The 211289-nt window shown below is 44.3% G+C and overlaps 2 protein-coding genes across 7 annotated transcripts; one reads left to right on the top strand and one right to left on the bottom strand.

The window, feature by feature from the left end:
* Positions 1–17125: 17125 nt before the first annotated feature.
* IFT22 (intraflagellar transport 22) lies at positions 17126–20621 on the bottom strand. The gene is made up of 5 exons (XM_086762991.1): positions 20568–20621; positions 20199–20278; positions 19988–20077; positions 19146–19348; positions 17126–18222 (listed from the first exon to the last, which is right to left on the bottom strand). The coding sequence occupies exons 1-5, from the start codon at positions 20604–20606 to the stop codon at positions 18074–18076; spliced, it is 561 nt and encodes a 186-aa protein (XP_086619117.1). The 5' UTR covers positions 20607–20621; the 3' UTR covers positions 17126–18073.
* Positions 20622–36526: 15905 nt separating this feature from the next.
* Positions 36527–210870, top strand: COL26A1 (collagen type XXVI alpha 1 chain). 6 transcript variants are annotated; one of them, XM_086763032.1, is made up of 17 exons: positions 36527–36712; positions 61714–61836; positions 73082–73179; positions 156069–156110; positions 170583–170644; positions 182971–183124; positions 186330–186374; positions 189508–189624; positions 190798–190950; positions 196653–196745; positions 198232–198293; positions 200707–200769; positions 204430–204474; positions 205859–205903; positions 206936–207020; positions 209648–210788; positions 210819–210870. In XM_086763032.1, the coding sequence occupies exons 1-16, from the start codon at positions 36561–36563 to the stop codon at positions 209818–209820; spliced, it is 1512 nt and encodes a 503-aa protein (XP_086619158.1). In that variant the 5' UTR covers positions 36527–36560; the 3' UTR covers positions 209821–210788; positions 210819–210870. The 6 variants fall into 6 exon arrangements, with proteins under 6 accessions (XP_086619158.1, XP_086619159.1, XP_086619157.1 ...); XM_086763033.1 differs by having other exon boundaries at positions 73076–73179; positions 209672–210788; XM_086763031.1 differs by having other exon boundaries at positions 73076–73179.
* The last annotated feature ends 419 nt before the right edge of the window (positions 210871–211289 follow it).

The following is a 211289-nucleotide window of genomic DNA, read 5'->3' as shown; positions in this document are numbered from 1 at the left end:
ACTAGACAAGCGCAGTATTAAGAAATCAGTGAGACATGGGTCAGAGCTGCAGGTGGGCAGAGACTATTTCTGGAATAAGCTTCTCCAGAAATAATAATGCTGCTAGAATTCCATGCATTTTTATGAAACATATTTGGCCTAGAAGTCGAACATGGGCGTTTTCAGCATCAGCACCACAAGCAGCAGACACAAGTTAATGGAATATACATCTTCCTGGAGAGCGTATGCTGTGTTAGGACAAGCTGGAGGAGTAGCTGTCACCTTGCACTTTGCCTGAAATTTAATCTTGCAGGCTTACTGAAGAAGAAAAAATTCCAGCTTTTGTTTAAACAGCAACATCCAGTGACAAGCAGTAAGTGTGTACACTCGGTGGTTGTCTGGAAACCAGGAGTAAACTGAGGGGAACTGTGGTTCTTTGGTTGCAAAGAGCATAGTGAAGTGATTTACGTAAAATATGTAGGAGAGAAGAAATATTCTTGTTTTGCCTGAGGAAAAATAAAACAAGCAAGTAGCAAAAAAGCTAATTAAATCTATTTTCCTAATAGATCTGTCTTGTGGTTGACTGACTTCAGTGCTTATAAATGCTCAAGTTCCAATTGAAACTTTTCCTACTTTTTTTTAAGCATGTAGAAAGATTTTCTCTTTGGGTGGCCTTGCTTTTGCTTTTTCTTTTTTTCTTTTTTTTTTTTTTTTTCTTTAATTGGGGCACTTTAACCTCAACTGAAGCATCTATTTTCATTAGGCTTTGAAGAAAGTAATGATCACTGTCTTTATCTGTGAAACTAGTCTCAGATCCTAAGTCTGATTGAGTTACTCTGGCTATGTCCCAACTCCATGTCAGGACCAGACCCAATTACATATGTTGTACTACTACGTGCAGCAAAGTACACAGCTTTGGGGGAAGGCACTGCAAAATCCAGCAAGTCCCTTGTTGTGGACGATCAGAGGGCCGGGGCTGTGATCACACCGATGAAGAGTATGATCACGAAAGCTTTGCATTCATAGGAAGTGAGGCTAATAAAATACAAAGCTAATTGCTTTAGTTTTGAATGGTACAAGATACTGTTGTTTTATATGACAGCTGAGCTGATTCTCCAAAACGGAAAGTATTTAAAAAGATAAAGTTCTCGACTTGCAAGGCCAAGTCTACATTTGGTGTGAATTCAGTGGAAACAGGCTGATGTGTGGGAAATGAGAAGCTGGCCTGTAGCACGGAATCAAAATGGAGATGAAAAAGACCCTCTGAAGTGTGCTGTTTCCCATTTATGTTGCTTTACTGGCCTACTGTCCACAAAGAAGTTTGATTCCATTATCCCCTGTATGGTAGGAGTATGCAGTGAGTTACAGGCCCTGCTCCCCAGTGTAGTTTGTCTCATAAACCACCCGCTGTTTAATTCAATTCATCCAAGAAAGCTGAGTAACAAGGTAGATTTGGGAAGCGGCTTTGTGGGTTGCCAAGATTAGACTCCACAGCAGTTGTAGAGGAAGAAAATTGCAGAACTGAGGATCTCTGCCTGAGCAAGCAGAACTAATTTCCAGAGCAACAGCTTGTCTATCCCAGATGACTCTACCTCTAGGTGTTACAGGTGAAGATTTTGGTAACAGTCTCCTTCACTGGACAAACAATGAAGTGACATTGTCTTTAGATGAGTGCAACAAGAACAGTTTGAATGTGGAGAGTAAACATACGATCAGAAAACTTAACTCCAGGTGAAGCTGAGGGAAACAGAAGTTGCACACATCTCTAAGGAGGGACTCAGCTGCTCACGACAGCAAATCCTGGGTTCATTCAAAAGGCAAGTAACGGACTTGTCCTTCTAGCAAAAGAGAAGAGGAAATCCAGAATTTATTGCTTGCACTTTATATATTTCTAGGTTTGCCAGAATTTGTCTACCGTTTTTCTCACTTTTTTTTTATTTGTTTAAAATAAAAATGTCTTCAGAGTTTCCTCATGTTTAAACGTTTATTTTCCTTTTGTTGAGATTGATGGGACATTAGCATTAAGTATTCGTTCTGCAGATATGAGTGTTTGTAGGCTTTGGTCCTTTCATTTTAATGCAAAGCTTTTGGAGAAAATTTACATTCATCTAAGTATTACCATAAAGAGGTTGGTTGAAAATCCCAAACCAGTCATGCTTTTTGCTTCAAAAGTTATTCTGGAATGCAAGGAATTCAGTCTGGAACAATTACATTATTTGCAATGCTAACTTCTTAGCGAACCCTGGAATAGTTTATGTGGTTGAAAACCTTTTCAAGAGCAATTGAAAAATTATGTTATCCCATCTATTGTTTAAAGGATTCCATGTGGTACAGTTCTTTGAATATATGGGAAGCAAATGAAGCCAAAAATGAAAATTTGGCAGGCAAAAATCGAAGTGCTTGCATTGGCCCTAGATCTAGATATACGCACATTAATGATCTCATTTGAAAGATGTCTATATTAAGATTTGAAAGCTCTCTGGGTTCCCCAGGGGCGAGCTCATTGAATATTGTGATGTACCATGAAAGTAAACACTTTTTCTTACTGCAAAATAACCAAGGAATCAGAAACTGATTCCGTATGCATAACAAAGGATACATGAAGAGCATAGTCTTTTGAGTAAACTTGCTCAGCAATACTTCGTTAGAATTGTCATTGCAGGGAGGCACAAAACCAACACTGCCTTGTACTTGCGTACTCCATCATTGGAAGATCTGAAAATTTCCCATCACCCATTCAGGCTCACTGTACCTATATTAACAAAGTTATCTACATCTGTCCGCAGGCACACAGAGAAGGATGCAAAGGGGTTCAGCAAGTATTATGGCAAACCTTCCCGTAGTGGTTTAAGCTTCTAGTGCCCTAGAGCCTGCTCTGCCTTTGTGTTAGAGATAACTGTTGTAGTGAAGCGGAGAGAGCGGAGTGTAGGACTGTGCTTAGCCATGCGGTTTAGCCTTAGCCCAAATGTGCCTTCATCACTGATTTAAGTAGAGATGCTGGACTTCATACTGCAGTAGCTGAAGTGTGGACACACTCAGTCCCTCCTGCCAGCTCTGTATTGTAGCAGGATTTTATAATAGAGGAGAGCAGGCACCAGCAGGACCCATGTCAGTCATCACACATTCATCAGACCTCACCCAGCAAAGCCCAACATGATCCAGTAGCAGGGACAACAAGGGCAATAGGACCCCAGAGAGAACTCTCTTGTTTTTCTCTCTGTACATGAGGTTATACTTTTCTTTAAAAAACCTAAAATAACAATAGGGGGTTCTCCTTTTTGAGGCTGTTTTGCATGTAACTGTTGCATATAATAGTATGTCTTGAAACATCAGACCGTGTTAGCAGTAGCATCTCATGCATTCAGTCAGCTTCCTAATCTTGAGAAGATCAGTTCATTAACATCAATAAGATGAGCCAGGTCAAATCTGCAGGATTGGGACATTTATCCCATTTTCTTCCTCTGAGGCATAAGCAGATCAGATATCCCATAAATTCTCATGATTGCAATGCCCGGTTGCCAAGAGGAGGAGGGAGTGTTGCAAGTACCGTAAAATTCATTGTCCCATGTGTGTTGTATTAAATGGTGTAGCCAAAAGATCTCTGTGTTGAGACTTCAGCAGCAGTGCTCATTTTGGAGTGTTTTATTAATCCAACCACTGTTAACTCTGAGTATGTCCCTTTCAGAACTGTCTTTGGAGATATTTAGAACATGATACCCAAGAAAACTGAGCAGTCTTTGTGTAAATAATCGACTAGGCAGCTGAAGAGATGCAGTAGGATTTCAGAGGATCACCAAATCTTTGTAAGTCCTTCAGCTGAACAAGGCCACCCTTCTGAACAGTTTAATCCAGGTAGGATTGCTGGAAACTCTAAAAGCATACCTCAAGGCCTTCCTGCAAGTGGGATTCTTCAGTGATTCCTGAGCCTTTTTTAGGGCTTTGCCTATGCCCATATGTCCAGAGGTGAACCAACCCAAATACTTGTTAATACAAACTTAATCACACATCTTAGGTCAGTGGATAGACCCAGCTAGTCCAGCTGTTTTTCATCAACGCCATCCCATCCTTATAAATCCTTTAATTCCCTGTTTTCCCTGATTTGTCCTAGGTGGTACAGTGGTCTCTCTATTTGCCTTTTTATTTTACTAGAGTGCCTTTTCCAGAGCTATGTCCCTTAGATGCAGACACACATTTTGTACTTCTGTGGCACCTTTCACTGGAGAAATAGCCTTTTAGTAGAGCCAGAAGAGAAGGAATTATCTCAGATTTACAGGCTGGGAAGATCCAGAGAAAGAGCCTGAGTTGCCTGTGGATACACAAAAGTCAGCAATAGGGGGGATAAAAACTGCCTGTGTCTCTCCTATCTCCCTATACCTTTTTTTTTTTTGCCATAAAGTATATTTCTTTTGCTTATTTGTTGCACCTTTAAAAATACCAAAAAGTTTCTGACCTTCTTTGAAAAATAACTGAAGACAAACATCTGTGGTAAAATGAGTATTTCTTAGCAAATGAAAAGATCAAATTAACTATTTTTCTATAGAATCAGAGTTTGATTCTCTCAAAAATGTTTGCTGCTGAGATATGCTTTCCTGCCTTACACTTTCACCATTCATGCAGCATTAAGAAGCTCCCTTCTCCTCTGAGACCACAGGAGGTTTCACATTAGGTTGTTAACCTCCTTCAGATCATCTCCTCCATGCACAATCCGAGTTACTACATTTACATAATGTCATTCAGCCCGCTTTATGCCACTTACATCTCTCTTGTTGCTATGGGGAACACTGATAAGGAACCAATTAGCAAATAAAATATTTGAGGAGAAATGTAACAGCCGCTACTTGGTGGATTTGGGTATAATAGGCAGTGACATTTTATTTGGCATTTGTCCCTACCTAGCTGAGCTTCTTCCACTGCAGCTTCAGCTACATTCTATGTAGTCAAAACATGCTCTTCCCGCAGGATTTAGAGGCTCAGACATGTAACTCTATCTGACCCTGGGGAATTTTTACAGTTCCCATGAGAAGAGGCAGTTTGCTTGCTTTGAAAGTGCTTTTGCTGGCATGAAAGTGCAAAGAGCACCATCCAGTGTCTACTCACAGTAAATACAGAAAAAACTCCATGGCATTTACAGAAGGGCATCTCTGCACATCTGGTTGTCAGGCTACAGCTGGTGGGGCACATGATGATTGAAATAAAAAGAGGCTACAGTCAGTTATAGAGAGAACTTCTAAGGGAAGACTAGCAAAGTTGTGAACCTTTCAGGAGGACATCAGACGACCTGGAAGATCATGTCTTTTAAAGAAGAGCTGTATTCTGAGTTGGAATTATTGATGATTAAGGCATCAAAAGACACAAGCAGGAGGAAGTGGAAGTGGCAATAGATGGGGCTGGTCAAGAAAATTATGCAAATTAAATCCGTGAAGGGAAGGAGTGATGGCAAAGAGCTAAAACTGGGCCAGATCCTTACCATGTAATCCTTCCCCTTTGCAGAGTGGAATCAGCAAAAAGAGGCTAGGAAGTTGCACTGGCAGCTGAGGAAATAAGGGAGAGGTGACATCAGCTGCCGCTGGCCAGTCTCAACAGCCTTGTACGGCTTGAAAAATGTAGGCATTCCTTGATTTCAAGAAGGAAAATGATTTGGGAAAAGATTTTGCACAGGAATGTGCAATAAGTAGTAATTCTTTGTATTATGTATGGCTGCAGGCTTTTGGTGGGCTGGAGAGAAGGAACTAATAAGACAGCAAGGAGTCCCTGAGGCTAAAAATGGGCACAGGCAAAAATTATTATCTGCAAAGATGTGATATTGAAATAGATGTCCAAGAAAAACCACGCAACTTCCATGGACTAGTGGTTGTGCAACACTCTATTGAAACTCTAGGTAAACAAGGAAACCAGAATGTTTGGTATATTATGAACAGGATATTTGTTAATAAAAAACGCAGAGTGCTCCAGTTCAGCACAATGTTTGCAGTAATTTACCACTAATATATCAGACTTTGAGCTGGCATAATTTAGAAATGCTATAATCCAAGACAGCTCTTCTGTTGTGTTCAGGGTTCCCAGGAACAACTTAGCATGTGTTTGCTCTTACTCATTTTATATTAAACTTGCAGAGCAGAACTCACTTCTTTGATTAGTATTAAGCAGTGTTTTGTTTGTGCCCTGTGGCAGAAGTGCCCAGATGCAGCGGTCTGAGTACTGAAAACATGTGAAGCTTTTAATGTTCTATGGGGCTCTGTTAAAGTTGTCTGAATAGAACATCTGGTATCAAATCTTTGGATAAATCAGTTTCTGCAAGTATTTGGACCTGCTCTGGGTCTGTGCTTTGTTCCAGCTTTACATTCCCCCTCTTGCTTCCCTGTTTCGAGAGCCAGTAGAAGATGGTTTATTGCCTGGTGCAACCCATTAAAGTCCCTTTGTTGGGTCTTGGCAATTAGTTGAGCAGAAGGAGTATAAAAATCACTTTGGCATCTGTGGGGTTGAAATGGCAACACTGACTTAGATCTCCCTGAAAGGCTTTATATCTGTCCTCAACGTGAAGGAGAAAGGAGAAGGCGTCGTCACCCGGAGACTTCAATTAGGGAAGATACTGCCTGATGTGCCTGCAGAGTGTAGCCCTGTTGGAGGTTTTGTACAAAACCTCTCTGCCCCCTAGAGGGACCTGGTGTGGATAAATCCATGCAAGACCTCCCTGCCAGGGGAAGTGAATGGTATCCCACTGCTCAGCACTGACAGATCCCACGGCCAGTCCTGCTTTATGTGCAAGAAAAACTCCTGCAGGGTTGAAGAGTGAGAAGGGGAAATGGGAGCTGTTGTCATGTTGTATGACTGATGCCATACAACAGATGGGAGCACCCATACTTAAAGAGACCCACAGCCCCAGTCTTCCAAAACACATACCACTGCTGGGCTCAGTGAGGAAGGGCAGGCTTACGTGGTTTTCACTTCAATAACTGAGACAGTAGAGGCAAATCAAGGGCTGATGCATATGGACTACCTAATTTAGGGGTGTTTGAGATTAACTTTAGGAACTTTAACACTTTAGGAAGTGTTTCAGCTAAGAAAGGCTGAGCACACAGAGCTCCCATTACCCTTCCTGGGACTTAGGACACTTGGCTCCACTCCTGGGCAGATTTTCAGATTAGTGGTGTTGCAAATCTCCCAAATTTACCTGTGACTCCTGGAGCTACGACCAAAGCCATGACAGACCATCAAACAGGAATTCCTAAGTTGCATTCAGAATATTATGAAGCAACTGCTTCACATGTAGTAACCAAGAAAAATGTCTCACAATGTGACCTTTTATGCTATTGAGGAAATAAGATATTTTGAGTTATATTCTTTTAAGATGTCTTGCTATATTTAAAGGGCTAATCTTCTTCTCTTTTGTCTTGTTTTCAGGCTTGATACATCAAGCAAACTTCAGTGGAGTTATTCTTGCCTCACACCAATGGTAAGAGGAAGGAGAAGCGAGTTATTCATGTTTAATGTTATTTTGTGCCAGATGTTTTGCTGGTAGAAATCCATAGCTCCACAGGCACCAATTTCTTCAGGATCTGGAATGTCTTTCTCAATTTTGAACAGTCTGTGAAGGAAACTGCTTTATTTTGCAATATTGAATATCCATTCTGGGAAGTTATAAGCAAAAACAAAATAATGAGAGACAGGGTCTCTAATAAGCTTCCTGTCACATGAGGCTCTGGTTCTGTTGAAGCAGATGTGGTTGCTGACTTGTTTCCAAAATGTTTGTTGAGTGGTGATTAGATTTCATCATACTGATGTTATCTCTCTGTGATCTCATTCAATACAGGTAGTTCTGCAAACAGTGAAATCTCTTTTCCTGTGGATTTATATCTTTGTGTTTTGGCATGGATTCTTTGATGTTTAATGGGGACTGAGTTAATTTTAGCCTGTTTCTTCAAAAAGGGATGAATAATTTGTCATCTTTACTTGACCATCTACTTTCACAAAACTTGCAGGAATTAAATATCTCAAGTAAGTCAAATTTGAGTGGGAACTATGAACCAGTTCCAAAGTTATTTCATCACAACTCAGGTAGATGAACATGAACAGGAGTCTCATTTTCTTACAAAAGCAAAAGGTAAGAACCAATTTTAAAATATTTTGTCCTTCTATATTACCTGCTTGACTCTGTTCTGTTTTATTTGTCATCAATCATATAAGATATGCTTTATTTGTAAAGTTATATGAAATACAAGAATTTTTTTGCCACATTGAATGGATATGAAAATGTTATTAATTTATACTTGTTATGGGCCACAGAAGAGTTTGCATTCATTTTTTATTGTCCTTGCTGGAGCAAGAGGTGACATGCATTTTAATTTACATGTTTGCACAGGGAAGTGTAGAGAAAGGTTTTCCTTTAGAATTAGACCTTTCCAGTTCTGGTTCGAAAAGAAAGAAAGGAAACCTAGAATTTAAAATGACCTTTTGGGTTGCTGAGTCGAGTCTTCTGCTTCTGCAGTTAGCCAGGTTCCCAATGTTTTTCATAAATACATTGTGCTGCTCAAAAATGTGTTCTTTCTTCCTTGTAATCTCTCCTGTCCTCCCAGTTTCCTACTTTATTTGGGCATTTGCTCCAGAATTTCCTTCTTCTGATAGGAAGAAACCTTCTAATTTCCATGGCTAGTTTATGCATGTTTGTCCTTGTTCCAGGCATGGCCCTTAGGTTGCTTAGTTCTTTTCTACACCGTCTTACTAAACTGGGACTGCATGTGCTCTGCTGTGCCAAGTCCAGTAAAAGAGGTAGGAGTTAGTCTTCATAGCCAGCCTTTCACTTATTTCCCTCATACTTTAGCTCTTTACAGCAAATTCTTCATGCATTTTTCATGATATGTCACATTAAGCAAGGAGAAAGTTCCTGTGCATCATAGATAATTATTGACGAACTGGTCAAGTGAGAAGAGTGGTAGGAAGGTTGGCGGCAGTCTCAGTTCACTGACTATAGGAGGATAATCTGTTGCACAGCCTAAAGAGGTCACGTGAAAGTTAAGGATACTATGAAAAAAGTGAGGGAACCATAGCCATTTTAGCTTGTTTGTACTAACTAGGAGGCCTGAAATCTTTCCTTCTTCCTTCCATGTTGATCTTTCAAATGTTGATAACATCCAGTCAAGGCTTCATGTGGTTTGACAGGGGTTTCTTGGAGCCAGACCTGAGAAACTGTCGGCTTCCTTGAGTTTCATGTGAAGGGTCAGGGTTCTGCACCATCAGTAAAGCTAACTTTTCTTTCATGTCTTTCTCAGTGACAATAAAAGTCCATCTTGATTTTATTTGTTTTACTTGCATAACACCTCTGATTAACCTTATGATCATCTCTCCGATTAGTACCCTACTAGCTGCTTAAACTCTCTGCTTACTTTTTACATTGAAAATATAACTTTTGCTTCCTCTATATTAAGAAATGGTTAAACGGCTATTACAAAAGGTGAGCAGGATTCAAGAAAAAAAAACTTTTTAAAAAATCACAGTTTCATCTTCAAACCTTCCTGATACATTTTAAGTTACAAAGAGTAAAGAAAAATGACACCTATCCAATTTTCTGCTTATATCTTGAGAACAGTCGTGTAGGTAAGACAACTCTAGAAGTCTCTCATAGTGTCTTTTCAATCTTCTGCGAGGTAGTTTAGTTTGCTTGATGTGAATGAACAATTAATTTAAAAATGGAAAATGAAAAGCATGAAGGCAATAATTCAAGAGGCAGAAGTAGGTGAGACAAGAAGGTAAGAAGTACATCAGACAAAATTTGATGTGTTCAGCTGCACTTGTGCCAGTGTAAAAGGTGGCATCTGTTTATGGTTAAAGAGGAGCTGTCATGTGGAAACAGATCAAGAGCTAGAGATCAGGGCTCACTCCTCTGCTATTGTAAAGGAGACAGATTTCTTCATTATATTTGATGGTGGCAGATTAAGCCCTTGATTCTGAGTTGAATCTCTAAAAGGTCTCAAGAAAGATGGCAGTGAAAATTTTAAACCCAAATTCTGGGACTGTGATTGTTCTTGCAGTGGAGCTTTTCCTTGAGGAGACCTTGTCAGCTGGAAGCAGTGTCTGTATTATGAAGTGACCCACGGGTCGGTGCTAAGCAGCCATGCTTGGATGCTGGATGCAGAGGCCTCCTTCAGATTCCTTAGATGCAAGTGATTTCTGAACAATGCTCATCCTGGTCCCCAAGAAAACATATTGGCAGCCAAAGATAACTGGAGTGGAATCTGGCTAAACTCATCATCTTCCACACTGGTCCCCTTCCTCCTCCAAGCCTCACCCTGTCCCAGGGGACTGGAAGAGTTTGTGTGGCCAGCAGCCATCACCCAGGAATCCCCCTGCATCTGGCAGATTAAGATTGGGAGGGATCTTTCCTGTTTTCTGGCTCCTTTCAGGACTGACAAAAGGAAACCAGACACAGCCTGGAACTTGTGCCAAAGTCTTCCAAGTCTTTGTAAACTGGCAGGATGGTGGATATTGGCCAGTGGTGTCTGGGTGTAAAAGAAAAAGGAAATCAGATGGAGTCCCAGGAGTCTAACAGGAACTGCAGATGGTTGGGGATGAATGTCCCAGCTTTCTTTTTTTTTTTTTTTTTAATATTAAACAAATGATGTAACAAAGAGCAATCCAGAGCCAGATAGCATATACTGATATCACCAGAACATAAGCACACACACATTCCTGCTCACCACATAAGTGGTGTCAGTGATCTCTCTGCCATGTTATCCTGCCTTCATACTTGACTTTTATTATTAGCCTGGCTATAAGAATATACTGTCTACCTGTGTGTCAGCTTGTTTCTCTCACGTGTCCCTTCTTAAGCCACTGACCATTTTCAACTGCATCTGATAGAACGAGAGAAGTCTTAAAGTTACAAAATTCCTAAAAAAATCATTAGTATAGGTAGCCATAGGTAGTCTGTATAGAGCATAAGGAAGGAAGACCCTTCTAAGAAGATGGAAAATCTACACTTGGGTAAATTCTTCGGACACAAGTTTATTGGAAACTGGGCTTCAACAGCACTTAGCATAAAGTGTTTGTTTATCTAATACTACTAGGTTTTTCTAGGACTAGCAAATGAATTATTTAGTAATGGAAACTGCATGTGTATCTGTTTGGCTTCTGTGGGTTCATGTTATAGAAAACTGTAGGACTGTCTGTAAGGATCACAGCTGCACAACTTTGTGTCATAGACCCTGTGTCTTAACAGGACACAGAAATTCCCATTTAGCTGAGTAGAGAAGAGAGCATGGATGGCAAGTTTTAGCTTTTATTGCTAATGCTTTGTAAAATAACCGTTATGATCTGCAGACTCAGACCTGTGCAGGTCTGTGTGACCTAAGTTTTATTACATCACAACCATATTTGTACATTTCTCTTCAGTTCCTGGATATGAAAGAAATTAAAGGTCCGGAAGTTCACCTTTATGTTAATAGATCCAGGAATACCCAATATTTAACTTCCCTGGACAAAGGAACTGCATCAAGGGTTGGCTTGTCATGTTACATTGTCAAGGTGTCAGCACTGTGTGCTGCAAAGCTTCATGCAACCTTAGGGAAAAAAAAAAGAAAAGAAAAAAAAAAGCCAAGTGCATGCTCAATGGAAAACAGATGGAGTTTTCATTAGATATTACTTTTAATGATCTGCTTTAAAAGTAAGGATACACCATTCCGAGCAGAAGAAGGGCCTCCTAATAGCTTTGTTTAGGTCCCAGGCTCATTATCTTAGCTACAGATAGGATTGCAAGACTCTTGTGTCATTAGGAGTTCCAGTCAAACCTGCCTACCATTATTAGAATTCCAAACACAGCAAAACAATTTTGGGGCCTTAACAACATTTTTCCCTAAGACATATCTTTATTTAATGATTCAGAGTTATTATTATGGGCCTGGCAGTTGGTTGCTCAGATTCTGGAGTATTACCATTTAACCTAGGTCAGAATAAAAATCCTGGAATATTCATTGCAGAGCAGGTCTTTTGCTTCTTTCAGGGCCTGGTCTTCACAATCAACTTTGGTGACTCCTCCAAGTGGTCTTACTGGCTGTGAGAGGTGACCCCAGCAGTCTAGAAAGCTTGAAGGTTCTTCCTAAAAAGATGAACCCTGCAATCTGTGCCTGTAGGTACTAAATAAACTTTTGACAAGTAAAGAACAATGCAGTCCCAGGGGTTTAGAAATAGATGGTTGCTGCCAAACCACAATAAATGCTTTTGTCTGGAACTCATGGAACAGTAACATAGCAATGGAGGGTGTACCCTTGTCTATTATTCCCCCTGAGCAAATTCTCAGAGACGTGTTACCAGGATTCAGATATATTTAATGGAACTAGTAGAGAAATAGGCTTTCATTTCCTTACAAAGGGAGGAAGAGACAATGGAACTCAGCAAAACATATGGCTTTTTTTTTTGTTCCTGTCTGAGAGTTATGCAAGCAAAACCCAGTGGCCATCCTCAGACAGTGCTCTCTAAAGTGAGACTCATGTGAGAAAATTTGCTTTGCCTTTCTTCTGTTATGAGCTGACAAAATTGCTTTAGTCCTCTGCATATGTATAAATACAACCTATGTCTTCAACTGATCTCTAGCTGGAGAGTATGAACCAGAATCCAGGCTTCTCAAAATTCAAGGAAGTTTGGAGCTGAAGTTCTGGTTCAATGTCACCTCTGTAGAAAATACCTACATAAATAAAAAAGAATACCTGCATGAATAAAAAAAGAAATAAGCCTCTTGTTTTCATAAGAGAGGGACTGGAAGGATCAAGTCCAGTGACACCCTATCACAAAGTATTAATTACTCACCGTTCTGAAACCAAGTAGGTTTTTCCCACTCTGTTAGAAACCTTCTTCAGTTTCCAGACTGGACTGCTAATAACTAGTTTGTTCACATATATTATTGTGCCAAAGCTGTCTTTTAGTTTAGATTGTACACAAATAGAATGTAAGCCTGAATATTAGGGTTCTTCTGCTTTTTGTCTCTTTGAGGGAAAAAAAAAAAGAGCTTAAATGTAAAGTCACCTTGTATTCAAGGTCAAATTATTTCCTCCTACAATTCAAGGGGAGGTGGGGGAGAATAAGCAAAAGGAGGAGATCATAAGAAAATGCTTTATATTTAGGTTTGTGTAACTTAAGAGTGCTCCAGCCTTTTAGCAACACCATGCCGCCTCTAATGATTGCTCCTGTTACCTTATGTCCAGGTAAATGCAGCCAATTTTCTTTCCCTGCAATACATTTGCAGAAGTCAAGCATGTGCCCTCTCTCCCTCTTTTGCTAGGGTGAAAAAACAAACTTCTCATACAATTGTTTCTTTCTTCTTCAGCCACTCAGGTGTCCCGTTTCTGATTCACTGTCGCTTTCAGGGCATTGGTGACCAAACCTGTACACAATTTGCACAAAACCAGTTCCAGCAGACTAGTTATTACAAGAGGTAAGATGTTTCCAGATACTACTGTTTGTGAAGAGGACTGATTTTCTGTGGATGAATTCTCAGTAAATTCTAAGGAGGCACCTTGAAGAGGTATCTAGTTATGTAAACCTCAGTCACTCAAGGGGTAATCTTATGATGGATCAATGTGAAAATATACACCTGAACTGACAACAAGTCTGCTTCACACATGAATTAACCCCCTGAACTGCTTGGACTAGTAGGATATGGCATCTTTTATTGACAAGTGCAACAGCATCTGTGTGTGCATGAGAAGTGCTGACTAAAGCTCTGTGAGTTACTGTTATAGTGTTTCTAGCATATTAGGAAAGGCAACGTCCCAACAAGGTAAATTGATCTTTTGGGGAATCTTTGCTGCACCACTGAAGTATTCCACCAGTGAAGACTTCTGGGGAAGTGGTAAGAGGAAGTACTCACAAGTGACCTCCAGAGCAAGGTACTCCTGTTGAGAAGTTGAGTAGTTTAAGATCTGATTTTAAGACATCTAGAAGTTGCTTCCTAAAGTGTCTGCACATTAGCACCCTACATATTTTAATTTGAGTATGCAAAAACTCAGCATGGATGAGCACTCTTAAATGTGGTGGCTTACGTGACTTCTTCATAACCACTTGGCAGTTCAGTAATAGAAATAGGAACACAGGGCTTCTTATGTCTATTGTGTCCATTGGAACAATACTGCTGAGAGCAACTGAGACCAAAGGCCTGGCCTTCAAAATATATGACTTGAAAGGAAAGCTGCATTTTTTTGGTAAGGTCCAAATGTATTTTATTCAGCTTTGGTGCAACTCCCAAAGTTTGGTTGTAAACAAGTATGATTTTTACCCTGGAAGCCACACATCTGGATTGCAGTGCCTGTAACTGTTTTCATCATCACAAGTAGTTATTGGCTTCATAATGTTCTGTATGTGCAGAAAACAGCTTGCAAGAGGTAACCTGAGCAAACTCTAGTTTATAATTGAGGAGCTTGAGTGTCTTAAATCATCAGTCTGCAAGACAGCCATTAACTTTCTATATACAACCCTGAAGTCTTAAAATTCTGCATTTCTAGCCCTGCAGAGTTCTTCTGATTCTGACTGCTTCCTACCAAAATTCCATGCTGACTCTTTGTCCAGATACATCAACTATCCAAAGTAATAATGTGGAAGGAGTGTGAACTTGAGTAGAGCTCACCTATAGCGATAAACCTTTGTGTAGCTATACAGCAATAAAACTTTGAAAAGAATTTCTGTACATCATAGTGATGTAAGCTGTCAGGATTATCACCACTCAGTGCTAAGTGACAAAATAATGTTGCGCCTGAATAACTTCTGGTGAAGTAACAGGTTGTTTTCTCACTGCCCAGTTGGTGTATCCTGAAGTCTCTGGATTCTGCACCGTGGAGGCTGAATGTGTTTGAATTAATCAATATTTAAAATGTTCTGTCTCCCTGATTCCAGCCTTGGTTCCCCAAACCATGACAACGCAGGTGATCACAGAAAAGCCACTGGAACAAACCGCCACTGAATTCCAGTATAGATGAGGAACCACAGAAAGGGACAGGGCACTTGGGGACTTACAATTTGTGCACAGTTCATATAAAGCAGGGGTTTGGGGGTACATGGCTGCTGACAGAAGAAGGGGACACAAACTTTCACTCTAAGGGACTGAGGACAGCTAGAGAAGGCTACATTTGTTGAAGGAATTGGCAGACTTCACTGGTTCTATACCTTCCCTTCCACTTCTTGGAAAGGTCATCCAAAAAGCCTTTCCAAACTTCCAGGCATGGTAGTAAGGTCCTTAGTGTGAAAGAGTAAAATAGAGTGCTTTTGCTGCAAATTTGCTCTTATCTTCTGTTCCTAAATTGTTCCTACTCCTAGTTAAACCTGTGGCTTGCCAACTCACTTCTGTGTAACTTGTGGCTGATTACCTCATGTTCTGAGTTTCCTTTACACTCGTCCGGGCAATTCTTTGCTCTCACAAGCAGAAGTACGGACAGAGCCATAGAACAGTCACTTATTAACCACATTGCTTCAGGCAAACAAGTAGGACTGCGCACCCCCTATCTGAGTAACGCGCGATGTGGCATTGTTTGAAGCTCTGCAGACTTGCTGATAGCACAGGAAAGGCAGGCTGCAAAGCGCAGAGACAGAGACCTAACGTAGGTTCATCGAGCATCTGGCATTCTCATACCCCTCTTCTAACTGGGTGTCTCTGTTGACCTGTTTCAGAAATAACTAATAAATGATACTTCTGAATAAATACTTTCTCTGTATCTTTTCCAAGACTAATGATTAATTTTGGATGGGTCTGTGCATTTACTCTGTTCTTCAGCGGTCACAGAAATTAATCTCTTGGCTAGATTTTATGAATGATGTTCTGCATTTATTACAAATTATGACCTTTCTGGATGATATAAAGTAAATTGTAGGGATCTGTCTTTGGTTCTGTCTAATAGTATTTTTCTTCTCTAATGAACAATGTCTTGCAGTATATAGATACCTGTAATTTACATCCTTTTTTGAGTTTAAAGTAAGTTCATGATTAACATTTTATATGAAGCAAGGTGGTGAATAGGAGAGTTCATTGACTTTTCACCGGTTTACATTCCAAATAAAATATTTGGTAGGTTTCACACCAATCTTTACCAGTGCATATCACAATGTTGCTGTTGGGAAAAACTGGATTTATTAAGGCAGTATATTTTAAAAATTGGCTCCAGCACCACACAGCTGGCAACAAGGAAAAAATAATTTAAGGCAGCTTGTAAAAAACTTGTTCTCTAGTTAGACTGTGAATTTTCCACTAACTGCCTCCAATAGACCACCCTATGGCAATGATTGCAAACATATAAAACCTGATTGTTTCAAAAGTCATATAAATAAAATATAGATGCTGAAATGCCAGCCCCCCACTATTCTCCTCCAACCTTTTCTTTTTATCTCTTACTGCTCATTTTGCCTTTTTCTTTCCTAGTGTCCTTCCTCTCACTGATGAAAGAAATTTCAGTACCTCCCCACTTCCTCTCAGAACCAAGCGGAGCTTTTACCTTCAATGGCAGAATATTTGTGCAAGGACAGGCTACTTATTACTCTAAAAAGCATGACCTATGAAAACAGGAAAAAATAATAGACTAATTAACCTAGATAACTGAAAAACCCAAGAAGCTCTCAGTCCTGTTGTCTTGAACCAAAATACATCAAGTACTTCCTGTTTTATAACATACTTTCTGTAAAGGATGTTTACTAAAAGACAATGATGGCATGAGGAGAAGGCAATTTTAACAAATATACTTGTAAAACAACTGCAGCTCAAATATAGCTGTATAGCATGAATATGCAATGAAAGAGCATCTGTAAAATTTAGTGCTGTGGGTCATAGTTCTGACAAGCCATCAGTCTCACACTTGACAAGGTGTGGGAATCACCAGTACAAGGTGAAATGGGATGCTTCTCAAGGATTTCTGCAGTTCCTGCTCCCAGTCCCTCCTTTAAGTTATCTTTTGATAAAAAAAAAGGAAGTGTGTGTCATTATAGATACATACTTCTGTTTTTCATTTGTCATTTCTTTGGCTGTTTGGGTCGGTGACAAGTTTTTGTAAACGTCTCTTGTTGGAGCTAATTAGTGTGAAATGTACTATAAGTTTATCCCTGTTTTCCTTACTAAAAATTAAGCAAGTCGATAAGAGTTCCACAAAACCGTGATTAACTTTCCCTTTGAAAACAAAAAGGATGCATTTTAAAAACATTTTATTGCCTTAGTACTGCATGTTACAAAAAAATATCTTCCACAGCAAAACACACTAAGAACAGGGCTGAGTGCAAATGAAACAAGTCAGAAAGTACATTATCTATGAAACGACTTATTTCAATGCAGCAGGGAAGAGTAATAGAAGTTTTGAAACAGCTTTTCCTCTTCTGGAGAACGCAGAACTTTTTTTCTCTATGTGAGCTTCCGACACAGTTAAAATATTGCACTACACTGAGATTTCACTTCTGTTCCTCCCAGAGAGACATAAACATTGTCCCCAACAACAAATTTATTTTGTTGGAATAGAAGAAAATCTAGTCCTGAGAAAGACTGCAACCTACTCTGTCTTGCCAGGGCAATAGCTATGAAATGTGGTCTCTTCAGATGCTGAGCAGAAAAATAAGGAGAACTTGGAACAGAAAAATGTGGATTCCACACCACGACTACTTCTCAGATCTCTCTTCCAATCAGTTTATACCAACTTCCAAAAGCGTAACTTCTCCAGGAACACAGCTAGCATGAGCACTTTACTCAGATGCTTCAACAGAACTCCACAAATCTTGTATTCTGTCAGGCTTTCTTCTCTTAGCACCTCTACAAAAAGAGATTCTGAAGCGAAGAGATGACCAATACCTTTATCTTTTGGTCCACACTAACACATTAAACAGTACCTTCCTGTACCTTTCATGCCAAATGAAACCAAAATGCAGCTAGTTACCCAAATTCTTGGATGTGCAGCCATCTCTTTGGCACCACAGTTCATCTGATATCAGCACTTGTTTTTTTCTAGTTGAGTCATAAATTGTGCATTATTTTCTCTGAAGTGTTTATAGGCTGGCAAATTTTCGTTGTGAGAAGCTGTTCACAGGCTAGTATAGCTTACAAAGTGAAAAGAATAATTTTATTCCCTATTCAGTACTTCTTTTAATGTTATGAGATAATTGACATTTCTTCCCTCTCTCTGCTCTCATTTATTAAAGTGATAATGCTTCTGAAGTATTTCATAAATTCCATCCGAACATCTTCGGGATCTTCTTCTAAGTTGGAATGTATTAGTTTTAGCTTGTTCAGTGGGTAAGCTTTGAAGGTAAATAAAAAATAATTAGGTGTATTCCTTTTATAAAACAAATATTCACAATCAAGGTCATGGGACAGCTGATGCTGAAGTCAGTTGGAATTCAGTAGTATCCAGTGTTTAATACCCCAGAAAACATATAACACGAGAAGAGGAAATGCATTGTAGCTCGTTAGCATAACAAACAACTCACTGCTAGATTAAATTCTTCAAACATTATTATTAAGGCTTGAAGTATTGGTTTAGGTCTCATATGCAGTTAGGCAGAATCTAAGAATTCAGCACTGCATTCGAGTTTTACTATTGAAGTGATACAACATTCTTTGATTACCTCAAAATTACAGAACGATATTGTTATGATAATATGTATTAATATATTCATACTTATAATAAGTATGTATTTGTTTGAACACTGGAGCAGGTTGCCCAGAGGGAGCGTGTGTTCTCATTTGTACAAATGACCACAAATAATTTTGCACTATATAAAGCATCTATTATTAATTTTAAGAGCTAGATCATGAGACGTTTATTTCAAAGGGCTCCTGTTCTTTTGATTAATAAAATGCAGACTTAAATGTCCTCAAGCGTGTCAGTTAACAAAAGATAAAATTCAACGTAAGAAACAGTTAGTTATGACATATGGCTACAGACATCAGGAGTTCTAATTCATGGCTCAGCTACGTACTTACTGTGTAACCTTAGAGAAGTCAAACTTTTCTTGCCTTTCCTTCCCCTTTTGTGAAATAGGAATATTGCTTACCTTCTAGACAACCTTTGAAATTCATTATTTCTGGTTTTGCAAAACACTAGTACTCTTTGATTGGCCGGTTTAAATTAAAAATGCAAGCCATAAGGTACACACTATTTTAAAGATGAATAGATCAATAAAAAACTCCACATTAGAGATCATGTTTCCCATCTTCTTACCCAAGGACAGATTTTCTGTGTCCCCTGCACTGCCTGGCTTGTGATGTGCAACTAGGAGACACTGACTATCAAGCAGTGGCTGCTGCTGCACGAAACAGGAGTACCACATTTCAATTTCTTTCAGGTGACTGGGCAGCTCAGGATTGAAGATTATTACTACGCCATGAGAGTCCTTCATCAGAGCTGGCCAGCATGTTTCAAACCTTGAAAAACAAGTGCATAGAAAATGGTAAGTTTGATAGCCGGAAAACAGAAACATGCACTCAAGCGTCCTCAAGTTTTCATCTTCCCTCCTCAAGAATACATTTCAGTACTTTATTAAAACATTAGTAACCTTGCCAGTGATCGATCATATTGCAAATATTTTGACTTAGCTATTATGTTAGTTGGTCCCATGATTTGCTGACAACGTAGTATTTGGTCACATGCTTATTTAAACGTTTTCCCTAAAACCAGATCTGTCCAGTTCTCAATTGTATATTTTGGAAATTAAGAGCTCAATCATACATGTACATTGTTTGAAGTCCCCTCACATAATCACTTCAAGGAGATAAAGGCAGTTACAGTGTGGGCCTCTGTCTTCTGTACCCGTAACTTAATTCTAGGAGCTGTGGACTTGACTTTTATACTCAGTCCTTGTCCCAAAACAAAGTTCAGTGTCAGCTGGAATCATGGCAGAGAGTACCTACCATCAGATGCTTCATAGCAGAAAGCTGTAAAATACATGATAGGGTAAAGAAGCGGGAATATTCCTCATCTCAATGATGAGTATGAATATGTTGCGTAAACAGAACTATTATGAATTAAGTAATCTAGAGAAAGGAACAATGATGCTGGCTTACTTTTGATCACCACTGCAATCCCACAACTCAAATCGACATCCAGCTCCTTTGCTGTTACCATTTAAGTTTGGCTTCTCATACTCCAGGATCCTGTGAAAATGAGCGGATATACGATGCGGTATCATTGTACACACCACCACAACCCAAGAGCGGGACTTTCTGAGGGGCAGGCAGTTGTCAGGAGTTGGTTCCTTCAGGAGGTCTCACTCACCTTACACCCTGCGTCGGGCTGTAGCTGCCGATCCCTTCTATGCTCTCCGAAACAAAGTTTGCCAACACTGATTTTCCAGACTGGCAGAAAGCGAGAGCAAGACACCCACAGGAAGTTAAATGTGCCCAAGCCACAACGAAGAAAAGAGCACGGTGTTTCTCCAAGCGCCCTGCTCTCCCTCCAGCTAAGGCCCCTATGCATGCAGGCCTGCTCCCTCCTCCCTCCCAGGGACCACCCCAGCCTCCACAGCCGCATCCTCCACATGGCGATGCCTGAGGCCGTCGGGGAGGGTGGTCAAGGGGCCGGGCCGAAGGTAAATACGGCCTCGGAGACGGGCAGCGGCGGGCGAGGCTGCCGGGGTGCGCTCACCTCGCGGGGCCCCACCAGCAGCACCTTCACCTTCAGCATGGCGGCGGGGGGGGAGGCGGCTCCTCCCGCCCGCCCGCCCGCCAGTTGCCCGGCAACGCGGCCGCGCCGCGCGCGCGGGGAGGGGCGGGAACAGGAGAAGGCGCGCTGCGATTGGCCTTGCCGCTGTCACGTGGTAGGGGGGCGGGGCTGGCCACCGCCCGGCCGCCGTGAGATGGCGTCGGGTTGCGGGGCCTGCTTGGTCCCCGCGTTGTCCCCGGTCCTCCCAGCCCCGGCAGCTGCTGCCCCTTTTCTCCCCACACACAGCAGGGCCCGTGGCGCGGGAGAGGGACGCAGCGTCTCAGGTATCCCATCCCGGTGGCGGGTTTGCCCCGGGCCCCTCCTGGCGCAGCCTGCGGTGCGGTAGCGGCGGGCTCGGGCCCTGTGCGCGCCCAGGGTTCCCGCCCACTGTCCGCGGCGGGGTCTGCAGCGCCTGTAGGGCGTTAAACCCGAGCCAGTGTCCCCGCAGCTTCCGTGTCCCTCGGGCGGGACTGGCAGGGGATCCTCCCGCCCGCAGAGTTTTGGGGGAGAGGTGTCCCCTTGGCCTTTCTGTCCCCTGGAAAGCAAGAGTCAGGCTGACGGATCCTAAACACTGAAAAGTCACATAGGGCTCGTGCCCTGGCCTCCCTCGCTAGCCTGCGATGTGCTGTCCTTGCCCGAGGTTTCACTGCGATTTTAACTGCAGGTTCTCTTTGAATGGCTGACGAAGCAAGCTCTTGAAGTTTCTTATTAAGGCTTGTAGGGGAAGCAAGAGGCTTTTTTAAATTGCAGCTTCTAAGAAAAAAAAAAAAACATCTGGCAGGCAGATGTGCTGCTTCAGGGCTGTTCAGTGCCCAGGTACAATAGCAGCTTTAGACAAGCTTTCAAATTGGGCCCCTAGGCGCTACCACAGTGTAAATGTTTATTACCAGTACCACTAATAAACATGAACCAGAATTGTTCTGCTCTCACTGAGGGGGGGTAGAGGCTTTTCCTTCTCACTGTAGACTTGCTGTTTCACTCTTTCCATAGGGATAGTTTAGGATGGTTCAATGTGGCAGTGGCATCACACCATTCACACAGTGTTTTAAACTTCAGAAAACCCTTTGTTTTCAGGCTGGGGTGACCAAGACAATGAATAAACAGTAGTTGCACCTAACACTGGATTTGATTCTGCCATAGCAGACTGGATGTGTATTTTCTGTTTGTGAAGATCCATGTGTGATTCAGGACCAAATTCACAATGAACTGGGACAACTCACAGTTAATCCTTTCTGCTGCTATATTGTTTTCCACATTTCAGACCTAGTAACTTCCCCAGAAAAGACAGAAAGGGTGACCCAGAGAGAAGAAATTAGGACAACCTTTCTTAGTAGCTGGCACATGTTATCAGCTGCCATATCCACTAGCACATGAAGAGAAATGTGATATAAAGAGTCCTATTGTGGACAGCAGCACAGAAAAGGGGGGAAAAAAAGAATAAGAGGTAACTGAAACTGGGTAAAACTGGCTGTTTGTGCAGCTGCCCAGAAAGCAATTAGGATTAATTTTAGATGAAGTGTCAGATACAGTCTTTGTGTGTTTGTATTAGCCACTGAAGAGTAAGGAGAGCACAGCTGACTAAAGCTGCATTTTTTTTATTTATCCGCATGATTTAGGGTTTTAAGTCACTTTAGAAAGTGGGAATTAAGCTGCCAAGCCACTTAGCGTGATGTTTTCAAAGGCATCTAAGTCAAGTACATGTGATGTTATCAGCATCTGCCTTAGGCGTATGGGTAAAGTTTTGTTAGTTACTGATGTGTTGTTTGCTGAGAGTACAAGTGTACAAATCAGCAAGGCCATTTTGTTTTACTTATTAAAAATTCTTTGTTAGACTGCAGCAGAGAGAAAACTCCAGCAGTAACTGAATTACTTCCAGACTATACTGGTAATGGTCTATAAGTCTTGTATTTATTAGATGGCTGTTTTTCCACCATAATGTTTTGGTAGCAAGCAAAAATGATCATTTCCAGATGATTCTCCGTTGACAGATCCTCCTTCTTCCTTCAAAAGCCAAAAGCAATTGCCGGCTATCAATAATATTTCAGTAAAATTATTCTTCACTCTAGAAATGTCTATGAGAACTGGAACTATGAGACACATTGATTACTGTATCAAAGCATGTGATGCTTGTTGCCTGAATTGCAGATAAGAGGACTTTGCCTCCAAGTTAGAGGCCCACAGGTTTTACTGGAAGCAGCATGAAAATGTAGCGCCAGTCTCCTTTCAGATAATACTTTAGCACTTGCAAATAATTCAGTCTTTTGGAGAACTGTGTTTTAAGTTTGCATTATACTTCATTTAATGCAGCGTATAAAAATTTTCCTATGAAAACAACTCAAAAAATATTTAATAAGATTTTGTGGCTCAGCACTGGTACTTTGTTTAATGTACTGTAACTGTGTTTCCAAACTTTGGAAAACATCCCCTAGAGCAGTCAAATCGAGTTGTGTGTGAAAATAATGCCTTGGTTAGAAGTACAACCACATGGCCAGATTTACCATGAGCATGAATGCTCTGCCTGTTTGTTGTGCGTTGCATAACGTTTATTGTGGATGTGCAGAAACAGCTTTCTAGTGGGCGCGGGCAGAGACCTGCATCACATCTTCTGTTTGTTTATACTGGATCGTTCGGAGGCAAGACATAGAATACAGGGAGGAAACATCTATTTTTGTTCACTGAAGCCTGTTATTAAAAATTAAGAAAATCAATGTTTTTGTAAACTCAAAGCTTGTTGCTTAAGAAGCTCAGGGAAGGGCTATCTGTCTGAGGTTCAAAGCCTAGTTGATTAAGTAAGTGATGACGGTTTGGATGAAGTGTGGCTATCCTCTGGATAAAGTTTTGGTAGGGCTGTGAAAAAGGACCAAATGGAAACAGGACATGAAGATGCATTGCAAGAAGTGCGGTGGATAAAAAGCGCTGCTCTTTATCATGAGTCTGTTCCACTTAAAAGTGGCTACTGAGGAGAGGTAAGCACTCAGTTCAGTCCTCAGAAAACCTACTCTGGAATCAATAGGAAAAGCTCATGCAAAACCTGTTGCTTGGTTCATGCTAACAGATCATCAAGGACTACAGCTCTGATTTGTCTATGACTCAAAGTCCTTCCTAGAGGAGATGAGGATCTTTATTTCTATTTTATAGATCGAGAAACAAAAGCAGAGATGGGTTAAATGACTTGCCTGAGGAACCCAACTGGCTGACAGTAGATCTAGGATTAATGAAAATGCCTCTAAGTTTGAGTGCAGGCTGTGGTCAGGGAGGCAGACAACTCGGTGGACAATGTATTTTCTTGACCAGTGGACATGAACTCAGTGACACTTTAAGCGGCCCAATTCTCCCTGTGTACCTTCATCAAAGTCAGTGGAAGCTCCCAAGGGATAAATTTGACTTGCTCCATTTATGCAGTGATCTATAAACAAAACACGAGGAGCAGCAGTCTGCCTCTACACACCCCCCAAGCAAACACACCAAAGTGCTCTGACTTTTGAGTCCCAATACGTTAATCCAGACGTAGGAGTTAGTTCCTACGGTTTAAATCTTAAGGTACAACTGCAGATGATGTCTCTGATAGATGTCGTTTTGCTTATTCTGAAGTGGTTGCTCTGATCACATTCTGTGGAGCAACAGTAACACCTAGTGGCTAAACGTGCCAGGCCATTGCCTTCCCTTCCAGAGTTGGAGGGGACATGGTGTGATTGACAGTTTTGACTTGCAAGGCCAACGCTCAGGATCTTCAGGGATTTGCCATTTTCCTTTCAACCCCCCACTATGTTCTGTTTTCTATTAAAAGTGGTAGATGAAATATGAACCTCTTCCTCCCACCTCCCAACCCCCTTCTGTTCTCTGGCTCATGGAGGAGGTTGTTCCAGTCCATCTTGATCTGTAGGTGGGTGGGCTGTGAGTGGCCGAGCCTACTGCTTCCAGCTTGGAGCACTCAGATTTCGTAAGGAATTCAAGCTTTTTTTTAATTTTTCTCTCTTTTTTTTTTTTTTTTTTTGTCTGAAAAGGATCAAGCAGATCATCTGGTGGAGGTTGGTGACCTCAGTTCATTTGATAATGTAGTGTTAACTTGCCTGCGTTAAGGCAGACCAAACCGATCTGTTCCAAGAAGTACCGTTTCTTAAGATGTGGTATGCAGGATTGTTGGCCATGATCTACTGGGACCGCTAATTCATCAGAGAGGGACCCCCTAGAAAAATAGCATTTGAGAGGAAAGAACCCACAGATGTTTATTGTGTTAGCGGGAGAGCCCTTCAGAGGGTCTTCTTTGCCTCTGACAAGGGAAACTTCTAATTTTTCTGTGGAAAAAAACATTAAGCAAAAATATTTCTGCTAAAGCCCAGATAATTTGCATTTGTAAATAGAGCCACGGCTCTGTGGGAAATACAGTACTGAGACATCATGGTCTCGTCACATTCATGCTGTTTATTTTTAGGCTTCTGGTTTAGATATTCTGAATTACCTCTTGGAATCATCTATTTAAGAGAGTCTTCGCTGCCAGTTGACAGAGCCTGGACTCTTAATTTATGCTGTGGATGCATGCTCTTTTAGATATGACATAAACTTGTATCACCACCCACTCAGAGAAGTAGTATTGCCTCCATCTGTGTCCCCAGCTCTCTGTCTAGCTTCCTTCCAATTACCTGTATAGATGGAGCTAATTCATCTGAAAACTAGTCTGACCCTTCTGGGGGAAAAAAAAAAAAATCAACCAGATCAGCTCCCTGAACATGTTCATGGCATAACTGCACAAAAACTTGGTGGTAACAGAAGGAAGGTAATGAGGACCGGTGGGGGGTGGCCAAGTGGGACAAGGATGGGGCCATCTCTGTCAGCTACTGTGCAGATGTACACTGAATTAAAGCAGGCATATAATCATACCGTTAGTCAGACCTCTTAAATTTGGTGTTCTCAATACCTGTTTGTGAGAGCAGTCAAAGGGAATTACAGCCTGATGGTGAGAAATGAGAAATACGGGGCTGGGATGTGTTGGGCACCCTTTACTCTCACATGAGAGCATGGCAGCCTTGTTGGACTGGGCAAAAAATCTTTATGTTTGGTGAACATGGTTTCATAGGTGGCAGAGTAGAAGGTACTGGCTGGCTGAAATAAGACAATCAAAGGATAACTGTTATTTGTGATTCACAAGGGGTCGTGGAACCTTTACTATTAAACCCTTATGCTTTTTGTCTTGAATATAAAATTTCAAAGTCAGTTTTGTTTCTCACTGACAGCTGTGGTGTCTGCCGCCCCTGTTGGTCTGGGAAGAACCTGTGTTTATTAACATTGTCTGATCTATTTATTCACTCGAGGCCAGAATGCCTCAATGATTTCATAGAAAGCAAGCAAAAATTGTGTATGGTCTTTAGAGGGACTGCCATGTGATCCTATAGGAGAGGAGATCCTATGTTTTCTCTCATTTTCATCCAATTCGACTGATGTCTTACTCTGGAGTTACACGGGAGTTCCTTATCCCTGCAGTCCTTCCAGGCATTGTGTTTCTGCTAACATCCTGGCCCAAATCAGCTGTCTTTTCAGATTTCTCACATTCATTTTCATTTAAGGCTCAGTCACTTCTTGGCAGTATGCCATTGCAGACAATAGATTTATACCAGTAATTAGTATGTTTTGAGGAGTCTGGAACAAAATCTCAAATCCTTGCTCCTTTGTTTAAGTACCTGGATACCGTGATGAATGCTTAACTCTATGCCCTCAACTTGAAAATCTGTAGCCTTGGTAATTTTGCCTCAATTCCCTTTGAAACCTGGGGAAAGTACTACATTAGTTTGCAATGCCTGACTCACTTGCAAACTCCTCACATGAAAGGTCCTCCTTAATATCCTGTGGCTACAAATAAACTTATACGTGTGAGACTGGCACTTTGATTGAATGTGGCCTGCCAGTGTGGACTTGCTGCGATTGAAGATCCTTGCATTTCTGCAAGTAGGGGTAGCGTTAGAAGCAGCGTGTTGTAGTACATACTTTAAACACCATGAAGAACGTCTTGGAAATATAAACAGCCAAGTAGACTGAGTACAATAAAAGAGCTCATATTTAGTACAGATTGTTGATCATGTAGTATGAAGTGATTCATTATTTTATTGTTCTTCAATAATTTGAAAACTTAAATCTTCTACTTTTGGCTTGGCTGGCGATGTTGTCTTGAGCTGGGTTATAAAAATACTATGCTTCACCTAAGCACAGATTGTTATAGTTTTCATCTTAATTAGCAAGCTCCAGATTTAGATGGATTAATACAATCAGTCTTTCTTTCTTTTGCCGTAGAAGTTCAGAAGTATAAACTGTCACTTGTGAGAACATAAAGAATTGGACTGGAAGCATTCCAAACTCTTTACTGTAAGTGTTCAAAGATTTAATGGAGTCCTCAGTCATAAAATCTTTAATTTGAACTAGACCTTTATATTCTCCATTCTTAAATTCACTATTTCTACATCCAGGGGATTTCCTGTTATCCAAGTATGTACGGAGGCCCTTTATGTCCCTCTGTGTGTGTTTTTTAATTCAAATCAAATGTAAATGTCAGTGGTTGATTGCACTTAACCTCCTTAGGTTCATATTTCTTATTTAATTGCATTACATTTTAAGGTTTAAGGCTATATATTTACTGCTGTTAATAGCACACCATATTTTAATGAAGCTGTTATCTTCTGCAAATATATACAGAACAATGGAGATTGATTATACAGGATCTTTCAAAGAAACTGTACCTCAAAGCCATTTAAAATGAATAAACACAGTGGAAGGTTTCAGTTAATGTAATTCCTTACCTAACATAGCTTCGAAACTAAGGAAATGAATGGTTGGGTTATCAGGACTGTTTGCTCTCCTCTTCCCCAGCCAGAGACTGCACCTCAGTAGGTCACTAGTCATAACTGCATATGTTACAAGCTGTGCTTGTTCTCAGAGATGCTCCAGAATCGCAGCACTGCTTTTTCCAAATCCACTCACCTCCTCTGTAAGCTGGCCAGCCTCCCTCTCTACCCAACCTACAGCTCAGCTCTGTAAATCTATTGTCAGTCAGTCCAGGGAAGGCTCAGAACATGGAAAATAATTATCTAATTTTCTTGAAACATCTCAAAAAAAAAGGCAAGTATTACCCCGAGATCATGTACAGAAAATCTGGGACAAATCTACTGTGCTCTGCTAGAAAGCCAGCCAGCTGAACACCTGTTTTCAATGCAAAATAGTGCATCACCCTACAGTTGGGGCACTGCACTGGGTTTTTCACAACAATCTTAGAGCTAAGTACTCAAAATGTTAATTGAGCCAAAAAATTTTTGCTGTGAACCACTTCTTTCCAGGAACATAGCGAGGCAGATAGGCTTGTCCTACCATTCCATCACATGCCAAAAATCTCCTTAGTCTGGTCAAAAGCTTTTATTTCTTTTTTTGGGGGCAACAATCTGTTTAAACATTTCATAGCATCTTGCAGACTTTAACATTTCCTTTCTGCCAAAAAAAAAAAAAGAACAATTTATCTCTCTCTTTAGATTACATCTCATCTTGCTTCTTTTTTTTTCTCTTATTTAATGATTTTTACTATTTATATCACCTCATTTTTATTCAATTTCTATTATCCTTACAACAGCCATGATAGATAACAAAGCACTAAACCCTGTGTTATAAAAGGAGGCACTGACAGATTGCCCAATGCCACTGCTACGGCAGGGAGGTCGACCAGATTCTTTCTGAGTGCAGGCTGACATCCCATGGATCCTTTCCGCCCAAGACCCAGGGGCATGAGGAGTTGTGAGCCAGTGTAATCCCAGAGGATTATTTGGGGATTGGTTTTGCATCTGTAGAGAGATTGATCTCCCTTAGGCAGAACAGAAAACAGAGAGAGAGGAAGAGCACTTCTTGTGGTGAAAGACACAAGAAAGATCTGTGAAAGATCTGTGTTCTGTATGAGGAGCTGGATATTTGCAAAGTACAATTTAGTCGTTCCAGTTTAGGTCATTTAGAAATGGAAGTGGAGAGGGGAGGACAATCTGTTTGCAACCAGTTCAAGAAGGTGCTCAGACTAAGCTTGTTTGACAAAACCACCCGGAGGCCCTGGAAGAGGGGTGGATTTTGGATACCGAGCCCATTAGGTGTGGTATCCGTTGGTGACAATAGAGTGTACTGTGAACACCTAAGCTAGCTTTAGTGAACATGTGCATAGCCAAGAAATAGTTGGATCCAATTGCTTTGCAGTGACTTTAGCCTTTAATGCCAACAGTGATTCTTGCACACTGAGCACCTTAGCTGCCTTTTTATTGCTTCCATGGAGGAATCTGTAAGATTCAACAGAGGAGATTAGGTAGAGAGCCAGCTAAAGAGCAAAGCAATGCCACTGAACAGTGTTGAGGTTTACTAACTAAGGCTATGGCTCCCCTTAGAATGCATAGAGCAAAATGTTCATAAAGGTAAATTGATAAATCTGGGTAATATTCTCTTTAAATAATCCCCAGAGCTCTCAGCCTAACACACAGCTGTAGAAAAAAAGACCCCAACAACTGAACAGGATGTTGGGTTGCATTACGGTAAGAAGAGAGTATATATCAAAAAGGTGTTACTGTTATTACATAAAACACTGGTGAGTTCTTGTTCAGAGTGCGCTTTTCAGTACTGCTCACTCTACCTAAGAAGGATATGATTAAGGGGATAAAGCAGGGAAAATGAGAATAATACTGTGCCTTTCAGCTCTGACTTATAAAGCAAGACTGAAGAGCTTTGGTATTATCTTGTTTAAAAAGAGATCTTGCTGTGATTCAGTCAATGATTTTAAAATAATGAAGGGGATTAATCACATTGAAACAGACAAAGTCTATGAAAACAAGGAGACTTAATTTGAAAAATAGGATCTTGGGAAAAGAATGAGGACAGAGAAGGGAGAGGCTCATGTGAATGCTTCAAGAAATATGTAATGTCAGTTATCAGTGGGGTCCCCTGAATCTAGATATACAGGGCTTTAGAGCAGAATAAGGTGAAGATTGAACTGTCAGGAAAATGTGTGTGTGACAGTTGGGTTGTGGCTGACTATTTACCAGTAACACACAGAGACAGCGAAAGCCATGCCAGAGCAGGCTCTGGGAAACACCTGTGGCAAGGAGGAAACAGAAGGTCTGGCCGCCTGGGTGGGAAGGGCCGACACAGGCAAAGGTGGTGCAGGAAGGCACTGACTGGCAAGAAGTTTGCAGCATGAAGACAGATGGCTGGCAGGTAAGGAGGATGTGGAACAAGGTAGAGGAGAGAAAAAGGAGAAAGCATGTGGCTGCTATTAATGTACCTGAACACCTTAACTGCAGACACCTAAGGTGAAAATACTGGAGGTAATTCCAGATCTTAGCTGGGCAGAATCATGCTGCGGAGGTGGCGGTCCCTGTACAATGGCTACAGTGCAGCAATTTTCAGCTTGCAGCCCACAAACTTTTGAAGGACCACAGCCAACTTCTAGGGGGCCTGTGAAAGCCAGCTATGAAAAGCAGACTATTGTGGTTAGGCCTCATTGTCATAGCCCACAGGGAAAGTTCCTAGGAGATTTGAAAACAATCAATAAAAGCTGGAAAAAATATGGATGGAACATACGGATTTGCTGTGTGAAGGAAAGGGAACTCCAGTCTCCCCACTTGCATCCCTCCCAGTTCTTCTGTTTCTTGGCTCCACAGGGCGGGTGCAGCAGTCTGGGCACAACCTCTGGGGTGTGCAGGAGTTGGGAAGAGGGTGCTTGTTTCCATAAATCCTTTCTTATCTGTTTTGTGAGCCTTTACTTGTGTATTGTGTCAGGAAGGGGGGGAGCCCTCTCCCTTGTGGATTGCACAATACAGAAAGGGAACTCATACTACCATTCATGTTGGGTTGCTCAGGTCAGGCAACCTGAGTCCAGGGGAAATTGAGAGAAGTAGGAGGATTTCAGGGCCAGAGTCCAAAAGAAAGACATTCTTTGGTCATGAAAGTACTTGCTTCTCTGAGATTCAGAGAGAGAGTCCGTGACTCAGGACGGATTTTCAAATCAGCTAAGCGCTTGGATAGCACTGAATCTGGATATCCTATGGTCAGTGCCTCCACGGAAAATTGCAGCCTGATCTCTGGTAGCTCCTTCCACTGCATGTTATGAAGTACTTTGTTTTGTTGTAGCAGTTCAAGACTGTGGTTTGGAGAGTTTATAAGTTCAGTGTTTATGTCCTGTACAGCATCAAGCAAGCAGGCGGCCCTCAGTGACTGAATAATGTTTAATGAACAGTTAATGAATAGGAACATAGTTTGAGGATACAGACATGGAGACAGACCTCCCAATGTTTTCTTTAGTGAACTCAGTGATGGAAGAGGGAGCGTGCTTATTAAATCTGTAGATGAGGCAAAGCTGGAACCAAATGCAAGAACACTGGAAGGCAGGATTAAAATTTCAAGTGATGTTGATAAATTGGTGATATGATCTGAATAAAATAAGATGAAACTCATTAAGGACAACTGCAGGGCACTATGCTTTGGCAGGAATAATTTCAACTGGCTAATACAGGATGGGGGAAAGCCAGGCTAGCGGTTCTGCAGAAAAGGTGGAGAATCCCAAACTAAACATGGATTAACAATGAAGTACAGATGTCAAAAAGCCAAATCCTCAGCAGGGCAGGGGTATTGCACAGAAGTATATGCTGTGGGTACCATATTATGAAATAGATGTAGACCAGCTGGAAGGTCCAGAGGAGAATACCAAAAAGGATCAGAGCTACGTAACATGTGACCTACAGGGAAAGTGAAGAAGTTGGCATTGTTTTGCTTCTAGAAGGCAAGGAGAGGTGTTAAAGCATTTTCAAAAGTACTCTGAGGAATTAAAAGTCTGTTCAAGGAGAGGAGGAGTAGTTTTCTACATCCATAATGGAGAAGGTAAGACATTAAGAGCTTGAATTGCAACAAAACAGACTGAGATTGGATGTTAAGAAAACCTACCAGTACAGAGCGCAAAGCGTTGGAATATGTTTTCAGATGAGCATGAGGAGTTTCTGTCTTGAGGTCCTGCAGAACATGGCAGAAAAATTTGTGCCAACAATCATCTCTGTATAGCAGATCCTGCCTTCCAGCAGAGAGAAGGAAGAGGGGTGAGAGAACTTTGGCAGTCCTTCCTGGCTACATCTGAATGCCTTTCTACTCTGGCAGGTTTGAGTGCAATACACCTGGCGCTATTTGTGGCTTGGTTTTATCACATCTGTGTGAATCCCTGCTTTACTGCATTCTTGGTGAGTTTGATGGATGAAGGGTCTGTCCCCAAACTCTCTGTGCTTGTGCAGATCAGTGCTTCGGAGCATGTCCAGTTGGGAGAATTTTTGCCTGACCTCAGAGGTGACATAAATTATTCTTCCTGGGACACAATAATGCTCAGAGTATGTGTCATTCCACCGGACATAGTCGTTGTCTGGCTGATCTCTTGAGTCATCATGTTTTCCATCTGCTGAATTATGTTTCAATCTGAGCCATTTTACCCAGTGTATTACTTTATAATACCCACGCAAGTGCTTCACTCAGGCAAAGTTCTCATCTAAGGGCAATGAATTCTGCCAAAGTCATGACTTCAGGATCATTTCTTGTGCTTCATACGATATCACTGTCTATCATGGTTACTGTTTGCTAAACTGCTTGTGTAAGCTGATGTTTTTCAGTTCTACTCCATTTTGAGTTCAGCTGTGATTGATTTATTCCAGGTCAAATTCAAGAAATATTCACACACTAGCTACCTCCTAGCTTAAAAGAAAAAACACTGCGGTCCCCTAAAATGTTCAGTTTAGCTCAGGTTTGGTTTGACTCTCCAATAATAGACGTGCTACAATAACCTTAGTAATCTTGTAATTTTTAATAGATGTCTTGAATGCTTACTGTTACTAACCTTTTATCCTTCTCTTCTAATTTTCCAAATTTCCTTGGCTGCGTTGTTGTATCACAATGAAATAATCTAGGTGTCTAGAAGGGGTTTATCCAAATTATTCTTGGTTTTAGATGGTCTTATCAATGACCTCGTTCTAACTTCAAAGGGACACTTCATAATTCTAAAGCTCCACAAGGTTTTCTCAACTAGAACAAAGCTGCTTTTCCTTTGGTCTCTTCTTAGAATCCATATGAAAAGTGCGCTCACAAAATCTGAGGGATGGGCCTTTGAAAGTTCGTTTGCCGTGATTCTAACAACATTGTGACCCTCTTCTTCAGCTAACTACTGACTTTTGTAATACTGTAAGTGGTCCTGAACAGTTGAGATGCCATTGCAGTGCTGGGGCTGGACTCTACTGACAGGTATGACAATGCTTTTCTACCCCTTTGAGCCACCTTTCAAACTGAAAACATTGTAGAAAACAAATCAATATTTTGCTGTATCATTCCATTTTTTCCCTTTACAACTGAACAAAAATCAGACTAAACTTCAAATGTTCCTTTTATTGTCTGTATTTTCCCCCATTTCATTTATTGGCTGGCTTGCGTGTGGTGTATATGTTTAAAGAAATTATAAATGTTTTCACAGAATGGTTTCTGATGTCTTACGTTTCAGGTATGTCCAATGGACTAGGAATCTGAAAAACACTCCAGACCATGTGAAACCCCATGTGCCTACACATGTCCAATGGGTTAATCTTCTGAGATGACAGCGTAAGGCTGTCACTTGCAGAGAAGGTGAGCACTGTGTGGGACGAAGGCCCTCCAGGGACTGCTTTTTCATGATAGCAGAGTCAACAGGGTTGGTAAATTGCAAACCTGCCCTTGTCTCTGTACTATTTCCCCCTGTGCTTCCATGCATCATGGCTCTCTAGTATGCACCTGGCCTCTCCCATCTTGATCTGAATTGGTGAAATACATCCAAATAATTTATTTATCCCTGATTGCCTGGGCAAATATTTAATTAACATGTTTATGCACAGGCATTAAAAGTGTAGCTTTACATTTTGAAATATATTATGTCTGGTTTATAAGAATAAGACTGTTCAGATTTCAAGCATTCCCTTCTCAAAGCTAGTCCCTCTGATAAATTGCATGGATTATGTTTTTGTTGGCTGTCTTTGTTACCTCCATCACTGTGTTTCCAATTTATCAACATAGTTTTGAGAAATTGTTAGAATATGTTGCGCTCGTAAGCACCATGGGGAGAAAAAATATTCATTTATTACTGCTATTGCTTTTGATTATATTATGCATATCCAAAGGACTAAAATGAAATGTCATATTTAATTCTCCCTTACAGTAGACAATATCACCCTTTCTTCTCTCTTTCCAAAACCAGCTTGGAAGTTAATTCTTCATTTTCATTTTAAATCAGCTATACTGAGTAGAAGCAAGTGTACATTAGGGACAGGGCAGAAGCAATGGGAGCCTGGAGATCTGAGATCTATTTCTGGCTCTGCCTTTAGCTTTTTGCAGTCTTGAGCAAAGTCATTTGACCTTTGGTCTCCAATCTCTCAGTTCATGAAATAGGAAGAACATTAAGTTTCCTGCAGATGTCTCTAATCATTTGCCAGAATCATGTCTTGTCTAATCACCTGTGTTTAATATCTCTTAGGGTCTTGCAAAGTCAGTGAAGGCTGAAGCAGCAAATTTTGCGTGCAACCGAAAATAAAATGCTTTTGGACAGTTAAGACTTGAAGACTATGAAGAGCTTCTGAAGAGGCTAACCCAAGCCAGGAGAATGGGTCAGAAAACCACTTCGTTGCTGTTAAATACTGATAAAAGATCTATCCCAGCCTGTCAGGAGAGGGAACTTTGTGTGTTTGGGACAAATGGCTGAATCAGGCCCTCAGCACGCAGCCTGGAGCTGCAATAAACTGCCAGGGGTGGGGGTCCAGCTGCGCCCAGTTTGGCTGTGCACACACAGCTGAGGGTGATCACTCGAATTAAAGGGCAGGGGAGCCTGGGAGAATTGCTCAGTATGTTGCAGTTCCTGATTGCTTTCCTGGGAGAAAGATGAACGTGGGGTAGTTTGTAGCTCTGTTGAGAGGGGAGATCAGAGAGTAAGCATCATTTTTTGTTACCTTGTCAGTATGAGCAGAGGTTTCCTGAGGACTGACTCTGAGCAAAGTGGCTGAGCATCCTTGGGTGAGTTGCTGGGAGCTGTGTGTTTTCTTGGGAGGTGGGAAGGCTCCCCTTGCTGAGGATGAGGGGAGACTGAAGGGAAGGGTGCTCAGGCTGATCTGAGCTAGGCCTGGGGCCTCTATTATCTCCCAGCTCCAGGTATTGAGGGCTTTTTGTAAATAAATAGTGGCTGTTTCTGAGTGGGCTTGGTGGCTCGGTGCTGCTGGGTCAGACCTTTTGAGCTCCCTTTGAGCCTAGAGAGTGCTGATCCATTGCCTGCTCCAGCTCTGGGTCTTGGGCAGCTGCAGGGCAACCTCGGAGAGCCTGTGCTGAGCTGCGGTGCAGACTGTGCTCCTGCTTCCTTATGGGATTTCCTCTGGTGATTAATGACAATGGCTGTTTAAAAACCTGGTGCCTCGTTTGCAGTCTAAACTTGTCTGGTTACAGGCTCCAGCCAGGGGCTATTTATCTCTATGTGCAGGCTCTGGAGCTGGGCACCCTGGGGGAAGGGGTAGGTGCTCACCCGTGGGTGGGGGATGAACCTAGCCATTTTCCCAGTATCTTGTAAGAATCGTTTTCCAGCTGAGGAATCTTGCAGGGATCATCTTGCCCCTGAGGGGAAGAGGTCTCTGCCTTTGCAGAGCCCCACAGGAAACCCCAGGCTCCAAGGATACCCCAGCAAGATCTGTTTTGGGTGGTAAATCAGGGCTATCTTTGGATGGCTGCATAAACAGCGAAGGTGCAGAGCAGGTACTGTGAGTTTGCAGAATCTAAGGGTAAAAAAAAGCCTGGAGGCACAGTTGCATCGTCTTAGATATTCAATCCCTCCCTAGGGTGTTTGGTTCAGACAGATTGCTTTGCCGGTCGGTAAGCCACAACAGCCCAGGTCTCCCTGGAGCTGAGAGGGAGACACTGAAAAGCCAGTAAATGGGGTCTGTCACCAAATGGGGAATGTAGGAGGGTTTTAAACACAAAATCAGCTGTTGTACAGTGAGGGAGCCTCGCTGCTGGCTTCCTTCTTGGGGTACTGCCTTTGTGAGACACCCATATCCTTCCACGACTGCAAAATCGTTCCTCCAGCCTGTGACTGACTGTGCAATCCTCCAGGCTCGGGGTGGTGGCAAAGGGAGCGTGCTTATGTGTGATGCCAAAATGAGCAAGGATGCGCTTACTGAAGTAGAGATTACTTTTGCACTGGTTACCTTGTGAATGAAGCGTCTTTAAAAGTATTTATTTCCTACTTTATCTGTGTAAATTCTGCAGCAGGCAGCAGTTTTTGGGTGTTTGGGGCGCACGGCTGGCGTGCGGCGGGTTCCTCCCTGACGTGGCTCTGGGTTAACCAGGGAGACGCAGGGCCTGGTGGTCTGTGCCAGCGATGTTTTGGGTTTGGGATCAGGGCTCGGGCTCCCCGGGTGTGCTCCGTGCCCGGAGCTGAGCTGGGGTTTCCCGCAGTGAGGCTGCGGGCTTTGCCCGGGTTTGGTGCCCGTGCGGGGCCCCGGGATGCCCGGCCGCCTTCCCCGACGGGGGAGCCCCATCGCAGCGGGGTCTGCCGCCAGGCCTGGCAAGGGTTAACGCCGAAACCCCACGCCCCCTTTGACGGAGTCGGGCCAACCTCGCCAAATTTGAAAAGGCATCCGGGGCTGAGTGTGCGCCCTGGGCGCAAAGAGCCGCGCCGGCCCCGGACCCCCTGCGCGGGCAGCAGCCGCCGCCGGCCGGGCTCGGCTTGCCCGGGGACGGGGCTTCCCTTCGGGAACCGGAGCGGCGGTCCCTGTGTCCCGAGCACCCCTGCCCCGTGGTCCCCGGTCCCGGGGGCACCTCCGAGCCGTGGGATCGCGCCGTGACCCCGGCCGGGGGAGGCACGGGGGGCGGGCAGCGGAGGAAAACCCCCTTGCGAAAATGCATCTCGCTCTTTTCTTGTCCTGGTGCTGCTGGCTGCACGGATGTGCGCTAGGGACTGGCTTCCTCTACCAATTCCCAGCATCAACCCTGCAGCACAACTACCCAGAGCAGAGCTCGGGCTCGCCGGGCAGCGGCTTCGCCAGTCGCCGGTGAGTAAAGACCGGATCCGCCTCCCTCGGCGGGTGAGGAGGCTGGCGCCCCCCCTCCGCTGCCTGCCGGGGCGGGGAGCGACCCCCACGAGAGGCTGCGAGGGGTTTGCCGGGCTGCTGCCCCCGTCCCAAATGGGGAGGGGGAGGCTCCCTACCTGCCGGCAGCAGTGGCCATCTCTGGGGCAGGGAACGACCAGGAGCTGAGCTTTGGCAAACGAAACCCGCGAGCCCTCCCCTCCTTGCCCTCTCCGTGCGCAGCCGGAGCCCCCAGACCTGACCCGGGGCGCTGGCGATGCCGGCTGAGGGAACTGCGAGGAAAAGCCTGTTCAGCTCAACAAAGGAAAGCCCTTAATTACAGATGTCTCTTCAAGAGCTGCAGCTTTCAAATAGCTGTTTAAACCCAAACCTCCCACTTCTATCCCCTCCCGCCCCAAACCGATTTCTTATAAACTTAATGTAAATCAGTTTTGATTTACTGTATCTTGCTGCTTCAGTAGAGCAAACAATTTAGACTTCTCCCGCTCCCCTCTGTTTTCTCTGGGCATTTCTCTAGAGGTGAAACAGCTGTTCGGATGAATGAGCCGCACTGTATAAAGCAGGAGAGTGGCTTAACCTGATTCCAGTTATTCTTGAATTTCACTTTTTTTTTTTTTTCCCCCCCTGTGACTCCCTTAAATGGGGACTTGGAAATTTAATATTCAGGGCTCGTCCATCCTGTCTCTACCTCTTTTCCTCCTCCCCTTGCTAATACCTAGTATGCATGAGTTACGCTGCTGTGCAGGAAGGCTTAGGTTAGCGCTGCTTATTTGGGCTAGGAACTGGGATAAGCAGATTTACATCGGCATGTCACAGAAGAGCGGGCGCTAGCCTTGTGCCTTGCACGGCTCTCGCATATGGTGCATATTTCATCTCCAAGTGGGGGTGGTTTTGTTTGCTGGGCTGTCAAACGGGCCTCAGTCTGTAGGGGGTGTGATGTTAAACTACAGTAACTGTCAAAGGGTTTGAAACAGCAGAAAATTATAGGAGAGTAATGGGATAAACTTATCCCAGCTGGATCTGTTCCAAGGTACCCCCTTCCCAAAGCATGAGCTGCAATGAGAACCACATGTCATTTGTCTTACATATCTATTAGCCTGCAGATCTTTGTTCTGAGCTACCACGCTTACATGAGTGCAGGCTGTATCTCTGCTCACCGAAGACCTTCCCCAATTCACACTCGCACGATTTTCCCATGCTTCAGTTGTTTGGATAGCTGATGCTTTGTCAGGGGAACGCGTCCCTCTCCAAGTCTATGAAGTGTTGTATGAAACAACAATCTAAAGCTGATTTAAACAATGATGTTGGGAAAGCTGGTAGATTTTAATTTTTTGTTGTTGTTGTTCAATGGAATTTTGCCATGTGAGAGTCTTCTATTCTAGTTTAAAGCAGAGGGGGAAATAAAAAATTGAAGGGGGGGGAAAATAACTGGTGAATGTTTTTTGAAATAAAAATTCAAGTGCTTAGTCAAATATCACACGTTGAAGCAATCTTTTTTGTGTTTTAATTTCCCCTTGAGTGGTGCAGTTTTGTTGTTGGCAAATGTCTAACAGCTTCACTTTCTGATGGGAAAATCTGTGTGGGAAAACTTTACCCAGCCACAGTGTTGGACCTTTGGGGGGAGCCTCCTGCAGCGTGCAGCTCCAGGTTGGGATAGCTGTGCTTTTCTGGATTTAATGTGGTGCTGGATAAGAATGACGCTTTTTGCTCTGAAGTCTGACATTGCTCTATGTGGATGTGAAGCCTTTTTTCAGGGGACTGAATCGGACTGGTATAAACTGTTGTTTACATTGTTCGGTGTCCCTTTTGCCATCTAAACAGATGATCTTAGTAGCACCTGAATTACGTGAAGCAATAGCAGCTCCATCACAGCAGAGCTTGGTGGCCTCTGCTCTGAAGAGGCCACAGAGGATACAGGATGGTGAGTAGGTGATGACTGTTAATGGCACTACGTGGCCATTCTCACTCTCTTCTGCAACCTTACCAGTGAGTGCCTTGTCCAGTGACTTCTGGCAGTTTTCTTGGGTACCATCAGTCAAGTATACACAGGCCAGAGCCTTGAAAGTTACTGCTGCAGCTCCAGGTTTTGGTACGTTCTGATGTGATACTCTACAGCTGACATGTTTCCTTGATACAAGACACACTGTTCCTGCAGTTGTTCTGTTCTGTCCTTGATCAGAAAGTGAAGACGTGATTGAGCTGTTTGAACATCTGCTAACAATTTATTCTTTTAAATTAACTTGTCATAAAAGTTGTATTTCTCCAAGAGGGGGGAGTAACCAGCAAAAGAGTTGCTATAATCTTTTGTCTTCCACTTACAAAACCATTCCAAACTCAATAGCTGATACAGTCCTTGGTATCCAGGTTGCAGGCGGTCTCAAAGGTGGGCTTCTGAGGCTCTGAGGACTGCTGAATGTTTAGTTGACAGATCTTGATTATTAGACCAAAGACACTTGCAGTCTATCTTGGCACATGCTTGAATTGCTTTGAACTTCTGTAGGGGATGTGCAAGTCATAATGACTGAAATCCAGGCAACAGAGTTTGGCATTATATGTATTGTAACAGGCTTGCTATTTTGTTTGAAATTCACATTCAACGCATGGATTTCTAACTTGCTACTCTGTTAAGGCAATGAGAATGGGCAGTGGGTCCTACCTAAAGCTAAGAATGGAGGGGCTGTCTGCCAGACAGAAACTGTTGTCCTCCAGACTTGGACATGAGAAGCTTTGCTAGCTGAGTTAAGGGAAACTTTATACTGGAAGTAGCTTGGTTCTCAAAACTCGTGCAACCTGTGATAATTGTGTTTGGAATTGGTGTTCTCCCAGCTTAATTTCTCATCTTATTTTCCTGTAGTTCCAAATTATTCATGCATCAAGTCCTCGTGAACTGAAGTGTGGGACTTAGAAACTTCTGAGACTAGATGCAGTACTTAGACTGGAAACCTCACTGGATGTGAGTGGGAACATTTTTGGATGTGAGCTCAAAAATACCCCATGAACATGAACTGGAAAGCAATGTAGGGTAACTCTTTCTTACTGCTAGCTTTACTGTAGCATCACAAAAGTCAACTGGGGTGGAAGCAAAGGCCAGCTGCGAGAGAGAGAGACCTTCAGAACATTTACACCTCAGCCTAAAAATTTCTTCCTGTGCGTGAACATTAGAACCACAATGTTACAAATAACAAGACTGTCCATTCTTATCCAGACTATCCTGGCAATTACAAATCAGTACTTATTTTGGTTGCGCGGTAATTCCTAGTGCTTACTACAGAAGTGATGTTTCTTGATGGATATGGAGAGGAAAGCACTGTCAGCCAATTGAAATCTGTAAGTGCAACTTTTGATTGCTAGAGGCAAGGGTTTAAACATGGAAGGGCCAGGTGGCTTCATCCGTTTCTTGTTGCCATATATGTGCCTTGGAGCACAGCGCAGGAGGGCAAGACCTGGATTCCAGTTGTGCCTCTATCAATGGTTTATCCATGTCAGAAGGGAAATCACTTTGCCCTGGATTCAGTGGAACAGTTAAACATGTTCTGTGTGCTGCTTTGATGTGGGAAAGATATTTAAACTGACATCAACTTTCCTGTACTATCACTTGTCTCTTTCCCCCTGAAAAAAAAGCTGAAGTGTTGATGCTTTCAGATATTTAGGTGATGCTTGAAATATATTGTCAATTATTCCTTGAGGCTAGCGGTCTCCTAGTAGGTCACTGGAATGGCTGGTGAATAAGATGTCTGGGTGGACCTGTTATAGGTAGATCTGTTCTTTTCGAAATAGCTGCTTGTGTTGTGCCTGGTCCTACAGCTACACATCTGCTAGAATGGAATTGCCCTTCCCAGCCCCATTTTAAGGACTGCATACAACTCTGCTGTAATGTAACAACCGTCAGCCTCTAAGGTGAGGTTTTAGTACTTTTAAGTAAATGTGGGTCTATTTATGTGGTAGAAGCTTGTTCTTGAAATTAAAAGCTGATGTATAAATCAGTACCCTGATTTATGCAGTCTGTCAGAGCGCTTTCAGAATATTTATCTGGAGTTTTCCTGATGGTTGTCTGTTAATTCTCTTTAACAGAGAAAGATGGTTTGAACCTGATTTCAGCCCCAAATTCTAAACCTCCTGTGGCTCTTAAGTGGGTGTGGAATATAAAACTATACATATTGGAGAAATGTGCTTCTCTTTCCTTTTACTGACATGATCTTTCTTTGAGTCATTCCCTCCATCACCTAATAGTCTGCTCATGGCCTGAGGTCTCTAGTTTTCTATGCTTTGCTGTGGACTGGGTGAGAATGTCAAGCAAACAAGCTGGGATTTGTGTCACGCTGAGTCCTCTGTGCTAATTCCCCTTTGAAGTGCCCTACCCAGGTAACCAAGAGGTCAGAAGGTCTTAAGCTCATCACCAAACCCAGCCCTTGAACTGTCCTGTGTTTGTTTCCTGGACTCTACAGCCATATGATCTTCATCTGACTTGGGGGGTTCAGTGCTGTGACTTCGCAGTGCAATTAAAACAGTGAAGCCACTGATAGCGTAAGGACCTAGCAACACTGGAATGGCTTTGAAATGCCAGACGCGACTGTAGCTGCTGCAGTAAATTGTATTCATGTAGGAAATCTCCTACTGTCTTGCCTTTCCAGCTGCTTGTGTGAATCATTTCCTCTCATCTAGGTTTCATTTACCAGCTCTAGGAAGGAAAAGGGAGCAGAGAGGCAAAGCCATGGGTGGCAGTGAACTTATGCTCCCCTCGGATAAATTAACAAATGTGTCTCTTCCAATAACCTTTATTTGTTCATTTTCTCACAGCTGAGCTTGTTAGTGCACTAAACTCCTAGTTGAAACATGTCAGGTTAGAAACCTCACAGCTTTGCTTGAGGAGAGTGGTTCTGTGACACTTGGATCATAGAATATTTACTCTTATCTTTGTTTTATTGGGCTGTGTCTCGATAAAGGGGAAAAAATGAAGAATGACTTTAAGGTAACGATGAAAGACTGACAGCACAGAGCGCTTTAGGTCTGCTGAATTAAAATAATGGACCAGCTACTCATGCTCCTTCCTGCATTAGACCTCTAGCATGTCTGGAAACATTATTGTTTTGTAAAGCATGGATTACCTCTCTTGTAGGGCAATACTAAAATTCATCCGACCTAATTTCTGCAATATGCTCAAAGGTCTCAACTCAGTTTTAATTAGGGAGATGTAGACAGTGCTTAAATTAACTTTCACTGAGGCATAATGTTTATTTTGAGGCTTTGAGCATAAAGCTAGCCTGTGCCAGCTTAAATATCACAAAGACTGTAAGAATCAGAGCTGCAAAAGTTTAAAAAAAGCATAATGTTATGAATTTGGTTACTGTCCTGCTATTTTTCAACTTTTTATATGGTTGAATAATACTAAAGCTCCTGCCCAGTGTATTTATGCACAATGTGGCACTGGTCTGAATTAGTCCTTAATACTGCTACAGAAAGGAACAAGGGTGGGAACTGTGACATTGTTTCTTGCTGGTTTTGTCCCTTATCTCCTTTTTAGGAAGAAACAATTACTTGTTGACTTGCAATTTATCACACGGAATAATACAATTTAGGTGTTTTGGCTGGTTTTGACAAGTTTAACTTTTTCCTTCTCTTGGAAATGAACAGATGTGTAAGTAAAGAGTGTGCTTGGGTGAAAGTGTTGCCTGTAATGGTTAGGCCTGGCTATTTGAAAATAGTTGCATCTTTTTGAGAGCACCAACAAATAGGAAGCTATTTCAGGTTTGAGACTCTTTTTCAGCATCCAAAGCAGAGAAATCGTAGCTCTGGCAAAGGAAAGAAAATATTTCCTATCTGTTTAGAAATTACTTTAATCTGGAGACCCACAGAATGGGTGCTCCAGAGTCAGAAGCTGGAGGCAGCTCCATAATGTTTCATGTTTGGGACTGATCAGTTTCCTCTTCCATATCTGTGTGGCTCATCTGTAAATCTGCCACTTAAAATTCTAGTCATTGATTTTAAAATCTCTTTGAAGCTGAGAAGAGAGAGTATCTGTGAGCTTCTTTTATGTAGGTACTCTTTACTCCTCTGTGGTCTGGTGCGTCTCCCCTGTTTGTCCTGTGAGCGCTAAGGCTGTTGTTATCCAGCCACCTTGCTTCATGCTGAGCAAACAAACCATCTGTCAAAACTTTAAAGCTAACGTGAGGTACTGCTACATAGAAATGCATCCAGTCATGTCCAATCTTGACATCAGGTTATGTAGTCAGATGTCTTTTTAATTGGTTCCAACTTTTTCTGCCCCTAGGAACTGGGTGGAAGTGATATTCTTTCAGTATTTGCACTTGATACAGGCATGCGTTTGCTCAGAGCATCTCAGAAATGCCAGTGCAATGAAATCATGAGGCAGGGGAATATCCCCCTGGACTTGGTCGTGTAACCAAGTTGTTTGAGTCTGTAGAGTTAAGAACAGGTCCAGTCCTGTTTCTTCTGGGTCCACCCTTTTTTTTTTTTTTTTAAAATGTCTATTTGCATTCTAGAGGGGAGTTGTTTTTGACTTTGCAGATGGACGAGACTTATTGCTTTCCACGTCTCAATGGAATAAAAAGTATGGATGGTGGGAAGAGTGCCTCGCCGAGGCATTTTATGAAAGATGTGAGGACAATTTTGGGGATGGACCCTGCAGAAGTGAGGAAGGGAACACAGCAAATGTGATTGGAGGACTTGGGTACTAAAGTTTCTGGTCTTCTGTTCTGTGTGAGAAACTGGAATAGGATGCTCCTTACCCTGTGCATGTTGGATGTTAGAGCTGTTTAGGACTAAGAAAAAACAGCAGCATAGGTGCTAAATGAGCTAAATATTCCATTTTCCCTGTTGTGATGACCTTGTGAGACAGAGCTGCTCAGTTAAGGCACTGCACAAAAACTTCCCTTCTGTCCTTGGCTTGTTTTGTGCCTGGGGTCAATCAACATCAGTTTTTCCCCACAGGACTTTGCTTATTTAGCCATTCAAAAGTGTGGTGCTGGGAGCTCTCAGCTGGGTTTGAAATGCTTCTTCTCATTGTGAAGAGGCTTGGGGCAGATGGGCTGCTGCGGCTGGTGGGATGACATAACGTCTCCGTGCCGAGTCTCCCATTGGCCTGGTGCTGCGGTGCTTGGTGGGGTGTGGTAGCCCTGAACGGAAGGGCAGACATTTCTTTTTTGCTGTGTGCTGCCTAGCCCTTATTAAACTCAGATGTTTCTAACCCCTTCCTCCAGGCTCTCATTATTGCTGTAAACACAGCAGAGCACAGGGAGCTTTTTCAAATCCTTTTTTGAGGCAGCAGTGGGTGACAGCTCTCCCAACAGCTTTCCAGTGTGCCTGTGTGTGAAGAGGGATTGATGTGAATTTAACAGCCCAATTCAAGGGAGATTCTGCTTGTATTTACCCTAAAGAAAAATACCTTTTTTTTGTTTTCTCCATCTGATGCCACTTCTCTTCCTCCTGTCTTGGGTTGCTTGGCCTCCTGACTTTCTTCTTGCCTGATTAGTTCTTCTGCTTTTCCAGAAACTGGTCTGGTTTTTGCCACCCTGCTTAATGTGGCCTGTCTGACCACATGTCTCATTGCTGTATCTTGAGTTGTTTGCATTTTCAGGTGGCGGTGAAAGTGATACCACCTAAAACAAGGTTTCCATTGCTGTGCTAGGATGACTAAAAAAAGGCTCTCTCTTAGAAGAAAACATCTAGATCTAGCTGTTGGCAGCTCTGTATCTCAGCTATACCTGTTCCAGATTTACAGTGTGCTCTGACAGAAAGTTATTTTTCAGCTTTTTGTGAAGGAAAGGAGAGACTGCCATGGTAACAGGATCTTAGATGCTTCCTACCTATAAACTGCATTTCACACAGTGCAAACTGCCATACCTCCCGCAGGGGAACTTATTTCTCTAAATATAAGCCATTAACTTTGACGTGTTACAGACCTTCTTGGACACAATTCTCCAAGGACTATATCCTTTGCAAATCTACTTATAAGTCTCAAATATCTGTCCCTTTAATATCACCTTTCTTTGAGCTGAGAAATTCTTGGCCCAGTGAGGTACCAGAGCTGCTTTGTGCATGGCATCTGACTTGGTAAAAGCTGTATTCCTGGAGGAGCTCTGTACGACCATCTATATGACTTGTTCTTGTGACATTTTTGTGTCTGACTCGTAGTCTTGTGTGCCTTGTATAAACTGAGCTAAAGATCCCAGTTCTGAACTCTCAGGAGCTAAGTCAGATGTTAGGAAGATCGCTGCCATTTTGATGCTGTATTTACTCACTGGATGTTAGATTTCCTTCTGGAAATCTAGGCTATCCTAAGACATTTGAAGATGAGCTGGCCTGTTGCAAGGTTCTCAAAATCTAATCCCTTGAGTCTCTGGCTTGGTTTAAATTGCACTTCAAGAGTTTCTGGTGTGTGGCAGGTACAGAGAGCTCTTCTCATTTGGTACTCTACATCCCCAAGAAAACACTGATTTAATTAGTGGTTGTTGCAGCTTTGAGGTGAACTTTTTATGTTGCTTCTAATGAACTTGAAGCTAAAATGTCAGTAGTCCTGAGAACTGAGCTGTCAGCTTGTGTCTGTCATTGGCACTAGCGGTACAGGACAGAGAAAATCGGATATGCTTAAGCTTCAGTATTTCAACATGGCAAACCCCACTAACCTAAACAGTGAGGGGGGAGCCGCATTCTTTGCTATGCTTAATCTCTGTGTTTTGTTAAACAAGCATTCCTGCCAGAACTTTATTGGACAGAACAATAGTGACCAGCTGGGCAAGTGACCCTGGCTTTTCTGGTCGGCAGAGGAATTCGGCATCTGAGGAGTTCAGATTCTCATGTGCAGCTTAAAGTGATCTGGATTTAGTTGCTTTTAATTATCAGCTGGCTGATTCATAAGGCTTTGTTTTCTACCCTATTTCCCAAGAAAAAGACCATTCCCTGAAATGCTCAGTGTAGAGCAGCACAAAGTCTGGGAATGGAGACTTGCAAGTTTTCTCTCTTTTCTTTCCCCTAAATAAAATGGGAATAGTAATACTTCCCTTCATGTAAGGGAAGGCTTTGGGGAATATTTCATGAGGGTGTGGTTAGATTTTAGAGGGAAAGCTGTGAAATCCAAAGTATTGTATATGAGTACATGCAGAAGTTTTATTATAAATCTATAAATGATAATACTTGGCATTTTTATAAACTTCCACTCTTGCAGAATAGAGCTCATTGTGCTCCCTGTTCAATGCACCTCTCTGAGCCTGGATGACTGAAATCAGTCTTTGGGAGTTAGTCTTTGCCTGATCTTTGCAGAGGAGGATTTAGTTTGGAGGGCAGGCTGACAGGGAGGAGAGGGAGGCGCTCAGCATGGCGGGCTGGACTGAACAGCAGCAGAGGGTTGCGTGATGGCACAGGCTGTGGTGCTTTCCCTTCCCCAGCTGCAGTGAAAGGTTTGTGGCAGGCTGAATGTGTAACGTACCCATAGAAGGAGCGCTGACCCCAAAAATGCCTTCAACAACTGCTACCAAACAGTCCCAGCCTTTGAGCAAGGGCAGGTCTGGGCTGTGATGCTGCACGCTTTCTCCACTCCCATGTAGCATCTGATGTGTAGCTGAGGACAGAAAGGCAAATTGGCTCTGTAGGATGTTACAGCGCTTGGCTTAATGCTGCTGTAAATCAGCGTAACCTGCAGCAAAATGGATCGTCTCCCTGCAGTGTATTTCGGGATACAGCGCTGAGCCAAGTGGTTTAAACTATCGCACAGTAAAATGCTGTCTCTTGGGCCACTGTTACTGGAAGTCACTAATGTATATCACAAATGATACAAAAACTTTGGATTGCAAAGTTGTAGGAATTCTTAGGCTGTAGGCCTGTGGATACGCTTTGAATGGGTGTGCATTGTAAGCAGAAATAATATCCCATTTTGCCAAGCACCAGAAAAATACTTGAGTCCTGATAGTGTAATTAAGTTTGCTAAAACCCTTTCAAGACCTCTGCAACCAAACCCATTGGAAATTTATTGCAAGGACTGCAGCAACATATTCATTTTCTTGGGTAATGTCCTTTGAAACAAGCTCTCTAATTATGTCTGTCAGGCCTTGCCAAGTGGTTATTGGCTTCTGAACTAGAAGGTCTTCAAAGCAGCTTCTACAAATGACTATAGAATTTTGCTGAAAGTAAACTTTGAGTTCCCAGGAACGTTTTTGGAAAAGTTGCTGCATAACCTTTAGGAAGGTAAGGGTGAAGCTCTGTCTGTGCTGAGTGGGAAGAGAGAGGAGAGGGAGGAATTCGGAAGTGATAGGAATCGTCACAACTTGTCTCTTGAGCTGAATGCAGCTAGAAACCAGCCTGGCTTGTATTGGACACTTCAGCTGGTGTCTTGGTTGAGCCCGGGAGTCGCCTTGTGCTACCTGCATCTGGGTTATCGATTTGTATCTGAGCATCTCTGGCCCGTGGAGGCAAGGCTTACTTTGCAGGGCACCTCCAGGAGCTCTGATGTGTATGGTTCTGTTTTAGTTTTTTGTTTCTTTAAAAAAAAACACAAACCCTCAAACCCCAAGAAACTGAAGAAAAACCCCACAAAACCCAACACCAAACCCCACGCGAGCATTTGACTGGAACTACATGCTCCCCACATGGCTTTGGGCTCTATTGCCAGGAGCAGTTGAATAAGTGAATCGGCTGTTCCCATGGACATATCAACAGCCAGGGGGACCAGGTCAGAGTTGTTGTTCTGCCACTCCCTGCTCTGTGCTCTGAGGTTCAATCAACCTTTTTGATTTGTGTATGCGAGAGTGGTTTCAACTGAAACTCGTGCCAGGTCTTTTTCTGCTGCAAGAAGTCCATGATATGAGTCTGTCACAGCCATTGAATTTGACATTTAGCACTGATGTGTTCAGTAGCTCACCAGGGTATGCCATCCCTGTATGCTTTCATAGAAATGGGCCAAGGGAGCACTCTTGTGATGGCAGCCACTGTCTTTGCTTGCGGGGTGGCTGTATTTGGCATCATCTTTTGCTAAGACACTGCATGTGATTTCTGAAAGCTGCACTGAAAGGTATAAAGGAAAACTCCCATCTGTGTGTATGGGGGAGAAAAATCACAAGCATGGTTTAGCTGTGATGTGTGAGGGCTGTTTACACACATACTTCGCAGAATAATAAACTGCAGACTGCTGCTGAGCAGCCATGTGTCACTCACAGGTTTTCTGATTTGTGTGCAGAACTGCGTGAACAGTATGCTGTTCTTCCCAAACTACAAAAAAGGTAGCAGAAATACAGAATAACTGTCACCCATCAATAGAATTCAGGTCATAGCTGCTTGTTTTAATGAAACTTGTATCTTCTGTGCTCTTCTTTGTATCGCTCTTCATCCTCTAAATGTTCTGGTTTTGGAGAAATCTGGATAAATAGAGGAGAAAAAAAGGCCGACTGTCCTTAATGGCTTCGCGTTGAATTTGCCACAAGCTTTGGCAAATAGTACGTGTCTAAAATGGGATGTGGGTTTATCTAGTGTCAGTTGCTGCTTCTTTGCATGTGTAGACTGAGACTCTTCTCGCCAATAACTGTAGACATTCCTGTTCCCAGCAGAGCTACAAGGGCTGCCTGTGAAGCCTTTGCTGTCGGAGGTGGGATCATTTCTTTGCACTCTTACCAAATTTGTGGTTAAAATGCTGTCGCAGTTTTCCACTTTGCCTTGGTGGAGACAGCTAGGTTGCCCTGCCATTTTGCATTGGCAGGTAATTTTAAACTTCAACAGCCACCAGAAAACCCCTACAAACCCCCGTCTACTGGAGTTTGCCATGCTTGTAATTCTTTACAGAACAGGGCAGGAGTTTTTCTGACCAAATGTCTGTATCTCTCCTTCAGACCTCCTGCTGTCCCCTCTCTCTTGCTCAGTGCTGCTTTCTCCCCATCCGGTTTCCCACGTGTGTACTCGGGAATGTTTCAAGGCAGTGTTATCATTCCGAAGGAATCTACTGTGCGTGCACAGGCTATGGAGGGGTTTTTTCGGCTGTTATTACTTGGCCAAATCAAACCCGTTTTCCACCTGGATACCGAAATGTAGATCTACTCCCTCAAGACCATCTCCCTTCCAAATAGAGGCTTCCAAAGCACCAAGGCACTAAAGTGGTTTTTTAGATTGCTCAAGAATTTTTTAATAATAGGAAAGGTGTTAGTGTTTCTGTTCACAAGAGAAAGGCTTTCCTTTTTTTTAAGATATTTTTTTTCTCTAATGAACAAACTGGATTGCAGCAAGGTTTAAAAGGAGAATACAAATAATTGTTCTTGGCTAGAAATGAGGTATGGAGGCTGCTTCCAAAACCAGTGAAAGCTTCAGAAGATGTGTTAAAAGCAGAACCACCTTTTAAATTGAAAATAGGTAGAGTACTTTGTTTCTAGATATCTTTGCATTTTGATACCTGTCTATAGAAAGACTGTACAATGGGTTCTGTGTGACTGAAATGTATACCGTCTGCTTAAGGTGAGCTTAAAACTTGCTAAGGCAACACAGTGTTCCCTAGCAGGGGTTTGGGACTACTGTGTGCAGAAGAGCTGATGTACAGCAAATGCTGTGTAGCTTCTTTTTATGGCATTGGACCGATGCAGTCAGCAGAGGCTGGAGAACGGTGAGGAGATTGCTGGTACAGCAGATGATTGTCTGCCTGTAGCTACTGCATCCAAGCTGTGTTACACTCACATGGAGCTTTGGACGACCCTTCCGCTTTGTGCAGAGGAAGCACTTTGAAAGGGTTCGTGCCTGGCAACTGGGAAGTGGTTTAGGGCAATTTGTTACTGCATTTAGATGGGCCCTGGGAATGACTGGCTTGAGAGGGAGGCAAGGAAGGGAAAGATGTGATCACCTAACCACTTGTGGGTGTGGATGTGTGTTTGTAAAGGGTATTGCTAGTCTTCTCTACTAAAGATGATTTTTGAGATTATTTTGAGAGTTTAGGCTGTGCAAGTAGGAATTTATTAACCTTAAAGCTATTGAAGCATCCTCCCACCTTAGCTCACTGTCTCCGACCTCTCTCCAAACATGCACTGGAATCAAAACTGACCATTGTAAAGGGCAAACCCAGCCCTCTGATCACACAACAGATCTCAGTTTTGATGTTCCTACATCCCTACACACGAAACTCCCATGGGTGTGACTGGAACAATAGGATTATTTTCCAAATTATTTTTTATTGTAGTAACGCCCAGGACAGCCTTGTGCCAGACATGGCAGACACAGAATAAAAAGTTTTCAATTTTAAATAGCAAATTAACACACAGGCTTTGGGTTTTGTTTTTCAGACTGATTAACGCTTTGAATACCCAGGCAGAGGGGTTTTCCAAGGTTTTGTTTTTGTTGAACTGGGGCCTTGCATGGCTCATCTTGGGGATCTCGGAGCTGGGCAAGCGAAAGACAGGCTGCTTTATCTACTCCGTGCAACACACACTGGTATTCAGAATGACCTGGTACATCAGCAGAGCAGTCACTGGAGAAAAGTGCTTTGGTCCTGGAGTACTGGCATGTTGGTAGGGTAGAGCTGTGCCCCTAAAAAGTCTTCCTGGAGCATCAGTAGTAATCCAAATGCTGGCTGATGGGCACCTGAACTTCAGTTGTCTCAGGGAATGCAAGTGGCTGACCTGAAAAATAAAAAAGAGAAAAGAGGAATTGATCTCAAAGCAATATAACTAGATGGATTTGTCTAGACTGGCTGCTTATTTCCAATTGCCTCTTCTAGGACTGGAAACACTAAAGCTGTAGGGTTTTCCTGCATTTGAGGAAAGGCTCTTTAGCAGTTTCAATGAGGATGTTGTCACATCTGGCTCTTTGCATGGCAGTCACCTGATATAGAAGTGATGTGAAATAAAGCTGAGCCTGCACGCTTACTGCGACTTCACTCTAGAAGGAGGTCTCCTTGGCTCATGAAGTCTAGTTCCCAGCAATGATGGGCAACCATGTGGTAGGTAACTACTCTAGAAAGGTCTGCTGCATAGTCCCTGTATGCCAGAGCCCACAAACTCCCTTTACAAGTTGCTGAACAAACTGGAGACCTGGGCTGAATGAAATCATTGTAACATGCCACAGGAAAGGAGAAGCAGGGAGGGCGCGTGGAAGCCAAGTGTTGCTTGTTCTGAGTTCTGTTTATCCAACACAGCTGTCTGTATAGGTATTTCCAGTTGCATCCTAACACTTGTGAATCTGAAGCCAATGCTCTGATCTGCTTTTTAATGTCTTTTTGAGCCACAGGACATTGCTCTGGGTGTCGAAATAGCTCAGGAAAACAAATTTGTATTCCCTTCTAGAGAAAAAGCAATGTTTTGTCTGTGAGATCTTATATATATCTATATATAGATATATTTAATATATATATATATTTATTTATTTATTTATTTTTAGCTATCGAAAGGGTCCCTGTCTCCAATGAGAGTAACATATCTCTACTGTTCAGCTCAAGGAAAACCTGAAACACGCGTGGTACGCGGGCAGATTAACATCAGGCAATTAATAGGAAGCAGTGACTTGTTTGTGCCATTCTATTTTTTTTTCTTTGATATGCTCAGTGCTCTCCTTTTGCCATTGCCTTTTGTTCTTGTTGTAATTTGTGGGTTTTGGTGCCAGTATAATGCTAATGAAAAACACTGCTTCATTTGGGCAAAGTCCCTGTGTTCCTGTCATGCATGTGGCTTTCATTGCTGCTGGTAGTGCTGTGAGTTTGGCAACAGAGGGCTGGATGTGAGGCACAAAGATGCACTGTTGTCTGTACAGAGCTCTAGAAACAAAAAAAAATAAATTCAGGAGCAGAGCCTGTTCGGTCTTTGTCGGCTGGCTGCTGATGCATGCAGATCCAGGCCCTGTAGGGCAAAGTACGTGATTTGAAGGAGATGCTGAAAGCCAGCAGGATTTGTCCATTTTGGAGGACTCAAATTGTGCAAAGTGTTGTTTTGTTATGCTGCAATGTAGCAAGGGGAATTGGACAACTATGGGTACTGACTTTACGGATGGTGGAGGAGACTGTAGCCACAACAGGAGTGCTGGTACGGCCCTGTTATAGGGCTGCTGACTCCTTATGCTGGATTTCTTAATGCTTTTCTCTCTGCAAAGGTTTTAAGGACAAGAAAGTCTGTGTCAGTGTCCTGTGTTTCTGCTTACAACTCCCTCTCCTGCTTATTCAAAGTCACAGTTTAGAGGTACTGACTTTGTTAAAATGTAGTTTTGTACCTCAGTGAAGATCAGGGCCACTGTCCTCAAGTGATTCTAGATCAGATCTCCAGAGGAGGACGCGTAGAAGAGTGCCAGATGTCATCTTTGAACGGTGGTGTATATTTCAGACAAATAGTTGATGTTCTAAATCCCAGCCCTATACTTTTAATCAAGGTCTCAAGGATATTTTTTTTCTTTGACCCCACCCCTCCCTTCAAGGCCAGGCTTTCTAGGAATGAGCAAACCAGTACTAAAGGATGTATTGGCAGTATGAAGGTAGGAGACTTATACAACCAGGTTATCCAGCTGTGCAGGAATGTTTAGACTCAGGTTATTCTTTTTAAAGACTCTAATTCAGGGAGCTTTTATGTTGCAAAAATTACATACTTGGTTGTAATTGTGCATGATTTCCACGCTGCATGGATATCGAATGCCAAATTCCATCAGGTCAGTCTAATTTAACAAAGATTCCATGGATATTTTTGTACGTTTCCTCTTTCCTCCCTCTGTGAACACTGGAAACCACTGTCCTCTCATTGATTGCAATAAGCTTGGGGATGGGAGCAGCAAAACAGTTCAGTGCATAGAAGAATGCCTGTAAAAGCAAAGCACTTCAAAGGAGTGAACCTCTCTTTTATTTCTAAGCACTCGGTCATGGCCTAACTTCTTTCATTTCCATGAAGAAGGTAATTATGGTTCAGGTCAACCATATTTGTTTGATTCAGTTGAAACATGCCACCAGCAAACTGAGAAGAGCTGAGTAGTGGGTATAAATTAGAGGGACTTTATGCTGGAGAAAATACTCCTCCTCTTCCCCCTTCTGCATGTATAAACAGGTGCATGTATGAACACAATTAATTTATTTCTGATGCTGCCTGCCTGCTCAACACTTTTAAAGTCCTTATCTGCCTCTGTTACATTCAGTGTTTATATTGGTGCTGATGTACAGGGTGGATCTACTGTAGAAATGAATCAAGCGTGTGTAATAGTTGAGTGCTATCGTCTTTGGAGCTCCTCCTTCATTAGTTACAGCAGTTGGAAGGTGCCCTGTGAATGGGGTGGGGGATTGGAAGAGAAGAGGAATGGTCTCATGGCTGAGGAAGCTGAATGTTGCTCTAGGGAGCTGGATTCCCTCTTTGTCTCTGAGAAAGAGCTGCACCTGTGGCTCCATACCATTTGGATGTTTTGCCTCAAGGCTTTTAATAATGCCAGTAGGGAGAGGTTTTTCCCTTAACCCCTGTAACTTCAATGGCTGCAGAAGGCTAAGGCAAAACTTTGTGCAGTTTCCTATGAACTGAAGCGAGTTCAGCCCTCGAGGTAATGCTGTTTGGAAGGTCAACCATGCACACAACAAAGCAAGCAAAGCGTAGTTAAACACGCTTGGCTGTAGAGCTTGCTTAAGATTAAAGCTGTTGTGCAGACTGAACTGTGTTTTCCTCCAAAGGTAAAGATTCCTCCTGGACTCAACTCCCTCCAGCAGTCTCCGATAATCCACTTTATGTGGGAAAACTTAAGACTGTTATTGGCAACTGAGTATTTGAAGTGCACTAAGCGCAGTATGTATTGCCCCCCGGGGAAGGGTTATGCTATTGGGAGGTACCTAGATAAATTGTCCCATCTTCCTCTGCTAGCCAGAACTTATTTTTATGGCCATTTTTTTTCAAACTCTTATAGGGTGGGGGGGGTGGGGTGTGCAGAAAGACTGGAGTTCCTTCCAATCTTTGTCTAATGAACATAGAGTGGGAGCCCTGGAACTTGTCTTGTTCCTGTTAGTGCCTCTGGCTCTCTCCTGCTTCAAATGGCTGCTGCTATCTGGCTTCAGAAACACCAGCAGTCTTCCAGTTTTACTCGTTTCCCAAAGTGAATGGGCTGTTACACAGATTTTTCTCCCTTTTTCACAGGAGTCAGGGTAACCTCTATTAGTGACTATGAAGTACTCAGTGGGATTAAGGCACGCGTAAAGCATCAATATTGACAAGAAGATTACTGTGGCTTGTCATGTTTTCTGACTTGCAAACCTCTTAAAACTTTGTAATGGAAGAACAGACTCTGCTTTGAACTGAACCTTGTCATCATAAGCTGGTGTACAGCCCCTCCCTTGTCCCTGCCAGGTGGTCTTTCATGGATTCCTTGGCAATGGTCCATCAATCTACAGACCTGAATCAGTCCATCAACTCTGAATGTTCTAATATTGTGGAGACTGCTGCTCACAAATGCATTTTGTAGCTGGCTTTTTGGATAAACTGAATGACAGCCTTGCATCCTAAAACCCAGTTACCTGAGGAGAACGCAAATATGGTCAAGAGTAGGAGAAACTTAAGCCCAGGTTAATTCTTATCTGAGCTTTCCAGTAACATGGGACGGAGCATTTCCTTTTTAGCCAAGTCATAGAATCATAGAATGGTTAGGGTTGGAAGGGACCTTCAAAGGTCATCTAGTCCAACACCCCTGCAAGGAGCAGGGACATCCCCAACTAGATCAGGTTGCTCAGAGCCTCATCCAGCCTGGCCTTGAACGCTTCCAGAGATGGGGCCTCCACCACCTTTCTGGGCAACCTGTTCCAGTGCTCTATAACCCGCATCGTAAAAAATTTTTTCCTAATTTCCAGTCTAAATCTACCCCCCTCTATTTTAAAACCATTACCCCTTGTTCTATTGCAACAGGTCCTACTAAACAGTCTCTCCCCATCTTTCTTGTAGGCCCCCTTGAGGTACTGGAAGACTGCTATCAGGGCTCCCCGGAGCCTCCTCTTCTCCAGGCTGAACAGCCCCAACTCTCTCAGCCTGTCCTCATAAGAGAGGTGCTCCAGCCCTCTTATCATCTTCGTGGCCCTCCTCTGGACCTTCTCCAACTGGTCCATGTCCTTCTCCAGAACTGGACACAGTACTCCAGGTGGGGTCTCATCAGGTCAGAGTAGAGGGGGAGAATCACCTCCCTCGACCTGCTGGCCACGCTCCTCTTGATGCAGCCCAGGATGCGGTTGGCCTTCTGGGCCGCAAGGGCGCATTGCCGGCTCATGTTGAGCTTCTCATCCACCAGCACTCCCAAGTCCTTCTCCTCAGGGCTGCTCTCAATCCATTCCCTGCCCAGCCTGTATTTGTGCCTGGGATTGCCATGACCCAGGTGCAGGACCTTGCACTTTGCCTGGTTGAACTTCATGAGGTTGGCACGGGCCCACCTCGCCTGTCATGGTCCCTCTGGATGGCTTCTCTCCCTTCCAGCGTGTCAACGGCACCACACAACTTGGTGTCATCAGCGAACATGCTGAGGGTGCACTCTATCCCACTGTCCATGTTGCCGACAGAGATGTTGAACAGGGCCAGGCCCAGCACGGACCCGTGAGGGATGCCACTCGTGACTGGTCTCCACATGGACATTGAGCCGTTGACCACCACTCTCTGAGTGCGGCCATCCAGCCAACTCCTTATCCACCGAGTGGTCCATCCATCAAACCCATGTCTCCCTAGTTTAGAGAGAAGGATGTCGTGCGGGACAGTGTCAAAAGCTTTGCACAAGTCCAGGTAGATGATGTCAGTTGCTTGTCCCTTGTCCACCGATGCTGTCACCCCGTCATAGAAGGCCACCAAATTGGTCAGGCACGATCTGCAGTCACAGCAGTAAAGAGTAATCTGGTCACAGCCGATGGAATTAGCTGGTAAACTTGATCCTGATGAGAGTCAAAGCACCCTCGGGGAGGTGTGTATGTGTGGATAAGAAGGGAATAATGTAGTTATGTAGGACTGGATGGCTCAGGAAGAGATAGCCAAGAGAGCCTGGCAGTCTTTGAATCTGGGTTTCTTGGCATGCAGAGGGCAACTTCTGCGTCTAGCCTCAGTGGAGTGTGTAAGTAACCCCTCCTAACGATGGACCCTGCACACAATGTATGATTGCTGTTCTGGCAAAGCAAGTGGGACGCTGTACTATTTACACAGAGAAAAGGGAACAGTTTGCTTTTGTTGAGTTGGAAAGACAACTTTTTCCCAGTGAAAGTCGGTGACTTTCTGATTTTACTGAAATTCTTCTCTAGGATTGCAGGGAAATTGATAGCTCCAGTGAAAAATGTTATGAGGAAACTTGGGGAAATCTATCTAGCTATCAAAACACTCCTACTGTTTTCTGTGCCCTAAATGTTGATCTCTGCTAAGTATAACACACAGTGTGTTATCCTTATGGAAACAAAAAGATAATTCAGTGCAGTTGTTTACACAGCACAAAGCTTTAGGGCAAATCACAAGCATCAGAAATGCCAACCTTATTGAGAGACTTCTGTGAGTTTTATTGTGAGTGGGGAGGGTCGGTTCATGCCCAAATGCGTGGAACAGGTGGTGATGAAACAATCCTGCTTGTGAAGTCTTTGTTTGTTTGTTTTGTTCCCCCTCAAAAGACTTTACTTGCTTCTGTCTTGGCCAGTGAAGTCTTGATGATTTGAGCTTTTCTGTTAGACTCTATGGCATATGCTTTCATCAGAAGAACTAAAACCACACTAAATCTCCATTTAACTTAGCTCTACAGCAGCATAAATGGCTTTGCTCAGAGTTTAACTTGTTGGATTGTGCCTGCTGAAAGCCTACTGTTTTACACTGGTAGGAGCATGGTGTGCTCCTATGGCCGCGGGTGTCAGGAGTTGCAGCCATGTCCTTCACGCCAGCAAGTGTATCGGCCAGAAGGTCCTGTGTCAGGTAGGTGTTGCCTGCTGTAGGCCTGTCCTTAAGAGCATGGCAGCAAGTCAGTTTTGTGTGTGGAGCTGAACTGTCATGCCACTGAAAAAAAAGTGATTAGGCAAGAATGTAGCTGCTTTCATTTTCAAATTGCATGCTCCTGATTAAACAGGCTACTTGCTGAGTCCTGATCAGTTCAGCCCACTGGTTTCTGACATGTAGTTTGTGATCACTTGGCCAGTGAAGTGAAGCCTACTGTAACAGCCAGTTGGCTTTTCTCTTGTAAACCCCCTCGAAGGTCCTCCAGGGACCCCCAGGAGTCTGCAAAACTTGGATAAAAGCCAGCAGTTTGGACTAGGAAAGAAGCAAATGTTGCTTTTGGGGATGGCTCTCTGAGTTTGTGGTGGTGTGAGCCTCTCTAAGCAGTTACAGGGAGTGAATGGGTGGAGAACATCCCTTACACACCCCATGAGTGGTGGGCTTGGGAAACAATACAGTGCACATCTGAATGGTGAGAAGGAGAGATGAGGAAGCTTGCTGTGTCTGTCATTGTCTTCCTGTCTGTGAAATTATTGCTCTAAGATAATTCAGTTATGCTAGCCAGGAATTCAGCTTTGATATGTGAGTATATGGCTCTTCTGGAACTGACAGTATTGTACCTCGAGTACTTGTTACCTTACACTTCTCCACCCTCTGCAGTCCCTTTTCCCTCTTGCTGTAGGATTACATGCTGTACAGACATCCGGAATCTCCAGGGGATGAACTGTGCATCTGAATAAGGCTTCTGATGAGGTGTGCAACAGGTTCAGAAAGCTGGCAAGGTGCAGAATAGGGCTTCCTTCCTGCAAGCAAGGAAACTATTAGCAATAACAAACTATTGGATTTGTTGCTCTAATTAGCCTGAAATGTCCACAGTAACATCCTGAACCTACACAGTAAATATGATTGGATATCTGGTGGCATCAACACTTGGATTCCCTCTGGAACCACATGTTGTCAGCTGTGATCAAGACATGAGATCTTGGTTTGTAGCCCTGGCCTGAAACTGTCTAAATCAATAGCTTGCTGGCCATGGTCTGCAGATCCTCAGTTGTCCATGAAAACCTTTCAAGAATTAAATAGGATGGGAGAGGAAGGCGTCTCTCTGGAAACAACTGGGGAAAATGGACCAAGTGAGACTTGCTTCTCTAAGCAAAGCAGTGGAAGACCATTTGCACAAGCTGCCGCGGGGCATCGTGCTAAATATGCTGGTGATGAGCATGCATGAGATCCGACAGACTCAGCCCTAAAGGAGCTGCTATTTGGATCATTTTGTTTGGTTGGAATATTATTTTTGAATAAGCAGCAATATATTCTCTGCCATCCTGGATGCAAGCCAGTAAAAGTCCTAAACCTTTCTTGCTAGCATCTGTATATAATATAAAGGGTCATTTATAATCTCTGTAAGCCATGATGGGGCCTTTCGTCACTTTGCCTGAAGCCTGCTTGCGTTCTGGAGGCTGTTCTTGCTGACTTTTGGCTTGCAAAGAGAAATCTTGGGGTGGTTTTGTCTCTCTGTAGTCACTGCGCTATTATATCTGCAGTGAGTCTAAAGCTATATGTCCCAATGCATTTTATGATCAGCTGCATTCCTGTCTGTGTCTCACCTGCTTCTATATCGCAGTAAAAAACACTTGAAAGTTGCATTTGTAGGGAAGTTATGCTATTTATAGGAAGTTAAGTGTGATGTTTTGCAAATAGGAATGTACCTTTTGCTCCTGGGTGGGTACCTTTTTAACCAAACTCTTCCTTCTGTTGGTAAATAGAGAAGCTGGAGAAATCTGCGTTCATGTTGGATTATCTGAGTATCTGTGGAGTCAGTCTCTTTTCTCCCTCATGATCCATGCTGTGGTGGTTCTGCTTTAGAGAAGACCCTGAGAGTGCTGAGGTGACAAGTGTTGTGGTACCTTCACTGTTACTGCACTCTCGGTGCTTCTGCTGAGGAAGGTGGAAGATTGTCCCTAGATCTGAGCAAAGTATCTGTTAGTTTTGCCATGGGCTGTCAGTCCTGTTCAGCCTGGCAATGCCAGGCGATGGCTTCAGGCGATGAAAGCAATGCATGGAGAGCCTTAAGGCTTTCTTCCTTTCATAATGGGTCCCTGAGCAGAACATCTGAAGAAATGAACCTGGGAAAGTGTTGGGTTTTTCCTCCTACCAATATGCAGGCTTCTGTCTGTGCACTCTAGTGTGGGAGCAGCCTCACCTCAACCGCTGCAGAAGGCTGTCACCAGATGATAACAAGGTCTGTCCAGCGTGTCTCGCTTCCAAGAAAGGCTTTTCCAAGGCAGAAATGACAACTTGGCTGCCAAATTCTTTGAACTTGTGAGGGGATAAGTGTACCTGAACAGCTTATTCCAAGGACCTGGTAGAGCAAAGGTGGAAGACACTTACTTGGACAACAGCAGTTTTAAACTCATTTGGAAAGAAAATCTGTGTATGTACCCACTGGATGAAAGCCCTGTCAAAATCAACTTTGTAGGTAGCTTAAATAATCAATCTTTTTTTTTTTTTGCAGTTTTTGACATAGGCAGCCTGCACCATGCCACCTGTTTAGCTCCAGATCCATAAATGTAAAGCTAGACTCCCAAGATCATTGAAAATAATCCTTGAAGGAGCACGATGACATGAAATCTGTGTCTGTGCAAGGGCAAGCTAAAGAGAATAACAGTTAAAATTGCAATTTGGAGCTGCCATTATACATTAACCAGAACAGAGGCTGCCAGATTCCCTCTGGCAGTTGTAGCGTCTGCCTCCAACACCTGCCTCTCTCCTCTGCATTGTGCTGGGGTGTGCAGTGGTGTTTGTTCACCTTCCCACCTCATTTCCCTTCAGGAATATGGAACGCTCTAGTTTCAGCATCAGATAGGGAGAGTTTTGCTCAGAGTGCAGTTGAATTTTATCGGACACAGAAGTGCTTTGTTTGTACTCAAAGGGGGATGTGTTGTCTGAAGCCCACAAAATCAGAGTGAGCTAACTGGTGTAGGATAATCCAGCTCCACACCATGGAAACAGTACTTCTTCCCAGATGACTCTGATGGGAGAAGACCAGAAGGACACACATGCAAGCTGCGTAACAGTTAAAGCATAGCATATGTAAATAAATATCCGATTTATTTGGATTTCACTGACAAGCCAGGAAAACTGTTTTCACATGAAAGAAGACACTCGAGTCCTCAATAATTATGTTCTGTTTTAAAATGTTGAGTAACTTTATTCTGAATTTGTTAGTATTAATGTCCATTCATGCTCTGTTATGTGTTGACAGTGTGCATACTACAGCTTCATTCCTCTCCTGTGGTGGGACCAATTCCTTTCCTCGTTGCATGTTAATCAGTTTTGTTTTTCATAATCTTAGGACATGCGCTTCTCTCAGGTATCCTGTCATGTTCTGTACGTGTGCAGTTGGTTTTGCCTGACGTGAAATACTTCTGTCCTGAGGCTAGTGCAGAAATTGTTGTATTGTCCTTCCAAAGGCTGTAAGCACTGTGCTGAAGACTTGCTAAAGGTAAATCATACAGAGCTGTGGTTTCCCCAGCCCCTCTCGTACTTGCCCTTTCTCCTGGCTGCTTTTCCTTCCATGCTCAACTGGCTGTTCCCATGGCATGAGGAGATGTTATCCAGCAATACCCGTCTGAACGAACCCCGTGACTAAGCCTTGGAGAGATGAAACGGATGGAGCCGTTAAGCCTGTTAAAGAATCTGCTGACGTCGTGTGATCTGGAGCTTCATTAATCTTTTCCCTCTCTGTTTCATTCTTAGGTTCTATGATGTAGATGTTAATAGAAACATTTGGGTACTAGGGTGTCTGATCCCTATATATACACCACAGATCCTCAATAAATCTAAGAGAAGTGGTTCTCTAAGACCTCCCTGCCTGCCTGGGGGTCACCTGAGATGGGATTGTAGTGTCCATGCTTCCTCCACATGAGGAATTGCAAGTGGGTTTACAGTGAGCAGGAGCAGCGTTTTCACTGGAAAAATTGAACTGCCATGGGGAAAGGTGGGTTGGGGGAGGAGGAGGGGATGTGCAGGTGCCTGTTGACATTCTGCAAGTAGTTTGATTTTTGCTATGCAAGGCTGGGGAGCCACTGCAATACTTGGAGAAGGGATCAACTGTACCGGGGGCTCTGGATGGATGTGGAGCAGGACTCTTCTGCGTGTGCAGGGAATGCTTACACAAGCAACTTACGTGTGTTGGAGCACAAGCTGGTATCTCCACCTCCCATTAGTGACCCTGGTTCTGATCCCCAGTCAGTGTGAAAGTGGCTCTCAAACCTGTTAACTACTCTGAGGTACAAAAGAAGAAATGTGAACCAGTATTTGGCAAATATGAATGATGCTTGCAAGGGGAAAACAAAAGTATCCTTCTCTTCCCTCCTTGAGCATGACCCTGGAACCTAAAATTGTATTTTTCAGAGAAGATAGAAAGGATCTATGGGTCCTGATTCCCAGTGCTTGACACCGCAGTTCCTGCCTTCTCATATTCCTTATGATGAGGAGGTCTCTCTCACTCTTGTCTTCTTACGAGACAGCAGAAGACCCTAGTCTGTCCCTCCCTCCCCTGCATTTTCTCTTGCTGATTTTTAGACTGTAACCTCACCAGGACAGTGATATGACTTGTTCAGCACGCAGCTTGTTTGAGCCCTGCTGACAATGAGCTCCTCCACACCAAAAAGCAGAATTTTCCTACTCAATGTTGTTCAGAATGGTAGGAAGCTGGGGAATTATACCATAATGAGCAGGATGAAATTAAGACCAGTACAATGGGAACTATCAGAGGATTTGGAACACTTTTTTCTATTTTTTTTTTTTTCCTAAATTCCTATTGTTTATGATAACTAACAGAACTAAATGATGTACTATAAAAGTCCGGCCCCTGAGGACCAAGCAAGAGGTGTTACTGGATCTGTTGTGGTTCAGGTTGGCAAAAGCAGGGAATCTTTCTACAGCTATTGGGTGGAGTGAGAAATGAAATTATGCTAGCTATGGCTGGCAGAAGAAAAAAAAACAACCCACCCCTAGACACTTGGTCTGTTTTTACTGCAGTCTGATATATATTGGTTCAACTTTCTATCTTATTGGGGCTGACAGTGTCCTCTTTCTCTGCAGGCATTGGTGTCACTACACGGTTACACGGACAGTTTCCTGCCAAGTGCAGAATGGGTCAGAAACGGTGATCCAGCGAGTTTATCAGAGCTGCCGGTGGCCAGGACCTTGTGCCAACTTAGTGAGGTAAAAATCTTCATGTCTCATGTTGCCCAAGTTTTCCTGCACTTCTCATTAAATTGCTTAGCTTTTAAGTACTGCATAGAGGGTTGAGATCAATGGGTGAGATGCTGATATCCTTCTTCATGATGGTGGAACTAAAGCATGCCACTGGCATTAGCTGCAGAGTACTTACACGTGAAGGTAAGTGCAGTATTAGGGACAAGCTACATGAAACACTTTTAGCTTGGGTTGTAATGCTAGTTTGTACTTCTCAGCACAGGAGTCTGCTGCTAGTCAGGCATGAAGCTAAATAAACAAAGTCCAACAGAGTGCAGTGTGACTGAACAGGGCTAGCAAGGATGCTCGGCCGGTGGCACGATGTGGCTTGTTGGTAGAGTCCTCGTACTTGGATCTTTAATGCTGATATTGATCACATGCACCAGAAAACTTTGATCAAATTCTTTGCAGCTGGTGATGGACAAAGGTAATGTGCTCTGTACCTCAGAGTGGAATTTCCTTACAGCACCTCTTACTCTGCATTTCAGTATCCATTAGAGACATGCATGAAAGCACAGTGTCCCCTCTCCCCAGATGAGAAGCAAAGCTTAGAGACAGTGACTTCTCAAAAACTTGCCCTGAGCCTGCTGTTAGCCTGCTTTGCCTTTCAATCATTTACAGTCTCAGGACCCACCTTAATCTAAGGAAAAAAAAAGTGTGAAATAGCTATCCCCAGCTACCACTTTTCAGTGTGCGAAGTATCTTTGTGTTGTTGAGCCTTTGCACTCTCTAGAAGACATTTTCAGAGCAGAATAGTGTCACACACCCATCTGGGAATTGGCGTAAAATGCTATTGTGCTCTAAATTTACACCTAGCTTCCAGAACAATTTCCCATGTAGACAAGCCCATAATTTAGCTCCCAAAGCTGAGTAATTTTATTGCTATTGTTACCATTCACCCACAGGGCACTGATTAAGGTCCTCCTCTAGTTGATAACCCAACCAGAATATGGTTGAAACGCCCACTTGAAAACCCAGAGATTCACCTTCCCAATCTGTTCTTGTGACTCTTTGTCTGGAATTCACATTTTCCATGTGGCAGTTACCACAGTTTGTTCTCCAGTTTCTACTTGGCCACTGGTCAGTCTAAGTTTTTTTGCTTGTAATATATCTGCTTTGGTGTCTCTTTGGTCTTGTTTTATGCAAAACTGTGGTTGAAGCACTTAATATTTTACACTGTTGTGGCTAAACTCCTGTTGAAGCTTTTTAATTTCCCAGACTTTTCATGCACATAACCGTCATAAGAAACTTGTGAGCTTTCACCTTGTTTCCTAAACTCGCCAAGAATCTTGCTTATTTTTCCTTGTTAACGTAACTGTAGTTTCATAAGTACCAAACAATTGATTGTGTTACTGGTAAAAATTATTTTTGTGGGCTCCTGCTGTTACTCATATACATTGATTCTTACATTGTTAACCCAGAGCCTTTAGGAGCAGTGCGTGCTGTTGTGACATTGTTATTCATGGAATGCTTTCAGTTTCCAATGTAGTTTAGTTTATTTGCCTGACGAGTCCAATTGTTTGGAGACAATGCAGAATAGCAGCAGACATCTCAATTTTTCTTTCTATGTGAAAATATCATGGAAAGAAGCTGAGGTTATTGATATTTAAGATCTCAGCTGGTGAAAGCTCAGTTGACAGGAGCTGCGTTTCTGAAAGACTAAAACCTACCAGAAGAGGTGGGAGGACACTAGTGCTCTGTTCCCTTTGCAAGTGGGAGGAAACACAAGCGAAGTGAATGGCATCCTTCCAAGGAAATGACTGTACTCTCCTCTAATCATGCATCCTATGACATTCTTGCATGACAGAGAGAGATTCTGAACCTCTCTCTCCCAGGGACCTCCAGAAAGCTGCTGACAAATGCTGGAGCCCACCCAGTTATCAACAGAGGTAAAGCAGGAGTGGCACATGATGATTTCTGATCATTTCCTGTACTGCCACTGTGTGAAAGGGAGAGCCCCAAGAACAGGTAGCAATGAAGCTGAATCCACTGAGGTCTTGAGAGTTGAGTGGGTTGTTAGATAAGTTATCCCCACCCCAGACATCTCTTGTAAGTGGTTGCTTATTTTCAGCAGTGCATTTGACTTGTAATAAGGGAATGAAAAACAGCCACTGAAAATGATGGGTCTTGTGACGTGCCACTACTGTGGGCAACACTTGGTAACCCTGAGTCATGGTGAGGTCTTATTTTATAGAATGGTTTGGACTGGAAGGAAGCTTTAAAAGACCAATCCAATCCCCCTGCCCTGGGCAAGGACATCTTTCATTAGATGGGGATGCTCAAAGCCCTCCTCTAACCTGACTTTGAACACTTCCCATCGTGAGACATCCGCAACTTCTCTGGGCAACCTGTTCCAGTGCAAGGCCTTGGATTTGGAGCAGACAACCAGCTTCATTGCACAGCAAATCGTCCCAGGCTTGCATGACTGAAGGCCACTGAAATGCCTCATGGATATATCAGCCCTTCTTCTAGCTCCTGGGATTCAGGCTTCTTGGGAGACTTGAATTTAGCTCTCTTTCCTGGCCCTACATGGAAGCCTACCAGCGTTCCATTGCCAGCACCTAGGGATGTGTGAATAACTGGCTTGCTTTTGTCTGAGTCAAGCTGAGGTTTTAATATTTTCTAATGTCATTTTTTCCCCCCTCTTTCACCAAAATGAGTATTGTCTAATTAGGAAACACTAATCTCTCTTCTAACTGAGGTGAATCCCATCTCCTGTTTTCAGATGAAAGCTCTGAAGGATAGTAATGAGAGAGAGTCCCCAAAGTCACAGGGCAGCTGAGTCCCTCGTCTATTGGAAATCTCACTTGCTAGTGCAGTTCCTTGCAAGTTATACTTGTTTTCTGTATTTTTCTGATAAGAAACTGACTTTGAAGGGGCTTTTAAGCTTATACCAGCCACCATGCTGCACAGCTTGCTTTGGCAGGTCTCTGAAAATTCCAACGGAACATAAACAGAGCAGAAAACTCAACTCACGTGCCCTACTTCCCCTGCCCCTTCCCCTAACTAACTAGTGCTTGGAGAGTGATTCTGTACCTCCTTTTTCAAAACAAAAACACCGCATCTCAAACTCCAAAAGCTATTTTAGCATGTTTGAAAGCTTTGGGTGATACTGCTGTTTGCTGGGAGCTGTTCTGGTTTTCTCAGGAATTTGTATTTTCTTGTGATGAGCACAATGTCTGTGGTGCAGGGTGAAGACAGCCACTCTGTGGTTAGGGTAAATGTTACCTCTTTTGTCTTTCAAACTAACTTCTCCCAAAAATATAATGATGGATGTGGCATGGCAGAACTTGAGCCTGTAGAATTGCTGCTTTGCCACCATGGCTGTCACTAACAGCAAAGGACACCTCCACCCAGTTTTATCTACTCCTGCTATTGCAGGATTGAAGTCCAGAAATGCTGCGAGCCGTGATACCTTGCGAAGTCAAGGGATTCATCTCTCAGGGAGACATCGTAAGTGAGGCTGTCTTCAGTGGGTATTAGTCACATCAAATCTGATGGTGTCCTGTCCCAACACTTTGTAAAACACAGGAGAGGGCTTATGCTAGCTTCGTGGAAGGGGAAGTAAAGACCCTCTTGTTACTAAATGCCTTCTCTAGGTCACCAGTCCTTGAGCATATTCCTGTAAATATGAAGGAGCTTCTCTGTTTTGTCTATGGTGCTCAATGTTTGCCTGCTTGACTCTGTCTGCTCTATATGACAGGTCCAGGAAATATGCTTCACAGGGGCAATGCTTCATTCCCAACAAAAAATGTTATTTGTTTCCTCTTTACCTTCTCTGTATCAGCACCTCTGTCTTTCCAGGTTTTCTGGAAGTCTAGCTTCTGGCGATGTCAGGTTTAGGCCAGGTCCTGTCTCCAGTGAGATTTCTGGTCCTGAGCCTGAAGTCTGGCGGGGGCACAGCCAGATTCACATGGTGTTACACTTGACTGTAAGCAATGTAAAATATCAGGAAGCCATTGGCATTATTTTGGCTTTATAGTATTTCCCCTAGCTGTGACTTGAAACAAACTGTTTTCATCTCCTTGTTTACAGGGAGTCAACCATATTTGGGAGAGCTTTCATTCTGCCAGCACTCATTATCAGGCTGCTCACTAGCAAAAGGGACGCTAGCCAAAAAAAAAAGGCATCTCTCAGCCTCGTGGTGACAGCTGAGGGGCTCTCTGTTAGAGAGACTGCCTACAAGCAGAAATCAGGGTGGCCAGACAAGGATTTAATCAGTTTCCTGTCTCCCATTCATTCATTTTATGTTTCTTTCCCTTATTGCACAAACTGCAGCTCAGGGTCAGGCCTTTGACAGAGGAGCATCTGTGAGATCCCAGCCTAGCAGCTTCAGTTGTGTGATGTCCTTGCTGTCTGTTCACTTGCTTTTGGGAAGCTGTATTTCTTTTTCAGGAGTGTCATCATCTTGGCTGGGGTGGGACGAGCTGCTCTGCTCTTGCCCTGCACCCCAGACACTTTATTTAGCTTGGGTGCTGAGTTGCTTTGGAGCAGTCTTGGCTGGGGACTTTATCTCAGCAGATCTATTCTTGAACTCTCTCCGTTTGTGTAGTAAAGGCTTCAGCTTCTGCGTGCCATGGGATGTGCCTTTGCTTTGTCATGCTACGAAGTGAACGGGCAACTTTCCAGCAGCCTGGCTGAAGCTCCTAGTCTACGTAGAAAAATCGCGTGCCACTTATCTGTCTGAAGGAAGGAAGAGAGAAAGTCTCCAGCTTGGTGTTTCCATGGCAACCCAATCTCTGGGTCTTTGCTGCCTGGATGGTTGCACTCAGCTCCCAGTAAACCCAGGCATCTGAATTGGAAACCTTCTCATGAGCAATCAGTTTGCTACAGCAGATGCAGGCTAATGCACAGTCCTGTCATGCTTGGGACACTGTGCTCCTCAAGGCTCACAGAGGGGTGGTCTCATAGGCCAGGCAAGGATTTGAGACCTGCATTCAGTAGCTGGAGGTTTTGTGGCTTCTTGTGCCTTTAGTCAAGTGATGCCACCTCTCCTATAAGGTGAGAACAGTACTACTTGTATCTTACTGTGTTTTAGAGTAGGATAACTTCTTGCTATACACTAATTGGCCAATATCAGCCTAATTTCGATTAGAGTATTGTTTATGGCTGTTACGGTCAGTAAAACAGTATCTAAGGAAATGATGTGATGAACAGCCTGGCAGATCATGCACTGTTACAGCCTTCAGAAGACAAACACTTTCTGCTTCAAACTGTTGTTGCTGTGAAAATCCGTATCTCATCTCTGGAAGCATGCTGCTTCAGATTGTGGCAGGATATTCTGACTGCTCTCCTATTTGTTTCATCCTAGAAAAAGGAATATTCCCAGCAACGCTGGGTCACGTAGCTGTTCACTCCAGCTTTTAGCATCCTGTCTCTGCAGCGCTTTCTGGCTTCAGAGAATCTGGAAATTCCCCTGGCAGCCTGTAGCTGGCTGGTACAGGGATGGGCTTAGCCAGTCTCTGTGCTTCAGCAAGAGCCAGTGAAACCCCAAACATGAAGTTACTCATCTGACAGCTTCAAGCATCACTCAAAGGCAGGAGAGACGGAGGGGGACAGCATTCTTGCAACACAGAAAATCTGGGCTGTAATGCCCTTTCCAGCTACAAGTCATTGCGTGGTTGTTTTTTGTGTGTGTGTGTTTTGTTTTTTTTTTTCCTTTTAGTTTTCTAGCTGGTTTGGCTTATCACAAATGTGATATGCTTCTGAGCACACTTGTAATGTAAGCAGGCTATGCATCTTGCATGGATCATTCTTGTTGTTTGGTGTCTTTGAATGCTGGGTTTTCTTTTTTGTTGTTTTCATTTAAATTGAACGCACTTCTGCTCCCGGAGGGATTTTACAAGCTGGTTTGCAGAACAACAAAGAAGGAATTCTGGAGGCTCATCCATTTTGGTCTTCTCTGCTTTTGAAGACTATTGCTACGGGGTCAGTAGGAGAAGTTGAGGATCACCCAAGAAATTGGCCTGTAGCTGATGTTTCTCCTCTGTTTTAGAAGTAGTAATGCCACAGGGAAATCCCTTCTTTTTTTTCTGGTCAATTTAATAATAAATCCCAGAGCTTATTTCAGTGCATTAGGATTGCTATTTGAAGTCCTGTTACACACAAGCTCTTTTATGTGTTTAATTCCCTTATTTCTCTCCAAGATGTAGTCATACGCTTGGAAAAAGATACCTGCTCTCCCATGCACACATGGGATAGAAATGCGTGATGAGCAGCGCTCCTGCGGACTGGATAGAGCCTCTGGGTGTGTAAGGGATTAGAGCCGTAGCACAAAGATGCGTTCTCAGGTTTGGGAACAGTGCGGATGGCTGTGCTTTCAGAAGGGGACCTGTGTGCTGCTGGCTGGGCACAGGTAGAGCGCCATCTGCTTTGGAGACTGCACACAGGCACAGATGTCCTCAGGCTGCTACCTGAAGGCCTTTTGACCTTGCCCAGACGTGCTCTTCTTCCTTACTGGTAGGGAAGGACCGTGCTGCTCCGCAGTAACACTGAGATCTAATGGTTAACAAAGACAGGAGCTGAGGATTACTCTGGTGGCCTCGAAACATCTGTTTGTGTCCTTTGTCTTTTTTTTCCTTGAGACAGAGACTGAAAAGTATTACTCTGTACACCTTGGGATGGGAGGTATATGTTTGTTTTCTGGATTTTAGACTCTTCATGAGTTGTGCAAACCAGACATCCTCAAAGAGAGTCCTCTTCCTCCCCTTTGGCAAAGGCAGGAGACAGGTACAATGGCCTCCTAGCCTCCTGCACCTGCAGGTTTTGTGTTTTGTCCAGTGTCTGCAGGAGCATATTTGTAACTCCTGGTTTTGTTCTTCCCTGGGGAACTACTGCTTTTGTGCTAGGGAAGCTGGAGGAGCTGGGGCTGCAGGAAAAAAAAAGCATGGGTCTGATGTGCAGAGTGATGGTCTCTGCCATGTTTGTGAGTGTGAAGGTGATGGCAAGGGTACTCCTTGTCCGTGAGTCAGCTGTGGCACTGGTTTGATGCGAAGTTACCTTGTCTGTATTCCACAGAGAAGCCACTTGGTGTTACCAGTGTCTGGTAGGCTTTGAGAGGATAGTTATGATGGTCTGTCTGGAGTGGGGATGGTGGTGTTGAGAACCAAATATGTTCTTGATAGCTTCTCTGAGAAGCGGACTCCCTGGGTGCACCCATAGGATATTCTTTCCTATGTTAATACTTGCCCAGCTCTTTCCAAGGCAGCCAAGTACGTCAAGATTCAGTTACTTAACCTGGCCCATTTGAAATCTGATTTCACAACACTGATTTTCTATGGGGAATTTGATATTTTTGACATGTTTGTAAATAAGGCCATGGATAGCAAAAACTAGAGGAAGTACCACAAGCTTGGTTTTGATAGTCTTTTAATGCAGAGGTAGCGCTTGTTATAATGAGGATGGATTGTCTCTGAAAGACAATGCACCAGGTATATGTACAGGGTTGGACCCACTGGGTTGATATGTGACTTGCTGTGAAAGTAGTCAACAAAACAAAGCTTGGATTCCTTGGTTTCCAGTTTCTTTGCTAGTCAAAAAGGCAAGTTCATTCCTCTGGTTATCCTGAAACTCACCAGTAAGTGATGTTGAAACTTGCGACCTGGAATTTGAATAAAAATGAAGAGAAGGATCTGAAGGTCGCAGAGGTCTCCTGGGCACAAACTGCAATGGCTGAAGGAATTGCACTAACAAAACCATCTCTTGTGAAGTGGAAATGAGTTTCACGCCTGCCCTCTCATGTGGTCTTTGTGTACAAACAGCTTTGTTTGTAAGTGTCAAAGGGCAGGAGAAATCCGTAAAGGGGGAAGGTATTTCCTGTGTGTGACAGGCTGTTCTGCTTGGGTCGTGGCAGAGATCACGCCTTTCTCTTTGACCTGATTTCTGAGGCTCTAATCCAAGAATGTGACATTCTTTCCCTTTCTTGTGTCATGTCTGACTGTTGTGTTCAGTGACACTTCCTTGAGAGCAAGGGGAACGTATCCTGGTGCGCTGAGGCGTGAGACTTGTTGGCTGCCATCCCTCTGTGTCCTGACCTCTTCAGTATTTCTAGCTTCATACCCCAAAATCAGTTAATCAGTCATCTTGTGCTCCCTTCCCAAAGTAGCACTTCCTGGGCAGTTATGTAGAGAGACGCAAGCAAGAAACTGTTTCCCAAATGATGGTGGTTGAGCTCTTGTCTGACGCTGATCAGGCAGGCTCCGAGGACAGATGGGTGTTTGATCTGATCCAGTAACAGCAGTGTTGCTAATTGAGTTTTCTGGGTTCTTCCCTCGGTGTTGCCCCGCTCCCCGGGACCTCGCTGTGAGCCTCAGCAAACATGTTGATAAATGATGCCTGTCTCTTGCAGAAGTGGCAGGTCCTGGTAGTTTGCTTCTCTGTGAAGTGCTTGGACGCCTTCTGCTGAAGGGGACTGTGTGTGCTGTATCCTCTGGCTGTCTGGGAAGCAGAGGTGCGGGTTGTGGCTTATCCTAACCTCTTCTCTTACTGTGGTTTTGCAGATTTCTATGCCAGTGTTTGTGGCTTGGGTGACATCCAAAGGAAAGGCTTCCCTATTCTACTATCAATCCTTAGTTCTGCCTGTTGTGTTTTCCACACGTTTTCATTCCGAGGTGTCTTATCTTTAACAGGTATCTTCTTTTCCTCTCATTTTTCCGTGTTGTTTCCTCTCCTTCAATTGCAACACTTCAGGCATCAGACAGTGGTCATGCTTTGCTAAAGGAGTTTTCTTTGCTCTCCTCCTGGAATAGCAGCCAGAAATCTGCATGGTGTGATGGTATATTTAACAACAGACCTTGGTGCCATGTCACATGGTTGAGGAAAAATGATGCTATGAAGAACAGAGCAACTTTAGAGCAAATTGGAGCTAGCAAGCTGGGACCACTTTGCATGCCTGACTGCACGATGCTGAACAGAACTGCAAATATCAGGATGCTTCCAGGAAATTCAGGGTGGGTGGTAGGCTGTGACAGCTGAGCTCCATGTTTGTCATGCACCGAGAAGTCCGTGCTCATTTGAGGATTAAACTACAGCTACTTCCCCAACACAGAACTGCTGCCAAGATTCCAGTCTGGCTCAAGCCACTCTCCACACTTCATAATGAAGTTTGAGAGAGCTTTAACATCTTGGTGTTGGCAGAAACATGGTTTTAAAATCACTGTGTGGTTGGAGACTAGCTGGCTCCAGACACTGGTAACAGGGCTGGAGACTTTAATCTCAAGGTCAAATCCAGCTGTGGTGTTAGTGACAAAGTCATGAACTTCTGACTGATGGTTTGGGGCTTACGTGTGGAAAGATGTCTTGAGTCCAGCGCCAGGACTGGGAGTCAAGAGACTTGGGTTCGGTTCCTGAGCTTTGCCAGAGCTGTTCTGAGAGACCCTCAGCAAGACAAAGTCTTCGTGCCTTGGGTCTCTCTATGAAAAAGCATTGAAGGTCTACCTACATCAACATGGTGCCAAGTCCTCAAACTCACTCATCACTGCAAACTCCTGAATACCGTTGGATGCAGAAGGACAGAACTAGGTAGGACGAGCTGGCTCTGTCCAGCCCATGTTAGACAAGTGCCTGGATCACAGTTTTTGGTATTAGCAGTAACTGGCGTGCTTTTTGGCAACTCGAAAGGCGAGGACGTAATTTTCTTGGGAGACAGTGTTGCTCTCCCATCGCTGGGCAATGCTGTTCCAAGTGCAGGCAACCCCCGTGCTCAGGAGGAAGCTTGTGCAGCCCTCCTCTCCGGTGGCTGTAGAGGTAGGTTTCTGTTTGGCAGCTGGCATAAATAATCAGCAACAGCTGACTGAAAAATTAATTTCCCAAAGACTGCGTTAAACATGACTGGGCTGCTGCCTTCTTTCCAAGACATACATGGGCAGCCTCTCCTGGCAAGGCTTTGTCACTGCTCTTCAGAGTAACTGCACTAGTGTCACAGCGGTGCTCTCCTGGCTTGTACACCTGTGCCTGCTACCCCTCGGAGGGGTTTTGAATGAGATTCATGCAATTTCTAGCTCGGTTTTGGCCTTCTGCCCAGCCCAGGCCAGGGCAGTGCTGCAGGTGGAGCAGGCTGGGGCAGCTTGCTGTCTCCTGTCAGCGCTGCGGGAGGATGCCCTTCCCCAAGGAGACCCGGGTGCTCGAAGCTTGTGTCTGCCTGGCCCTGAGGGAGAGCCATAAAGCTGCAGCGTGCAATGTTATAATCCCAAAGCTTCGGCCTCTCCCTGTGCGTGCCAAATTCCTTTGGCTGTTAAATAGGGGTAGGAATTTCGAGAGGAGCTTGTAGAGTGTGACTTCTGTGTTTTGCTTTTAACTTCATGAATAGCAGCAGCGACTTGTCTGGCTGTGTACTGGGAAAACTCTGATTTGCCAGCTTTAGGCTGCTGTTTTCTAAAAAAAAAAAAAAAGAAAAAAAAAAGAAAAAAAGGAAAAAAGCTGGCATGCGTGCAGCTATCCGTTTTGTATTGACTTCAGAATGACTGGTGCCTTGCACGGGTCTGCTTGTGTCTGCAGGCAGCCCTCTAGTTTCCAGTGGGGCATGGCAGTACTTGTGCTTGAACTGGGACCCTGTACACAGAGCTGACAAATGTGGCCTCCAGAACCTCGGCTGCGGTGAGGAAGAGCGTAGCCCTGTTTCAGGTGGGGGAAACTGAGGCACAGGTCAGCTAGTGGGGGAAAAAGGCTCCATACAGATCACTGATGTAATCTTGTGTTGTGATGATCTTTGTCACGCTGATGTGTTGATACACCCCAGATCTGAGTGGTAGGGTGGGAGAAGGGAAGACACCTGAGATCTATGCAATTTTAGTGAGAGTAACGTTTTGGAAACTCTATTAGTACTGAGTGGGGAAGGCTAATGCCAGCCTTTGTTCAGTGTCAAAGAAATCCCCATGAAGATAGAGCGAGGGAAATGAGAGTCATCATCTCCACTACTTGCAATGACTTGGTAGCGATGAGAGGTCCACAAAGCGTACTGGTGTTATTTGAGGGAGTGATGTGGGAAAGAACCAGAAGAGTACGAGGGCTTAAGGGGAAAAATAAGAGTTATTGAATCAGATTCACACTATGGTAAAGCCTTGCTCTGTTATTTTTGTCTCCTTTTTCTGCATCTGGGGGTGGCTGGGTGATCTGGGGATATATCCAGGCAGGAGGATGTGCTATGGATTAGTAGCAACACTGCCCTTGAGGAGGTAAGTGCGTTCTGCTGACTCCTTGTTTGTGTTAGTTACAGGACTCTCATCAGGCCCACATACAAAATGTCCTACCGAACTGTGACCACGCTGGAGTGGAGGTGCTGTCCTGGCTTCACGGGGAGCAACTGTGAGGAGGGTGAGTGATCCAGCAACGCATCTGTTCTTACAGAGCAGCAAGGGGATGCGTGGATGGACTGCCTGGGTTGAGTTGGGATGTGTTCCTTAATTTGCTCTGTGTCTCACACACAGAAACAAATCACCTGTTCTCTTTACCCCCCATCATTATCCGAATGCTTGCGCACAAGCTCTGAAAGGTGGTCTTGGAATACAGACCATACTGAATGCCTGCAAAGAAGCCTTTGCCCTTTCTCGTCATGATGGACAAAAGGCGCATGTTTTGCATTTTCCTTCCTGATGTTTTCTGCTTCAACTGATGCTTCTGAGGCTTTGAAACAAGTCTTGCTTCTCCATCAGGTTTCAGGTTTAGGCACTAAGGCATCTGCTGAATCTGTGTTGTAAGTGTTCGTGGCTTAGGATCAGGAGAGAAACCAAGCCTGGAGTTTTCTGTTCACTTGCATTAGGTGAATACAGTTTTTGTGCTGCGATATCTTGTGCTAATCACACAGTTAAGCAAGTCTAACTGGGAAGTTGTCTCTTTGCAGTCACAAAGAATGATGGTTGCAGACAGCGGCTTGTTTCAGGCTGCTGAGGAAACAATAGCTTCCCAGAAACTTTAAAAAGTGGCAAAGCTACCCTAAATTGTGATCTGCAGGGGAGAGCTTTGCATTTTAGCACGCTGCTAAAAGAAGTGAGCCTGGGAAAGAGAAGCTGCTGTGTGCAGCTTGAATTTTTACCTGTCACTGTAGGAGAGAGGGATACTAGGGATTGTGGCAGAACTCTTATTTCCAAAAGTAGCTGCAGCTCAGCCTGGCCAGGGATCTGACCAGGGATCCGAGAAGCCTGTGTGTGCAGACTGTTCGTGCCTATAGGTTTGGACAGGTGTGAGTAATTACAGCTTAGTGGTGCTGCTGGTGTAAAGGAGAGAATCCAGCTCCCTCCTGCAGTGCCAGATCTGTCTCAGCAGAGTTCAGTGGAAATAAAAAGCCAACATAAGCTTGTTTGAGAGTCAGCGGCGATCTCACAGGAGCAGGTCTGTGGAACGAGGTGACAATTTTATGCAGTCAGTTTTCAAGGTGGAACTGTACTTTTGGGCTTGGAATATGGTCTGTGGGGTGTGAGCAGAAAGCCAGTAGCAAGCCCTCACTTTCATGTGTGAGATTCTTTTTACCTTTTTATCCCTCCCTTAAAACATCTGGCGCTACTGATAGTCCCATATTCTTGAAAGAAGGAGGAAAATTTTTTAAAAAAGACCTCCTTCTAGTACAGCAGGGTTGTGCCACTTGATTTCTAGCAGCAGTCTTAACACTAGTGGTGTGTACAGCACCTCAAGCTGTCCAGAGGCATCAGTTTTAAAATGGAAGTATGTACTTGCTCCTTACGTTAACTCTTAATGTTAGTGTCTCTTGGAATTGTAAGTAGAAGAGACTGAGAAGAGTTTTTAGGGCTTTTTGGCAACTTGATATAAAGCCTTTTGTACTGTTTCCTTTCTGTACTCTCTTACTACAAATTTGGTTCCTCTGAGAGGGTAGGATGCGTACATCTGTGTGGGCCCTTCCTGGAAACAGCAGACAAAAGAAAACAGAAAACTAAACTGAAACAAAACAAAAACAGTGCAGTTACGAAGCCACAGCGAATTAGCAGGGTAGAACCTCAAAATGCTTTCATCTTTTTTTTTGGTATTAGTTAGATTTCTCCTCAATATTTCATTTCACTTGTATGTGCAGCTGGTGCTTTTGAAGTTGATGTGAGGTAGGTATGATTGAAGGCAGACTGGACCCGTACTATTTTTAACTTGCCTTCTCGCTGTGCTGCAAATATTCTTATTTTCTGACAGCCACTATTGTTCTGCATGTGTCAGTAGAATGGTAACTACAGTGGCTCTGAGCTTCCACTTCAAGCTGTCTCCTGTTTCCAGAGACTGAAGTAAAAAGTTTTCTTTCCCAATGGGCCCTGGAGTAGTGAGGTGCATTTTCATGAGCAGGACAGACTAAGCCGAGAGATAACAGATTGATCAAGCACAAAGAGCTGGTTTGGGGGTTGTGTGTGCACGGCCATGGCTGCAGGGTCACTCCTTCAGATTGATGGTGTTTTTTTGCATCTTGAGTCTTGAGATCCTATCTATTGATTCCTCCTTTAATCCCCAGTGAGCAGAGTTGATACTTGCTCCTTTTTTGCGCTGTTCTGGAACAATGTCTTTGGGGGGAGCCACCGTAGCCTATCTGGAGGATGGATTATTTTTACTAGCTGTCCTTTTATGAGGCCTTCTTTGCCCTTTTAAAATTTATTTCTTTTACCATTTTATGAGGGAAGATAGGATGGTGGGAGGGTGAACCAAGGAAACAAAGTCAAAGAACTTGAAATCGTTCAAAGGCTGCAGCGTGACAATTTCCGACGTGCATACTTTCTTGTTATCTCCCAAGTGGCGAGTCAGCTTTTCTTTTGCAAAGGAAGCAGTCCAGCACGGATGTCTAGCCCCAAAGTCTGACAGACTCCTGATGAGACTGGCTTGCTGTAACACACCTTCAGTGAGAAACCTCCCCTTCCACAGCAAGATAACTGCACTCAGAGCAAGCTGTTAAATGCAATTTGATTATTACAGAATGTCTTGACCCTTTGCTAATAAGTTTAGCTTGAGAAAGTAACCAGTTAACTGTCACCAGCTGGCAGGCACCTACATTAATGCTGAAGGCTGCACATTGTTTAGGTTTAAATTATCTTGGAAATTTAACTCTTGTGTTGCAGCTGATAAAAAGCAGCATTGTCTGGAGGAAGCCCAGCTCTAAAGCGGGTGGAGATTTTGCTGCTCAGTGGGCTGATAATTTACTGAGGTGAGGATCTCTGCTTCCAATCTGTTTCGTTTTTTTAAGCAGACACTGCTTGGGGCTCTCCCCCTTCCTTTCATTGCTTTCCTCTCTCCCAAAGATGTGTCAACATTTGAAAAGTCTCTAATTCCTTTATTGTTTTTGTAGAACTGTGACTGGCTAGTAGAATAGATTGCTAAAAATCACCAGTTGTACGAGGGCTTCCTGAAGGGAATGGATGGAGAAACAAACTTGATGCAAACAAGTCTGGTGAATTTAACTGTCAGTAGATGCTAATTTTTATTTTCCAGTTTCAGGGGGTTTTTTTGTTGTTGTTGTTTAAACTGGAGCCCAAGCCTAGGACAGGAAATGAATCCACTGAGCCACCCAGTCTGCTGACTGCTGATATAAAGAACATATGGACGAGGGCAGTGCAGAGGTGAAGTGGTTTAGCTATTGCAGTCATGCATCAAGCTGACTGATTTGAATCCAAGATGATGCTGACATTTCAACTTGGCCTTTTTTCTATATGGCTGAAAGTTCAAAGGCAAGTGTAATCTCTTGGGAGAGGAAAAGTGTCCCTAGCAAGTTCAGGGGCTCAGCACTGCCCTAGAGCTCTCCAGCTAGGCGAGGTCTTATTTCACTTTATGAATCTAACGTAGATTTCTTTCTTGTTTGTTTGTATTGCCTGAATTTGGGACAGTAGCCAGTATCCTATTTACCCCCAGAAGCAGATTAATGGTAGACTGCTTAGCTGTTTGGGCAAGAAGCACCTCTAAGATTAACTTCAGCACCTTTACAGTGATGCCATTGTGATTCCAACCTTAATTTCTTTTTTTCCCTTCCATAAGAATACAAGTAGAATAGGAAATTTGAGACAGCCTTGTTCAAGTAATGGTTTAATTTGAGAACTTTTTTTTTTCTTCCTCCCTCCTCATTTCAGTTCTTAGAATATTTTTATGTACTTTCAATAACTATCATTTGCATTTTATCATCCTGATACTTTTCAAACCTCTTAGATTCCTATATGTTTACAATTTTCAAAGCAGGATGAGAAAATAACGACTTTGCTCTCTGTATGATAGAGTGCAAAAACTCTCTCCTTTTTTACTGCTGGCTCACAAAGTTTCTTGCTCTGGGGAGGAGAGATGCAGAACAACACTGCCAGGAAAATCTTAAACTAGCAAATGCAATTACAATACAAAATTTGATGAGCCCATAAGGATGAACATCAAGACTAGAGACACAAAAGTTTGAAAGCCCATTAAAATGCTCTAGAAGGAAGGATGTTTGAGGTGGTGTTGATGAGACCTCACATCTCCAGGTTAACCTAGAACTGTCAATCTATGTGAAAATAATATGTGAAGAATATGGAGGCACATTTCCCGTAACAGCCCAGTAGCTCTCTTCAGGAGTTGAGCTTATGTGAGTTTTTTCCTTTTGTCAAGTACTTCAGTTCCTTCTTGTTTCTCACTCTTCCTTGTAGATACTGTTTGGAAGCAAGAGACTTAAGTCTGCGTATCATGTACAGCACGTAACAGAGCTTTTTGCTGCCATGGAGCATTTTTCATTTTGCCCTTAAAAACTGAGAAAATGTAAGAGAAGGTGATGGGAAGGCATTGCACTATCTGTTCCCATTGCTGCTAAATCCTAGTACAGTGATGTTTTCCCACTTCAGCAGAGTCAACTCCTGTCATAAGGCAAAAGCTTCCATTTGAGCAGTGAAATTCAGTGGCTCTGAGCAACCTGATCTAGTTGGGGATGTCCCTGCTCCTTGCAGGGGGGTTGGACTGGATGGCCTTGGAAGGTCCCTTCCAACTCTAACCATTCTATGATTCTGTGATTCTCCCAGAGCTGGTTATCTCGGTGCTCTCTGGTTAGCAGGGCAGTTCTGTGCTGTGAATGTGTGGCAGATTGAGGTGCCTGCCTTTCAGGTTTGGATCTAGCACAGATCCTTGCACGTATGTAGTTCTCTAGTAGAGACTGGCCTAGTAATTCCTGTAGTGAAATATAATTTTGCTCTCACTTTGAGACCTTTGTTTCAAAGTCCAACATTTGGTTCTACATAGCAAACTTGCTTCTAAAAATATCTTCTAATTCCAAAATGTAATGGTTATTAGATATAAGTGAATTATGTGAATACAGGTTATAGACTATTAAGTGTAACCTGAATTTCCTAATAATTATCTAGCTGGAAAGGCATTAAGCAGTAAAATGTGGTAACCAACTCTGCAAGCCTACCTTCAAACTATTTCATGAATAAACATCAAAACATGTTGATCACCCTGACAGAACTGCTGATGCATGAAAGCGGCTTTCTGAGCAATGGTGTTTGCATACCTATACTATACAGGTGTTAGCATCTACCCTGCTGTTTTCTTCCATAGCACATGCCTCCTGCTTCTCCATGTGTTATACCTCCTCCTGCTTGTGTTTCTGGTGGCCTCTTCAATATAAAGCAGAAGGTCCACCAGAAGTTTCCCAAACGACTCTACGATGTGTCACCCAATTCCTGTCTACTCCCATCACTGTGCTGACCATTCAGCAGCCTCTGGCTTCAGGCATAATGTGTGTCACCCTTGATCAAATTTTCTGAGGAGTTCCTGCAGTGTGTGGTCACTGTTGGAAGAATTTGCAGCCTGCTGAGAGTGTTTTCTGGCATCAGTGCTGTGTGACTACTTGGACAATTTCTAAATGTTCATCTTCTCTTTTGATAAAGAAACAAAAAAAAAAAACCAACAAAAAAAACCCCACAAAACCCAACCAACCTGTCAGACTTCCAAAGATTTTGATGCTGCATTCCAGCATCTGAGTAGTTTCATTTTTTTGGACACTTCTAATCTGAACAGGGAGAATTTTATTCAGCACCTATTGTCAAAATATTTGGAGTGCTAAATGTCTGCAGATGTTATCTCAACATAATGAGGAAAGCTGTATGCCGCACTGCTACATTGTCCCAGTATTTCTAGCTTCTATTAAATTACTGTGGTATGTTCAGAATCTTTTTTTATTTTTTTTTTTAATTTATTTTGATGAGCTATTTGTTTGCTTTCCCAAATATATTGGATGCTTTCTTTCTCTTAGCTATATATTTCTTACAAGTGACAGACCCACCTCATTATGGTTAATGGCTGTCCTTATTAATCAGGTCTATTTCTAATCAGAGGTGAACACAACCTTCCCCTGGGTAGGGCTAGCGCAGGACCGGGCTGCAAGGCTCTGTGTGTATCTACTCTACACTGCCTGGATCTTTTCTCACCATGCAGGCAGGATTCTGCCAATTACTGTCAAAAAGCCAAAGGCATGTGGGGCTTCTTTAACAACTTCTATCTGTCTGTAGGTGCTGGTATAACTAATCGATAGGTATGCTTTCTGGGGAGTGGTGGGGAGCAGCAGGAAAAGGTTAGAGTTGAGAAGTCAGTCCTGGGTAGTTGACTTAGGCTTCTGAGCTCCTGCTGCTGTGGGAAAGGAGGTTCTGCCGTTACACAGAGTGGATGCCAGTGGCAAGGTATGGCTCTTCCATGTGTCTGCCAGTGGCGCTGCTTCCTAAAGAAGATCTTCATCTTCCGTGCAACTGTCTTTAGTAGGAAGGAAGTAGAGTAGCAACCATGATCCTGGAATTAGTGAAAAGACCAAAAATGATGCATTACTAGAATAGGTGGTCTGGGAAATTGAATAGGGTCTTCATTTCTGCCTGCCAGAGATGGCATGTGTTGATTCTGCCTTGAAGCTGGGATTCTCTTGAGTTTCTTTGCTTCAGTGACAGAGCAGGTAAGCACTGATGAGCTAGGCTACATTAGAGGCAACTGTTGTCAAAAATAGTCACTTGGTGACTGGAGCTGCCATTGGCAATGCTGGTTTCATGGAATCCTGCTTAGAGTACTTATGATCCTGTAAAGAACTTAGAGCAGTGATCTTGAAACACTTGGCAAAGCAGATAAACTAGGAAAAGGTCCACAGAAAGAAATAGCTTTTATTAGGGAGTTATGGTGTGTTGATTGCATGAGTAGATGAGCAAAATGCTTAGGACGTTGCTGGAAAGGAGGTCAGCTAAGGGGACGTAGTGCTGTCAACTCTGTTGTGAAGAGAGCTTGAGGCACAGTGGAAAAGGTCAACATTTGATTTCAGTAGTTGGTTACTGAATGGCAAATGCTACCAATTCTCATTTATCTGTGGTGCTACTGTTGTTTTTTTTTTTTTTTTTTTTCAGCAGGTTGGGACTTGCTGTTGGGATCCATTTGATCAGCCAGGAGAACAGAAGCATGGAAATCTTGGGCATTTCATATCTCTTTCCCTTGACCAAATCAAGTTTCAATGATGGTGAATGTGAGAGCCTTTAGGAAGTATTTTCTTAGATTTGTATAAGCACTATTGGACACATCTCTGGTGGTTGATTAGTTAGACACTGAAGCTTTTGCACCTGGGTGATGTCTTGAATTATTTGGGAATAGAACTTGAGAGGCATGGGTTCTGAGGAGCCCATACAGCTTTTCAGCAGTGTTGTCATCCTTTCATAATCCTTACCATCTCCTTCAACCTCTCGCTTTTAGCTTGCTACTTTCTTATGTAGATGTTCCCTTCAGAGCTCCTGTCTTGCCCCCAGATTATCCCTTATTTCCTATTCATTCTCACACTGATGAACCTTTTATTTGCTTGAGGTCATCAGAAGGAAGTTGTTTTTTCCCATATATAACACTTGCATTATTACAGCCTCTGGGATAATAAATCTACACTGTGAACTTCAATTCAATTAAGCGGATTTAGGAGGGGATTTCAAAAGACAGTTAGCCTTCCCCCCCTTCCTCCTTTTCCCTTTCCATTTTTTTCCCCTCCAAATCCTCAAGGGCTGTATTCTCAATGTGTTTGGAGTTCAGATTTGGTTTTGGTTGGTTTTGTTGTGTTTTTTTTTTAAAATATATTTGGTCTTATCAAACTTCAAACTGTGTTGAAATCTTGCAACAGAAGGATTGCCTCAGGTTTGGAGATGTTTTTGACAGAAGCAATTCTGCTTTTACTGCAGGGAGTTTGAATAACAATTGCTAGTCCATGCTAAACTCTAATCCTCAGCTCAGAGGGCAGCGAATGGACAAGATGGACATGAAACTCTTTTATTTTAAATATTTATTTTGGTAAGCCATGGACTGCAGGATGATATCTCCCTGAAAACATATACATAGAGATTGTCCTGATGTAAGTTGTGCAAAATGTACTCCTGCTCTTTTGGAGAAGTCAGAAGAGTATGATGACGAGATAGCTAAGGTGGGAGTTCATAACTTGGAGAGAGATCCCACATGGCATATTTGCTACTTTCACAGGTGGCTGGGCTGCCTGAGAAGACTGGATCCTTTGATTTCCAGTATCCAAATCTGGAGGCACCTTCTGGTGGCTGCTAGCTTTTGCCACCTGCCTTCCTAGCCTTTGGGGGATGACTTCATGTTGCTGGTCAATTAAAAATAGAGGAGGGATAACCTGAGGAAGCAATTTTGAGTAAACAGACCAGATTGTTGCTGCTATTGGGAGTCATCTGAAAATAGCCGGAAGGTCTGAGGACTCAGCTAAGCCATTGATTCTGTCCAGGATAAGGACTTTGGACGGAATGCAGAGTGAGCTGGAAGGCTCACCCAGCTGCTGCCAGTGTAGCATCCTCCTCTGTTAAAAGGAGAATGTGACACCTTATGCTGTCCTGTTCATTAGTACCAAAATAATGAAAAACATTCTCCTGAAAAACTCCACCCTACTTCTCTTTTCTACAGAAATTCCTGTCAGAGGTGGTGGAGGAAGGGTGGGGTTGTGTTTATAACAAAAGTTAACAATTTTTGGGGTGTACGCCACACTGCCAGTCGCATATGGAAGTGCTGCGTGAGAAGAATAGTTCCTAATTGGTGTTCACTGTTCCTTTTGATGCCTTTCAAGTGAATTATAGATAACAATGGAAGAAGAATTAAAACCACCCATTGAAGCTGTATATAAGCTTCCTTGCTGCTGCAATAACTTTGATTTTTATTTTTTTAATCAGGAATAGGAAATGAAGCTTAAGGCTTTAATATGAAATGCCTACAGTCGGAAGAGGTGGCAATGAGGAGTATCTTCTTTCCTTCACTGAATTTGCAAGGCTATTGCCTGTTTAACAAGCTGGTTTGTGTTTAATTCTTGAGCATAACACTTAAGGAATTACAGTGCTCTTCCCATCGCTTTTTTTAAGGGCTTAGTTATGAAATGTGTGGACATAATTTTGCTCTCAAACAGTGTTGAATGGGATGGTTCCTTGAGGAAGAAGCTATTGAATTTCTTCCAGGAGAATACTTGAGCGGCCAAGTAATGCCTGGTATGCAGAGTGCCATCTCTTTTCTTTTGAGTGCAGTAATTAATTTACTTTTAATTATCCTGGATATCCGGCGCTAGCAGCAGTGGAGACTTCTGCAGATATGAATATTGTGAGGACAAAGGAGAGATGAGGGCAACATTCCTGGTTTTCATCCCTAGATGAAACCCTCACCTCTAGGTGTGACTCTGGGTTCGGGGTCCCACTGCCATCTCTCCTGTCGTGTCACATACTGGAGGAGAGACGAGAACATACTTTGCACCACATGAGTTCTAAGATTCCTGTGCAGAGCAGTTCTGATAACAAGGTGTCATTTTGCATGAGCGATGGAGGAATATCTTGTACTGCTGAGGTCTGAAGCCATGAGAGTAAAGGAAATGCCTTAAGATGGCAGACTTCATTGCCAGCTTGCCACAGATGGCAGATGGATAGGCCAATGCATTCTTTGCAAATATTTTTCTAATAATTTTAAACAGCGCTGTTAACAGTGCAAGCTGTTTGCATGTGTAAGTGGTAAGAAGGGTGTAAGGTGTTGCGAGACAAAGGGGAAAGGCTGAAGAAGGCCACAGAGTACACAGGGAGCGTGCTGTTGGTAGCAAGCTGAACCGTAGCCAAGCTTTCGAGCGAACTAGATGGAGATCTTTGTTTCTACCTTAAGGACGCTTGCCTATTTTTTAATGTAAGTTTTTTTGTTAAATGAGTTAATGCAATTGGTACAATAACAGTTGTGTTTTCTGTGGTAACTAATTCCAGTTGCGGGCTGCTCAAAAATATCAACATAATGGAGAGTTCATGCAAGTGCAGTACCTAAGCTTCTGTGTGCATGAGGCTCAGCCTGCTTTCTGTACGCAGGAGACTTACAGGGGACCTAAATCCCCAGTACAACTGTTATAACTATTCTGGGGTGCTTCACCATGTGTAAATGGGATTGCAAGGAATTGGGATGCAAGTGGAATTGGGATTGCAAGCCCAGGAACAGAGTTGGATTTGCCAGAGAAGTCTGAAACCAGTTTCATGTTTTGTAGAAGACTTCAAGGTGAAAGCAAGAGGCAGGCTTCAAATTCCCATGTTGATGAACCCTAGACTTTATTCTTACTCAAGTCCTTCTTATTAAAAGGGGAACCAAAATTGTTCCTCCAAATAATAATTTCTAGTGGAGTTGAATTTCAGTTTAACATAGAGGCGTGCTAGGCAAAAGCATGTCATTCCAACATCGTATCCTCTCTGTAAGCTAGTTAGCAGGATAAAGGGAGCAAAGTTAGCACAGTTCCACCTGGGAAGCTCCAGGAATGTTCATTAGAGCAACTCTGAAATACACAGTTCACTTGAAAGAAACCCTATGCTGTCATTAGTAGGGGTTCAGACTGTGTCAGTTTGGGTGAGGGTGTCAAATGGAGTCACACCAGGGACTGTTCTCTGTCTAGTATGGCTTGCTATTTCCATTTAATGTTGATGTAAGGAATGGAGAGAGCCCTCTAATCAGATGTGTGTGTTAGGGGCTGAGCTGTACTGGGAATACATGGTAGGTTAGGATTAAAACACAGTCAAATCTTGATTAAAATCTTGATTAAATTGTAGAGTTGGGCAGAAATCATGAAGTGAGTTTTGGTCAAGGACAGTCACAGAGGCAGGAATAATCAAATGAACAAATTTTGAATGGAAGGAGACTCTGAAGGTAGCAAGATCCAAGGGGAAGGAATGGAGTTTGTGGAAGATGGTAGAATGAAGCTCTGCTCTAAACTCAGGAGAAGTGCCATCCTGGAGTCCAGGACTACAATACTCTGACCAGGTGTAGTGTTTACTACTAACGCATCTACGAGGCTGCCTGACACAAAACATTTTAAATCTTATGTGTGCTTATGGACAGGAGTGCCTGCGGGTGTATGTGTCTGTTTCTCAGAGAGGTCCAGATTCAGCACTGACCATAACTTCAGCCTTGTTATCGCATAATTAATGTGAAAGCTAGTCCTAATTGGCGTTGTGCATCTGAGCCCCACAGTCTTAAAAGACTGTAAGGGGAGTGTTGCATCTGTGAAGGAAAGTATTCAGCTGGGAAAGGAATATGCCTGTTGTAGTTGATGGGATTTGAATGTCATACAGTTCAATAATTAAATTGGTTAATTTTGATTATCAGCTAGAGTAGTTAGGTGCATGTTATATATGCAACTGAAAGCTGCATCAGCTTTTCTAAAAATAACATAATTAGCAGTCATGAAGGGCTAACTCTTGTTTTTCAAAAAACTGGATAAGAAGTAGGTATAGACCCATTCTAATCCTACACGCATGTGATTACAAAGAGCAGGACATGTTTGATCAGCATAGCGTTGCAAGATATCCCGACTGTTCCTGCAGCATAAAGAATGCTTGTTGGGTGAGTCTTTAGTAGCTTTACAGTTCCTGAATAAATGAAGGCTGAGAAGAACTTGCTGGTGAACTTTCTGAAGGAAATAGCAATGATTCTGTGTGCTATGAGCTAGATTCCAAACAACATTTATTTGAGCTTCATCAAAATACGTCAGTGTGAAACATAACCATTTAAACAGGATGTACTAGGTCACTCAACCACCAAAGCAGGAAAGACATTAAGGGATGGCACCGTGAAAACCCTCTATCATGAAGTTCATTGAAGACTGATAAACTTTATTCTGGACTCATAACATACGCTTCTTGCTCGGGCTCCTGATTTGACTCTTCCTTGAATAATGCTTCCAAGTCCACAAGTAACATGCAAGTTTGCATTTCATTTTGAGCCCAGCAGGCATGCGGCAATGAGGTTACAAGGCCTTTCCAAGTAAGCCCGGAGGGACTTGTTGGCTAGAGTTTGGATTTCTGGCAAGCAGCTCGCTCCAGCTCTTTTCTGTAATAAACTCAGGGTTCAGTCCCCGGCCTCTTACAGATACTGAGCGCTGTTGCGTGTCTCTGGATAATCAGTCACTGGAAAGGCACAGATGTTTCGCGATGCATAGCAATGGGTACAGCCTATAAGAAAGGCAACACTGAGGTTATGCTATAGATGCAACCACATCTTACATGTGTTCTTTCTTGAGAGGAAAATTCTTGTAACATTTGTGGTTTTCTGGTTGCTAATACCGTCAAATGAATAACGCAAAAACTAATAATGCTTGTGACTTTGATTTGCTGTTCATTAAGCCTTGCAATGCTGTGGATGGCTGATGCCCCTACAGCAGGCAGATCCAGTAGCAGAGCATTACACTAATGAACGGAGTGGGGCACAGGATTGCCCAAGGCAGGGGCTTGAATTAATTTGGGCAGAAATTCCGACAAAGTCAGAAAGATTATAGATATATGGGACTAGGAGATGTCCTAGTCCTTACCTGGTTGTGGAGATACTAAGAAATGGTTGAAGAAATTCCTGCATTTTTTAAATTTTCCTGTAAATGAAATACACTCCTTGTTAGACATAAAAGGGAAGAAAACAGACCCAGTGAGGATTCATGATTTGTTGTTAATTTGTTTATAAATTATGACTCTTGTAGCAGTAATGCTAAGGAAGTCTTTGGTGTATATCCACTGTGGAAAGTGCAGGAGCCTGTGTTGATTGCTAGGTGGTCCTTCATTTTAAAAACTGAGGACCATTCATGGCAGATAGGCTTTAATTAGACTATTTCCTGCTGCTGGTGGCTGTCAAATGTGGCTCCTCAGATCAAGTGCTAGAGGTTTCTGAAGGCGTTAGATCTCTTTCTCATGGAAAGAGAGTGTTTTCTACAGCACAAGCTGTGGAAACTGCTGTGGAACTATTGAGATGCTGCTAGAAATTGTGAAGTATCTTAGTTAACCAGTTCTTCTCCAGTGGCCAGTTTGGGTGATAGGTACAAACCCACTGCTGTTGTCAGCCAGTGTTTTTCAGCTTTAGTGGTGGAGGCCTGTGCTGAAGTAACAAAGGTTCTGGTTTTCTCTTTACTGGTGGTGAGAGTTGTTAAATCCATATGGCTCGCAGTACTTGTGCAGTGATGGCTCCAAAAGCTGCAGTTAGCTGTATTGCTTCAGGGCTTTGCACTGTAAAATATTACAGCCCATTAAATGAGGGGAACCAGCTACTCCTCAACCTGGCTTATTTGATCTTTTCAAACTTACCCTCAAGTGATGAAGCGAACAGTGGCTTTCCAAGTGTTCTCCAGTTGTATTATCTGCTGAACGCGTCTCCCAGTGTGATCTGCTGAAGATGCCTTGAACGCTGTCCTTGCGCTGCGTACTTGCTAGTCCTTGCGGAAAGATAAATAAACAGTGACTTCTATTGCGCCTAGGCTGTCTGGGCGGGATGCAGAGGATGGGTATTGGTTTATGTTTAACCTAACATAAACTTAAAGATTCTTGCTTTTGTCTTAATATCAGCACTCACAGCAAGACAGCAGCTTTTTATTAGCTGCGTAGGAAAATAAACCATTCTCCTTGCTACACGAGTAGTTCAAGCTTGTTTTTAGTGTGATGTGTCTGTACAAAGGTATCACGCTTGCCCTGTGCTTGTCTTAAGGAAGCAGAACGACTGCGGTTGGGATGATAACAGTAAAACTGTAAGCTATTTACAGAACAGCATAACGAGATCCTTCATATGCTTAATGGGGACACAAGTGAGCATTTCAATGACTCTATTCATGTCCAGTGGCAGACTTTTCTAGAAAATGAGTGTCTCCCAGACCTGGCCAATTGTGAATAGTATAGTCTCTGGAATATAAACCTTCGCCCTGGTATGTGATTTTGCTACAAGTTCAGCTGTGTTAAGCTTTGGTCTTTGATTTAAGCAGAGAATTAAGAGACCAAGTAGAAGTTTCACTCTTCAAACACGTTAAAAGCTGGCAGGAGAAAGAGAAGACTGTTCCTGAAGGTATATCAAAAGCAAATTAATAATCAGTCCTTTGTCCTTGGAGTTATGATGATCCCAGAGTGAGTGAGTATCCCTTTTCCAATCCACGTGGTTTTGTACCTCGTTTATATCTCAAATCAGCAGAAACTCTTATCTTCACCTGGGTTTTTATGGCAGCTTGTAGAACTGTAAATGCGAATACGCTCTGACAGCAAACCCTAAATCAACCTTTGGTCACTGCGAGCTGGAATGATTTGAAAACCTGTGTGACCTTTTCACCAAACCTGGGCTGATGTTCAACATCTTTAACAAGAACTGAAGCCAGAACAGCCCTGATGACTTCAGATTTTCATTATAAGCCAGCTGTAGACCCTAACGTACACTCAGGTTAGAGTATAATGGGTCAGCTGCACCATTTGGGCAGGAATATGCTTGCTCCCTCAGGATCCCGTGAGCAATGGCATTCTCACCGCTGCTCTTTACTTCTCTGGCACGGAAAAGCAGCGGCTGCTTTCTCTTGCTTTTCACCACTGCTCACAAACATCAGCTATATCAGGGCAGTCTCTGCCAATATTTCTCATGGCTTTCCTTTGCTTTCTGGCTCTCGCCATGGCGCTGAACGGTGTAACGCTGGGTGGCTCCATGTGAATAATCGGTGTAGCGCTGCACAAACCCCGCAGTACCAGGGCGTGCTGGCTTTGTCAGTCCAGGTTTGAGTCCCTGGTGTGCACCTGATTTGAAAGGAAAATTGATGTGCAACTGGAGAGTTGCATGTTAAATCCCTTGTTCTGGCATGGATCCTTGCGTGACTTGAAGTCACATGGATGTGGATTGATCCAGACAGGAATGTGACAGCTCTGCATCTGCATTAACCAGCTGAATACAAGCTAGCTTCAGTTTGGGTGCGATCACCAACCTCTTATCTAGCCCTGTTAGTACAGTAGTGTGAGTCCTCTCCCGTTTGCTATTAGCTGAAATGGTTCCCTGCTTCTGAGTGTGTGTTTGAAGAGTGAAGAAATAACCATCAAGTGTTTTTTCTGACTAATACAGATGACAGAGGAGAGTTAAACCACTTATGTTTGTTTATGTAGGAAAAGTAGTATAAGAAAAATCTATGGGACCTCTATGGAAGGGGAAGGTGATTTTATTTTAAAACACATAACTATGTTGATTGTACCTACTCACATTCTCATAACTGTGAGCGCTTGTGTGGTCTGGATTAGATCACTTGTGTGACACAGAGAAAAAGGGATAGTGGCTGTGAAGTCCTGTATCTTTTGAGTCTTTCCTGACTGGAGATGACAGCTGGGTTTTGGACAGTCTTTTGTCTTTTAGATGTCAACAACAGTTATGATGTATTCTTTTTTTACTTAAAATTTTGCTTGCTTTATCCTCTATAACTCTTATCCAGGGCTGCTGCCTACTGTCTTTGCCCTTATTTTGGCTATCTCCAGGGCTATAGTTTGTCCTCCTGCTGAGATAACACGCATGGGGTGTGCTGTGTGGTGTAACCTTCATGTGTATTTCATTCTTACCAATGTTACTGTTTCCATTAAAAAAACCCAAACAGTAGGCAGTTGGACTAGATGATTGTTGTAGGTCCCTTCCAACTGTGATTTTTCTAAAAACTAATAATTTCCCTGTGTGACATACCTGGGCCTTTTGAGATGCATGTATGGACTATGAGTTTCACACGATGCACCTGTAGATCCGGGTTTCTCTTTAGGATCTTTGGATTGCCTTGGATGTGATAGGATGGAGTTTCCCTGTGCTTGCTGCCATAAAAACACTTTTGAGGCATCCTCCTGTGTGCTCTGATCCTAGCTCCTGCTCCTCCTTGGCTAGCTCTGGCATCTAGCATACCTGTGCTTACAATGCCAGTGGGGAAAAAAAAAAAAAAAAAAAAAAAAACCAAAAAAAAACAACCCACCACCAACAAAAAAAACAAACCCAAAACATCATTTAACCTTCAGGTTGCACAGTTAGGGGTTTTTTTTTTTTCCTCATTCCAATGTCTAAATTCCACTTCATTGACATAATAGGATGCTTCAGGCCACACTCTCCAGGGCAGCGATTGCAGCTCATGTGATTAAAGTCACTTGGCCAGCAGCCCTTATCACCACAGGGGTTTGTTCCTCTAGTGAGAGTGGCTGGTGCATGTTAACGACGCTGTGGTTCTAGCTTTCGTAGCTTCAGGATTTATGTCTCAATAGTGAGAATACGCTGGTATTTGCCGTTATCCCACCTGAGACCCACAGGCTTATTGTATTGTATTTGGATAACTGGTTTATCGTATGGGCGTACAGCGGGGCCTGGGGTGTTTGCAGCCGTCAATCTCCATAGGCGTACAGTAGATGTTTTTATTGCTCTTGCTTATCTGGCTGTCCTTCGCTGTTTTAATATGAACCATACCAAATAAAGCTGCCTGAGAATTGAAGATTATCCATGGTATTCGTCACTTTTTAGGAAGGGGAGTTGGTTTAATGTTGGCTTTTAGCATTTGCTAGGCCTTGTCTCCTTGACAGAAAACAACAGACTAAAACGATTACCAAGAACAGCTGCTTAGAGGGGGCTTTGGGTATTTTTTCCGCTTTTGCTGACTTGAACCACAGCAATTATAAGTTCTGGTTATTGTAAACTTACCACAGAACACAAGGCATACCTTAAAATGATGTCATGTCTAGACACACAATTCAGGTATAAATTATGGAGAGAAAGTAGCTTGTTCAGTGGTTAAACTGTAAAAATTTAACAAGATATTTGTGTCTCTAGCCTTCACTCTTGCGTACGTATTTCTTTACCTCTTACCAGGAGAATTCTGTGACTGCCTCTTAATTTTTTTGTGTTGGGAGATGGAATTTCCTCCCTGTACTCCATTTCATTTCCTATTTCTGCTTCGCTGGGTCTCAAGGGAAGCAGTGTAGCCATCTACTGAGAGCCCAGAACTAGAGAGGAAGACTCTTGGGTCCAGTCATGACTCAGGCAAGGTCACAAAGAGGGTGATATATGGCAACCTTTTAAAAAAAACTGGCTTGCCACTTTGGGTAGCTTTGTTTTATGGGGTGGTAGGGGAAAGAGAACTCTCCTGCGGTGCCCAGATCCTGGATTTTCAGAAGTATTTGGTATTTACAGTCTTGGCAGTGTCCCGGTACTACCTAGTGGGGTTGTGTGGGCCTTAAGTTTAAGGGTAAGTTGGACCCTGTTTACAGCAGGCTTGTCTATTTGGTTCTGCCAGTTGAATTTCTCTCTAGAGTCCCTTTTGTCACTCTGCATGTGAATGGTGGAGTGTAGCAATCTTGTACCTGGGGACTAAAGCCTTGCGAGCTCAGAGGATGGCTACAGCAGGTGCTGCACAGAACAGCACACGCAGAAGTTGCTCGTGTCCCGTCCACCATCAGTTATTTGGCCATAACTCCCCTGCTTCACAGGGAGTGCTCCCCTGCTAACAAGGACCTAGCTAGTCTACTGGTTTATATTGAAATACAGTTTCCCACACTTGGCCTGGGCTTAATTTCATTATGAGATCGGAATTGTTGGCTTACCACCTGGTGTAATCTATACCCTTCAGGTACCTGCTATGAAACGCAGACTCTGGAGATGGAAGAGGCCTGTTGGGCTAACAGGCCGGTGCAGGACTATTCTCTATGGTATATTCTGTTGTGCTTTTCCTGGCCTAATTACACAGTCCTCAAGTGAAGGAATTTGGCAAGAATATTCTTCCGTTTTAACTGGTATTTGGTCTCAAGTTCTTTTAGTAAGCTCTTTCAGTCATCTCCATTATAGCATGCTGCTGTCTAGAATTCCTTTTCTCTGTCCAGGTAAATGGCTATTGCAGATTTTGCTCCTACGTGTGATGCCTCTTCTCACCTGAAGAGCACCTTGCTCTCCTCGGATACCTGCTCTGCCATCTGTGTGTCCCCTTGAGGGCAAGGCTTCTGCTTCAGGCCAATAACTGTGTCTAGATCTAACTTTCATCATACCTTGGGCCTCTTGCGATCTTTTTTTAACCCATAATCGCATTAGTTTGTTTCCTGGAAGCTGTCTACACTGTGGGTCTCTGGAGACAACTTCTAATGCTTGCTAAGCAGAGATGGCCATTGATGGTACAGGAGTTGTTCTGTACGTGTTGGTGTAGAGACAGTTTTGAGACACACTGAAGAACTTCTTCCTCCTGTATCAGTGCATGCAGCAATGCTCTTCTTTCCAAAGGGACACGTACGTCTGTGGTCTCGTTAACTTGAGGTGTCCACACTGGCAGTTAGTGTGCTGGGAAGGGAAGGCTTCTCTTTGGTATCCATGAACTTAGATGGACAAGCCCTAAGCCTTGACTCACTCCCACATACCTGGCTTTTTGATAATGCAGCAATCAAGTAAACTTCCCAGTATTCCATATAGATACCGGATCTGTTCTGGAACCATGACTTTCATGTCCTGACCTGATGTAAGTGATCAGAAGGTTCCAATTTGCCCAGGCCCTTTTGCTGTCCTGCTTTTCAGGATCATAGCAAGACTTGGTTTCATTTGGATGCATTTGCATAAATTCTTTTTCCTGACCTCTTTGTCCCTGTCAGCAGGGAATGACCTTTTTACTGCATTAACTGAGATGGCCTGAGGGCCCTTTTTCAGCTTTTCATTCAGGGATTGGTTTTGTACATAGATGTCTGTGTCTTTCTCATGGCTATTAAACATAGGAGGAGAGTGTTATTGCAGCTCTAAAGGCTCTGTCAGCCAAAGTTTGTCCTCACTCCTGCTTCTAGGATATCCACCTGCAGTGTCCCAGTCTTCCCCTGTTCATGGATTTTTAGAGGTACTTTTTTCTTTTGTGAGACTCTTGACCAGTTCAAGTACAAACAGATGGAAAGCAGCAGAGATCCAGCTCTGTAGCAGCACCCTGGCCAGGGTCTTAACTCATCTGAAGTGTTTGGTGCTCGGGGACAGGGGCTGCAGCCAGGAATTATGTAGCCTGGGGCAGGATGCTGTAGATTCCTCCATGTGTTGTCCCTCGCTATCCCTCATCTCTTCTTCTCACACCACCTCCTCTTTCATCCCATCTTTCCAAGCCTGCAGTCGAGTTTCTTGTTTGCTCAGGTGGAGCTTGCTTCTTTTCCTGGAATATGGAGAAGTTTCCTCTCCTGGGCTGGTCCAAGGGCGGGAAGCTGCAGACTCAGCTGGCACTTTTCCCCTCCCTGGGCTGACGGGGACACGGAGCGGAGGCTGCTGGTACATGGGAGCTGGAAGAGAGTTATGGAGAAACAGTTGGTGCTTCAGGCAAGAGTTGTCTTGGCACTCTGTTCTGTTCTATGGTTTTTAGGAAAAAGTGCTGTGCAGTGGAGGAGCAGTTCCTTTGGATAATGGATTCTCATCCTGCTGCTGAGTGTGTGTGGTAAAAGCCGCCATCTGTTGTTCCTGGAGTTTCTACTTCAAATGCTCATAAGAAAAAAGCAACTCTTTAGCTCTAAGTAGCATAGCACGAGGCCCATTAGTGACAATTCTGCCTCGTGGGGCTGGTTTTGAGCCCATGGGTCAATCCATTGCTTCAGGAATAAAACTGCCAGCAGAGGCTTGTCCTTGTCCTGACTATGTGCCAACAAAGAGGATTCTCCAGTGAGACACCGTGTGTGTTTCTCACGTAGAATTATAATCGTGTAACTTTGTCAGGGTTGATGTGAGCCTCCTTCAAACAAGCGTCATATGGAAGTTTGCAAATCCCATTGTCCCAGGGAAAATTAACTTGCTCCAAAGTGCTGAAGTGATGCAGGAAGCAAAACTTCAGGCTGTTCTGGAATACTGAACTGTGTGGAAGCTGGAGAGTTTTCCCACTTCTAAAAGTAACTTAGCTTTTTCAGCACCTTAAGGGCATTGACATACATTCAGGGAAGGGAAGCAGAAGAAATGCAAGAAATGAAAATGTGAACCAGAGCTGCTTAGGCAGACACCATGGCCTGGATTCCCTTTTGCTTCAGATTTTATAGTATTTTTATGGGAAAGGGAAGGGCTATGATCTCTGGGGAGAACACACCTATTCTGCAGCTTTCTGCTCAGAGATGGCCTTTAGCAAGGGTGCGTGTTTAGATTCTCTTAAAATAAGTTCTGCTTCACATTGAGTTCTTAATCACATCTCCCTAAGCAACTTCACTAGAGTTCTGCAGTGAGACCTTTGTGTAATTTTAGTAGAAATTCTCTATGAAGATAAAAAAAAGTTTGGGTAGATATGGGACTAGCTGCTTCTCACTCTTACGTTGCAGTTGGATGGAGTGCAGTGTAAAACCTGCCATGATGCTGGTCTTGAATAGATGGTTGTGTTGCCTAACACATAATAACAAGTTATTTCGATAATAAGTTTGTAAATGTACATAGCAGAAAGCTATGTGGCGTCTGTGGATATGCTTCTTTTTGTTGCTCACAGATTTTCAGGTTCCATGTTTGTGAGACGGCTGACAACCCACTCTGGCATTTTGTGTCACGTAATTGTGTGACTCTGGGGCAATCCTACTGGTTCCAAGTAATGCTCTTGGCCATACCAATAAGCCAGGCTATGAACATTGGGAAGATAGACCATATCACTTTTTTTTTTTTTTAACCTCTGCTAGTTCCTGCAGTGAAGCTTTGAGTGACTGGTGACAGACCTGCACTAAAGTTGGAAGCAAATGCAAATTATTTCAGAGCAGATCTTTTTCACAGAACAAACCTCTGCTGGCTGGGGAGGAAGGATCAGATATATTCACCTAGGTTTTCTCATCTAGCCAGCTTTACATTCCTTTCTCTTTCTCTCACGCTTCTGTTTCTTTTCTCTTTCTTTTATTTTGTTTTTCTTTTTTCTTTTTTTTTTTTTTTCCTCCCAAGACCTGTTCTTTAACAGTGGTTAAGGCACAGCCTGGGTCAGGAACAGGCAAAGCATACAGTTCTGGGGTGGTGGGCTGATGCGGGCTCCTTCCCCGTCTCGGCTGCTGTTCTATGCCCAGTCTTTAGTGGTTCACAGCAGCTCCCACCAGTGTCATCATCCACAACTGCTTCTGGGTGCCAGCAAGATATCCTTGTCCACAGGGTCAGGTATTCTGAGCTCCTCTGATTGTCCTCTACGCTTGCTTGCTCCCTTCTGTAGTGATAGGGAATCATCACATCACATCCTGAGCTTGCCTAGAAATGGGACTTAATTGTTTCCTCTCATCCACGGGCATGTGACACCACAAACCTCAGATGTTGTGGACAGACTTTTGTTCTGTATGTGCTACAGGAGAGCAGCAATGCTTGGGGAAGGCTCTCTGCAGCTGGTACGCAACTGAACTTCATCTATACTGCCAAGGTGGTTGGCAAAGGATTGTCTCCACCTCATCTGTCACCTTCCTTCAGGTTTCCAGAACTGCAAAGGCTGCTCTCCTGTGCTTGCCTGTTCAGGTTGAGGGAAGGTTAGTGAACTGGCATAGCTATCAAACTGGGACTGCACAGGGGTCTGGAGGCTCTGCCTCTTCTCTGACTGCTCCTTGTGGGAAGGAACTAGAGGGCAAATCCAGCCGTATTTTCTCTCCTGTCCCTCAACCACCTGAGGAAGGCATCTTCTGTGCATGCTTTCTGCAGCTGCCTTCCCTGCAGGGCTTTATGTAAATACAAGAGGCCTGTGAGAAGGAAAGTGATACTTTGGAAATTGCTACGCTCTGAGATTTAACCCTTCAGCTCCTGGAGTACAAAGGCACTGACTGCTTCAACACTACGCATAGTAGTCCTTACTTCCCAAGTGTCGCACAACTGAGCTGTGGGCTGGTGCAAGGCAGCCCCTTTCCTTCCCTAGATCCTTAGTATCCCAGCTGTGCAGATGAGAAATCAGCAGGGAACAACCCAGCAAGAAAAAGAGGTGAAAGCAAGAGCCTGAACACTGAAACTGGGAGTGGCTCACCCCCCTCCTCACCTTTCCTAAAGCTCAGCAGCACTCATGGAACTGGACTGGGGGCTGCATTTATCAAATTCCTGTCTGCAACAGCAATGCAGTTGTTTTAGATTAGTGTACAAATAGACATTAGTGTAATACATCTGTTGTTAATCCATGTCTTGGTAGAAAAGGGATGCCAACACATCATTTATTAGCCACGTCGATCCTATAATGTCCTTTCTTTTGTCTTTTGAGTATGTAATAGGTTCCAGGATGTCTTTTATTTCATTGTATACCACATTTCCTCTTGTCTAACATAGCAGGACATAATGCGTTCCAGGATGTAATTTATGCCATTTTGGAACTGGACACCACACAATGTATCCTGAACTTTTCTGAAAATCTTCAGTGTGTTAGTAGTGCTCTGCTCACAGGTTAGTCTTTGCAGAGTTGGTGGGTAGAAAGAGCAGGAAAACTAGTAGGAAGAAAAGCAATTTATTCTTAGTCCAAGGGAAGAAAAGCAATTTATTCTTAATCCAAGGTGAGCTAAAGGATCATCAGGAACTCTGGATGCTGGTATGGCAGGCTGTAACTCTTACACCCTTGTTTTGTTTAGAAAGTGTGATGGGGAAGTGGTAGCCCACCTTAAGAACCTTGACTGCTTGTATAAGAAGACCCTGATAGTCTCGGAGGAAGTCCAGTCTGAAAAGGAACCAGTGGAGGAGTAGCTGTGATGGATAACTCTTTCCTTTTTTGTGGAAATTGAGAGCTCCTGCTGGAGTCTGTTTATCTGATGGTATCAAAACTCTGTGCCAGCCCTAGGTGAAAAAATGAAAACCTCCTAACTGGCTTTTTCCTGGTTTAGTGATGTTAATGAGGTTTGAGAAGCAGATGATGTTCACAGGTGATAAGGAAAGCAGGCCTGCTGAAAGTCAGGGAGGTTGGTGGTGATTTGCTTGTGGTATGACCGTGTTGGGGGAGGAATTGCTTGTGACTGCTTGCCTGATAGCTTCCACAGGAGTCTGTTCCTTTTGCTTTCTTTGTCGTAGTCATGAGTTAAAATCCCACCTAGAATGATGGAAGCCCCACTGTGTTAGCCAAATGTCAACTTTGGCCTGTGCTGGTTATTCACTGTGTGGTGGAGCGGGACAGGGGAGCAGTAGACTGGTCCAGGGGACAGCACAGGATTTCAAATCAGCCTCTGCAGGGGGGAAGAAACACCATGAGCAGGGCCTTTTGAGCTTTAGCTTAGACCAACAGTTGTTCTAAACCAGTAGAAAGGATTGAAGACAACCTTTTGGCAAAATAACTTGTTTTCCTCCTCACTTTTTTTTGTTCTTTTCTTTCTTTCATTGCAGGATCTCACAGGAGGTAATTTACCTTGCACTGTCCCCGCTTCCCTGTTTTGTACCCCATTCTGTCTGGTACGTGTCTGGCTTTGGATGCATCAGTCTTGAGGACTGTAGGGGAATAAGGACAATGTTAGCTGCAGCCCTGAGTTCTTACATTATCAGAAGTTTTTCTTTATGTGCTGGGTTTAAGTACAAGGAGTTTGTGAATAGGTTGCTAGGGGTAACCACAATGTAAGACCAGAGGGAATAACATTAATAAAATAAATTGCTGACTCAGAACAGCCTGATAGCTCAGACAGATGAGTTCTCAGGCTTGACATCATGTTTTTCTCCTTTACTTCCTCTCTGCCTCGCATCAGCTGCCTCTCACGTGCAGGCACTCTCATTCATGGGGCCGTGGTTTAGTTAAACCCAATACAGTGTCATGCCGTTAGCACACAAGTCTCCTGCGTCACGATCTCTTGTTTCCAGGTCTCCACAGAGAACTCAATGTTAAAACTTTTTAAAAGGCAAACTGTTGCAGAAATGACAAGCTCTTATCCCTCTCCAAACAGCTCAGCACTGCTCTTCTGTAAGAGGAGATACAGCAGAGTATGAAACAGCGAACAGCACAGACACTAGTCAAGCAATTTTTTTCTTAAGGCACAGGAATACTGGAGGATAGGAAGGAAGGGAGAATGCAGAGTTACTTGTGTTGTGAATAACAGCCTGGGGTCTGTATTGTGCTATAAACACGGAACAGTCTCCTCAATCCAAAGACGTTACTGTCTTCTTTAATTAAAAGACCACAAAATTAAGAGATTGGGCTTTGCATATTGAACGGTCTCAGGATCCTGAGACCTGTATCATAGAACACAAACACAGCCAAAGTTTGTGTGGTTCAAAAGATATTCAGAACTTTTTACCACTATTGAGACCAGCTCTGGTTGCATCAGAGCAGATCACCCTACCCTGCACAGCCCAGCAGGTAGATTGTGCTTGAGAAGAACTTTTAACAGAAAAATGTATTCTTATATCTGTCTGATGTATGGAGGTTTCTGCTGTCCCTTTGAAGCATCTGATCCCAGCCCTTTTCAAAAACTTGTTCTCCCTGGTGGTACTTCGCTGGTATCTGAGGCAGGTGATTGCTGTTGAGAGCCTAGATGGCCACGCTTTGTCCTTCTACCATAAAACTTAAGGGATTCCACATTCTTCCCGAAGATCTCTTAGGAGAAGTGGTACACAGAGGCAGTAGGAAAAATGTGCTTTACGGGCTGTACAGGATGGGACACCGAGGGATACCGTGCCTCAGGTGACTTGCCTGTGGTTAACAAACAGGTGATCGGTAGAAGATACTGGTGCTTGTCAGCTCTGTGCTTCAATCCAGTTTGTATTATCTTTCCCCAGAATAGAAATGGCAAATATCTCAGTGATGAAAGCTGCTTTATTCACATAAAATTATCCTCCTGTCCTTTTTCTGCTAGACCAAGCCAACTGCTGATAGGTCAGTGAAATACACCTGGCCTGGACTTGCGTGGCCCTCAGCATGTTGGGGCATGTGTTGCCCCAAACATTTGGCCTCTGAGCTAATTGGCTTTCCTGGGGTCCAGGTAAAACTGGCTTGTGGTTCACATCCAGTCCTCAGTCCTCAGGTGGCTGTCCTTGCTCTAAAATTATCTTTAGAGAAACACGCTGGACCTCAGTGGCTTCTAACAGCCAAGTGAGCCACTTCCTAGACTGTGTGCTCCTGCTGGTCCCTGCAGCCAGAAGGTTGCAATTATTTCCTTGCCCTTTCAGAGAATTCATTATGTTGCTCCATATGCCTTCTTATGGTAAAGGACGCTGTAGTTCTAACAAGCTCGGCTGGAATAATCATTCCTTCTTGTTAACTACTTCGCCTGGTTTGAAGCTGTGCAGTGAGACCAAGGAGTTATCTTTGCCTTTTGCTGTGGAGCTGCAGTGCTGGCTGTTGGTCACTCAACTCTGTCCCTCCGTGTCACTGCTGAGACAGGTGTACATGCACGTGTGAAGAGAAGAAAATGTTTTTTATTTCGGCTGTGCAGCCAGTGCTCCCAGTTCAACCAGTGCTAGGAATGTGCTGTTCCCGTGGTGACCTCTGGCTCGATCAGTGCCGATGTGGCTGGTGAGGTGGCTTCCAAGAAAATTACAGGACGGGGGAACGGGTTAAGAGGAGTGAGTATAATTGAGCATAGCAAGCACAGTTGTTTGGGCAAACGCAGCACGCAGTGAGGGAGCAGGATGTGTCTGGGGGAAGTGTAGGCAAGGCAGTCAAGGCTGGAGGCTCTTAAAACACCTCAAAGGTTGGTCTTCCTCTTGTACTTTCTCAGATGAAGCTGGTCCTCTTTCAGGTACTATGTTACTTGCACATCCCATAGTCCACTGTGTTAAATTTGGTTCCTTCCTACCCCTAAAGCCCCTGGAACTACTCTGAATTTACACCAGTGGAGCTGAGGTCAGGCTTAAAGTCTATACGAAACTTTGTGAGCTGCGCAAACAGGAATTGGCTTTGCAGCGGCCGGGCACGACTGCAGATTGATCTGTGTGCTTCTGCCATTCCGTGTATCTGTCAGAGAGGAGGTTTAGCGAGGGGTTAGAAGAGAAGAAGTCATGGTGTGATGCAGTGTTTTGGCACCGCTGAGTTATTTTGCTTAATAGTTTGGAGATGATTTAATCTCTGAGATAATTAAATTGAAGGTGTCAGTTCGAAAGATAACAATGTCTGTATGAGTTCTGTTAGGTTTGGCATAAGCTCCAGCTTGTTTTGTAGGGACTGAGGGATTTTCTCATGTGGAACATGGGGAGGAAAGGCAGGGCTGGCTTGATGGTATTTATTTCCACCCTTTCTTGCTATAAAATAACTGACATAATGCAGAGCAAGAAAGCAGCCCCTGTGAACTCGAGAGGGTGAGAGCAAAACGCTTCCCTGCACTTCTCACTGTCAGGAGCTACGTTAGCCCTTTAGATCAAGTCCCGTTGTTGTGTGACCTGCCAGGGCAGAGAAACTGGTCTGTGAAACAGGCTCTGCAGGGACTGTTCTTATGGGTCTGTGGTCCCGGTGTCCTCTGCCACTCTGCGGGAGATGCTGGGCTCCTAGAAGGCTGCTCTGCTCTCCTCTCCTCTCCCACTTGTTTCAACTGGAAAGTCTTCGTACCTGTAGCTGATATTGTTTGTGACTTGCTCTGTGTCTTTCCTCTAAGAAGAGAAACACCTGCATCTGTCTGACACCTCTCTGCTAACCCCAGAAGAGAAAGCTCCCTGCCCAGTGTTGGGCAAAACTCGGTTTGTGTTCCCTGCTGGGATGTGCTAATCCTTGTGCTGTGGGTACGCATCTCCAGAGCTATGCGTGATGTGGTGAACTCACCCAGCCAAAGTTTAACATTTAGTCTTCTGGTATGTGGCCCACAGGTGACTGGAACGCGTGTTCCAGAAATGAGGTACCAGGCTGCTCTGTAGACCCTGTTGCATGGCTAGGGGGAGCCAGCCTGCAGTCTTCTCAGCCAAAATCTCCGCAAGATGGCAGGGAGTCATCGGTTACATGCATCGGTGCTCTGCTCCAGTTACGGGGGTTGCGGTGGGGGGGAGCTGGGCTGGCAGGGAGCGGATCCCTGCTGGCAAGGTGCCTGCCGTAGTCGGGCTCTCTCCCGACTGTCCTTAAAGATGCTTCTCAGCCCGTACCCGCTCAGCAGCGGGCTCCTGCAGTGATAGCTCAGGAGCAGATTTCCTTCTCTTTCAACACTGTATCCTTAGTCATATTTTAGCTGGATACTGCATTTAGCTCTCTTGGCCTCGAGGCTCTGCTGCCACCAGTCTAATACTGGCTGTGTGACCCTCGCAGAAGAAAAGCTGTATGTTATATGTATGTGTCTGTGTTGTTTTTTCAGTTTAGCTCTGATGTGAAAAGAAAAATCACGTCTGGGCACTTGAGTGGTGTGGCTTATGATATACACCAATTTATGTAGGAGTTGGCAGGGAATTTTTTTCCTTACTAGCAGGAGGAGCAAGGGGACTTGGGACCCCCTTCTGGCGAATTACTTAGAAAAACAGCCAACATTGAAAATTACAGGTTTGGAATTGAACTATAAATTCCAGTGAAGTAAAAGATCATGAATAATATGTCTTTAGGCTGAAATATAATTTGTTTGTATGTTTTAAGCAGTAGAAAGGAAACAGGATATAATTCCTATTAGTAACATATATATTTTCCCCAAGCAAGGAACCAGCTCTCCAATGGAAAGTGTTTGCTCTGTAAATGGATTTAACTGTTCAGTTGTTTGGGCTCTTTTTCCAATGGTACACGGAGCTTTAATCTCTCTTGGTTCAGCTGATTTGATATAGGATCATGGAACAGTCTGAGTTGGAAGGGACCTTCAAAGGCCACCCAGTCCAACCCCCCTGCAAGGAGCAGGGACATCTCCAACCAGATCAGGTTGCCCTGGCCTTGAATGTTTCCAGGCATGGGGCATCCACCACCTCTCTGGGCAATCTGTTCCAGTGTTCTACCAGCCTCAGTGTAAAAAACTTTTTCCTAATATCTAGTCTGAAAATATTTTCCTCTATTTTGAAACCATTATGCCTAGTCCTGTCACAACAGGCCCTACTGAAGAGTCTCTCCCCATCTTTCCTGTAGCCCCCTTGAGGCACTGAAAGGCCGCTCTGAGGTCTCCCTGGAGCCTCCTCTTCTCCAGGCTGAACAACCCCAACTCTGTCAGCCTGTGCGCATAGGAGAGGTGCTCCAGTCTGATCATCTTCGTGGCCTCCTCTGGACTCACTCCAACTGGTCCATGACCTTCTGATGTTGGGGGCTCCAGAACTGGACTCAGTGCTGTAGGTGGGGTCTCACCAGAGCAGAGTAGAGGGGCAGAATCCCCTCCCTCAACCTGCTGGCCACGCTGCTTTGGATGGAACCCAGGATGTGGTTGACCTTCTGGGCTGGAAGGGGGCATTGGCGGCTCATGTTGGGCTGCCCTTCCACCAGTACCTCCAAGTCCTTCTCCTCAGGGCTACTGTCATATGTTGCTTTCAGGTTGGGATTTCATGTCCTCTGCAGTGTAGCTCATCTCTTCAGTATGTGTCATCAGTTGAAACAGACCTAACAGAAGATCCAGAAATCAAGTGCTAGTTTATTTGCTCTGATTTGTGTCTTGAGAATTATCAAATCAACTTAAAAAATAGCTTCTCCTGTTTTTGCTAACAACTCAAATGTGATCAAACTGTTCTTTGATTTGGAGAAGTCCGATGAAATGCCAGGAGTTATTTTTACACAGGGCTTTTGCGTTTCTCATTGCGTTGGAGCCGGGGTAATCATAGAGCAGGTTGGGTTTTTTATCTGAGCTGACATGATTTTGCTCATGCAAAGAAGTCTGAGTGAACTGGATCAAAGTGGTTTGAGACAGAAATTGCCACAGATCCCTTCCACAGAAAGGTTTCAGGCACTTGTGGTGCCCTTGGGTGTTTGCCCTTTCAGTGAGCAGAGGTGGAGGCCAGCTGAGGAATTTGGAGTTCATCTGATTTGCTTTTATCATCATCTGTCTCCTCACTGAGATGGTGATGATATTGTGGCTGCACCTGCTCATCTCACAGCAGGTAACCGTGGAAGGTGAAGGATTACAGGAAACCATTTTATTTAGAATTACTCCGGGTTAACTGTGTGTGGGGGCTCCTGTCTTGGGTTTGAAGTCACTTTGTGCCTGGTTTTGGAGGCTCTATCTATGCAACTGAATTTCAGAGACGTTGTGCTGGCTCCAAACCGGTGCATCTCTTACAAAGGGGAACTGGGGCTCGCTTACAAAGAGCTTTTGTGGGAAAAGGTCCAGAAAGGGCCTGAGATGCCTGCAGATCTTAATGACCTTGCTAAGAAGTTGATTGCTTACTCTGAATTTAGCCTCAGGGAGATCTAGAGCTTAGTTCGAATGAAAAAGATGAGAGTGAGCAGCATGCAGAGAAAAGCATCTTTCCAAGCACTGTTTTGGGTTTTTTTTCCTTTTTTTTTTTTTTTTTTTAAGAGATGTGACCAAGAGCTGAAGTGAAGCCTTGCATAGCTCTTGCATAAGGATACGGTAGAAAGCAATTTGTTCTCCCTAACATAGATAAGCAGACCCATTTTTAGATGCCCTGGGATACCTGAGGGAGCTGTTGAGGGCTGACGGATATGATCCTATGGCTCGTTGATGGTCTAGGGGCCTCGTGTCTTTCTGGAGTGAGTGGAGGCCAGGTAGGGTACTCAACAGTACATTAAGTGGCATGAGATGCACTGGTGGGATAAAAGAGCCACCAGTCGAGGTGGCTGGATAGCAGACTTGGGAGAGCATTTTGTGGTGAAAATGCTGAAATCAAAGTGAATTTGTGAGCAGTGTAGGTGTTAATATAAGCTGAGTTGGGGTGATGCCTTTGAGATATCTAGTGTCCCACTTGGCAGACCCCTTGTGCTGCATCCTAGTGATGGAGGGCAAGGGTCACTTTTGGGAAGTGTGACCTCCAGCACCATGTCTGCCCTCTGCTCTGTGCCTCGGATGTACTGAGATTGGACAATGTGTTGAGGACATGGTGCTGCAAGTCACCGAGGGCTAGCGGTCAGCTGGGGATGGTGGTGTGATACCAGATCGTCAGGGTGAGGGGTGTGATGGAGCTACCATGCACCTCCACCGATCCTCTAGAAACACCTGCTGATGGATGGAAGCACAAATGAGAGCGATTTAGCAGGGTTATTTTGGGAGTAGGACAGGGAGAGGGTTGAAAGGAGATTTCAAACCATGCTAACAATTTTTGGAGTGGGGAAGAAAGCTCATTTCTTTTGTTTTAGTACTTTTTTTGGTGAAAATAGTTTATCTGATTTAAAATCTCAATAAAGATGGTTCTTAATTTTAACTCAGATTCCATATTTAATCCCTTCATGCATGTATGAGAGGTGAGGATTTTTACACATCTTTCGGCCACGGATAGTCTTTTCTCTAGCTTGAAATCTCTTGAGTTAATGTGACTTCAGACCCCAGCACTGAAAAACCCCAATATTGATGTATTTGAAATTCTACCTGTTGAATCTTGTATGAAGCCTTGTCGAGATAATCTGCATTAAAGATGTTAATTTGAGGAGAATTCTTTAAAGTGCACTAGATCATCATATAAACATTCTTGTTCAGAATTGAATTGACCCTAATTTGTTATTGTTTGAAAATAACTAAAACTGAACAATGGCCACTTACAGTGGAAAAACGTCTGCGTAGGGTTCAATGGGCTTTACCTAATTCCCCTTTTAAGGTCAGACTGTATAGACAGCTTTTCTGGGTTTCTCTGGGTATGCGAGCCAGAGACTATTTCCTTTTAAATATAGCATTAATTTATTTCTTCTGAGTAGGATCAAGTTGTGTCAATACAGAGCATGGTGGAACCTGGCGCTGCACGGAGCACAAGGTGCAGTACCAGGCCAGCAGACATACGTACAGTCAACACGTAAACGGGGGGCGTCCTGCTGCGTTCTCCCTGCTCTGCGTCAGAAACAACGCAGCCGAAGGCAGTGGGAGAGCATCACCATAAAGCTGGCGTAAATGGAAACGTGGTAGAGCCCCGTAGGACCCCGTTAAACCCTGGGCTGAGACAGAAAGGGTTAAAGCGCTCCTGTCCAGCCCAGTAAGCACAGGAGCTGCCATTTGGTGCTGACAGACAGGGAGCCACTTGCTGCCTGCAGCTTCTATCAATTTCCACCCCGTTGTCAGCAGGTTGTAAATAAAAAAGCTGCTGCGCTGCTCTTTGCGCTGGCTCTGGGACCGTGCCTGCCTCTGAGCGAGCGTACAGGTCTGATTGATAACGAGGAGGCCTGATTGCGCTTCCAGCTCCGTCGGTGGGGGAAGGAAGGCGTCCGACTCTTGCCCAGCAGCAGCCGAAATGGATTTGAGAGGCGGGAGAAGGCAGAGGGTAGGAAGCGTTTCGGCTGGGTTGCTAGTTCACCCTAAGGAAATCAACTGCTGTCTGAGCTGAAGCGGGTTTGATTTTTTTAGCAGCTCTGAGAAAGAAATAGGATTAAAAATAAATGGAGGAATTAATCTTTTCAAACAGGAGAATGGAAGAAGAGGGAAGGGGTCCAGCTAGACATTAAAACTTGAACTCAAGCTTGAAGTTCCTGCTTGCTCTTAGAGTTCCTCAGAAGAGGAACAAAGAGCGAGCTGACATATTTTTGAGTATACCGTGGCCCAGGACTGCTAGCAAGCTATGAAATGGAGGCCCTCGAGTTCTGCTCTGTGGCTCTGCAGCCAACTCCTGTGCACGATGTGGACCGAATTACTCAGGCCAGCTCTTCAAAAGCAGTCAATTTTTGGGATGTCTAGTTTGGGAGCTGCCAAATCCAAGCAGCCTTCCACTGGCTTCTATTGGTGGTTTGGGGTAGGGAGAGCCTTAAACAACCACCCACCCACCACCTCCTGCCGCTGCTCAGACATCCCCAGTGACAACACCCAAAGTCTGCAGCTCCCAACTTTTTCACACTAGAAAATGTTGACTTTCATCTTTGTCTGTTTCTTCATCTGTAAATTAGCAATGCTACAACCTACTGCTTATCCCCGATAATCACTGTAAGGATAAATGAAGTTTGCAAAGTTTCCTCAAAGGAAACTTAGTTGTGAAGCAGATTTTGTAAATCTGGAGCCAAGATTTTCATGATAGCCCTTTCTCTACGGGAGGTGAAGATGCCATGTTACTGTTTTGAACTTCTTTAGAGCGTTTCTTGTCAGGCTCCGTGAGTCTTGTCCTCTCTGAAAATGGGTGTTCCCATTCTCCAGTTTATTTTTCACATCTGTGCAGTCATCTGGAACAGCCCTATTCCCTGGGGAGGCTGTATAGGGAGTATTGAATTTGAGTGGTGTGGTGTTCATCCCAAGGAAGCGGTAATTTGAGGTTACTCCAATGCAATAACCCCGGGAGGACGTTGGCAAAGCTGCAGCAGGGTCTGTGGGTTTGAATGGCAACGGTGAACCCCAGGTCACTGACACAAGGCAGAAAGCTTTAGATTTTGTTGAACGAGCATTTTTATTTGCATTTACTGCTGTGATAAATGTTACGGGCTGGTCTTGTCTCCTCCTGCCTAGAGGACAGAGTATTGGGTTCTGTAACTTTAGCTGTTCGGCGTCTGGTTTGTTACACCGCGCTCGCGAAGGGAACTCTGTAGTAAACTTTCCAGGTCTGTCTGCAGTTGATCTGCTTCAGTCCTACTGGCATTTTTGATGGGAATTTTATGACTTCTTTCTTGTAAGTTTGGTACACATTTTGTTTTCTTTGGAGCCGGTGTTGGCTCCTCATGCCTTTCTTTTGGAAGCTCCAGTGATCAATGCCTTTGGTTGTGGGAACTCTTGCAGAGAAGAGTTCTGTCATCATTTATGGGGGTACAGGAAAAACAGATGAAGCAGTGTAATGTATGCCAAATATTATCCTCAGAACTGCTCTTATCTGATATCTACAGCTGTACTTGCTTAATGTTAATATTATTTTGCTTAGCTTGACCTTTCTTTAGAGAAAATTTTTTAAAAGTGGAGCCCTCTGCAATCACGCATCTTTGTTCAGCAGTTACCTGTGTTGATATCTGTATGTATGCTTCACTTTTACTGCAGCAGGACTGGATCTTTAATACCCCTTGTTCTTGTTTTCCAAAGTCACCTTCTGGTACAAGCCGTCAGACAGCAAGGAGCTGTTATGGTTTCAGAAGTTAGCTGGATGCTCTTTGGTCAGCTCTGTAAGATACAGCACCTTTATTTTTAATCTGGCGCTGCTCTGCCACCTAGACTGGCAGCCCAGGCAGACCCTTGACAAAGGTAGTGGTAACTCCTGGGTAGCGTGAGCCAGAGGGACAGATTCTCTGTGTGCGTAACTGTCACACCTTTCATGACATTCATGCTGCCTTAAGCTAGGCGACCATCTGCTCCTGAGCCCGTTAGGTCATTCGAGCAATTAATCCAAGGCTCATTCATCAACCATTGCATATTTATGTGCTTTTTTTTTTTTTTAAATCTCTTTCATATTAGTGCCTGGACCTCATGAAGGGAGTACAATATAAATGCCAGGGCAGGTAAATGAAATAAGCAGCAGTAAAACTTTTTATATCCCCCAGTAACTTCGGTAATCAAACAAGGTTATTTTCGAGACAATCTATGTGCACTTAGCCTTTTTAGGGAATCTGTTATTCTGTCTGGTAATGCAGACTAACACTTCATCTTTAATTTCTGCTGCAGCATGGTGATGACCCAAGGCAAGACATCCATCGCTCCTGCAGAAGAGTTGTAATCCAAGCCCTGGCCATTCATGACAGTGGTGATAATATCGATGCTATTAAAGAGCTTACTGCATGAAGCCAACGGTTGCAACATGTTTTTAATAGGTGTAAAAGTGCCTTGTTATATTACCTGCCTGCACAAATAAGTTTAAATTGGAGTAGGAGTAGAGTCTCTTAAACACACCAGCTGAAGATTCAAAACTTTTTTTTTTCTTTTTCAAAGTGAAAAGCTTAAATAACTTCCCCAGAAAGCCAGTTTGTAACATAAGCCGTCCCAGGGAACGATCCAATGTGCAGTCTAATCATTTTATGTGACTATTTAATCTACTGTTTAACAAACAAAAATACTTGCAGTACCATAGCAACTACTGCACAGTTTGGTGCCCTTGGGACAGAGATCAGCTTCTTGATCCAAAGCAAACCTGCCTGCTCTGAGCTTTAAGATAAACTTTAAGGCAACCTTGTGGGATCATAAGGAAGACTTAACAAATTCAGACAACAGATGGGCTGTTTTTTGGTGCAGATGTTCCATTTGCTGGTCCACATACACGCCTTGCTTTAGGATAAATAGACCTTCGTAATTCTGCAGGTCTTCAAGGACATGAATGGTGCCAGTCTCTTTCCAGAAGGCAGGTGTATTATAGATAGAAATCACTTGATTTGCAGATAAAACCTGTGTGTATTGAGTTTCAGAGGAATGCCCAGCTATTGATTCCATATTTAAGGTGTTAAAGTATGTTGTCAGCAGGGAACTCTCTAGTAGGCTTACCTTTCCATACTGTAAACAGATCTCCTTGTAGAGAATGGTTTCATTCAGTGTTGAAACAGGTAGTGACTTCTACTCTGATTATGGCTGAAAAGCTTTAAGAAACTCTGCAGAAATTTTCTTTTTGATAAAAGGTTCCATCCTAGGTCTGAGTACCAATGCTCCTAACTCCTTCCTATCTTCTGGATGTTTATTCTACATCCTGACCTCTGCCACAGAGAGTTTTCTGCCTCAGCCTTTCATACACTTTGCTCTGATGCTGTCAGATCTACACCACATGGAAGAAACTGTCCTGGACCACAGCACAGCTCAAAAATGCAATTTAATCCTGGCCACATTTCACTCCATTGCTTTTGTGCTGCTTGGTGAATGTGCCCTGGATCTATGGATGTCATGACGGATAGCATCTGGCCTTTTTTCTGGAGCGTACAGATTTATCTTTAGATTAGAAATACTTCTGAGCCGTCTGTAACTTGTCTTGCATCCAGAGCCACTCAGGATTTACCCAACAGAACTGTTTTCTCTAAGAAAATGCTGACTCCATGGGATCTCCTTTTTGTGGGAGACCTCTCAAAACTGTTGACAGGAACCAGACAGGCGGGAGCGATGTTGGTGACCAGCTGCCTGAGCTCTTGGTGGGCTCCATGGCTGCCTGGCTAACGGGTGGTAAGCGATCAAAGCAGGGGTGAGCTGGGCGGTTGGAAAGGGTCCCCGTCGGCTGAACGCCTGATCCGTCAGCTGCCGGCAGAGCTGTGGGGCAGGCAAGACTGGGCGGGCTGGAGGGCATCTCTCTGAATCCATCCATGTCACTGGAAACGCTGCAGTGTTGGTGTTTTCCTTTCTCCTGTGGCACAACCAACCAAATATTGGCAATTTGGAATTGTCCTTGAAGCCCAAATGGTTCTCTAGTTGTGTTAGTGAGGTGGGTCTGTCTAAGATGAATGAGCTAACGGCTGCCACTGCTTGCATTTCCTGCATGGGGCTGCTCTTGTGATGGGATGCTTGTTCTCTGTTTGGCCGCCTGAATCCTTTCATGACATTACAGCATGGCTTGCAGGCAGAAAAAAAGGCAGACATTTTGGGATTTGTTAATACTCTCATGAATGTCAGTTGCTGTAAAAGGTTTTGGGTAGTGACACTGTAATCTTCTATATGGTAAATATTTTTCTTTTCCCTTTTCCCCCCTCTTTTCTGCTTTTCTTTTCTCCTCGTATTACTCTGAACTTCTGTTTCTGCTGCGTCCTATGCCGAGTTCACAGCACCAAAGAAAGCTGTAGTAAGCCTACCTAAGAGAAGTGCATTTCTCACATATGTACGTGTAAAGTTTGAGAACCCTTTCTGGTTCAAAAACATAAGTAAAATGTTAAGTTACCACAATCCTAAAACAATATACCGTACTTCATCTAAAAAGAATCTGTTCCACATTGCAGGATCTCTGGGCACTCTATGTAAAATGACACCCTACTAAGAAATAGAACTTATTAATGAAAGTTTTGACAGAGAAAATTTCATTTTGAAAATAATGTTTCCCAAAGCTTTTATAATAATTAGGTTTGAAACAAGGCTGTGCAGACACAATAATTTCCAGGCTGGGTGATCAGATATAACTCTTCTATCTCTCTTTTAATTCCGCACCCTGCCCCCTGAAAGCCCCTTCAAAACCCACCCTCACAACTGGACCTGCCGAAGATTTTTATACGGGAAAGTCCCAATAGAGTATAACAGAGTCAAGCTTCCTTGAAGCTTCCTTTGACTTCTCAAATTACCCATGTATGTAAAACAATTTAAAAACAACATTGTACTCTCGTTTACAGCCCCAGTAAACTGAGATCAAGGCCTTTCTCTGTGCAGCTCTGCCTGATCTGTGCCTTTATACTGCACATAGCTCATTAAAACCCAAATTACATCAATGCCCTACCTTGTCATTTTAGTTGCCATAATTAAAAAAAAAAGTCTTTAATTGTATACTTTTAGACTGCATTTGTATCTTGTACGTAGAGTTTTCTTCGTTGGATTAATTACTTTGAGCTGTGAGTGGATGTTTGCTCTCTTGACCCTTAAGACATGATGGCAAAAGTGACTTTTAGCGATAGGCTGCGGCATTTCAGTGGACCGGCCTGTTCGGTCTACAGCGGGTCCCCATCCATCTCCTTTCCTGCTCCAGCAAAGCTGCAGGTGAAGCTTGCTAGGCAGCTCTTAAAGCCAGTGAGAGTCAAGCAAATGAAATCTTAAAACAGTGGAGATCTGGGTAAGATCCTCTGGCCTCTGACTTGAGAATGTGCTTTGACTTTTAGTGCGACAGAAGAGCGGTTGTATCCAGGTGTGTACCAGTTCACCTAGCCCAGTTTAACATCACTGGAAGAGTTCAGAGACCTGTTTTTTTCTCTTATGCATTGATCAGAGACTACAGTTCTTCCCTTGCTTACACTGTTTTGGGAGATATGGCTGTTAATGCCACTTGGAGTCTAGAAGAAATAATCTTAGAAATCTAATAATTGGTACAAGTAACTTTGCCAGTTTTGTTGTTTGGGCAGATCAGCTTGTGGATTAAAAGTATTGTTCTAGCAGGTGGAAGGAGCTCTTGTCCCTTCCCAGATTTAGATATTATCTGCATGCAGATATTTAATTTGAGATGGCTTTGATAGTCTTTTAATTTAACTAGTGTAAATCCTATATAGACATGCTTATTTTGGATTATATTAAGAGTACAGGTGGATATCTGTTATTCTTACTGCAGCTTAATGAGTTACAGGTCATCAGTTTAGCAGACTAGTTGACATCTTTATAGAATCTTAAGGTTGAAAGAGATCTCCAAGATCAAGTCCAACCCTCAGCCTAACACCACCATGTCTACTGAACCGTGTCCTGAAGTGCCGCGTCTACATGTTCTTTGAACGCCTCCAGGGATGGTGACTTCACTTCCACTCCACACCGTTTTGTTCCCTCTCTGCTTGTTGTGAACACCAAGTACAATCTTGGAGATAATACCAACGTTAATTTAGCTGGATGCTGTCCTGCTGGAAAGGGGGGTTTGTGCCTGTGGGATCTGGCAGTGGCATCCTGAAGAAAGATGAGTGGTGTGCCATTGCAGCCCCGTGAAGGGAAAGCTCTGCATGGGTGTACGGTGGTTAAGTGTTTTCCAGGTGAGTTAGTTGTAGATAACGCTGAAGGCTATCTCGCTTTTAACATGGTTCGCTGGCAGAGTGCTTCCTCTTCAGGCCCTTGACATTAGGATTTATCCCAGACCTTGATATGGAGTAGCATTATCTTAATTATTCTTGGCCCAGTCCAGGATGGCTACAGCATTTCAGGCTTTGGGTGGGAGGAGTGAGAGCCTCCGGGGAGAACAGGGGTGTCTTTCTGTGTCTGGCTGGTTGATTTAATTGCCTGGAGTTCAGCTGCCTGAGCAACTGAGTTTTATTGCATGATTTGTGTTTTAAGGTTTGTCGTGAGGCCTAGATCCTTGAATTAGCATGTTTTCTTTTCTTTTTTTTTCCTTTTTCTTTTTCAATTTTGAATAAATCAAACTAAATTGTAGAGAAGATTTCTGATATTTTATTGCTCTCAAAGCTTCTCCAAATACTAAGGCTGCTAACATCCCGAACAGCTAGGTGAAGAACATGAATTTCAATCTATCTTTTCAGTAAAACAGATAAATTAAGAGACTTTCTTAATGGTTTGCCAAAGATGCCTGTCACAGAGTTGGGAATAGAAATTGAGACCTTTGCTGTAGTCATCAGACCACCCTTCCGACCGTGTGCTTATGTTTCACTGCTCGGCCTCTTTGCAAACGCTAGCAATTAGTGATCTGTGCTGTTCATGCTATCAGAGACATCGCCATTTAATTTATTATCCTGCAAAAGATCTGAGCTCTTACATAGTTATACCCTGGCTGCGTTCCTTTGTGAATTATTTACGGTAGTATTTTTGGTCTCCAGTCATCCAGTTTTGGCTAAAACTGTTCTTCCTCCAGTTTCCTGCCGTTTATCCTTCATGTTCGAAGGCAGACTTTTAGATTGTCCGATTACCACGTTTCAGACGTTGTCGTTAACCTCTACCTTGGAAGGAGCAGCTTTATCAAGCAGACATTACTGAAGCTGTAGGTTTACATATAGGTAGCAGATGAGAAGTTTTGCCTTTTTTAAGAGTTGGTGTCAAAAGCTGCATTTAAAAAAAATATTATCTGCTTTTAATAATCCAAGATTATTTTGTAACATAGGGAGGAGACTTGTTTTTTAAACAATTGCATTTTCGCTATTGATTTTTGTTTGCTGTCACTTGAGTTTCTCAGTTGGATAATGACAAATATTCCTATTTTAGCCAAATCTTACAGTAAGCACTGCTTTTCCCTTCCATCAAGGAAAGCTTTGTGTGGGAAAGCTGCAAGGGATCAGATATTTTCGTCATCTATGTTGTTTCCTTTTCAATTCTCATGCTCCAGAAAAAAAGGAATTAGACTCTGAAGAGTCTAATAATAGCAATATAGCTATATTATAATATATAGCAACAGGAAGCAGAGGGGGCAAGTAAGAAAAGATCTGCATATATATCTGTGTCTTTCCTTCGCTTTTGCCCAATATCATACAAACTAAACCTATTTAATTTTCCTTCCACCATTTCACAAGCCGTGTGTGGGTTCACGTATTGCCTCTGGTTTGTCTCTGGCATAGCAGCATTACAGATGATGGAGTGTCATGTCTTCGTTCAGTTTAACAGAGAGTGGGGACCTTCTTCCTGCAGGTTAGTTCTCGTGTCTCTTTCTGCTTTCTCCATTGCTAAGGAAGAAGCTGACTGTTTGACAACAAGATGTATTTCGTAAGAGTTTGCCTGCTCCTGCTGTTTGTTCTGCACCTGGATTCAAGAGATGTGATTTGTGACATTGTGTAATCCCATGTCCCACTGGGACAACTTGAACAGCGTGGTGGAGCTCCAGGTGGGAAGAACACAGAGCAGGGAGGATCTTTGAAAAACTGGAGAATCTTTTCCTGCAAATACCCTGCAAAACCAGAGAAATGTGAAGATGACCCCATGGCATCAGTCCTGTGGGTCTGGCTCCTAAGATTTTCATCAGCAGTGCCTCTATAATAATAGTGAAGGATGTGTTTTGAGGAAATGTTTGACAACCTTAAAATGCCCAGTGTTGTGTAGAGTTTCTCTTTGTAGTATAGCTTTACCTTGATCTAGCCTTTGGGAACAGCTCTTCTCCCCCTCCCCATCTGCAAAACCGGAGGGCTTGGTTACGTTAGAATAACAGTGGAGGTGATGGAGGAGCCCAAATCAATAAAGATCTCTTTTGTGAAGTGGCTATGACTCCTTGATTACTTCCATTCTATTTTGTCTTTGGACTGTTTATTTTTGCTTTCTTGAGTTGGATGTGTTATGGATATTAGCATCAATTTTCATCTTAGAGCCTCAAATATTTTGGTACCAAATAGTGCTAAACTTTGATTCGCATCAAAATAAGTTTTGCTTGGCTAATGACCAAGGAAATATGTCTCAGTTGCCTTTGGTAATATCTGCAGGTTACTCTGCACTTTGCTTTGTCTTTCTCAGTTTTTATTGCCCATCTGCAAACTTGTTCATGGTTGAGTTTGTACCAATGATACCCCCAAAAAAGGAAGAGGCTTTTTAAAACTTAACGTGCAATAATCCAACTCACCAGATGTGTGGAGAGAAGTTCAATGCTTAAAGTGAGACACTTGAAACTTTCAAGGTCAGAGGAATAAAAACTCTTGGTGAAACTGTGCATTCTTCACTGCTTTAGCAGAAACAGCTCTGTGGACCTCTAGTGGTGTAAGGATCAGACTTTTAACCACTGCTTTTACGTAGGATATAGCCTTAACAAATTTCAGAACTTATAAATTTGTAAACCTGGTCACTGTATATAGAGCTGCTTTACTGAAGAATTGCTGGATTCTGCTTTGGCATTTAAATTTTAAAAGCTGAGCAACATTTGAAAAGCCAAATAAAAAAATGCTACCCAGCAAATCAGGGAAAAATAGTCCACCCAGTTAAAATAAAATGCAGACATAAAGGAACAATCTAAGGTCAGATTTCACCCCAAATTTAGGGCCTGTGTTCTCAAAAAAACATCACGCAACATTTCTCTCAGACTTGGATTTAATGGAACATTTTTCTCTCTGAAAAATGTTCTACCAAGAGAAATGTTTTTCCTCAACCAAGACGTGTGTGTGTAACACAAAGCACAGTATCCTTTACATCCCAAGCGCTCCCACGATTTGCCGGTACGTGAAGAACCGGTTCAGTGAAAGAGGCTGGGAGCTGTCAGCTAGAACAAGCCACCTCTTAGCGGGAAGCAAGATCTGAGACCATACAGTGTAAAAAGTGGAAAAAGGAACGCTTTCTCAAATTTGCCTTTTTAATAATGTGACTGGAGCTAAATTATTGCTTGAAGTGTTACTTTTTTGTTGTCAAAATGGTATTACCTCTGTTAGGAGACAGTCTGAGTCCGGCTGAGTTGTGTGCAGGACAGGGAGGAGTGCGGAGGCTGCGCGCCGTGCAAAGTGCACCTGGCCACCTGGTCGCTGCTGTAACATAGACGTGATGTTGTGAGGACACCAGGGAGAAGGGGAGCCAGTCCTAGTTTTATGGTACGCGGTCCCAAGCAGTTCATAAAACAACATTGGTTGTTTTTTTTTTTTTTTTTTTTAAATTGCAAGTTAGTCTTCACAACAGAGCATTGCATGACCGCTTAGTTGTATGTATTCTTTCCTGCATAGAGTTGTCTCCTTTTCTAAAACCAGATTTTATTGCAGCAGTAAGTACAGAATACCCAGAGCATCAGAATTTAGATACCTGAAAGGACAAATTTTTTTAATATGTAACTGGGTTGCGACGATCCATACAACAAACTAGAAGGGGGAAAAATTGTGTTATCCTGTGCTTACCCAGCTGCAGCAGATACAGAAATGCAGCAGGAACACACACTGGCCGCACCATTCCTAATGTGCCGTCACGGCAAAGGAGAGGACTGGGAAATTGGCCTGAGCCCATCGTTTCATTTGGGAATGTGTTCATAGCAGTTATTGTAATTTTTCATAGACCTGATCTTGGATTTTCCAGCAGTTCTTTAAAATGAAGCTGCTGTTGGAAATAAAGGTGCAATTTGTTCAATGTCAAGTCATGCTTCAGAGGACTTGGAAGCAGCACTTGTACTCAGGTTGCCAGTGTTATTTCTTACAGGTACCAGTTGCTTCACAGAAAATCTTATTGGAATGGAATGGGATAGAAAGGGCAAAGGCACTGAACACAGCGTCAGGATCTCTTGCAACTTTTTTAACACTGTCAAAGTGTCTGTGGGCTTTTTCTTTCTAATTTCCAGCTTTCTGAAGAATTGGATAGATTATGGTTTTACATCACTTGAAACTGATGGGAGGTGTTTGAAACAAAGCTGGGGCACCAGCCTCCCTGGTGTCCACGGCCATGGCTGTGTTTGTAGTTCTGACCATTCGGTGGTTTTTGGACTCAGCTGTTGGGACGAGGGGAACCAAGCAAAGCAAGCTGTCCGAGAATCATTTCAGCGCTTCGCTCTGGATCACTGCTTGCACGAAGAGCCCAGACTCCAGGTTTCTCTAATGTTTGTATGTCACTCTGGCTAGGGCTGTTGCTGGCTTTCGCAAAGGCAGCTGTGATGATTTTCTCCTCTTGAGTTTTGCCTTGCAATTAGAAAAGTTTACCCTCACCTTTAGAGGCAGTGGCTTGATTCTTTTCGTCCTGAAGTGCTTGAGTTTCCTGTGTAGCCATGACCACTGCTTTTGGATATGGAGTTTGGCTCTTGGCCCATTTCTAGCTCACTAATTCAGTGTTTGTGATGTGAGGAGGCCACAACTGGTAGGCGAGAGATTGGTGTTGGCACAAAGAAGATGAAGGAGAAGGCAGCTGAATGATAGGATGCCACTCTGCAATGTCTGAAATGGAAGACAGAGATCTGGTGTGCAAGCTGCAGTCTTTTCCAACAGGAAAATGGGCCTTTGTCTTATGGGACAACGTTACGGCACAAAGCCATCCTATATGCGTTGTGCAGGGCGCTTAACAAATGAGCTCATTCCTACTGAAACTCTAGCACTCTGAGTATATTACTACTATGGATTAATGTAATTTATTTTTGTCACTGACTGATTCATAGGGTGTTCTCTTGCAATTTGCAATTTCACCTCATGAATCATCTAAGCAGGAATTATAAAATTAAATGCTTCTTTCCTCTTCTGACACTACCCTTGGAGCCAGGCTATCTGGGGGAGGTATGAGGGAAGGATGCGTGACTGTACACAAAGAGTCAAGTCAGCAGTTTCTCCTCTGTTCATTTCAGATCAGAGCTTGGGGGACACTAGGATGTCAAGGAACCCACTTGTTCTGCTTAGTACACTGATGTTGCAGAGAGGGTTGACTTTCACTCCACAGCTTTGAGTTGGCTGGAGTGGATACAGCACTACACCCATTTTATGTGGCTGTCTCTGTTTTGAATTTGATCTGTTGCTACTCATTGGGGTACAGTGCTTTCCTGTCAAACTGAAGACAGCCTCCAGCCAAATTTCTCAGGCAGGCACCAACTTTGTACTGTCCATTTTGGGTGTCAGGCTTTAGCAGATAACTCTAAGCACAACTGCGCCCTTTTGCGGACAGTGGAAACAGACTGGGCACCTCAACCTGCCCAAACCACCCAGCCTGCGGACAGACGAGTGTTATCTCTTCCTGCCTGTGTCTGTCTTCAGAACACCCTGTTGATTCCTATTATGCTGTCGTGTTAAGATCAGGTAACTGCTCCTCTGTGAGCTTTCTCTTCCTTTCACCTCTGGAGCCAGTATTTCGGGAATTGTTGGCTCTCATTCTTCCATCCCTCCCCTCCATCCTGCATCCTCTTGTGGTCCAGTGGCTGATTCTGTCTGTATCCCAAAGTGCTTCAGCCAGTTGATATTTTTTCCTTTCTTACCACCCTGAAATTTTGGTGTGGTGTTTTGGGGCTGGATATGTGCTGAGTATCCCCAGCTACTACTGGACAGATAAACACCTGGGATCCTCCCAACCCCAAAGAGTACTACTTCTGTCTTGTTTTGAAAGGTGGATATTTTATTGAATTAACCGAGACATAAAGGATGGATACCTTCTAGCAGGTGGGCACATAAACACTGTTAACTCGTAAGAGAGCCGGAACACTTCTACAACATGATGTCAAAAATACAGTGTCTGAGAGAACTTCATTCACCAGCCAGAACCAGTGAATCTGATTCACCTTTAGTGTAGCTTTTGCAAAGAGGCTTAGGAGGGTGAAAACATCAGCTGTTGTTTAATTATAGTATTCCTCAACTTGCCGGGCTTTTCTCTTTATTTAAAATGACTATACTGTAGCTTTAAAATTTCAGAATATTATAAACACATTGCAAGCATATGCTCCTCATGTAGAAAACCACAAAACAATAAACCTAATGTTGAAAACCACATTAAAACAAGGAAAAATCACTTTGCTAATGTTTTGTTTCATACAATTTTTTAAGACTTGGAATGGAGTTGAGTCCGTTTTCTTGGCTGCTAATCAAAGAGCTGGCATGCTTCACATAGGAAAAATGTAAACTTTGGAGGGCCAAGGTTTTTTCCTTTCAATGCCCCTTTCAGACAGTGGGTTTTATGGGTTAACAAATGTTGGCCAATACTCCTCTGACAGGGACAATCAGAACTTGGGTATCTGAGAGTAGCTGACTTCCCTTTGGGGGACCTGGAATCACTTAGATCTCGTTAGCCCAGTGATTAGGGTTGCTGAGTTTTCATTGTGTCACCATTTTTGTAACCTGTTAAGGAAATAAACAATATTTACAAAGGGAAATAAATGAATGTGGATTCCGTAGTTAATTGCATTCATGTCTTCCTCCATCAAGATGCTTTATTTGGATTTGCTGGAGGGCTACAATTCTTGTCAAAGGCTGATTGATCTGGACTCTTTTGTGCCTTCATCTGGATCTGATTCCCTCTTGGAAAGTCGACTAACAACATATATGATATAAAAGGGCCTTTCACTTGGAGCCCTTTACAACTGTAATTGCAAATTATCAGCTTGAATTAAGATAGAGGAAAAGTATTAGTAAAAAGTTACTTGGCTGAATAAGCTCTATACATCGTAATTTTATCTAAGAATCTTCTGACTGCCTTCACATTACATCCTCTGGTTATTCAGAAGCATGCCTGTTCATCTCACACTCAATTATATGATCTTTGTCCGTGTGATCATCTCTGGTTTTTGCATTTATAAAAAACTTTTGAAGCTTTTTTAAACTTTGAGAGGTCAGGGTGGAATGCTGGTCGCACGTGCTGTGCGCTGATCCCTCTTCACTGACTGGGTTATCTCGAAAGGCTACTGGTGAGTTGGCTGCACAGCGGATACAAGACAAGGATATCACAAATGCCATACTGGAACAAACCAGTGGTCCCTCTGGCATTTCTCAGAACCTGACGGAGAATCGCCTGGCTACCCAGAAATGTGAGAATATGAAGTGGAGATTTGGTGTTGTACACAGTCACTGATCAAGAAGCCACTTGCTTCTTGCCTGGGAATAGAATAAGAAAACACCAGCAAGTCAGAAAGAGTCATGCTGCTGAAGGCATTACTGCTGAAGGGCACGCTGATGCCATGGGGATGTGTGCAGTGTGAGAGTACAGGCTTAGTTCTTCAGTTTCTTACGTTAAGAGTTTTCATGGGGGCCAGGCACCTGATTCTAGCTGCACCACTGGATTTCTGTGTAAAGGATCCTTCCTGGAAGGTGTCAAGTCATTTACTTCATGTGGGATGTGATCCAGAGACACTGAGGACCTTGAACTGAGCAGTCAGTAGATGTCAGTAGAAACTGACCCATTTCTCACCCTGTGGGACTGGGCTTTTCCTGTGAATTCACCAGAGCTAGTAGTGCATTTGGCAGCACCAAGTGTTTAACATACTTTGTGAACTACTTGGTCATTCTTCTCCTGGTCAATATTCTTCCGTGTTTTGTGCTCCTAAGCAAACCATATAAGCATAGATTCCTCAGTTTCCTTGGCTTTATTTCCTGGGCACCAAACTTCTGTCCAGCTCTGCAGCTGAGCTCTGACCCTTTTGTTGACTGCCTTTCCTTGATAGAGTCTGCCGCAGCAACACCTGCGGTACACGCTGTTTGGGGCTATAGCTTTCGTTCCTGGGTATTGCCTGCCTTAGCTCAGACCTCCCATGTGCTCCTATGATGAGCATTGAACGTAGATACCTTTAATAAGCATAATCTTTATAAACACATAATATTTCTCTGCAGCCAGGTTGATCTGGTGGAGTTCTCCCTTCTTATTGATTCCTAAACCTGCCTGGGTTTTGGTTTTAGTTTTTCTAGTTGTTCCTTAAGTATTTCCCACTTTTCTGTGGTTAACTTCCAAGACGTGCTATGGAGTCCTCCTCGATATTCTCCAGAGCACTTTGAATCTAGCTGCTCTAAAGGGAAAAAAACTCCTTTCTCAAGTGTATGCAATCTCCTCACGAGCTCCTCAGATCGACTTCTAAACATCTGATGTATGTAATTATGCCTACCATGATTCTGAAGATTAGGAATGCCATGTTATTTCCTCATGTTGATTGCTCAGCAAGTCACACTAGGGAGTTCCTCTTCTCCTGACACGTGTTCTCCTCTGCCTTGCTGTGCTGTTAGTGTCATCTCAACCAGCGTCTTCAGTCACTGGGATTTTGGAATGATCAGACTTCTGGCTTCCGCCTTGGTGGTGGTTTGGGGTTTTTGGTTGTTTTCTTTGTTTGTTTTTAATTTTAAAGATGTGTAGCAACATCTCCAATCCATAGCCCAAATTTAATATCCTGAATCTCTGCCCAAAAAAAGTCAGATGAAAAGTCTTTAAGCAGTTTCCTACGTGAGTTCTGTTCTCTCATCTGTGTCTCCAGCAATATTCTTCCTCCAGCAATATTCTTCATTCTTCCTCCTTCAGCGAATCTCTGCGGTGGTAAAGTGGGACTGAGGAGGAGATGGTGCACTGTTGCCACCTTTTTAGAGGATGGAGCCAGACACCTGGCACGCTGGTGCTTCTCATCTGCTGTCTCACACTGCAAGCATTCATTTTTCATTTTAAAAAATTCTAGAAGACGTTTAGTTGCTTTGATTGAAAACGCTGTCAAGCAGTGAATGAAGTGTAACCAATGCATAAGAATCTCTTCGGGGAACTGTGAGCAGGTGCTTGGGTGGGAGGACAGGCTGAACTGTGTCGCTGAGCAGAGTCAGGGAGCCTGCTGAACCGCAAACGAACCATTGGGGACTGGGAGGGTTTCCAGTGCAAGTGTTGCTATGTGCTTGTCCTCATCTTAAATGCTTCCACAGGCAGCGACTATTGGCTGCTATTGAAACTGGGATCCTAGGAAAGCTGCGACGTGGGTCTGAGAGTATTCTAATAGCGATATTTTATAGATTAAGTTCCTCGTGTGGAAGAGAGGTGATTGTTATTTACTGTGACTGGCGTCTCGTTCAGCAGGTGGCAGTTTAAGCTATTGCTCATCCCTCCCATCCACTCGCAGTCAGTCTAAGCAGCCTTCGCACAATTCCTGGGGTTTACTTGAACCCCTCCTGCTTTCTTCATGAAATAAACCAAGCAACTGCTGGCACTCAGTTATCCCTTTCTGAATACATCATTGTAACAACTTTTCAGGCAGGACTGTGGATGGTACTTTGACAATGATTGCCTCCTTTTCCACATTTCAGCGCTCTCTCTTTACTATGAACCAGTTTCTTTACTTAACGCATTATAACAAGATTGTCATATTCTTATGCGGGAGGATAATTGGTGTAACCTTGGGTAACTCAAGGTCCTAAATTTTGCGCCTTACCTGTGTTGCTCATATACTTTTGTTCAAAATAGTGCTGACTTAAGTGCTGTGTGATAAAAGACAGCAATTGCGTGCTGGAGGAGCTGTTGAGTGGCAACTGCCTGATGAAAATGTCATGATTCCTGAGTACTCGTTGTGATTTGAGGTGGACCCAGACCAAGTTTACCAAGCAAACTCAAGTACCTTGAATTATGAGGATGTTCAAAGCTTAATCCAGAAGATGTAGTTACATCTGTCTCAGTGTATCTTGGGCACCAGATATATAGTGTGGTGGGTTTTTTCCATGCAGTAAATTTTCCCTACTATCTCTGTTTTGGATTGGATCTGTGGTCTTTTTGTTGGAGCACCTTTCTGTCCAAACTGTCCTTGACCTGTGTCCAGACGTAGATCCCACAACCCAGATGTCTGAAACAAATACAGCCTATGTGCAGACTGGGCAGGAAGACTGCATTCTGCCAGTTCCCCCTTCTGCTTGCCCAAGGACAAGGAAATCCCTTGTGCAAGTCTGGACGGTGTATTGCTCCTTTTTCCTATTCCACATTGACTCAGCAGGTTTCAGAGGAAGCCTGGATTTTCATCTGGCGTGGAAGGAAAAACAGTTACCTTCCATCGCAGTCCTTAGTGGAAAGGATCTAAATTACCATCGCAGCTGTGTGTAATGTCCACAGAAGAACAGGATACATCCTGCTACTGTGCCAGCTCCCCTGCCGGCTGCCCTCCGTTCCTGTGAAGATGAATAGGAAGGAGTGAGTGAGTGACAGCCTGTTGCACGCCATCGCAGATGTGGGAAGCAGCTGTAAGTGCAATATCCCATGTAACTGCATTGCGTGGAAGAACAGCCGTCACTTATTCCCTTTTGTATAGTCTGCTCGAGTCACTGTTTGATGTGCAGTACCTCTTTCATCTGAGACTTGGCAGTCTCTGGTTTCCTGCTTAATTTAGCTCTTTTTCAAAGATAGAGACAAAGATTTTTATTTTTTTTTTCCTTTAAAGGAGCGTGAAGGAGAAGTCATTTGCAATCCATAATTTGGTTCTCGATTGAGAGCAGCAAAACTTTCCAGGAAAGGATTGAGTCCCCCCAACTTTGGCATTAAAATCAGTGGATTTAGTTGTTTCTGGTTTGTTGCCTGACTGTTCAGAGATTGCTGAGTGTATGCAGCTCTTACAAATTCACTGGGACACAGAGACACTGAGAACTCCCGAAAATCATACCTTCCTTGTCTAACTTAGGCTCATAGTACTGGATAGCTGGAGGAACCGAACTTTAAGTGGCAGATCTAGGTCATCTTCAAAGTGACTTGCACCTCTCGCTGCATTTCCTTTTGATTAATATCAGACAATGATTTAATCACTGCTTTTAGTAACAAGCACATTTCATTCCTGGCTGGAAGTTATAAATCAAATCTTTGTGAAAGGATGTAAATAACCTACAGAATTAATTTGTCAGCCAAGGGTTCCAGTTTGTCACAACTCTTAATCTACCGTGAGAATGTGTTTTTACAATTAGGAAGAAATGCTTACTCCAAATGGTGTATTACGTTAAATACAAGAAATATGCTGTCGGATTGGAACTCAACCTGGGGTCATGGTGGAAGTAACTAAATAAACCAAGGAGAAGAGGAGAAGGAGAAACTGAAAAAGGAATTTTCTGTGTAAATCAGTTCAATGAAAGTGTTACCCAAAATATGCTGCGTGTGTAAGTGAATATAAAACAAATACAAGATAAACCAAATAAAAGCAAAACAAAACTGTAATCAAGGTGGTAAGGAATAATATTGAAGTAAATTGCCAAATATATTGAGAAATTCAAGGGAGGGGGGAAAAACAAACCGCTGATGAAAAGCACTATAAGGGGTGCTTACAACTTCTGACATAGTGAGTCTGGCAGTACTTCCTATAATTTCAATTTTTAAAAAATTGTTTTCATTATATGTTCTTTGTGTTTTGCCCAAGTACCTGAAAGAAAGAAAATTAAAAGCCTGAAAGGAAATAGATTAAATTTAATTAAAGAAGAGATTGACAGAAAGCAAGCATTGAAGTTAGAGAGAAATAGTGCCTAATAAATAATTTGGAGAAAAATGGCCAAAACCAGATACTAGTATAAACATCTCTTAAAAAAATGAGAGGTTACAGCAGCTCAGGTCTGAGGTGGAAGGGCTCAGAGTCCAGAGGAGTCTCCCCAGGGCTCACTGGAGATGGGAGCCGTGCCGCTGCTGGGCGAGCCGGCACGGGGACGTGCGGAGCCACATGGACAAAACCAAAGCGATCAAAAGAAAGAACTGAAAGAAGTGAAGGAATTCATTGCTTTCTCAGTGACCTAATTCAGTTAAGTGCTTGATAAGTGGAAAGAGTGGAAAACTAACTGATGAACCGTGCAGATAAAGTAATTGCACATTTTTAAGGAACTGGTTAAACGGATGTATGAATCCCAGTGTGAAGAAAGCAGACAAAATTTTTGCAAGATCCCAGCTCAAACTGCAGAGTATAATTTATGTTCCCAGTGTGGTAAAAATGCGAGCAATTATGTGGAATGAGCTAAAACCTTTGGGGAAAAGCTGGGATCCCCAAAATGTTGTGGTCCACAGCGCAGTAGGCTCCTCAGCAGCGGGGCAATTGCCGTATAATTGTAGCTTTGAGTGATTAAACCTCTGAGTGGTTTGTAATCATTGACCTAAACGTGCTTTCAGTAAACCTGTGTATCTGCCTGGTTTGCAGACTTCTCGGGGTCCTTCGGCCCGGTCTGTTGGTTTGCGACAGCGGGTGCAGATGCGTGCGCATTCCTGGGGTGTGCTGAGAACCGCTGCTGGGACCACGGCGCGTAGGCGGTGGGCACTTACGTACGTGTGTTTTTCAATCTTTCAACATTAGTATGTGTGTTTTAAACATTTTTTTTGGATGAAAGTGAGCAAAATTAAATGTAGCATTCAATTTGAGACGAGCCGTTGATTTATATAAAACACACACAGATTGCCTGAAGTGGTTGTGGAGCCTGCAGTGTTGGAAATATTTAAGAACCACTTAGGCAAACATGTCAGGAATGATAAGAGCGGAGCTGATCCTGCTTTGGGACAAGAGGCTGGGCAGATGGCCTCCTGAGGTCCTTGCCCCACCGCTGGAGGTCAGAGAGGGTATTTCAGAATGAAATAAAAAACAAAAATCAGACCTCTGCAGATGAGCTCTGGCCAAGAAACACGCCCATTATTAGCAAGTACAAAAGAGGAATTTGAGCCACTTGCACTTCATGAGCCTTAAAAGAAAAAAAAAAAAACAATCCTGAAATAGCATCCAGTTGTTTAAGTGACTCAGATTTTTGCTTTGACAGTGTGCTTGGTAAGCTACATTGTTTTGAATGATTTGCTGCTCAGTTCTTTGACGTTTATTGCTTTTTGGATGAAAAGGAGAAAACTCCCCTAGGTCTGTTTAGAATTTGTTCATCTGTAATTTCCACGTATGTTTCCTTATTTAGTGGTTAGAGTTGGAAGTGTGTGTTGGCATTCCCTCCCTTCAAATTTATTGAGTTACACTCAGAAGAGCCTCTATTCCTCTCTGTTGGGCAATGTGTACAAAAAGGCTTATTCAGCAGTTGCTAAAGAGGTGATAGGTATGTGTAGTTTCTTTTCCTTTTGTTCTGTCTTGTCCCCAGCCTTGCTTACAGTTGCATTTTGGAGTCACCTCGCTGCACACTGGGAAGGGAGAACTTGCTCTGAGGAGTCGCCCCAGAAGGACCGTGCCTGGTGCTAAGGTGCACAGCGTGTTCACGGCGTTCGAGCCATGTGTGGCACAAACGCTGTGGAAGTGGCTGGTGGAGCAGTGGGACTGGCAGTGGGGCGTGCTGGGGTGGGAGCTGCTGGCGAGCCCAAGCTCCCAGCTGTGGGGAACGGAGCCAGCAGGGGCTGGGGAAGAAGTTGATGTCATTGGGTTGACCTGGGACCCACCCACACACATGCCCAGCCCCACCACGGACGTGTGGGAGATGACAGTCATCTCCCACTTGTGCACCGCTCCTGGAGCACCTCCTCCCCTTTGCTCTCAGAGGTATTGTGGCCAGTGACTTGTGCTTTCAGCCATGGGAAAGATTTGGGATGAGGCTTTGTAGGTTCAGGAAGGTCAATGCCTTACAGTGATCCCAGTCCTGTTGCTGTTTTTGCTCAGTATTTTGTGGTCTAGACAATGCATTTGTCTGAATATTGAGGGCTGGTGTGTGTGTGTGTGTCTCGTGGCATCTGCACGGCAGGTAGGACAAGCAGCACACCCAGGCTGATTCCTGGGGGACAGTGAGTGACGCTTTCTTTGCAACAAGGCTTTACTGAAGGTATTTTCCATCCATTTTGACTTCTAGCTCTGGCTATTGATGGACTGCATCACTGTCATGCTGCAAAAGCAAAGCTACATGTGACTTCTCAGATACAGAGTTTGTCTTTTGGGTTTTTAATTAGTTGGGTGGGTTTTTTTTCCCCTGTAGCTAAAGATTTTTATAAAGGAAGAGTTCAGAAGTCAGATCAATGTTACCACAGGAGAGATGTTGTGTTGTTGCTGATGATATCTTAGTTTAGCTGTTAACGTTCACTCTAAGTGCTTTGCGCCATTGAAAAGAAGCGAGAGCAACGGAAACTGTGCAGATCCCTATAACAGGGGTTGCTCTTGCCGAGAGAGAAACTTAAGCAAATAATTCAACAGTAAGGTACAGTCACTTCAGATGGAGTGTGGGCGTATGTGCCCACCTTCCAGCTGGCTTGCTCGTTGAGGAAACATCAAGGACCACGTAAGCAATAAGTTCCAGATAGAGCCCATGGGCTCCAAAAACGTAAGCGGAGGTATGAAAGTGCCAACATTCAAGTAATTCTTTCCCAAATGCTGCCAGAAATGATTTAATAATGTTCTACTCCTAGCAGTTCTTCCTTGTTGCTGTTCATTTCTGGAGAAAGTCCTAGTGGCATTTTCCAGACTATATACGTACATCGATTGAGATCAGGCTTGAATTTCATCTCTTGCCTCACGTGTTATTCCGGTGCATTGCGAATGCTCCTTCCCCACCCGCTGCAGGCTGCTGAAAATTTCCGTTCTGACCACTGTGGCATTAGCAACTTGGGTGTTAGTAACTCATGTAAGCTCTCGTAATTTCCTCTGACCGCTGTCTCGGAGCAAAAAGCTTCTGCAGGAGGCTGTGGCTCTTTTTCCATGCAATTTGTCAGTGTGATTTTTCCACGAGGTGAGGCCGCTGCATGGGTCAGCTGGGAGGATCCAGTATTGTTGGAGGTCATGTGAGATTTTAAGCTACTTTATGCCTATGTGCTTGTATTACTTGTTAATAGGTAGATCACTCCCGACTCTCTGCGGCGATTATTTGAACAAACCCACTGCATAGCTTAACGTTTTTGGTTAAGATGCTAGATGGTGACTCAGAAGAGCTGGTGTTTAGTCTCAGGCTTTGCTGCGTGCCTCCTAAATGACCTTCTGTGACGTTCTCTGGTCTGTGACATTCTTGGGTCTGTGACAATGAAGATGGGAGAGATCCTCCATCTCAAACGGTTGTGAAATTTCTCTGCTGTTTAAAAATGTAGTTTGTGCTTTGGTGTCTGAATTTATACAGCCATTGTGCATGGCAAGGGGAGAGCCAGCTGTTCAATGAGTGGCAGGCACTTATAAATTCACTGAAAAATAAGTAAGAAGATATACTTGATGTATGGGAGTGCAGCTTCTCTGCAGTAGTTTGAAGACCCTGTAATTCAGTAATCCTCAAGATCCAGCCTAGATCATGGTAGGCTACCTGCGAACTTCTGAAAGAGAAGCTGGAAGAGTTTAGTCCATTGGCCCCAATGTGTGTGTGGACGATCTCATTGCATGCACGCAGGCTTAGGTTCCTCCCTTTTCTTTTAGTGTAGCTGATAAAATGAGACTACTAGTGTTTATAGCTTACAGGAATTCAAACCCTAAAAACCTACTACAAACAGGAAAAAAAAAACACTTTGAGTTTCATATGGGAAATGCACAAGATACTGTAGGAGCAGAGATCTAGGAAGGATCGTTGTTTTCAGGGGAGCGTTGCCCTTGTGAAAGGATCAAGGAGCTGAAAACCCTCAGCTGTCGCAAGTGTGCTGAACCCCAGAAATTAGACACTCGTTCTGAGTGGGCACTACCATTGCACATGCTGATGGCAGCAATTGCCAACTTTGTGCTTACCTTTCTGACACTGACATTGGGGTCCTCCAGCCAAAGACTGAAAACCGCCAGCGGATGAACCACTTGTGGACAAACCCTGACCTGGTGGAAGTGTGCGGACTGTCTGCCTGGCCTTTCTGCCTCTGTGCAGGAGGGACCCACTGCCCTTCTCTTCAGGAGTGTCAGCCGGATTCGCGAGCGCCGAGGCTTGTCTAGAAAGGCTCCCTTTCCAATCAGAGCAGGAGGAAAGGTTTCCCCAAGGCTCTGCTCAGAACAGGAGCTGATGAAGATCCAGAAGGTGATTTCACTCCTCTGTCCATTGATCACAGGCAACCTAGGGAGACCAGACCAAACACAGACATGTAGGCTGTGTCCCAAGGTTATGCGATACAAATACTCTTGCTTAGAAAGAGGTGGATTTTTTTTTTTCTTTAAACTCCTCTTGATTATGTGGTCAGTGTGTTTAATTCCTTTCTCTGCTGCATTATGAGGTGGGATAAAATCTGTCTCCCTTGCTTTCAAGGGTATTTCCTGTGTCTCCCTTCGTCCCAAATGCCCTATTTCTTCCTGCCTCATGGTTTGGATATGTTAGAGTAGAACTGGGGCGGTGTGTGAAACCACTAATACGCAGCGGCGTTTAGGAGGATCAGGGATCCGTGGTCCAGAATGCGAATGTGTGCTTTAAAAATGTTCCACTGAGTAGGAAAGGAGAGAGGATTAAAGCTTCACTTCCTTTTTATTTTTATGAGCCTAAGTTATTTGTCAGTTGGAAACATGATAAATTAGACAAACATTATTCTTTCCCTCCTCCAGGTTGGATGTTCTGCTTTGCATTTTACAGTGCAATGAATAACTAAGCTTCATTATCACCAGGCTGTCAGCACTGAGAAGCTATTGCAAAGCCGTGCCTCGTTAATTGAATTGAGTGTGCTGTGCACTGAATTCATTGTTCTGTGCATTTGTTATTCCCTGCGTGAATGGCAAAGAAGGATGACTTTGGTTGGAGCGTTGCTGTTGCCTGGTCCAGTTCCCTTTTCAAAGCTTTGCCAGCACTGGGTATCTGCGTTATACAGTCTTGATAGTGGTATCGTGAAATAAGTGCACCAGGGACCGTTTCATCATCTCAATTACGTGATTGAAAGCTGTGGGGAGATGCAAAACCACTGAGGTTAAGAATGCCATGATGTATAAATAGCCTTGGATAAGTGTGAGCATCAAATTGAATGCAGATGGGTTTGTGGACTTCTCAAGTGGCTTGCTTAAGAATGTCTACACCATACACCAACTCATGCATCCCTCATGGTGAAACTTCAGTGTTTGTCAGCAGCTCTGAATTATAACAAAAATACCTGATTTGTACACAGTATTTTGCATGACTCGCTGAAGTGCTTTACTGCAAAGGATGGTGTTGTTATTCCTATCTTACATCTAGAAAAACCGTAGCACAGAAAGCCCTGATCGTAAAGCAGGTCAGATGGGAGCTGAGGAGAAAACCTGCTTTTGAGGCAGCTCTGTTCCCATGCCTGGGCAGGGATGAAGGTGCTCAGCTTTCCCAGAAGCATTGTGGAATGGAGCTTTCCTTATGGAGCTTCTCCCTATGGTAGCCAGTAGTAGCAAGTAAACCTTTGGACAGAGGCAGTGAGATCTGCTGAGGGACTTTCGTCCTCTTGGGAACTGGTGCAGGGTCCTTCCCTGTTGTCTCCCCCTCTGAAGCTGGGTGTGGAAGCTCTCCCTGGCTTTGCTGCGTGCTTGGACACCACCTGGAGCTGCTGCTTCACGCTCTCTGCACTGGCTATGACTGCGTTCACTGAGTTATGGCTCTGCAAGTGAATGCTGGAGGGTCTAAAGGCACGGCAATGCCTGGGCCTCTGCCTGGCACAAGAAGCATCCCCAGCCTTGTGACAAGGTAACGTTCCCATCAGCTGCACCAGGACAAGAGGGCTGGAGTGGAGACTTTTTGGTGTAAGTCTGGATCACTGACTTGTGCCGTGCCGAGGTTTCATTTCTCACCTCAAAATTAAATCTGAGATTTAATCTTTATTTTTGCAGTGACTTAGTCTTCCCAGTGCTTTTGGCAGAATGGTTAGCTTTGATGTTGGTCTTAGCCAGACGCTCTCAGGAGATGAAATGCTACCCATCCCAAACTTCCCCTTGCGGTTCCATTTAGCAGAGGAATTTTTGAGTAGGGTCTTTGAGTTGCCACTTTCAAGTGGTGAGTGTAACCCTAAATTTATAAAGCCTCTAAGTCACCATCAGTCACGTGTTCTTTTAGTAAGTGACTGTCTTTTCCCAGACTGGAGAAATAAAACGGGAGAGGGATACAATCAGCTTTTGCAACCTCTATAAATGAGCTGCGACCATCTCCAACTGAGATTTGGGATGAGGGTCACAGCTGTAGAGGGATAGGTTTGGACTAAACTTTACTGGGAGACGCTGCTTCGAGACTAAAGCCTGCAAAGACGTACTCCTTTTGCACTTTTGTTTTCAAAAACATTGGAGCAACACAGCAAGGAGGGACGGTCTTTTCACAAGGCTCCAATCCATCTGACCAGCAGCAAGATTGCCTTTGCTGGGGTTTTAATTTGGCTTGTGAAGAAAGGGGTGTGCTCCAGCAGCTGGAGTTGAGTATAGAAGCATATGAAATTTAGAGTTGCAACTCTGAAGGTTTCGGGTAATAGCTTTGATGTTTCTATAAAATGTGTTATTTTTAAGCATCAATGGCAAGAAATGATCTGAGCAAAATGAACTTGTTGGTATATAGGCAGTATAGACTGCATAGATAGGAAACATTATATGAAAGGAGAGGGAAAAAAAATGAAGTGAAAAAGGAAATGCTAGGAAATGAGTGTAGCAGCACTCATGTGAGTGCTTTCCTCAGTAATTTAGGGAAGGTTATACCTGTTCTAACTCAGCATTAAAATAAAAATCATGGAATAAGTTCTAAGTTGTAAAATTCTCCTGTGGTTAGTAGCAAAGTTTATTCCAACAAGCTAATGGTTTTTTTAAAGATATCTTTGCTCTCCTCAAGTCAAACTCGTGACTAGTTTAAGGTTTTATGACTGTCTGAGGTACCAATTTTCATTTTCAGTATGTTTCCATTCTGTGTAATTTTTATGGCTACACTAGAATTACTGATGTTTGTGCGTACTTAACCAAGTTATTTAAATATCCTGGTGACTCTCGGCCCAGAATGCACACACGCTCTCCTGGGAAGTGCCTCTGCTTGCACAGGGTTGACTCGTGGTGGATATTGCAGAGCAGGTCTGAAGTACGAGCTGAGAACAGAGGCCCTATGCTGAGTGACTATGATAAATGACAAAAGTTGTGTTATTTCTTAGCCTACGTACCAGAAACCTGAAGTCAAGATACTCTTTTAATTGACTTTGTGCATTGTTTTCAGTGTTTTATTTTCTTATTTCTTCTGGTGTTTTTTTTTACTTTGTGTCCTCACTTGGTGTTATAGCCCTAGGCCGCTGCCAAGCTACCTTGGTGAGAGGCGGTGTGAGAAGATAAAAGCTTGGGACGCTTTTTTGTTCATCTTTATCTTGCTGTGCTCTGTTGGGATGCAGAAGAGTTTCCTCTAAACCCAGGCCACCTATGCTGAGAGGAATAATGGAGCATCCAGCTCAGGCATGGACAATGTCATAGCAAGAGGCCTAGTGACCGACAGCAGAGGCCTAATGACCAAAAGCGAGGCTTTGGCATTTCGAAGTGGGCCTGCAGATGTGGGAAGTGGGTGTCCTCTCCCAGAGGGGAGCTGTGCTGCCAGCCCCGCTCCGCAGCCCAGCTCTCAAACCGAGAACTGGGACGGGGCTGTAGGGACAGCGTCTTCTGCAGAGGCCTCCTGTGATAATTTCCGAGCTCCAGGTTTGGTAAAAAAAAACCCTCTAAAAAGGATTCTGGTCTGCTATAATTTCTGTGGTGATGAGAAAGCCTGCATGTCACATCTTCGAAGTGTGGCGGCCTGTGTCCCCTCACCTGTGATCAGTCGAGGGATTCCACCCCGCGGGTTGCCTTTGGAGAAAGGCCTCTTGAAATGGCTTTTCTTTTTATTTCAACGTCTACTTTTAGAAAATGGTAAAAAGAAATGCTTGAATGTGTTGTGTCTTTTAAAGTTTCATTTAAGGTGAACGACTACTAGCTCTTTTGTGTAGTTGGTGAAGTTGAGATCTCTTGTATGACTTAAGTAGATATTAACTAATATCTGAGTGTTTATTTCTAATAGATAATAACAGTGAATGTGGCATGAGAATCCCTGTTCCTTTATTTAATCATCATATTTAAAACCTCCAAACTCCAAATTAGTCTATCTAGCAATGCTAATTAAAAAGCAGGATACGTTTTCATGTGTCATTTTCATGAAAAAGCTTTTCCTGTGCAAATTTCAGAATCTGGACTTTTCCAAACAAAGATAATTATTAATATCTCAAGCAAAGAAATGAGTTGATGTCTAACTAATGACTTTTCAATGCCCTGGGAGCATAGTTTGTATTTTTAATCTTTTTTTTTTTATGTCAGCAGCCACTAATGGGGCTGGCAGTGCCTGATGCCTGCCGTGTGCTGTGGGTGGGCCCAGGAAGGCTTCAGAGATCAGCTAGGGCCTTCAAAACGGCTCTAAGGGTTCTGACTGCTGGGCACTAAGGAAAAAAATGTGCTTTATGAACCAAGCCCATCTACAGTGCTTGTTTCCCAGGCTGCCTCGTTTATTCAACAATTTGAGACAGTGTTGGATTGAATTTCATCTTCCAAGCCCTGTCTGCTGAAGCTGCTCGCCAGCACTGTCATTTATCAAGGGCGCTACATGCTGTCCTTGTTTTGATTGCTGCTTGTCTGGAAACCACTGGCTGAGGTTGAGAGCAGAAAGAAAGAAAAGAACAGAAAAAAAAAAAAAAAAAAGGCATTTCTTCTTGGAGGCAAGGAGTCCCTGGCTAATCTGCTGAGCCCTTCAGTCCCCAGAAGCTGACCCCTAACCTGGAGTCCTGTCAAAACCAAGTTCTTTCCTAATGAAATACTGAGGGAGGAGTAAATTTACAGCTTGCTCAGGGAGAACAAGAAGCCTTTCTGTGATTGTCTATGCTGGACCTGCTCTCTTTGTTTCTGTTTTTTTTTTTTTTCTCTTTTGGATGCATCTCCAAACAATCATTTAAGATAAACAACGTGAGCAGGAAAGCCTAGCCAAGTGGCTGAAATTACTGAACCTTTGAAGACTAAACACACGCAGGATCAATCTCCTGTGTAGCTGTAGCCTTTCCTACTGAAACTGGATCGTTTCTTGTTGCTGCAGTAAAATTTTCTGGAAATCCCACAAGGCCTCCCTGAAAGACTGGTAATCCCTTACCTGCAGCAAACTGTAATGTGTTTTCCCTCAACCAAGCTTTCAAGCCTTCCTTGTTGGGCTGCGTTTCTTTTTCTTACCAGTTTAGGAAAGAGTGTGGATTAGCCTAATAACTCATGGGGTCATCCAGAAGCTGTTAAAGCTACTGATGTCTTTGAAAGCCTTGTTCTCGGCAGCTGCCGCAGTTTGTGCACGGCTCAGCTGGTAGTTGTCTCTGCTGTTACCACCAGGAACTTCAGTAATTGCACAAGGAATCTCCCCATAGTGACCTTCATCTGGACTTGTCCAGATAATTTTCAAATTCATAGTCTCTTCTTAGCCAGGTCACATATATGTTTGCCAGCCTCTGTGCACCTGGTTTTGGAAGTGTTGCTGCTGTGGCCACGAGCAACCTGCTGCAAATCCCTCTGCTTGTGGTCATGGGGTGTTCAGGTGGAGGGTGCCACCGGTATGCGAAATAACTGTGATTGCAACTTCAGTCAGCAAAGTCCTTGGCTGCCTCTAACCAGGAGCGCTGTAATACCACTGTTTCTATCTCAGTTTCCTCTTCTGAGGCAATCTGAGGTGCAGCAAAGCTCCACAATAGTAAAGAGACAGTAAATAGTAAAAGCATATTTATCTATTAGGTGAACCTACATCTAATTGTCCATCCTGACTCTGCAATTGGTGATGCATCCCTGCTGTATTAGGAATTGTTGTGTCGCCTGTGTGTTTGTGTGTGCTTTTGGCCATCCACAAATCCTGTTTTATTCAGCTGAACTGCAGTTTTCTTACTCTCAGCACTAGTCAGCATCACTGTGCCTCAGCTTGACTTTCTGCAGCAGCTAGAAGATTTCAGCTGGCTGTGTCTCGTATATACTGGTCAATGGGTGTTGGCCTGACCCTTCTCCCTGCAGTTGCTCTCCCTGTGCTCAGGGGATACCGTCCTTACTCACTGAGCGCAGCTTTCTTCCTCCAGTAACTTGTAAACACAGTAACACAGTAAACACAGTAACTTGTGTTTGTGGTGTTTTCATGTTTCCTTCCTGAGCAAGTTCATCCCTCAGCCTTACAGCAAGTTCTTTTTGCTGGATGCTAAATCTTGGGTGTCTCCCCTCAGTCTGAATCGCTGCAGAACGTATGTATAAATTTTGAGATTGGGTCACTTTGTTCATAGGCAAAGAGAGGTCTGTTCCAGGCATCATCTGCTGTCTCGAAAGCACTGTTGAAACAGATCAAAGGCAGCATTGCAATGTTAAGGCTTGGCCACAGTCCCAATCCCTTACGGTCCTCAAGCCCATCCTCCTGGAGCAGCTGCTTGTGGAGCTTCCACCAGGTGCCTACAACGAGGAGTTGACACGATGCCACTTGGCACTCAGCCCCTAGCATTATGGGCTAGAGAAAGCAGCAGGGGCTTACTCCTGCTAGAGCAGACACTTTCCAGGTACTCTTTCCTTGATCCCTCTGTCTGTCTTCTTTATCCCAAAGAGCAGGAAAATCATGATAGAATTAAAATGGGATTTACTTGCTGCAAAATCCTTAGCAGCTGTCTCCTCAAAGGCTGCATGTTTTAGGAACCTTCCTGTGAAGGTCCAAGAGGTCGGTGGTGAGGTGCAATGGTTGCTTTTTGATGAGATGAGGGCTCATCTTATCCCTCTCTCCTTTCTCTTTATGTTGGCAACTTCCATGCTCTGATTTCTGTAAGAGAATCCTAGGTGGGTTAAACAAGAACCATGTCAAGCATTTCTGTTTTTCAGAAGTTTGTGATAAAGAACTGAAATTCCTTATCAATTATCCTTATCTCGGAAGTTAAGGATAGCAGATGAAGTATGGAGATGCAGGGATCATATTGGTCACATTGAATCAGGTCAAATATTTGTCTAGCCTGTGGAAAAGTGTGAGTGAAAAGGGAAGTGTGTAGTAATACTTCTGACTATTCTGCCAGCCTGCATCCAGCGAGCGATGTCTCAGGCGTATCCTCAGCTGTGAGCTAATTTCTTTCCATTTTGTAGCCCTCAGTGGATCTTTCTGTGACTTGGTCCAACCCTTTTTGAATCTATGGAAAACTTAGTCAAGTGCAACATCCGTGGCAAGCTGTTACACAGCTTAACTGCACGCTGTACGAAAGAGCAGTTTTCTGCCATAGATTCTATGATCTTGGTCAAGGCGTTTTGTTTCCCTGTACATAAAATGGGGATTGCGTGTTCCTGTTTCACAGGGAATTGAGAGGGTAGTATTTATAGGTTGTTCAGATACTAGGGCTGTGAGATTCATAGAAACAAAGATAATAAATTAAGAGATAATAAACTAAGCTCTTTGTTCTTAATGTGATTCCTTTCTGACTTACAACAGACCAAGCTGTAAAACCATGCTGCCTTTTTTTTTAAATTCTTTGTAACAGAGTTTCTTTTTGTCATAAAGAACTTAAAAAAAAAAAAGCACAGGCAGATATCTGTTGTCTTTACCATGCCTGATATCTGTGCTGGACTGTCTCTTGACATGGATTCTCTAGTGTTTGGCTCTGGGGTACAGGATGCTATTGTACCTTTTGTGGGATATAATTAATAAAAACTACAATGGAATACTAAATGTCAGCTTTGTGAGCAGGGTGCCTGACAGCTGCTAACGAACCCAGCAGATGATGCTTCAGTTGAGGTCATCTTCAAGTAATGTGAGCTTTTAGCTCTGAGTCAAAGAGTGCCGAGACTCTTTAATGAAAGGCACAGGCCACCTGAGAGTTCCCAGGTTCAGCAAGAATACGCGGTCCTCATCATGTTCAAACACGAGACTCCTCCGTAACAGAGTTTAAGAAAAAGTCTGGTGTTTCACTAATTAAAGAGTCTGAACGTCTCTCCTTCCTGTGGCCGGCTCAGCCTGTAATGCTTATCTCCAGAAAGAGGAAAAGAAAGAGGAGGAGGGAAATAAATGCTTTCTTGGTGTCAGGTCTGCTCTGGTTGATGGAACGTTCTTCAGGGTGGTAACAGTTGGTGAAATGGTTTCAAAATGATTGAATGCGTTCCTGTGTTTCAGTGGGTTTTTAATTAGTTCAAAAACCCCCAAACCTACAAGTACTCATACTATGAAATGTGAAGCTGTTGCCCTGTGTGCTCTGTTCATGCGGAGCAGAAACACTGAAAGGGCTGATTTATCCATGCCTTCTGTTTGCTCTAAAAATGAGAAGGCATTCCTGCACCTTTTTGTTTGTAACTTTATAGCACTCCGTATCTGTGGCAGAAATTAGATCATCTAATTGATTTATAGTCAGTAGTGACTGTAACTCCCTTGCATTCCTTGTGAGCAATTTATAGAGGTCTGAGAGTTCACCCCCTAAGCTGTGGCGCAGGCTTCAGCCTGGCCAGAGACTCAGTGGCCACAACGTGGGATTAAACCCGCTGGACTTGCTATCCTCTAATGTTTCAGATTGCAGGAAGGTGTTAGCTCTTTAGTGGAAATAGGTGGCTGATGAGAGCAGTTTCCAAACAGAAGTAAATGCCTGCAGACTGTGAAATCTGAAATGGAGAGCTCTGATATTGCAGGTGATGGACCAGTTCTGGCCAGGGCTGGGAGCTGCATGGATGGGAGGCATCAGTCTACAAGAGATAGTAATGCTTCTTTTAGCTCTGCATTTATTTAGCTCAATCTACTGCAATAACAGGAGGCGGAGGTTTCACTCTGGCTCTTAAGTTCCTATTTGAAATTAACATTTGGGAACGTGGATATAGAGGTGATACGAATTGTTTGTTTGTTGCTATTAGTGCATGTAATTGTTATTTGAAGCCCTTTTTATTGCTTCAGTTTTGATCACTTGAAGAACTAACAATTCATCTAGAACTAGGGGTAGTCTCCGCTTCTTCCCAGATCTGCTGTTGGAAAATACTGGAAGAAGCAAATTACACCCCCAACTCCCAAACAAATTCAAGCTCATCTCTTTGAGCTTGAAAAAAGAAAAAGAAACAGGGAGAAAGAACACGTATGCACTGGTGTACCAGTGATTATCGGTTTTGGATCCATCCACACAGATGGGGTTTCGTTGCTTTGTGTTTGTCCCTTGTTACCAGTTATATCTTGTGAATTTCCAAGTGAAGCCCAGTTATCATCCGCACACGAAACCCCATAACCCTGAGTTATTAATTCCCTCTTCCCACTGACCTGGCTCTCCATAAATCTTAGGCCTGGAATCTTTCTTCCTTTCTTCTCCCCCTGCTCCCACCTCTTTCCCTCTTTTTCTCTTTTAAATTAAACACATTCCAGAGAGAGGCCAGGAGCTGTCAGGAAGCTCTGTATTGATGTGGCTTCCTTTGGGATGTGCAGGCCGATGAGATGCCTGCCCGTGCTTCTCCAGCCTGGAGCAATGAGTAAGGGGAGACATCATCTAGCGCTCCCCATTCTGCTCCAGAACCACGTTTGCATTCCTAGTTCACTGGTGGAAAGGCAGTAAGTAGATGAGGGTCCGAGTAGACAACAGTCAAGGATAGGACTGCTGGAGATCTAAGGGATACGTTTTTCAGTAGGCTTCAGAGTAAGCGACGCAACGCTGCTGGGGTCCCTGCTTGCTGTTGCTGCAGTGGTATCTCTCTAGACAGACGCTAAAATGAATTATTTTCTGGTTCTGACATGAAATATCTGGAGCTGTGTATAGCTGGGGCTTTATCTGTGCCTAGGACAGCAGAGCCCTTCTTTTTGCTGTCTGTGTGCCCATCGTCCCAGCCCTGTGTGGGGCTCACGTTGGTCACGATAGCGTGGTACTGGTGTCTGAAGTTTAACTGGCATTCTGTAGAATGTAAGGATCTTTCCTTCAGAACCAGTGCTTGTCCAGGCGTTCTTCATCCTGTGAAGATGGTCTAATTTGTAATTCTTGCGGATTTTGGAAGTCATTCTCTTTATTCGGGCAACTTCTGCAACTTAAAAATCTGCATTTTTGCCTCAGATTATGCTATGGATTCTTTCTTGCTGTATTGTTTTGTTCAATACAAACATAAGCATTTGCTCATTAATTATTCTATTTGTACAAGTTTTCCATTTTGTATTAGAGTTTTTTCTTTCTTTTCACTGTTCCTACAACACAGAGCAGAACCTGAATTGAGGTGGAGCCCTATGGAGCCTCATTAAATACGTCCTTTCACGTTGACGGGGAAACTTTGATAGCTGCTGTGTGATTCCATGATCAGTTTGCCCATGTCCCCTATAGTAGACTCATGCAGACTCTGAATCCTTAATTGCCTTAAAAAATGTCACAAAAAATCTAGGACTAAAGCCATACCAAAATCAAGATATGTGCAAACTCCTATTTTGACCCTGTCCTCAAGGGGCCTGGTATTTCATCATGGAAGGAAATTAGATTAGTTTGACATGATTTGTTCTCGACAGATATATGTTGGCTGTTAAGTGATGTGATTGTTATCTTCCAGGTGCTTATAGTCTGGTTATGTCCTGCTGCGCTTTTCTGGGCATTGACAGAAAAATGGCTGGCTTCTGTTTTCCCTTTTTAAAGATAAGCATCACACTTCCCCTCTGCCCAGACTCCTGGTCTCACATGTCCTCCAAAAATTCTTGAACATGTTCGCCAGTGGCTCACCAGAAGACTCTTGAAATATTCTCAAGATACTGTGGCTCAGGTAATCAGAAACTTAGAAATCACCTTGATAAGTGAAGAATTAACAAGATTTTGTCCTTTGGATTATATGTTCGTCATCAAACCTCTCTGAAAATAGGGAAACTTTTTCGTTTTTTATCTTGGAGCACGACCTTGATCATCCCCAGAAGCTCAGCCTCCCAGCTGAGTGAGTATGTACAATTGTTTGGTTTGTTTCCCCGGAAGAAAGTATAAAAGAACCTAAGAAACTGGAAAAAGGGTCTTAAGGGCTCTGAATGAATTCAGCCCAAGTGTGGCAAGAGAAAGCCCTAGGTTTATGTGTAGTGGAGGCCCAGCTAAGAAATAACGTAGTGAATCAGCGGATATCCTACCTATTAGTTTTGCATTTTGTGTTTGCTGGATTTTTTTTTTTTTACTGTAGCACTTTAACACAAAAACTGGTGTAAAACATTTTGACTTTCTCAAAGAATTCCAAATACTTTTAACAGATGACTTGCTCTTTTGTGCCAATGAGTGTGTGCTTTAGCCTCTGTGCAATTTCCCTTTGAAAGAGTGCCCAGTCCTGCATGATAACAGCTGAACGCACAAAGTAATTTGATCAAAATTTTCAGACATCTTGAGGGATCTAAGGTTTGTCCCACTAAGAAAAACCACTTTTCACCTTTCCCTCACTTCTGCCTCTTCAAAATCCATAAGGAAGAAGGGGGAAAAAAAAGCCGACCCAAAACCAACTCTTAATTTATGTTTAGAAGCTGACTTTTCTCTTTGAATCTCTTTCTGGCTTAGCCAAGCTCAGAGCGCAGGCTGACAGCTGTGAGTTTGTACCATCGATTTCCATGTAAGTGTTCCTCAGATAATTACCTGAGGGACCACGTTTCAAACCGCAACGCATGGCCCGCAGCCAAGGCGATAGAGATCTGGCATTGTGTGGGAAGAAGGGTCAGCGCAAATCAAACGTGAGCCCCGTTCCCACATGAAAAGGAAATAAAACCTCCACGTGCAGGCATATGGAGAAGCTTCTCGTTAGTCCCTCAACTAAACATAACCAAGCAGGAAAAATAACGCTGGCAAGAAAATGCAGCTATGTTTATTAGCCTTTTGGTGCCCAGCAGGTCTCAAGCTCTCTGTATTGCATTTTTCATTAATGTTACACTGGAAATCCTAGCTGCTTGTTCATTTTAAGAGCTGAAAATCTTTTATGTGCTGGAGGCATGAATAAAAAGTTGGTAGCAATGAACATAAAAAGCAAAGGTTAACGTATATCATGTATGGCTGTGAGCTCCTTGGGTGGAAATCTGAAAGCTGGAGTTACACTACCCTCCCCACACAGTCAATGCAGAAAAATAGGCTCCTGCAGGCTGTGTGAACTAGCGTGGAGGTCTGTCAGAGCAACGTGAGTCATCCACTCTTTGCATTTGAGCGTGAAGAGAGGCCCAGGTGACTAGCTTGGACTTAAATGTTTAACTTTCAAGTGCCTGAAGTAGGGCAAGTAAATCCTTCACTTGCAATGTAGGCAGGCCCTGATGCCTTGCAAGCATCAGTGCTGCAGAGGAAATATGTCTGTCTGGGAGGAACAGAGTGTGAGTATGTGCCATCATGTCCTGCCAAGCTGGTAAAATCAAAACCGTCAGGAATGGCTCTAAAGGCCTTGGGTTGCTGAGCGAGTTTTCCTTGTCAACGACATAAACACCATTGTGTGGTTTATTTTCTACTAACAGGAGCGAAGGGATAAACTCAGTTTTCATGGTCAAGTTTTTTTCAGTAGCTTGATCAACAAGTGACTCCTGTGCTCTCAGCTGTAATCTTCCTCAGTGTGACTCTGTCAAGAAACTGTTGAATTTTGATGAGTATGGAACGGCTCTTCGCTATAATGGGGACCTGCAGGTGTGGTCATAGAAGTATGCTTGTGTTCAATGGGCTGTGGGAGGAAAAAAGCTCAAGCAGCCTGACATTACCTGACCTAGCTCTCAGGTTTACTCATCGTACCCCATAACTTCTTCCATCTGGGAAAGTCACAGACCCCAGACTTGGTGAGATGTCCTGTGAGTCAGCCGTGAATCCACTCGGGGAGCGGAAGGCAGGAATTCTTCCCATATAAAAATTCTTAGCAGTGTAATCTAAATGGCTATATTTAGGCATTTAAACCACAACGCTCTGTGCCCCCAGCGTAACAGAGCAAAAGGAGTGTGAGGAAGTAGCAAAGTATTTGTCCCACATAAAGACTAAATATCTGTTATCAGCCATCTCTTTGGCCTGCTTCCTCTGTTGTTTCTTTCCCTCCGGAGCTTTGGCAATTGGATTGATTTGCTGCCTGACTCATTGTCTAAGGTGGAGATACTGAATACTGGAGAATTGCTGACAGAATTAATAAAATTAGCATTAGGGAGGATGTTTGAACATTTGCCTTTGACATTTTTAAGGGAGAGAGCTGACATTTAGTCTAAATTAAGAAGTTACTGAATTGCCTCCCCCCCCGCCAAGTATTGATAGTTTTCAAATGAAAACGTAGTCCAGAATTAAGAATTTTAGATTGCACGTTTTGGTCTTTCTTTTTGCTGAAACTTCTGGTTAGTTAAGAAAGCAGAAGATATTTAACAGAGTTCTTAGGAGAAATATTTTCACAAAACTGTAAGATAACTGCAATACAAGTGTCTGTGGCAGTATTGTTTTATGATAGTGAGGATTTTATTTTTTTTTTTCCTATCTTAGGTGACATAGAGGCCAAACTGAAATAATGATCTTAATGTCAAAATGTAAGGACAGGCAAAAATATAGTTTTTATTTTTCAAGAATGGTTTGCATCATTGCTTTTAAATGCGGTTGCCTGGTCTTTATGTTACGTGATTAACTTCTGCTCCCCTGGGAAATGACTGAATTCAGGAGACATTTGTTTCATGTCATAGCTGCTCTTTGTCTGTACGTCCTGCTCTCCATTTCCACGCGGTGTGGTTTATCCCCAGGTAAAAGTAGCAGGCTTAACTGTGGTTTTCTTCTGCTCTGCAGGTAGATACGTTTCCAATAATCGTATTATAAGCATTTTTCAGTACCCCTTAAAGGTTTTGTCCAGGTGTTTGTTGCTTTGAGATCTTTGCATAACATAACAAGTGTAGCTGCCTAATGTTGCTGCAAGCCTGCTGTAACGTTCCCTTTCCGTAACCCTTGGAGGAGCTGCTGCCGGTCAGTGTCCGCATGAAACGTGAAAGCCTTTGAAAGACATTTCAGGCGTTAACACTTCTTTGGAAGCTGCATCCTTTCAAAGGACAGGCCAAAGGATTGCAGTTTAAGCAAGTCCAGCTCTGCTGTGGAGCAAGTGCGTTGCAGAAGTCATCTCCCCGCTAGCTGCTTCCCTTGGCCAGTGGGAATGTAAGCTTTTAGGGCTGGAACTGGCATTACTTTGTGCACGTATCATTTTGAGACCATACATGCAGGCTATGTGCTGTTACTCTTCCGTGGATTTTTATGTAGGGGAATCGCTGATTGTGCTCAGACAGGAAGCCCGTGCCAGTCATAGCTGTACGTGTGTGCAGTTGAACTCCTGCTGCCTTTAACAAAAGGTGAGTTCCAGAACCTAAAGAACTCTTCCTGCTCGCCTGCAGACAGTATTGCTTGTTCTGTCTGACAAAAGGTTGCTATTCTCTTATTCATTTTTGCCCTTTCTCTGTCTGCAAAAACTAAAATGACTTTAGTGCAGAATTTTTGGAAGGTTTTCTCCCACTCCCACATTTCCTGAAAAGCTTGCATACAGAGTGAGACACTCATAAGCTTTTCCGAGATAAGAATTTAATTTATTTATGCTTCATTGTTCCAGGCACGGCTACAGATTGGTTTGGAAATCTGCTGTTCCAACTTTAACAGGTCACTGCATGGAAAGGAGCAGCTGGATTTTCCTCCAGAGCAGCCGTCAGCTGTTGGAAATCTCTTGATACTTCCCTGGTTTCTCCAGATGTAGCATTAACTTCTCCTTCCTGTAACAGAAATTATGCTACATGCTGTGGACTGTTTAGCTAGCGAGAGCGGTAAAGCATAGGAAAGGAATATGGCATTGAGAGCAGTTTCTGGTGGGACTGGCAGAGACCACACCATCGCTCTGACTTTTTTCCACCTTTATAAGGACAAAGCGTAAGAGAAGACCACTTCCAACTCCAGCATGTTTGTGACGTAATTTCTGTGGCTCAGGCAAGTAGGCAATGAGTTCAAAGTCAAGAAATGTAGACTCTTTTGTATGCTATTAGGTTGCTTTTCCTTCTCACCTCTTCCCCTCTTGAAAAGAGCCTCCTCTGTTACATAGTCCAGTGTTCCAGTCAGCTGAGGTATGAAGGCAGCAGCCCTGTCTGACTACATGGCAGCATAATTCTGCTGGCTTCCGTGAAGTTAGTCCTGATTTACGCGGTTAGAATGACCCATATGTTAAAGCTGTATGATGACACATGTAGGATATCTGATATAGCCAGGTAACTTTGCCATGAAAACAGTATTTCAGTGTTGCTTCACTTTCTTTAGAATACAATATTGAAAACGCCATATTGCATTAAGCAGTACTTAATTAATGTAAGCCATGAGAGAGAGGAATTCAAGCAACTTGCTCCTTTGATCTGGATCTTTTACTGAGAACTCAGAGTGGCGTAACTGGTGACTTTTTTGGGGAAGTTGAGCGATTGGTTGCCTCTCTTCTAGACTTGATGGTGCTTACTGTGATTTGTCCTTCAGCACCAGCTAAAAAAATTTGAAAGTAGATTTTCTGCTTGATGCTTCACATTCTTTTTGTCAGAGCTCTTGTCAGAGTGCTTCTTGCTATGAGTTTAACACAGCGATTTGTTGGTCTTGAATGTTGCAAAAGGCTGTGGGCAAAGCTGTGATACAGAAACTGCAAAATGCAGGGGTGTCCCAAGGTGAAGAGTGCTGTAGGCTACTATCAGCTTCTAGTTTTTAAACTTAGCAGGGGTTTGATTGATGGTCATTTTGCATATAGTCACAATCAATGTAATTTTTTCATATAGCTAAAGCTCGTTATGGGAAGAGAATAAAGTGAGAATGGGAAAGAAAAGGGGAAAAACTCATACAGTTACCACTGCTGGTTAGCAGAAATTGCAATTTATGACCTGTGAAAAACATGGGGAAATAACTGAAAGTCTGGAGGGAAGAGTTACTAGCCATGACATCATTAACTCAGTTAATATAAAACTTTATACGCTCACAATGGGAGACTTGTCTGTTGAGCAAGAGGGTGGATCCTGCGTTGGTGTAAATTGGTGTGGTTCCACCTTGGATGTGTCAAAATATTTGCTGGCCTTTTGTGTGGTTTTGTCCAGGCCAGGAGATCCTGAGTTCTGCGAGGTAAGCGTGACCTGTTCCTCTTAGCCCTTCGGGTTAAGATACGAGACAGAGGATGTGAAATTTGTTGCTGGCCATGTAGGTTGCAAGTAGCTTGAAGAAACTCAAGATGAAGTTTTTGATGCACTGTTGACTGTTTTCAGGCATTTTGTCCCTTTCCTACGTTCTGAACTCTGAACTGTTCATTAAAAGGGAAGAAAGAAAAAGTAGTTTCCTCTCATTAAGGCACTTAATCCTATTTCTCAGACCCACAGGTGCAGCCCCCTGAATGGCCTGTTGAATTAGAGACTCTTAGCTCTCCCTGGAGGACTTTAGGGGATCATCGTTCACACATCTATCTTCTGTAATGATAAACGGGATTATTAGAGAAAATCCCCCTTGTGCATTGGTGAATCTAGAATCCTGTGGTTTGCCTGTGCGTTTGGACTCCAGTTCACAAAGTAAAACAGCTGGACAAGTATAGGCAAGGGGGGCGAAGTGGTACGTTATATTTTGCTAGCAAAGCGGTCATAGCTTGGGCAGCGTTTTGTGCTTTGTCTGAATATGAGGTCGTCTTGGTTTATGTAGGGGAAGATCACCCCAAAAAAGTGTTCCACATATGATTGATTTAAAGTTTGTGTCAATGTTCTCATATGATATGTGACTTCGGTGCAACCTTCCTTCTGAAATTTTTTGTAGTGTGCTCAGAACTGGCCAATGGGCAACATAATCCCTTGTTAATTGAAAAATGATGAGGGAAATTGGTAGCCCTCTATAGAATGAAATATTCCATGGACGTCTGGTGTTAAATGCATGTGTCCAAGGGGTGTGAAATAAGAAGGCAGTTGTCTGTGTCCCTAGGGAACTGTAACCCTGTCAGTGATATTTTTTTGTTCGAGGAACATAGCAGGGAAGAGTGTCCTCACTTTTGAAAAGTACGGACAGCATTAATATTGAGGTAGAGGATTCTCCTACGTACTCTGAGTGAGCAGGAGCCGAGGACACTGCCTTACGCAAATGATGTAAATGGAGCAACCTGTCCCATCAGAGCATAAACAGGAGGTGCCTGGGCAGGTATCTTTCAGCCACTGACTGAAACATCAGCCGAGCTTCAGAGATATAAAAAAATGTAATTTGCCCTCCTGTAAGCAGAATGAGAATTCCATATGCATTCCCATCCCATGATTTTGAGTTAATCTTCCACTGGCTTGTGATTTCTGAGGAGCTATAGATTGAAGCCAGGCACGCTAGCTAGCTATGTCTAATTTCTGAGGGGGTTTTTTTTTAATATTTTTTTTTCCTTTCAAATTCCTTCAGTACCAAAGGACAAATTGATTCTCGGGCACTAATTTAAAATAGTGCTACTAATACTAATGACCTAACGTGTGTGCTGTTTGCCAAAAGTTGAGAATCAGCAATGGTGAAAGATGAAACTGCCCCAAGTTTCTTGGCACAAGTGATGTAGGCAAATATTTCAAAGGTCATTTCAATTTTGAAATTTGCTTCCTTGGAGATTGTGCTGTGGTAATGTTTGCCTTCTAGATGTTATCAGAGAAGCACTGGAATTTCATAGTAACTGAAATTAAAGAATTTGAGGATGTAATGTCTGGCTGTTAGATATCCCCTGTCCTGCGGTTCTCGTTAGCCTTGCTCATCTTACAGGTGTTTGCTCAGTCCAGTCAACGTCTGACATTGCAAGCTCCAAATGATTTGGTTGTCCCCATTTACTGACGACACGCTTGACTCATGTCCTGTTTGTCATCAGTTGGCCCTTCAATAAGCTTTTGTATTTTTAATTTTTTTTTAAAAAAGCAACCATAAATGCAACTTTGCTTGTGTAGTAACTGACTGCAAGTTAAGTGGTGCTTTGTTATTGAACGGTAATGCTTCAGTAGCACCGAGAGACCACCCAGACCAAGGCCCTTTGTAAGGGTTGAACAAACTCAGAGATACAGCAGGACCTGCCAGACGGCAGCTTCTGCAGCCCAAAACATTCCCTTTTTTTGCATGGGAATAATGGAGACCTTGAAGTGCTGTGTCGATCAATTTGGCAAAATGTGTCTTATGTAAGGAACCATTGCTAACAGCTGAAAACTTTTCTCTTCCAGACTTAATTTTCTCTAGAGCAGGGCTACCCAACGGGTTTTTTCTGAGATTAGCTGAGTATCTGCCTTGAGGTCTGCTTCTTTTTACCGTGCTTCTTTGGGTAAGCCTCCTGCTGAACGTGCCCCTGGCACTGTGTGCCACCTTCACTCACGGCGTGGGGGCTGCTGTCCCAAAGGACTGGAAGAGCGGGCTGCAACGTGGAACGAGGGATGTGTGATGTGATCAGAGCTGGTGTTGCTGTTCCGGACGTTGATTGCCCTGCTCTGGTGGGGACTGGAGAGGACTTGCTTGTTTGAACGCAGCGCTGGGTTTTGGAGAGCTTTCTTAACAGGAGGTTGTATGCTGCCTGCTTCTTCCCCAGGTTCTGTGCAATGTTTCTTCTTCATGCCAAAACCAGCTTGTAAATCCTTCGCATCTGCTATAGCTCAAGGGTAGCAATGTAGGAAAACAAATATAGTCTTTTAAGTTTTCTGTGCACTTTTTCATGCTATCTTAATTTTAATGTTGCATAATACAGTTACAGAGCATAAAGCTCTTGTTGCTTTTGGTTTCTAGATGAGGTCGGCAATTCCAACTTTTTCAACTATTCCTAGTTTTGAATTCTGACCTGTAGTTTACTGGGTGAGCAGGAAGGCTGTAACCCAAGAATTAGTGGGAAAAATGTATTTGTGCTTTTTCACGTGCAGCTATCATGAAGCTCACTGCCGTGTTCAGGAGCAGCATCACGAGAGCAGATCTTGGTGTCTGCTGTCTTCTTGGGATATCTTGTACCTCAGTAAGGAGGAGGTGAAATCTCTTTTCTTTGGAAAAAGAGGGCTTGTGTGAGAGCTTTCACTTGGAGAACGGCCTTTTGTAAGAGGCCAGGAAAGGAGACGGCTGCAAGTTGACCTGTTCTCCTAGAAGTCATCAAATGTCTACTCTGATCTCCAAATCAGGAATGGAGTGCCTCTTTCTCTGAGCAGATGAAAATACCCCAGGGTACGGTCAGATTTCTAAGAAATTTCAGCACCTCCTTACCATGTTTCTTTCCTTATCTCCCTCCAGCAATCTGGGGTCACAGGGAACACCTTTTTTTTCACGGAGTTGAGCTGCAGATTGAAAAACCCACTGCAGTAGAGTTTGAGCAGGTTTCTGGTTTGACTTTTCAATTTATATTGCTGAAGACGAATTTTATTAGTAAAATCTTGGGCAACTTAGCAGTTGATTTTTAGGCTCTGACTGGGTGCCTGGAGCTGCATTTCTTTGAACTGTCTTTTAGAGGAACTGCAGCTGTATAAATGGATGAAGACTGTGGAAAGAAACTATAAATATGGCTTTATTAAGGTGGGTTTTTAAATCAAAGTGACTTTTTGAAATACTTTAATGAACCTTAAAAACTATTTTCCAGTTCTTTCCAACAGCTATGTTACTTCTAAGCAGTGTGGGGAAGAGGGGATGTTATCGAGGGAACTGTGGCCTTTGCTATATGGCAGTGGATGGGGCAGTGACTTTTCCATGAGCCTCTCTAACCCTGACTGGTCAGACAGCTTAAAATCACCAGGAACCAGCATGCCTCTTCTGCTGGTTTCGGAGTGCAGAACAAAGATAGGTTTTACAGGGCTAGACGGATACTGCTGGGGTGGTGCTGTACGTGTTGGGGGTTGAGGAATGAGGAATTTGTGGGCACTTGGAGACATTTCCTGTTGCCTTGCAGCATTTTTTTCAGTGGGCAGTGGTGGATTGTGCTTTACCAGGAATGTGACAAACTCACTCAATATATGTTTTCTTGCTAGACGTTAGTTGAAAAAAACGATTTAGCACATAAAAAATGTGCTAGCATAGCTTGATGGTGGTTTAGTGCCTTATATTCCCCTCATGTTCTTGTCACAGATGGTTTAGACTTTTCTTGCTTAAGTACGTGTGGCGGGTATCTGCAGTCCACAAGCCAACTGGTACTTTGAGTTGGCTGTCCTGGGAGTTAAATGTGGGTTCAGGAAGCACCACTGAACTCTTGTTTCCTTAGCAGCTGGGACCTAATGAAACTGTAGAAGAAGCTAGGGCTTTGCATCAGAAAGGACACATCCATTCCAGCTTAAACACAGCTCCATCTCTCCACATCTTGATGACTCCAAAGTTGGCTTTAGTGAAAACCAAAGAGACTTAGGCAGAGGGATGTGGGTTGCCTTTGGAAAGTCAGGGCTAAACCACTGGCAGTTTTGTCTTGCTTATTCTCTGCCATAAGGGCATGTCTTTGAGGAGAACACTGGACAAGGTTCTTCAATGAAGCTCAAGGCCATAGCAGGAAGGAAATTGTTCAGAAAGCTTCTCAGTAGGTAGACCAAAGAGAGTAAAAATAGCTGTGATGGAAGCAGCTTTCCTCTCGGCACAGGTACAAGGGTATGTGCACATGTATAAGCATCTGTGTAGATGAATGTGTAAAAGAAAAGGCACTGCAGTACATCATCCAGAGGTGGTCTGAGCTTAGATTTCCATTCAGCAGAGCCTAACATGAAGAGGCTTTGCAGCAACCGCAGTGTTCTGTTTCAGGAGGCAGAAGTGTTCCAGATACACCGTACCATCATGGTAAAAATGCTTTTGTTTTTGGCACAAAGGTAACTACCTCTTCTATTCAAGTGTCACATTTTACCCACTTGCAGTTTCCTGCTTGTATGTTTTGGCTTTCACCCAGGACCTCGGGCTATGTGTGCTCATCTGGTTTTGATAAAACATTGAATTTAGACAATACATCTTCTCGGACATTTCTTCCTGTTAGATTCAAGTGTGATGCAAAGCAACCAGTACTTGATCAGTAGCAGACACTGTTTTTATCAAGCGTTGTTGGATGTTCATTAGCCATTAAAGGACTGTAGAGAAAACTTGCCACAGCACAGAGCAGTACAGGTAGGTGGTTCCTCTTCTGAGCCCTTTTAGCCACTTTAGCAAAGCACTGTCCTGTAAAGTGTGGTGTCCTGTCAAAGTCTGTATTCACATACTGGGCTATAACATCTATGTTACTTGGCTGGTGTTTATCTTGCTTCTTTGTACAGTCTTGTTAGTCTGCTAAGAGAGATAAAATGCCTGTGAGATATTGAACAGTGGCAGATGAATGGGAGTAGCAACCTCATTATAAACCTCATCCCGACATTTGGGCAGCATTTAATGAACACGAGAATTTGCACTGCAGTAATATATTGGGTAAAAAGCTGAGTAAAAAGAGCGTTTCTCATGGTCTGCCCAAGGAGCACGTATGACCTCTGTTACTACAGTGAGTCTGTCAGCGTCCATGATACACTTAATATCCCTGATACGTGCAAGGAAAGGGCGTACCACGTCCACGTTTAGTAAACAATGTTCTGAAATATGAAGAAAGATATTCATCTCACTGAAGTTCATCTGTCTGCCTGTCTACCTGTGCGTCTAGCACTCCTTTACACCAGTCATCCAGGCTCCCCTTTGGAGGGAGGGGCAGGTGGAGAAGGAAGAAGGAGAAACAGGGATATCTCCAGAGAGTTGAGCATCCCTGCCCAATTTGCATGCCTGGCTTGGACTGTGGTGTATTCCCACTGTCACCATGCGATGCAGCGCTGTGTTAGCAATGCTGAGTGAGCTTGGGATGGCTGTTACGTCTGTGTGTTCGCACCATCCCACGCAGAGAGATTGCCTGAAACCTGCGTGCCTGTGTCGTTCTGCCTGCCAGAACAGCACTGTGTGTAGCCTGGTCAGCCAACGTGGGCGCAACGAACTGCTGGTGGGGTTACCTGCTTGTTACCTCAGGATAACAGCCGGCCCACACCCCTTCCTAACATGCTGTATTTTCAGTGCTGTCGTACTGGGAGGCAGACGGTGTCCAACTCATAGCACTATAAAGCAGGAGCGGTTTGTATGTGGGAGCATGCCAGTCAAATGGGTGATGGGTGAAACTCCATGGAAATTGTCCCATTAAGTTGTTTCTTGTGCTATGGGAAAGCCTGTATCACAGAGGAAGATAAAAGATGCTCAGACTTAGGGCCCGTTGTTGTCAGAGGTTTTAGCCTGACCTCAGGATCTGATGGACATGTTTAGCCAGCATGAGAGAGGCTGGGATGCACCGCATGGACTTCTTTGTTCCCAGCTTTTTTATGTCTTTGTCTCATCTCCCTTCCTTCATCTGGTGGACTGAGATGAAAGTTTCCTGCATCCCTCTGTAAGCTTCCCGATAGATCCAATTAAAATGCCTCATTCCTTTAGCATATGTGAGGGTTGAGCCGTTGAACCTATTCAGCTGGAGGGTTACAATCCTGGAGCTTTTTTTCTGTCCTAATTCTGGGATTACAGGGATTCAAAACTGAGGTTGAACACTTAAACTTTTATGGGAAAGGCTGGTCGAACTTAGCATGCTATTTGGTTTTCAGCAAATTTTTGTTCAAAGTGGAATTGAATCTTGCAATCTTAAATACTGCACTCCACTAAATAAATGTGGTAGAATCCCATTTAATTTGTATGAGTTGCACTCCCTGAAATCCTCTAGGCTATTTGAACAGATGACAAGCCAAAAAACAGAGCTTTTTTCCTGATTTTCCAGCTGTGCAAATCCAGCCTTGGATATGCAATAGACTAAGTCTTGTTAGACATTTTCTCTCTCCCATATCTTGACCAATTTGCTAGAATTATCAAAGATCTGGTTCTCGGTGTATTGTAACTAACAAGTGTCTTTTCCATCCTATCTTAATCCTCAAAGGCAAGAGAGAACTCTCAAAGTAAGAGTTGACTCCAGTTTTCTCAGTGGCACTGAAACACGTGATAGACTCCCGTTAGATCTGTCTCCGGGTCCTGGGATCAGGAGGCAGTTGACGATGTTCATTAATGCTACCTTGGATGAGGGGGGAATCCTGCTTATGCTCCCTCTATTGATTATAATGAGATTTTGTTTTTGCTGGTACCACATGTGTACAGAACAAGAAGAAATACACGACAGAGGTTCCATTTTTTTTTAAAGCATCACTTGTCTAAGCCATATCTGATTTAAAAAATGAAGTTGCTTTTACAGAAACCATACAAAACCATTGTCAAGACTTATATGAAATACTGTTGTGTCCTAATAATAACTTCTAGCTGAAAAATCTTGGCATCCTGCAGTTTAGGAAAAGGTTTTAAAATTCACCTTCAGTTTTTGGGCAACAGGCAAAACATGTGGCTCTGTTTAGGAGCTATTTTTGTTAAGGCTTGACAATACAGGATGATAAAATACAGCTGCATTGTTTAAACTTTCAATTTAATTTCTGGTTTGTGTCCAAGTTGTTTCATCAATATGGCGCCATTCATTTCAAAACAAAGCTCTTGGAAGGGTCTCCATTACCCCACCATTGATCAAGAGGGTGTTAAAATGTAAAGCCTAATTATGTTCCTGGCCCGTTTGGAATTCCAAAATTAGATTTTTATAACTGTCAAATTTGCAATCAGGGTAACTTTCCGTGACAATTAGTCAGAATTATTAGAGCTTTTGTTGCCAGGGAGTTATAACTAATGGTGGTGGTTCACTTTTCAAGGCTCTGTCAGTGTCAAAGGCAACATATGTCTTGAAAAACAGCCGCTTGACTACAACATTGTCTATACTTAACTGCACTCAAACGGCTCCTACTGTTACAGTCATTTTCATCCATCCTCCAGGGCTGAGTTGTTGCCACAACCTCTACTGCAGGCTCTGCAGATGCAATTAACTACTGTTAATTCTGCTGTATTGCAGAATAGGACTTGTGAAACTGTGACATGAGAAAGTTAATCCTTGAACGTTCTGCTGAAGCACAGCTTGGTAAGGGCCAGTACTCAAGAGGCTATTAAAGTTGCTGACGTTGGTCACTTATCATAGAATTATGGAATGGTTTGGGTTGGAAGGGACCTTAAAGATTATCTGGTTCCAACCACCTTGCCATGGGCAGGGACACCTTCCACTACACCAGGTTGCTCAGAGCCCCATCCAGCCTGGCCATGAACACGTCCAGGGATGGGGCATCCACATCTTCTCTGCACAATCTACCCGATGTCTCCTCACCCTCACCGTCAAGAATTTCTTCCCTATGTCTAATCTAAATCTACTCTCTTCCAGTTTAAAACTATTACCCCTTGTTCTATCACTACCTGCCCTTGTCAAAAGTCCCTCCTCAGTTTTCTTGTAGGCCCCCTTTAGGTACTAGAAGGCTGCTCTCAGGTCTCCCCAGAGCCTCCTCTTCTCCAGGCTGAACAGCCCCAGCTCTCTCAGCCTGGCCTCACAGGAGAGGTGCTCCAGCTCTCTGATCATCTTCGTGGCCTCCTCTGGACTCACTCCAACTGGTCCACGTCCTTCTGATGTTGGGGGCTCCAGAGCTGGACGCAGTACTGCAGGCAGGGTCTCATGACAGTGGAGTAGAGAGGGACAATCCCTTCCTTTGACCTGCTGGGCACGCTGCTCTTGATGCAGCCCAGGATGTGGTTGGCTTTCTGGGGCTGCAAGTGTGCATTGTCAGCTTGTGTTGAGCTTCTCGTCCACCAGCACCCCCAAGTCCTTCTCCTCAGGGCTGCCCTCAATCCATTCTCTGCCCAGCCTGGATTTGTGCTTGAGGTTGCCAGTTATTGCTTTGAATCTTTAAAATGAGCCAAATATAAATATCTATACAACCTATCTGGATGAATGCTATCTCTTCTCAGTCTGACTGATACCTCACAGTTTAAGCACCTACCTGTGCTGAGCTTGAGGCGTTTGCCCAGTCAGGACTTCCTTGGTATAGCCCTAAAAAAGTAAAAAAAAAAAAATTAAGGGAGAAGAAGGGGAGGAGAAGAAGAAAACAGTTACAACAGCAAATGAAAACAAATCCAGTGACACGTTAAAGCTGAGATGTCTACCCTAGGCTATCTTTTTCACTGTAGACCAAAGTGAAAGTACAAACACAGAACAGCTTTCCTTGCCCAGTGTGCAACATCTATGATAGAGGCATCTGCTCAAGATACAGATGACCTTCTATTGGCCTATTGATGTCAACAGATTTTTGTCATCAACTTGGAGCTTTATCTCAAGTACTGACTGGAAGAGTGCTGTCTGATACTGGCAGACAGCGGCTGTGTCTTCGTCTCTGCATTTCGTTAGATGAGGCACTGTCCAGTGGCATTTAAAATTGCCTCCCTTCGCCGTGCCCGCTGTTCCTCCCACCCCTGCCTGCCCATTCTGTTTCCCTGACTCGAGCATCTCTGCAGCCACGTGGTTTAAGGAATTGATCTCCCTGAAAAATAATAAATGAGATTTTTTTTTCAGATTGGGTTATTTTTCACCTCTCTTTCCTATCTGGTATTTTGTCCATCTGCGAGGTGCAGACACACTCATTTTTAAAACAGAGGTGGCAACAACTTAAACCAGTTCAGCTGAAGTAGTAGTGCTACCTGGTGCCCAACTATCAGCTCTGTTTTTAGCCAGGAAGCCAGAGCCTGCGCTTTTCTTTTTCACACGTACCGAGGATGTCTCTGCGTCCACGGACATGTATTTACCTGAATTGTCGCTTGCTCATTTTTGACAAGAAGGTCTGGAATACAGCTTTATTGATACAGGGCCCAAGTTGTTCAAACCCCTGGTCTTGCAGAAAGTTTGCTCTCGAAGAAAGAGGGAATGTAATCAAGTCTGTTTAATTAAATCAACCTAAACTAATTGTCAGCTAATAAAATAGCGTTGGTCAGCTCATAAAACAGAAATTAAGATTAAAAGAGTAGTTGCCACGAACAGGTGGTAACTCTGTTTCCAAGTTAGACCACATTACTGTCTGGCACAGGATCTTGGAGAATACCTCATATTCTAGTTTTTTTAAAAAAATGTTTATGAAACTTATAAAATATAGGGCTCATTTTATAACCAATTTTCTATCTCACCTGCCAAGAGCGGCGAGGGTTGAGCCAGCACGAGGCGGATGCAGAGCTTTAGGCAACGGTCCAGGAATGGATTCCCTGCGCAGGGCTGTGGAATACATTTCTACCTTTGATTGGCCTTTCTTTTGTAATTCTTGTGACTTAGTTTTCTCTTTCTTGTTGCTGTTACAGAAAAGACCTTGTAAACATTTTTTTCGATGTCATTGGTCTTGACCTAGCGCTGTTGCGCGAAGGGAGAAACCTCCTGAGCTGCGCTGTGGGTGCCGTCGAACTCTAGCTGGATCTTGAGTTACTGACAGGATTCCTCTGGATTTGGCCCTTGGTATTTCTGTCGACTCTGCAGTTCTTGCAGAAGGCATAAAACATTTATCTAATTTTAACTGGAAAGGACTAAACTGGAATTTTTATCTGCTCCTCAAAGGAGAAGCAGTACTTGGTGGTTTGTAGTTGCTGTTAATGGTGGAATAACGAAAGAAAATTTATTGCGTAGTGGTTATGATATTATTCTGTTAATAGTGTAAAACTCTGTGGTTCTGAGAATTTTGTTATGGCTAGTTTGAGTGCTCTGTAGCGATGCAAGGCTTTCGGCACCACAGTGGCTTTTGAACTGCCTGTGACATATCTCGTAGCCATTTTCTGTGACCACCCATTCCCGGAAATCTCATGCAGGAGGCACTTGGTTGCTTGTATGTTAAATCCTCAAACCTGCTAAGGCACTGAGGGACTGGATTAATTTTCTCCTCCTCCTTTCAGTGAGTACAATCACGAAACAGAGTGCTGCATTGATAGAGCTCTTTGGGGTTCTGGCTGCAATGACAGTCTCAGGTTAAAGGGGATGCTCCAGGAGAACTCCTCACCTGAGAGTTTCAGCCGCGACTGCACAAGACAAACACTCTGTGGCCTTGTAGCCTCCAGCATCTTGATGAAGGCTTGACCTGGCCTTAATTTTCTTTTATGTGTTGCTTTGGGACCTTAGGGTTTTAAAAAGTGTGAAGCTCAGCTTTTGCTTCTCTCCACTCCTCTTGCATCTGATGTGCCCTTCCCTGATATGGAGGGCAGCTGCTGTGGTCCAGGGTAACTCATTTCTGGGCTCTTTGGGACTTGCCTGTGATGCTGTGGGCTGGCAGCTGACCTGGGGAACTGAGCTTTGCTCTACCTGCTCTCTGAAGGTGAAGGACAGGAGTTCCCCTAGCTGGCTGGCCTGGGGAGGTGGGGAAGGTGCTAGAGCTGCATCCCAGTCCTCACTTGCAATCACATGCCTGCTGCAGCAAAGACAAGGAGTGGTTTTGACTTGTCTTCTCTGAAGCAGAGCGCTGCTGTGGCTTAAGACAGGTTTGTTACCCATAGCAAGAGGTACCAGAAACCCGTCAGATCTGCATCAGGAGCTGGCGTATCTGGAGAGAGGCTTCTGTGGGAGGCTGGGACTCCCCTGTCTGGCTCCTGCTGCGTTTGTCTGGGAGGTTGCAACTGCTGCTCACAGAAGCAAAACTGGCCCTGGCCATGCAACAGGAAAGTCTCACTCAATAAGCGCCGTGTTTTCTGTCTTTGCACTTAAGGCAACGCTCTGATTCAGCCAGGTTGCTGCCCTGGCTTGGGCTGTGTCCCAGAGCCCCTCTTGCCTGCTCTCCTCTGCAGCCAGAGAAGAGGTGGAAGTACATGCTGGCCTAGCTTGGAGCCAGCTGGCCCTGGTAACGCTTGCAGGAAAGGCTGCGGCATGGCCACCACCTTCTCCCTACAGGATTTCCCAGTGGCAGGCATTGCCTTGCAGCTCCCAGTGCTTGAGCTGATGGGACTAGAAGCAATATGAGTGGTGCAGCTCATGCTGTGGTTGCTCATCTGAGCATGGTGGGACTTTATGGGGACATTCCCTTGGATCCCTGATCTCATTTACCACATTCCTGCTGGATGAGCATCACTTCAAACCTAAATCTTGGGTTAAACTAGCTGAAAAGATTCCTCATGTTGGCAGTCCTGTGAGGGGCGTGGGGGCAAGTCCCTCTGAGACAGAATTTCTTTAAGAAAAAGGAAATAAGATAGGGTTGGTGTCCGTTAGGGCAGTTTTCTGTTCATCCACATGTCCCATGCTTGCCCAACGTTACGGAAACAGCTGCTGGGAGTCGCACAAGCAGCCAAGTCTCCATTTCCTTCCCTCAAAGGACAGGTTTGGGAGGAACGCAACGCTGTGACTGTGGGACCAGACTTGGCTTGTGTGCTTTAAAGTTTGAAGTGACACAGAAGAGCTAGAGGAATATTAAAGCATCAGCCCTCCAAAGGAATCTGTGTGGGGTTTAGTGAGTGTTTGAGGGTCTTAAGTGACTCCAGGCCTTCTCCAGATCTGCACTGGTGTAAATGCACCAACATTTCCCATTCCCCCCAGTGCAGATGAGTGGGAGGATGATAAGCAAGCCTGCTGCTCAGCTTTCCAGGCATACGCACAGAACTATCTAGGAGCCCAAGCTAACGAAAACCATATTCAAAGCAATTATCTGATCTTGTTTGTTTGTTTTTAACGAGACGTTTCTAGACACTGGTACAACAAATACTTGTAAAATCTTGTAACAGTTGTTTGTAGTTAGTATCTTCAAGATGACTTTATGTGTGCTGATCATGACTAATATACACCACTGTAGTGGTCGTCCTCCTCCCGTGCTGTGGGACGTTTTTGGTACAAAGACAATTATTTCCTCAGCTTGTTTAGCATTTTTCCTGGTTTACCCTTCTATGCAAGAAAACGCAGATACTGATTTGCTCATATATTGTGCTTTCCAGATGAAAGTGCTTTGTGGTTCACAGACTTAAATAATTAGGTCTTCACAGATCCCGGAGTGGTTTACAAAGGCAGTTGGAGTTGTCATGTCTGCTTTTATACTTGGAGATAGAAAAATCTCTAAAGGGAAGGTAATCGGCCTGGCTCCCAAGCTGGCCCTGGCAGAGCTGGGGACAGAACCTCCCCACTGAAGTGTACTCTGGTTTAGGAGATGCTGCTGTGCCCGTGCTGCTAAAGGCCTTCCCCCCGACTTGATTCCTCCTCTTGTTGTCACAAACTTGTTTTTCAGCATATGCACAAGCCGCTGGGAAGGTGCTGGGTTCTTCTTCCTGAGGCTCAGCCAGAACAATGGCTGCTGCTCACTCTCCTTGGACCCAGGACTATTTTGCAATTGAGGCAATGACTGCAGTTATTAAAAAAAATAACCCCAAATCAACCCCCAGCCCCTTTTAGGTTCAACCAGAATGGATCGCTGCAGCCTGTTTCATTCAGTAACTTTTTCTGTGGTTGTGTTTCTTGGAAGCATCGCCTCCCATAGAGGCGCGGGGCTCCTTTCAGCGCTTTGGGAGCACGCGTATGCGCGTCTGTGCATGCATGTCTTGCTGCGGGTGGGAAGGGGGGAACTGCTGGCAGGAGCGCAAACAGGGAGAGCGGAGGTGCTTTCATTCCTGACCAAGTTTTGCTCCGCAAGCTGAGTAAACTTTTTCTCTGCTGAAGCAATGCTGTGCAGGGTGAGGGTTTGACACGTTCCCAGTGATAATTGCCTTGTCTCCCCCCCGCAGGTTCATCTGGCCACCAGCACGGTTACTTTTCCAACCATGACCGTAAGTGGGCAACACCAACATCATGAAAAAGCAGAGCCTAAGAGCAAAGTGGGGTGGGGGCTGTGGCAGCCAGGGATGCCCTTTGCTTGTGGGGGGAAGTGTACGGGAGGGGGTCTGTGAGTCTCTGCCTGCTCTTTGCCTCAGTTTCCTCCAAGTATTTGGAGGGCAAGGAAAGGGGGAGCTGGAAATGCTCTGCTCCTTTCAGGTTCAGGGAATTGCCCAGGCAGCACTCCATGAGCACCGGGGAGGGTTCACCCATGCTTGCTATTTCCTTGGGTCACTCTGAGAGGGGACACCAGGCTCCACAGACCCTGGGTCTGTCCCAGGGTGCCTATTGTGCTCTCCTCCTTGCACCTAAAACTCACCCTCCTTTTTTCCTTGGGGGTGGTATGTTGAGAAGAGCCAGAAAGGGGGTTGGCTTGATGAGATGAGTGTTGCAGGGCACTCAGGGAAGGTGGCTGGGACCTGTTTGCAGTTGTGGGCTCTCCTGTGAGGAGAGAGGTTCATCAGCATTGGCATCCAGTAGCCTGGTGTCTCCTCATGGCAGAGTATTTCTGTGATGCTCATGTTGGTGTCTCTGAACAGCCTCCCCTGAGAAAACCAAGATGGTTTTAAAGGTTGAAAGTGAACAAGAACTTATTTGTTGCTTGTCAGTGTGTGAACTGTATGCCTCTGTATGCTTCTGGTAAAAATGACTTGAAAGTGCTCTGGTGCATGTGCAAAAGCCCAACCAAGGTTTTAATTTGATCGTATATCTCCAGTGATGGCTAATCAATAAGAAGCAGGAATTTATGTAGGAGTCATCATACCTGATGGCCGTGTGCAGGTTTTGTGGAAGATGAAAACTCCACATACGCTGAGCAGATGAGTTACACCAGTTTTGTGACAGCAGCGATATGGAAGGGCATGAGGGGCTCACACTGATCTGCCTCTGCTCTCCTTGCTGAGCACACACTCAGCAGAAAAATGAGCATCTCATAGTCCAAAAGCTCCTGTGAAGCCTTAAATTAGGACAAGCCTCTATCTATCTGCCCCTGCTTCTATTGGAGGCGTGCTTCATGCTCTAGCAGCAGTTCATCTCTCTGTGTGTGCTCTGGTTCCTCTTTAATCACGGCTGTTTGGTGTAGAATTGGCTCTTTGTCCCAGGCACAGCTGGAGTGGGCAGTGGCCAAGCGGGGCAGAGATGGCAGCCTGGGAAGGATCTGCCTCAGATCTGCAGCGCTGCATCCCTTGGATGTGACCCTTGGAACTGAAGATGCCCAGCATCTATTCCCAGGACACTGCGGAGTTCAGAGTGCATAATGACTTCAGGTCCTTCCTTGAAATTCTTGTTGTATCAGGAGAAAATAAATATCTGAATAGATAAGTCAGTCTCAGCCCCTCTAGGTGTGAAGGGGGTCCTTCAGTTCTTGTTTCCATCCTCGTTCTTTTTCACATTCCTTCCATGGTGGGGGATGCTGTTGCTTACTCCTCTCTGTTACCTGGGCATGTCCTGGCACACGGATCACTTCTTATCACAGACCCTCATCTTGGAACTGCTGTGCAGAGGAACTGAATGATATGTTCAAGGACATATGGGGGAAGTATTGTGTCAGCAGGCATCATATCTAAAGCTTCTGCAATCCTTATTATTGGTCCTGCCCCAGGCCAGTCTTGTTTCTGGATTGTCTTTTTAAAGTGGTCATTTGTTTCCTTGGGTCTCGGCTTTGTGCTTCCATTTCTCCCTTGGTGGCTGTCCTTTTTCAACATCTGCCCTGTTCTGTGTCTGTAGAGGGCAGGAGTAGTCCTGCCCCCTGCACATCATGGCCATCTGAGGAGATAAGATTTTAAATTATGTTAAAATGTGGCTTACGCCTTTCTTCTGTGCACCTTTAAAGTTTCATCCAGGCAAAATTTAGCTGATGTTATTACTCTTATGTTAACCTGGACAGTGAAGGTTAGAGGATATTGGCTGGGTTTTTATAGGAGGTTTTTTTTGACTGTGCAAGGAATCCTCCTTCTCAGCAATGTGGCTTAGGATTCCTCTAGTTGTCTTGTGTTTGAAGATGTTTCTGTCTCAGTAGACCGAGGGCAGGAGCCACTGTAAAATCAGCTCTTTCTAACTGCAACGTTCATTAACTTTGATATAAGCAGGACCAAGAGGCAGTAATGGAGAGCTGAAACTTAGGTCCATTTCAAATTGCAATAGACACCTGGCTGCAGATGCTTTTCTACCTTTTCAAGCTAAAAATGTTGAAAATTTTCTCATACGAGTGCCTAGATTGCTTGAGTTTTGTCATGGCTTTTTCTACCCCTTGGTGGTCTGCATCCCAAGATCTTGGGAGTGTCGCTCCCAGCATCTAGCCCACTGTCTTGGGCAAGGTGGGAGGTAGTACAGCGGTATGCTTACATCCTGGAAGTGATTCAATAGTGTGAGTTGCTGCTGTATTTCTAGAAGGTACAGAAAGGACTGTCTGTTTTCTGTAACACCGTGACGTTCCTTGTAGGCTCATAAGTATAGAGAGATCTGCAGATGCCTCTGGCCGCACTTGGGCACTGTCAGCCCTACCAAGGTGGGTGTCTCTGCCTGGTGTTTCCCATTGGCTGTTTCTAAGCATTCAGCCCATCAGAAACTTTAGTTTCAGGGACTAAAGTGGAATTTAAACTATCTGAATATAGTCCTTTGTGTCAAATGAAATGATTTGTTAAAGCAAGGCCAGATTTGCGGGGAGAATCAATCTTTTTTATTAGATCAACTGATGTGGAAAGAGCACACAAACTTTCAGGCGCGTTAACCCTTCTCCTGGCCTGTGTTTGCGTTACAGGAGCAGAGCAACCTGTCTACCAGGGAAAACCGTGCTTTAGGATACGCGTTCACTCCGACTGTCCTCGGCAGTCTTGGTCTGAATGCGGACATGGGTGGCATTTTTGGGCACGCTTGTACACTCTTTCTGGGGGAAAGACCTGTCTCCCCTCTGGGTTTGGACACTAGATGTTACTGCACAACAAATAATGGGCTCTGCTCTGCAGCTGACTCATTGTGCGAGTCTGGGGCTAATTACTGAATCCCTCCGTGCCTCGATTTCCATCTGTAAAATGTCCCAGATGCCCACCATTCATAAATGGCTTTCAGATTTCCAGATGAGGTGCTGTGTAAGTGTAGAACAGTGTTAGTTTGTGCACATTGTGCGAGTGTATAATACAAAACACGTGCGACAGAAGAGCCTCACAGATGTGTCTCTTTCAACTGCAAAAGGCAAGGCCTGGGCTGATGATTTAGCACAGCACTAATTGGGCTAAAATAGGAGATTTCTTTTGTACTGATGCAATTGTCACCATTAAAGCCCTCATTTACCAACAGCTTTTGGAGATAGCCCAGTTATTTCCTATTGAGGAAAACCATAGCGTCTTGGGTCTCGAAGCACAGCGATTTATAGCACACGTCGACGTTTTTATAGCATCCCCCACACTGGCTGTCCTCACACTTCTGGAAGGGGACTGTTCCATTGTTTATTTTGAATGTGCGTCTTGCTTGGCCTGTAGCTGCACTTAGCGCTTTTTTTGCTGCCTGCAACCTTTTGGGCATATCCTAATCTGAAAGCGGAGGTGTTTGACCGAGTCATTGCCATTACTGGGTGTTGCGTCTGCAGGAATCCCCGTTTATTGATAAGAAGGCTCTTCCTGTGGCTGCGAGCAAACGACTGCCTGGCAGCTGGTCAGCGTTAAGTCAGTTCTCAAAGTTTAAAGGATTTGTGGGCTGTGATGGTTTGGGTTTGGGCAGTTAACTTTGATGAAATGCTTGAGAGTGTCTTCCAGACACATTTCATGGAGAAAGATGAACTTAGATTTTATTTAAGTGCCCTCAAGTCTCCTGATTGTGCTATTGGGGCTAAACTCTCAGTGGATATGGAACCTAGGAGCTCCTTCAACTGCAGAATTATGGTGGTTCTTCCAGTCGCAGTCTGGCCCTGTGCTTGTTTGAATGTGCCAGCATCATCCCTATTGCCAGCGGCACCAGTGACTGTGCATTAAGCCTCTGAAGCTCTCTAGCTGTGTCATTTTAAAGCCCTGGTGTGAGCTTATTTGCTGGTGTATTGTTGCGTGGTGCTCAGAAGTCATTGATGCTGAGCTGTTGTGAGCAGAGGGTGCAGGATTGTGCAGGATGAAGGTGTGTCTGGAGATATCCCGTTCCTTCTCGGTGTATTGCAGGCAAATTGCGCCATTCTGCATTTGTCCATTTTTGAACTCGCTGGCTGTTCTCCCCGTTCCTCGTCAGTGCTCAGAGGGAGGGTCAAAATTCATTGTCAAATCCTCCACAGCTGTAAGAGTAACATAATATTGAAGCTGAGTGCATGGGGTGACAGGCGTGGGAGAGAAGATTGGCTGACGCCCAGCCTTACCCAATGCTTGCCATGTTCCGGGAGAAATCTCCCTGGATGCTAGGCCCTCATTCATGGGTCTAAATTTGCCATTTAAGGCATTTTTTGGGAGAGTTTCAAGGTGGAAGCAGCTAGAATCTCAAAATGAAGCTTCTGCAACGACCACCAGCATGATGTCTCTTAGGGGATGCTTACGCTACGGTGCTCATTGTTGTGTAGGTATCATAAATCATAGAAAGCAAAAATAAGCAAATTGTGAACCAGGGCTCGGTCTCATCAGAAAGTAAATGAATCCTCAGATTTGGGAAGCATTTGGTGAGTTTTTGGGTTAAAATAACAGGATGCATGAATTCTGGAAAAGATTTTGATTATGGATATCCTGTGATTTTTATTCTAAAAAGAGAGAAGTAGCCTGGTGTAGCTATTTTGAAGAGTTAAAAATCTGAAACTGAAAATGAAATGTGCCTGGTAACCCCAAGTGGATATTTCCTTTACTAATTTTTCTTCACCCAGAAGTTAACAAGGAAACAACCAAAACAAAACAAAAAGTCCTTTGCACAGCCTTGCGCTAGCCACTAATCTGATGCAAGTGTTACCTTGTTCTTCACATTATGGGCACCAGATGACAAGAGCGATTTGCCGAGTCTCCTTGCTCCCCAGGAGCCCCGGTGTCTCCGAGAACAAAATCACAGCTGCAGAGAAACGTGGAAGGAATTCTTCTTTCTGCTGCTTGGATCTATGTGGACCGTTGCAGGGCTCAGGGGGATTAAGACAAAGGCCAGCAAAGGGTAATTAGCAGAATTAGGCGGAGTAAAGGGTCCTTGAGAGGCTGACTCTTGTACCCTTGAACCATTTCGCTCCAGCTCGGAAGCTCTGAGTGAGGGTCATCAGCCTTGTGTGGGGCAATGAGGTGTTGAACGAGGGCTGTGGGTGCCCCGGGGAGGAGCGCAGGTGTGGGAGAGCAGAGAAGCTGCCGTGAGTTGAACCTCAAACTGAAATGTTGACATGGGAAATCAAAGCTTTGCAAAAGTACCCCTGACAATAGTAATAATTATGATGATAATAATAATAATAGTAATAATAATAATAATCAGAGTGCATTTGCTGTACAAAGCATGGGCAGACATAGTGTTGGGATGTACAGGGAGGCAAATTCTCTTAAATTCACATAATCCTTTTGATTGTTTTTCTTAAATGATTGTTTTTCTTATTGGCCTTTCAGCTAATTTTTGTCTTGGCTAAAGGATGCCAGTTCTAAATGTTTTGGATGAGGAACCACTGCGACTTGCCTGAGCATCCTGAATGTAACATGTTTATGGCTTACAGGGACTTTGTGCAGAGAGAAGGCATCTAACCCCGGAGGTGTCCTGCAGTGTTGCAGGCTGAAGTGTAATAAAACTCAAAGCAGGGTAGAATTTAATGTCAGAAATCCAAACTGGAAACAAGATGCATATTTTTTATACAATGGTTAACTTTGGATGCAGTTCACTAAAGAAACCTAGGTTATCTGGCTCTGGAGTGTCTTTCTGAAAGACATACTCCAGTTAAGCACACGTCGTTTGGCTCCAGACTGAGAGAGATTCCCTGGCCTGTGATACACAGGTGCAGAACCAATATAGTCAGAGTCCCTCCAGACTTTACGGGGAGCCTTGATTCAAATGTTTCCTTTTGTCCTGTCTGCTTCCTTATTTCAGGTTACATTACGCCGTATTTTGAGTGCGTTTTCCCCCTGATTGCTTCTCCCAGCAGGGAAAACCAGTCCGTTCTGTAACAGATATGAGACCATCTCAATTTGAGATGAACCTTCAAGCGTAGTGGGGTTCCCGTGCATGCTTGGGCTGGGGTCAGGTCCTGGTAAGTACCGCTCTGTGTCCTAGATCAAGGAGTGACAGAGAAATGAGTCTGGTTCAGTGATGGTGGGGGTCAGGTGCTGGATTTTGGCGTAGTGAGGACTGGACCAGCTACAGGAGGAGAATGTTTTTCCCCAGGAAGCAGGCCAACCCCTATGGTCTCTGTGCCCTTGGCAGGAAGGTGTGTGGGCTCCCTCCTTTGAGTCTGGGGGCTGTTAATCCAGCTTGCTTATAGCCCTGTCTTGCTGTGGGAGGTTTGTATATACATATTGTTCATGCTACCTATGTGTCTTTATTTTCTGGCTCTTTATGTGCTTTGGTGTGCTGTACGGCTCTGGGGTGATAGGGTGGTGAAGCGGGGCAGTAACGGGCTGACGGGAGGGTGGTCCTGTGCAATATCAGAAGCACCGAGCACCCACAGTTGCCACTGCATCGCTTGGGAGAACCATGTTCAACAGCTCCGTAGACAGCAAGGCCGTAACAAACTCACACTGGATAGGTAAAATCTTTATTGTCGGGGTCATTTCAGTCTTCAGGCCACTACGCTGGGCTACATTAGTGAAATGTCCTTGGTGTTTCTAAAGATAACAGATAATACATTTCTAGCAAAGCATGTTACATCAAAATCCAGTCACTCCCTGCTAAACCTTGCTCTGACAGATGAAGATGGATTGAACACGGGGTCTCACCGCTCGTGGTTGCCTGTGAATAAATGGTCGTGATCTAATTCCATCTGCGAACAGAGCACAGGCTTAACCAGCAAAATAGATCTCTGGCACCGCGAAAGAGCACAAATCCCCAGGCTGAGAGCAATTAGGTATGAAATTAGTTGGTGTGGGAGTGTGCATGTGTGAAATTTTAAGTAAAACAATGTGAGTGATGTGAGCTGTTTAAGAATAGACCTGGGTAAATAATGGAGGTTTTGGGGTCCACCAAAAAATTGGAAGGAGAAATGATTTGGGAGAAAGTGAAATGGAAATTTTTAGGTTTTTGACACAACGTAATGACTAAAATATGGGTTTGGGTCAACCCAAATTATTTCATTTGACCCTAAGTGAACTATTTAGTTTAACTTAAGACTATTTAATTAGTTCATTTCATTTTTAATTTAGGTGAGTTGTGAAATAAATTCTATTTCAAAACTTAAGACTAAAACATGTCATTAAGAAACTATGGAAATATTTAAAAAAAAAAATATAGAGAAAATATTGAAAAAAATTTAAAATTGCACCCACTTTTTCACTTGAAACTGTGGACCAAATTTTATGTGGGTTCTTGAATAGTAATTGTTGCTCCAAAAGTCAGTTTTGTGTTAAACTTTCTTTTCACTCAGTTTTGCTCAGGTGTTTTTTACAGACACTTCAAAATCACAGAATATCATGATAATGAAAAAATATTTTTGCTTATTCAGGGAAAAAAAAATTCTTTTCCTGTTTAAGAAGGTGGAATAAAGTAGACATGAAAATGAAATATGAATATTTTACAGGCAGAAAAAGATCCGATAGCAGTTCTCACAAGAAAGGAGATATGAGGTGCTTTTTAAAGACAGCCAGTAAGTTAAGGGTAAGGGTTGTTATAACAAAGATACAAGAGAGAGATTACAAATGGAGAAATTCTGGCAGTGATCGGGGTCTCCTGGCAGAGATGGCACGTTATCTGTAATGATGGTAAAAAGGCACAAGTTTTCCCTAGGTGTTCTATTTCATATTGATAGGCGGCCTCATAACTCACAATTTACAGGTGAAAATAAATCTTTCCGTCCTGTAAAATCCTGATGTGAAAACTGTGAGAGAGAACAAACCGTCTCTGGTCAATGAGACCGTCTTGTAATTTCTCCGAGCCTCCAGTTCCTCACCTGTGAGATGGTTTAATTGTGGTCACGGTCACGCTGAGCGGAAACATTGTGGGGCTTTGTCAGTGCTGATTTTGAACTTGGGATTAGAGGAACTGTGTGTTGAAAGTGAGTAGCCTATGGTTTTTGGTAGTAATTGGACCCCAAAAGGGGATAAAGAGAAAGAAGCTGTCTCTCTCTCTTCCCTCCTTCCATCCACGTTGGCTCATGGGTGAGAGCCGCCTCGCTCAGCTGCCTCCATACGGCCCGAACAGACAGGACGCCGGAGCGTGGTGGTGCGCTGGGTGCGCATCCAGCCTATGCGTGCTCGGGTTAGAGCGGGCAATGTTTGCAGTTCAGCAAAACCACAGATTTCCCCTGCAGCTGAACGCGCTGACATGTTGGGGAGAGGAGGGATGGAATGAGCTCTTCTTTTTTTCAGTTGGACGCCTTCTCGCACGCCGCTGCTGTGAGAGACTCCGGCCGTCTGGGACTCTTCCCTCGCCACTGTCTTTGCCAAAAGGCGAAAATTTGCAATGCACACAACAAGTAAATGTCATGGTAGTAAACTGAGAGACTCTTGCAGCTGAGTCTTAATGATCCTACACTAAACAAAACTCAGAGAGCTTCCTCTTACAGAGAAACAGTTCCTGCTCCAGCTTACTGGGTCCTGAGCTGTGGCCAGGGTGTGATATCCCAGTAGGAGCCCTTCCCTCCCGCAGCTCTCCAGACCCTGGATTCCTGTTTGCTTTTCAGAGCAGAGGCTACTGGGCGACACGGGCGTTCCTCCTCTCCACGGTTGCTGTCAGCCCTTTGCCTTTCACATGCTCAAACCCCGTTACGGACCTACAGACATGACTGATTCTAAACAAGAGCAATTAATAAAGCCCATCCAAGCCAACATCTGACTCTCATTAGAGGAAACGTGTTGAAAAAACAGATCCCAGGTTGGCTGTGATTTATGGCTTGGGCCTGCGATCCTTCACAAGCACTGGCGAAAGCTTTTGCAAAGGGCCAGAACATAAACTACTTAGGGAAACTCAGTATCCATGTAAAAAGGCTGGAAGGGTCAAATCAAACAAATCAAAGAAAGGTGGAGATGCAAGCCCAGGCTGGCTGTCCCCTGCTGAGGGCCACCAAGGTAGGCACAGGAGATCTGTGTTCCGATTTCTACTGTGAAATTTGACTTTAAATTTTTTTCTGTGACAGAGTCTGAATGCATCACCTTTTTTTTTTTTTTTCTTTCTCCCCTGGCTAAACTGTGTGTATGTGTGTGGCAACAAGCGGATGGAGAGGTCGGTGGTCTGGTGGTTTGTCTCAGGAGTGTCCAAGTTTAGCATCTCAGGTGCTCACCAAGTTGACAGTAGAAGTTAGCTGTGCTTCCTACTTACCTCAGGAGTTTCGAGCTTCGTCCTTTTCTCATTGCAAAGAAACGTGGTTTCCTGGACTAATTTAGTTCATTTCACCCGTGCTTTTACAGATTTGTTCAGAGACTACTCTGAACGCGTCCTGGGGAAAGGTGTCTACTGAGAAAAGCTGGTCTCTTGCTTTATTTGAAAGAGACAATTTGATTCAAACTGGGCCTCCTCAAGTTGTGCGTTACTGATTTGTGAGACGGCACACCCCGAACCGTAACAGCGTGGTGCGTGGGGCCTCCCTGAGCAGTTCTGATTGCACAGTTGCCGGTGTGGAGTGAAAGCTGTTGTGTGGGGTTTTGTGGAGCTGCTGTTGCGTTTCCAGTGCTCTGAACGTGGGCTGATGGTGTGGCCTTGCTGCAGCTCTGGTTTGCTCCCCGTACCCTGGGGATAACCAAATCTGTCACCTTTGTGCATGTCCATTTCTGAAAAGTGCAATGAAAGCGGTGGACTTTATTAGATGGAGAGAGAAGAGCTGCCAGCAGGTTTTATCACAGAAATTAAATATACTCATATATTTTCTTGTGTTTATGTAACATTTGGTCCTTTTTCATCCTCTGACTTCAGGTCCTTTACAGAAGAAGCATTATGCTAAAAAGGGGTGAAAGTGAGACTCGGAGGAGGAAAGGGCATTGTTTAGGGTCCCGAGCAGGTTGAAGCGTGAGCTGCAAATGCAATTCTTATGTCCCAAAGCCTGACCGTGTGCTACGCACCACTGCATTGCAAGGTTGAAGTTTCTTGTAATGGCAAAACATGGTCTTGAAAAAACTGGCTGCAAAGATTTTATTTGTTTAAACAAAGGCTTTGTGATTCCAGAATTCTCTCTCCTTTCATATGCTATAAACCACCTCCTCCGCCTCCCATCTGAAATATGAATTTTGGAGTAATCCATCAAGAAAAAGAGAGACAGAGCCTTGATCCCTTGACTTCAGTTGAGCTGTGCAATTTATATCTACTGAGCATCTGGCTGTAGGGAAACCAAAAGCCCTTTTAATATTCTGCAGAGACTCTGGGTATACAAACGAGCGTGGGCTGTCAGAGCTGAGAAATGGGGCAGAGATGCCAAGAGGTTTCTTTGCCGTTTTGCACAAAACTCTGACCTGTGGCCCCGCAGTGAAAGTTGACCTGGCTTTTTTTTACTCCTCTGAGCTGACAGTGCGATAATTGTGATGAAATCATTAGAGCCCCATTGGTATAAAACTGTTATCACACCTTTCTTGTTAATCTCGATTCGAGCGAGGAGTTTGAAGACTTGTGGGGCTTTCAGCCTTGAGCAGCTGAAGTGTGCAATTATTTAATCATGAAATTATGCAAACGCTGCTCAAGCCCTGCAAAGTAGCAATGCCAAGTCAGCACAGCACCCAAAGTCGATCATTCGCCGCTGTAAGTTGCTTTTTGTAGGAGCGTATCTGGAGTGGAAACCACACGCTTACAGCCCGGTGCCCGTTTGCAAAGCCGTTGAAGGAAGATCAGTCAAATGTCACCTTTGGATCTGGGTGAAGTGGGTCACTGCTGGCGCAGGGTACATGACTTGTTGTTTTCCAGCATGCTGAGCCTACCACGTCTCTGATACATCAGACTTTTCTTTCCCTCTAGTTGCATACCTACACAGCTGGAGAGGGGGAATGGGCGGTCGGGAAGGGAGGAAGTGTGCTAGGACAGTAACGGTGAGACATTATGGAGACAGACTGGGTGTCATGCAATATGCTGGTACAGTCTCATGTTTGTTATCTTAATTATTTATCCTCCCTGCTGGAATATTTCTAAAACAAATCCTACCATGTGTTTTGAGGTTGGGCTTTGTAGAGTGAAATCACAACTCCTTTCTCAGAGTTTAGCTGGAAGAATACAAATCTGCCAACTAGGAATATGAGGGAAATAAACTGTGGTCCTGTGTAGCAACAAGTGATGGATTTCTGCAGATGGAAAGCGTCTGCTCTGGAGTTCCAGGTCGGAGGGTATGTGTATTTGCCCCAGTGTTATATTTGTTGCACGTAAAATAGTGATGCGAGATTCTCAAGTCCATTTTAATAAAGCAGACTGCTTTCACTCTGATCAGAAAATTCAACTTCACAGTCCCAGGCCTGGGAACCACCAGCCATCAGGATTAGACACTAAATATTTCAGTAGTCAGGGAAGATGCTTCTTAGCTTGATTTGTCACCATCATCCTCGATCTTTCTGCAAAGACAGATAACCTTCAAGCAGCCTGGTCCCTGGTGCATTGGGAGTGAGCTTTGAATGTAGTTTATGTCATTGCAGTACGGAGCACTCATCTCACTATGTGTTTGAAGGCATCATCCATCTGTTGGTGAGCTAGATAAATGTCATAAGGATGTGTTGGTGGGACAACTTGCCTTAGTAAGAAGATCTTTTGCATTAGGACATGTACTTTTTGAATTATTTAAATGTCTTTTGGGTCCAGGCTAAGGACCTTGGGTGTAGATCTGGGTTTCTAGGCATTTCACGAAGGAAAGGATCAGGGTTCAAATCCAACGTGGGCTTAAATAATTCTCTTGCTGACCTGGATTTTGTGTTCTCCATATGTTTCAGCAGGCATCACTGACATGAAGATTATCTTAGTACAAACTTCACCGTGCAGTGGCACTGCTGCTTCCTCCCTCTTTCTGTCATTTTGGTCATTTAAATCTAACCCTTTGTGCTGCAAACACCCCTGAGAGGGCTCTTTGAAACGCTCTTCAAGAGCAGGGAAGGCTGCTGGACTGGTGCTGTCTGTACGTTGTCTGGTAGAGATGATCAGAGCGTCCTTCCCCCCCGGGAGCTGGTTCATTCACAGCTGTGCAGAGGGGTACTACAAGCCCTTTTTTATGAGCAGAGCTCTCCGAAGAGATCTTGACCGATCAATCCATATCAAATTATGCCCAGAGATGGTTTTCAGACGGTTCAAATCAGTCTCTCTGAAACCTATGTGAGTTACGTGCAAGCCAGCAGAAGGGAGAATGGGACTCCGTATTTTATTTGCTCTGTAACACATTTGCTCTGTGGTACGCCTTTTGGCTCTTGGGAGCACTGGATTTATTCAATCTTATCTTTCTGTGGGGATGAGCAAGATCAAAAGCATGAAGCCAGTTACACGCAGAACGTAATTCCCTGTTTTACACACCGCAGGCAAATCCAGACCAAACAAGCCTCACCCATTTCCTTCCCTGTGGGACAACGCACTTGTGACACTTGGATATTCATGGGCCAGCTCAAGCCAAAAAATATTGCCCAAGATCTATTGCAGAGAATAAAAATAAACAAATGTTATTTCCTGTTTGGTAAAAGAAAGTCCCACGTTAGTACTGACCTGTGAGGAAATCCCTCAATCTAAGTGTTCCTGAACCAACAGATGCTTTGCTTGCAAAATGTTGAATGTCGTGACGTGGAAGCTCTGTCTGGCTCCTTTGGGAAGCTACACAGCTCCTCACAGAGCGTCAGTAAGATAATTTCTTTGGAGGGTTTAAGCCATGGGTGATTGGTTAGCACTCATGCAATCTTCTTAGACTGTAAATCACTAAGGTGGAACAGCCAAGCTCCATGGCCCTCCAAGCCATGCGCTGAAACCTTTGCATGTCTGAGAGCCATCAGTACGTACTGCGTGCTTCATCAAACTGGAAAATGTTTGCGGATCAAGACTGGAATGATTCCTTGGAGGTCCCTGTACAAAAGGGGACAAAGCTTGTTAGGGGGGATAGCTGAGTCCCAGGTGTCCTCGTGATGCTTAGTCCGGCCAAAACCCACGTTCACCCGTTCTTCCTCATAGGTAGGCACTGGATTTACTCAGCATCCCCTGCACAAGTACAACCTCAGCCTGAGTAGCACCGAATGATATGTTAAGGGGCTCAAGAATTACAGGTCAACCTCCCCTGCCCTACAAATAGATGAAATGTGGCTCTGGCCCGTAAGGAGCCTAGAAATGCCCACAGAGATGTATTTCCCCTCTGTGAGACATGAGATGGCAGTGATTCATCACCTGAGTATAGATGCTTTCTTCTCAGAAATACTTCATGCTACAAGTAATTTTCCCTTTTTAAAAACTATTGTGCTTCAGAAGTCATGATGGGTGACTAGTCCAGTCTGGAAAAGTTCTCCAACAGCTGGGAAGGGACAGTTCAACACTGCTGCAAAGCACAGTGAAAGTGCCACCTTGATTACGTCTCTGCTCGGGTCTTTATCTTCCTTCACTCACTTTAAAATCGCTGAAATGGAAACAGAGGCAAAGCAGCAGGCCTTCTGTTTAGATAAGTGATGTTCTTTGTATCAAGCAATCATTTCAAACTGCACTTAGAGCCTGTTACGTTCACATTTCCTCTTGCTGAGGCATCCCGTCAAGACCCTTTGGTTGTTGGTGCCTATCTGTTGCTCCTACGCAGCAAAGCAAGATGGAAACCACTTCATGCTGCAGCTCCAGTCTGCTTCAGCCCTGGGCTCTGCTGTGCATTTTCTTGCTGTCACTGAGATGGATGATTTGTTGTGGGAGCGGCAACAGGACCTGGGAGCCCAGGGATGGAGCAGGACTCCACAGAGATGGGCATTTTGTATATTCATTGTTTTTTCTTAGCATTTGACCAGGACCTAGTACAGGAGAGGGTACGGTACAGGGTGAAGTGGAAGTAGCGGTTGTGCAGCCTGATGCCCTGTGAGGTGGCAGCACGTGCCACACCAGCTTGCACCAGTGGCTGAACGAGTGTCTTCGCTGGTGACAACAGGTCATGCTGGTTGGCACCATGAAAAGTCTTACAACTAATTTTTTTCTTCACCTGCCTTCTACCTGTTGGGAACTTGGTTTCATACTCTGCCCCATTAAACATCCCCAAACGAGGTCCATGTAATGTGACTGTGGCTGTTCACCTGTGCAATGGATTTGAATACTTATTTTCCCCCAGTAACTGATCTTGAATCATTTTTGTGTGTGCCTTGGATCAGAAAAGGATTAGAGTCTGCAGACTGAAAGCCATGGATTAAAATGCAAAGTATGTAGAAATTTTACATAATTTTATTTTTTTTTCTTTCCAGAATGCATGAACTGCACAAGACTAGCAGATATGACCGAGAGGCTGAACACGCTTGAGGCCAAGGTAAGGACCTGCCTTTATTCTTCCATTTGGCAAAAATTTCCAAGAGTTGCTGCTGAAATGATGCTGAGTGGGCAGCCCTGGGGAGACAAGGTGTCTGCCCGAGGAACACGCTGTGGTGGTCCTGCTCCAGGGAACATGGGCAGCACTGCTCTGCACATGGGCATCGCTCACATGGAGCCCGGCTCCTTCTGCTTCCTGCACATCCTCCTGGCTGCACTCCACCACGCCACTACGACTCTGTCTTCTTTCTCCCCTGCTGTCACAAACATACAGCTGCTAATAAATAATAAATAGCTCGCTGCTCTCGACTGGAATACGTTGGCTCAGGTTTTGCTTCAGAAACAGAGGGCAGATGGAGCTGTATGAAAAATCTCCTGCCTTCAGCTGGTGATAACATGGGGATGGAAAGCAGTGACTCCCCTGGCTCAGGAAAGCAGGAGACTCTGATTCTGGTCTCTCTCACTAAAAATGCCTTGTAGAGACCTTCCCAATGTAGAGTGCAAACCAGGAGTAACGCTATGTAGATTTTGCTAAGAATAGTTGTTCATTAGCTTGCTCTTCAAGTGCTGTCCAGTTCTGGTTTTTTATCGTTTTTCTGAAAAATGGGATACTTTCATATGTACTTTAGTGGAGACAAATGTTAAGGGGAGACCTTCACGTAGTGATTTTTTTTTCCTGCAAATTGTTTTAATTTCTCCCTGCTGGGATTCAGATAAATTGTTCCAGTCTAGCAACAAAGCAGCTGAGTCAGTTGTTCCCCTTTGATCTGTGGTCCCTCCTGTGACAGCCCAGTCCTGGCTGTTAGATACGGGTCCCTTCAAGGCATCTGCTGATGTTGTTATTCATCAACTGATGGTTATCAATGACATAAAAGAATCTGGGGAGAAACCTTTGTGGAGGAGGGTGGTGGATCTGTGGTGGTTTTGAGGCCAGTGCATTATATTGTGGTAATTTGGGAATTGTCTGTGCTGAAATGGAGTGAGCAACATTGTCTGGAACTTCCTCAAAGCCTTCGCAGTTATATTTCACTGCAGGAAAATGAAGGGGTGGGGGGAATGAAATTATAGGCAGCAGAATTGTTCGAGTGAAAACAACTGTTGTAGTGTGAAGGACAAAGATGAGCTGGAGTGCTTTTGAGCAGCAGGACCTGGCAGGTGGGTGTTCTTTGGCAGCGAGGAGCTGGAGGTATTTGGAGAGGACAGAGGGACTGGTGGCTGACCTCTGCGTGTGCAGTCCCGAATCCAAGGAGGACATGAGACCTCCTGAGAGAGATGTAAATCAGCCCTCCCATGCTCAGCCTGTAGCCAACTGTACCTTCCTTCGCTTTCCAGGACTTTCTATATTTGGCTCGGTGGAAAACGATAACCAAAGACTGTCCTGACACCAGAGCACCCGTGCTCTGCTGGCTTCTGCTGCTTAGCACTTGCATCTGGTAACGAGGTGTCAGGGGCTAATGGCACCTTTAGCCAGGGCCCTGGCAGGACTTCATGGAGGAGGAAGGAGGTCCTACCTACCCAAATTCCCTCGAGAATTCTTAGCCAAGAGTAAAACTGTATTGGGGTCAGTGGCTTTGTCTTACAGATATGAAGTTGGTTTAAATTGGGTGGCATGCCCATCACCCAGAAGCAACCTGCTCTCTGGTATTGGTGCCAATTGCCAGATGCCCACGACATTTGGGAAGTGTCGCTTGCTTGCCTTCTGCTTGGGAGCTCCAGTGGAGGCAGGAGCACGTTGTCTCGTGCTCTAACCTAGGACACTTGTGCAGCAACTGGCATTTGTCTCCTGACTGGCAAACCTGGTGTGCTGTCCTTAGGAAATGCTTCCGATGTTGGCAGCCATCTGCCTGCAACCTGCTCTGCGTTCAGGAGGGAGCACTGAGTCGTCATCAACACGGTGTTGATGGTTGAAGATTTCGTAGTCTTGCAGACCTTCCAACATGAGGAACAGTGAGGGAAATGCCTGCAAAGCGCAGCGCCAAGTTGTAGCTGGCCAGACCCTGGAGATGAGACTTCAAGGACACTGGTACTGCCTCAGTCCCAGCCATAGCCAAGGCCATACCACCTCTTCTGTGCCTTCTTAAGAGCGGGGCTTTTGGTGACTTGATTCTTGTCACCTCTCGATCTTGGGCGTAGTGCGTCATGTCTCTGTTTTAGCGAGGCAATTTGTGTTGTTCTGTGATGGGTTTCCTTCTGACTTTACTACGCTCCCACAGAGACCCAAGTTGGGAGCAAAGCTCATCAAAGGGTTTACATTTGCAGAGGGAAATAAGTTATTTTTTTTCTATTGTGAAGTACTAAAGACCGTATCTCTGCGAGTGTGCCTTCTGCAGCACAGCCCAGCAGTGTCATTATCAATCTTTTGGCTTCCACTTTGTTTGAAAAGCGGTGGGTGCTGTGCAAAAATTGATTGTAGCAATTAAATGGAGAGTGAAGAACATTCCACAAATGCTGGTGCTGTTCACAAGAGAAATATGCTGATTCAGCCCCTTTCCAAGGTTAATTTAAGTTCAGTTTGATCTATGTAGCAATGTAATGACCTCAGTTGTTGTTATTCAATAATAGCTAGCACCGTTAAAAAGGTGCTTGGATTTGTTTAGTATTGTCTGTATTCCTGCTTCTCCAAAAGAAAGATTCCTATTTTGTGTGATGTGAAGTTGTCTCTCAGCTCTCCAATCTGTCATTTTCTAATGTCTCATTTCACCACAACAACAGCCTGAAGCTGTTTGGAGGAAGACAGGAACGATGGGATGAGCGCACACGTCCCTTACCAGCGTTGGGAGACTGATCCCCAACCTGATTTTTGCTGTCTTGTTCTGCAAAGGCAAATGAAGAAGTTCATGCTTCCTATGAGTAGAGAAGGATTTCCCTGCCACAGTCCTGCTCCTTCTGGAGACAGCTGAAGTGGAGGAGCTTTGCTGCTTTTGCTGTTTTGAATTTCAGCCCAGCATGACCATGGCGAGTGGCAGTGGGTGAGATCAGCCACCCCAGTGTAGCCAGCCAGCTTCCAGCAGGTGAGGCCGTTGGCAGCTGCCCTAAGGGCTCTGAGGCACGTGGAGCCTGCGTAGACTTGTTCTAAATACTGCAAGACCCAAAGGTGAGAGCAAATGTGTGGAAAGCTACCTCTGAAGGCGGTGTGGACCCGGGTGCTGGGTAAGAGGTTTTGCTTTAATAGGGTAGGTTAGGGACAAGTGAAAAGCAATCTTTTCCTCCACCTCTGCAACGGGGACAAGGAGCCAAGAGCATTTCTTGGTCATGTGTGAGGATGCGTAAAACACATGTTTGTCCTCCAGTGGCTGTGAAGGGCAAGTTAAAGAAACTTTAACTCAGTCGTGGAAGAAGAGGTTGCAAGACTATGGTTTCTTTCCCCACTCCTCTTCTACAGACTTTTATAGCTGTCCCTCTAAAAATGGGGATATAACCAGAAATGTTCTCATCTTTCTTATTACAAAGATGAGTTGGGTCATCCAACTTGTAAGATCAGTGTCCAAATGAGGTAATAAAAGTAACCCTCTGATTTTTGTAATATGAGAGTTGGATCAGAAAGCGAGAAGCAAGAATAAACAGAGAGCAAATGGAATTAAAAATGACTCATTAGGGACCAGTGCTTATATAGCCCTTGGGGAGGAGAGACTGAGACATGGCTGAACTGTGTGGCAGAACAAACTCTTCACATGTCTCATGCTTTCCTTAGTGCTGTTCTAGGTTGTAGATGTGGCTGTAGATGTTTCTGCAGGAAAGGACGTGAAGGGAAATGGAATCAGGTTCCATCGTTGTCTCCCCTGTGTTGAGTTACCCTGTCGTCTCCCCAGGATGGAGTTGGCCTCTTCCACTTGCTTGACACCAGACCCATTTGGGTGCCAGAGATTTGAAAGCTCGATTGATGGTGTTGAGCTTGAAATCTATAGGCCACGGAACGTTGTCGTGGAGGATGGTGTTGAGCCTGGGGTCAAGGTCAAGAAAGTGTGCAGGGCAGGAGGAAAACTACCCCACCTCAAGCCAAACCTTACCTCTCTCCCATGACATCTTGCTTGATACCACTACAGCACCCCCTGACTCTCTGGGGAGCCGCAGCGGTGGAAGGGCAGAATGAACCCTGCTTCTGTTTCAAACGAAGGATTTCTCCTTCTGCCAACACAACTTCTTCGAGGGAAGAGTGTACAGCCCTTTCTTTCCCAATTTCCTGAGCCTGCTGCTGCCCTCCTGTGTCGCAAGATGAAGCCCAGACAAACTCCACCCAAGCTGCAGAGAGCTGCAGCGTCAGGAGAAAGCAGCGCTGCTGCTCACGGCAGGCACTGCTGGCAGGAAAGCAGGCGGCTGCATAAAAACTTCTGCTTGTTTTCTTCACAAGAACCCCCAGTTTCTTTTCATAAACTCCACCACGGAGCTACGGGCAGGGCAATATTAATCCCAGCTTTTGCTTGGAGCTTGAGCGCAGCATTGGGTCGGAGTTGATACAAGCCAGCCTTATCTCCTGACACTGCTTTCAAGAAGTTCGTGGCATTTCCCTGACAGCTCTAATGAAGGGAGATAGCATTACATATCTCGTGTCTGATTTATCAATCACACAATGAATCAACGACATGCATATTTTTTGCATGAAAACAGTCCCTGTAATGTGATTCCCCGCGCGGAAGATTCTGAAAGGTTTTAAAGAAAATCTTTGTGCTGTGCACAAAGTTAGATTGATACGTTGTTGTTTGTACAGAATCGCCCCGTTCATTTGGAACAGATTGCCCCCAACACCTTCACCACCCTGTGTCTCTTGATTTTGAAGCACCGTTACTTGAAGGTTTAATGGAATCTTTGTATGAAATGTTTCTGTATCTCCCCCTTCCTCCAAGCAGCTGTCTGGGATGTTTTAAGGGGTTTGCTTTTCCTTTCTCTGATAAAACAATTTCCTGCTCTAGTGGAGAAGTATTTGGAAAATAGACCATGTTTCATGGTGGTGTGACATGGCAGAGAGATTGAGTGGGAAACACCAGTTGCTTGACTGTGAGGCTGCTGCTGGTCCTGTAGAGTGGACATTAGCAGTTGCTTGATAATTAGAATTATAGAATCACAGAATCATTAGGGTGGGAAGGGACCTGCAAAGCCCACCCAGTCCAACCCCCCTGCAAGGAGCAGGGACCTCTCCAACCAGATCAGGTTGCTCAGAGCCCCGTCCAACCTGGCCTGGAATGTTTCCAGGGCTGGGGCATCCACCACCTCTCTGGGCAGCCTGGGCCAGTGTTCCACCACCCTCAGTATAAAAAATTTTTTCCTTATGTCCAGTCTGAATCTGGTTCCTTCTATTTTAAAACCATTACCCCTTGTCCTGTCACAACAGGGCCTGATAAAGAGTTTCTCCCTGTCTTTCTTATAAGCCCCCTTTAGGTACTGGAAGGATAATAATTCAAGGACTTTAATGGATTTTCCATGTTGTGTATGTGATTGCCACTAGCAGTTACTTATTTTTTTTCTGTCCTGAACAGGAAAGTGGTTTACCTGATCTCTAAGGTTCCCTAATGTGACCCTGTGCAGAATCTGCTGCTCCTGTAACCATTGAATTTAAGGCGTATTTGGGCTATCTCACAGGGAGCTGTATAATAACCAGCTGGTTTCTAGCAGCAATAACAAATCAATCCCTGTAAAACTTTTATTTTAATGCCGAGTTTCTGTAGGTCAGTTAATGTAACAATGTCCCTAAGAATCAAATGCAACTTCCCAACTGATTTTTACAAGGAGGAACCATGAACCAAAACGGTGTCTATGTTCGTATCCGAACTTTGCATCTATCTCATTGGCTTTCTTCTAATCAACAATAATTGTGCTTATGATGAGGGCACTTGAGACCCTTTGGGCACTGGTCTTTCTCTCATTTGGGCATGCTTCCATCTTTCAGAATGACAGTTAAAATCTGTTCATTCTCAAGTGGAGTAATTGTTGGATCTTATTTCTTATCACTATTGGATTGAAGGAGCAATCTGTCCCCTAAGACTGGTTCCTGTGTAAGGAACGTAAGTCGTTTGCCAGAACCACAAAAAGGCTTTAAAGACCACCTCCTCCACCACCACCTCCCGCAGATTCTTTTAATTACAAGTTCGGGATTTTTAGTCAAATAGATTTAATATTTTCATAAAATAATTTGAAAAATTCTTTTTTTTCCCTGTAACATGCAACTTAGTTTGCCAAGCAAATCCTATGTCTTCATTAGGAAATGCTTTTGTGGTGCGTTTACTACCTGGGAACATTATTTAAAAGCTTTGTTTTTTAAGAGAAACATTTTTGTGGACAAAAAGTAGATTTCAGCAAGGGAGGTGTGTGAGGAGTACGATCATAAGATAAAAATGACTTGGGATCCTTTTTTTCAGCTTGCACCAAGACAAGCCAGGAAGGGACTAAGCCACTTATTTTTTTGATTTTTTCTGCTCTCTTCTTGCCGCTTTTCGTTTAGAGTCCAGCAGAGGAGGAGAGCACCCCAGGCATCTCAGCCTGTTTGAGCTGCTGATGTGAATGTCTCAGCCACAACTGAGGGCTTCTCACTTGGTGAGAAGCAGCGGGCTGATCTCAAAGCCATTGCTGAGAACAGATGTTACTTGGTCAAGACTGAGTTCATCCCAAGCTGGCCTGGCTCCATGTCCGTAGCACTGTTACGTCCCCAGCAGGTGACAAGCAATAAATTGAACGGAGAAGAATGATGTGATTCTGGGGGTGGAAGGTCATAGCTCCGATGTATTTTTATCAGGTGTTTTAAAGCAATGCTGGGGAGTCTGATTTCACTCTGAGCCCCGTTGTGTACTTCACTCTGTAATGAGCTCTTTGCACGGCATTGAAGGATTGCTGGATCTTTTCCACATCCAGCTTCTCCTGGCTCTAACGCTTCGGGGTGCCAGCGATGGCAGGCTGCGTGGGCTCGCAGCAGCAGAGGTAAATCTCCAGTGTGTAGCAATATCGGAGAAACTCCCCAGGTGCCTCAGAGCGCAGTGACCCAGTAGGACCACTGCCAAGTCCTTCCCTCGCTGCTGCTCTCAAGAAAAGCCTTGATGGTCTGGTGATCTCTGAACATTGCCTGTGTTTCATCTAAGCTAGTAGGGTAGCCTGTGCTTTTGTGTCTTCTTTGCTCTGATTCTCCCCCAGAAGATACCTGTTGATGAATCAGTCACTTTTTGCATCCTCTTTTTTGGAAATCCTCTACAAAAACCCCAATACCTTTGCAGAAAGAGCATGAACTGCGCTACCTGTTGATTGGCAGAAGCCGTTGGCCCACATTTATGTCTTCCATGCAATAGCTGATGACATAAACCTTGCCTTTGGGTCTACATTGGGTCACTGCAATGACATCAACTATTACTCCCTACATAATTTATCAGTATAACGAAGACTCCTCCATCCATTAATTATCTTGTCCCCTTTCACCAAAGCCTCTAAGATGTAATAAGGATGAAGTCACCTGGATTCTGGACACCCAGTTCATCAGATTTTAGTAAGTGGACACTTACTTGAATGTCTTTTGGCTTTTGAAACCAGGCAATTGTGTCTGCGTTGGAATGTTGTGTTCACAGGTTTCATATTGCTACAAGAGAGATACCATTCGCCATCAGATTTTGTAAAACTCCCCGTTTAGCTCTGTGTCATGATGAATGATTAAAAAACTCTTCTATTTTGCCAAATAATTTGCTATAAAGAAAGATATGTCCAACAAGTTATGCAATTACCATTTTAATCAGCTTGTGTCTTTACAAGATCAAGGGAATCTTATTTTACACTGAAATTTTTAGTTGATGAGCTGGGTTCATGCAGTTTCTTTCCCTCCTCTTTAGAGAGGGATGGAGGGGAGTTAATTCCGCCAGTGCTTCAAGAGACCAGCTATCCCCTGTTTGTTAATTAATAATATCCATCTGGATTATGTCAAATGATTCCCTTTGCATTTCCATGGATTTTTATCCAAAGAAAAAGCATTCTGAGCCCTGTTGTATCAATTTTGAAATCTTTGGAAACCCTACTGTTCTTTCCTTGTTTCTAGCACCTACTAGTTACAGGACATCAGGAATGCGAGCGGAGGACGGATGATGGGAGGAGGCTGTGTTTGTGAAATCTTCTTTTGATGTGCGGGAACAACCAAAGTAGGGTTCTTGAAAGCCACTACGCGCCAAAAAAAGTCCTCTGACACCGAACATCTCAAGAAGATGAAAACCTTCCTCCCATTTCCATTGTCCCTGGCCTGAGCTGTTGATCTGACGCACGAAATGTGGTATGTGTCTGAAGTTTAGAAAGTTTATGCTGGCAAATAGAAAAGGAGGAGGTGGGTTGAGTAAGCTGGGACTGAGCCGCAGGCACATAACGCTAACGTCCCTGCTGAGGGCCCTACGTGTGAGCGGGCCCCACAGTTGAAGAGCCAGGCTGTGAGTGGAAGAGCCAGCGCCAGATCCTGTACAGAGGTGAGCCCGGCGGCTCTGCGGGACTCAAAGGGCCCAGGGGTGAATTTTGCAGGCAATAACCTCTGCTGCTGGCGTTGGCCTGCGAGCTCCTTGGCCAGCGCAGTGCGTCATCCCTCCTGCTTTCCCTTCGCGTTCACACGCCATCTCCTACATCGAGCCCATCTCCTGCTGCGGTGCTGGCAGGAGACACGAGCCCATTTCAGCTTTTTCCAGCTTTCTGACCCAGTTCAGCTGCATCTGAGAGGTGGGGTCTGGAAACCAGAGACAAGCCCTCATGCCGATGGGACCTCTGTTGCCAGAGGCTCCAGTTCAGCGTGTCCATTTAGGCTCAGATTTGATTTTTTGCTTCCATGCATGCAAAAAGACAAAAGCCCAAGTGTTTTGTTGCATTAAGGCCATCCTCCACCTTGTCCAGTGCAACGCAAACTGGAGTGGAAAGGCCACCAGCAGCAACCTCAAGCACTGCCCTTCAGCCAGTTCTCTGTACTTGCTCTAGCTGGTTGGGTGGCTAACATTACCCATGGCATCAAGACGTATTTCATTTACATGGTGACATTAGGGTGTTTTCTGCCTCTGTTCTCCGTTTATTCCGAAGAACTTTCGCCTTGGGAGTGGTGATAGTCACAGAAGTGGGCACTGCTTGCCATGAGGATTTCCAGTCAAAGCCACGTGTTCTTCAGTTGGTGTTATTCCCCTCTCTACCTCAACCTTATTGACTAGAAAATACCAAGACTTTAATACTGAGACTTTAATACATTGCACATTTTGCTAATTTGCTTTCTGGCCGTGAGCCTCTGTGGTATCATTTTCCAGCGGTTTACTCAGTGGGCTAGAAACTTTCTTTTTTTGTTTAATGAAAGTGGGAATTCTCCCTGAGTCCCTTGACTATGGCAATGGCAGCCTTAAGAAAAACAGAACGTGACAGCAATTAGATGAATGGCTCCAGAGCTATTGCAATAATGCATACGGAGCCCGTTTGGGCTATGTGCTGTGCTAGCTTGTGAGAGGACACTCCTTGTTGAAAGAACTGTATGGTTTGAGATCTTGAATGTGACTAAATCCCTCGTGCTTCTCCTTCTTTAGTTTGGCTCTGTGGATCTCACGGATGGGAGAGCTCTCTTCTTTCGACTTTATTTCTTTTGGGCACTTCTTCAGTTCTAATCATAAAAACTAGAATTTCTCAGCAATTTCAAGTCTGGAGACTTCCTGACCTCTGTTATTTTGTGCCCAGGGAAAATAAACGTGTTACTATGGTTTGAGCCTTGATGACTCCTAAGTACATATAGGCAATTTATGAGAGAGCATACTGGATTATTCTGTGCGTGCCTTTAAATCTTTTACAGCGTTTATCAGCAGAGCGCTCATTTAAAACATGTTGTTTTAATGAAAAGGATACCGTTGCCACTGTTTTGTGTTGATTATGTGGTAACACATTTTTATTATCACCCATAAAAATGATTTGGAGCTGTTCCACTCCAGATGCAACCTTCAGCAGCGCTCTGCTAGCGCCGCTCGCACCGCCCGGGAGGGCCCCGCACCCCTGCGGTTTGCTGGTCTCTGACCATTGCTGCTATTGATTTCATATCGCCTCTTCCCACAGTGCTGCTGGGCTCCAGAAAATACAAGGCAGCGCTGGTTGGTCCCTTCCTCGCAGCGGGAGCATCCTGACCCTGCCCTGGCCGTAGCCCCTCTGATTTGCCACCCCCAGGATTAGTTTTGCCTCCGTTGCAGAGTTCATCTTGGCAAAACCCAGGTGTTTTGCTGGGGAAGTAAGAGGATAATACAATAAAATAAAGTGATCCAGAACAGGTCTTCAGTGCACACTTGAGTGCCACGTCAATGGGAATTAAGCAGATTATGGTAAGGCACGTGCTTAAGTGTTTGTTGAACTGATAGCATATTTCCTTGAAAGTCTGACAAATGAATCACTGAGGAGAAGCACAGAGGTGCAGGAGAGCGACTGAACCAATTCCTTCCTCGCCTGGCACCAGAGAAGCCTGTTGAATCAAAGCGCTTTTTGCTTGCTTTTTGCTTGCTTATTATTCAGAAAGCAAGATTCTGGATCCATTAATAAAAATCCTTGTAATAAAGGAAGAATTTTGCTTGTATGCAACAGCTGAGGTTCAGTTCCCCTGCACTTAAGCTAGCTCCCAGTTTAATTAGTTTCTGATTCACCCCTGTCAGGCCAGTGCATTCTGCAGGAAGTTCATCATTTCTGGCACTGCTGCAGAACTGGCTCTCACCATGCCGTGTAAGAAATAAGTGATAAACCTTGTAATAATTGCAAGTTAAAAACAAACAAGTGGAGCCAAGTCACTCTCATTTATAATTGCAGCGTGACTTCATTATGTAAAGACAACGCAGCATGTAAAAGCTGAAACTTCTAGGGATTTAGTGGAAAGTTTGAGCCATATTCTCTTTTATTTCCCTTATCCCTAAATCGGTATTTGCTTAGGTGGCTTCCAAACGGGAAGAGACAGTGCTGTAACAAACCACAGCCTTGCACTCCTCAGTTTTCCCATGTAGCTTTGTGCTTAGAAAGCAGACTTTGCTGGAGAGGCTGGATGCTCGGATCAAAACTTCTAGGAACCTCAGCCCTGCTCCTGCCTGATGGGCATCCTGTGTCCGTCCTGCACAGGCAGCTCTGTCAGGGATGGGTCCAGCTGCCGGGTGAGCGGCAGGGTTGCTGCTGCGTCCCAGGCTCGGCTAACACAGGGACTGCTGCGCCGGGAACGTGGGTGCTGCCCTTGGCCCCTGTTTAGCTCCTGTCTAGCGACTGGGGTGAAATCCATCGGCAGCAGAGCACGTGGGCTTGGCGCTCCAGGTCAGTGCTCCCGATGGATTAGGCTGTTTCAAGAGAAATCTGTAGACTGTTTTGTTATGCCACCCTTGCTTCCTGGCTGGGAAGGTAAGGGGATGAAGCATTTAGATTAAAATAGAAAATCTGTTTTTAAAAATAATCCTAATTTTAATCCTAATCCTAACTTTAATTAAAATATATTGATTATAAAGTGCAATGAATGTTTCCCTGGGCTTCACTTTAATGGAGTTTGTCAGTGGGCAGGGCCCACCTGGGTCCTCTATCCCTCTGCTTCTTGTGGGCGTTTAGGTTTTTTGCAGCCATGTTAAAGACTAACTTCCAGTTTTATACAGGCCACCAGTGACCGAGGGAGTGCAGCTTGAGGAACAGCAGCCTAAGTCACGCAGGGAAATAGGGTCACCTGGCCATCTTAGGTTCTAAATGGCCCAAATAGCTCAGGGACGCACATTGGGACGTGGGTTCATTTGAAGGCAGTGTGCTTACAAGGTATAGAAACAGTTGTGAGTTTTAATAATGTCCTATTCCTTCTAAGTATACCTATTTGAGGAAATTGCCTGCCTTTTTTTTTTTTTATTTGCTCATCAAATTAAAGCACTTCAGCTCTTTAAAACCTTCGTAGTCTCCATCATCTTTAATTTGATTTACAACTGGTGCTTGTCCCGAGGCACCTCAGTTTGCTCCCCAGGGTACGGCCCTTCACCTTGGACCCGATCTCAGTAATTTCTGACCGTGTGACTCTGGATCTGAACACGTCACCTATCCATGAACTGCTGTGTCCCTGACCAGCAGCTCTGGTCCCTGGTTTCATGTTTCTCACTGGGGAGACGATGCCTGTGAGGCCGAGTCTCTGTGGAAGCAGTGAAGCCCTCGCCAAGGAGGGTGCGTGCGGGACCCGCTTGCAACTTAACACAGCAGCTTCCTACGCTTGTTACTGCCACTTCCCAGAAAACCAGTAGAGCTTTGACACCAAAACGCTGTGGTCACAGCTCCTGCGGGCAAGGAGAGGAGTTCCAAGACCTCTTCAGGACTGAGAGCCTGTATGAAACCATCCCGCTGACCTTGTTTGCCTTCCCCATGTCCCCTGTCTAGATCCTGCTGCTCGAGGCTGCGGAGCGAAGCCCACCGTTGGAAAACAACCTGCCGATCGCTGGGACGACAGCCACCTGGTACGACGATCTGCTACCAGATGCCTTTCCTCTGATGAATCCTGGGACTGTCCTGAGGAAAACAGGGGGATCTGCTGGTAAGCCTTACCTGCTCATCCCCAAATCGCCCACCCTACAGACATGGGTCCTGTAGGGTCACTAAAAAGGAGGCCGTGTTGCCACTGGGATGGTACTGCTGTAGTGTTGGAAACTGCAGGGGAGAGGAGCTGGAGGGAAACGCTGGCAGCTCCTTCTCTCTGCTCCGCAGAGGAGAAGAGGGTTAAGATTTTCAGATGGGCGATTCCTCTCTTTTTTATGGGCACACTTGCTGCTGTGTGTTTGATCCAGCACGGAGCCGCTGCTAGGAACAGCCGCACTGGTGCTGCGTGATGAGCACGGGGCAGCCGGCCTTGCTGCTACGAGTGGCTCTGCATCTGCGCTTTGCTTTGCACCCTCAGCAGGGGCACCATAGCTTTGGTTTTTGCAAATGCTTGCTGCAGGATAGGATTGTGTTTAGCGGGAAAACCACCCTGCAGAGAGGCATTTTGAGAGCTTTCAGCCTCTCCTTTAGGGTCAGAATCAGCATTATTTAGCTCTAGAGACAGGATTCCTCCAAACCAGGGGCTGTTCAGTCTAAAGGTGTCATTTTGCCTCTTGTCACTCCCTCTCTGCCGAGCTGTGAACGCAGAGGGTGGTCGCACACTGACACCTGTGCGGACTCACAGAAGAAGGAATTCAATCTGCTCTGATCCCACCCCAAAGCAACCTTTTAGCTGCAGCAAGCTGGATGCAATTTCCTCAGGGCCCCTTCCTGCTGCCCGTGCGAGGATGAGGGTCACCTCACAAAGAGAGGGACTTCAGCTTTTCTCTCTGTCTCTGCCCCTCCTTAAGTTAAGCCAGCGCAGAACAGGCACGTTCCTGGAAGCAAGCAGCCAAGTTTGAAAGCTAACATGAAGCTCCATTTTGCCAGCCTTAATGGCCCATTGCTAGCCTTGATTTCTGCTGGCACAAGCGTCTACTGAGGGTTGAATTCTGGTCTTGGGAAAGTTATGCCTGCCTGTGTGGTTCAGTGTACGTGTTTTAAGTCCAAAGACTATGGGTTTTGAGGCCTGGATAGATTGAAACATTCCGGAGGAACTCCGGAGAGCCATTGGGATCACAGGGGAACAATTCATACTCACCTACTGAGTGCCGAATGCAGGGTTTCCCCGTCTGGGAGCGATGCGGGGAGGCAGAGGACTAGGGTGCAGGGGTAATTCTTGGTTTTATTAGGAGGAAAAACTTTCCCATGAATAGCAACATCAGTTGCAGTCTGCATTATATTTTTTAAATTTACCATAAACACAATGGGCTGTTTTATGATCCCTCTTGTGGCATGAAAAAAAAATACACTTATAAGAAAATCTCCCTCTGAGCCTACTTGGCTAGACAGATCCCCGCGCATTGAATTTCCTTGACCTTGGCATTCTTGTTTCAAGATCCCTGCTCTCTGCTTCCAAAGCCCTGTCTGTTAGTTGCTTTGCTTGCTCCCAGAGCAGTTTTTTAGTTCTTTATCCTCTATAGGGCCTACTTTGCTTTTTTCTTCTTTTTTTCTTTTCTTTTTTTTTTTTTTTTTCTCCTCGGTATGAGCAATTTACTATGGCAGCCCTTCATGACTGCAGCAGACTTGGAGCGACCAACATAGACCAGATGTCTTCCATGTTTATAATTTGACAGGATGCCACAACATGGAGGGAGGTTCACTAACAATATGTTCTGCAAAGTATTTTCAGAACCACAGTGACAGCTGCCAGGAACTGAATTAAAGCCGTTTCCCCCAGTGTCCATTATATGCTCGTTCTGTCTTCTCCATGTCATTTATTTTTGCTGTCTCAGTATCTCTGCACCTGCACTTCATTGTACTAAAGTCAATCCAGCAAAAGCACCGATGACTTTGTCCCTTCCACTCCAAGTCCTCTGCTCTCGGAGGCTCCGTACACACGATCGTCTCCTCTCGCTGAGCAAGGAGCAGCGAATGCCACTCACCCAGGCAGCGACAGAAAACAGAACAGGTCTCCTGTAGCATCAGGCTGACTCCGTGGTCCAGTATCGTCACCCTCCACCCCTGTAGTAAATCCAGGAGGTAGCTAGTGATCACTTCCAAAAAATAGGTGATGTTGTCTGAGCTGTACATGAGTTTGTCTTGTCAGCCAGGCTCCCAGGCTGTGCTCAGAGGCGGCCGCGTGCGTTACAGCCCTGCCTGCGTGCCACCCAGTGCAGTCCTTGCTCACTGTTACCCTTTATTTTTCTAGCCTTGATTTATTTAACCTAGCGCGGATTAACAGCTGTAGCATAATAACTGGGAACCAGGCATGCACTGGCCTGTTTCAGATCGGGACAGTGTCTTTCAGTAGTTGGAAGTAATCGGTTAAGTTGCTTATTGAGATGTGATTGCCTGCTCAGGCCCCTACCCGAGCTCTGTGGGCTTTCAGATGCTTGCTTTGCTAAGGAGCTGCGGGGATGTTTCATGGACCTGGGTCCACATCTACCTTCCGGTTTGTATCTACGATTCAAAGCCAGCCAAAAAAAAAGCAGTGCAGATTTTGGTGAAATGTAGGGAATTTCACGTGGTGGGTTTAGAATGTTGAGGCACTGCCCATTTTGTATGATTTCAACACCGTTCTGTGCCTTGCTGCTCGAAGCTGGCCCCACATTCACTTCCAGAGACTGCAGACCTCAGGAGATCTTTCAACAAGTGTGATGACAGAGTACGTGGAAGTCAAACCTGAGTGTCCTCTGTGGTTTGGGGTTGTGGAAAGCTGAGCTTCTGTCCCTCCCATCCCCTTCCCCAGAGTTTTTTGTGAAATATTGCCTACCTTGCTCCGCTTCTAGTTTTCCAGCCAAAGGAAATCCAAACACTAGCTTGCATGCCACCAACTTTCTCAGCTGGATGGACTAAGGGCAGAACACAAAGATGGTTGCTGCGGACTAGACACTTTGAATGGTGGGAGTGTTTCTGGATGACCTGACAGCTCTGGGTTGGCTGACGCCTCTCCAGGCTGAGGTCCAGGAAAAGTTGCTACTGTTTATTAGGGCAGTTATTTCTCCTGTGAGTGACAGGGCTGAGAACAGACAATCATTTAAAAGCAATCAGAGCTGTTGAGACAGCTGCACCGCTGGCCTTTCTGATCAGCTTGTTAATCAACAGGATACATTTTACTGAGTATTAAGAAAATATATATACTCTGGCTGAGCCAGTTGGCAGCAAGAGACCTAATTTTTCATATCTTTCCTTTTTTTTTTTACCCTGTCCCTCTTAACTAGAGCCTAAAGGACCCAGAGGTGCAGAGGAGCAGCTGATACCACAGGGTAAGTCAATGGTTTCTGCTGGTTAGTCTTTCAAAGCACAAAATATTGCTATGCCCAGTCCTGTACGTAATTATGTCCCAAAAACCAGAAGGGTCCAGCAGTCCTCAGCCTCACAAATACAGAAAGGCCAGGTTTCTTCTTTGGCTTTTATCTGCGCATGGGCTGCTCTGCTTAGGGAAGCGAAACACCAGCTTTATAGTCATTGAGACATTCAGTTCCCCCAGCACACAAAGGATGGAAAGCATTGCCTAATGGAGTTCTCTGGGGGACACGTGGGTAGAGCAAGCAGGACATTGCTGGGTGATTGGAGGAAAAAAACCCATCATTATCTTACTGGTATGGCCTGCCAGGGGCACTGAGAGCTGCTGGTGGTGTTCTGGGCACCATGAAAACAGATAACACCCTGCTCCTGTACAGAGAAAACCCTGGGGAAGGAGAGGGAACAGATGGCGTGTTGCAGGTTAATGACAGGGCCAGGAAGAAAATCTGGGTCTCTGCACATCTGATTTGGTCTCCAGCAGTAGAATACTCACCCTCTGCCCTTTTTTTAAAATTATTTTTAAAAATATATTTTTCCCCATGGCTTTTCCTTTCCTATTTTTGGAGGATAAATACTCGCCATGGGCTTCAGCTCTCTGAAAGCAATGCCACTGCAGCAGGGCTGATTTATGCCATCCGAAGATTTGGCCTATTCATTTCCCTTCCCCTTTTCCCCTGAATCCTTCCCTCTTTCTTCTCCCTTTTGCACTTGTCTCTTTTATGCTGGTAACACCATTTGTCACCAGTATGAGCATTCGCCTGACACATTACTCAGCGCCGCTTCTCCTAGTCTTTCCTTCAGTGCTCTCCACCTTCAGGGAAGTAAGTGCCAGTTTCTTTAAAGCTCCACCGCGGCGGCGTGATTGAGGATGCTAGCAGCAACTGATTGCTCTTGGTCTGCAGAAGCTCACAGGATTCAGTTATAAAGGTTGAACTGAAGGATGAAGGCTGTTTTATACAAGCGAGAAAATGTTTTGAGCCACGCTCAGTGTTGTGCTTGCAAAAGAGTGTTTCTGCTGTTCTTCCCTCTATGCTGGAAACAATTTGCCGCAGTAAAGTTTCAGGTGTGTTAGGGGTTTTTGGCAGAGGGGAGAAGCTGTTTGCAATGCTGTGAACAAATGCTTGTGCTCTCTTAAATGAGCTCCTGGTCACCTGCTTGAGCTTGCCAAGTACAGCATCCACTGTCAGGTGAGATTTTAGCCTGGATCCGTTAAAGGAGCCCCTCTATTCACAGAGAAATCTGCAGTTTGTGTCCTGTGGGTAAGCAAATTGATCCAAATTAAAACCTTGCCTTAATTCCTTGTTCAATACTCAAATTAAGTCAGACTTTTATTGATGACTGAAAAAAACCAGATGTACAGGCACACGCTCCCACACAAAGCCTCTGAAAAATCTCATTTCTTCAGTCTGCCCAGTTCCACCATGAGTTACAGATGGAGAGATCTCATTTTTGTAAGAAAAAAAGAATTTGGACCTCTCTCCAGAATGACAAAAAAAGAGAAGAGAGGAAGGAGAATCTTTCAAGGGGGTCTAATATTGGGGGATTATTGCTTTGTTCTGAGAAATGCAGAGTTTGCATTAATGTTTGGGAGGGCACGCGGTTTTGTGCCCTAGTTGCCCTATCCCATGCCTAGAGTGGGGACCAGATCCAAACGTGGAAGCTGCACATCCTGTGAGCCATGGTTTTTATTATGTCGCCTTGTTCCTTTTGGTACTGGCCATGAAGGTGCTAGCTGGCCAGCTTGTTTCCTTTTTTCCTTCTCTCCCTCTGTTCCCATCCATTCCTCTCTGCCCCAGGTTCTCCTGGCACCGCTCGGGGGGCCCAGTACCTCTTCTGGTACCAGGGAAGGGGAAGGACACTGCTTCACACTTTATCAAAACTTAACTTGTGCTCTGCTGGGTGTTGGTCATATGTAATATACAGACTAACACTTGAAATCTGAGTGCACTTTGAACTCAGACAAATCTTCCTCTGGCTTTGCAGCTGCCACCGCTTTCAAATACTCAAAGCCATTTGGTAGCCCGGACACCAGGAACCTCTTAGTCTCCTGGCTCTGGCAGTTTATGCCTTTATTGTAACCATTAACCACTTAATCAGAGTAGACAGACTAACTCACCCACCTCCCCAAGGTATTAAAGGCTTTACTGATGTCTGCGCAGTATTTAAGTCCATCTTTCCAAAGCAGCTACTGCTTCTGTGAGCCAAAGATGCACAGTGCTTTTCTGGGAAACACTGTAGAGTTGCCAAGTGTTGTTGTTATTTTGATAGTCTAAAGGAAACAACATTAAGATTTTATTTAGTCATCAGAAATAGTCACTTTCAGATGACAAACGCACCTTTTGTAGGCTTGCTAGGGCTCAGGGTGGACTTTCCAAGAAGCATCCCGCTGGGCTGTAATTATTGCGTTACTGGTATTTCCAGATGGGTTTGCTCAGCACCCTCCTTATTGATATAAATAACATCTAGTTACTGCAAAAGTGTGGGCGCGTTATTTTCAGTTTGGAAGGAAAAACGCCTGTGCACAGCATGGTACGCTTGTTAGATGGATGACAACAGGAGAAAACAGGGAAGCGTCTTTGATGCAGAATCTCTGGGTGGTAGGTGTACATCATCCAGAGCAAGTGGGAGACAGGGTTTGATTTGTTTTTGCAAATGGATTTTGTGTATTTTGATACGCTGGGACTACCGTGGAGCTGACACGCGTGTCTGGATGAAGCTACCGAGGGAGTGCTCGAGGGGCCAGCCATAGCCTGCCCACAGCCACTCAGACCCTGGGACGGGGACAGCGTGGGCTCAGTTTAGCTCTAACCAGCACGTCCCAGCTGGAGGTGCATGTCCTGCTGACTTTGTGGGAGTGGGCCTTGTGTGTGGGGACACGCTCGTTTCTTTAAAGATTGGAGGAAGAAGAAGAGAAGCACAATCCAGTCTGGCTTGTCTGCCCTATTTTTTGGCCAGCTCTTGCTGCCATTACCTCCCCATCTGTGCTATCTGCGCATCTTTGAGTCTCTCTCCTCTGGTTTCTAGGTTGCTAAAGACCCTCTAACCTCAGCAGTGTCCTAACCTCCAACTAATTTCCTTTCTAAATGTTTTCAGGGATGCCAGGACAGGTTGGTCCTCCAGGCCCGGTTGGACCAACTGGTCTTCCAGGACCACCAGGGCCAAAAGGAGAGAAGGGGCAACCCGGTGAGAGGGGACCGGCAGGGCCACCAGGTAAGTCCTGGAGGAGGGCAGTGCTACCGTGACAGGAGAGATTTCACTTTGTGCAAATTATCTGTGACAACAGATGATAAAAGGCCTGGACGCACAAGATGTTGAGCGTCTTCAGTTGGTATTGAATCCATTCCAGCGAGTCCCCTGGGTGCTCACCTCAGCCAGCAGCTCTCAGAGTGGGCAACCAGCTGCACAAGCAATGACAGTCCCTGGGTTTTCCTGTGGAGCTGGGGAGAGCTTGTCCCAGAAAGCTGCAGAGCAGGATCGTGTTTCTCCATCCTGCTCAGGAGCTGTAAAAAACAGTCTCTGATCCATCAGCCTTTGGATAAGAGTGTTCCCTGTTTAACCCTCTCACTTTGTGCCTGTTTTACCTCTCTTTTTTCTCCACCATTTGTGTCAAGCTGTCAGATGCCAGGATGTCAAACTAATGATGCTTTTGTATGTTAAGGGAAAGGTTACGAGGTTGTTCTTTGAGTACACTCCATTCCTGAGCAAGGAGACTTTCTTCATCCCCAAAATGTTCCTAAACCTTTTGATGAAGGCGACACTGCACAATAGGTGCCAGACCTCGAGCTCTGGGCTTTGTATGTGTCTAAAAGGCTGTGCCTTGTAAATCTGAGCTCAGGAAAGATCTGAAACTTGGAGCATGCCTTAAATGTGAAAGCGGCTCCAAACACTTTTTGGCATTTTCTGGCAACCCATCAATGGCGAAGGTCTCGCCAAGGATGTCTGTCTTTTGGTTTCTCAGTTTGCAGCGAGAGCCTTCCAGCCCCACAGGAAGCAGAATCAATCTGCTGATGGCCTGACTGGGTTTCTGCTGCTCTTTCCGTGCTTTCCTGGCAGTACGGTGACGTACAGGTGTGCGTGGAGGGGACGAGAAAGAGCAGTGCTTGATTTCATGCCCTGCTGCCTTTAGTTTCTTGCTCAGCCTCAGAGAGCAGGGAGATTTTACTTTTTGAGGAATTAAGCTTCGCAGCACCTTTGAGCCTATGTGTTTTACAAAGATGCTAAAGGCAAATAATGGAATATCAGGATGCTGTTCTTATTCCCCTCCCCTGCCTTAATTCCCACAATTACAGTTCAGGACAGAAATCCTTTGTCTTCTCACTGCCTTTTTGCATAGTAGCATCCACCTTCAAATGCATTAACAGATCCTCTCCTGCCTCTTCACAGGGCTGTTGGGACCTCAAGGACCAAGAGGACTTCCAGGAGAAACCGGGATTCCAGGTCCCCCAGGTCCTCCAGGGCCACCAGCCAGCCCAAGCCTCCCTCTTACCTTCCAACAAGGGGTTCTCTACTCACTCCAGCCCACAGCTGAAAAAGAAAGTAAGTTTCCTCCTCGTTTCCCATTTTTTTCCTGATACCTAAGCAGAGCGGGCTGGCATGGAGCAGCTCAGCTCTTCCTCCCACCTCCCTGCCAGGCTCTGCCAGGGCCCTGCCTTCCCTGGTAGCAGCTAGGCGATCTGCTCATGTGCGTCTTCTGGAAGTTCCTGTTCAGGATTAAACATGGGAGACTGGGAAGCTAGAGGGGTTCACCTCTCCAAAACAAGGAACTAAGTCACTGCTCTTCTAAAATAATCAGTGAGAACAGGTTTGGGGAATTTATAGTTGTTCCCTGTACCTTGTTTTCCGGGCTCATCATAGCTCTGAGGAGGCAACTCCGTGTCCTTTAAGCTTCCATCATGAGTAGCTGCTGAGAAGGGGCCTCTAGTGAAACACCAGGGTTCGGGTAGATCGCATGAGACAAGCGGGTACAGAAATACAGCGGTCTGGCTGCTGAGGTGCTGGTGCAATGAAACTGCACTGTCGAGACACCTCTTGGTGCCGCTGTTGCGGTGTTCCAGAGCTCAGGGATACTCAGAAATAAGTACCAAAGGTTTGCAACTCTGAAATTATCTAACATAGCAGGGACATCTGTTAAATGCATCTCTCTTCCTGCCCCCACAAATGCGTCTTCCACCTGTGTTCCTGGTCCAACAACATTATCTCACATCCACACAAAACACAGAATTCTGAACTCGAAAGCCCAGAACAAGACCCGTGATTTGAGCCTGTGATGGTTTTAAAATGTATTTATTTGATTTGTGTTGTGCATGCTAAGAAAAGGCTTTCTAGGAAAGGCACATCATGCACTTTTATCTGAGGACTCTCAGATTTGGGCTTGATCTGATTTCTTCTGGTCCAGTCTTGTGTAGCTGGTATCTGATAATGATAAAGCAGAGCTCAGCTGTATCTCCACTGTGCTTGTGAACTCCCGGAGCCCCAGCTCTGCCGGGTCTCCCATCTCCTCTCCCCCAGACTTCAGCTGTGCCTCTTCCCCAGCTCACATCCAGCCTCAAAGCCCAGCTGTATCAGTTACAGCCAAGGATTAGTAAGTCTCCTTGTGTCTGACAGTTTTCTAGAGCTTTCATTTTCCTTCCATCCGCTCTGTTCTCCAGACTCCTTTTCCTGAAAGGGAACAGATGTATTTTTAATTGGGAGGAATTTTAACAGCTTGATTTCATATTCAGTTACTTCAAGTGTACGGGCAGGATGAATTAATCATGGTTCAATACTGAGATTGTCACAAAATGTAGGCTGAGCTGCTGCATTCACAAGCTTCGTAACAAGGAAGTTTTGCATTGCAGTCACCTCGCTGCCTTACAGGATCACGCCAAATGGTGCCGCTCTGCCTTCAGCCTTTTATTCCTCAAGGAGGGTTTGGATATTGCTGCTGCCCCCCCGCTCCAACCACCCTTTGAATTAAATGCTTTCTTGGAAATTAGTGGCTAAATTAACAAGTGTATAAAGGCATTGATTACATGGCCTTCCCAGCTGATGTGTGAGGAAGGTGTATTGTCCAAAAATGGGAAGCAGGTAAATGAGTGGAAAAATATCTGTCCTAACTCTGCCACGGCCAGGCAGCAACAGGCTCCCGCGTGGACTTGAGGACCATGAGTAAACGGTGACTGTTACCTCCTTGGGGCAGCCCTGCACTTCTCCCCCTTATCTGTGGTGGATTTCTTGGTTTGCAGAAGGAGTAGCCCAAAACTTTATGACAATTTTTCTCATTTAAAAAATTTTTCTTAATACAAGTCTCACTGCAAGTATGAGTTATCTATGTGCTCGTGATAAAGTTATGACAACAGGAAGACCATTTTCTTGCAGAACTTACTGTTTTGCCTACGTGTTGGCTGATTTTGCCTACCACAGGTTGGAAAGCTGATCCTCTACAACCAATAAAACTTAGTCTTGTAAATCTTGGGTAGATTTTTAGTTTATTTATTTTGAGTGGAGCACATCTGAAAACTATAAACACAAGATTCCAGCTGCTGACAGCAGAGGGAAGCATATTCCTGGTAATGGGCACGTGCACCCACAGAGATGTGAGCAAGCTGTACCAGATTATTGGTAGTAGTGCAGCGTTTGGTTCTGCCTGAACACGGTTAATGCATGTGCCTTTATTAATCACAAAAAGTTCCTGTTGTCAATGTTTATCAGCAAGCCGAAGCCAAAAAAATGGGGAGACAAACATTTTTTCACAGTTTCACTGTGCTGTGGTAAAGAAATTGGTCCCAGTTTTCTCCCTCCAGATCAGGTAACAGAAAGAAATTAAGACAGGATTACTTTGTTTTCATCCTGTCTCAACAAATCAAGCCCATAATGGGGGAATTTATCCCTTAGTCAGAAACATTAGATGTCGGCCAGAAGCTAAGCTGCAATACCCCACTGCTGAGGCTGCTGCTGCAAGGATCGCTTGCTTGCTCTGCCACTTAAAAAGGGGTGGATCAGATACGTGGTCTGGAGTCAGCTCAGTCCTCTTTTTGTGCTAAAGCTAAGGCAATTGTTAGGGAAAAGCAAGAGAAAAGAATGCCACTTTCACTCCGTGGAGGGCTGTTTTCTTATATCTCAAAGGTTTCACTTAGCAAAAGACACACGAGCGAACACTAACCTATTTTGCAGGGAGAGCAAGGGGAGACTGAGGCACAGCAGGCTTGCCTGCACGCCCAGCCTGGTGAGAAAGAGAGTAGAACAGAGATTAGCAAAGTGATGTGCCTGTACCCGCTGCCACGCGTAGCCCTTCCTGTGGAGGAAGCGAAGGGGAAGCAGAGGAGGAAGGGGACAGCATTCGATTTAGAAAATCGTTCCAATTGCTTTCAAAGCTGTTTATGCTTGTGCCTCTGAGGTGCCCTGCCACTCTGGCTGGGCAAGTTTCCCTGCCATTCAGGCCATTTCTGTGCTGTTTCAGGTTTTCCCTTTGCAAGATGTTTGTGCCCTCTTCCAGAGAACCCAGGTGCTCATCTCTGCCCAGATCAGACTGTTCATGCTGTTCCTCCTGGCTTGGCTAGGAGCTGGGAAGCTCCTGGAGCAAATTGCATATCAAGGTCTTCTCACATGAGGCAGACAGTCATCTACCTTCTGCTTTGGGATATCCAGAAGCACTGCAACAAAAATCCAGCCCTTGAGCCCAGCAGAGCCTGGATCACTGCAGGAGATGACTGAGAAGGGAAGATTCCTGCTACCATTTGTTGCTGGAGCTGTTTTGTGGCTGCTCGAACAGCCTCCAGCTGCAGAGAGCCCAAGAATGTCCCTCTGTTTATAAGGAGAAGAGAGTTTATAAGGAGATATGAGTTCTTTCTGCTGCTTTATAGGAATATGGAGAGAGTCCCTTAAAAAATGTGAAGGATTGTGTTTTAACACACTTGAATTCCATTTCATTCACAGTATCTTTCATTCAGAGCTCATCCTGAAAGGAAATCTTGATCCTAGTGAGTTTTGCCTGGCCAGGCAGCTGAGGAAGGAGACACTCTGGATTTCCTGCACGGCCATACTCCTCTGCAGAGGCCAGATCAGGAGCTACTGAGCTCAAGGGCTGTTGAGCAGAGCTTCTCTTCTGTGTCACAATTATGGAATCACCTTTCATAAATAACTTTGAGTCAAATGTCAGGATGGGTGGATTTGTGGGAGTAACTCTGTCATCGTAATAATACACCATTTAGCTGGAAGATTTTGTAACCCAAATCTTTCTCCCTGGCATACCTCCAGCAGTAATTAAACCCTGGTTGTCTGCAGCCCATCCTCTCCCCCTCTCAGTAGATGTGCATTTGATTTTGTTGACTGCTTGTTCTTTAAAAACAAAAGGCTCTGCAATTGTTAATGCCTTCACTACTGTTCGATGCTCATTTCCTAATTTCATCTTACTCCCAAGCTGTGATGGATTTTGACATGGTCAAATAAAACTCAAATTAATTGGATTACACACTTCACTTGGGTACCTTTCCTTCTGAACACAAACACAGTCTCAGTTGTTTCGTTTCAGGGCTCTGAAGACGAGAAGATGTACGGGGGGTTAGAAACAATAGTCAAAGAAATACCTGTTTGCATTCAGGCTGTAGACACAAAATTTGGTTCTCAGAGCGATCTAAGTTAGATCTTGCACTGTTCTGCTGCCAGGAAGCCATTGCAGAGATATGCTGTCATCCTGGCAGTTAAAGAAATTATACAGTTTTCCCTAGGAACTGCTTTCAAACAACCAGCTCAAAAGTCCTCTCTATCACTGCCAGTGCTCCAGAAGCTGAAAAGGCTTCATGAAGTGTCTGCTAACATTTCTGGAGATTTCGCCTTTTTTCCTCAGGGCTGGACTCTGCAGAGTAAGCAAACGCCCTTCTGATTGTCCTGGTGTCACCTGATATTTGTGTCAATATAGGGGTGAGACATTTGCCATCTTTTACTGCAAAGGGCTTCCCTGAATTTTACTGTCATGAGTTAAAGGGACGGGTGAAAGGAAACATTACTAAGTTTGAGGTCATGGGCAGGGAGGCGATGGACATTATTCCTGCATGGTGGCCTTCAGCTATGGAAAACGTGGACTTAGTGTTTACCATCCCAGTGACCAGGAGCCAACGTTACAGCCAGGTTAAACGCAACAGGAAATATTCTGTTGGTCCTGCAGCACTAACCAGGACAGGGGATTGCAAGTCTCAGTAGCACCAGGACATGGGGATTTCCTTCCTTGCTTTGTGATCTTGTCTTGGTCGATCATAGAATTTTTGCCCCTGGGTTTCCACAGCTGTCAGACAGCATTGTCGGATGCTCAGATGAAAGGTGCTGCTATGCAGGTACCCCCAGCGTTTACTGGCATGCTACAGTACCTGTCCATAGCGAGTACAGGGTTGTTGAATATGGGTTTGCAATTGCAATGAATAATAAAAGTTGCTTTTTTATATATAGTTGTGTTTTTCTATTCAGTTACCAACTGACGTGGGAAGCCCATTGGTTCAAGGATGGGGGAACATGGGGACAGCTGCAGGCTGCTGATTTTTATTTGTAACAGGAGAGGACTGAGAAAGATGTACAAAAGCACAAAATTCCTCCAATTCCTGCTGCTGCTTTTCCCCTCCCTGCTTCACTCCCATTTCCATCTGTTTCCCAGCACTCAGGGGCCTGCCCAAGCTGGCCAGCTGAGCACCTGAAATGGCAACTGAATTTCCTGAGCATGCGGAGGGGGCAGAGCACACCCCCTCCCCGGGCTTTCCTCCACCCTCAGACCTCAGGATAACTCCAGCCACCACCTTGATGGCAGGATGAGCTTGGTGGGTTGGTGACTGCCAGATTGGCTCGGCAGTTCACTGATGCCAGACAGGAGGGAGCTCTGGATCCGTGTTTGATTTCTCAGGTAGCCAGAAGCCAGATGTGTCTTCGAGATGGCAAATTTTGGGTCAGTTATTGCTGTACAGTGCAGAGCTACTCTTAATCTGCTTTGGCATTCAAAGGTAGGGTTATGTAGGTGTGCCAGGAACATCAGGGTTTTTTTGACAGGAAGGACAACTTTTCTGGGGTTATCAGAGGTGGAATGAGCAGCTCTGCAGATCTCAGGGATGCAGCCTGCGCCCTTAGAGAGCAAAGGGCAATTGCTCCAAGAGCCCAAATTCTGCATCCTCAAGCACTGCCTGCCCTTGGCCAGCCTAAGGATTTTGGAGAGAAGTCCTGCCTGCTGGGACTGGGCAGTTCTTGCTGCAGGGACACTAACTGCTCTGCTCTTATCACAGATGGAGAACCCCAGCTGGCCTCCACCGTCATAGACACCATCATGGCTGGCCTGCCAGGACCACGGGGAGCCCCAGGCCCCGTTGGGCCACCAGGTAAGAAACTCAGTTGAGCTGTAAAGCTGTAATAATGGGGAAGATGAGCAGAAGAAATTCCTGATGGAGAGTGGAATGGTCTGTGAGATGCCTACAGGGAAGGCGAGTGGCCCTCACTAGAAGGGCAGCAGAGCCACAGGTCTGGGAGTGGGAAAGAGTGGCAAGAAGTAACCAGGTTTCTTATCTGTTGATAGTGGCAGATTGTTTTAACATCGTCAGGATGCATCTTGAGAAGGGAATAATTAAACACTGTCTTTAAGAATGGGTTGTCCAGTGAATTCCTTTATGAGAGCAGAGTTGTTCTCACCACTGCTGCAATCCTGTCCTGTTGTAGAGCTCCACAGAGCAGGATCTGACCAGCTGCTCTCTGACTTGTGTGCAGACTTTGGAGCTGGTTACAGCTATTCCAGATTTTCACCAGTATAACCAAAATCAGAATCTGGGATGAAAATTCAGTGGCAAGTCGTGTTTTTCTTTGTGCTGATGGGTGGCTTAAATGCTAGTATTCCTGCAAACATCAGCACTTCCCTGTATGATGCATATTTAGGCGTGAATGCCCATTAGTTGCAGAAAAGATTTTTACTTTCATTATGAGGGCCTTTCATTTATCCTTCAACTCCTTTATTCTTTGACTTAAGCATTTGTAGAGTGCATTAATGATTGAGGCTGATTCAGCGGTACCTGGTGTAAAATGTCCACATTGTTTCATCTCAAGGGTTGTGACAACTACAGCAGAGAGGAGTATTGCTAAGTTCAGACTAAGCAAATATCCTGTCTCCCATCTGCAGGTATAATTGAACAGCTACCGTTGAGATATAATTATTTTTCCAACAGGAATGTATCAACATGTTAAGTGACGGTGTAAAACAAGTTGACCTGTTTAGACAGTGTCTAACTCGTCCTGGAAGCAGGCTCTGCTGTGGTACAGACTTTAAAAGAATTTATTGCCACTGGAGAGAGCAAAGAACAAGACAGCTTTGCTTTTCCAGTCAGCCTCTCATGCTGGCTATGTCCAATCCTTGTCTCCTTTATGTTCATCATCAACTTTCTGACAACCCTAGGGAGACAGACCGTAGCAGGCTTGTGGACTTTCCTTGACACCTACGAGACCCTGTCTCAGAAGCAGCAACTGTCGTATCTTGCTCTGAGGCAGCTCTTTCATGGATCTAGTCTAAGTTTTCTCAAAAGGTCTCATTTTAAACAATGGAAATGCAGCACGTTACGGACATCCTACCTATTCTCACCTTTTTTTCCTCCCAGAGCTCTAACATCTTCCCTAGGGTGTAGAGATACATGACATCAGGATGCGGATAGCCAATACCCCAGTGTGTGCTGAAGCGCTTACGCTGTAGTCCTGTGATCAGTGACTGGCTCTTACCTATTGAGACACTGCGCAGAACAATGAAAGGAAGTGCATATGTTTGGTATTTAGGGTCCTTTCCTTCTAAATCTCCTTAAAATTGTCTCAAATGATGATTCCCACCAGGGCCACCGGGCGCATCAGGACCCAAAGGGCCACCAGGACCTGTCGGAGTCCCTGGATCACAAGTAAGGTGCTTCAGTGCTCTGGGGCTGGGGGGCAGAGTGGGGGGGTTAGGTGTGAAACATCTCATTGCGCAAAGAGAGCGAGCACTTTATAAATCTTAGATCCCATGTTGTGTTCCCCGTGAACTTTTGTGATGTTAATACCTTTTTTTCATTCTGTATGGTGTTGAGAGGTTGAAATGGCTGTGCTCTCCAGATTTTCCCGTAATCATAACACCACATCTTGCTGTTGCTGTGTCAAAACATTTCACTGTGGCCTGAGTTGATGCAGTGGATCCGACATGGGCTTTACTAACACGGTGGTAGAAAAATGCTGTGTTTCCTGTGGAACACATAAAAAGAACAAAAATGCATCAATGAGAATTCACCAATTCTCCAGAGTGAATTTGTTAAGCCTGCTTTTGCAGAAATAGCACTTTCTATTCAAGAAAAATACCACAAATTCCCATCAATTTGATGAATTATTGATACAAAAATTGTGGAGGGGGAGACAATAATGGAGTGTGATAAAGTCACTCAAAAGAATTTAGACTAGAAGAAGGGCAAGGTACTCCCATGGATGGAAAAAGCTGGTTAAATTGAAAGAAGTGAAGTCATGAGGAGCAGTGAACTGGCAAACTACTCAGAATTGTGGTTGCCTGATACAAAGGGATGCCAGTTTTGGGAAGAGTATTACTTAATGTGGAGGTAAACCAGTAACATCAAATATTTCAAAGAAATCTAACACGAATAAAGAGAAAAAAGTCACTGAAGAGCAAACAGAGAAAGGTTAAGTAATTTAGCAGAGGGATGTAACTCAGATCCTGGTAAGAAGAGGTTTAGAATTGCCAGAAATAGAGAAAGGAGATTTTTACTATATATTTATTAATCACTTTGAAGAAGCAACGGACAATAGGTTAGTGGAAGTTTGCCAATATAGCAGAATCATTTCAATTAGTGAATGCTCTGGAGAACAGTGAGAAACTCCAGATAGATATGAACACAGTGGGAAGTTTGGCTGCAAAATGACAGATGCAGTTTAATGTGATTAAATAGAAGGTAATTCATAAATAGGTTCTGTAGTAGAGTCTGGCGTGCAGCACACATTATAAATCTTTTATTTTTTACAACAGATTTGTAGAATTCAATGTTCTTGAGCATCCTTGTGTAATCACACACTGAAAGTCACCACTGAGAGCTGTCAAGAGCAACGGATGCTTATGGACACTTAAGCTTTGTTCGTGCTGCATGTTGGACGTAGGGCCAAGTCTGGTTTGTGCCCCACCCCATTTGACAGCCCTAGTTAACCTCCTAAACCAGCCCTGAACCTCTCAATCTTTTGTGGGCCCAAGGGAGACATAGCTGAGCTGTAGGCCAGGTCACTGTTTGGCTTGATGGTGAGCTGGTGGGGCTGACTGCCGGCGAGGAGCAAGATGTTCATGGTGAGCACTGCTGCGTCCCAGCTGAAACTGGGAACTTGCTCCTCCGTTAGGCCCTTGAAACACTTATGTCCAGTCTTGTTGGGCCACTTAAGCAGACACTGAGGCTCCTCGCAGCTATGCCTAGAAAGCCCATTTCTCTGGACGCTGAGAGGTGGGGGTTTCTGGGGGCTGTTGTTAAGCAGGTCAGCTTAAATCGCCAGCACTCTGGAGCAGAGCACCAGTCTCGTTTGCTGCAGTCCCCAAGACGATGTGCAAGTCACCTGAGGTGGAAAAGCAGCATCTTGCGTATGGTTGTGGGGAGCTGGGAAGCTGAGGTGCTGAATATAAACAAACAATATTGTTCTCTCCCTGTTTGGTTTATAGCTCTGGTTTCGCTGGGTGGATAAGTTAAGAATTTGGATCGATTTCTGCAAAGCAGTTCAATTAGTAGAAATCTGGAGACTATGCCCTTCTTATCCGTTGCTGACTGTTTTATAGATTTATTCAACCCAGGGAGCAAAATTATTAGAAGAGATTGGGCTTAATTTGAAAATTGTTTATTAGGGTGAGTGAATAGCTTCAAAATAATTTCCACTGCACAATCCAATTAATTTTCAGGTATGTATGCTTACTCATGCCGCCCACTGAGGCAATTATGAAGAGGGGGAAAGTAGAGGGGATTTTTAAGCTAACCATACTAGCTGTGTATTAATTTCTTCTTGGTAACTGAGAACAAGATCTATCCTGTCATGCAGACCCCTTAAAAATGCTACATCGATAGCCTGCAGTGCATTAAAAGACCCAAATAGAGGGACCGGCAGAAACTACAGGGCTCAGGGCATTTGCTAACACAGCTTCCATCATTGTTGCTTGAGGGTAAAAGAGAATCCAGGCCAATTGCCTAATGGATGTATGAGGTTTTCAGGAGCTGAGGATCACTGGGAAATGTATTCACTACACCTACACAAAGGATGCACAGTAGAAATTAATTCCTTCTTGTTCTGCATCTCTTCTAGGGCTTACCGGGCTCTCCAGGACAACCTGGGCCAAAAGGCTCCAAAGGAGACCGAGGAGAGAGAGTAAGGTTTTACACACACAGAGGGATTCCCAACAACATCTGGGGTGATGCCTCAGAAATTAAATACAGCACAGGTCTTTCAAATTCTGTGGGACTACAGCCATGAGCAATTTTAAATGTAGAGTTTCTAGGTCTTCTGCAAGAAGATGAGGGTTTCCTGTACAGACAAAGGACGGAATTGCTTGCAAAGTCTGGTGTTCCCTAAAGAGATTCAGGTAGCGAATACATGGTATATAACGGCTCATGGAGACCAACTTTCTTCTGCCAACCAAAGTTCTTTAGCGGGGAGTATTTTGAGTGGTCTAACTGAAATCTTCCCTCTGTGGCAATAAGGCAGTAAAAGCTCCTCAGACTTTTCCTGAACCAAAGCCATTCTCCAGGTCAAATGATATTCTTAATTTATTTGGAATATTAAAATCCTCTTCTTAATATGTTTATGTGCTGTATCTCAGTCCTTGATGGGTTATCCAGTGCTAATAACTAAGCATAGAAAGAAGGGCTGTTTGAATGTTATTTCCAAACTTGTGAAGTTTAGGAAATACCAGAGAAAAATCGAACAAGGATATAAATGTGACAGATTCCCAGTCCAGCATTCAAGCTCCAGGAAGGGCTTCAAAATGGCATTCGGGCTTTCAGCTGGTTCTGTTCAGCTCACTCTCCAAAAGACCATGGTCTTTGAAGTCTCCTCTGAGAGACACTAGGAGCACAAAATCATTTGAGGATGTAGTATGTGGTGGAGGATTATTCAGCAATTAGATCTGCAAAATGTAGAAGTGGGCACAGGTAGACTGCGGACAATCACTAAGACCCTAGTGTGGAGCCCAGTCAAAGACAGACAAGGAGAAACATACTGGTTGGTACTTCTAAAATGATGGACATCTGCAGTGGTGGCTGCATTGTCACCGCCTTGTGCCACAGCTGCAGGAAACAAGTCCCCTTTTCTTTCAGTGCCACTTTTACCATCACATAGATGGAGGCGAATGTGGAGGTCACCACCTGTAAAAGGGTGGCTGTAGGTGACGTGTTTCACCCATATGACAGCATCTCCTCTTCTTCATTTCTGCTCACTCTTCCAATCCAAAAGACAGAGGCATGTCTGAAAGAGCTAGGACAGACAAATGCAAATTGGTTAATTCCAATTATGACTTCCCAAACCCATGAGAATAACCAGCCACAGCGTTAAGCTGTGTTCCTCTGTGCAGACTGTGTGCAAGGCGAGCAAGTCCAGGTGCCCTCTTCCATTCCATCCCGAGGCACCGAATGCCAAGGAGCAGGGAATGTCTGAGGGGGGAGCACAAGCTTTTAGAACGCTCCATTTTATTTTAGTGTCTTTGCATACTGTTCTGGGTGCTTGGTCCCTATTCTTACATAAGAAATCACCTGCAGCTCCCTGAAAGACAGAGACCATTTTAAGTGACTTACTTAGAGTTTTTTTAATAACAATTTCCTTGTGCGGATCAGCCACTTTGGGCATATTTTGGCTTTACATAGGTTACTGACTACAGCTCATCACCATTAATTGTTAATTTTCAGTGAGGAGAAAAATAAAAAAAAGGCATGGTAGATGGCAAAGTGTCAAGTTTCCATCCAGGAAACAGATAAGAGCTCTTCCTCAATGATTCATGTAACTTTTTCCTTTGGTTTGTGGTTGCCTCCATTGCTAAGACTAGACTTAGCAATGCTAAGACTAGACTTTTTGGAAACAAAAGCTTTGCACTGCGTTCATTCAGTACAGACAAATCCTTTAGACTTTGATTTTGTTCCATCCTTGTTAGCTCTTCAGAACTGCAACTCTCCTTCTAGGCTTGGGAAAAAAAAGAGATTTTCAAATATTTTGCTAAATAGAAAAAATAAATTCTATTTCCTGCCCCTCCTTAGCGTGGAAAGTGGAGCCGATTGCTTTTTCTGGCAGAATTTCTGTAGGATGTTCTGTATGCTTTTTCTCTTTTGTGAGTGCGGATTTAATGCTCGTTTTGACAACTACACGCTGCAATTTTGGGTTTGGTGGATACAAATTAGAGCTGGCTTCACTCAGAGCGGAGGAGCTGTGCAGCTGCAAAGAAAAGCAGAGGAGGGTTTACAATATCTACTGAGATTTGAGAAAATGTTGTTATGCATTCTTCCTGCTTAATCTCGGAGAGAACAGATGTAGAGGAGACCTGAAGCAGCCTGAGTGCATCCCCAGGATGGCACATCTACGTGTGCCGCTCACCGTCAGCCCCTCTTCATCTGATTCCTAAACAGTGCCGGTGAGGGAGGCACCGCATCATCTCCAGGCGGTCTTCAGAGGTACAGCTAGTGAGGGCCTGGGATAAAAGATGTTTCTAACATCCAGCCTAAATATCCTTTGATCCCCTTTAAGCTGATAACATCCTTTCCTGTTCCCTGTGGACACAGAGAACAGTCTGCTTATGGATTTTGAGTGCGTTTCGATGTCTCCTCTGCGTGATTTGCCGCTTGCCTCTGCTTTTTCACAGGCCTTGCTCCCTCCAGTGCAGAATCCAAGTAAGTTATTTCCCTTTGAAGATGCTCAGCGCACCTGACAAATTGGGCCTTCCTCCCAGCGCTCTTCGTGTCGATACAGGCCTTTGGAGCTGGCTAGCTGCTCACCGAGCACCGCACAGCTTCCCGTAGTAATGTTTTGTAGATGCCCAAGGCCCCTTGGTTTCATACAAAGCAGCAGTTTGATGGACACAAAAACAAAGCAGCTCTCCCTTTCTGGCAAATACTACAAAAAGCTGCCGCCAGCTAGGTGGTTTTTTTGAGGGAAAAAAGGATAGATTTGTGTATGTCTAGGGGAGAAGAGCCAGGTTAAATGTGTGGCTGTTTCATCAATGGATTTCTAAAGATGCTTTTAAATTTTGCCTCCTCTTCCCAAGCTCCTGCTTTCTCATTAAATAATCATCTATAACTGTTCTCCTGGTCAGGGATTCTGCCCTGCCCCAGTGTGCTCCAGGGTGGGAAACCAGCGCTGCAGAAGAAAGCAGGGGGAAAAAAGACGCTCAGTTCAATAGCATTTCTTTCCGCCCCAAACCAAACCGTAGCATTTCAAAATGTTTCTGTTTAAAAAAAAAAAAACCCAACAAAAAAACCCCCCACTGAAAACACTCTGAAAATTAGCACAGCAGGAAAAAGAAACAAACCGACACCAAAATATTGTACGTGTGTTCTGATCAGCAGCTGTTGGGGTTAACACGGGGGTGTGTGTGGAGCAGGAGGCAGATTAAATCAGCGCTCTGTGGGAGCCCTGGGCTCTGTGTTCTGTCTGGGGCAGCACCAGCCCATCAGTTTTAGCAGAGAGAAGAATGCGGTATCTTTGCAAGAAACAAATCTCCAGCCAAATTCCTTCCTGGTATAATGTAACTGACTGCTGTAAAGTTCAAAAAACTGCTAATCGTCTTACCGAGAGGGTACTGAGCTGAGCCGCTCTGTATCAAACCAAACTTCTCCAAAGTGTGATGGGATTTGGAGCTGATACTTGACAGAAAACCATGACCCCCTTTTGCTGTCTCTAAGTGATAATGTCAAGGGAGAGGAATTTTTTTTTTATATTATCCCTAAGGTTTTTCATTAAGCCATCTTAATTCCACTAGTAAAAATTACACTATGTTCTTGTCAAACAGCAGATATCTCCTAATGACACTTACTTTATTTCCAACAGGGCCAAGCAGGTCTGACTGGAGAGAGGGGCGTTAAGGGATTTCCTGTAAGTGATGTACTTGCGGGTGTGTGCAAGACTCGGGTGGCTTTGGTGCCTGCCCGGCACCGTCAGTACCACCTTGCTGGACTTCAGCTGGTTCCACCAGCTCTCTCAGATGCAATGCTCAGGTCAATTGTCCCCAGCTTAGACGTTTGTTCAATAGGCGACCCCACCTTAACATGTTCTTCTGCAAATGAGAGAGTCTTCCTGCATGTCAGGCATGGTGCTGAAATGCCACGGTCAGGAAGGCATCACACCAACAGAGGAGATGTCCCTTGCTTGCAGATCCCCTTTGGCCAAACTTTGGCAGGCAGAAGCCCCCTCCCTGCCCTATGAGGTTCCTGGCGCTGCCACAGCCCAAAGGTGGGCACTGTTAAACAACTCAAAGTGCATCAGCTGCTCTGAGCTCCCTCCCGCACCTTGGTCTGCCAAGCTGGGTTGGAAAGAATTTAGTGATATTAAGAGGTGTCTCCAAATTATTTCTTGGCAATACCTGAACAGAGGCACACAGGAGATGTCTGCACTGGCACGTATGGCTAGGGTGCAAGCAAACCCATGGAGATGAAGGTTGGCTGAAAATGAGCTAGTGGAGCAGGTTGGGTTTTGGCTGGCAGCATCCAGAGAGGTCCTAGGTCCTCTGTGAGGTTTCTTTTCTCTCTTCCTTAAATTCCACCTCATTTTGTACGATTCGCACCACCTTTCTTCAGTCCTTCCTCCTACACCCACCCCTGCTCTGTAAGTATCTCAGGGATGTCCAACAAGTTTGAAGAGCCCAGGCATTTCCACTCTATTTTATGCACCAGTTTGTTGGCCTTGTTTTATATTTAGCTTGTGATTTAATCTCTCCATGTCATCTGTTCTTTGGGAAATGCATGAACTTCCTGGTTGAGGGGGACATCAGACCAATATTCACAGCATACAGGGTGCTTTGTTCAAGAAAAGCTTAATAAGCACTTTCAGAGGCAGAAAGTGGTATAACTAATTAATGAAAGCAGAATGGAGTATTTTATGTTCTAAATCAAAGAAAGATGAACACGTGCATGTTTCTGTATTTTTATCTCAGTGTTTTAGCCTAAAGCATTGCTCGGTGAGAGCTTCATGAGGTGTACATAGTCCTGTTGTGGGCCCAGGCCATGGCATCAGCCCTTCCTGCAGCTTGGCCACTCCTGGCCGAGGTCATCGGTGTCAGAAATGGTGATGGCCTCCCGGGAAGCTGCTGGGAGCCAGGACAGAGCTCACAAGAGCTTTGGCATGAAGAGCCACAGAGTCAGTCTGTTTTCTGCTGGTGAAATGCTTCTGCCTTTAACTTGTTCCTTTGGAGGGATGCAAGTGATCCTGGACAGGGTCCTCAGTCACATCAAAACAAATTTCTGTTTCTTGTTTGTTTTAGGGTGAACCAGGCAAGAAGGGTGAGGAAGGTGACAAAGGTGCTGATGTAAGCGTGTATTTCTACTGGTTTTTTTTTACTTTTCTTTTTGACTCTTTACTGTCCTTCAACCATATTCCCTTTGGCAGGCTGTTTTTTGGGGGGCAAGGGTCGTGTCCACAGTTAAAAATGCAGAGCTAGTGATGATGTGAACCCTGGGTTTAGCCTTAATACCTGCTAGAAATCCTGGTCTTTGAGGTTTCCTCGGCCGTGTTGTCAGCTGCCCTCACCATGCTCTCTGAACACCTCCTCAGTCCCCAGTGGTTGTTCCACCACACAGAGCTGCTACAAGGTAGGGAGTGAGTCCCCCACTGTGCCTCGCACATGCTGAGGGACAGACTACCAGAAGAGCTCAAACTGCATGTGCAGAGGGTTGGAGTTCTCCTATCTCTGCTCTCCCACCCTAAAATACTCCCCAACATCTCTCTGTCCCTTCGAGCCCATATCCAAGGCAATGGGGACAACAAAGTACAGCCTGAGTGTACGTGAAGTATGCGGACAGGCTTCAGGCAGCGTGTGGCCCAGTGAGGAGCTCGGAGAGAAGCAGTGTGGAGTCCATCAGGATGGGCTTGCATTCCACCGTTGTTACAGTTATAAGGGAGAAGCATGCTGGTGATGTATCCGAGTTCCCTGGTGTAACAATGAAGAGAAAGCCCAGGCACCTCACCGGTGTTCAGAGTAAAGGTCAGACAAGAGCAAAGCCCGTGCTGCAGGTAGTTCGGGATAGTTGTTAACACAAGCGGCACAGTATAAAGATTTGATGGGGATATACACCCTGGGTTTGGCCCACAGGAGGAGCAATCCTGAAAGGCATGGCTTTGGGTCAGAGGCTGTGCAAACCTGGGGTATAACTGAAAAGTTTTTCTTTAAACAGAGATTTCTCCTGCATTGCTACTTAACCCTTGCAGCTTATCTCCTGTTTCACATCTTTTCTTATTTACACATTCACACTGCATTGTTTGGGATTATGGAGGCAACATTATGAACAAGAAACCTCTTCTGCAACATATTCCAATGTCAGTTTTCTTTCCCTTCTTGCAGGGGGAAGGTGTTCAACAACTTCGAGAAGCTCTGAAGATTTTAGCTGAGAGGGTGTTAATTCTTGAGCACATGATAGGAATTCATGGTAAGCGCTGCTAAGGTTTTCTTTTCTAGACAGCTGGGAGCTCTGTTCAGGCAGCTGCTTGATGGTTATACATCCTCCCAGTCTCCTAAAATCTCTGTCTAGTATCTCTTTAAGCTGGGTTCTCAAAACTAGGTGCCCAACATGACTTAAAGGATGCTTAGAACTGATGAGGACCTAGAGCTTCCACCAACTGCCCTAGTTACTCTGGCTTCACAGTAGCAGGTGAAATGACCCCCCCCAATATTTTTTGTTACAATTCAGAAAGCTCAAGCCATATGGCACAGCTCATCTACCAGCTTCCCAGGGAGCTGCTTGTTCAAGTCTGTAGGCCAAATCATTTAATCCTGTTAACAGTGTCTTCCAAGCGACTTCAACACCGCAGAGGCCCTTGCCTTGTGTAGCGCTGTATTTTACAGAGAACTCCTCTGTTATATGGCTCAACTGGCTTGGGTGTCTGCACTGCTCTTCGTTGTTCAGTGGACGTGAGTCTTTTGGAGGCCCAGAGTACTGTGTCCAAAAGCAACAGGCAGCAACAGCTTAAGCTTTTTGGGAAATCATGAATCATGAACCCATGATTTAACCACAGTCACCCTGACCTTACCTCTGCGTTAATCCTAATTTGCTTCATATTTTCGTTGGATTTTATAGACTTAGGGCAGGAAAACATGTTTTTACGCTGCTTTCCTTTGAGATGAAGGAGGTGCCAGGGAGATGCCCACTAGGTTACCTGGGCAGCAATCCATGTTTGTTCTCCGGACAAGAGGGGAAGGGAAACCCCATCCGTTATCATGGTGCAGTGTATTTATAGGACCCAGAGCCTGGCCCTCCGTTATCTTTCACTCTGTACCTTCATTTATAGTAGCATAAAGCAAAAAGCTCTTCAGGAACCTTGTACAGACACTTGGGCTTGGACTGGGGGACTCACACACCTTTGCCCCTGCAGAAATGCCTAGTTTACCCATTTTTCACATTGTCTGTTCGGCAACACAGCATCAACAAGTCATGCACTGCTGTTATTTTGAACCGGTCATTTTGGCAAACCATTTTTACTGACATAAATGTATTTTCTATTATTGCTTGGGATAGAGATGAGTTATTTATACCCATGTATACTTCTATACCAGGGTAACTGCATCAGTAAAAATTGGTATTTTTTCATTGTGCAGTGTAGTTGAGGCTGTATTTAAACATCTATATTGTATGATTTTAAATAGTTCCTTTTTTATCTAATAACTGGGTAATTTTTACTCTGTGCTTTTGAGATAGATAGATAGTTCCATTCTTTAACTTAAGACATATTATAGATCTTACAAGATACTGTTTAGAAAGAGAACTTGGAAAGTAAGGCATTTTTTCCTTGTGCAATTATATTCATCCCTGTATGTGTATATTGTTTAAAAAAAAACCCAACAGAAATAGACATAAAATAACAAAACAGAATTTCCCTGACCACAGACCTCCCTGGACCAAAGGGCACCACACAGGTTTCAATCACCCAGCACCAACTATCTGGTCATGTTCCCACCGTAGGTGTTGGGGATTTGACCGCAGGTTCCTGGGCAGCCCAACTCAGCCCAGCTTTACAGACCCACGCAGAAATGCCAATTGCATGCTCTCACTTCCCAAAGAAACTTCACAATCAGTGCGGTTTCCAAAACCACAGCCACCCAAGCAACGAGGCAAAACATACCAGCAAACAAACCTCTCCTCTGCAACGGGAGGGCAGTTTGAGATTATTTGGCCTAGCAAACTACAGAGAGCAGCCCAGCAGGACACGCGAAAGCCCAACTTGTCTGGCAGTGTTTACTTCCAGCAAACACAGCACAAATCTTCCGGCAGCCAAACGGTCGCTTGAAACAGAAACGCTGCCCCGTGGGATCAAACCAAGGCTGGGTGTCTGGCTTATGAGGTTGGGCTCTTGGCAGGGAACCAAGCAAATGTCCATCTTGAAAGGCAAGAGGAAGAAGAAACTGGGGCATTAAAAACGATGAGGTGGCATGGAGTTATCGGCATCTGCTGCTGACTGCTGGGAACAAAAGAGTGGCCGTAGTGAAACGCGTATTCAGCTTCGCAGGGCAGGCTGTGCAGGAAGAGGAGGTGTGTGCTATCGTGAGCCGTGCTGGGAGGCTGCTCAGCTAATAGTTATTCCCAGCTTTATGGCGAATTTGGCTGCAGCCTAGGGTGGATCAATGCTTTTGTTCGCTCTGTTCAGTGCCTCGCAATGTCCTCCTGTACAAGGAGTGAAATGGCACTGAAAGCCGCGGGAGCATCGCTTCCCAGTGACCACCTGGCCTCACCCCTCAGAAACAGGAGGCTGCGGGCAATGCTGAGGAGCAGCCCAGTAAAAGAACAGTGCTTTATAAATGGAATGACAGACGGGGGCAGGACCTGCTGAGCCATGTGCAGTAAGAGTACCTACCCCAAAGTTTAGACAGCGCAGAGGGAAAAGACCTAATGTTGTAGTGTGATGGCAGCAAACACGTAGCTCCACAACTGCTTGCAGGATGGAAAGACAGCAGGAGGAACGACACTTCTCCCAGAAGAGGCATCATTGAGAAGGGCCCATTTACTCTTTCCTTAGCCTCCCCTTTTAAATAGCGCTCTCCCGTGACTTTCTCTCCTTACAGACTCTTTATCTTCCATTGAGCCAGGCTCTGGACAAGATGTGATCCCGGGCTCCCCGCTGCGAACCAGCATCAAGATCAAGCGTGGAGGACCCCAGCAGCCGCAGGCCTACCAGATCCTCTCTTCGCTGCTGGATGACAGTGAAGCCAAAAGGAGAAGCAATCGGATGAAGTAGGAGCATCTGTGTGTTCTCCGTGCCCGTTCACCAGTTAAAGATACAGTATCCCAGTGCGTAATTGCAGAGTGCAAATGGAGTGGATAGGAGGCTGCAGTGTTGGCAACTGGGTTTCCTTGCCTGGCCAATGCTACACCCTTATAGCAGGGAATGTCTTATCCATAGCTCAGAGAGGGTCTTACCAATGTTTTTTCTTGATTTTGTTGTTTTGCCTTTGGAATACCAGATGGCAGGTGTCCTCAGAAGCTGTCTACGGAAATGATACCTCCTGCCTGTGTCTCACGAGCTTAATCCTCCCCTTGTTTCCTCACTGCCCTTGAAAGTTACTCAGTTAAAGCACTGCTTAACTGGCTGACGACCCATCCTGTTAGACTCAAAGCCAAGCCCTAGACTTGTCCATTGGTGGAGTTGGTGGCATCCACTTTTATTTCACGTGGTGGTGTCATGCTGACTTCCAGGTGAAGGCAACACTTCCACGGGCCATTAAAGCATGACTTGCGATGATTTATTTTAGCAAAGATCAAATTGGAAAATTCAAAGAACATTTAAAACTGTTACTCTGAAAATTCACATTACTCTTTGGAATTTAGCATCAAAATCTTGGCTTTTCATGTTGCTAATTGCATGTGAGTGGCTTTATTTCTATTCATGGTTGGCTAAGCAAGGACAATTGATGCAGATATTCATGGCAGCATTGACTTTCTATCTTCCTTCAGTGAGATTAGACTGTTTCTATGAAAATACAGAGCAGATTGTATGAGATACAATGGAATTGTGCAAGAATTTTCCAATATTGTGTTCAGCTTGAGCGTACATCCAGAGATAATTAATTAAAGTAGCAGCAATAACTATTCACAGAAAAGGAGATTTTTACAATAGTTAATCCTACATCAATAGGGAAAAATATTTTCACACTGTTTCGTTTTTATCTTGTGAGTAAATCCTTGCCATTTGAATCTGGAGACAGTGTAGCAGCAAACCACTGCCTAAGGAATTAGTCTTGTCAAGAGCTTGTCTTGCACTGGGAGTTACATATAAAGTCATTTTACTGGGGAAGTCCCAGCTCCAGGGTTTAAAAGTTGAACCAGCCCTTCAGTGACAAACGACTCAACTACACCTGATGTGCAAACCAAATCGGACAAGTTGATGTCATTCATGTACACAGTGATTTTTGTTACAAAGGGTGAGAGTAATCAACAGAACCCATGGTACGTACTTTTTTTTTTTTTTTAATTCCCTTCCACCCTCCCGGCCTTGTTCTGACGGTTTTCAAATTCAGCCCTGGATGAAAATGAGCAAATTGAGTTTGTGGTTTTGATTTTACGGCATAGGTCAGGTAAATTGGTCACATTCTGTCTGGTTCCTAGTGCAAGATACAGCTATCTGGAAAAGGCAAACTACTGCTGCAGTATTTCTGTCAAAAGCTGTTGCAAACACCAACAACTCTGTAGTCCATGTGTTCAGCAACC

Source organism: Chlamydotis macqueenii, chromosome 19 (assembly GCF_036417535.1).
Source record: "Chlamydotis macqueenii isolate bChlMac1 chromosome 19, bChlMac1.mat, whole genome shotgun sequence".
Classification (NCBI taxonomy): domain Eukaryota; kingdom Metazoa; phylum Chordata; class Aves; order Otidiformes; family Otididae; genus Chlamydotis; species Chlamydotis macqueenii.
The sequence above is the reverse complement of the archived record's forward strand: the minus strand, read 5'-3'. Positions and strand labels throughout refer to the sequence as shown.

Bases quoted from the DNA above. Each gene is read 5' to 3' on its own strand.
- IFT22 (XM_086762991.1), bottom strand. From the start codon at position 20,606: ATGCTGAAGGTGAAGGTGCTGCTGGTGGGGCCCCGCGAG. The intron at 20,279-20,567 runs GTGAGCGCACCC...GCTTTCTGCCAG, and splicing joins TGCTGGTGGGGCCCCGCGAG to TCTGGAAAATCAGTGTTGGC. The intron at 20,078-20,198 runs GTGAGTGAGACC...TCATTTTCACAG, and splicing joins AGCCCGACGCAGGGTGTAAG to GATCCTGGAGTATGAGAAGC.
- COL26A1 (XM_086763031.1), top strand. From the start codon at position 36,561: ATGCATCTCGCTCTTTTCTTGTCCTGGTGCTGCTGGCTGCACGGATGT. The intron at 170,645-182,970 runs GTAAGGACCTGC...TCCCCTGTCTAG, and splicing joins TGAACACGCTTGAGGCCAAG to ATCCTGCTGCTCGAGGCTGC. The intron at 196,746-198,231 runs GTAAGAAACTCA...GATTCCCACCAG, and splicing joins AGGCCCCGTTGGGCCACCAG to GGCCACCGGGCGCATCAGGA.